The sequence below is a fragment of the Ranitomeya variabilis genome, chromosome 5, assembly GCF_051348905.1.
Source record: "Ranitomeya variabilis isolate aRanVar5 chromosome 5, aRanVar5.hap1, whole genome shotgun sequence".
Classification (NCBI taxonomy): domain Eukaryota; kingdom Metazoa; phylum Chordata; class Amphibia; order Anura; family Dendrobatidae; genus Ranitomeya; species Ranitomeya variabilis.
The window spans coordinates 200,303,252-200,591,609 of NC_135236.1; positions in this window are offsets into that span (position 1 = coordinate 200,303,252).

Below are 288,358 nucleotides of genomic sequence, written 5' to 3' on the forward strand. Positions count from 1 at the left end.
GCTAGCCAGAAAATAATGTGTGCAAGCTTTCAGAGCACAGTGGCTCCTTCTTCAGGCCAGATTACAAATAGATTAATAAGAAAAAAGCTCAACATTTAAGGAATACTACAGTGGGACATTTGTTCAGGGGGTGGTAGGTGTGATGCCTCATAAAGATAAGCCAAGGAAATCAAATTAGTCATTTTTTTACAAATGGAAAGGCAGTGGGAATTATGTTTTTAGTTATCTGGAGTCTGTCTGGTGGAGATGTGAATTGTATCCATGTAGTGAGTCATAAATCCAGGTATTAAATTGAGTCCTAGTGTCAAAGAATTGAACATCTTCATTAGTTTTAATTCCCAAATTTTTCTTTCTCTGTCATCCTTTAGTATTAAGACTTTTAAATCTGTCATACTGTGTCCAGGTCCAGAGAAATGTTTATAAAATTTTGAATGCGTTGTTGGATGGTCTATTTCTATACCTGTAAGTGGGACTGAAAAAAGTACCTGAATTTATCGACTAAGATATGTCCAAATATGTTTGCACATATAGTGTATATAGGTAAAAATCCTAAAGAAAATATCCTAGAAAAGCAATAATTGACATATTATGGCACATGGACATCAAGCCAAGGGGTTACCTCCTTGTAGGTGCAGCAATCTTTCTAGATGACCCTACAGTTGGCAGGGCAAATTTGTGGCCAGTCATGGCTTATCATTAGAGATTAACAAATTGTTCAGAAGGCGTTTGCCAATTTTAAACTCAGCACAAATTTAGCACATTTGGATTCATATTTGGGCACCTTAGCATTTTTGCTAAAAATAGGCAAAATTTGGCCAAAGATTGTTACATGATCACTTTTCCACTAATGCTTTTATTAAGACTTTGGCTAGGACGGTGGTGCTATATGATGAACGGGGGGAAGATGTGTTTGATGAGGTAAGGAGGCGGGGAGAGGTTAGAGGAATGGTGGACAGTTTTTATTTTCTTAACTTTATGTGTGGAGATTCAGGCAGCCAATCAGGGTACAGAAACCATTAACAATGTCCAGACACAAGGGCTTTTGTCATTGGCTGTCAAAGTCACATATCCCTCTCCATATAAAGAGTGGACATGTTGTTTTGGCACCATTTTGTCAGAGTAACAGTGCAGAGAGTTCCCTCCTGCTGCTGCAACTGGATTGTCAGGTACATAGGTAGGCGGTTGATTGTCAGTTAGCTAGTTCTGATAGATCGGATCCTGTGTGACTGTGAAATTGACCTTCCAGCAGATCAATTATTTCACTAATTGTGTGGTCCGGAGACACCAGGGCACATTTCAGCATATATCTCTTTTGTGCTGCTAATATTGTGATTGCACCAAGAATCCACATTTAAGAATCTAATTTGTTTGTTCTAATACTGTGTTCCAGAAAGCAGGGTACATTTCAGTAGCTAATAATTTTGTGCTGATAATTTTACTCCATCCAGGAGTCCACATTTGAGAATATAAATTGTTTGTTTTATTAGCATGCTCCAGAAAGCATTCAACATTTCTGCAGAAAAATATTGTGGGCTGGTAATATTTTGGGCTAGACATCAGGGGGTCTCGACATGCAACATGGTGCCCTCCATTGATTCCAGCCAATTTTGCATTCAAAAAGTCAAACAGTGCTCCCGTCCTTCTGGGCCCTGCCATGCACACAAACAGTAGCTTTCCCCTACATATGAGGTATTGCCGTGCTGAGGAGAAATCCCACAACAAATTTTGTGGTCAATTTTCTCCTGATACCTGTGTGGAAATAAAAAAGTTTGGGTCCAAAGTAAATTTTTGTGAAAAAAGTAAAATGTTCATTTTTTCCTTCCACATTCCAAAAACTCCTGTGAAGCACTTGAAGGGTTAACTTTGAGGGGTGCAGTTTTTAGAATGATGTCATTTTTATGTATTTTCTACCATACAGGCCCCTCAAAGTCACTTCAAAAGTGATGTGGTCCCTTAAAAAAATTGTTTTCTAAATTTTGTTGGAAAAATTGGAAATCACTGGCCAACTTTTAACCCTTATAACATCCTAGCAAAAAAAATATACATGTTTTCCAAAATTGTTCTGATGTAAAGTAGACATGTGGGAAATGTTAGTTATTAACTATTTTGTGTGACACGACTCTCTGATTTAAGGGCACAAAAATTAAAAGTTTGAAAATTGCCAAATTTTTAAAATGTTTGCCAAATTTTCATTTTTTTCATAAATAAATGTAAGTCATATCAAAGAAATTCTACCACTCGCATGAAGTACAATATGTCACAAAAAAACATTCTGAGAATCAGTGGGATCCGTTAAAGTGTTCCAGAGTTATAACCTCATAAATTGACAGTGGTCAGAATTATAAAAATTGGCTTGGTCATATTGGCTCTGTCACTGAGGGGGTAAAAATTCCAGGAGTAAAACATGTATTTTTGTCATATCTACATTTCTAACTTTTAAAAAAGTAATAAAAATCAAAAAGAACAAAAAAGCAATAGGGCAAAAATCTACACTAATATGGACAAGAGAACAATTTAAAAAAAAAGAGCTGCAGTTCTGTGAAGGAAGATAAATGTGAAGTGAAATGTATTTTTGAGATAAGCAATACAACAAGATGTCACAATATATTTGTCTAAAACAATAGCAATCAAACCACTTTTCAGCTTCAAGGTCTCTTTTTGTTGGAGATATTTTGCTTGTAAACTTTCTTCAGTTTGTTCCCTGAAGTCATGAAATTCAGCATAGATTCATATATGAATGAGATGGTGACGGAAGGGCAGATCGCACAGAGAGCTCATTCTCTCTAGGATTAGGTTTAATTGGGAGCCAAGCATCGGAAAGGATTTTTGCTTTGGGACAATGGTAGATTAGTACTGCAGTGTCCTCCAGGGCCTGTTAGCCAACCTCTCAGAAATGCTAGTGGGTTGTATGGGGATACAATCGTTGAGCTTAGATCAGCTGTACTTAGGGAATGTGCCTGGAGAGTAGCTGGCGGCTGTGTGCCAGCTGGGCAGAGAACCAAACCTGATGATCCCAGCAGCCTTCACGGATCAAGCTATGTAACCATGTAACCTGTTTCCGTGCAGCGAGGCATTTATCAATTGGCTCCTTTGTTTCTGCAATGCAAAAAAATACTTTTGAGGTGAAAATATCCTGAGAAACTGAGCAGTAAAAAAAAATAATACCTTTAATTTCTAAATAAATATAAAATCATAGGAAATGTTAATGCAGGTAAGACCAGTGTTAAATATATGTCTGTATTAAGTGAATTGTAAAGGCTACAATGCTTTTTCTCAGGAGACTGATGTGATTAAAGATACATTAGGACCAAATGGGGATTAATTTTTCTTCCACTTTCCACTTCTCACCCACCACATATCAGCTGATGTGTTTCTTATACTGTACTTTATGATACAATGACACTTTACTCCAAATATTAATTGGAACCATGTATACAAGATATATTTCTTACATAAAATTCAAACTTATAGACTGTACAACCCTAAATGCTCCCATACATCCATACACATTGGACTAAAATAGTCGAACCTGTTAGTATTGGTGGGACTGGCTAAAAGTCTAATGTGTATAGGGGCCTTTATAATAATGTAAGTGAAGGCAAAGATACGGAACATTTGATTTTCAATGGCTGATCCTTTTATTATTGGGGAGATGAGCCTCTGCCAGAGAAATCTGGTAGTAGCTGTCTCAAAGAGAACGCTAGAATCCTTGGTTGAGCTGAGTATTTCTGTGTATGGAGAAGTCAGGGAAAGCAGATGTTGGCCCCACAATCGTTTGGCTTGCAACTGTTTAATATGTATGGAGATGGGGCTTAACGCCTTCTTAAAGCTAAATTCCTTAGGCAGGATTTATTTATAATAATCTTTAAATGAGAAAAAGATTCTGAACTTCAGTATATGACTTTGCTGAAGTAATGTCACATGTCACCATGAGATCCTTGTTCCAGCGTTTCATCTGCTGTTTGTAGTTTCAATAAAATCAGAATTATAAAGGGAGATTATGCCATGTAGTCCTAATGCTTTGTGCTTTCTGTCAATGTACAGTATAAACAGAAAGCTGCCAATCAGTGCTGTGAGAAAGGTTATATAGAGCTCAGCATTAGAGAACTGCTATATGTGCAGAAGAGAAAACCGTGATTTTACCAAAACTCTATATTATGTTGTTCTCAGGCTATGTGACAAAAGCTAGAGATAGCTACTCTTTCACACTATGTACAATATATTTTCGCTAGGCCGAGACTTCTGTCAGTAATTATATCCGGCGCTTCTCTATGCATTCTGCATTGTAAGGTCACAGCGATGTTGAGATGTCATGACTCATGACGTGCGCAGTGACCTTACAACTTGCACCAGAGGACTGGACTTCTTAGCATGAATATATAGCACACAACAGCAGTAAAAACATGCACTGAAGACCATGTGGGGTTGAAAGATTAGTGGAGGTGGCTGGAGTAGTGAGGTTTTTTTAACTTTTTGCATTCCCTCTAAAATTCAACAAAATAATGTCTGCCTGGCCACCATTTTGCGAAATTTGCACAGATCAAAGCACAAAAAGAAAAACACTTTCTGGAGAATACTGATTTTGTAGAATTCAAGTAGAATCAAATTCCACTCAAATAAATGCTCCCAACTCTAATTACAACTTTATCAGAAGAATTTAATTTGACTATTCCTATCAGGAGTACAGCTATCACCTTTACTGTAGCCATAAGGTAATGTTTATCGACAGAGCACTACAAAAGGTTGCACGACCAAAGACCTGTAATAGTGTCTCATTGACCGCTTCCATCGAATAGTTTTTGAAGTCTGGGGCATGGACAAAGAAGCTGTAGGACTGCATATTGTTTTTGCAATATGTTTAAAGTGGCTTTTCTTTGGGCATTGGCCAGGACTACCCGCAGTTTCCTATGTGCATTAATGAGCTTTGGGTGCCTATGATAATGTCATGGTCCACTAGTTGTCATTCCTTGGTTAACTTTTCGTAATTACTAACTCCTGCGTATCAGAAATCTGCTATTTTGAAGATGCTTTATCCCAGTTGTCCAATTTTGCTCCTTGTCAAAGTCGTGTATTTTTCTTATTTACAACACAGGAAGCATTTTGCATGGCCTCCACAAAAACTGAATGTTCACTTGCTGCTTCATGTATTCCACCCACTCCTATCCAGGGACGGACTGGGCATTTGAAAACCCTCAGGCCCATGCAGGCTCTGTCTCCTTCCCCAGATTGGGGTCTACATTTTCTTATACAATGAATAACATGTAATAATAATAATAATAATAATAATAATATTGCAATATAATATAGTAATATTGCAACGTAGACAACTAACACCAGCTTAAACAGTAGTGATAATTAGAGATGAGCTAACCTCTTAAGGTTCGGTTCAGCTATGTTTGCTGAACTTCCCGATGTTTACCAAATAGTTCACCGAACATAACCAAACACCATTAAATTCAATGAAAATCAAAACCAAACACATAGAAAACACCTTCAGGGGACCCAAAAGCTGCCAAAAAAGCTCAAATTAGGGGCAGACACCAGTGGCATCAATTGACCAATCAATTGTGCTATAAATAAGTGACAAAGAAAAAAATTACATATGTTTCCTTGTATATTTGATAACCAGCAAGACAAAACTAACAGCTACAGGTTGCAACCCTCAGCTGTCAAGTTTAACAAGGCTGATTATCAAAAATAGAGGGGTCCCCATGCCATTTTTTAAAAAATTATTTAAATAAACAATTTAAAAAAAAAGACGGCGTGGGGTCCCCCTAATTTTTGACCAGCCAAGCTAAAGCTGACAGCTGGGGACTGGTATTCTCAGGCTGATAAGGGGCCATGGATATTATAAAAAGATCAGGGTTGTCTGCACACTATAGAAAAATTGGTGCTTTTAGAGGAAAACCAAAGTCAATATAATAGAACAACCACAAAGGGCATTCTGTGTCTTTTAGACTACCAACATCTCAATTCCATCGTGTATCCCGTATTGTACCTAATGATGAGAAAAGAAAAGCCCGACAACAGGAAATGTCAGATAGGTTTCTACAATGGGGATATCCCACAGCGACACTTTAAAGGGCGATTACTAATGCCGGTAATAGAAGGACTAGCACTAGAAGACACAGAATGCCCTTTGTCAGTACATATCACCCATATTTACAAATGATCAAAAGTTGTGTTTTGCGCCATTGGGACTTACTGGGTAAGGCTTATCCAGACATACCTGGAGTTTAATGACATTCCTATTATGTGCTATAAGAAACCCCCTAACCTTAGAAATCTTTTAGTTAGGGCAGACATTGGGTCAAACAAACCCCAAAGTACACAAAGGACATTTCTGACACAGAAACGGGGCACATTCCCTTGCCTACATTGTTTGCAGTGTTCCAATATTACAAGAGGGGAAACTTTTTCACACCCTAGATCTGGTAAAATATTTAAAGTCGATGGTTTTGTTACATGTGAGTCATCTTGTGTAATATATTTGATCAATTGCCCCTGCGGTTTCGGATATGTTGGGGAAACTACCCAGCATATCCGGGACCGTATATCACAACATAAGTCTACAATCAGGTGTAATAAACTTATGTTACCTATTCCGGCACATTTTGCTGCTGCAGGACATAATGTGTCCCAATTGAAATACCAAATAATAGAAGGGGTAACATTACCCAGGAGGGGTGGAGATAGGATTAAAAGATTAAAATCCAGGGAATCCTATTGGATTTTCACATTGCAAACGCTGGAACCGTGGGGTCTTAACAGGGAGTATGAGATTACCTATTGATTTTACAGTTATATCGGTTAATATGCATGTATTGTATACAAAATAATACAGCTATAATAATCCTTCTCTCTTTACTCTTACAGGTTACATAACGAACCTGGTAATATATCCCATTTTTGAGCTCTATCATCATATTATTCTTTTTCTTTTTCCTTTTCCCTTTTTAGTTTCTGCCATGTGTGTTTCTTTCTATTGCTTTATTTCATTTGCTTTATTTCTCTTTTTATTTGCATTGCATTCTGTAATTAGTATCGCACCTGCTTGGTAATTCCTTCTTTTCCATTCTCTTGGCTTTATTTATTAGTATGGAGGTCAGCAAACTAGCGCATGCGCAGTGCATCCTTCTTTTTGGTTTCCTCTTCATTGTTACTTAGTTCGTCTCTGTAGATACAGCGCATGAGCAACTCTTACCTTCTTTCAGCTCTTTCCGGGATCGCTCGGGCTTCTTACACAAGTGGTTTGCAGAATGTGACATCACCGCTCTATAAAAGGTCCTCCTATATCGACTACACAGCACCTTTCTGGGACTTACTGCATAGAAAGCCATTCACCGTTATAGGTAATTGTAATCTTCATGTTGCACGTTTCTCCATGGCTGTTTTGCGGTTCACTCTGCATTTCTATTTACTTCCTTCTGAGCTCTTTTTATTATACATGGGATATATTTCTTTCTGGTATAGCCTGAGCTAAGTATTTTCATGTGCCATAATAGATATGGCGGACATCAAGTTGTTACAAGGTTATCTGATCTCATATGAGGTGATTATAGATTTCCATATTATGAAATTAATGTTAGTATACGTATTTTTAACCTTTTGGTTTTGGCTATTACCTAATGGAGGCCAATGTTATGTAATAAATAGTCTGATAGGCATATGAATTAATAAGATGCGTTTTTTTCCTTCTTTGTAAGAGGATTCACAAGATATTTCATTTGTATGGTCATGTATTTGCTTTGGTTTTTTGTATATATATATTATATAGCAGCTTATTTATTTTTGATCATCTATGTTTAATGTATTTTCATTATTTCATGTTATATTTTGTTTTTATAGAATGAACCCATGAAAAAGACCTGTTTGTGGTCGAAACGTTGGGGATAAAAAATTCTTCTGTTTCGTTTATTCTTCATGGCTGTGAACTCCCAGAATAAAATTTCATTATAGATTCAAGACTTGGATGTAATTTTTACTTTGAGAGTGCTTGAGGTTGTTCTATTATATGGGCCATGGATATTGTCCCCCCAGACTAAAAAAAGCAGCCTGCAGCCGCCCCAGAAAAGGCTAGACTATTAAATTAGCTAATTCTGGCACTGTCTGGCTCTTACCACTTTCCATGTGGTGGTGGCGTTCATATTTGTGGGGTTGATGTCACCTCTGTATTATCAGGTGACATCAAGCCCAGAGGTTAATAACACTGGTCAACGCAATTTTTCTGGCAAAAGGTTTTGAAACATATTTTAAGTCAATTTTGACGGCTGATTACGAATATGAACTCCGTTTTTGGCTATCACATCAGGATTTCGAGATATTTTCAATTTTTCATGAAAATTCCTCCTGTTTTATGATAAAAACACATGATTTTCGGTACTACATTTTGTATATTTTTAATCAAGGAATGACAAAGATTACAAAGTCTATGTACAGCAAATCAAATATACTTACAGAATTAAACAACAAAATATAAATACACATATATATGGCACACAGATGAATGACAAATGGCAGTTATTTGAACTTTCTTTTGTTGGCTGATCTGTGATGTACAGCTTCTGGGTTGCCTCTCATCAAGCTCCACCAATAGTCAGCCATCATATGTGAGTCCCACAGGCCTTGATACCGTTCTTCCATTGTTTTAATGTGCTGATGAAAACGCTCCCCTTGTTCCTTGCTCACATCCCCAAGGTTCTCTGGAAAAAAGTCCAAATGGCTGTGTGAATAGTGAATCTTGATACTCATTCTACATCCAAGATTTTGCAGACTCATTAGTAGCTCTTCTACAATCTCTTCATAGTTGTCTGCTTTCTTATTCCCTAGAAAATTCTGCACCACATTACAAAATGCATTCCAAGCTCTTTCTTCTGTCTCATTCATTGATGTGATAAAATTTGGGTCTCTCATAAGTGTTCTTATTTGAGGTCCATCAAATATTCCAGCCTTTTTCTTCTCTTCACTAAGACCAGGAAAAGTTGAACATATATAGTTAAAGCATTCTCCACTGTGAATGAGAGCTTTGACGAACTGCTTCATCAATCCAAGCTTTATGTGTAAGGGAGGAAAGACAATGTCCTTCCTATCCACTAGAGGATCATGGATGACATTCTTATCACTAGATGCCAAACTCTGTTGCTGAGGCCATTTCGTTTTCACCCAATGCTCTGCTGTAGCTCTACTGTCCCAGTAGCACAGTAAACAAGGGTGTTATCATAACAAATGGGAATTATGCATGTTCAAAGAAAACAAAGATATTCTCACATTTATTGGGAGACTAAATGAAAACTAAATTTACCTAAGTGAACCGTATAAACCGGCACTTTTCATACACTACTTATATTTATCATGGAATTCATGAAAATGGGCTACATACCAATAGCGCAAAAACGTGATGTGATAGAGAAATTATAAGATCAGATTTGAATTCAGAACCCTCAAATTAGTCTAAAACTGTTCTTAAAGTCTATCCCAGAAATTTTTATTTTTTTTGTAGACCAGTGTAATTGAGAGGCATCTGTATGATGACCCCATTACTAACCCCATAGTGATATTATATTAAAAACACACACATAGAATACAGTCCTTTTTTTCAAATAATGACACAGACTCCTTTATTGACTCTAAATTAAACCATACTCACATTGCCCAGTCCACTGAAACCAATGTCCCCTGCAAATGAATTCTAATAATAAACAACCATATTTATCACCTGTCCGAAGTAAAGAGATAATCCATAATGTCCCACGGTGATACTGATAACTTTGTGAGCAGACACTAATGTGACTGCTCTACTCAGCAGCCAGTGATGCACTGACAGGAGTGTGTAATTACTTCTGCAGTGTGTAACGCTGAGCTGCGGTGATAAAGTTCACCAGAGTTCATCAGTCTCGGTGATCTCACTTATGACACATCTGTTGCATGAGTATTTTCAGCTGATGAGCTCTGGTTAACTTTATCACCGCAGCTCAGTGCTATATACTGCAGAAGTGAATACACATTCCTGTCAGTGTGTAGCCGACTGCTGGGTAATGCAGTCACATCAGCTGATGTGACTGCTCCACAAGTGATCCAAATTGTCGCGAGACAGTGTGTATTAAGGCAGATAGGTGAGGGATATGGTGGTTTATTGTTTTTTTCACTTTTCCAGGTTATATTAGCATCAGGTAACAGGTGTTAAGATTAGTATATGATTTTTTTTATTTTTTATTTTTTACAGAAGAAAAAGGCTTCAGGGATTAGGTGTGAGGTGAGTATGTACTGTGTTTTTTATCTTTATTTCAATATTTACTTCTCTATTTTAATTTTTTTTCTTTTACTTACAGCTAGTGTTGAGCATTCCGATACCGCAAGTATTGGGTATCGGCCGATACTTGCGGGTATCGGAATTCCGATACCGAGATCCGATACTTTTGTGGTATCGGGTATCGGTATCGAAACAACATTAATGTGTAAAATAAAGAATTAAAATAAAAAATATTGCTATACTCACCTCTCCGACGCAGCCTGGACCTCACCGAGGGAACCGGCAGCGTTCTTTGCTTAAAATGCGCGCGTTTACTTCCTTCCGTGACGTCACGGCTTCTGATTGGTCGTGTGCCTCCCATGTGGCCGCGACGCGACCAATCACAGCAAGCCGTGACGTAATTTTCAGGTCCTCAATGCCTAATTCTAGGCATTGATGATTTTAAAATTACGTTCCGGCTTGTGATTGGTCGCATCGCGGTCACATGGGCGACGCGACCAATCACAAGCCGTGACGTCACGGGAGGCAGGAAACGCGCGCATTTTAAAAATACGTCATGGCTTGCGATTGGTTGCGTGCCGCCCATGTGACCGCGACGCGACCAATCACAGCAAGCCGTGACTTAATTTCAGGTCCTGAATGCCTAATTCTGCATTCAGGACCTGAAAATTACGTCACGGCTTGCTGTGATTGGTCGCGTCGCGGTCACATGGGCGGCACGCAACCAATCACAAGCCGTGACGTAATTTTAAAATGCGCGCGTTTCCTGCCTCCCGTGACGTCACGGCTTGTGATTGGTCGCGTCGCCCATGTGACCGCGACGCGACCAATCACAAGCCGGAACGTAATTTTAAAATCATCAATGCCTAGAATTAGGCATTGAGGACCTGAAAATTACGTCACGGCTTGCTGTGATTGGTCGCGTCGCGGCCACATGGGCGGCACGCGACCAATCAGAAGCCGTGACGTCACGGAAGGAAGTAAACGCGCGCATTTTAAGCAAAGAACGCTGCTGGTTCCCTCGGTGAGGTCCAGACTGCGTCGGAGAGGTGAGTATAGCAATATTTTTTATTTTAATTCTTTATTTTACACATTGATATGGATCCCAGGGCCTGAAGGAGAGTTTCCTCTTCTTCAGACCCTGGGAACCATCAGGGATACCGTCCGATACTTGAGTCACATTGACTTGTATTGGTATCGGGTATCGGTATCGGATTAGATCCGATACTTTGCCGGTATCGGCCGATACTTTCCGATACCGATACTTTCAAGTATCGGACGGTATCGCTCAACACTACTTACAGCACATCAGCCACTGCCTGCTCCTGATGTTATCAGCAACAGCAGGCATAGGATGATAGGAGTAGTAGTCTCACGTCAGCTGACACCTGTGACCTGTGGTAAGCTTTCCAATCCCAGTCAAAGCTGCAGGGACCTTACAGCACACTGACCGGTGGTAATGTTATAAGCCGCAGCTGAATTTTGCTGATTTTGAGGAAAATGCTCAGGAATCCAAGCACAAATTTGAATACGCAACATTCCTTCTGAAATTAAGATTGGTGAACATTTTCCAAATAAGTTCGATCATCTCTAGTTATAATACCGTCATATTGATTACCAACCCCTTTCCAACATCGGGCTTAATAGTAAGCCGATGTTGGACACCTTCACTTTGATGTGGGCTCTGGCGCTGATCCCACATCTTTATGGCACATCAGCTTTTTTGAGCAGCTGACATGTGCTTCCACCAGTGGCTATTAACTAGTTAAATGTCGCTGTCAAACTATCAGTAGCATTTAAAACGTGATTCTGACAACCACCCCGGAAAACCCACCCATCAGCACCCGTGTCACATGAATGCGGGTCGCAGATGGGTTGGCATGACAACCAGAGGTGTCCAGCAGACCTCTATGGCTTTCACTGCTGGATTATTAACATAGTAACATAGCTAGCAAGGCTGAAAAAAGATATCAGTCCATCCATTTCAGCCTATATTACGTCAAAATAAATCCCCAGATCTACGTCCTTCTAAAAAACCTAATAACTGAAAGGTACAATATTTTTAGGCTCCAGGAAGACATCCAGGCCTCTCTTGAACCCCTCGACTGAGTTTGCCATCACCACCTCCTCAGGCAAGGAATTCCAGATTCTCACTGCCCTAACAATAAAGACTCCTATTCTATGTTGGTGAAAAACTTATCTCCTCCAGACGCAGAGAATGCCCCCTTGTGACCATCACCTTCCTTGGTAGAAACAGATCCTCGGAGAGATATTTGTATTATCCCCTTATATGCTTATGCATGGTTATTGGATCGCTCCTCAGTGATCTTTTTTCTAGACTAAATAATCCTAATTTTGCTAATCTCTCTGGGTATTGTAGTTCCCCATCCCTTTTATTAATTTTGTTGCCCTCCTTTGTACTTGCTCTAGTTCCATTATATCCTTCCTAACACCTGGTGCCCAAAACTGGACACAGTACTCCATGTGCGGTCTAACCAGAGATTTGTACAGATGCCGTATAATGATCTCATCATGTGTATCCAGACTTTTTTTAATGCACCCCATGATCCTGTTTGCCTTGGCAGCTACTGCCTGGCTCTGGTTGCTACAAGTAAGTTTATCATTAACTAGGATCCCCAAGTCCTTCTCCCTGTCAGATTTACCCAGTGGTTTCCAGTTCAGTGTGTAATGGTGATATTGATTCCTTCTTCTCATGTGTATAACCTTACATTTATCATTGTTAAACCACATCTGTCACCTTTTGGCCCAAGTTTCCAATTTATCCAGATCTATCTGTAGCACAATACCATCTTCTCTTATACTGACTGCTTTACATCGTTTTGTATCATCTGCAAATATAAATGTTTTCTGTGCGAATCTTCTACCAGATTGTTAATAAATATGTTGAAGAGAACAGGTCCCAACATCGAACCCTGAAGTACCCCACTGGTCACAGCAACTTAGTAAGAGAATATACCATTTATAAGAACCCTCTGCTTTCTATCACTAAGTCAGTTACTTACCCATTTACACACATTTTCACCCAGACCCAGCATTCTCATTTTGTGTACCAACCTCTTGTGTGGCACGGTATCAAACGCTTTGCAAAAATCAAGATATACCACGTCCAATGATTCACCTTGGTCCAGTCTATTGCTTACCTCTGATTAGATTGGTTTGACAGGAGCGATTCCTCATAAACCCATGCTGATATGGAGTTAAACAATTCTTCTCATTGAGATAATCCATAACAACATCCCTCAGAAACCCTTCAAATATTTTACCAACAATAAAGGTTAGACTTACTGGCTTATAATTTCCAGGTTCACTTTTAGAGCCCTTTTTGAATATTGGTACCATATTTGCTATGCACCAGTCCTGTGGAACAGACCCCGTCGCTATAGAGTCCCTAAATATAAGAAATAATGGTTTGTCTATTACATTACTTAGTTCTCTTAGTACTCATGGGTGTATGTCATCCGGACACGGAGATGTATCTATTTTAATCTTATTTGGCCGGTTTTACACCTCTTCTTGGGTTAGCTTAATATAAGGTTTTCTTTGTCTCTCAGCATTTCACCTAGCATTTAATTTTCCACCGTGAATACCATGGATAAGAAGGTGTTTAATATATTAGCTTTTTCCTAGTCATCGACCACCATTCTTTCCTCACAATTTTTTAAGGGGTCACACTTTCACTTATGATTATTTTACTATTGATATAGTTGAAGAACAGTTTGGGATTAGTTTAACTCTCCTTAGCAATGTGCTTCTCTGTTTCCTTTTTGACAGCTTTAATTAGTTTTTTATATAAAGTATTTTTTTCCCTATAGTTTTTGTAGAGCTTCAGCGGTGCCATCCTGCTTTAGTAGCTTAAATGCTTTCTTTTTACTGTTAATTGCCCCTCTTACTTCTTTGTTTAGCCATATTGAGTTTTTTCTATTTCTTGTCCTTTTATTCCCACAAGGTATAAACCGCTTACAGTGCCTATTTAGGATGTTCTTAAACATTTCCCATTTACTATCTGTATTCTTATTTCTGAGGACATTGTCCCAGTCAATCAGATTAATAGCATCACTAAGCTGATCAAACTTTGCCTTCCTAAAGTATAGACTTTTTGTGATTCCCTGACAAGTCCCCCTAGCGAAAGCCAAGTGAAACTGTACAATACTGTGGTCGCTATTTCGCTATGCCCGACGACCTGCAGGTCTATTACAACCACTGGCAAAAATTATGGAATCACCGGCCTTAGAGGATGTTCATTCAGTTGTTTAATTTTGTAGAAAAAAAGCAGATCACAGACATGGCACAAAACTAAAGTCATTTCAAAAGGCAACTTTCTTGCTTTAAGAAACACTATAAGAAATCAAGAACAAAAAATGTGGTAGTCAGTAATGGTTACTTTTTTTAACCAAGCATAGGGAAAAAGTTATGGAGTCACTGAATTCTGAGGAAAAAAATATGGAATCATGAAAACAAGCAAACAAAAAAACACTCCAAAACATCACTAGTATTTTGTTGCACCTCTGGCTTTTATAACAGCTTGCAGTCTCTGAGGCATGGACTTAATGAGTGTCAAACAGTACTCTTCATCCATCTGGCTCCAACTTTCTCTGATTGCTGTTGCCAGATCAGCTTTGCAGGTTGGAGCCTTGTCATGGACCATTTTCTTCAACTTCCACCAAAAATTTTCAATTGGATTGAGATCCGGACTATTTGCAGGCCATGGCATTGGCCTTATGTGTCTTTTTTTCAAGGAATGTTTTCACAGCTTTTGCTCTATTGCAGGATGCATTATCATCTTGAAAAATGATTTCATCATCCTCAAACATCCTTTCAATTGATGGGATAAGAAAAGTGTCCAAAATGTCAACATAAACTTGTGCATTTATTGAAGATGTAATGACAGTCATCTCCCCAGTGCCTTTACCTGACATGCAGCCCCATATCATCAATGACTGTGGAAATTTGCATGTTCTCTTCAGGCAGTCATCTTTATAAATCTCATTGGAACAGCAACAAACAAAAGTTCCAGCATCATCACCTTGCTCAATGCAGATTCGCGCTTCATCACTGAATATGACTTTCATCCAGTCATCCACAGTCCAAGATTGCTTTTCCTTAGTCCATTGTAACCTTGTTTTTTTTCTGTTTAGGTGTTAATGATGGCTTTCATTTAGCTTTTCTGTATGTAAATCCCATTTCCTTTAGGTGGTTTCTTACAGTTCGGTTACAGACATTGACTCCAGTTTCCACCCATTCGTTCCTCATTTGTTATGTTGTGCATTTCCTGTTTTGGAGACATATTGCTTTATGTTTTTGGTCTTGACGTCTTCCAGTATGTTTGCAATTATTATTTAACAAAGTTTGGAATTTTTTTTCACCACTTAGATAAAAAAGAACCTATACATGTTTGTAGTCTATGAACTATGAATAATGACCTGGAGAATCATAATGACAGGTCAGTTTTAGCATTTAGTAAACATAGTAAAAAAAAGCAAAACAAAAAACAAGTGTGGGTTTGCACTTTTTTTGCAATTTCACTGCATTTTTTTTCCCTGTTTTCTAGTACACAATAGATTAAAACCAATGGCTTCATTCGAAATTACAACTCGTATGGCTATTTTGACCAAAAAATAAAAAAGTTATGGCTCTGGGAATAAGGGGAGCAAAAAATGAAAACGCAAATACAAAAATACCTCCAGTCATGAAGGGGTTAAAAAAACACTGCCATCTGTATTTTTTTAGTTAAATGTGTGTATATGTGCATATAATGTAGTGTGAGTATATGAATATACTCACCTACTGCTGCTCTCTCTGCTATCCAGTGCCGCTCTCAGTAGTGTCACTGTATGATGGATGCACATAACCAGAGTCGTATCTAGGTTTTCCAGCACCTGGGACAAAAATTCAGTTTGTTGTCCCCTCCTGTACGCAGCTTTAGCAGTTTGAGCGGTAGTCATGTGACTGCTCATATGTGATTTGAACACTTAGGCCGGGGTCAGACTTGCGCATGCAATGCGAGTTTCTCGCATCAGTACCCGGCACTGCCGCCGACACATGGGACCGGAGTGTGCGGCTGCATGTATTTCTATTCAGCTGAAGGCTCCGGTCCGAACCACCAGCGGCAGTGCTGGGTATTGATGCGAGAGACTTGTGCGAGTTTCTCGCATTGAACACGCAAGTGTGATCCCGGCCTTACAGACACATGCGGACAAGCTGCTCTTCCTAATTCTCTCAATGTTCGGTGAAATACTACAGTCTCTGCTTTATTGAGAAGCAGGAAGAGAAGCTAGTTGTCACATGACAGTATTGTTTTGCTCACACAACCATATAATTCCGACGAGTGTTATTTGATCAAAAAGGGATTGCAATCGGATTAATGTTATTGCATGAGGCAATGTAGATCTGCGTTTTTTTTCTCAGCTATATTCAGCTTGAGGAAAAAATTACAGCATGCTGCAAATTAATTGGGAATCAGATGGGTGCAAGAAAAAAATCGAATGCCATATGGACCATCAGAGGGAACCCAATTTTTGCTGACAGTGCCCATTTTATAATATAGGAAATAATAAATGCTCCTGTGAAAGATTAATAGCTGATAAGTAAAAAAATGGATTGCACATGGATGACAAGTGAGAAACAATCGCCCCACTCAGCAATTTGCTGTAAAAAATAAATGCAAAAGTTTTATTAGCAATACAAAAAAGTTATTCCATACCTACGGAGCAGAGGAGCACATGCCCAACTTCTGTTGCATTCAAAATGTATGGTACTGATGAAAATAGCCACAAACAGTGCTCGGCTTTCTGTGACAGTCTTATAGACAATCAGTGTAGCGGAGGCGGAGTGTGTGCACCTTCTGCTCCAGTCAAGATGAGGTTGCAGAGCATCAATCTTGGGAACACTGGGGATCTCAGCAGTTGGACAATCTGAGATCATAATGTTATCCCATATCCTGTCTTTTTCTTTTTTGGGGGGAGGGGTGGTAGGGAGATAGAAGAGTTTGAGGGGTAAAGAAGGGGGTGAGATAACCCTTTAATGCATTTATTGTGAGTTTATTAAAAAAAAATGGTCCTGCAAGAATGTAGTCTTATGTAGGGAGTGAAGATCACATGTCACAGATTTTCCTCCTTCTCCTGCAGTCAGACTGCTCCCCACTGCCCCACGGGATCAAGAGAACTAGGTCACTCTGGACAGATTAGTAATTTCATGTAAACAATAAATATATTTGCCTTTATATAATGCACCAGAATTGTAATACTACACACACGTTAATCATATTGCCTAAACACGTCAATCCCCCAGGACTATTACCACAGCAGTCAGTGACCACTAATACACTGCACATGATGCACACATATGCCTCTAAAATAGAACACACTTCACATTACAGTGCTATATTAACCTACAGTACCTTCTTTTCCAAAACTGTTGTCCTTGGCAACTACCAGACTTCCTTCCTTCACTAAGCGGTGGGGTCCCTGTGAAGCCACGCCCCTTTGCAGCAAGCCTCACCTATCACATGATCTTCCTTACATCCTCTGTGCTTTATCTGACCCCTGTGCACCTGACAGCAATGCAGCCATCAGGTCCTTGTAGCCGCCATTCTAAAGAAAGTAAGCCGACACTGATTGGCCGAGCATCAGCCAATCAGAGCTAGGCTGCATTCTCACACACAGGCAGGGCAGTGAGCGCTCCTGCTCGGCGGTGCAGAAGTGATAGCTGTGCACTTATCGGCTGACAGATCATCATTGCACAGGGCAGTAATGTGGAGCTTCTCTTTGCTGACTCCCCCGGTGAAGGAGCTGCACAGATTAGTCAGAAGGGGGGAGCACGTACTTATACTTATACAGTGTAGGCACTACACTGAGAGGGGACTGGCCCTAAGGTGCTGAGGATGATACCGCACATTCTCTATGGACAAGCTAAGTAGTCCCACATGTTGTATCTGTGTACTCCTGATGAACCTCATTAATAGAGGGGAAACGCGTCGAGTTATGGTGGACATACTTTTGGAGTCAGTACTGACAGACTCCTAAGAAAAATTGTGGCTTTGTTGAAACTGTTATTGCTATTGGATCTTGTATAGTGATCAAGTATCTGGGCTTTGTTGAATCAGTTATTGGTATTGGATCTTCTATAGTGATCAATAGTGTTGAGCATTCCGATACTGCAAGTATCGGGTATCGGCCGATACTTGCTGTATCGGAATTTCCGATACCGAGATCCGATACTTTTGTGGTATCGGGTATCGGGTATCGCAACAACATTAATGTAATAATGTGTAAAAAAGAGAATTAAAATAAAAAATATCGCTATACTCACCTGTCCGACGCAGCCGGGACCTCAGCGAGGGAACCGGCAGCGTTGTTTGTTTAAATTTCGCGCTTTTACTTGGTTACGTGAAGTCCCGGCTTGTGATTGGTCAGGGCGGCCATGTTGCCGGGACGCGGACCAATCACAGCAAGCCGTGACGAAATTACGTCACGGCTTGCTGTGATTGGTTAATGGCGGCCATGTTGCCGGGACGCGGACCAATCACAAGCCGTGACGTCACGGGAGGCTGGACATGCGCGTATTTTGAAAAGCGCGCGTGTCCAGCCTCCAGTGACGTCCCGGCAACATGGCCGCCATTAACCAATCACAAGCCGGGACGTCACGGGAGGCTGGACATGCGCGTATTTTGAAAAGCGCGCGTGTCCAGCCTCCAGTGACGTCCCGGCAACATGGCCGCCATTAACCAATCACAAGCCGGGACGTCACGGGAGGCTGGACATGCGCGTATTTTGAAAAGCGCGCGTGTCCAGCCTCCAGTGACGTCATGGCTTGTGATTGGTTAATGGCGGCCATGTTGCCGGGACGCGGACCAATCACAGCAAGCCGTGACGTAATTTCGTCACGGCTTGCTGTGATTGGTCCGCGTCCCGGCAACATGGCGCAGTGACCAATCATAAGCCGGGACGTCACTGGAGGCTGGACACGCGCGCTTTTCAAAATACGCGCATGTCCAGCCTCCCGTGACGTCACGGCTTGTGATTGGTTAATGGCGGCCATGTTGCCGGGACTCGGACCAATCACAGCAAGCCGTGACGTAATTTCGTCACGGCTTGCTGTGATTGGTCCGCGTCCCGGCAACATGGCCGCCCTGACCAATCACAAGCCGGGACCTCACGTAACCAAGTAAAAGCGCGAATTTTAAACAAACAACGCTGCCGGTTCCCTCGCTGAGGTCCCGGCTGCGTCGGACAGGTGAGTATAGCGATATTTTTTATTTTAATTCTTTCTTTTACACATTAATATGGTTCCCAGGGCCTGAAGGAGAGTTTCCTCTCCTTCAGACCCTGGGAACCATCAGGAATACCGTCCGATACCTGAGTCCCATTGACTTGTATTGGTATCGGGTATCGGTATCGGATTGGATCCGATACTTTGCCGGTATCGGCCGATACTTTCCGATACCGATACTTTCAAGTATCGGACGGTATCGCTCAACACTAGTGATCAACTATCTGCCTTATTATATCTAATTGCATGAGTGTACACTTGGGAGACCCATCCAATAGCATATTTGGAAAACTCCGGTAGTATTATAATTATCGTCGTTCATTGAAACACTGAAGCACTTTACATTGAATGAAGAGCAGTAGAGATGGTTGTAAAGTTTATGTGGACTTTTGAGATTTGTGATATTTTTTGTACCTGCTACTGGTATGGGACATGGGCATAATAATTGTGTATCTGTTGTACTGTATTGAATAGAAGAGACATTTACTGTGGGGGTGTGACGTGTGAGTGTACACTTGATAGATCCATCTAACTGGCTCTTTGAGGCCCGGTAGTGGTATAACATTGATGCACTTTGAAGCACTAAAGCACCTTACATTGAGAGGAGTCCTCACATCCATTAGAGTAGGGACTCTGTGGGACAGCCAACGAGGAGCGGGGGCGCCATTGACGTAAAACAATAGGGTGCCAACCTCCGCTGTTAGGTAGGATCTTAATAGTGACAGTTCATCATTAGTCCCAAACCAGAGAAGATTGTACCTTTCATGCTATATACTTTGTATGCTTGGTATTGTTTTTTTCTACCCCACCCTATAGGGTCATCTAGGGATAGAAGGGACAGACGACGGTGAGCGGGGCACCACTTGCGTAGGTATAGGGTGCCAACCTCCGCTGGTAGGTAGGGTGCATGGAATATAGTGCAGTATAGGACCAGGCACTACCTTTGCCTTTCCTGTAGTATGTGTTTTTTATGGTGATGGTTTTGTATAAAGCACTGGTTAAGAGATATATTTTAGGTATTATTTAATAAAAGAGATATTTTTAATGGTTATTTGTTCATTAAGGGCCCATTCTGCACACAAGCACACAAGATACACTCCAGGCCCTTTCTTGTCAGTAAGAGTAACTGTGTGGCCTACTCCTAATTCATTCATATCCTTACAGGAATATATTCACTACCCCCTAGACTATTTTTTGCTATTATTTTTTCATTAGCAAAAAATGTTCCCTCCTCTGAATACAAGTGCATTGTACAGCAGGTAACTCACTTCTCGAATATCCTTCACAAATGCAGTTCTGCCCAAAGCCGTAACTCCACAGTGCACAAATAATCTGCTTAATGGGAAAATGATGAATGTACAAAAAACGGCCAACTCTACAGAAGGAAAAGAAAACGTAAAACATTTAATTTGCTAAAAGATCTCTCAAGCTGCCCATTAAAAAAGTATCAGTACTCACAAAATAATGCATGGAGTAGGCCATAATTAAAAAGTGTGATTTCGAAGCCTTGCTTATTTTGCGATTTTGCTCAGAATATCAGTCCCACTCCCTAGAGTACATTCTGTTAGTGTTACATGAAAGCTTTATACAAATTTGTTCATCCACATCCAAGCCGACATGCCTTGAAAAGACAGGTGTGAATGCACATATTATCAATGAGAGCAAATATCACGCTTGATCGGATTACTCTGTTAATTTCAAAGCCAATGCCCTCCTTACAGTTCTTACACCTGAATGCACACTGAAATTATCAGCACTTACCCCAGCCTTAGTCATACTTTTTTTTTGTAGCAAAAAGGTAAACTAATCTTCCAGGTGCCGCAGCTATCTCCCATCAGTTCTTTTTTTTTCATATCCAATGAATAAGAAGTCAAATGTGATACATGACCCGCAGACTAAGCCAGTCCGTAGATGTATCTTACTTAACGTCTCTCAGATCCCAGTCATCCATTATGATGATAAACAATGCCCAATAAACATGATTAGGGAATAAAGAAGCCATTAAAAGCGAATAGATTAATATAAACACTTAAATTATAATTTCTCAAAAATGACTTTAAAGACTTTATTTTAATACAATATGAGATCCCACTGGTAAGTGCTGACAAAAAATATATAGCACATGCAGCCCTAATTATCCGCTACAGTTAATGTGCTTTACAAAGCTCATAGATGAATAGATTAGAGGCAAAGAACAGTTCAAGAATAGAAAGAATGTGAAATGAGGCGGGAACGGCAGCCATTGTATTTGCAAGAAAAAGTATTAATAGTATACTATCCAAGCTGAAGGTAAAATCAAAGAACTCATTTCAAAGGTATTCCAGCATCTCCAACAGAGAACGGATTAAAGAAGTAGTTAACATCTGTGAGGTGGCTTCTTTGTGTGTTAAAAAAAAGTACACCTGTGGAACTTTCTAATTCCAGAGATTAGCGCCATTAAAAATAAAATCCCCTTGTGTCTGTTGACAGAAGTTTAAGGAACTTGGAAGCAGAAAAAGTATCAGTTGTCAAAAAGGCATTTATGAGCAAAATGAACAAGGGGACAGATCAAAAGTGACAGAAAGGCTCAGATCCATTTTATCAAAGCGGCAGCCTAATATCCTCTCAAACAGTCTGATGGAATGCCAACTTTCTGTCTTACAAAAAAATGTTCCAATAATGGACCATTTTTGCATGAAATGGTTTACGGCATTTTTTTTTCTTTACTTTTATTTACAATGTTGCTAATTATAAATTGTCTGCCCCAATACCAGCATGGAAATAATATATAACAGACAAGTGTTTTTTTTAAATCATACCTCAGACAATTGCCCCCCCAAAAAATCCTCAAACCACCCATCTAAAAATTGAATTTATTCAATGTAATTAAATATTATTAGATAAGAAAAAAAAACATCAGCGAGTGATATAAAATCCATTAGTGAAACATCATTCACCTTTTCAATCTCCTGTCAATACAGAACCTGTCATCCTTTGGTTTTTGTCCTCGACATCTGAGTGATCCTGTGCCATACCACTAACATCATGGCTTAGCACTGACTAGCAGGGGCTGTCTGGCACTTTTCAGCCTGGGGGGCAATCACAAGGCAGTGGCCCTTCAGTTGCGGTGGCCCTCCCTTTCCTTGCTTACCTCTGGCCATTGCATTAAAGCAGCAGACATAACAGGCTTTAAAAACATGCTGGTACAGAGATATGGGAACAGAACTAAGCTTGCTGCATAGATATGGGAGCAGAACCGAGCTTACTATAGAGATATGGGAGCAGAACCGAGCTTACAACAGAGATATGGGAGCAGAACTGAGCTTACTACAGAGGTATGGGAGCAGAACCGAGCTTACTACAGAGATATGGGAGCAGAGCCAAGCTTACTACAGAGATATGGGAGCAGAACCGAGCTTACTACAGAGATATGGGAGCAAAACCGAGCTTACTATAGAGACATGGGAGCAGAACCGAGCTTACTACAGAGATAAGGGAGCAGAACCGAGCTTACTACATAGATAAAGGAGCAGAACAGAGCTTACTCCAGAGATATAGGAGCAGAACAGAGCATACTGCAGAGATATGGGAGCAGAAGGGAGCTTACTACAGACATATGGGAGCAGAACGGAGCTTACTACAGAGCAGTGGCGTAACTACTAAAGTTATGGGCCCCGCTGCGAACTTTCAAATGGGGTCCCCCATGCCAAAATATATAGATGAATTAGAAATGGCGACACACGCAAATGTCATCTGCATTAGCAATACATGCACCATTACATAATTAGTTGTAGGCTGGGTTCACAAGAGTGAAGTTTACTTTCTGTATACACACCACAACCTCCAGCCTCGTGGAGGGTATCCCTCCTGTAAACCCAGCCTGACGGGGACAACCCCTTATAAATGGAAGTGTGCTCCTCTAAACCATGCAATCACTGCCAATCCTCCAACCATAAGTGGTGAATTTCCAGAGCTGGGAAATGGGAGCTCAATATTAGAACATGTCAACTTGGGTTCCTGTCCCGCCTCAAGGAAGTATGGCAGACAGGTGTGATAAGACTACTAGAAAAACTACTGCCACACACGGCAGTACATACTGGCAGAAGTGTGAGGGCATTAGTGCCTGTGTATAGACATTAGTGCCTCTTAGCTTCTGGCAATGTTTTACCTCAGCTCACATTTGGTCCATACCATTGTAAAACAGGTAGACACATTTACCCACTGACCCTACTATTCATAAGGAACTGCTGTCTACCCCTTAGTTGCCCACTGTATATAGTCAGGGTGGGAATGTGGGCTACAGAACAACACAGGGCGATGACACTGCTACTTGAACCCTTCAGCTGCCCTACAATGTGCAGGGAGTAAAACCAGTACAAAGTATGGCAGCCTCCCTGCAGGGCCGTACTGGGACAAAAAAGGAGCAATGCCACACAAACCCCACTATAACACTCCCCCCACACCCGAACAGTGGATTTTCCTATACTGTGTTGTGCCCTTCAACGCTCCTCTTAAAGGCGTTATTTGAAGAGCTATGTGTGAATGCCGTTGCAGTGCGCACAATTGATCGCTTCTTTAGAGCGCCGGTTCTCGAGATCATGGGGGTCCCAGCGGTCGGACCCCAGCAACTACAAAGTTCTAGGGAAAGGGGATTACTTAGTATAATACATTTAAATGTGTTTTCCAATATATATATATATATATATATATATATATATATATATATATATATATATATATATATATATATATATATATATATATATATATATATATATATATATACACAGTGCCTACAAGTAGTATTCAACCCCCTGCAGATTTAGCAGGTTTACACATTTGGAATTAACTTGGCATTGTGACATTTGGACTGTAGATCATCCTGGTAGTGTGAAATGCACTGCAGCAAAAAAGAATGTTATTTCTTTGTTTATTTTTTTTTTTAATTGTGAAAAGTCTTTTCAGAGGGTCATTTATTATTCAACCCCTCAACCCACCAGAATTCTGTTTGGTTCCCCTAAAGTATTAAGAAGTAGTTCAGGCACAAAGAACAATGAGCTTCACATGTTTGGATTAATTATCTCTTTTTCCAGCCTTTTCTGACTATTTAAGACCCTCCCCAAACTTGTGAACAGCACTCAAACATGGTCAACATGGGAAAGACAAAGGAGCATTCCAAGGCCATCAGAGACAAGATCGTGGAGGGTCACAAGGCTGGCAAGGGGTACAAAACCCTTTCCAAGGAGTTGGGCCTACCTGTCTCCACTGTTGGGAGCATCATCCGGAAGTGGAAGGCTTATGGAACTACTGTTAGCCTTCCACGGCCTGGACAGCCTTTGAAAGTTTACTCCCGTGCCGAGGCCAGGCTTGTCCGAAGAGTCAAGGCTAACCCAAGGACAACAAGGAAGGAGCTCCGGGAAGATCTCATGGCAGTGGGGACATTGGTTTCAGTCAATACCATAAGTAACGTACTCCACCGCAATGGTCTCCGTTCCAGACGAGCCCGTAAGGTACCTTTACTTTCAAAGCGTCATGTCAAGGCTCGTCTACAGTTTGCTCATGATCACTTGGAGGACTCTGAGACTGACTGGTTCAAGGTTCTCTGGTCTGATGAGACCAAGATCGAGATGTTTGGTGCCAACCACACACGTGACGTTTGGAGACTGGATGGCACTGCATACGACCCCAAGAATACCATCCCTACAGTCAAGCATGGTGGTGGCAGCATCATGCTGTGGGGCTGTTTCTCAGCCAAGGGGCCTGGCCATCTGGTCCGCATCCATGGGAAGATGGATAGCACGGCCTACCTGGAGATTTTGGCCAAGAACCACCGCTCCTCCATCAGGGATCTTAAGATGGGTCATCATTTCATCTTCCAACAAGACAACGACCCAAAGCACACAGCCAAGAAAACCAAGGCCTGGTTCAAGAGGCAAAAAATCAAGGTGTTGCAGTGGCCTAGTCAGTCTCCTGACCTTAACACAATTGAAAACTTGTGGAAGGAGCTCAAGATTAAAGTCCACATGAGACACCCAAAGAACCTAGATAACTTGGAGAAGATCTGCATGGAGGAGTGGGCCAAGATAACTCCAGAGACCTGTGCCGGCCTGATCAGGTCTTATAAAAGACGATTATTAGCTGTAATTGCAAACAAAGGTTATTCCACAAAATATTAAACCTAGGGGTTGAATATTAATTGACCCACACTTTTATGTTTAAAATTTATAAAAATTTAACTGAGCAACAAAACTTTTTGGTTTGTAAGATTTATGCATCTGTTAATAAATCCTGCTCTTGTTTGAAGTTTGAAGGCTCTAACTTATTTCCATCTTATTAAACCTGCTAAATCTGCAGGGGGTTGAATACTACTTGTAGGCACTGTATGTATATATATATATATATATATATATATATATATATATATATATATATATATATATATATATATATATATATATATATATATATTTTATTTTCCCATAGTATTCCTGAAAATAATAAACCAATATTAACCCTCCCAAAGACCAATGTCGCCTATCCGAGAACAGGACAGGAGGAGTCGTACTGTGCAGTGTATATATACAGGACAGGAGGAGTGGTACTGTGCAGTGTATATATACAGGTCAGGAGAAATGGTACTGTGCAGTGTATATATACAGGACAGGAGAAATGGTACTGTGCAGTGTATATATACAGGACAGGAGGAATGGTGCTGTGCAGTGTATATATACAGGACAGGAGGAGTGGTGCTGTGCAGTGTATACATACAGGACAGGAGGAGTGGTGCTGTGCAGTGTATATATACATGACAGGCAGGAGGAGTGGTGCGGTGCAGTGTGTATATATACAGGACAGGAGGAGTGGTACTGTGCAGTGTATATATACAGGACAGGAGGAGTGGTACTGTGCAGTGTATATATACAGGACAGGAGAAGTGGTACTGTGCAGTGTATATATACAGGACAGGAGGAGTGGTACTGTGCAGTGTGTATATATACAGGACAGGAGGAGTGGTACTGTGCAGTGTATATATACAGGACAGGAGGAGTGGTACTGTGCAGTGTATATATACAGGACAGGAGAAGTGGTACTGTGCAGTGTATATATACAGGACAGGAGGAGTGGTACTGTGCAGTGTATATACAGGACAGGAGGAATGGTGCTGTGCAGTGTATATATACAGGAGGAGTGGTACTGTGCAGTGTATATATACAGGACAGGAAGAGCGGTACTGTGGAGTGTATATATACAGGACAGGAGGAGTGATACTGTGCAGTGTATATATATACAGGACAGGAGAAGTGGTACTGTGCAGTGTATATATACAGGACAGGAGGAGTGATACTGTGCAGTGTATATATAAAGGACAGGAGGAGCGGTACTGTGCAGTGTGTATATAAAGGACAGGAGGAGTGGTACTGTGCAGTGTATATATACAGGACAGGAGGAGTGATACTGTGCAGTGTATATATATACACAGGGCAGGAGGAGTGGTACTGTGCAGTTTATATATACAGGACAGGAGGAGTGGCACTGTGCAGTGTATGTATACAGGACAGGAGGAGTGGTACTGTGCAGTGTATATATATACAGGACAGGAGGAGTGGTACTGTGCAGTGTATGTGTACAGGACAGGAGGAGTGGTACTGTGCAGTGTAAATACACAGATACTTAGATTTACACCACGCAGGCAATATATATATATATATCATAACTGAGCAGCACCAAATATTTTAGGGCTTGCCTACTACTAGGACAACCCCTAAATGTTCGGCCCCGATAAATTAATAAAGCCTATACTCACCTCCTGTGCCAGCGCCGTTCCCACAGTGGCTGTGATGTGTTATGACACGTGATGCCCGGAACCAATCAGTGCTGGTGTCACTGTCTCAATCTTCGGACAAACTGAACATGAGGAGGACGTCCGGGATCAAGCAGCTCATCCTGCACTTCCTCTTCATGTTCAGTTTGTCTGAAGACAGAGACAGTGACACCAGCACTGATTGTTTCCGGGCATCACGTGTCATAACACATCACAGCCACTGTGGGAACGGCGTTGGCACGGCAGGTGAGTATAGGTTTTATTAATTTATTGGGGCCGAACATCTAGTTTAAGACGAGGTTGTCCTAGTGGGAGACAAGCCATATTCTCGGAGTCCACCGCATACACACAGGGAACCGTGGAATTACCGGGGCTCTGGCCTGTCGCAAAATAGCAGCGCAGGACACCCACACAGCACTGCTGGGCACCGGAGACACCCGCAGCACCGGCCAGCAACCGCCAGGCACCCAGAGATACCCGGCAGCAGCACCGGACATGCACCAGCACAAGACCCCCGCACCATCACGCCGCACATCAGAGCCCCCCTCATCCTGGCCTGCAGCATCACCCCACTCCTGCCTCCTCCAGCAACGACCCTGAGACCCCCCTTCACTGCACCCACTACTCCCGGTAAGCAATAAGACGCATGGATTATAAGAAGCACCACCATTTTATTAAAAAATATTTTTGTCTTATTTTTCTCCTCACAATTTGGGGTGCGTCTTATAATCCCTAAAATACGTGTGTGTGTGTGTGTGTGTGTGTGTGTGTGTGTGTGTGTGTGTGTGTGTGTGTGTGTGTGTGTGTGTGTGTGTGTGTGTGTGTGTGTGTGTGTATGTATATATATATTAACAACCACAGGTGGATAAACCACACTACAACCGAGTATAATCCTCAATATAATGATTTTTATTAAAGAACAATTTAAAATAGACATAAAGTACACATAAAATGAGAAGAACTGGATACCAATGAACAGGACACAACGAGAGATCGGCAAATGAAGCATATAGCAGCAGAGTAGAAATTCAATGCCCAATAAGGTGCTAGCAATAATATGAACACGCAGCAATGTCAAATATCAAAGTGTGAAAACTACAGCGATCACAACATCCAAAAAAATGTCTGGTGTCAAAGACATCCAAATGGTATTTAGTATGTGCAATGGCTAAGCTTAACACAAGGATCGACATGCTGCTGTGTAGTAAATAGGGCAACCCATGTATGCAGCTCAATACTATTAACCCACATTAAAACAAGTGTATAATGAGGAAAAGCAAAAAAACAGGTGAAAGCCCAAGATATAAATATGAAAATAAAGCTGAAAAGGGCATGATATACTCACTAAATATAATGAAAGCAGAGTGCCGATACCACGTTGGCAGGGCGGCGGCAGGGACCAACGTGGTATCGGCACTCTGCTTTCATTATATTTAGTGAGTATATCATGCCCTTTTCAGCTTTATTTTCATATTTATATCTTGGGCTTTCACCAGTTTTTTGGCTTTTCCTCATTATACACTTGTTTTAATGTGGGTTAATAGTATTGAGCTGCATACATGGGTTGCCCTATTTACTACACAGCAGCATGTCGATCCTTGTGTTAAGCTTAGCCATTGCACATACTAAATACCATTTGGATGTCTTTGACACCAGACATTTTTTTGGATGTTGTGATCGCTGTAGTTTTCACACTTTGATATTTGACATTGCTGCGTGTTCATATTATTGCTAGCACCTTATTGGGCATTGAATTTCTACTCTGCTGCTATATGCTTCATTTGCCGATCTCTCGTTGTGTCCTGTTCATTGGTATCCAGTTCTTCTAATTTTATGTGTACTTTATGTCTATTTTAAATTGTTCTTTAATAAAAATCATTATATTGAGGATTATACTCGGTTGTAGTGTGGTTTATCCACCTTTGGTTGTTAATATTCCTAGAGTTTTGTGTCCTTCTACACGTTTCTGGGCATTTGTTTGTTTTTGATGTATATATATATATATATATATATATATATATATATATATATATATATATACACACACACACACACACACACACACACATACATATATATACATATATATTGTAGGGATTGGCTCCGGTGAGCAATGGTAGGGCCGCAATAATGAGGCAACACACGGGCTTCCAGTCCAAACTTCAGTGGTTTATTGTCACTTTAAACAGTCCATGACAGAAAGTAAGAGAAAAAAACAAACATACTCCAGCTTGGAGAACCACTGGTCTCAGACTCACCCTTACACGGGACGGGCTTAACTAAGCGGCTGCAAAGTCAGCGGCTTCCACCAGGTGCCATTCCCAGGGTTGCTAACAGTCATATCACGAACCTTTGTGACATGTGTGGGAGAGAAAAACAGTTCAGGCTCCTTCCAGCCTAATTTCATCCCCAGAATAACATGTGCCAAACAAAAGAGACTCCATTACATAGTCTATAGCCACACCCACAGGTGAGGTACCCATCACATGGGCTGATCACATGATCGTGACATCACTGCAGGTCCTCAACCTTAGGAAAATAACAGGCCAAAACTTATCCTGCTGGGAGAAATATATCTTCCATCCAGCACTACACCTTTTACTGCACCACATACCTCCCCCCTTTGGGGGTGGACACATGACATACAGTGAACTCTGGACAGGGCATCTGCATTCCCCTGTAGTCTGCCTGCCCGATGTTCTACTGAAAATTTAAAATTTTGCAGGGACAGAAACCATCTGGTGACTTGTGCATTTCTCTCCTTAGCTTGACTCATCCATGTAAGAGGGGAATGATCTGTCACCAAGCGAAATTTTCTCCCCAGCAAATAATAGCGAAGAGACTCAAGTGCCCACTTAATGGCCAGGCACTCTCTCTCCACAATACTGTACCTGCTTTCGGCTGGGGTAAGCTTCCGGCTCAGAAAACTAACGGGATGCTCTTCTCCGTTAATTTCTTGAGACAACACAGCACCAAGACCTACCTCAGAGGCATCGGTTTGCACGATGAACTCTCTTTTGAAATCAGGTGTAATCAGAACAGGTGTACCACACAGTACTGATTTTAACTTTACAAAGGCCTCTTCTAACTGATCATTCCATTGGACCATCACAGACTTCCTCCCTTTCAAGCAGTCTGTTAAAGGTGCAGAGTGCGGACAACGTTGCAAAGTAGGGAACAAACCGCCTGTAATATCCCACTAAGCCTAAAAAGGCTTTTACCTGTTTTGTTGCGAAGGGACGGGGCCAGTTCTGTATTGCCTCCACTTTGTTTATTTGAGGCTTAAGGACCCCTCTCCCAATGACATAACCCAAGTACCGAGCTTCCTCCAACCCTATGGAACACTTCTTGGGATTGGCTGTTAGCCCTGCTTGTCGGAGTGAATCAATCACTGCCTGTACCTTGGGTAAGTGACTTTCCCAGTCTGCACTGTACACAACAATATCATCCAGATAGGCTGAGGCATAACGGTGATGGGGCGGAGGACAATATCCATTAACCGTTGAAACGTCGCCGGCGCACCATGCAAACCAAAAGGTAACACCTTATACTGAAACAGCCCTTCGGGCGTTACAAAGGCCATTTTTTCCTTAGCTGCCTTTGTTAGGGGCACCTGCCAATACCATTTTGTAAGGTCAAGGGTTGTAAAATACCATGCCTGCCCAAACCGTTCTATCAATTCATCCACCCGGGGCATGGGGTAAGCATCACATTTTGAAACTTCATTAAGTTTTCTGAAGTCATTACAGAATCTTAGGGTCCCATCAGGCTTAGGTATTAGGACTATTGGACTGGCCCAGTCACTTTGCGACTCTTCTATGACCCCTAATTGTAACATATTTTCCACCTCCCGGAATATGGCTTGTCGCCGAGCCTCAGGCACCCGATATGGCTTTAATCGGACTTTGGCCTGTGGCTCCGTAACAATGTCATGTTGGATTATGGAGGTACGTCCAGGCAGTTCAGAAAAGACGTCCGTATTTCGGCTAACAAACTCCCGGACCTCCTGAACCTGTTTAGGAGACAACGTATCTGGTATTTTGACTGCAGACCAGGCTTCTTCTGACTCACTCAGAGGTAACGGAGCCTTCTCTACAGAAAATGCAGGCAGCGGACTATCCCCCCCAAGGTGGTCTCTGTCTTTCCACAATTTAAGCAAATTAACATGATAAACCTGCTCTGGCTTCCTACGGCCAGGTTGGTGTACCTTATAGTCTACCGGTCCCACCTTCTCCATAATCTCATAGGGCCCCTGCCACCTTGCTAGAAATTTGCTATCCACTGTGGGCACAAGTACCAACACGCGGTCCCCAGGACTAAAGGTTCTTACCCGAGCCTCCCGGTTATAGACCCGACTCTGAGACTGTTGGGCTGCTTCCATATGTTCCCGTTCCAATGGTAGGACTGTCTCCATCCTTTCCTGCATTTTTGCAACATGCTCTATTACACTCTTGTGGGGGGTTGGTTGGTTCTCCCAAGCCTCCTTGGCTATATCAAGTAAGCCCCGGGGATGTCGGCCATACAATAATTCAAAGGGCGAGAACCCTGTAGATGCCTGTGGCACCTCCCGTACTGCAAACAACAAATATGGGAGTAAAAGATCCCAATCCTTCCCATCTTAAGAAACGTTTTTTTTATAGCATGCTCTTTAGCGTTTTGTTGAATCTTTCAACCAGCCCATCTGTTTGGGGGTGATAAACTGAGGTGCGCAACTGTTTGACATTTAACAAGCGGCAGAGCTCTTTCATTATTTTTGACATAAAGGGAGTTCCTTGGTCTGTTAAAATCTCTTGCGGAATCCCCACCCTAGAAAACATTCCCATGAGTTCTTTTGCTATGAGCTTAGCTGACGTGTGGCGCAGCGGAACAGCCTCAGGATATTGGATGGCATAATCTAGTACTACTAGGATGTGTTTGTGCCCCCTTGCTGATTTATTGACAGGACCGACCAGATCCATTGCCACTCTTTCGAAAGGCACCTCTATAATAGGTAAAGGCACTAAAGGACTCCGAAAGTGTGGCTGGGGACTGGTTACCTGGCACACAGGACAGGAATTACAATACCGTTTAACTTCTTCATGGACCCCCAGCCAGTAAAACCGCTGCAAAATTCGGTCTAGGGTTTTCTTTTGGCCCAAATGCCCCCCGAGTACATGCGCATGCGCTAGGTCCATTACCAGCCTACGATAGGCCTGAGGTACCAATAACTGTTCTACCATTTCCCCACGTACTTTCTCAACTCGATACAACAGGTCTCAGTTTAGTTCAAAGCGTGGCAATTCGGTGGCTGCCCCAGGTTGTTGGGGTTCCCCGTTAATAAACAGTACATTTTCCCTGGCCCGAGTCAAAGTAGGGTCTCGGAGTTGCGCTGTACCAAAATTATCGCTTGATACATTTAAGTCTACCAATTCAGGTCCTGGCGGCAAGTCTTCCACAACCCCGGCCAACACTTCTATGGGAGAATTTTCCCCCTCCTCCACCGAAGGGGAGGTCACCCCTACCGCCAACTTTTCTTCCTCTGGGCTACCAGGTTCATGCCCCACTTCTGGAGAATGTAGCCTGGTTGTCACCGGTGTTGGCAGTTGTCCACTGGGTGAGAAAACTGTGGGCCAAAGTACAAAAAACAAAGTAAAATCTCTTCCAAGTATCAATTCATAATGTAAACTAACCACAACCCCCACCTCGTGGTACCGCCTCCCCGCTGGCATGTTTATCACCATTAGTGCGGTAGGATAGTCTTTTAAGTCCCCATGTATACACAACACCCCAATTTTCCAACCAGTGTACTCGCTGGACTGAACCAGACTGGCTCATACTAGGGTCACAAGACTCCCTGAGTCCAGCAGGGCCACGGCTGGGGTACCCTCCACATCCACCTTACACAAATGTCCCATATTGGATCCCTCCTGGATATCCGTAGCGCAAATCAGTTCGGCATAATGGGATTGGCGATACCCAAAGTTTGTCTCCATGGGCTCAGTCAGGTGGGGGCATTCAGCTCTCATATGGCCAGGCTCCTGGCACCGCCAGCAGACTATGGGGCCTCTTTCTCCTCCAGATAAGTCTTGAGTGGCCTTCCTGGGCTCTGCTTGCCGAGCTAGGGGTGGAGATTTAGGGAACCTTCCGGACACCTTCCGGGGAGTCCCTCCCTGGAGCTCTTTGGTGGCCCCATATCGCTGTATCAGATTCATCATCTGGAGCGCATTAGTAGGGGACGCCTGCCCGACCCATGATTGGAGGGAGCGGGGCAAACCCCTCCAAAATTTATCAGTCACTATGCGGTCCAGTATGGCCACGGGAGACAGAACCTCAGGCTGCAACCATTTCTGAAATAAGTGCAACAGGTCATAATATTGGGAGCGAGCTGGCTTGGAGGGGTTAAACTCCCACTGATGCACCCGCTGGGCCCGGACCAACACATTTACCCTAAGACGTGCCAGTATCTCACCCTTGACGACTGTGTAGTCCTCCCTCTGCTCAGGGGATAGATCTTGATAGGCCTTCAAAGGTCCTGGAGCCAGAAATGGAGCAATGACTTCTGCCCACTGGTCCCGGGGTAGTCTCTCCCACTCAGCTACTCCCTCAAACATCTCCAAATACGTCTCGACGTCATCAGATTTCTCTATTTTGGGGATCGCTGTACGAAAAGCTTTCCGGACATCATGGATTCCCCGTGAAGTTCCTCTTGTCTGCGACGCCGTGATATGCTGAATCAACAGCTGGTTGGTTTCCTGCTGCTGCTGTGTAGCCTGCTGCTGTTGTCGCATAGTGTCCACAAGCACTTTTATTGTGGCCTCCATTTCTGCAGAGTTCCCCGACTGGGTCTGCGCCACTCCTTTCACCCAGGACATAAGCTGGAGTAAAAATAAGCAAAAATAGCCTGGCCTCACTGCGTATGCCCGCATTCGAACACCAACTGTAGGGATTGGCTCAGGTGAGCAATGGTAGGGCCGCAGTAATGAGGCAACACACAGGCTTCCAGTCCAAACTTCAGTGGTTTATTGTCACTTTAAACAGTCCATGACAGAAAGTAAGAGAAAAAACCAAACATACTCTGGCTTGGAGAACCACTGGTCTCAGACTCACCCTTACACGGGACGGGCTTAACTAAGCGGCTGCCAAGTCAGCGGCTTCCGCCAGGTGCCATTCCCAGGGTTGCTAACAGTCATATCACGAACCTTTGTGACATGTGTGGGAGAGAAAAACAGTTCAGGCTCCTTCCAGCCTAGTTCCATCCCCAGAATAACATGTGCCAAACAAAAGAGACTCCATTACATAGTCTATAGCCACACCCACAGGTGAGGTACCCATCACATGGGCTGATCACATGATCGTGACATCACTGCAGGTCCTCAACCTTAGGAAAATAACAGGCCAAAACTTATCCTGCTGGGAGAAATATATCTTCCGTCTGGCACTACACCTTTTACTGCACCACAATATATATATATATACACACACACACATACATACATACATAGACACACATACATACATGCACACACACATACATAGACACACACACACATATATATATATATATATACACACATACATAGACACACATACATACATGCACGCACACACACACATACATAGACACACACACATATATATATATATATATATATATACATACATATATACACACATACATACATGCACGCGCGCACACTCACACACATACATAGACACACACACACTCACTCACACATACATTATATAGGTGAAACCACTGTGTGTAATATACTGCGACCGCTATGTATAGCCCATATAGGTCTGGCGCTGTGTGTGTCCAAATGTGTGTGTGTAATATATATACACACGCACATAAACACTGTGGCTGACCTATATGGGCTATACACAGCGGTCGCAGTATATTACACACAGTGGTATCACCTATATAATGTACGTACCGCAGTTTCACCTATATAATGTATATAGACTGCTGTACATACATTATATAGGTGATACTGCTACTGCAGTATATAATCACAGTATCACTTATATATTGTATATACAACAGTCAATATACATTAGACAGGTCAAACTGCAAATGCTGCATATACTTAAAAAAGTTTTCATCTTGGTTCTCACCTGAGATAGGTAAGGATGAGGAGGGTCCACTGTCCAGCCAGCATCGGAGGTGCTGAGGACGTGGAGCGGATGCCGGCCGGGGATTGGTGAGGAGAGCGCTGTTCTCTGCTGCTGGTTCTGGCCAGGGTGAGACACAGTGAGGCTCAGGTATCTCTGCGTGCGGTGGCGACCTTTTCAAACTTCTGCACAGGCCCTGGTGCGTGCGCTCTCCTGTTTGCCTTCACTGACAAAGGCTGCAGCCGTGTACGCAAGCACGAACGAGGGCCGTGCTCATGTGGGCCGCCACGGCCTTGGTCAGCGCGTTCACCAAGAGAGCACGCACCAGGGCCTGCGCAGAGGATTTAGAGGGCTGGCGGCCCATTTTGTAGCTCAGCGTGCTTAGGGGCCCCTTAGCATTCCGGGCCCCGCTGCAACCTCTGTAGTTACGCCCCTGATAGTGGTATACTATAGGCACAGATATACAATGTTATATACACTGGATGGATCAATCCTGCACCTGGCCCTGGACATACATGCACTGTATATATACAGGGCCATGTATATAGCATGCGATGTCCAGTCACCAGGTTCAGGCTTGATCACTCCAGTGCTAGATTCTGTAGACAGTCTCTATATTGATGTATTAAAACATTTTCTTTTGTTAAGAAGTTAGAGGAGTTTGCAAATGCTGCTCCAAGAGTTGTAAATGCTGCTCCAAAGCTGGCCAGATGAACAGATCTGACCAGCTTGCGTCCCAATGGGAGCCTCAGGGAGTCAGAGAGTGCATAGTTCGGGCCGGCAGTTTAAGCATTCTGCAAGTCCAAAATGTTAAGTGTACCGCTACCTAAGTAAGCAGACAGCTGTAAGGTAGAACAGCTGCGTGCTCCTGTAGATGAAAGATGAGACAATCACTTTAAACCTCTTCCGAAATCTGTGTTAATCTATATATATATATATATATATATATATATATATATATATATATATATATATATATATATATACACAGTGGGGCAAAAAAGTATTTAGTCAATCAGCAATAGTGCAAGTTCCACCACTTAAAAAGATGAGAGGCGTCTGTAATTTACATCATAGGTAGACCTCAACTATGGGAGACAAACTGAGAAAAAAAATTCCAGAAAATCACATTGTCTGTTTTTTTATCATTTTATTTGCATATTATGGTGGAAAATAAGTATTTGGTCAGAAACAAAATTTCATCTCAATACTTTGTAATACATCCTTTGTTGGCAATGACAGAGGTCAAACGTTTTCTGTAAGTCTTCACAAGGTTGCCACACACTGTTGTTGGTATGTTGGCCCATTCCTCCATGCAGATCTCCTCTAGAGCAGTGATGTTTTTGGCTTTTCGCTTGGCAACACGGACTTTCAACTCCCTCCAAAGGTTTTCTATAGGGTTGAGATCTGGAGACTGGCTAGGCCACTCCAGGACCTTGAAATGCTTCTTACGAAGCCACTCCTTCGTTGCCCTGGCGGTGTGCTTTGGATCATTGTCATGTTGAAAGACCCAGCCACGTTTCATCTTCAATGCCCTTGCTGATGGAAGGAGGTTTGCACTCAAAATCTCACGATACATGGCCCCATTCATTCTTTCATGTACCCGGATCAGTCGTCCTGGCCCCTTTGCAGAGAAACAGCCCCAAAGCATGATGTTTCCACCACCATGCTTTACAGTAGGTATGGTGTTTGATGGATGCAACTCAGTATTCTTTTTCCTCCAAACACGACAAGTTGTGTTTCTACCAAACAGTTCCAGTTTGGTTTCATCAGACCATAGGACATTCTCCCAAAACTCCTCTGGATCATCCAAATGCTCTCTAGCAAACTTCAGACGGGCCTGGACATGTACTGGCTTAAGCAGTGGGACACGTCTGGCACTGCAGGATCTGAGTCCATGGTGGCGTAGTGTGTTACTTATGGTAGGCCTTGTTACATTGGTCCCAGCTCTCTGCAGTTCATTCACTAGGTCCCCCCGCGTGGTTCTGGGATTTTTTCTCACCGTTCTTTTGATCATTCTGACCCCACGGGGTGGGATTTTGCGTGGAGCCCCAGATCGAGGGAGATTATCAGTGGTCTTGAATGTCTTCCATTTTCTAATTATTGCTCCCACTGTTGATTTCTTCACTCCAAGCTGGTTGGCTATTGCAGATTCAGTCTTACCAGCCTGGTGCAGGGCTACAATTTTGTTTCTGGTGTCCTTTGACAGCTCTTTGGTCTTCACCATAGTGGAGTTTGGAGTCAGACTGTTTGAGGGTGTGCACAGGTGTCTTTTTATACTGATTACAAGTTTAAACAGGTGCCATTACTACAGGTAATGAGTGGAGGAAAGAGGAGACTCTTAAAGAAGAAGTTACAGGTCTGTGAGAGCCAGAAATCTTGATTGTTTGTTTCTGACCAAATACTTATTTTCCACCATAATATGCAAATAAAATGATAAAAAAACAGACAATGTGATTTTCTGGAATTTTTTTTCTCAGTTTGTCTCCCATAGTTGAGGTCTACCTATGATGTAAATTACAGACGCCTCTCATCTTTTTAAGTGGTGGAACTTGCACTATTGCTGACTGACTAAATACTTTTTTGCCCCACTGTATATATACTAGATTGTGGCCCGATTCTAACGCATTGGGTATTCTAGAATATGCATGTCCCCGTAGTATATGGACAATGATGATTCCAGAATTTGCGGCAGACTGTGCCCGTCGCTGATTGGTCAAGGCAACCTTTATGAGATCATCGTCGCCATGGCAACCATTATGACATCTACGTCGATACTGTGCCCGTCGCTGATTGGTCGAGGCGAATTCGCGGCAGACTGTGCCCGTCGCTGATTGGTCGGCGCAACCTTTATGACATCATCATCGCCATGCTGTGCCCATCGCTGATTGGTCGAGGCCTGGTGGCCTCGACCAATCAGAGACGCGGGATTTCCCGGACAGACAGACAGACAGACAGACAGAAAAACCCTTAGACAATTATATATATAGATATACTGCTCAAAAAAATAAAGGGAAAACTTAAGCAACACAACATAATTCCAAGTCAATCACACTTCTATGAGATCAACCTTTCCAGTTATGAAGCAACACCAATTGTGAATCAATTTATCCTGCTGTTGGGCAAATGAAACAGACAACAGGTAAAATGATAGGCAATTAGCAAGACAATCCATATAAAGGAGTGGTTCTGCTGGGGATGTCCACAGACCATTTCTCTGTTCTCATCCTTTTTAGCTGTTGTTTTGGCCACTTTTGCATTTTGTCATTGCTCTTGCCCCTAGAGGTGCTGTACAGTAGTATGAGGTGGTTTCTACAACCCACAGGTAGTGCAGCTCATCCAGTATGGCATATCAATGCGAGCTGTGTCAAAAGGGGAAGCTGTGTCTGTGAGCACAATGTCCAGAGCATGAAGCAGATACCAGGATACTGTCTAGTATACCAGGAGATGTGGAGGGGGTCGTAGAAGGGCAAAAACCCAGCAGCAGTACCACTACCATCTCCTTTGTGCAAGGAAGAAGAGGTGGAGCAGTGCCAGAGCCCTGCAAAAGGACCTCCAGCAGACCTGTCATGTCGGACGCTGTTCAGACCAGGTTGTTCGACAGACAGCGGTAATTCTGCTTTTGACCACTATTTGCTCATTGGCGTCCGCTAGGTTTTGTCCAGCTGTTCCAGGGTTAATTTACCTGATCCTCGGATTGGAAGCTGGGCCATGCCCATGGCCTTTAAATAGTTCTCCGGATCATTGGGCATCGCCGATTATAGCTTCTGTCTTGCGTTGTTATCTCAGTCAGGAGTGGAGAGCTGGTTGTTGGAGAATCGTTGCTGGTGGTGTATTTTCCTTTGTCTTATTTACTCCTTCCTATATTTGTGTTTATTTTGCCCTGCACATTTATAGTGTATTCCTGAGTGACTGCGGTGTGGTGTATATTTTCCTTTATCCTTGTCTGTGCTAACTGTGGGTATTGGTGTATTACAGTCACTGGGTGGAGGGCGAAGGTTTTCAGCTTAGGGTTGTAACAGGAGGCAGGGTGAGGTTCGAGGCCTGGACATGCACACCATCAGTGTAAACTTCATGTAGAGGGTCAGTCAGCATTTCCCTAGTCTGCGGGAAATTGCAGGGGCCCGGGTTATTAGCTCTCACCCACCTAGTCTCCCCGTGACATTATAATCGGCCCAACAAAAAAAAAAAAAAAGGGGGGTTCTTTTTTTTTTGTGTTTTGTCATGGATCCCATGACTTCCATAACCCGCCAGTTGGAGGCGCTGTCCCTACAGATCACGGAGTTGAGGGGGGCAGTACAGCAACAGTGACTAGCAGTATCTAATGTGCAAGCTAGAGCGACAGAAAGAGTTGCTGAGCCTAAATTTCCTTTGCCTGAAAAATTTGCTGGGGAACGCAGTAAATTTGTTTCTTTTCATGAAGCTTGCAAACTATATTTCCGCATGCGCCCGATCTCCTCGGGTAATGAGGCTCAGCGTGTGGGCCTGGTGTTGTCATTGTTAAGCGGGGATCCCGAAGCATGGGCGTTTTCTTTGCCATCTGATTCTGCTGCATTTGACTCTGTGGAGAGTTTTCTTTCATCTCTTGGGAAAATCTATGATGAGCCTGACAGAATGGCTCTGGCAGAATCTAAGATACGCTCCATTCGCCAGGGGGAGCGAGTAGCAGAGGATTACTGTTCTGAATTCCTCCACTGGGCAATCAATACCCAATGGAATGATCCAGCATTGCGGAGTCAGTTTATTCATGGGGTTTCTGGAAGGGTTAAAAAAGCCCTTCTGATGTACGAGACTCCTGCTTCTCTAGATTCCACTATGAGTCTGGTTGTCCGCATTGATCGCCGTCTGCATCAGGGGGAGCATGAGACACCGCCTGTGGGTGAAGGTTTAGGTTCACGTGAGGTTGCTGCAGGTGAGCCCACGGAGCCTATGCAAATCACAGGGGTGTCACATGTAAAGCATCGAGCCCCAGAGATCAGGAAGCGGGGAGCCTGTTTTTACTGTGGTAAAATTGGTCATTTAATTAACATCTGTCCTCTGCTGTCTAAGAAAAACACAACGGCGGAAAACTTCTAAGCTCAGATGGTATGTAGGAGACCAATCTGAGCTTATGTATATCCTCCATGGTGGTTTCTCAATGCATGCTCCCTGCTAAGGTTTTTATCGCTGGCAGTGAGCTGCCAATTACTGTTTTTGTGGATAGTGGTTCAGCCACAAATCTCATTGATGAGGAGTTTTGCCCGCACAGCAGGTTTTAGGATTGAAAAACTGTCTCATCCTATCCGTGTGGTCACCATCAATGCTGCTCCTCTCTCTCAGGGGGAGATTACTGAATTTGTGGCTGAGGTGAAACTCCACATTGGGGTTCTACATTCTGAGCGGGTTACATGTAAGGTGCTCAGGAATCTTCCTGCTCAGGTGGTTTTGGGTTTTCCTTGGTTGTCCATGCACAACCCGGTAATTGACTAGAAAACTCAGGACATAATTCAGTGGAGCGAGTTCTGCCAGGAAAATTTGCCTGGCTACATGTGTGGCTGCGGTGACTTCAAGCGTTCCGGAGTCACTTCTGGATTTTGTGGATGTGTTCTCTGAAAAGGGTTGCTCAGTGTTGCCGCCACATCGTCCCTATGACTGTTCTATCAGGTTTAAACCAGGGGTCAAGTTGCCTAAAGCAAGGATGTTTAACATCTCTGGTCCGGAGAGACAAGCGTTAAAAGATTATATTGCTGAAAGCTTGAGCAAAGGGCACATCAGGCCGTCATCCTCACCGGTGTCAGCAGGGTTCTTCTTCGTGAAGAAGAAAGATGGCAGATTACGCCCATGTTTGGATTTCAGGGAGTTGAACCAGATTACGGTTCGTGATCCATACCCGATGCCACTGATACCAGATTTGTTCAACCAGGTGGCGGGTGCTAAGTGGTTTACCAAGCTTGACCTCAGGGGGGTGTACAACCTCATAAGAGTCCGTCAAGGTGATGAGTGGAAGACGGCTTTTAATACCCCTGAGGGTCATTTTGAAAATTTGGTGATGCCTTTTGGGTTGACTAACGCACCTGCAGTGTTCCAACATTTCATCAATGATGTGTTCTCGCATGTTTTGGGGAAATTCGTTATCGTGTACCTAGATGACATCCTCATATATTCTTGCGACCGTGATGCTCATTTAGATCATGTCAGGCAGGTGTTACAGCTTCTCAGAGAGAATAAGCTGTATGCTAAACTTGAGAAATGTGTATTTTCTGTTCAAGAGTTGCCTTTCTTGGGTTATATTGTGTCTGCTTCTGGTTTTAAAATGGACGCCGCTAAGGTGCAAGCGGTGCTGCATTGGGAACGTCCTGATAACCTGAAAGCACTTCAGCGGTTCCTTGGGTTTTCTAACTGCTATAGGAAATTTATCAAGGATTTTTCCATCATTGCTAAACCGCTAACTGACATGACTAAAAAGGGTACCAATTTCTCCGTTTGGCCTGAAGCTGCTGTGCGCGCATTTAAATTTCTTAAGAACAGTTTTGTTTCAGCCCCCATTCTTGTGCAGCCAGACGTATCAAAACCCTTTGTTGTGGAAGTCGATGCGTCTGAGGTTGGTGTGGGGGCGGTACTATCTCAAGGCTCATCTTTGGGTGGTTTGCGTCCGTGCGCCTATTTCTCCAAGAAACTGTCGTCCGCCGAACGTAACTACGATATCGGCAACAGGGAGTTGATGGCAATCAAGTTGGCCTTTGAGGAATGGCGACACTTCTTGGAGGGGTCGGTACATCAGGTTACTGTTATTACCGATCATAAGAATCTGCTGTATTTGGAGTCAGCCAAGCATCTGTGCCCCAGGCAGGCTCGCTGGGCATTGTTTTTCACGCGGTTCAATTTTGTTGTCACTTACAGACCGGGGTCTAAAAACACTAAGGCGGATCCTCCTCGGGAGGATCCAGTACCCATCCTCCAAAAGGGTGTTGTGGTTTCGGCTCTCACTACCGAGGTTGAGGCTGAGATTGCCGAGGCTCAGGAGGAGGTACCATCTGAGCTTCCCATCAACAAATCTTTTGTACCGCTTCATCTCCGCCTAAAGGTTTTGGTGGAGCATCATGATGCTGTTCAGGCTGGCCACCCAGGGGTTAGAGGTACCTTGGAGTTGGTGTCACGTCGGTTTTGGTGGCCCAAGATCTGACAAGATGTGGTCTCATACGAGTCAGCTTGTACCACGTGCGCTAGGTCTAAGACGCCCCGCTCTCGTCCTGTTGGCACACTACTTCCTCTTGAAGTACCTAGTAAGCCATGGATGGAAATCTCCATGGATTTCATCACTGATTTGCCCTCATCAGCTGGGAACACGGTCATCTTGGTGATTGTTGATCGGTTTTCTAAAATGTCGCACTTTGTGTCTTTGCCTTCGTTGCCTAACGCTAAGACTCTGGCTCAGGTATTTGTGCAGGAGGTGTTCAGACTTCATGGGGTTCCATCTGACATCGTGTCTGATAGGGGGTCTCAGTTTGTGGCAAAATTTTGGAGAGCATTTTGCTCACAGCTGGGGATCAAGTTGTCTCATTCTTCGGCGTTCCATCCTCAGTCAAATGGTCAGACTGAGCGTATGAACCAAAATTTGGAACAGTACTTACGCTGCTTTGTCTCTGATAACCAGGAGGAGTGGTCTACCTTTCTTCCTTTGGCTGAGTTTGCCATCAATAATCACCGCCAGGAGTCATCTGGGGAGTCTCCGTTTTTTGTGTTTATGGGCTACATCCTCAGTTTTGTACCTTGAGTCAGAGGGGCTCTTCTGGCGTTCCGGAGGAGGATCAGTTAGGAGCACAATTATCATCAGTCTGCAGGAGAGTAAAACAGCGCCTGTTGAGTGTGGGTGCTAGGTACAAATGTGTGGCTGACAGTAGGCGTGTGCCAGGTCCGGACCTGAGTGTGGATGACTGGGTGTGGTTATCCACAAAAAACATAAGACTCAAAATACCATCCCTTAAATTGGGTCCACGGTTTATTGGTCCATTTAGGGTCACCGCCGTCATTAACCCAGTAGCATACCGATTGGAGCTCCCTACAGTGTATAAGATACACAACGTGTTCCACAGGTCTCTTCTAAAGAAGGTGGTGGGTTCTGTGGACATGGCGCCTATGCCACCTCCAGTCTTGGTGGATGGTAATTTGGAGTTTGAAGTCTCCAAGGTGGTTGACTGTCGTGTAGTGCGTCGTACTTTACAGTACTTGGTACACTGGCATGGTTATGGGCCTGAGGAGAGGTCCTGGGTACCAGCCTCGGATATTCATGCGGATTGGCTGGTCAGGTTTTTTCATCGTCGCCATCCAGACAAGCCAGGTCCTATAAGCCGTGAAGGCCCTGGGGTCCCTCGTAGAAGGCAGGGTACTGTCATGTCAGACGCTGTTCAGACCAGGTCGTTCGACAGACAGCGGTAATTCCGCTTTTGACCACTATTTGCTCATTGGCGTTGGCTAGGTTTTGTCTAGCTGTTCCAGGGTTAATTTACCTGATCCTCGGATTGGAAGCTGGGCCATGCCCATGGCCTTTAAATAGTTCTCCGGATCATTGGGCGTTGCCGATTATAGCTTCTGTCTTGCGTTGTTATCTCGGTCTGGAGTGGAGAGCTGGTTGTTGGAGAATCGTTGCTGGTGGTGTATTTTCCTTTGTCTTATTTACTCCTTCCTATATTTGTGTTTATTTTGCCCTGCACATTTATAGTGTATTCCTGAGTGACTGAGGCGTGGTGTATATTTTCCTTTATCCTTGTCTGTGCTAACTGTGGGTATTGGTGTATTACATTCACTGGGTGGAGGGCGGAGGTTTTCAGCTTAGGGTTGTAACAGGAGGCAGGGTGAGGTTCGAGGCCTGGACATGCACACCATCAGTGTAAACTTCAGGTAGAGGGTCAGTCAGCATTTCCCTAGTCTGAGGGAAATTGCAGGGGCCTGGGTTATTAGCTCTCACCCACCTAGTCTCCCCGTGACAAGACCACTAACATCTGCGTGTCTGCTCAAACTGTCAGAAACAGACTGCATGAGGGCAGCATGAGAGCCTGACATCCACAAGTGGGTGTTGTGCTTACAGCCCAACACCATGCAGGGCAATTGGCATTTGCCAGTGAACACCAAGATTGGAAGATTCAAAATTGATGCCCTGTGCTCTTCACAGATGAATGCAGGTGCACACTGAGCACATGTGACAGAGTCTGAAGATGCTGTAGAGAATGTTCTGCTGCCTGCAACTTCTTCCAGCATGACCGGTTTGGCAGTGAGTCAGTAATGGTGTGAGGAGGCATTTCTTTGGAGGCCGCACACTCTGTTTGAAAGCCAGAGGTACTCTGATTGCTGTTAGGTACTGGGATGAGATCCTCAAACCCATTGTGAGACCATATGCAGGTACAGTGAGCCCTGGGTTCTTTCTGATGAATGACAATGTGAGGCCTCATGTGACTGAAGTGTGTCAGCAGTTCCTGCATGGTGAAGGCATTGAAGCTATCGACTGACCTGTCCATTCCTCAGACCTGAATCCAATTGAGCACATTTGGGACAACCTGTCTCATTCCATTCACCAATACCACATTGCACCACAGACTGTCCAGGAGTTGACTGCTGCTTTAACCCCTTTCCGACATCGGGCGTAATAGTATGCCAATGTTGGACACTCTCGCTTTGATGTGGGCTCTGGTGCTAAGCAAACATCTTTTCCGGCACATGTCAGCTGTTTTGAACAGCTGACATGTGCCTCTAACAGCAGCGGGTGGAATCGCTTAACCCGTTAAATGGCGCTGTCTAACTCTGACAGCAGCATTTAACACGTGCTTCTGGCAAGCATGTCACATGACCGTGGGTCGCTGTTGGGTTGGCATGACAACCAGAGGTCTCCAGATGTTATCTATGGTTGTCACTGCTGGATTGCTATGAGCATCGCCCGGTGGTTGGAGGTCATAGCAAGTCAGCAATTTTGCTACATACAGGCAATCTGATCATCACCTGTATGTAGCAGAGACAATAGTGATTTGGGAGCTTCAAGTCTCCCATGGAGACTATAGTAGCATGCCAAAAGTAAAAAAAAATATTTTTAAAAATATTAAAAAAATATAAAAGTTCAAGTCAATCCCCTTTTGCCCCATTAAAAATAAAACAATAAAAAAATCAAACACACACATATTTGGCATCGCCACGTTCAGAATCGACCAATCTATTAATCTAAAAAAATAACTCAATTGCTAAACGGCGTAACAAGAAAAAAAAAAATCAAGTGCCAGAATTATGTTTCATTGGTAGCAGCAATATTGCATTAAAATAAAAAAATCGTATCTGCACCAAAATTGTATATTTTAAAATGTCAGCTCAGGATGCAAAAAATAAGCCTTCACCCAACCCAAGATCACGAAAAAAGTAGACGTTACAGATCTCGGAAAATGGTGCCATTTTTTTTTTTAACAAACTTTGGAATTTTTTTCACCACTTAGATAAAAAAGAACCTAGACATTTTTGGTATCTATGAACTCGTAATGACCTGGAGAACCATATTGGCAGGCCAGTTTTAGAAAAAAATCAATACAGAAAACAATTGTGGAACAGCACTTTATGTTAAAACTAATGGTGTTGTTCAAAAGTACAACTTGTCCCGCAAAAAACAAGCCCCCAAATGGCCATTTTGACCAAAAAATAAAAAAAGTTATGGCTCTGGGAAGAAGGGGAGCAAAAAGTGAAAATGCAAAACCAAAAATACCTCTGGTCTTTAAGGGGTTAATCCAGATCTTGGAGGAGATCCCTCAGGAGAATATCCACTGCCTGATCAGGACCATGCCCAGGTATTATAGGGAAGTCATACAAGCACGTGTAGGCCACACATACTACTCAGCATTAGTGATGAGCGTGTGTAGTCATAGCTCGGGTTTTCCCAAGCATGCTGGGGTGATCTCCGAATATTTGTAACTGCTCGGAGATTTAGTTTTTGTTGATGCAGCTGCATGATTTATGGCTGCTAGCCAGCCTGAGTACATGTGGGGGTTGCCTGATTGCTAGGGAATCCCCACATGTATTCAAGCTGTCTATCAGCTGTAAATCATTCAGCTGAGGCACCGAAAACTAAATCTCCAAGCAGTTACAAATACCCAGAGACCTCCCGAGCGTGGTCGGGAAAACCCAAGCAACGAGTTTACTCGCTCATCACTACTCAGCATAATTTCTTTGTCTTGAGGCAATCCCACTGAAGTTGGATCAGCCTGTAATTTGATTTTTTCACTTTGATTTTGAGTATCCATCCAAATCCAAACCTTAGTTGGATATTAATTTTGATTTACATTGATCATTTTTATGTTTTATTGTTCTCAACGCATTCCAGCATGTAACAAATAAAGATTTGCAACGGTAATGTTCAATTCAGTGATACCTAGGATGCGGTATTTATATGTATGCTTTATTTTTTTGGAGCAGTGTATATATGGTTGGGCATGCTTAGAAAAGAGAGGATAGAGCAAGGAAAGAAAGCAGTTGTGTATCGTTAATACTTCTGTGGCTTACAATTTGTTAAAAACTAGATCGAGGCCTGATGCTATCACATCAGGATTGCGGTAATGTCACAATGGGGGCACTCATGCGGCACTGTTGTTGCCTAATGGCATCCTGTGATAATCTAATGACTTTTGCATCAGAGGACTCATGTGTTATGATCCCAATGGCAAGGATCTCAGAGATTACAGCAAAAGTCTGCAAACATAAATACCAGCTCATAGGGACGTGGTAACTAGGCTGACCATATACCTGATCCTAGCACAAACACTAACAGTAGCCGGGGAACGTGCCTACATTGATCCTAGACGTCTCGCGCCAGCCGGAGAACTAACTAACCCTATCAGGGAAAATAAGACCTCTCTTGCCTCCAGAGAAAAGACCCCAAAGTAATACAAGCCCCCAACAAATAATAACGGTGAGGTAAGAAGAAAAGACAAACGTAAGAATGAACTAGATTTTAGCAAAGAGAGGCCCACTGACTAATAGCAGAAAATAGTAAGAAGACTTATATGGTCAGCAAAAAAACCCTGCAAAATATCCACGCTGAATATCCAAGAACCCCCAAACCGACTAACAGTGAGGGGGGAAGAATATCAGCCCCCTAGAGCTTCCAGCAATATCAGGAATCACATTTTGTACAAGCTGGACAAAAATATGAACAAAGTACAATAACAAAAAATAAGGAAGCAGGACTTAGCTTATCTTGCAAAGAACCAGGACCTGAAGACAGGAGCAAACAGAAATGAACTGATTACAAGGATGCCAGGCACTGGACTGAGAATCCAGGAAGTCTAAATAGCAACACCCCAGGCCTAACAAAGCAGGTGAGCACCAACCTGGTAAAAGACAATCCAAGTGCCAAATCACTAGTGACCACAAGAGGGAGCCAAGAAGTATAGTTCACAACAGTACCCCCCCTTTAAGGAGGGGTCACCGAACCCTCACCAAGACCACCAGGGCGACCAGGATGAGCAGCGTGGAAGGCACGAACCAAATCGGCCGCATGAACATCAGAGGAATTATCCTCCTGACCATAGCCCTTCCATTTGACCAAATACTGAAGCCTCCGTCTAGAGAGACGAGAATCCAAGATCTTCTCTACCACGTACTCTAACTCGCCCTCAACCAACACCGGAGCAGGAGGCTCAACAGCAGGAACCACAGGCACAACGTACAGCCGCAACAAAGACCTATGGAACATATTGTGAATGGCAAACGACACCGGAAGATCCAAACGAAAAGAAACCGGGTTAAGAACTTCCAAAATTTTATAAGGACCAATAAAGCGAGGCTTAAACTTAGGAGAGGAAACCTTCAGAGGGACATACCGAGAAGACAACCAAACCAAATCCCCAACACGAAGTCGGGGGCCCACACCGCGGCGGCGGTTGGCAAAACGCTGAGCCTTCTCCTGTGACAACTTCAAGTTGTCCACCACATGATTCCAAATCCGCTGCAACCTATCCACCACGGAATCCACCCCAGGACAGTCAGAAGACTCAACATGACCCGAGGAGAAACGAGGATGAAAACCAGAGTTGCAGAAGAATGGCGAAACCAAAGTAGCGGAACTAGCCTGATTATTAAGGGCAAACTCCGCCAATGGCAAGAAGGTCACCCAATCATCCTGGTCCGCAGAAACAAAACATCTCAAATAAGCCTCCAGTGTCTGATTAGTTCGCTCCGTTTGACCATTAGTCTGAGGATGGAAGGCAGATGAAAACGACAAATCAATGCCCATTTTAGCACAAAAAGATCGCCAGAATCTGGACACAAACTGGGATCCTCTGTCGGACACGATATTCTCCGGAATGCCGTGTAAACGAACCACATTCTGAAAAAACAAAGGAACCAGATCAGAAGAGGAAGGCAACTTAGGCAAGGGTACCAAATGGACCATCTTGGAAAAACGATCACACACCACCCAGATGACAGACATTCCTTGAGACACCGGAAGATCAGAAATGAAATCCATGGAAATGTGTGTCCAAGGCCTCTTCGGGATGGGCAAGGGCAGAAGCAACCCGCTAGCACGAGAAGAACAAGGCTTAGCCCGAGCACAAGTCCCACAGGACTGCACAAATGACCGCACATCCCGTGACAAGGAAGGCCACCAAAAGGACCTAGCCACCAAATCTCGGGTACCAAAAATTCCCGGATGCCCTGCCAACACCGAGGAATGAACCTCGGAAATTACTCTGCTGGTCCATTTATCAGGAACAAACAGTCTTTCGGGTGGACAAGAGTCAGGTCTACCAGCCTGAAATCTCTGCAACACACGTCGCAAATCAGGAGATATGGCCGACACGATTACTCCCTCTTTAAGAATACCAGCTGGCTCCGAGACTCCAGGAGAGTCAGGCACAAAGCTCCTAGAAAGAGCATCAGCCTTAACATTCTTCGAACCAGGCAAGTACGAGACCACAAAGTCAAAACGAGAGAAAAACAATGACCAACGAGCCTGTCTAGGATTCAGGCGCTTAGCAGACTCGAGATACATCAGATTTTTGTGATCAGTCAAGACCACCACACGATGCTTAGCACCCTCGAGCCAAAGACGCCACTCCTCAAATGCCCACTTCATGGCCAACAACTCCCGATTACCAACATCATAGTTCCGCTCAGCAGGCAAAAACTTCCTAGAGAAAAAGGCACATGGTCTCATCACAGAGCAACCAGAGCCTCTCTGTGACAAAACAGCCCCAGCACCGATCTCAGAAGCATCCACTTCAACCTGAAAGGGAAGTGAGACATCAGGCTGGCACAAAACAGGCGCCGAAGTAAACCGGCGCTTAAGCTCCTGGAAGGCCTCCACGGCTGCAGGGGCCCAATTAGCCACATCAGAACCTTTCTTGGTCATATCCGTCAAAGGTTTAACAACGCTAGAAAAATTAGCGATAAAGCGACGGTAGAAATTAGCAAACCCCAAGAACTTCTTAAGACTCTTAACAGACGTGGGCTGAGTCCAATCATGAATAGCTCGGACCTTGACTGGGTCCATCTCCACAGCAGAAGGGGAGAAAATAAAACCCAAAAAGGAAACCTTCTGCACTCCAAAGAGACACTTTGAGCCCTTCACAAACAAAGCATTATCACGCAAAACCTGAAACACCATCCTGACCTGCTTTACATGAGAATCCCAATCATCCGAAAAAACCAGAATATCATCCAGATAAACAATCATAAATTTATCCAGATACTTCCGGACGATATCATGCATAAAGGACTGAAACACTGAAGGAGCATTAGAGAGCCCAAAGGGCATCACCAAGTATTCAAAATGACCTTCGGGCATATTGAATGCAGTTTTCCATTCATCTCCCTGCCTAATGCGCACAAGGTTGTACGCACCACGAAGATCTATCTTGGTGAACCACTTGGCACCCTTAATCCGAGCAAACAAGTCTGACAATAGTGGCAAAGGATACTGAAACTTAACAGTGATTTTATTCAGAAGCTGATAGTCTATACAAGGTCTCAAAGACCTGTCCTTCTTGGCCACAAAAAAGAATCCCGCACCAAGAAGGGAAGAGGATGGACGAATATGCCCCTTCTCCAAAGACTCCTTGACATAAGAACGCATCGCGGCATGCTCGGGTACAGACAAATTAAATAATCGTCCCTTAGGAAATTTACTGCCAGGAATCAAATCTATAGCGCAGTCACAGTCCCTATGAGGAGGAAGATCACTGGACCTGGACTCACTGAATACATCCTGATAGTCACCCAAATACTCAGGAACCTCTGAAGGAGTAGAAGTAGCAATAGACACCGGCGGAGAATCGCAATGAATTCCCTGACAACCCCAACTCGACACAGACATAGCCTTCCAATCCAAAACAGGATTATGGGTCTGTAACCATGGCAGACCCAACACGACCAAATCATTCATTTTATGCAGAACAAGAAAACGAATCACCTCCCGATGTTCAGGAGTCATGCACATGGTCACTTGTGTCCAAAACTGCGGTTTATTTTCCGCCAGTGGCGTAGCATCAATTCCTCTGAGAGGAATAGGAATTTTTAAAGGCTCCAGGACAAAACCGCAGCGCTTGGCAAACGACAAGTCCATAAGACTCAGGGCAGCACCTGAATCCACAAACGCCATAACAGGGTAGGAAGACAATGAACAAATTAAAGTCACAGACAAAATAAATTTAGGCTGCAAATTACCAATGGAGACAGGACTGACAACCTTGGTTAGGCGTTTAGAGCATGCTGATATAACATGTGTAGAATCACCACAGTAAAAACACAGCCCATTCTGTCGTCTATGATTTTGTCGTTCGGTTCTAGTCAGGATTCTATCACATTGCATTGCTGGATCGGGGTTTCTATCACATTGCATTGAAACAAGTGTCTGTTCAGACAACACCGCCAGAGGATTAGCGGATTTGCGCTCCCGCAAACGCCGATCAATCTGAATAGCCAGCGCCATAGAATCATTCAGACTTGTAGGAATTGTGAAACCCACCATCACATTCTTAATGGCTTCAGAAAGGCCATTTCTGAAATTTGCGGCCAGAGCACATTCATTCCATTGAGTAAGCATGGACCATTTCCGAAATTTTTGGCAATACACTTCGGCTTCATCCTGGCCCTGAGAGATAGCCAGTAGAGCTTTTTCTGCCTGAATTTCAAAATTAGGCTCCTCATAAAGCAATCCGAGCGCCAGAAAAAACGCATCAATATCCGCCAATGCCGGATCTCCTGGCGCTAACGAGAAAGCCCAATCATGAGGGTCGCCACGCAAAAAGGAGATAACAATTTTAACTTGCTGAGCTGAATCTCCAGACGAACGAGGTTTCAAAGATAGAAACAATTTACAATTATTCCTAAAATTCCTAAATTTAAATCGATCTCCAGAGAACAGCTCAGGAATAGGTATCTTAGGCTCAGACATAGGACTGCTAACAACAAAATCCTGAATGCTCTGCACTCGTGCAGCAAGCTGATCCACACTAGTAATCAAGGTCTGAACATTCATGTCTGCAGCAAAGCTTACAGCCACTCTGAGAAAAAGGGGAAGGAAGAAAGAGGAGAAAAAACAAACAAACTCAGAACTCCTTTTCTTTTAATCCCACTTCTGCAATGCATTAACTATTCATGGCCTGGCATACTGTTATGATCCCAATGGCAAGGATCTCAGAGATTAAAGCAAAAGTCTGCAAACATAAATACCAGCTCATAGGGACGTGGTAACTAGGCTGACCATATACCTGATCCTAGCACAAACACTAACAGTAGCCGGGGAACGTGCCTACGTTGATCCTAGACGTCTCGCGCCAGCCGGAGAACTAACTAACCCTATCAGGGAAAATAAGACCTCTCTTGCCTCCAGAGAAAAGACCCCAAAGTAATACAAGCCCCCAACAAATAATAACGGTGAGGTAAGAAGAAAAGACAAACGTAAGAATGAACTAGATTTTAGCAAAGAGAGGCCCACTGACTAATAGCAGAAAATAGTAAGAAGACTTATATGGTCAGCAAAAAACCCTGCAAAATATCCACGCTGAATATCCAAGAACCCCCAAACCGACTAACGGTGAGGGGGGAAGAATATCAGCCCCCTAGAGCTTCCAGCAATATCAGGAATCACATTTTGTACAAGCTGGACAAAAATATGAACAAAGTACAATAACAAAAAATAAGGAAGCAGGACTTAGCTTATCTTGCAGAGAACCAGGACCTGAAGACAGGAGCAAATAGAAATGAACTGATTACAAGGATGCCAGGCACTGGACTGAGAATCCAGGAAGTCTAAATAGCAACACCCCAGGCCTAACGAAGCAGGTGAGCACCAACCTGGTAAAAGACAATCCAAGTGCCAAATCACTAGTGACCACAAGAGGGAGCCAAGAAGTATAGTTCACAACACTCATGTGCTTGACGCCTACGCTTATATGCATTGTTTTTGTCCCAGCAATGCTGTTGCTCTTCAAGGGTCTCATTTGCCCTTTGTTGTCTTCGACGTTGTGCCTTTGCTGCTTTCCTTTCATTGTCATTGGCGTACTTTTTAGGAGGAGCCATGTTGGCATTGATATTTGCTTTTTAAAGGGGTTTTCCCCCGAGCAAAAGTTCATTTTTAAAATTGCCTGTGTCTGACAGTGTACCGAGCATACCACAGCTCCTGGGTAGGGGAGGAAGCAAAAGACAATACTGACATTACAGCAGGAGATTGCAGAGGATACATTTTGTGAGGTTAAATATTTTTTAAAACCAGTCAGTGAAATATTTACCTCAAAAAATTAATCCACTGTGATCCCCTGCTGTAATGTCAGTATTGTCTTTTGCTTCCTCCCCTGCCCAGGAGATGTGGTATGCTCCGTACACGGTCAGACACAGTCAATTTTTAAAATGAACTTTCGTTCGTGGGAAAACCCCTTTAAAAAGCAAATATCAATGCCAACATGGCTCCTCCTAAAAAGTACGCCAATAACAAAACTGTGCATGCACTCCTCCTCTACAAAGATGGTGGCATTCAGTGAATCATTTGGTTGATCACGATGGCAGAGTGTTCGCAACAGTGTTCGGCTGCTGGTACCATGCAAGAGGCTGTTTGAGTGTGTGAGTGTGTGAGTGTGTGAGTGTGTGAGAGTGTGAGAGTGTGTGTGTGTGTGAGTGTATGTGTGGCATAGAGAGTGTATGTGAGTGTGTGTGTGTGTGTGAGTGTGTGTGTGTGGTGCATACGGCGTATAGAGAGTGTTTGTGTGTGTGTGAGGGTGAGTGTTTTAAAACCAGTCAGTGAAATATTTTATCTCACAAAATGAATCCACTGTGATCCCCTGCTATAATGTCAGTATTGTCTTTTGCTTCATCCCCTGCCCAGGAGATGTGGTATGCTTCGTACATGGTCAAACACAGTCAATTTTTAAAATGAACTTTCGTTCATGGGAAAACCCCTTTTATGTGACTGGCTTCCTCTGCCTGTTGACACATCGCTCATCTGCCGCTGGGATCAGCCAAATGACTCACTGCACCTGCACGTACTTCGTGCAGGTGCAGTAAATCAGACCGCCACCATCTTTGTGCAGACAGATAGCGGCAATCACATGAAAACTGTTCATGCACTCCTCTTGTACAAAGATGGCGGCAGTCAGTGAATCATTCGGCTGATCCCGGGGGCGGCATGTTCACGACGGTGTTCCGCTGGTGGTACCGCGCAAGAGGCTGTGTGAGAGTGTGTGAGTGTGTGAATGTGAGAGTGTGAGAGTGTGTGAGAGAGTGAGAGTGTTTGAGAGTGTGTTAGTCTGTGTGTATGGTGTATAAAGTGTGTGTGTGTGTGTGTGTGTGTGTGTGTGGTGCGATGGTGTTCTGCTGGTGGTACCGCGCAATAGGTTGGTTACAGCAGCAGTTTCTTTATTGAGACTCCCATCACTTGGGTGTCCCAATATGGTGGTTGGTAAACTTCTTCCACTTGGAATTCTGGGATACTGTGACATCTGGACAGAACAGGAAATGAAAACATTAGAAGGCAATTATATAAATAGATTCAGTATGTATTATATATTATTAGACATTTGAACTTACTGGTTAATTATTAGAAAAGAATACACACATTTAGAGGTAATTTTTTTCCCTCAAATACATTTTTTGGGCTAAAAAAATAAATAACATTTTTTAAAAAATCACTGTCACAAAAGAGTTTCTTTACATATTTTGGACTGTCTAGCTTTTACAGCCAGTATTTTGCATAGTATATAGCAAACTGAAGAATAACACAAGCTTGTTCTGATGTCTGGGTCTTAAAGGGAATCTGTTACCACATTTTTCGGATATAAGCTGTGGCCACCGCCATTAGGGGCTTATCTACAGCATTCTGTAATGCTGTAAATAAGCCCCCGATGTAGCCTGAAAGAAAAGAAAAACAAGCTAGATTATACTCACCCAGGGGTGGTCTGGTGCGGTCCGGGTTCGATTGGCGTCACAGGTCTGGGTCCAGCGACTCTCATCTTCATGCAATGACGTTCTCCTCCTTTCTTCTGTTGCGGCTCCTGCGTAGGCGTAATTCTTTGCCCTGTTGAGGGTAGAGCAAAGTACTGCAGTGCGCAGGTGCAGAGAAAGGTCAGAGACGCCCAGCGCCTGCGTATTTCAGTACTTCACGCTGCCCTCAACAGGGCAAATCAATACGCCTGCACACGAGCCGCAACAGAAGCAAGGAGGATGATGACATCATATGTAGATGGGAGGCACCGGACCGGACCAGCAATGCCCATCGGACCCACGACACCCCATCAGACCGTCCCTGGGTGAGTATAATCTAACTTGTTTTTCTGGTTACATCGGGGGCATTACAGAATGCTGTAGATAAGCCCCTAATTGTGGTGGTCGCAGCTTATATGCAAAAAGTTAGGTAACAGATTCCCTTTAAGCTCTTCTCTTTTTTCAACTGAAAGATCTTCTAAGCTGATGTACAACCAGTAGAAAGTTAAACTTTCATGTGATAGAAGATAATTTATGAGAATTAAGATAACACCCAGACACTGCTGTGAGAATGAGCTCCTTGTCAGGTTTGACTGCTAACTAAGGATGAACGAATATACTCAAGTGGAACTGAATTCTAAATGAATTTTCCAAAAATCTGCATTTGTCAAAATTCATGTCAAATCTTGTTGTGCCTTTAGTCAAAGCTTAGCCTTACCTGCAACTTGCACCATCCATACATGTTGCAGTCTTCCTCAACAAGCTGTAATGTATCTGAAATAAATATGTCCCTGCTCGGTCTGTCACTAGACGCTAGACTGATGAAAGCAATTCTATTTTTTACAGGCGCTGAAGACAAATGAAGAAACAGACATTTGTCGCATTGTCACTTTCTTACAATGTTGAACAGATGGATCAATGAGTTTTGATTGCTGTGGTAACAAATGATTGAGGGTATTTTTTCGCCTGGGGGCCGAACAGCCGAGAAGACCTTATGGAATACTGTATGCCTTTCATCCATCATATTATAACTATTTTCTGATTCAGCAATTCTTTATACAATCTCTGTGTTTCAGGCCATGCATTGAAAAATAACACGCCGCTTTAAAAAAGCCTCTAAAATACTGCAATAAATATTCATTTTATCCATTCTTGGTGCTTGCATTAAAACACTTTACCTGATGAGGCAGAATATTGTGAAGGTTTATCAATTTGAAACATACAACAGGGTACATACAAAAGGTGACATAAATACATTAAAAATTCTATGTCATTTTTGCAAATAGTTTGTAAGAAATGCAACTGTTTGACCCTTTATGGACATAGACAAATTTTGTTTTTGCACTTTCATGTTTACTTCCCCTTGTTCCAAGAGCCACAATTTTTTCATTTCTTCATAAACATAGAGATTTGCAAACGTATTTTTTGCAGGGTAACTTGTAACTTCGAATGACACCATTCATTCAATTATAATTTACTGAAAAACAGGAAACAATTCTGCCATTGTTTTTGAAGATTTTTTTTTATGCTGTTCATTGAGATGTAAAAATGACAAAATAGAGGACAACATTCTGCCATTGTTTTCAGGATTTACATTTATGGTGTTAATTCAATGGTAAAAATGGCAATATAATTCTTCAGGTCAGATTATGGGAAAACCAACCTTGATATTTTAGCCAATTAATAATTCAGTACCTTGTAAAAAAAATGTGATAGTGCCACCATTTTCTGAAACCAGTTATTTTTTACCTTTCCATTCATGGAGCTATGTGGCAGCTTGATTTTTACATGTTGAGTTGATATTTTTATTGATACTATTTTAGGGTACATATGACAATTTGATCACTTTTCATTGTGTATTTTTAGAGAAGGGTGGAGACTAAAAAATGTTAATTTTTACATTTTGATTTATTTTCTTTTCATTGTTAACATGGTTTGAATAATTTTATATATCAGAATTGCTTTGACAGGATGATAGCAAATATGAAATAGATTTTTTATTTTTGAATGTGAAGTGGTGATTGCTTTCAAGTGTCGTATATTTTTGTTTTTTTATATTTTAAAACCTTTTCTATGTTTGTTTATTAGCTTTTTTGGATTTGACTCTGATATTGCATATAATATACACTGCAATACTATAGTATTGTAGTATGTAGTGAAATTGTGGTTCTCTTACCCAACAATAGCAGCCACTGCCACGGGGACCTTCAGCCGGCACCATGGCAACCCCCCTGAGTCCTCATGATCACATCACAATTTAAATGCTGCTGTCAGTGTTTTACAGCAAAATTTAAATGGTTAACAGCAGCAAAAAGAGCTTATTCCAGGTGCTGCTGTTATAGGCAGATGTTGACTATTTGACACAGCTGTATGAAGCAGGCTCAGCTTCTGATCTTTCTCCAGAACACCCCTGTGAAGTTCTTTAAATGTTTAATATGATTTCACAGGAATACCTTTTTACACTGTACAGATTTGCACATTTTGAAAGCAATAAACTCACCAATAAATGCCCTCCCTAAGTCTAGCACTGCCTCTCTGCCGCTGCTCTGGTCTTTTGGCAGCAGTAGTTTATGACTATGGAGCTCAGCGGTAATATCTGTAAAAAGGCAATATTATCAATATGACATTACCTATAACTATCGGTCTGAAAATTGCAGCAGAACACCATGCAGTAATAAAGGCAGTCTCTTAATCTGAAGTATTATTCGTTTCTGGTCATTATTCACAGATGGAAGCAAACCTGCGGGTTCTAATGGTCTTTCCCCAGGGTGTCAGCACATCTTCATCTCAGCTGAACTATATACTGCCTCTCTATAGCAGCCTTAGTCTAGGCTCTGACTTGAGCAGTACTTTATTATCTGGAGAAAGCATGAGGAAGAAGGTAAGTGTTAATCGCGCTGGTGAAACACAGCAATGGATGCAGTAGAGAAAGGATTGTAGATAGCACACAATCCAGGTAAAATTTTGCAACAGTTTATTTAGTCCAAAAAAAGAAGAAGAAAAAAACATAAAACAACCTGATGCGTTTCTGGTGCAGTGTGCACCCTTATCCTGTGACTAAGAGTTCACACTGCATCAGAAACGCGTCAGGCTTTTTTTTCTTCTTTTTTTATGGACTAAATAAACTTTTATGAAATTTTAACTGGATGGTGTGTGGAGCGCCCACTGGAACAGTGGGGTACTCGGTACCAGGCCGGTTCTGTTCTTAAAGGGGTGGTCACAATGGCAGTGACCCGGTCCATGGCCCTGGGCATCCAATAAAAGGGGGATTAATAGAAATGGGAAATAAAGTCTATTTTAGTAGTGTTCGTGACGCCACCTATGGTATTCTGCCAGGGATGGCTGATGCTGCTTAAAGGGGTCCTTTGGGGATAATGGTATTGCAGCAGAGGAGGAATAGTTCCCCACAGGTAGAACTCGGTCCCCAGGGCTCCCGGTGTAGTTGGTAAGGATGAGAGATGGTGAGGTGCAGGAAAGAACTAGAGGACACAAGGTTGCAGTCTCTTTACCTTTGACTGGTAGTATGCAGGCACATTCCAGGATACTGGCAACAGGTAATGGTGAGGTCCAGCCAGCCTGGAAGCTATTCAGAATCTCCCTAGCCAGGTGAGGTTAGAAGCCTTCCTTACTGCGCTGTGTTTTAAGTTCCTTGCTGTCTGAGACTTCACACAAGGTCCTCTCTTTTTCTCTGTCCCTTTTAGGTGGACACTACCTGAACTGTAGGCAAGTCGAGCTGTTTTACAGGTGTCCCTTCTCGTGGTGATTCCGGGCTCTAATCTGCTGTGGTGCCTGCGGGTGTAATGGTGGCCAGGAGACTTGGAATCTCCTGCTCGCCGGTTTCTGTTGTGGAGCATACAGTTCCCCACAACCTTGGAATTCTGGCCTCCGGTTTCTGCGCTGATTCTGGAGTGAGCCTACTTTCAGCTCCACTCCCAGTATATTTCCTCTCCTTTGCCTCTACTCCCCTCACAGTCTCCTACAGATTGATCTATCAGGAGCTGCAGAGCCATGTGTCTGCTCAGCTCCAGCTCTATTCTTGACTGACTCGCTAACTCCTCTTCCAGCCAGAATATATAGGGAAGCCACCCACAAACTTGATGAGAGCTCCCCCTTCTGGCCTGGAGTCAGAACAATGTTGTATGTACATGTTACCTGTTAAAGGGATCACTGTCACTTCCAGGCATGGCATCATCCTCTTCGTGAGGAAGGCAGTACCACTGTAACAACCGGCTTTTTGGGGTTTTACATGTGCTATCTATAATCCTTTCTCTACTACTTTATTATCCCTCTCTCTCCACAATATGCAGTTTCTCTTGCATTGTCCATTATTCAGACAATCCTTGTAGCATTATCCAACTCTAGGCCTCGCTACTTTTGTGCTAATAAACATCTAAACTGCAATCCTTATATATCAGCCATAAAGTATGAAAATAAATATATCAACAAAAGAGCATTACATATAGGCCAAGTAAAACTTAACAACTTTAATTAAGCAGACATCTGAAAAACCAAGAGATACATAAATCCAAAAAGAGAAACACCACAGATGAGCCAAATGGTGGGTATGCCTGGACATAAACATATAAATCTTAGTCAAATACCCTGTACATACGGTAGTTTAAATAGCAGCTCTATAAAGAATCATGTATATATTCATATACATGCATGCACAAATATATCTACTGGTACATACATCAAACTAAATTTGCTCTCTATATTCCCATAGAAACAGCGAGATCTTCTACCTTTCCATGTGATTTGCATCACTCATCACCAGGGTTGCCAACTCGACTTATATTCTCTGGATAGCTCATGAAAAATTCACAAACACATAATATTTTTTACAGACACATTGAAAAACTATAATAAATTATTATGATAGCAAGTGATAAATGTTTACAGCTGATAAATCTGATATGAAGACCTCAGCTGATTTCATTGTAAACTGTAAAATGATGATACAGTCAACGTTTCTTTATCCTCAAAAAGTCACAGACGCCTAAATTATTTTTACGAAGAGGGAAAAAAATGTGCCCTATTTTTATGGACTGTGCAGTAATTTTTGGACGATTGGCAACCTTGCTATTCACCCATGATTTGGCAACCAGTATGAGTGGCAGCACATAACACCGGACAGCCATAAAATAAAAAAAGATACATTTTATTTTCATGGCCTAATAAAATGAGAGGAGAAAAACAATAAAAAAATGTAAAAAAACAGAACAACCAAGAAACTTATAATACCTTAATCTCAGCTGACTTTAGCACTTTCACATAATACGATGTGTATTTATGCCATAAGTCCTGTCCCAGACTTTGATGTGGGCTCCAGCACTGAGCCCTCATCTTTCTCAGCACATGACAGCCGATTTAATCAGCTGTCATGTGCCTTTAACAGCCATGGTGGATTGGAACTCCAATCCATGCTCTTCAATCTCTGACAGGCGGGATTTAAAACGTGCCAGCAGGAAACAAGTTACAAATCCCACCTATCAGCACCCCTATCATGTGATCAGGAGAGCACTGATAGGTTGTCATTATGAATCTTCTGTGAACGCCGGCTCGTAGCTGGTGTTCGTTGGAGATTGTGATTTTTGCTATACATACAGTTAGGTCCATATATATTTGGACAGAGACAACATTTTTCTAATTTTGGTTATAGACATTACCACAATTAATTTTAACCCCTTTACGACATGCCCCGTACTAGTACGGCGCATGTCGTGTCTCCCCCTTTGATGTGGGCTCCAGTGCTGAGCCCACATCAAAGTCGAGTCATGTCAGCTGTTATGTACAGCTGACATTTGCGCGCAATAGCGGCAGGTGGAATTGCGATCCAACCGCCGCTATTAACCTGTTAAATACCACTGTCAAACGCTGACAGCGGCATTTAACCGGTCTGGGCTGTAGGAAAATAGAGGGTGTTTTAGATATAAAGAGGGTGGATTTAAAGAATAAGGGTCTGCAGGCGCCTATATAGTTACCGGTAAATGGGTGAGTCCAGGAGCGCTATGTCCGTCTCATTGGTGATGCAGTGTGGAGTGGGGACGCTGTCGGTGTTTTTTTTAAACCTAGTGGCGTCTGATGTCATTTCCGAGGATGCGCAGTGCAGCACTGGATCCCCGTGGATAAGAGTAAGGGCTGACAGGCAGGAGTGCGGCCGCCATCCTATTGCGTCTGCCCGTCTGGGAGAGGGAACTATGCGCATGCGCAGTGTGTTCATGAAGGATTTACCAGGTTTCTATGTGTAAGCCGGTTCTAGCCAAAATAAGAAGCAGCACAATGGCTAACTGACGTAGCCAAGGACTAGTTAAAGCTAAGGAGAACGGAGAAGAGACACAAGGGATCCCAGATATAGTAGGGCTAACGAAGTGGGCTATAGATTAATTATATGATGGGCATCCCAGTAAGGATTGAATGGGAGATTAGCTGCAGAATGAAAATAAAATTAAAAATAATAAAGACCAAAATACAAAATAAAAATAAATATAAATAAAGATAAAAATAAAAATGTGAAGAAAATGAAAAAAATGAAAAATGAAAAAATACAAAAATAAAAAATAAATAAATAAAAATTACATAAATAGACAAATACGTAAAATGAAGGGTAAAGGAAAATGAAAAAAAAATGAAAAAAATGAAAAATGTGAAAAAAATGAAAAAAATGAGAAAAATGAGAAAGAAATGAAAATAAAAAATAAATAATAAAAATAAGTACAAATAATAATGAGAAAAAAAAAATAATAATAATTAGCGATAACAATGCTGGAAACCAATGATATTGGATTGTTAGCAGAGATGTTAAACTTGGAAGTAAACCCAGGATGCTGAAATAAAGTAAACGTAAAAATAAAAATAAAAAGTAAAAAATAAAAAATGAAAATAAAAGACAAAATAATAAATAAAAATTGAATAACTATTGGAAAAAAATGGATAAATATTGAAAAAAAGGAAAATAAAGACAAAAATTGGAAAATAAATGAAAAAGGAAAAAAAGGGAAAAGAAAAAAGGAAAACAAAACCAAAACCCCAAAAAATAAAAAACTTAAAAAATACTAGATAATTGTAGGGACTTACCCTGGAAGTGCAGTAGTAATAAGAAAGAGTGCAACCGTCCAACTCCTATAGGTATATATCATGAAGTCTAGGTCGAAGCGGAGGGGGAAGGAAAGGGAAGGAAAGAAACAAAGTTAGTTGTGGCATCATGGGCATAGGAACCTGCAAACGATGAAACATGTAAGGCCTGACACCATAAATGATTAGCCAAACGAAAAGTCAAGTTCCCTGTTGAGACCCTTAGGTGATAGGGTCTGCAGCATATAGATCCAGTAGGCTTCCCTCTCTCTCAGATGTTTTACATGATCACCTCCTCGTCTCGGTTTCTCTACTTTCTCAATCACATGGAACCATAGTTGTGATACTGAATGGTTAGCCGTAGTGAAATGATAGGGGAGTGGGAGCCAGGTTTTCTTCAGCCTAATGGTGGATTTATGGCTCAAAATCCTGTCCCTAATGTGTTGTGTAGTCTCACCAATGTACACTAGGCCACAAGGGCATTTGATTAGATAAACTACAAAATTGGTTTCACACGTGTAAAAGCCCTTAATTCCAAATCTCTGGATGGACTCGTTCCATCTATAGACATGTTTAAGTCTGTAATCCTCCAAGTCTCTGTGGAATTTACTTCTCTTTGTCTCCTGTAGAGATTTCCGATTCTCTTCTATAATCTTGTCGGTCTTTGTTTTCAGGTTCTGCCAATCGGTGGCGGAGATGGTTGAGCTCAGTTGTTCCTCGATGGACTAGACCCTTGCCTCGGATTCAAGAATTGCCGTGTGTAGGGTCTCGATTGTTAGAAAGATTAGATCCAGTGAACACTTATTTAGGATTTGCTGGTATTTCTCGCAGTAATCGGGTCTATCCGCAAATAGTGTAGGGCGGAGGTTGCACCGTAGGCCTCTTGGGATACAGCTCAGCTTAAAATATTCTGCCAAAGTGATGGAGTGAAGATCATAGAACATCAATCTCCGGTGTTCTTTCTCATAGTCTCTGCTTCTGATTTCCTGTGTTGGCGTATGAAGAAAATCACTTGATTTCGTAATTTTTGACAAAATATTTGAAGACATGACCATATGTATAACGCACCCCTTTGCTTCATGAAGGAGGTAGGTGGTATATGAGAAAGACAGGGTAACCCCCTTAATATACGCCCAAAAAAGAAAGAGTCCCATTCATACATACCCACCACCCCATTATGCCCATGGTCTATGGAGTGATCAATAAACACTGGCCCATCCTGTCCGAGGCCTACCCGCAGATAATCCCCTTCCAATCCCCCACACTGATGTGCAAACGCAGACCTAGGAATGTAAGGGACTACCTGGTTAGGGCCGACGTTGGCAGCTTTACCAAACAACCTAGACAGCAGTTTCTGAGTTCACAAAGAACAGGTACTTCCCCTGATTGGGGTGTGCTTGTTGTTCCAACATAATCAAGTCTAGCGACATTATACATCTACACACGGGCAGGAGATTTGGAATTAAGGGCTTTTACACGTGTGAAACCAATTTTGTAGTTTATCTAATCAAATGCCCTTGTGGCCTAGTGTACATTGGTGAGACTACACAACACACGCCCACCTCTAGGTTGTTGTGGTGGGCGTCCCATAAATCAAAATAACATGGGAATTGCTGTTATGTATATATAGATATGCTACTTTTTATCTTTATGCGGATTCGTCTTTCGTCTTCATGGTTCACCTGCTTCTCCTCGTGCTTTAAGAAATGTATTTTCAGGGACACGTTGTATAGTCCCTTTTATGTACTGTTAGATTGTATATTAGGTTGTATATAATTGTATATATGTGATATTTTATTGGTAGAGGGTTTTTGTATTGGTACATGTCATGTCGTTGCTTCCACTTATGTGTATTTATGTACAGTATGCTTTAGCATATATTGATATTATTTATTTATCTTTTCAGAGAGGTTTTGACAAAGACCAGCCTTGGTCGAAACGTTAACCTAAAAACTTACTGTCCGTCAAATCCCTCATATGCTATTGAACACTTGGTGATGACTGTATGCACAAATAAAAGAATGTTTTTTGCATAGACCTTCAAGTTTTATGTGTGCAGCTGTTTTTCCATTAACATTGTGACTGTTAGTTCAGCCTGCACCTTTCGCTCCAAGTATACAGTGTGCATCACATTTTTTCAGTCCACTCACAGTAGTGGCAACAAAAGTCCCTATGACAGGTATAATGATAGCCAAAGCTTTTCCACACAAGTCACCCTAAAGCATTATACCAAGATCCAAGGGTTCCCACCAAATCCCCATTCAGCATTCTTCCATCACGCACTCCCAACACATACATCTTCAAACACCTCCTCTGCCCGATAGTGTCATCCTGTCTCCAGCGTACCATACTTAAATTATCTCTAAACCTATATGACCAGTAGTTGTGTACCTAAATCTGCTCTTCTGTGCAGGGCTACTCACAAAGTTCACCATTTTGAGATGTGCTCTTCATACCTGTTTACTAAATCTGGAGCTAATGCACCAAGCTGGTAGACAGCCGCAAGCCACAATTCATGGGACCGTGAGCCACATGTGGCTCCCGAGCTACATGTTGGTATAGTGCATTCATTAACAAAATGTTAATAAGAGAAATAGATTTTTTTTAAGTCTTAGATAACGCAAGAAAAATATTTAGAATTGAGAGTCCTCAGTGGTTGAAACCTTTTAATGGCTAACTGAAAAGATGGTAACAAATTTCAAGCTTTCGAGACTACTCAGGTCCCTTTATCAGGCATAGACTTATAGAAATTCTGAAGAATCACATATCTATGCAAAGCACAGCACAGAAATAATGCCATAGATAAGACAGGTGACGTGAAGCAGAACTACCATTATGTGAGTGGTAAACAGTTATGTCCATAAATATTGGAACAGTTCATAGATAAAGAGTGTGAATGTTTTGATTGGGGTCTGGTTCTGTTATGATGCCCCCACATGGTATGAAGAGCAAATTCCTTAATTGATGTAAAAACACATAAATCCATGTGACACATTCATTCCTGCACTGAGTGTGTCAAAGGTCATCATCAGCTTATATTCCCAGACTCTTCTGTCTCTCTGAGATTTGAAGTTATCTTTTAATACAAGTAATTTAATGTCCATAATGCTGTGATTAGTTAGACAAAAATGTATTGCCACAGGTAGATCCATTATTTTTTCTGTTATTGTGTGGCGATGAGAGTTCATCCTTGGTCTCAGTTTTTGCCCTGTCTCCCTTACATACAGACCCCCAGTTGGACATTTAGTACAAATAATTAGGTACACCACATTAGATGTGATGCAGCTGAAAGTACCTGGGATCTTGTAGTCTTGATGTGAATTGGGTGTCTTTATCTTGTCTGTGGTCATTATAAATGGACAGGTTTTACATTTTTTCTGGTTGCAAGGAAGGGTTCCTGCAGCTGTCAGTTAGCCATTTAAAGCTATCAACCACTGAGGACTCTCAATTCTAAATATTTTTCTATCCACTGGCTAACACGGTACCAAGTTAGATAACGCAAGACATTTTATCACTAGTGTTGAGCATTCCGATACCGCAAGTATCGGGTATCGGTACCGAGTTCCGATATTTTTGCGATATCGGGAATCGGGATCGGAATGCATATTCATGTGTAAAATGAAGAATAAAAATAAAAAATAGGGATATACTCACCCTCTGACGCGCCCTGGTAGAAACCGCTGCAACCGGCAGCCTCCGTTCCTAAGAATGAGCGAGTGAAGGACCTGCGATGACGTCGCGGTCTTGTGATTGGTCGCGTGAGGCTGCCGGTTGCAGCGGTTACTACCAGGGCGCGTCAGAGGGTGAGTATATTCCTATTTTTTATTTTTACTCTTTATTTTACACATGAATATGGATCCCAGGGCCTGAAGGAGAGTTTCCTCTCCTTCAGACCCTGGGAACCATCCAGGATCACTTCCGATATTTGTGTCCCATTGACTTGTATTGCTATCGGGTATCGGTATCGGCGATATCCAATATTTTTCGGATATCGGCCGATACAATCTGATACCGATACTTTCAAATATCGGAAGGTGTCGCTCAACACTAGTTATCACAGACTTTTATGGTGCTGTAACTGCACAAAACTTCAAAATCAGTGCTATGCTTTCTTCCTTCTACAGTATAATAAGGTGCTCTGAATATGAACACCTTTTATATGGAAAGCATGAAAGCCGTACTTTGATACAATAATGAATTGGCCCATTGTTGTTTAGCATGGAAAGTGCATTTACACTCGCAACATACTTTCCTTCTTTTATGACAGCCCAGAAAATAATTTTCAGATGAATTGGTCACCATCCAACTCATTTTGAATTAATGTGGCAGTCATTACACTGTTGACCAGTAGGATTAGGTCCGGTTGGCAGGTAGCCATTACCTTTTCTTTTACCATTCAGCACAGAATTTTAAATACACTAGACTTGACATCTTATAGAAAAGAAAATTTGACGGGACAACAGAAATGAAACTGTTGATGTATGATATTAAAAATAGGAATAGTGTTAAAGATACCTAAATGATATTAGATTAGATCAGTAGTTCATTAGCAAAATCAATATTGTTTCATAATAAATAGATTGTCCAGTAGGAAGAAAACATCTTTTCATATGTTTCAAATATCAAAATTCACAACTTACTAATATACTCGAGAGTCTACCACCCTTATCTCGCCTTTTTCGCAGATATTTATTCTACTTTTCTGTTGCAGCATCCAGAGACTGTAACATTTATTTTTTTCATTGATCTCTATAAAGGCTTGTTTTTTGTGGCATGAGTCATATTTTTAAAATGGAACGCATTTTGAAAAAAAAAACAATAAAAACAGCAATGGCGCCCTTTTTTTGCTTGTCAAACTTACACCATTCACCAAATAGAATAAAAAGCAGGCTCCTTTTATTTTATGGGTCGATAAGATTATGGCTGCACCAACTAAGTCTATATTTTCTATATGTTTCCTACTTTTGCAAAATGAAAACACATTTTGTCGAAATAATATTTTTGACTTTTTAAAAAATTAAACCAATTTACTTATTTTTTTAGACTCACTAAGTGACTTTGCAAAGTGATAATTTTCTAGTTTCTACAGTATAATACTTTGGTATGCTTAGGATACCAAATCATTTAGGCTAAGTTCATACTTGTGTGTGGCTGGTCTGCGGATGGCTGCATATGTCCTCCCTTAAGCTCCACCTACTTCCTCATATGTCCTGTGTCGCCCTGCGTCATCCTGCGTACCTATCTTTAACATTGAGTAGCAGGGATATGCGTTGTATGTGGATGTGCTTGGATGCAGTGTTTTGACGTAAATGCCATTCACATAGGAACACTACTTTTTGCGTTCCCGTGCGGTCGGCGGGCACGTCAAAACACTGCATCTGCATACAACGCGTGTGCCTGCGTACCCAATGTTAAAGATAGGTATGCAGGAAGAAGCAGGACGCATGCGGAAGTAGGCGGAGCATAGGTGGAGCTTAAAGGAAGGACGTACGCAGCCATCCACAGACCAGCCACATGCAAGTGTGAACTTAGCCATAGTCTGCCTATCAGAAATCTAGGAAGTCTTTTAGCCTAATAGGTATGTAGCCATGGCAGCCTTGTTGTCTTTGTTAGACCCCAGGATGTCATGACAAGCCACTGACATAATGCAATCACATCCTAGCACCGATTAGTGAAATAGTCAGACCCTTTCTCCAACACCCTAGCTTCAATGGCCACTATTGAACGTGGCATTAAAGGGCTTATGAAATACCGTAGAACTGCCTTAACAGCACCAGAGGCACTTCCTATCGACCACTGATGTGTATAGGGCCTTCTTAGATGCTTGACTTAAGAATACCAGTGGACAATCAATAGTTGTAATGAGAATTTTGGCCCATTAAGGGGTCGTCAATGCTTAGGGCGTAAGTCTGCAGGCACTCTATATGACAAACTGCTGAATCATTTCAGCATGCATTGTGCACTTTGTCATGCTTCTCCAAAATTGCTATTGCGACTGGACATACAGGTGACTGTATGGATGCAATTTGCATACTTGCATTCATGTGCCAACTTGTAATTCTCAGATTTTCTCAATAGAATAGAATTATAACATTCCACTAAGGAGCCATACAGCACATGGCGAGATGGATGAGAAGGGAAGCACTGAAACTAGGGAAAGATCGGAGGGATACCCCTGAATCTTGTCCTGTGCAACCCTGAGCTACCTGACGTTTCCAGTCTTGCCCTAAGCATGGCCCTGGCTAGTGCATGGGGCAGCGGGATGGCTAGTTCTACTCTATAATACAGACACAAAAGGAAACAGACAAAGGTAAAAAAGAACAGCAATCACTCTCAGCACACCCAGAATAAGAAATGGTATATAAGAGGAGAGGGACGGTGAGGCAAACAAAAAAGGGAGAAAAGAAGACTGAAGACACCAGACAAACTTCCAAACAGCAACCTCCGGGGATGACTCTGATCAGGGTCACCTTGTATAATGCACCCCCATAGCAGTATAGTGCACCCCATTAGCAGTATAATGCACCACCATAGAAGTATAATGCACCGACATAGTAATATAATGGAGCCCCATAGCAGTATAATGCAGCCCCATTATAGTATAATGCAGCTGCATAGTAGTATAATCCAGCCCCATAGCAGTATAGTGCAAACCATTAGCAGTATAATGCACCCCCATAGAAGTATAATGCAGCCCAATAGTAGTATAATGCACCCCATGGCAATATAATGCAGCCCCATTATAGTATAATGCAGCCACATAGTAGTATAATGCAGCCCCATAGTAATGTAATGCACCCCCATAGCAGTATAATGCCCCCATTGTTAGGGCTAGCGGAACACAACAAATAATAAAGAGGTAGATATGAGGTGCGATCGCAGCCCGGGGTCCACCGTGCAGAGATGGTACCTGCTGCTGAGTAATGGCGGATGGACGCTTACTCACATGTGGGTTTAGACCTCACCCAGTGTGAAAAGGAGTGATCTCTGTTGCTCCACAGAGTCACCTAAATAAATGTTGCGCCCTGTTAACAGTCACAGGGTGCAGCTGAAGACGCTAGTGGGATCCCTGAGATTCACCCCCACTAAGCTGGTGCCTGATCTCACTCTGACCCTCGGTGGCTTTTGAGCCCACGCCTGAGGATGCCACGAGTCAGCAGCTGAGACCAAGTAGGAGTTCCCACCCTACACTGACCGATTGTCAGGATAAAGGATTACTGCACAGATCGTGCTCTGGTGTGAGATAACAGGCGATAGGTAGCTCCCCCATTCGCGAGCAGTCAACAACTCTAGGAAGGGGAATAATTCAGAGCTTTCATCCATCAACAGGCTTACATCCACACACACGTGAAAATAGGTTTACACTAGCGCATGGCTGAGCGGCCATGCAAACCTTTAATAGTAGTAGCGCTCCGGGACCTTCCTGATGGTCCAACAAGAGTCGCAACAGGATCTGAGCATGTGACCCTGAGGATGCACGATCAGTTACTGAAGCAGCTGAGACCCGCTGAGCAGAGGAGAGGGGCCCCCTCTGCTCATCAGGCCCCATACGGCAGTAAGGGCAGTAATGCCCTGATGGTGGCCCTGATAGTAGACAACATAGGAACTTCTGCACAAGATGTGATCATTTATTTTATATTGACGATTCCCAGAGGAAGACATGAATATAGTGCTGCAAGAGACATTGGTGCAAGCCAGACAAAAGCCGCACGGAAAACACCCATTGGTAGGTCCTCGTGACCCTAAAGGGTTTGATTTGAATGCAATTTAATGACACTTAAAGGGGTTCACCACTATTAGGACAACCCTTTCTTAAACTAAATGCTTGGCTATGATAAAATAAATAAACCTATACTCTCCTCCCATGCCGACTCCGTTCCAGCGGTGTCAGCACTTGGGGTCCCATGTCTGTGATGTGGTGAAATGACATGTGATGCACTGTGCCTAATCAGTGCTGTAGTCACTGTTCCCACCTTCAGACAAACTGAACATTAAGAAGAAGCCCTGGCTTCAGCTGATCTTCAGCTGGCTTCATCTTCATGTTCATTTTGAAAGGAGGCAGAGACAGTGACGCCAGCGCTGATTGGGCACCAGGCATCACGTGTCATTCCACTGCATCCCAACCCCGGGACCGCGAGTGCATACACCATGAGAATGAAGCTGGTCTGTTTTATTTATTTTATTGGGGCTGAACATTTAGTTCAAGAAGGGGTTGTACTAGAAGTGGACAATACTTTTAACTAAGATATATCTAAGAGTCTTACTGCGTTTTTGCATCATTAAAGGAGATGCCGACAGGTGTAGACTTAGGGAACAATCAGTATGTAACATGGACCAATGTTTTCCCAAAATCGATCTCATAGTACCCCGATCTTGGTTGTATATGGAGATGGACCTTAATTGTCCATGTCCAACATACCTTTTAAATTTTGAATTTAGCAATTAGCTATGAGGGGTCAGCTTTTCTCTTTCATATGCATCTTTTACTGTAACCTCTCTCAACAAATATATCAGATAGATCCTTATCAGTGTTCTCAAATATTTCATCAGATGATTGAAGGTCAATTTGATGTTAAATTTAATCTGATTAAGTTGGTCCATAAATTGCTCCAGCTCAGTCACTGTACCCTGCTATGTAATCAATAAATCATCAATATATTTCATCCACCACTACCTGTGGTCATCGGCTTGTGCCCCTGCACCACCAAGCAAACCACGCTCCCAATATACCATGAGCAAGTTTGCGTATAGCAGTGCTGCATTTCTTTAAATAGAAATTATTTTGCACTGCTATGTGTAGCACAAGCGATCAGAAGATCACAGCTGCAAGTCTCCTAAGGAGACTATTGAAGCATGTAAAATGTAAGAAAAAGAAAAGTATTAAAAAAGATACAAGATCAAATAACCCCCCTTTGCACCATTCAAAATAAAACATGAAAAAATAATAAATATATTTGGTATCACCGCATTCCCAAAGAATGGCGCCATTTTTGTTTTTGACAAATTTTAAATCTTTTTTACCACTTAAATAAAAAGTAACCTATATATGTTTGGTATCTACGAACTCGTAATAATTATCTGGACAATAATAATGGCAGGTCAGTTTTAGCATTTAGTAAACATGGTAAAAAAAAATTAAAAACATTGTTGCATTTTTTTGCAATTTCACCGCACTTGGAATTATTTTTGCTGTTTTCCAGCAAATTATAAGGCTAAAATCAATGGGGTCACTCAAAAGTACAACTCATCTCACAAAAAACAAGCCCTCACATGGCTATATTTACATAAAAATAAAAGTTATGGCTCTGGGGAGAAGGGGAGCAAAAGCAAAAATCCATGTTGGTAAAGGGGCTTAACTCAACCCTCTTTCTGAGTCCACTAAAATCTGCCTTTCTTAAGTCCAACCTTAAAGTCTGAGTCATCGCTGGTTTACCTCCTCTTGAAATCCAAAATTCGAGGACAGCATGATCGCTGCCTTCTATATTCACAGCCACCTTTACTTCCTCAACCATTTCTTCCCTGTTGGTAAGAATTAGGTTCAAGATTGCAGATCCTCTTGTTTTCTCTTCTATCTTTTGAAAGATAAAATTGTCAGCAAGAGAAGATAAAAATTTTCTGGACCCAGTACTTTTGTCTGAGAGAGATTTACAACAAATATCTCGATAGTAAAAATCTCCCATGATCACTATGTCATACATTTTTTGAGCACAGAGACATCTGATGTAAACACCTACAATAATGTCCTTTCTGTTATTCTCTCCTTGAATAGTTTCTACAGAGCTACCAGTCTCTGAAACTTGGATCTCTGTGGAGATATATGTCTTCCCAACATACAATGCAACACCTCCACCCTTCTTTTTAATCCTGTTTCTAATAAATAAGTTGTAGCCTTCAAAATTTGTATTCCAAGCATGTGTATCATCCCACCCAGCTTCAATGATGCCTATGTGTCACGGGGGTACTGGGTAGACTACAGCTGATTACCTGGGCCCCTGCAATATCCCTCAAACTAGGGAAACCCTGTCTGTCCCTCTCCCAGAGTTTACACTGAAGGTGTGCATGTCTGGGCCGCCAGGCCTGACCCTGAGTCCTGTTTCAGTACTAAGCTGAAACCTCCACCCACCACCCAGTGATAAGACCTCTCACCAACCCCTACAGAAAGCACAGACAGGGAAAACTAAAAAACGCACCACGCTGCAGACACACAGGAAAACACTATAATGTGCACAGGGCAAAACAATACAAATATAGGAAGGAGAAATATAACGAAGGATAATACACCACCAGATACAATATTTCCTCTCCTAGACCACCACTACAGACCGAGATCACCAGGCACAAGACACAAGCTATACTCGGCGACGCCCAAAGCCCAGCAAAACTATTTAAAGGCAATGGGCGTGACTAAGCCTCCAACCCGAATACCAGCCAGATTAACCCCAGACAATCTGGATCAATCTAGCCGGCGCCACTGAGCATATAGTGGATGAATGAGAAATTACCGCTGTCTGTGGGATGCCCTAGTGTGAACAGCGTCTGACATGACAGTACCCCGCCTTCTACGAGGGACCCCAGGGCCCTCACGACTTATAGGACCCGGCTTGTCCGGATGGCGGCGGTGAAACATACTGACCAGCCAGTCCACATGTATATCCGAGGCTGGTACCCAAGACCTCTCCTCCGGCCCATAAAAATGCCAGTGTACCAGGTACTGTAACGTGCAGCGCACCACTCGAGAGTCAACCACCTTGGAGACTTCAAACTCTAAACTGCCATCCACCAAGACTGGAGGTGGCATCGGCGCCGCGTCCACAGAACCCACCACCTTTTTTAATAACGATCTGTGGAACACTGTTGTGAATTAGACTTTTTGGCTCCCTCTTGTGGTCACTAGTGATATGACTCTGGGATTGTCTTTCTTCACTTTGGCACTCACCTGGGCCGTTAGTCCAGGGGTGTTGCTATATTAACTTCCTGGATCCTTAGTCCAGTGCCTGGCATCGTTGTAATCAGATCCTTCTATTTGCTCCTGTCCGCTGGTCCTGGTTTTTGCAAAATTAAGCTAAGTTTTGCTTTTTGGTTATTTGGGTTATTTGCTTTGCTTCTATTTTTGTCCAGCTTGTACTAAATGTGATTTCTGACCTCGCTGGAAGCTCTAGGGGTGCTGGTGTTCTTCCCCCGGCCGTTAGACGGTTCGGGGGTTCTTGAATATCCAGCGTGGATATTATAGGGTTTTTGCTGACCATATAAGTCATCTTGCTATATTCTGCTATTAGCTAGTGGGCCTCTCTTTGCTAAATACCTAGTTCATTCTTATGTTTGTCTTTTCCTCTTACCTCACCGTTATTATTTGTTGGGGGCTTGTATCCAACTTTTTGGGGTCTTATCTCTGGAGGCAAGAAAGGTCTTTCTTTTCCCTTCTAGGGTTAGATAGTTCTCCGGCTGGCGCGAGACGTCTAGAACCAACGTAGTCACGTTCCCCGGCTACTTCTATTTGTGGTGCTAGGATTAGATATATGGTCAGCCCAGTTACCACTGCCCTATGAGCTGGTTTTTTGTGCTTGCAGACTTGGTTATTATTTCTGAGACCCTCTGCCATTGGGGTCATAACAGTATGCCAGGCCAACATTGAATGTTTAATGCATTGCAGAAGTGGGATTATAAGAAAGGAAATTCTGAGTTTTTTTTTTTTTTTCCTCTCTTCCTCCCCTTTACCTCTGAGTGGCTTGTGCTTGCTGCAGACATGAATGTCCAGACCTTGATTACAAGTGTAGACCAGCTTGCTGCTCGTGTGCTAGGCATACAAGATTTTGTTACCAGGAGTCCTTTGTCTGAACCTAAAATACCTATTCCTGAACTGTTTTCTGGAGATCGATTTAAGTTTAGGAATTTCAGGAATAATTGTAAATTGTTTCTATCTCTGAGACCCCGTTCATCTGGAGACTCAGCTCAACAAGTTAAAATTGTTATCTCTTTTTTACGGGGCGACCTTCAGGATTGGGCCTTCTCGCTAGCGCCAGGAGATCCGGCATTGGCAAATATTGATGCGTTTTTTCTGGCGCTTGGATTGCTTTACGAGGAACCCAATCTTGAGGTTCAGGCAGAAAAAGCCTTGCTGACTATTTCTCAGGGCCAGGATGAAGCTGAAGTGTATTGCCAAAAATTACGGAAATGGTCCGTGCTTACTCAGTGGAATGAGTGCGCTCTGGCCGCAAATTTCAGAAATGGCCTTTCTGAAGCCATTAAGAATGTGATGGTGGGTTTCCCCATTCCTACAAGTCTGAATGATTCCATGGCGCTTGCTATTCAAATTGACCGGCGTTTGCGGGAGCGCAAAACTGCTAATCCTCTGGTGGTGTTGTCTGAACAAGCACCTGATTTGATGCAATGTGATAGAATTCAGACCAGAAATGAGCGGAAAAATCATAGACGTCAGAATGGGTTGTGTTTTTACTGTGGTGATTCTACACATGTTATATCAGCATGCTCTAAACGCCTAACAAGGGTTGTTAGTCCTGTCGCCATTGGTAATTTGCAACCTAAATTTATTTTGTCTGTAACTTTAATTTGCTCATTGTCCTCTTACCTTGTTATGGCGTTTGTGGATTCAGGTGCTGCCCTGAGTCTTATGGATCTGTCATTCGCCAAGCGCTGTGGTTTTGTTCTTGAGCCGTTGGTAAATCCTATCCCTCTTAGAGGTATTGATGCTACGCCATTGGCGGAAAATAAACCGCAGTTTTGGACACAGGTAACCATGTGCATGACTCCTGAACATCGGGAGGTGATTCGTTTTCTTGTTCTGCATAAAATGCATGATTTGGTCGTTTTGGGTTTGCCATGGTTACAGACTCATAATCCAGTCTTGGATTGGAAGGCAATGTCTGTGTCAAGTTGGGGCTGTCAGGGTATTCATGGTGATTCCCCGCCGGTGTCTATTGCTTCCTCTACTCCTTCGGAAGTTGCTGAGTATTTGTCTGATTATCAGGATGTGTTCAGCGAGTCCAGGTCCAGTGCTCTGCCCCCTCATAGGGACTGTGACTGTGCCATAGATTTGATTCCAGGTAGCAAATTTCCTAAGGGTAGACTATTTAATCTGTCTGTACCTGAGCATACCGCAATGCGTTCGTATATCAAGGAATCTCTGGAGAAGGGGCATATCCGTCCATCCTCTTCCCCTCTTGGTGCGGGATTCCTTTTTGTGGCCAAGAAGGACGGATCTTTGAGACCTTGTATTGACTATCGGCTTTTGAATAAAATCACTGTTAAATTTCAGTATCCTTTGCCTCTGTTGTCAAACTTGTTTGCCCGAATTAAAGGTGCCAAGTGGTTCACCAAGATATATCTTCGTGGTGCGTACAACCTTGTGCGCATTAAGCGAGGAGATGAATGGAAAACCGCGTTTAATACGCCAGAAGGTCATTTTGAGTACTTGGTGATGCCTTTTGGGCTCTCTAATGCTCCTTCAGTGTTTCAGTCCTTTATGCATGATATTTTCCGGAAGTATCTGGATAAATTTATGATCGTTTATCTGGATGATATTCTGTTTTTTTCCGATGACTGGGACTCGCATGTGGAGCAGGTCAGGATGGTGTTTCAGGTTTTGCGCGAGAATGCGTTGTTTGTCAAGGGCTCAAAGTGTCTCTTTGGAGTACAGAAGGTTCCCTTTTTGGGGTTTATTTTTTCCCCTTCTGCGGTGGAGATGGACCCAGTCAAGGTTCGAGCTATTCATGATTGGACTCAGCCCACGTCAGTTAAGAGTCTTCAGAAGTTCTTGGGTTTTGCTGACTTCTACCGTCGTTTTATTGCTAATTTTTCTAGCATTGTTAAACCTTTGACGGATATGACCAAGAAAGGTTCTGATGTTGCTAACTGGGCTCCTGCAGCCGTGGAGGCTTTCCAGGAGTTGAAGCGCCGGTTTACTTCGGCGCCTGTTTTGTGCCAGCCTGATGTCTCACTTCCCTTTCAGGTTGAAGTGGATGCTTCTGAGATTGGGGCAGGGGCCGTTTTGTCGCAGAGAGGCCCTGGTTGCTCTGTGATGAGACCTTGTGCCTTTTTCTCTAGGAAGTTTTCGCCTGCTGAGCGGAATTATGATGTTGGCAATCAGGAGTTGTTGGCCATGAAGTGGGCATTTGAGGAGTGGCATCATTGGCTCGAGGGTGCTAAGCATCGTGTGGTGGTCTTGACTGATCACAAAAATCTGATGTATCTCGAGTCTGCTAAACGCCTGAATCCTAGACAGGCCCGCTGGTCATTGTTTTTCTCCCGTTTTGACTTTGTGGTCTCGTATTTACCAGGTTCAAAGAATGTGAAGGCTGATGCTCTTTCAAGGAGCTTTGTGCCTGACTCTCCGGGAGTCGCAGAACCAGTTGGTATTCTTAAAGAGGGAGTTATCTTGTCAGCCATTTCTCCGGATTTGCGACGTGTGTTGCAGAGATTTCAGGCTGGGAGACCTGATTCTTGTCCACCTGACAGACTGTTTGTTCCTGATAAGTGGACCAGCAGAGTCATTTCCGAGGTTCATTCCTCGGTGTTGGCAGGGCATCCGGGAATTTTTGGCACCAGAGATCTGGTGGCTAGGTCCTTTTGGTGGCCTTCCTTGTCTCGGGATGTGCGGTCGTTTGTGCAGTCCTGTGGGACTTGTGCTCGGGCTAAACCTTGCTGTTCTCGTGCCAGCGGGTTGCTCTTGCCCTTGCCTGTCCCAAAGAGGCCTTGGACACACATTTCCATGGATTTCATTTCAGATCTTCCGGTTTCTCAGGGCATGTCTGTCATCTGGGTGGTATGTGATCGCTTTTCTAAGATGGTCCATTTGGTACCTTTGCCTAAGCTGCCTTCCTCTTCCGATCTGGTTCCTGTGTTCTTTCAGAATGTGGTTCGTTTACACGGCATTCCTGAGAATATTGTGTCTGACAGAGGATCCCAGTTTGTTTCCAGGTTCTGGCGATCCTTTTGTGCTAGGATGGGCATTGATTTGTCATTTTCGTCTGCCTTTCATCCTCAGACTAATGGACAAACGGAGCGAACTAATCAGACTCTGGAGGCTTATTTGAGGTGTTTTGTTTCTGCGGATCAGGATGATTGGGTGACCTTCTTGCCGTTGGCTGAGTTTGCCCTTAATAATCGGGCTAGTTCCGCTACATTGGTTTCGCCTTTTTTCTGCAACTCTGGTTTCCATCCTCGTTTTTCCTCGGGACATGTGGAGCCTTCTGACTGTCCTGGGGTAGATTCTGTGGTGGATAGGTTGCAGCAGATCTGGAATCTTGTGGTGGACAACTTAAAGTTGTCACAGGAGAAGGCTCAGCGTTTTGCCAACCGCCGCCGCGGTGTGGGTCCCCGACTTCGTGTTGGGGATTTGGTATGGCTGTCTTCTCGATTTGTTCCTATGAAGGTCTCCTCTCCTAAATTTAAGCCTCACTTCATCGGTCCTTACAAGATATTGGAAATCCTTAATCCGGTGTCCTTTCGCTTGGATCTTCCGGTGTCGTTTGCCATTCACAACGTGTTCCATAGGTCTTTGTTGCGGCGGTACGTTGTGCCTGTGGTTCCTTCTGTTGAGCCTCCTGCTCCGGTGTTGGTTGAGGGCGAGTTGGAGTACGTGGTGGAGAAGATCTTGGATTCTCGTCTCTCCAGGCGGAGGCTTCAGTATCTGGTCAAGTGGAAGGGCTATGGTCAGGAGGATAATTCCTGGGTGGTTGCCTCTGATGTGCATGCGGCCGATTTAGTTCGTGCCTTTCACGCTGCTCATTCTGATCGCCCTGGTGGTCTTGGTGAGGGTTCGGTGACCCCTCCTTAAGGGGGGGTACTGTTGTGAATTAGACTTTTTGGCTCCCTCTTGTGGTCACTAGTGATATGACTCTGGGATTGTCTTTCTTCACTTTGGCACTCACCTGGGCCGTTAGTCCAGGGGTGTTGCTATATTAACTTCCTGGATCCTTAGTCCAGTGCCTGGCATCGTTGTAATCAGATCCTTCTGTTTGCTCCTGTCCGCTGGTCCTGGTTTTTGCAAAATTAAGCTAAGTCTTGCTTTTTGGTTATTTGGGTTATTTGCTTTGCTTCTATTTTTGTCCAGCTTGTACTAAATGTGATTTCTGACCTCGCTGGAAGCTCTAGGGGTGCTGGTGTTCTTCCCCCGGCCGTTAGATGGTTCGGGGGTTCTTGAATATCCAGCGTGGATATTATAGGGTTTTTGCTGACCATATAAGTCATCTTGCTATATTCTGCTATTAGCTACTGGGCCTCTCTTTGCTAAATACCTAGTTCATTCTTATGTTTGTCTTTTCCTCTTACCTCACCGTTATTATTTGTTGGGGGCTTGTATCCAACTTTTTGGGGTCTTATCTCTGGAGGCAAGAAAGGTCTTTCTTTTCCCTTCTAGGGTTAGTTAGTTCTCCGGCTGGCGCAAGACGTCTAGAACCAACGTAGTCACGTTCCCCGGCTACTTCTATTTGTGGTGCTAGGATTAGATATATGGTCAGCCCAGTTACCACTGCCCTATGAGCTGGACTTTTTGTGTTTGCAGACTTGGTTATTATTTCTGAGACCCTCTGCCATTGGGGTCATAACAGAACACGTTGTGAATCTTATATACCGTAGGGAGCTCCAATCGGTAGGCAACCGGGTTAATGATGGCGGCGACCCTAAACGGACCAACGGAAAACACCTGGACAAAGCATCCACCTTAGTGTTCTTAGACCCAGGTCGGTAAGTAACAACAAAGTTGAACCGCGTGAAAAACAATGCCCAGCGAGCCTGCATGGGGGACAGACGCTTGGCTGACTCCAAATAAAGCAAATTCTTATGGTCGGTAATAACAGTAACCTGGTGAACCAACCCCTCCGAAAAGTGTCGCCATTCCTCAAAAGCCAACTTGATAGCCAACAACTCCCTGTTGTCGATATCGTAGTTACGTTCGGCAGGCGACAGTTTCTTGGAGAAATAGGCGCATGGACGCAACTCGCTCAAGGATGAGCCTTGAGACAGCACCGCCCCCACTCCAACTTCAGACGCATAGACTTCCACGGTAAATGGTTTCGATACATCCGGTTGCACCAGAATGGGAGCTGAAGCAAAACTGTTCTTCAGAAACTCGAATGCGCGCACAGCAGGCTCAGACCAGGCGGAGAAAATGGTACCTTTTTTTGTCATGTCAGTGAGCGGTTTAGCAATGGTAGAAAAGTTTTTGATAAACTTTCTATAATAGTTAGAAAACCCAAGGAACCGCTGGAGCGCTTTTAGGTTATCAGGCTGTTCCCAAAGCAGCACCGCTTGCACCTTAGCGGCGTCCATTTTAAACCCAGAAGCGGACACAATATAACCCAAGAAAGGCAACTCCTGAACCGAAAATACACACTTCTCCAATTTAGCATAGAGCTTATTCTCTCTGAGTAGCTGTAACACCTGCCTAACATGCTCTAAATGAGTATCACGGTCGCATGAATAGATGAGAATATCATCAAGGTACACAATAACGAATTTTCCCAGGACATGAGAGAACACATCGTTTATGAAATGTTGAAATACAGCAGGCGCGTTTGTCAAACCAAATGGCATCACCAGATTTTCAAAATGACCCTCAGGAGTATTAAAAGCCATTTTCAACTCATCCCCTTGACGGTCTCTTATGAGGTTCTACGCCCCCCTGAGGTCAAGCTTAGAGAACCACCTAGCACCAGCCACCTGATTGAACAGATCGGGTATCAGCGGCATAGGGTAAGGGTCACGAACCGTAATCTGGTTTAACTCCCTGAAATCCAGACATGGGCGTAAACCGCCATCTCTATTCTTAATGAAGAAGAACCCTGCTGCCACAGGCGAGGACGAAGGCCTGATGTGCCCTTTGCTCAGACTCTCGGCGATGTAGTCTTTTAAGGCTTGCCTCTCAGGACCAGAGATGTTAAACATCCTAGCTTTCGGCAATTTGGCCCCTGGTTTTGACCTAATAGTGCAGTCATAGGGATGATGTGGTGGCAATTCTGAACAACCCTTCTCAGAAAACACATCTGCGAAATCCAGCAGAGACTCAGGAATACTAGGAGTCACAGCGGACACACACATGGCCAGGCAATTCTCCTGGCAGAATCCGCTCCACTGGATGATGTCCTGGGTTTTCCAGTCAATCACCGGGTTGTGCATAGCCAACCATGGAAAACCCAGAACCATTTGTGCAGGCAGATTACTGAGCACCCTACATGTAACTTGCTCCAAATGTAGGACCCCAATGTGGAGTTTAACCTCAGCCACAAACTCAGTAATCTCCCCCTGTGGGAGAGGAGCGGCATTGATGGTGACCACCCGGATAGGATGAGGCAGTTTTTCGATCCTGAAACCGGCTGTGCTCGCAAACTCCTCATCAATAAGATTTGTGGCAGAACCACTATCCACAAACACAGTGATTGGCAGCTCTCTGCCAGCGGCCATAACTTTGGCAGGGAGCATGCATTGAGAAACCACAACGGAGGATATGCATAAGTTCAGATTGGCCTCCTCCACACCCTCTGAGCTTAGTAGTTTTTCCGCCGTTGCGCTTTTCTTAGATAGCAGAGGACAAGTATTAACATAATGACCAGTTTTACCACAGCAAAACCAGGCTCTCTGCTTCCTGAGCAAAGGGGTACGATGCTTCACATGTGACACCCCTGCGATTTGCATAGGCTCCGTGGGCTCACCTGCAGCAACCTCATGTGTACCTACGCTCTCTCCCATAGGAGGCGTCTCTTGCACCACCTGACGCAGACGGCGATCAATGCAGATAACAAGACTCATAGCGGATTCTAGAGAAGCAGGAGTCTCATACATCAGAAGGGCTTTTTTAACCCTTCCTGAAACCCCATGAACAAACTGACTCCGCAGCGCGGGATCATTCCACTGTCTATCCACCACCCAGCGGCGAAATTCAGAACAGTAATCCTCCGCCATACGCTCCCCCTGGCGGATAGCATGAATTTTAGATTCTGCTAGACCCATTCTGTCAGGATCCTCATAAATGAGTCCAGGAGCAGAAAAAAAACTCTCCACTGAGTTATATGCAGCAGAATCAGATGGTAAAGAAAACACCCATGCTTGAGGATCCCCGTTCAGTAATGACAACACCAGGCCCACACGCTGAGCCTCATTACCTGAGGAGATCGGGCACATACGAAAATATAGTTTACAAGATTCACGAAAAGTAACAAATTTACTGCGTTCCCCAGCAAACCTTTCAGGTAAAGGAAACTTTGGCTCAGCAACTCTTCCTGCAGATTCAGCTTGCACATTAGATACTACTAGACCCTGTTGCTGAACTGTCCCCTTCAGCTCAGTGACCTGCAGGGACAGCGCCTCCAACTGGCGGGTTATGGAAGTCATGGGATCCATGGAATACAAAAAATAAGGCCGATTATAATGTCACGGGGGTACTGGGTAGACTATAGCTGATTACCCGGGCCCCTGCAATATCCCTCAAACTAGGGAAACCCTGTCTGTCCCTCTCCCAGAGTTTACACTGAAGGTGTGCATGTCTGGGCCGCCAGGCCTGACCCTGAGTCCTGTTTCAGTACTAAGCTGAAACCTCCACTCGCCACCCAGTGATAAGTCCTCTCACCAACCCCTACAGAAAGCACAGACAGGGAAAACTAAAAAACGCACCACGCCGCAGACACACAGGAAAACACTATAATGTGCACAGGGCAAAACAATACAAATATAGGAAGGAGAAATATAATGAAGGATAATACACCACCAGATACGATATTTCCTCTCCTAGACCACCACTACAGACCGAGATCGTCAGGCACAAGGCACAAGCTATAATCGGCGACGCCCAAAGCCCAGCAAAACTATTTAAAGGCAATGGGCGTGACTAAGCCTCCAACCCGAGTACCAGCCAGATTAACCCCGGACAATCTGGATCAATCTAGCCGGCGCCACTGAGCATATAGTGGACAAATGAGGAATTACCGCTGTCTGTCGGACGCCCTAGTGTGAACAGCGTCTGACATGACACTCTGACATCATATCTCTCTTCCTGTGTTAGCAGCTCCAGTTCTCCTTGTTTGTTTACCATGCTCTGTGCATTTGTATGGACACGTTTTCGCTTGTAGTCGACTTCTCTCGCTCCTCTATTTTCATTTTCCTCTGCTCAACTCCTCTACTTTCCCACAGTCAGTTGGATGGTTGGAGAGTTGTGACGCAGGGGAAAAAAAGTGGTCTGTTCATTCCTTAGTTAAGAATCTTTAAAATCCCTAGCCTATGCACTCATGATCTCCCGCCTAGGCTACTGCAATCTCCTGCTTTGTGCCCTCCCTTCTAACAGTCTCACACCCCTCCAATCTATCCTAAACTCTTCTGCCCGACTAATCCACCTATCCCCCGCTGTTTCCTAGCCTTTTCTCTCTGTCAATTCCTTCACTGCCTCCCCATTACCCACAGACTCCCGTTCAAAACCCTAACCAGGGCATACAAAGCTGTTGTGGATTCTGTTTGTGGGCTCCCTCTGGTGGTTACTGCTGGTACTGGGTGACTTTGGTGGGTTGCGGCCTTTGGTTTCCACCTGTCCATCAGAGGCTGGGTGTTTCCTATTTTACCTGGCCTTTCTGTCATTCCCTTGCCGGCTATCAATGTATTCAGATGTGCTCTGTTTGGTTCCTGCCTACCTGCTCCCAGATCTTTCAGGATAAGCTAAGTGCTGATTTTCAGTTGTTTGGTTTTTTGTCCAGCTTGCTTATTATGTCTCTATGCTAGCTGGTAGCTCTAGTGGACTGAGGTTCTCCCCATGTGCCATGAGTTGGCACATGGGTTCTTGTAATCTCAGGATGGTTTTTTGATTAGGGTTTTTTGCTGACCGCTCAGTCCCCTTTTGTATCGTTCTGCTTTCTAGTTTACAGCGGGCCTCAATTTGCTAAATCTATATATATAATCTCTATGTGTGTGCCTTCCTCTCATTTCACCGTCAATACATGTGAGGGGGCAACTATATCTTTTGGGGTTCATTCCTCTGGAGGCAAGTGAGGTCTTTATTTTCTCTGCAGTACTAGTTAGCTCTTAGGCTGGTGTGTGGCGTCTAGAACCAACGTAGGCACGCTCCCTGGCTATCTCTAGTTGCGTTTGTCAGGCGTAGGGCAGCGGTCAGCCCAGGTTCCATCACCCTAGAGCTCGTCCGTTATTTATTTGTACTTTGCTTGTCCTGTGCTATCCCTAGCCATTGGGGATTCATGACAGTATAGCCGGCCACAAAGTGTTAATTGTTTGGGCTGAAGCAGGAGAAAAAGAAGTGTTTAAGGGAAATTTTTTTTTTTTCCCTTCAGAGTTTTGCTGCCTAGCCCTTAATTGCTGTCTAGCTGCTTCTTACCTCCTCTTAACCCTTGAATAGCTCTGATCTTAGCTGTTTAACATGGATGTCCAGAGTTTGGCTTCCAGCCTGAGTAATCTCGCGGCAAAAGTTCAAAACATACAGGATTTTGTTGTTCACACTCCCATGTCTGAACCTAGAATTCCTATTCCGGAGTTCTTCTCTGGAGATAGATCTACCTTCCTGAATTTCAGGAACAATTGTAAATTGTTTCTTTCTTTAAAATCTCGCTCCTCTGGAGACCCTGCTCAACAGGTCAGGAGTGTAATATCTTTCCTGCGGGGCGACCCTCAGAATTGGGCATTTGCATTGGCACCAGGGGATCCTGCATTGCTCAGTGTGGATGCGTTTTTTCTGGCATTGGGATTGCTCTATGAGGAACCCAACCTGGAGATTCAGGCTGAAAAGGCTTTATTAGCCCTCTCTCAGGGGCATGATGAAGCGGAAATATATTGTCAAAAATTTCAGAAATGGTCGGTGCTTACTCAGTGGAATGAGTGCGCCCTGGCTGCAAACTTCAGAAATGGTCTTTCTGAGGCCATTAAGGATATTATGGTGGGGTTCCCTACGCCTACAGGTCTGAATGAGTCTATGGCTATGGCCATTCAGATTGATCGGCGTTTGCGGGAGCGCAAACCCGTGCACCAGTTGGCGGTGTCTTCTGAACAGGCACCTGAGACTATGCAATGTGATAGAATTCAGTCCAGAAGTGAACGGCAAAATTATAGGCGGAAAAATGGATTGTGTTTTTATTGTGGTGATTCAGCTCATGTTATATCAGCATGCTCTAAATGCACAAAAAAGCTTGATAAATCTTTTGCCATTGGTACTCTGCAGCCTAAGTTCATTTTGTCTGTGACTCTGATTTTTTCACTGTCTTCCATTTCCGTTGATGCCTATGTGGATTCGGGCGCTGCCCTGAGTCTTATGGATTGGTCATTTGCTAAACGCTGCAGTTTTAGTCTGGAGCCTCTGGAAGTCCCTATTCCTCTGAAGGGAATTGACTCTACACCATTGGCTATGAATAAACCGCAGTATTGGACACAAGTGACCATGCGCATGACTCCCGTTCATCAGGAGGTGATTCGCTTCCTTGTACTGTATAATTTACATGATGTACTAGTGCTGGGTCTGCCATGGTTACAAACTCATAATCCTGTCCTGGACTGGAAAACAATGTCTGTGTTAAGCTGGGGATGTCAGGGGGTTCATGATGATGCACCTCCGATTTCTATCGCTTCATCTACTCCTTCTGAGATCCCTGAGTTTTTGTCTGACTATAGGGATGTTTTTGAGGAGCCTAAGCTCAATTCGCTCCCTCCTCATAGAGATTGTGACTGTGCTATAGAATTGATTCCTGGCAGTAAGTTCCCTAAGGGTCGTTTATTTAATCTGTCACTGCCAGAGCATACTGCTATGCGGAATTATATTAAGGAGTCCTTGAAAAAGGGACATATTCGTCCATCTTCGTCCCCTCTGGGAGCAGGTTTTTTTTTCGTGGCAAAAAAAGATGGTTCCCTGAGGCCTTGTATAGATTATCGCCTTCTGAATAAGATTACAGTCAAATATCAGTATCCATTGCCATTATTGACTGACTTGTTTGCTCGCATTAAGGGGGCTAGGTGGTTCACTAAGATAGATCTTCGCGGTGCGTATAATCTGGTGCGGATAAAACAAGGTGATGAGTGGAAAACCGCATTTAATACGCCTGAGGGCCATTTTGAATATTTGGTAATGCCTTTTGGACTCTCCAATGCTCCGTCAGTCTTTCAGTCCTTTATGCACAATATTTTCCGTGAATATCTGGATAAGTTTATGATTGTGTATTTGGATGATATTTTGGTTTTTTCTGATGACTGGGAGTCTCATGTTCTACAGGTCAGGAAGGTGTTTCAGGTTCTGCGGGCCAATTCTCTGTTTGTGAAGGGCTCAAAGTGTCTCTTCGGAGTCCAGAAGATTTCTTTTTTGGGGTACATTTTTTCTCCTTCTACTATTGAGATGGATCCCGTTAAGGTTCAGGCAATTTGTGACTGGACACAACCTACATCTGTTAAGAGCCTACAGAAGTTCTTGGGGTTTGCTAATTTTTATCGTCGGTTCATTGCAAATTTTTCCAGTATTGTTAAACCTTTGACTGATTTAACTAAAAAGGGTGCTGATGTTGCTAATTGGTCTCCTGCGGCTGTGGGGGCCTTTCAGGAACTTAAGCGCCGGTTTTCTTCTGCTCCTGTGTTGTGTCAACCAGATGTTTCACTTCCTTTTCAGGTTGAGGTTGATGCTTCCGAGATTGGAGCGGGGGCGGTTTTGTCACAGAGAAGTTCTGATGGCTCGGTGATGAAGCCATGTGCATTCTTCTCTAGAAAATTCTCGCCCGCCGAGCGCAATTATGATGTGGGTAATCGGGAGCTTTTGGCCATGAAGTGGGCATTTGAGGAGTGGCGTCATTGGCTTGAGGGTGCTAAACATCGTGTGGTGGTCTTGACTGATCACAAGAATCTCATTTACCTTGAGTCTGCCAGGCGTTTGAATCCTAGCCAGGCTCGTTGGTCGTTGTTTTTTTCTCGTTTCAATTTCGTGGTTTCATACCTGCCAGGTTCAAAGAATGTGAAGGCAGATGCTCTTTCCAGGAGTTTTGTGCCTGACTCTCCTGGAGACTCTGGGCCTGCTGGTGTCCTTAGGGATGGGGTAATATTGTCCGCCGTATCCCCAGACTTGCGACGTGCATTGCAGGAGTTTCAGGTGGATAAACCGGATCGTTGTCCACCAGAAAGACTGTTTGTTCCGGATGATTGGACCAGTAGAGTCATCTCCGAGGTCCATTCTTCTGTGTTGGCTGGTCATCCTGGAATATTTGGTACTAGAGACTTGGTGGCCAGGTCTTTTTGGTGGCCTTCCTTGTCTAGGGATGTGCGTACCTTTGTGCAGTCTTGTGAAGTGTGTGCTCGAGCTAAGCCTTGCTGTTCTCGGGCCAGTGGGTTGTTGTTATCCTTGCCCATCCCGAAGAGGCCTTGGACGCACATTTCCATGGATTTTATTTCTGATCTCCCGGTTTCACAGAAAATGTCCGTTATCTGGGTTGTGTGTGACCGCTTTTCTAAGATGGTTCATTTGGTGCCCTTGCCTATGTTGCCTTCCTCCTCTGAGTTGGTCCCTTTATTTTTTCAGAACGTGGTTCGTTTGCATGGGATTCCGGAGAATATCGTTTCTGACAGGGGATCCCAGTTTGTGTCTAGATTTTAGCGGACGTTTTGTGCCAAGATGGGCATTGATTTGTCTTTCTCATCTGCATTCCATCCTCAGACGAATGGCCAGACGGAGCGAACTAATCAGACCTTGGAAACTTATTTGAGGTGTTTTGTTTCTGCTGACCAAGATGACTGGGTTGCTTTTTTGCCACTGGCCGAATTTGCTCTTAATAATCGGGCTAGTTCTGCCACGTTGGTCTCTCCTTTTTTTTGTAATTCGGGGTTTCATCCTCGTTTTTCCTCTGGTCAGGTGGAGTCTTCGGATTGTCCTGGAGTGGACATGGTGGTGGACAGGCTACATCAGATTTGGAATCAGGTGGTGGACAATTTGAAGTTATCTCAGGAGAAGACTCAGCAGTTTGCTAATCGCCGTCGCCGCGTGGGTCCCCGGCTTCTTGTTGGGGATTTGGTGTGGTTGTCTTCTCGTTTTGTCCCTATGAAGGTCTCTTCTCCTAAGTTCAAGCCTCGGTTCATCGGTCCTTATAGGATCTCGGAGATTCTTAACCCTGTATCTTTTCGTTTGGATCTCCCAGCATCGTTTGCTATTCATAATGTGTTCCATCGGTCGTTGTTGCGGAGGTATGAGGTGCCCGTTGTTCCTTCGGTTGAGCCTCCTGCTCTGGTGCTGGTGGAGGGAGAATTGGAGTATGTTGTTGAGAAGATCTTGGATTCTCGTGTTTCCAGGCGCAAACTCCAGTATTTGGTTAAGTGGAAGGGTTATGGTCAGGAGGATAATTCCTGGGTGGTCGCCTCCGATGTTCATGCGACTGATTTGGTCCGCGCCTTCCATAGAGCTCACCCTGATCGCCCTGGGGGTTCTCGTGAGGGTTCGGTGACCCCTCCTCAAGGGGGGGGGTACTGTTGTGGATTCTGTTTGTGGGCTCCCTCTGGTGGTTACTGCTGGTACTGGGTGACTTTGGTGGGTTGCGGCCTTTGGTTTCCACCTGTCCATCAGAGGCTAGGTGTTTCCTATTTTACCTGGCCTTTCTGTCATTCCCTTGCCGGCTATCAATGTATTCAGATGTGCTCTGTTTGGTTCCTGCCTACCTGCTCCCAGATCTTTCAGGATAAGCTAAGTGCTGATTTTCAGTTGTTTGGTTTTTTGTCCAGCTTGCTTATTATGTCTCTATGCTAGCTGGTAGCTCTAGTGGACTGAGGTTCTCCCCATGTGCCATGAGTTGGCACATGGGTTCTTGTAATCTCAGGATGGTTTTTTGATTAGGGTTTTTTGCTGACCGCTCAGTCCCCTTTTGTATCGTTCTGCTTTCTAGTTTACAGCGGGCCTCAATTTGCTAAATCTATATATATCATCTCTATGTGTGTGCCTTCCTCTCATTTCACCGTCAATACATGTGAGGGGGCAACTATATCTTTTGGGGTTCATTCCTCTGGAGGCAAGTGAGGTCTTTATTTTCTCTGCAGTACTAGTTAGCTCTTAGGCTGGTGCGTGGCGTCTTGAACCAACGTAGGCACGCTCCCTGGCTATCTCTAGTTGCGTTTGTCAGGCGTAGGGCAGCGGTCAGCCCAGGTTCCATCACCCTAGAGCTCGTCCGTTATTTATTTGTACTTTGCTTGTCCTGTGCTATCCCTAGCCATTGGGGATTCATGACACAAAGCCATCCATAACCTGTCTCCTTCATACATCTGTGACCTAGTCTCCTGGTACAAGCCTGCATGCAACCTCTGATCCACACAAGTTCTCCTTCTTTACTTCCCTCTTATTTCCTCTTCCCACAATTTTATGTTAGATTTTTCTCGGGCATCCTCTCTACTCTGGAACTCTCTACCCCAACATATCATACTCTCACCTATCATGAGAACCTTCAAAAGGAACATGAAGAAACACCTCTTCCGACAAGCCTGCAACCTACATTAACCATCATTTTACCATACCGTTGCACAAGAAGCTTTACCCTCACCTATTGTATCCTTACCCATCCCTTGCAGACTGAGCCCTCACAGGCAGGGTCCTCTCTCTTCCAGTACCAGTCAGTGAGTTGCGTTGCTTAAGATTATTGTATTTGTTTTTATTATATATATCCCTTTTCACATGTAACCCGCCATGGAATAAATGGCACTATAACAAATAATAATAATACCAGTGTGCGGCTGCCAAAGAAAGGGAGTCAAATAGCCCATACAGTAACAGAAGTTGTCAAAATGCTGGCCAATTATACTATTTCAACTTGAAATTGATGCCACTTTAGTGGTGTGTGGTAGTGATGAGCGAACATTCTCTCCACTACTCGTTACTCGCCCGAGTATCACTGTACTCGGTGAGCACCGAGCATTTCCGGGATTACACAGTGAGAACTCGGGTCTCCACCCTGCATTTTTGGTGGTCTTTAGAGACCCAATCAACATGCAGGGATTGTCCTACAGGCACTGTAACGCTGCAGCCATCTTTGTTGAGGTTTTGCAGTGATTGGCTGTCCGCACAGCATCACCACCAGAGACCGGATGCCGCCTTGCTCGGTGCATTCAGCTCTGGAATCAGACAGTGTAGGGAGAGCTGCTGCTGAGATAGGGTCAGATTTGGGGATTTCTTAGTCAGTGTGGGGACTACCATCCTAAACTACTGAAATCCAGCTAAACCAACAGTCCTTCTAAGGACTAATTCCGGAGTATATAGGTTGCAGTGTTAGGTGGGCAGGGAGTGTACGTCGCTCTATACATATCAGTGCAAGGCCTGCACGCACTGTATGTGTGTATACGGATATCATTGCATACATCAAGAGAGTCCAATCTATTACTGTCTGCTGCTGCTACCTATAGCATACTGTATATTGACCGTACATACCTAGCCCCAGGTATAATTGAGTAGGAAAAAATTTTTTTGCCGGGTTAATAGAGATTATTTTATTGCAAAGCAATCTAGAGCCCTTTTTTTTCTCCATTTGCTTTTGGCGCTGCACAATACAGCCAGACCTTTTTCCTAGCACAGCGTGAAAATCCAGAAATTTTAAAGGGGGCACAAAAATCACGAGTGCGCATAAAAATCTTTCATTTTTTGTGGCACAGTAGAGTCGAATTTTTTTGAGTGTCTTACACAATTTATTGACACCATTTTGCTGAACCCCCAAAAAGTACATACAGGCCACATATTTTACATTATAGTATATCTGTGACACGCCTCATACATCCGTGTGCTACAAATTTGGTAATTTTAGGCCTAAATTCCATTGTTTTGCTGTCTGTTACCCTAGTTATATACAGCACTATTTTGAAGAAATCCCCCAAAAATACAGGCACATATTTGGCAGTGTGGTATCTCCGTGACAGGCCTCATATATCTGTGTGCTCAAAGATTTTAGGCCAGTATTCCAGTGTTTTTCCTGGCTGTTACTCTAGTTATATACAGCACTATTTAGCTGACCCCCCCAAAAAAATACAGGCCACATATTTGGCAGTGTGGTATCTCTGTGACAGGCCTCATACATCTGTGTGCTCCAAGTTTGGGCATTTTAGGCCGGTATTCCAGTCTTTTTCCTGTCTGTTACTCTATCTATATACAGCACTATTTTGCATTAAAAAAATAAAAAATTCAGGCCACCTATTTGGCAGTGTGGTATCTTCGTGACAGGCCTCAAATATCTGTGTGTTCCAAGTTTGGGCATTTTAGGCTGGTATTCCAGTATTTTTCCTGTCTGCTACTCTAGTTCTATACAGCACTATTTAGCAGACGCCCCCCACAAAATACAGGTCACATATTTGGCAGTGTGGTATCTCTGTGACAGGCCTCATATATCTGCATGCTCCAAGTTTGGTCATTTAAGGCCAGCATTCCAGTCTTTTTCCTGTCTGTTACTTTAGTTATATACAGCACTATTTAGCATACTTAAAAAAAATACAGGCCACATATTTGGCAGTGTGGTATTTTCGTGACAGGCCTCATATATCTGCATGCTCCACATTTGGGCATCTTAGGCTGGTATTCCAGTGTTTTTCCTGTATGTTACTCTAGTTCTAAACAGCACTATTTAGCAGACTCTCCTAAAAATACAGGCCACATGTTTGATAGTGTGGTATCTCTGTGACAGGCCTCATAAATCTGTGGGCTCCAAGTTTGGGCATTTTGGGCTGGCATTCCAGTGTTTTTTCTGTCTGTTACTTTAGTTATATACAGCACTATTTAGCAGACCTCCAAAAAAATACAGGCCACATATTTGGCAGTGTGGTATCTCCGTGACAGGCCTCATATATCTGTGTGCTCCAAGTTTGGGCATTTTAGGCTCGTATTCCAGTGTTTTTCATGTCTGTTACTCTAGTTATATACAGCACTATTTTGAATTAAAAAAATAAAAAATACAGGCCACATATTTGGCAGTGTGGTATCTCTGCGACAGGCCTCATATATCTGTGTGCTCCAAGTTTGGGTATTGTAGGCCAGTATTCCAGTCTTTTTCATGTCTGTTACTCTAGTTACTGTATATACAGCACTATTTTAAATTAAAAAAATAAAAAATACAGGCCACATATTTGTTAGTGTGGTATCTCCGTGACAGGCCTCATATATCTGTGTGCTCAAAGTTTGGGCATTTTAGGCTGGTATTCCAGTCTTTTTCCTGTCTGTTACTCTAGTTATATACAACATTATTTTGCATTGAAAAATAAAAAATTTAGGCCACATATTTGGCACTGTGGTATGTCCGTGACAGGCCTCAAATATCTGTGTGCTCCAAGCTTGGGTATTTTAGGCTGGTCTTCCAGTGTTTTTCCTTTCTGTTACTCTAGTTCTATACAGCACTATTTAGCAGACCCCCCCAAAAAGTACAGGCCACATATTTGGCAGTGTGGTATCTCCGTGACAGGCCTCGTATATCAGTCTGCTCCAAGTTTGGGCATTTTAGATTGGTATTCCAGTCTTTTTCCTGTCTGTTACTCCATTTTTTATACAACACTATTTTGTTTTTGTAAAAAACAAAATACAGGCCACATATTTGGCAGTGTGATATCTCCGTGACAGGCCACATATATCTGTGTACTCCAAGTTTGGGCATTTTAGGATGGTATTCCAGTGTTTTTCCTGACTGTTACTTTAGTTATATTCAGCACTTTTTGCATAAAAAAAAAAAATACAGGCCACATATTTGGCAGTGTGGTATCTCTGTGACAGGCCTTATATCTGTGTGCTCCAAGTTTGGGCATTTTAGGCTGGTATTCCAGCCTTTTTTTTTGTCACTTTGGTTATATGCAGCACTATTTAGCAAACCTCAAAAAAAATACAGGCCACATATTTGTTAGTGGAGTATCTCCGTGACCAGCCTCATATATCTGTGTGCTCCAAGTTTGGGCATTTTAAGCTGGTATTCCAGTGTTTTACCTGTCTGTTACTCTAATTTTATACAGCAGTATTCAGCACACCCCCAAAAAAATACAGATTACATATTTGGCAGTGTGGTATCTCTGTGACAGTCCTCATATATCTGTGTGCTCCAAGTTTGGGCATGTTCGGCTGGTATTCCAGCCTTTTTCCTTTCTGTTACTTAAGTTATATACAGCACTATTTAGCAAACCTAAAAAAAATACAGGCCACATATTTAGCAGTGTGTTATCTCTGTGATAGGCCTCATATACTGTATCTGTGTGCTCCAAGTTTGGGCATTTTAGGCTCGTATTCCAGTGTTTTTCCTGTCTGTTACTTTAGTTATATACAGCACTATTTAGCATTTAAAAAAATTAAAGATACAGGTCACATATTTGGCAGTGTGGTATCTCCGTGACAGGCCTCATACATCTGTGTTCCAAGTTTGGAAATTGTAGGCTGGTATGCCAGTGTTTTTCCTGTCTGTTACTTTAGTTATATACCGCACTATTTTGTATAAAAAAAAAAAAAATTAGGCCACATGTTTGGCAGTGTGGCATCTCCATGACAGGCCTCATATATTTGCGTGCTCCAAGTTTGGACATTTTAGGCTGGTATTCCAGTTTTTTTCCTGTCTGCTATTCTAGTTATATACAGCACTATTTTGCATTAAAAAAATAAAAAATTTAAGCCACATGTTTGGCAGTGTGGTATCTCTGTGACAGGCATCATCTATCTGTGCTAAAAATTTGGCCATTTTAGGCCTACATATTCTAGTGTTTTTGCTGTCTGTTACTCATTGACACCAATTTGATAACCAAAAAAACATTTTTAACTACTGTCCAGTTAGTTGAAAGTGTGGTTTTCCCACACACGTATCACATACAAGTTTGCTCCCAATTCAGCCATTTGTAATGAACGTGTAAAATATTCTAGACCATTTACAATGGGCAAGGCGCGTTCCTCTGTGCCGTTTAATCCAAGCTGGACACGTGGTATGAACTGTCTCTCTACGCATTGGAGATTCTGGCCTGCCCTGCTGCTAGCATTTTGTCAGAGCGTATTTTTAGTGCCGATGGTGGAATTCACAGGTAAGCGCATTCGCCTGTCAGCGGAAAATGCAGACACGCTGTCTCTTATAAAAATGAACAAGGGCTGGATTGGGCCAGACTTCTCTACACCACCAAATGACAGCGAAACAACCTCCAATACAGTGTCTTTTTGGGAGGTGTATTCCCATGCATCTCTTCACATCCACACATGGGTATACACTTCCTGATTTTGGCTATTTGGTGTACTCCTCCTCCTTGTCCTCATCCTCATCATCCACCACCACTACAACACCAGGGTGAACATGTTCTATGCTGCTACAGCATTTCACTTTTTTGGCAAGGGTGTCTATGATCACCATAACATTTTTTTTAAAAAGTACTCACCATGAGGAAATGTTTGTCAGCCCATGCACTTAGTGTATGGGCATTACAAGTATAAGAGACCCGCTCCTTTAAACTGGGAAGACCTTTTTCACAGGCCAAACTCCACATCTCTTCCTTCACCACTTCTAGATCACCAGGGTGACCGTGTTCCATGATGAAACAGCCACTCCATTGTTTTGCAAGAGTGTTTAGGATGTCCGTAACAACAATTATTTACACAGTAGGTTGATGTGTCCCCCCAAGGGGAAAATGTTTTTTAGCCTATGAACTTAGTGTATGGGCATTCCAAGTATAGGAGACCTGCTCCTTTAAATTGGGCCTATTTTTTAATGAGGCTTTCCTCCACATCTCATCATCCACTGCCACTAGATCACCAGGGTTAATGTGTTCCGTGCTGCTACAGCCACAATAGTTTTTTGCAAGGGTGTTTCTGATGCCCGTAAAAAAATTTATACACAGTATGTTGATGTGTACCCCCCAGGAGAAAATGTTTGTCAGCCCATACACTTAGTGTATGTGTGGAACCCCAGGGTCCTGGCTGTCACAGTAATGTCGCTTTCCTCACGGGGAGAGTGATGCTACGTTTGGAGGCAAGAAAGGATAACTGTAACCAGGTACCACAAACATTCAACACATTCACACTTCAGGCCATCAGGGGGAGCTTTTGATCCTAATTACTAGGTGACTCCCCATATATATATATATAACTGGTAGTCTGTAGGGATAGTTAGTCAGTTCCAGACATCAGTCTGAGGAGGACAGAGGGTTTAAAGAGCTGTGCATGCCACAGAGCTTCAGCTCCCGGAAAGAAACATTTAGAAAGCAGAATTGATTGCAGTGAGCATGCAGGAGAGGAAGCACAGGAGAGGATATCAGAAGGGGACCAGCCTCGAGCAGGCAGCCTCCTTCTGAGGCGCAGAGAACCGGTAGCCAGAACACTGAGGTTGTAAGGACCTCCATGCCTTACATCAGAGACTGGCAGGACAGCTAATTGCACGTTACCTGTTATGACCTAGTGGCTAAGAGGCCACACCGATATGACCTGGTAGCTAAAACGCAACATGGGACGAGCTCTGGGGAGGTGGTATCTCTACTGACCGCAATCCCTAATCCTAACAACAACACTAGTAATAGCCGTGGGATGTTCCTGACTCTCCCTAGACACCTCTTCACAGCCTATGAATTAACTACCCCTAAAGAAGGAAATAGAAAGCTATCTTGCCTCAGAGAAAACCCCAAAAGGAAAGATAGCCCCCCACGAATATTGACTGTTAGTGGAGAGGGAAATGACATACACAGAAATGAAATCAGTTTTCAGCAAAGGAGGCCAATACTAAACTTGATAGACAAAGAGAAAAGGATACTGTGCGGTCAGTATTAAAAACTACAAAAATCCACACAGAGTTTACAAAAATGAACTCCACACCGACTCACGGTGTGGAGGGGCAAATCTGCTTCCCAGAGCTTCCAGCTAGCCTGAATATGACATAGTGACAAGCTGGACAAAAGAAGACATATTTACAAGCAATAATGTCCAAAGCAAATGGACAAACAAGAACTAGCAGAACTTATCTTTTGCTGACAAGGACAGGCCAAATGAGAAATCCAAGGAGAGAACCAATTCCAACCTAAGACATTGACAGCTGGCATGAACTAAAGCCCAGAGCAGGTTTAAATAACAAACCCAGGCAAGGCGATCAGTGATGGCAGCTGCTACAGCTACCTAACGGAGCAGCAGTTCCACTCGAAACCACCAGAGGGAGCCCAAGGGCAGAACTCACAAAAACACCATTAGCAACCACAGGAGGGAGCTCCAGAACGGAATTCACAACAGTACCCCCCCCTTGAGGAGGGGTCACCGAACCCTCACCAGAGCTCCCAGGCCGATCAGGGCGAGCCAAATGGAAAGCACGAACCAAATCGGCAGCATGAACATCGGAGGCAACAATCCTCCTGGCCATAAACCTTCCACTTGACCAGATACTGAAGCTTCCGCCTCGAAAAACGAGAATCCAAAATCTTCTCCACCACATATTCCAATTCCTCCTCAACCAACACCGGAGCAGGAGGATCAACGGAGGGAACCATAGGTACCACATATCTCCACAACAAGGATCTATGGAACACATTATGAATGGAAAAAGAAGCTGGAAGGGCCAAACGAAAAGACACCAGATTGATAATTTCAGAAATCTTATAAGGCCCAATAAAGCGAGGCTTGAACTTAGGGGAAGATACCTTCATATGAACATGACGAGAAGACAACCAGACCAAATCCCCCACACGAAGCCGGGGACCAACACACCGACGACGGTTAGCAAAACGTTGAGCCTTTTCCTGAGACAACGTCAAATTGTCCACCACATGAGTCCAAATTTGCTGCAACCTGTCCACCACAGAATCCACACCAGGACAGTCAGAAGGCTCAAGCTGCCCTGAAGAAAAACGAGGATGAAAACCAAAGTTACAAAACAAAGGCGAAACCAAGGTAGCAGAACTAGCCCGATTAATTATTAAGGGCAAACTCGGCCAATGGCAAATAGGTCACCCAATCATCCTGATCAGCAGACACGAAGCATCTCAAATAGGTTTCCAAGGTCTGATTGGTTCGCTCCGTTTGGCCATTTGTCTGAGGATGGAATGCTGAAGAAAAAGATAAATCAATGCCCATTCTAGTACAAAAGGACCGCCAAAACCTAGAAACGAACTGGGAACCTCTATCAGACACAATATTCTCCGGAATACCATGCAAACGGACCACATGCTGAAAAAATAATGGAACCAAATCAGAGGAGGAAGGCAGCTTAGGCAACGGTACCAAATGGATCATCTTAGAAAACCGGTCACAAACCACCCAGATGACAGACATCTTCTGAGAAACAGGAAGATCAGAAATCCATGGAAATATGCGTCCAGGGCCTCTCATGAATAGGCAAAGGCAAAAGAAACCTACTGGCACGGGAACAGCAAGGCTTAGCCCGAGCACAGGTCCCACAGAACTGCACAAACGAATGCACATCCCGTGACAAGGAAGGCCACCAAAAGGACCTAGCCACCAAATCTCTGGTACCGAAAATCCCAGGGTGACCAGCCAACACTGAACAATGAACCTCAGAAATTACCCTGCTAGTCCATCTATCAGGAACAAACAGTTTCCCCACTGGACAGCGGTCAGGTTTATCAGCCTGAAACTCCTGAAGTACCCGCCGCAAATCAGGGGAGATGGCAGAAAGAATCACCCCCTCCTTGAGAATCCCAGCCAGCTCAAGAACTCCCAGAGAATCAGGCAAAAAACTCCTAGAAAGGGCATCAGCCTTCACAGTCTTAGATCCCGGAATATACGAGACCACAAAATCAAAACGGGAGAAAAACAAAGACCACCGAGCCTGTCTAGGATTCAACCGCTTAGCAGACTCGAGGTAAATCAAATTTTTATGATCAGTCAAGACCACCACACGATGCTTGGCTCCCTCAAGCCAATGTCGCCACTCCTCAAATGCCCACTTCATAGCCAACAACTCCCGATTGCCGACATCATAATTACGCTCAGCAGGTGAAAACTTTCTGGAGAAGAAAGCACATGGTTTCATCAAAGAGCCATCAGAATTTCTCTGAGACAAAACAGCCCCTGCCCCAATCTCAGAAGCATCAACCTCAACCTGAAAAGGGAGAGAAACATCTGGCTGACGCAACACAGGGGCAGAAGTAAAACGACGTTTAAGCTCCTGAAAGGCCTCAACAGCCGCAGAGGACCAATTCATCACATCAGCGCCTTTCTTCGTCAAATCGGTCAGAGGCTTCACCACACTAGAAAAATTAGCAATAAAGCGGCGATAAAAATTAGCAATGCCCAAAAATTTTTGAAGGCTCTTTAAAGATGTGGGTTGAGTCCAATCATGAATGGCCTGGACTTTAACAGGGTGCATTTCAATAGCCGAGGGAGAAAAAATGAAGCCCAAAAAAGAAACTTTCTGAACTCCAAAGAGGCACTTAGACCCTTTCACAAACAACGCATTAGCACGAAGGACCTGAAATACCATCCTAACCTGCTTCACACGAGACTCCCAATCATCGGAAAAAACCAAAATATCATCCAAATACACAATCATGAATTTATCCAGATAATTCCGGAAGATATCATGCATAAAGGACTGAAATACCGATGGAGCATTAGAGAGCCCGAATGGCATCACAAGATATTCAAAATGGCCTTCGGGCATATTAAATGCTGTTTTCCATCCATCACCTTGTTTAATACACACGAGATTATACGCCCCTCGAAGGTCGATTTTAGTAAACCAACTGGCACCCTTAATCCGAGCAAACAAATCAGAAAGCAAAGGTAAAGGGTACTGGAATTTGACCGTGATCTTATTGAGAAGGCGATAATCTATACAGGGTCTCAAGGAACCATCCTTCTTGGCAACAAAAAAAAATCCCGCTCCCAATGGTGACGAAGACGGGCGAATATGCCCCATCTCCAAGGACTCCTTTACATAACTCCGCATAGCAGCATGCTCTGGCACAGACAGATTGAAAAGTCGGCCCTTAGGGAATTTACAGCCAGGAATCAAATTAATGGCACAATCGCAGTCCCTATGAGGAGGCAGGGAACTGGACTTGGGCTCATCAAATATATCCTGGAAATCCGACAAAAACTCAGGAACATCAGAAGAAGGGGACGAGGAAATGGACATCAAAGGAATATCACTATGTATCCCCTGACAACCCCAACCCGTTACAGACATAGATCTCCAATCCAGCACTGGATTATGTACCTGTAACCATGGAAAACCCAGCACAACAACATCATGCAAATTATGCAACACCAAAAAGCGAATATTTTCTTGATGTGCTGGAGCCATGTACATGGTCAACTGTGTCCAGTACTGGGGTTTATTCTTGGCCAATGGCATAGCATCAATCCCCCTTAAGGGAAAAGGACTCCGCAAAGGCTCCAAGGAAAAACCACAGCGCTTGGCAATTTCTAAGTCCATTAAGTTCAGGGCAGTGCCAGAATCCACAAATGCCATAACAGAAAAGGACGACAATGAGCAAATCAGGGTAACAGACAAAAGAAATTTAGGCTGTACAGTACTAATGGTAACAGACCTAGGGACCCTCTTAGTACGCTTAGGGCAATCAGAAATAGCATGAGCCGAATCACCACAGTAAAAACACAGGCCATTCTGACGTCTGAATTTCTGCCTTTCTGCTCTAGTCAAAATCCTATCACATTGCATAGGCTCAGGACTCTGCTCAGAGGACACTGCCATATGGTGCACAACCTTGCGCTCGCGCAGGCGCCGATCAATCTGAATGGCCAAAGACATTGACTCATTCAGACCAGCAGGCGTGGGAAACCCCACCATAACATCTTTAAGGGCTTCAGAAAGACCCTTTCTGAAAATCGCTGCCAGGGCATACTCATTCCATTTTGTGAGCACAGACCACTTTCTAAATTTCTGGCAGTATACTTCTGCCGCTTCCTGGCCCTGACACAGAGCCAGCAAAGTTTTTTCTGCCTGATCTACAGAATTAGGCTCGTCATACAGCAATCCGAGCGCTTGAAAAAATGCGTCAATATTGAGCAATGCAGGATTTTCTGGCTCAAGGGAGAATGCCCAGTCCTGCGGGTCACCACGCAGCAAAGAAATAACAATCTTCACCTGCTGAATGGGGTCACCAGAGGAACGGGGTCTCAGAGCAAAAAACAGTCTGCAATTATTTTTAAAGTTCAAAAATTTCGATCTATCCCCAGAAAATAAATCAGGAATAGGAATTCTAGGCTCTAATACCGGAGTCTGGACAACATAATCTTGGATACTCTGTACCCTTGCAGCGAGTTGATCCACGCGCAAGGACAGACCCTGAACCTCCATATCAGCACCAAAATCCTGAACCACTCAGAGATTAAGGGGAAAAAAAAGACAAAACAAGCTACAAAGGAAAAAAAATGACTCAGAACTTTCTTTTCCCTCTTTTGAGAAGCATTTAACACATTTCTGGCCAGCTGTACTGTTATGACCTGGTGGTTAAGAGGCCACACCGATATGACCTGGTGGCTAAAACGCAACATGGGACGAGCTCTGAGGAGGTGGTATCTCTACTGACCGCAATCTCTAATCCTCACAACAACACTAGTAATAGCAGTGGGATGTTCCTGACTCTCCCTAGACACCTCTTCACAGCCTAAGAATTAAATACCCCTAAAGAAGGAAATAGAAAGCTATCTTGCCTCAGAGAAAACCCCAAAAGGAAAGATAGCCCCCACGAATATTGACTGTGAGTGGAGAGGGAAATGACATACACAGAAATGAAATCAGTTTTCAGCAAAGGAGGCCAATACTAAACTTGATAGACAGAGAGAAAAGGATACTGTGCGGTCAGTATTAAAAACTACAAAAATCCACGCAGAGTTTACAAAAATGAACTCCACACCGACTCACGGTGTGGAGGGGCAAATCTGCTTCCCAGAGCTTCCAGCTAGCCTGAATATGACATAGTGACAAGCTGGACAAAAGGAGACATATTTACAAGCAATAATGTCCAAAGCAAATGGACAAACAAGAACTAGCAGAACTTATCTTTTGCTGACAAGGACAGGCCAAATGAGAAATCCAAGGAGAGAACCAAATCCAACCTAAGACATTGACAGCTGGCATGAACTAAAGCCCAGAGCAGGTTTAAATAACAAACCCAGGCAAGGCGATCAGTGATGGCAGCTGCTACAGCTACCTAACGGAGCAGCAGTTCCACTCGAAACCACCAGAGGGAGCCAAAGGGCAGAACTCACAAAAATACCATTAGCAACCACAGGAGGGAGCTCCAGAACGGAATTCACAACAGTTACCTGTCCGACCCAACACCCAGGAGGCACAGTGACACCCCACAGAGCCGGGTTATCTAAGAGACCCTATAAACAGGCTCAACTCACCAGTCATACGGGTTTTATCCTATCCTAACCGGGGGACAGAGAGAAAGAGATAACATCTGTGAGGACCTTATGTGAAGCTTTGAGCAGTAAGGGACTACACCACTACAGCGCAAATGAAGACTTCCATTTTCCACCTGGATAAGAGGACTCTGGACTTGCCTCCAAACTGGCCAGACTCTACCTGCCCTGTAATCCAGTGCCCTGGACTGTGGCTGCTGAAGTCTTCAGTAAATGAGGTAAAGAGACTGCAAACCTGTGTCCTCGTTCCTTACTGCACCCCTCACCATTCTACCATCTATACACTGGGATGCCCTGGGGATATACTTCACCTGTGGGAAGTTACACCATATAGCTGCCATAACATCACCCCAGAGGACCCCTTAAAGCAGCGTCGGTCACCCTGACCGAATACCACAAGTGACGTCACGAACAGAAACTTTATTCCCTTTAAAGACCTTTCACTTTTACATGGGCGCCCAGGGCTACAGACCGGGTTGCAGCCACCGTGACATCCCACTGTGAACACAGGACCCGGTACCGAGTACCCCACAGCCATGGCAGGCGACTCATATGGGCATTTAAAGTCTAGGAGACCCACTCCTTTGTAATGGGGCAGATTTTTTAATGAGGCCCTCCTCCATGTTTCTTCCAAGGGGGATTGATGTGCATTCAAATTTGGGTCAAGTCAGCCCTTGCATTCAATGTATAAGGAAACAGTATGGCAGGACTAACTGAAGAATGTGAAGTGTGTTTTGCTGTGGCCATCCAGTATGTGGTTTCAAAGGCTTATTGGGGTGCATATGACTTGGTAGCAGAGCAGGCCTTGCAGTCAATGTATAAGAAAACAGTATGGGAGTACAAAATGAATAATGTGAAGTGGATTTTACTGTGGCCATCCAGTACCTGAGTTCAAAGGCTTATTGTGGTGCATATGACTTGGTAGCAGGGCAGGCCTTGCAGTCAATGCATAAGAAAACAGTATGGGAGTACAAAATTAATAATGTGATGTGTAATATTATTTGACCCCTTTAACTTAATACTTTGTTGCGCCACCTTTTGCTGCGATTACAGCTGCAAGTCGCTTGGGGTATGTCTCTATCAGTTTTGTACATCAAGAGACTGAAATTCTTGCCCATTCTTCCTTGGCAAACAGCTCAAGATCAGTGAGGTTTGATGGAGATCGTTTGTAAACAGCAGTTTTTAGCTCTTTCCACAGATTCTCTATTGGGTTAAAGTCTGGACTTTGACTTGGCCATTCTAACACCTGCATAAGTTTATTTGTGAACCATTACATTGTAGATTTTGCTTTATGTTTGGGATCATTGTTTTGTTGGAAGACAAATCTCCGTCCCAGTCTCAGGTCTTTTGCAGTCTCCAACAGGTTTTCTTGAAGAATGGTCCTGTATTTGGCTCCATCCATCTTCCCATCAATTTTAACCATCTTCCCTGTTCCTGCTGAAGAAAATCAGGCCCAAACCATGATGTTGCCACCACCATGTTTGACAGTGGGGATAGTGTGCTCAGGCTGATGAGCTGTGTTGCCTTTATGCCAAACATATTGTTTGGCATTGTTGCCCAAAAGTTCGATTTTGGTTTCATCTGAGCAGAGCACCTTCTTCCACATGTTTGGTGTGTCTCCCAGGTGACTTGCTGCAAACTTTAAACAACACGCTTTATGGATATCTTTGAGAAATGGCTTTCTTCTTGCCACCCTTCCATAAAGGCCAGAATTGTTTTCAGTGTACGACTGATTGTTGTCCTATGGACATACTGTCCCACCTCAGCTGTAGATCTCTGTAGTACATCCAGAGTGATCATGGGCCTCTTGTCTGCATCTCTAATCAATCTCCTCCTTGTTTGAGATGAAAGTTTAGAGGGACGGCCGGGTCTTGGTAGATTTGCAGTGGTATGATACTCCTTCCATTTCAATATGATTGCTTGCACAGTGCTCCTTGGGATGTTTAATGTTTTGTAAATCATTTTGTATCCAAATCTGGCTTTAATCTTCTCCACAACAGTATCACGGACCTGCTTGTTGTTTTCCTTGGTCTTCATGATGCTCTCTGTGCTTCAAACAGAACCCTGAGACTATCACAGAGCTGGTGCATTTATACAGAGACTTGATTACACACAGGTGGATTATATTTATCATCATTGGGCATTTGGATCATTCAGAGATCCACAATGAACGAACTTCTGGAGTGAGTTTGCTTCACTGAAAGTAAAGGGGCCGAATAATATTGCGTGCCCCACTTTTCCGTTTTTGAATTTCAACAAAAATTTAAAATAACCAATAAATTTCATTCAACTTCAAAATTATGTTCCACTTGTTGTTGATTCTTCACCAAAAATTTACATTTGGTATCTTGTATGTTTGAAGCATGATATGTGGGAAAAAGTTGAAAAATTCCAGGGAGCCAAATACTTTCGCAAGGCACTGTACTTTCAGTCAGCAACCTGTCTTACTTTCCTGAAATGTTTTTAACAATAGTAGTTAACAAAGTGGTTATTTGTGCCACCTGAATGCGGCTGAGCAGAAAAGCAGTTTGAGCTGTTGCATGAAGGTATCAGGGATCTCAGCAAATCAAGCTTACACTGGTCCCTAACTCACCTCGTCATAATTTAAACTTAAATAAAAAACGATAAATCCTGACCAGACTCTGACACCTCATGCATGGCCCATGGGTCAATTAATATCACTTTTACTGGTGTCTGCCCCTAATTTTTGGAAATGTTTGGACTCCAAGTTGGGTCTCCTTCATGTGTGTTGCCTGAATTTGGTAGGCCTCTCAGAGCACCAGGCCTACACCAGTCACTTATAAACCTGTTAATGATTAATGTTTAAGCTAGAAATGCTGGTCCAAGCCCTGTCCCAAGCCCAGTCCCATGCATCCATGCTGCACAATTATACTATTTGTCCTCAGGGTCAATAAATGACATATTTTCTGGTGTCTGCTCCTAAGTTGAGCTGTTTGGGCAACCTTAAGGTGTTGTCTCTGCATTTTGTTTAGCCTCCCTTTGAATTAAATGGAATTGGGGTATGTTTGACAAACATGTTCGACGAACATCGGAAAATTCGCCGAACCGAACCTTGAAAGGTTTGCTGATGTCTGATCAACATAAGCCCCCAGCCGTCAGCTTTCCCTCAGCTGGTTATACAAAAAGGGGGATCCCACTTATTTTTACCATGTATTTATTTATATTAGTAAGAAATAGATGAATAAAACTTTGTGGGTTCACCCATATTTTTAATAACCTTCTAAGGGAAAGCAGACAGCTCTGGGCTGCAGCCCCCAGCTGTGTGGTTTCCCTTGGATGGTTATGAAAAATGGATCCATTCATCCATCAATCCATCCATCCCTCAATCCCTCCTTCCCTTATCCATCCAAAGTGGTGGAGGATGGCGTTGTGATATACGTGGAAAAAGAGGAGAGGGTGAAAAAATTATTTTAATTTAAATTTTTGTTTAAACAAATAACTTAAAAATAAATAAATATTTTACCAAAAATAAAACATATTGAACCATGATGCAAAGGTCCATGTGGAGGAGGGGGTGGAAGTGGACGTCGTGGTGTGCGTGGACGAAGAGGAGGGGCCAATATATATATAAAAAAAAATTACTTAAAATAACAGAGAAATAATACGCCAATAATTAACAACACTGGAGGAGGATGTCGTGGTGTACAGTTAGGTCCATATATATTTGGACAGAGACAGCATTTTTCTAATTTTGGTTATAGACATTACCACAATGAATTTTAAACAAAATAATTCAGATGCAATTGAAGTTCAGACTTTCAGCTTTCATTTCAGGGTATCCACATTAAAATTGGATGAAGGGTTTAGGAGTTTCAGCTCCTTAACATGTGCCACCCTGTTTTTAAAGGGACCAACAGTAATTGGATATTTGACTCCAAGGCTATTTCATAGACAGGTGTGGGCAATCCCTTCGTTATGTCATTCTCAATTAAGCAGATAAAAGGCCTGGAGTTGATTTGAGGTGTGGTGCTTGCATTTGGAAAGTTTTGCTGTGAAGTAAACATGCGGTCAATGGAGCTCTCCATGCAGGTGAAACAAGCCATCCTTAAGTTGCGAAAACGAAAAAAAAACATCAGAGAAATTGCTACAATATTAGGAGTGGCAAAATCTACAGTTTGGTACATCCTGAGAAAGAAAGAAAGAAAGCACTGGTGAACTCATCAATGCAAAAAGATCTGGGCGCCCACAGAGGACAACAGTGGTGGATGATCGCAGAATAATCTCCATGGTGAATAGAAAACCCTTCACAACAGCCAACCAAGTGAACATCACTCTCCAGGAGGTAGGCGTATCAATATTCAAATCTACCATAAAGAGAAGACTGCATGAAAGTAAATACAGAGGGTTCACTGCATGGTGCAAGCCACTCATAAGCATCAAGAATAAAAAGGCTAGACTGGACTTTGCTAAATAACATCTAAAAAAGCCAGCACAGTTCTGGAAGAACATTCTTTGGACAGACGAAACCAAGATCAACCTCTACCAGAATGATGGAAAGAGAAAAGTATGGCTCAGGCGTGGTACAGCTCATGATCCAAAGCATACATCATCTGTAAAACACGGCGGAGGCAGTGTGATGGCTTGGGCATGCATGGCTGCAAGTGGCACTGGGTCACTAGTGTTTATTGATGATGTGACACAGGACAGAAGCAGCCGACTGAATTCTGAGGTATTCAGAGACATACTGTGTGCTCAGATACAGCCAAATGCAGCCAAACTGATTCATCGTCGTTTCATACTACAGATGGACAATGACCCAAAACATAAAGCCAAAGCAACCCAGGAGTTAATTAAAGCAAAGAAGTGGAATATTCTTGAATGGACAAGTCAGTCACCTGATCTCAACCCAATTGAGCATGGATTTTACTTGTTAAAGGCTAAACTTCACACAGAAAGGCCCACAATAAACAGCAACTGAAAACCACCTCAGTGAATGCCTGGCAGAGCATCAAAAAGGAGGAATCACAGTGTCTGGTGATGTCCATGAGTTCAAGGCTTCAGGCAGTCATTGCCAACAAAGGGTTTTCAACCAAGTACTAAAAATGAACATTTTATTTAAAATTATTTAATCTGTCCAATTACTTTTGGTCCCTTTAAAAACAGGCTGGCACATGTTAAGGAGCTGAAACTCCTAAACCCTTCATCCGATTTTAATGTGGATACCCTCAAATGAAAGCTGAAAGTCTGAACTTCAACTGCATCTGAATTGTTTTGTTTAAAATTCATTGTGGTAATGTCTATAACGAAAATTAGAAAAATGTTGGTTCTGTCCAACTATATATGGACCTTACTGTATGTGGAATAGGGGGAGGGGGCTTACACTGTTTAAAATTTGGGGGGGACTTGTTTAAATTTTGGCATGCAACAAAATGAAACAAATGCAAAATACAGTGTATCCATGGCTGGGTGCAGCTGGCATAATTGCCTAGTCAGCCAAAGATATGGTCATGTCCTTTGTGATCTATGATTTGTTCATTTTTAGGAATGCTATCTTCCCCACTTTGTCTGTAGACATGCGAGTGTGCCTGTCTGCGATGACACTATCTGCAGTGATAAAGACATGCTCAGACATCACACTTGCTGAAGGGCAGGCCAGCACCTCCAAGGCTTTTAAAACAATCTCTGACCATGTGACTAATTTTAACACCCAAAAGTTAAATGGGGAAGACCCATCAGGTTGTACATGGATATGTATGGACACGTACTATTCCACAATGTTCTGGAAATGTTGCATACTGCTTATACGGGCTGTATCATTTGGTGGTGCTATATGTTGTGGCGTGCTCATTAAATTTTGCTACATCATGGCTGTGGTGAACCTGCCTTTCGAGGTGGTGGCGGTGCCTCCTCCGCCCCTCTGCCTTGTTGTTCCACTGAGCTGCAGATATCAGGTGGGAAAGCCATTAGTAGTTTCTGCTTATTTTTCTGCATTTTTAGATCCTGCTCAACTGACAGAAGCAATAATTGGACATTGTCCTTGTACCGGGGATCCAGTAGGGTGGTCAACCAGTAATCTGCACTGGTGAAAATATGGGCAATTCGGCTGTCATTATGCAGGCACTGCAGCATGTATTGCCTCATGTGAGCCAGGCTGCCCAGAGGCAATGACAGGCTGTCCTCAGTGGGAGGTGTATAGTCTGTGTCTTCAGTTTCCCTCCATCCATGCTCCAGGGATGCCCATGAGCTGCTCTGAGAGCCAACCTGCTGTGAAATGGCTATTGCTCACCCTCATCCTCCTCATTCTAAAATACTGTCCCCTGGTTGTACACTTGTGTTGATGACAGGCCTGATAACGTTGCAAATGTTCCCTGTTCCTTCTACTCCTTTTCCTGCTCTCCCATTTCCTCATGCATCACTCTCTGTGGTGTTTTTTTCCAGCAGACAAGCATTTGGTATCACTGGTCATTTTGCTGGAATATTCAAAGCAGTGCGACATGGCACTCACATCCTGCATGGCTGCCCAGTCACTGGTGGTGATTGAAGTTTGGTGTTTGGTTGTTCTGCAGAGTGACTCACCTGTGAGTGCTACAGCTGAAAGTCTACAATTGCCTGAGGCTGCTCACAAAGCCATTCCAGCATATGCTAGGTGGAGTTACACCTTGTTAGTAAATCATATATGAGGAAAGCAGCAGGGTGAAAATGACAGAAGCATGCACTTTCACCAGTAGATTGGACATATTTGGCTAATTTTTGAAGAAACTCTGCATGAAATTGTGAACATGTGCTACAGAAGTCATGAGCGTTAACACGGCTAGGCCAAGAGCTGCTGCCAGATTTTGCCTGCTATCACACACTACCAGGCCGGGCTTGAGGTGCAGTGGCACCAACCACTCATCTGCCTGCTCTTTGATCCCAGGCCACAATCCGAGTGCAGTGTGGGGGTCTGTCCCTCAAACAGATCAGTTTCTGAACCGCATGTGTTTTGTTAGGTATTTAAGTAGGGGCTTGCCGTGCTTATCTTCCAGCCTCAACTTTTGGACAAGTCTCCACTGCCATGTTTGTATGAATCTCTCCTAATGAACCCGTGTGTATGGGGGAAATGCGTCGAGAGTCTTATTCATTTGAGGAGTCATAGGATCATGATTAGTGTTGAGCATTCCGATACCGCAAGTATCGGGTATCGGCCGATACTTGTGGTATCGGAATTCCGATACCGACATCCGATACTTTTGTGGTATCGGGAATCGGAATCGGAAGTTTCCAGTGTATGGTTCCCAGGATCTGAAGGAGAGGAAACTCTCCTTCAGGCCCTGGGATCCATATGAATGTGTAAAATAAAGAATTAAAATAAAAAATATTGATATACTCACCTGTCCGGAGGCCCCTGGACATCACCGCTGGTAACCGGCAGCCTTCTTTGTTTAAAATGAGCGCGTTCAGCACCTTCCATGACGTCACGGCTTCTGATTGGTTGCGTGCCGCTCATGTGACCGCCACGCGACCAATCACAAGCTGCGACGTCATCCCTCAGGTCCTAAATTCCCTTCTAGGTCGCGTGGCGGTCACATGAGCGGCACGTGACCAATCAGAAGCCGTGACGTCATGGAAGGTGCTGAACGCGCTCATTTTAAGCAAAGAAGGCTGCCGGTTCACAGCGGTAAGGTCCAGGCTGCGTCGGAGAGGTGAGTATATCAATATTTTTTATTTTAATTCTTTATTTTACACATTAATATGGATCCCAGGGCCTGAAGGAGAGTTTCCTCTCCTTCAGACCCTGGGAACCATCAGGGATACCTTCCGATACTTGAGTCCCATTGACTTGTATTGGTATCGGGTATCGGTATCGGATCAGATCCGATACTTTGCCGGTATCGGCCAATACTTTCCGATACCGATACTTTCAAGTATCGGACGGTATCGCTCAACACTAATCATGATCCTTGGCCACCCATATGTAGCACCACATTCCAGCAGATAAGTATATATGTATTACTGGGGCCTTGTGTCCTTATAGGATATCTGATAATATCCAGGAATGTTCTTTACGTAGTGCTCTTGGTGTGCATTTATATCTATGGTAGTTTATTATGAATTATCGCATGAGTTTGTCATTGTATATTAGCACCGTGTAATCCCTGTATTAATCCAATGGTCAGGGGGTGTCGATATGGTGAAAAATATAATGCTGCTATAGTACCTAGATACCAAGAAACTTCTTTTTGTGACTGCATCTGGCCTTCTGGCCTTCTGTTTCTGACTGTATTCTTATAGGGTGCAAATAGGAGACAAGGGACAGCCATCGCACGAGCAGGGGTGCCATTCTCGATTGTCTTAGGCTGCAGTATTTGGTCAGTATTTTACATCAGTATTTGTAAGCCAAAACCAGGAGTGGGTGATAAATACAGAAGTGGTGCATATGTTTCTATTATACTTTTCCTCTAATTGTTCCACTCCTGGTTTTGGCTTACAAATACTAATGTAAAATACTGACCAAATACTGCTAGTGTGACGGCAGTCTTAGGGTGCCAACCTCCGCATCTAGGCAGGCATCCAGACAGATTGGTATCTAGGGTTAGATCACTCATATCTACACATCTGCGGAGTGAGAGTGTTACTACATGTCAGCACAACTACACTCACCGGCCACTTTATTAGGTACACCATGCTAGTAACGGGTTGGACCCCCTTTTGCCTTCAGAACTGCCTCAATTCTTCGTGGCATAGATTCAACAAGGTGCTGGAAGCATTCCTCAGAGATTTTGGTCCATATTGACATGATGGCATCACACAGTTGCCGCAGATTTGTCGGCTGCACATCCCAAAGATGCTCCATACAAGGCAGGATGGATCCATGCTTTCATGTTGTTTACGCCAAATTCTGACCCTACCATCCGAATGTCGCAGCAGAAATCGAGACTCATCAGACCAAGCAACGTTTTTCCAACTTTCTACTGTCCAATTTCGATGAGCTTGTACAAATTGTAGCCTCAGTTTCCTGTTCTTAGCTGAAAGGAGTGGTACCCGGTGTGGTCTTCTGCTGCTGTAGCCCATCTGCCTCAAAGTTCGACGCACTGTGCGTTCAGAGATGCTCTTAGGCCTACCTTGGTTGTAACGGGTGGCGATTTGAGTCACTGTTGCCTTTCTATCAGCTCGAACCAGTCTGCCCATTCTCCTCTGACCTCTGGCATCAACAAGGCATTTCCGCCCACAGAACTGCCGCTCACTGGATTTTTTTTCTTTTTCGGACCATTCTCTGTAAACCCTAGAGATGGTTGTGCGTGAAAATCCCAGTAGATCAGCAGTTTCTGAAATACTCAGACCAGCCCTTCTGGCACCAACAACCATGCCACGTTCAAAGGCACTCAAATCACCTTTCTTCCCCATACTGATGCTCGGTTTGAACTGCAGGAGATTGTCTTGACCATGTCTACATGCCTAAATGCACTGAGTTGCCGCCATGTGATTGGCTGATTAGAAATTAAGTGTTAACAAGAAGTTGGACAGGTGTACCTAATAAAGTGGCCGGTGAGTGTATATGTCACCTTTATATTAAGTAATTTATTGTGGATGTTATTGGTTTTCTATATGAGGTATTAGAATGGGCTTACCTCTGCATTTACCTTTGTAAGCAAAGGTGGGTATTTATCAGGTAGATATCACATTAGCTATATTGAGAGACTAGAGGAGGTGAATGGTTGTTTCCCTCTAGTATCTCATAGCCCAGACTATTGAGGCATTTATATTGAGGGGGGATCTAGATTGTGTATTTCTATTTTTATTACATGGAATAAAGGTTATATTTTAATAGGGTTTTTTCTAGTTAGCTGTAGTTAGTGAGATGCAACGTCCCTGGCCATGCTAACTGGTCCACAGATCAGTCATTATGCAGACCTTGCCCCTGATGGCGTTGCGCAGTGCACAACTGATTTTCTCCACCACATGTTTGTGCAGAGCATGGTTGGCCTGCCTGGAGAAGTAGTGGCAGCTGAGAACAATGTATTTTGGGACAGCCATTGCCATCAGATATTTTAAACTGTCCATCTCTACAAGCAGGAATGGAAGCATTTTGAAGGAGAGCAATTTTGAAATCCTGTAATTGAGGAGCATGGTTTGTGAGTGGTTAAGTGCAAATTCATTCTTCTCTCCAGAGTTTGGCAGTTGGAAAACTGAACAGTTTCATGGGATGGTGTGGAGATGGTTGGTGACAGTGAGGATGATGGTAGCGTCACATCCTCTCTTTGCAGGGAGGCAGATGGCCCCGTTGATCGTGAGAGGGGTGGGGGAGAGGTTGAGACTGCAGCTCATGCTTAGATTTCAGATACCTAATCATGCTGGTGGTGCTCAGGTTCAGCAGATTCAGACTCTGATGGCACAGCATGCAAACCACCCATGCCTTGTCGTCTGGACATTGTCTGAAGAAATACCATTCTAGGGAGCTCTTTCAAGCTAGCTTAGGTGTGCTCATTTCCTTGCCATAGTGATTACTAGCAGTCAACGTACTGGCTACAAGCTGACAGCTGTGCTTTTCCTCTCTACTCACTTTTTGTCTGTGATGCTGGAGCAGCAAGATGACCTCCTCTTCCTCCGAACTAAGCACGTCACTATGATGGCCTTCACTCCATGTGGTGTGTAGGACCTTATCATCCCCTGCTTCATCTTCAAACCACTCCTCATCCCTGCCTTTCTTGCCAGTTGGCACACTGCAAAAATACTCACCAGTTGTTACCTGTGTTTCCTAGTTCTTTGAGATGTCCTGCAGTGGTCCACTCTCTGACATAACAAGTTCTTAGGAATCAGTGCACTCAGTGTCTTCACTTGTGGGGCGAGGCCAGATGAATGGACCACTGAACCACAGAAGAGGACTCCTCAAACAGCAGAAGATACTGTTGTGCGACTTGTGGCTCACACAGCTTGGCTGTTTTGCAAGGGGGTTTGGTGTAAGAATGTTCATGGTCTTCAGGTGCCAAATCTGTGCTTTTTGTAGGAGAATTTGTGGTTTACAATGCCAAGGAAGTAGAGTAACATTTAACCATCCAATCTACCACCTTTTCAGTATATTGTGGCCTCACCATTCTGCCAGCATTACGCGGGTCTCCGAAAAGATGCTGAATATTGCTGCCTGCATGTATCAGAGAAAGCTGTTGTACTTTGGGACATAGTAGGTATGGAACTTCCAGCTACTCTCCCAGCAGCAGCCCCAACATTATGACTAGAAGCACTATGACCATGTTGCTTGTTTGATACTCTCATATTTACTGCCACGATACATGACACGAAGTCAAATGTGCACTAGGCTGGATGGGCACAATACACGAGGCTGGATCTTCACTGTGTACTAGGCTGTACCAGCAATATCATTCACTGCAAATGGAGCGCCCCCATGGGGCCGTGGGGAACTCGGTACCAGGTCCTTAGGTTCACAGGGGGATGTTATGGTGGCTGACAAGGTCCTTGGCCCTAGGACATCAGTGTAAAAAGGAAAGGTCTTTAAAGGGATAAAGTTTATGTTCATGACGCCACTTGTGGTATTCAGTCAGGGTGACCGATGCTGCTTTAAGTGGTCCGCTGGGGTGCTGTTATGGCAGCTAGATGGTATACCTTTCCACAGGTGAAGTATGTCCCCAGGGCTTCCCGGTGTGTAGATGGTGGATGGTGAGAGGCGCAGAGAAGAACGAGGACACAAGGTTAATGTCTCTTTACCTTTACTGAAGACTTCAACATCCACAGTCCAGAGCACCAGACTACAGGGCAGGCAGAGTCCGGCCGGTTTCGAGGAAGTTCAGAGTCCCCTTGTCCAGGTGGAAATCAGTAGCCTTCCCTTGTGCTGCAGTGTTGTAGTTCCTTACTGCCTAAGGCTTCACATAAGGTCCTCACAGATGTAATGTCTTTCTCTCTGTCCCCCATATAGGGTAAGACAAACCAGTATGACTGGTGGATTGAAGCAGTTTATAGGGACTCTATCATGCCCCAGCCTCTAAGGGATGCCACCGTGCCTCCTCGGTGTAGGCCGGACAGGTAACATGAAATTAGCTATCCTTCCGGTCTCTGGAGCAAAGCATAAAGGTCGTTACTCCCTCGGTGTTCTGGCTACTGGGATTCTGCACATCAGAAGGAGGCAGCCTGTGTAGGGCTGGTCCCCTTCTGGTATCCTCTCCTTTGCTACGACTTCCTTCACGCTCGCTGCAATACAGTTCTGCCTTCTATTGCCTATTTCTGGGAGCTGCAGCTCTGAGGGCATGCACAGCTCCATGTCCTTCTCCTTCATTCTCTGACAGGATCCCACCCCTGCCAGGGACCAACTAACTGAGCGGAGCTCAGCCAGCAACTAACTCACGTTCCCTACAGGTGACCAGTTTTAGCTATGTGGGGAGTGACCTAATAAATAGGAGCAGAAGCTCCCCCTGGTGGCCTGGAGTGTGAAATGTGTTGCATGTTTGTGATACCTGGATGCAGTTTTCCTTCTTTGCCTCCAAACGTAGCATCACTCTCCCCGAGAGGAAAGAAATACCACTGCGACGACCAGGACCCTGGGGCGCTGCATAAAAGTAGATAAGGACTGTATACACTAGGCTGTACTGCACTCTTTTCTCCTGTCTGACAGTGCTGAAAATGGCACTGCAACACATGATCCTGCGCCTATACAGGCTGTCTAATGTGCTGCGCCAATCAATCACAGCCATGCCAATACTTACCACGGCTGTGATTGCGCAGGTAGTGCTTTATTAGGCACAGTTGTTGTGGAGCGCCCCCAGACGCAGGGCCGCGGGGTACTCGGCACCGGGCCTCTCTGTCTCAGTTCTGGGGTTGTCACGGTGGCTAGACCCGGTCCGTGACCCTGCTAAGGGGCGTCCAATGAAAGGTGTGATGGTAGTGCGTGGTGTGAGGCACGATGAATAACGAGGACACAGGGTTGCAGTCTCTTTACCTCTTTATTGAAGGCTTCAGGATCCTCAATCCAGAGTACTGTTAACAGGGCTGGCTGAGACCGGCCGGTCCGAAGGCACCTCCAGAGTTCCCTTAGCAGGTGGAAATCTGTGCCTACCTTTTAGCGCCTGTGTGTTGTAGTCCTTCCCTGCTGAGCACCACGGGATAGTCCTCACAACTGTTGTGTCTGTTTCTGATGTCCTTTCTCACAACTTATATCTGTTCTGATGTTCTTCTCGTCTCCAAGATGATATGGCTAGGACGCACCCGTATGACGGGTAGGCCTGGAGTTCTTCCGGGACCCTAGTGACGCCCCTCTCACAGTTGCCCCCTATGTCTGCTTAGGTGATTTAGGTGAGACAGCCAACCTATAATTAACTGTCCTGCCGTTGGTTTGAAGTAATGCTTGGAGCCCAATACTTCCTCGGCGTTCCGGCCACCGGCTACGCGCCTCAGTAGGATGTTGCCTCGATCTTACGGCACGACTCCTACTGGTGTTATCTCCTTTTTGCTGTGATCTCGTTTCTCACTCTCTACAATAAACCTCGCTTCTTGTCCTTTCTTGAGATACCGCCGCAATGTCATGCAGGCGCGGTTCCTTAATGCTCTGTCTTGTTCGCTAGGCCTCTGTCAGGATCCCGCCCCTGACAGGGACGCCCCTGAATCTTTCCCCTGCAACACCCCCTGCCACAGGATGTTACCTGGTTCCAACCCAGTCAGCTTCTAACTAACTTCCTATCCAACCCCCAGTTTTACCAGATTGTGAGGAGTGGCCTAATACATAGTACCCTTTGCTCCCCCTGGAGGCCAGACTGTGAAGTGTATTGGTGTCTGTGATACCTGGTCAGGTGAACTCCTTAAGTGCCATCAGACGTACCATCGCTCCCCTTAGCGGCGGAGCGTCAGTACTGCAACGACCAGGACTCTGGGGCGCTGCACTTGCACTTCCAGTTTAACCCCTTCCCGACATAAGCCATATCTATACTGCTCTGCGGGAGCTGTGTTCCTGCAAAGAGAAGTATATGTACAGAGCCGCAATTGAGGGGGCTCATGCTGAGTGCCACCACGATGCGGGTGTCAGCTTTATGTTAGAGCTGATACCCTGCAGCAATGCCCACGATCGGGCATTTAACCCCTCTGATACCGCTGTCAATAGTGACAGCAACATTGAGAAGCATCGCACAGGGAGTAGTGCAGAATCATTGCAGAGTATCAGATCAGCGATCTGTTACTATACAGTGAGGTTCCATCCTGGGACAATGAAAAATAGTAAAAAAAAAAAAGTGTAAAAAAAATTTTTTAAAATCACCAAAAAGAAAAAAAAAATATTAATCCAATAAATACATTTCTTTATGTAGAAAAAAATAAACAAAAAACGTACATGTATTTGGTATTGACGCATCCGGAATGACCCGCTCTATAATACTGTCCCACTAGTTAACTCCTTCAGTGAGCACCGTAAAAAAATAATAACAAAAAGCGGGGCAAAAAACAATGTTTTATCATCATACTGTTGAACAAAAAGTGCAATAAAATGCAATAAAAAAGATGAATGTAATTGAAAATGGTGCCTCTGAAAACATCGTCTTGTCCAGCAAAGCATAAGCTGCCATACAGCTCCATCAGCAGAAAAAATAAAAAAGTTGTGACTCTCAGAATAAAGTGATGCAAAAATAATTTTTATATAAATGGGTTATCGCTGTATTCATACTGACCCAAAGAATAAAGCTGCTGCATCAATTTTACCACACATGGAACGGTGTAAAAAAAAAAAACATGAAAAACAATTCCTGAATTGCTGGCTTTTGTTCATTCTACTTCTCAAAAATCGGAATAGAAAGTGATCAAAAATTGTCATGTGCCCGAAAATGGTACCAATAAAAACATCAACTCATCCCGCAAAAAACAAGCCAACTCATGACTCTGTTGACCGAAATATGGAAAAATTATAGCTCTGAAATCATGGGGATGCAAAAACTATTTTTTGCAAAAAAAAGGATCTTTTAGTTTCTAACTGCAGCCAAACATAAAAACCTAATATAAATCTGGTATCGCTGTAGTCGCACAAACCTGAAGAATAAAGTCGCCTCCAGTGTGTTTACACCACATAAAGCGCCCACATGATTGGCATTTCTGTGGTGATGAGAGCCTGCCTAATTTTTAGGTGCATGTCTCCAGAAGTATGAGCTGGGCAGAATGTACTGGTCAAAATAACGTACTGCTCTTTTCAACTTACTGGTCCCTACAATGGCAGTTTGCAATTTTCGCTCACCAACATCCACCACTGCTTGTTTCTAGAAAACACTCATGGAGTCAAAATTGTCACTACACCATAGGTAAAATCACAAGGGGGTATAATTTCCAAAATGGGGGTCACTTGAGGGGGGATTCTGATTTTCTAGCACTTAGGGGCTCTGCATATGGAGTCCCCAAACTATTCTAGGAAAATCTGCGCTCCAGGAGGCAAATAGCGCTCCCTCCCTCCCGAGTCTCTCTGTATGGCTAAGCAGTACTGGACAGCCACATATTGGATATCTCTACATGCAGCAGAAATTGTGGGACATATTTTGGTGCCATTTTACCCATTTCACAGTATGAAAATGTAAAATTTGGGCTAACACACAATTTTGATGGTAAAAAATGTAAATTATTTTTTCTTCACTGCCCATTGGTATAAAATTCTCTGACACACTTGTGGTGTCAATATGATCACTACACCTGTAGATTAGATTCATTTATTCAGAGCTTTAGTTTGTAAAATGGGTTCACTTGTGGGGGGTTCTGCTGTTCTAGCATCTCTGTGGCTTTGCCAATGTGAGATGGCACCTTCAAACAAGTGTAGTAAAAGCTGCACTGTGATATGGCGCTTCTTCCTTTCTGAACTTTGCACTGTGCCTCAAAATTAGTTTTCGAAATATATCAGTCAACATAGCACAAGAAGTTTTGGGGTCCATTTTCTCCTGTTACCCTTCTGAAAATGTAAAATGTAGGGCTTAAAAACATTTTTGTGGAAAAAATGTGTTTTTTTTTTTTTTCACGGCTGAACGATATAAATTTCTGTGAAGCACCTTGGGTTTTAACATCCTCACCACACATCTAGATAAGTTCCCTGAGGGGTCCAGTTTCCAAAATGTGTCTTTTATGGGGGATTTCACTGTTTAGGCACATCAGGGCTCTCAAAATGCAACATGGCTTCCACTAGTTATGCAGCAAATTTTACATTCAAAAAGTCAAATGACGCTCCTTCCCTTTCAAGCCCTGCCGTGCGTCCAAACAGTGTTTTTCCTCCACATATAGGGTATCGGAATACTCAGGAGAAATAGCACAAGAAATGGTCCATTTTCTCCTGTTATCCTTGTAAAATTGGGTCTTAACCCCTTTCTACCAGCTGACGGAATAGTACATCAGCTGGCAGTATCCCCCGCTTTGAGGTGGGCTTTGGCGGTGAGCCCACCTCAAAGCCGCGACATGTCAGCTGTTTTCAACAGCTGACATGTGTGCAATGGGCACGAGTGGAATCGCGATCCGCCTGCATCCATTAACTAGTTAAATGCCGCTGTCAAACTCTGACAGCGATATTTAACAAGCGCTCCCGGCCTAGCGGCCGGAAGTACTCGCACCGCTGACCCCCGTCACGTGATTGGGGGTCATCGGTGCATTGCCATCACAACCAGAGATCTCCTTGAGGAGAGTGATGTGCTGCTACGCCAGATGACCTGGCATCCACTGTCACCAGACCTGAACCCAATCGAGATGGTTTGAGGTGAGCTGGACCGCAGAGTAAAGACAAAAGGACCAACAAGTGCTAAGCATCTTTGGGAACTACTTCAAGATTGTTGGAAGACCATTTCTGGTGACTACCTCTTGAAGCTCATCAAGAGAATGCCAAGAGTGTGCAAAGGAGTCATCAAAGCAAAAGGTGGCTACTTTGAAGAACCTAGAATATAAGACATATTTTCAGTTGTTTCACACTTTTTTGTTAAGTATATAATTCCACATGTGTTAATTGATAGTTTTGATGCCTTCAGTGTGAATTTACAATTTTCATAGTCATGAAAATACAGAAAAATCTTTAAATGAGAAGGTGTGTCCAAACTTTTGGTCTGTACTGTATATATAAAAGTTCAAATCACGCCCTTTTCGCACCAATCAAAATAAAACAATAAAAAAATCAAAACTACACATATTTGGTATTGCCGAATTCAGAATCACCCGATCTATCAATAAAAAAAAGGATTAACCTGATCACTAAACGGCGTAGCGAGAAAAAAATCAAAACCCCAATATTACGTATTTTTGGTCGCCACGACATTGCATTAAAATGCAATAATGGACGATCCGCACCAAAATTGTATCATTAAAAATGTCAGCACGGCACACAAAAAATAAGCCCTCACCAGACCCAAGACCCCAGATCACAAAAAATGGAGACGCTACCGTTATCAGAAAATTGTGCAATTTATTTATTTTTTTTAACAAACTTTGGAATTGTTTTTTGCCACTTATATAAAAGAGAAACTAGACATGTTTGGTGTCTATGAACTCACAATGACCTGGAGAATCATAATGGCAGGTCAGTTTTAGCATTTAGTGAACCTAGCAAAAAAAGCCAAAGAAAAAACAAGTGTGGGATTGCACTTTTTTTGCAATTTCATTGCTCTTGGAATTTTTTTCCCATTTTCTGTTGCACAATTTGGTAAAACCAATGATATCGTTCAAAAGTACAACTCATCCCGCAAAAAATAAGCCCCCAAATGGCCATATTGATGGAAAAATAAAAAAGTTATGGCTCTGGGAAGAAGGGGAGTGAAAAACAAAAAAACAAAAAAGCTCCGGGGGTGAAGGGGTTAAGGAACATTATTGTGAAAAAAGTTAAATGTTTATTTTTTTCCTTCCACATTCCATTAATTCATATGAAGCACCTGAAGGATTAATAAACTTCTTGAACGTGATCTTGAGCACTTTGAGGGGTGCAGTTTTTAAAATGTCACTTTTGGGCATTTTCTGTCACATGGGACGTGGTGGTTAAAAAAAACAAAACAGATTTTGTAAATTTTTTTGCAAAAATGAAAAATCGCTGGTCAACTTTTAACCCTTATAACTTCCTAACAAAGAAAAGTTATGTTTCAAAAGCTGTTCAGATGTAAAGCAGGCATGTGAGAAATTTTGTTTATCAACTATTTTGTGTAATATGACTCAAAGGGCATAAAAATGAAATTTTGAAAAATGCAAAATTTTTGTGAAATTTCAGATTTTTTCACTAATAAACATCATATCAAAGAAATTTTATCATTGTCATGAAGTACAATATGTCACGAAAAAACAGTCTCAGAATCAGTAGGATACATTGAAGCGTTCCAGAATTATGAGCTTATAAAGTGACAGTGGTCTGAATTGAAAAAAATGGCCTGGTCAGGAAGGTGTTAAAGTCCATATTCAGGGTTCTGTACCACACACAGCACATGGAATCTGGTACGGACCCCAAATATTGATGTTCGGGTGCACCAATCTGTGTATTTATTGAATGAATAAAAAAAATGAAAACATTTGCATGCGGCCCCCCATAATTTTCAGAAATAGCAGAGGGAAAGCCGATGGCTAGGGTCTGTTGTTAATATTTTGGAAATGGGCTAATAGCCAAAGAGGTTCACAGGCTATTAATATCATCTAACAGCTGTTTGCTTAGTCTTTACTGGTTAATATAGTGGAGTCCCTTCCCCAAAAAAATGACTTGGGATCCCCCTATTTTCAATAACTAGCAAAGGCTAAACTGACAGCTGTTGGCTGATATTAATAGCCTAGGAGGAGCCATGGATATTGTCCCCCCCAAACTACAAACATTAGATCTCAGGCACCCCAGAAATGATGCATCCATTATATGCACCAAATCTGGCACTTAACCTTGCTTTTCCCACTTGCCCTGGTATGGTAGAAATTGGGGTAATAGTTGTAGGGTTGATGTTAGGTTTGTAATGTCAGCTAACATCAAGACCATGGATTAGTAATGGAGAAGCTTCTATAAGATTCCCCAATTAAAAACTCCATAGTCATATTGTAATAAAGACACAACCAGAATAAAGTCCTTTTTTTTAAATAAACACACACTCCTTTATTTGAAATAAAAACTCCTCAAGGTATTTTAAGCATTTATTACTGTAAAATAAAAAATTATAAAACACCATATTCCTCACCTGTCTGATGATAATCCATTAAAAGATCTTAGATCAGTTGAGAAGAGGATAGCACAGGTAGGGTGACAGGCAAAGATGAGCGAGGATATATAGGGTGGTGCAGAATTGTTGAGAGCTTTATGGGTGAGAGAGATATACGTTTGTATTGTAATCTGTAGTGAATGGGCAACCAGTGTAATGACTGGCCCAAGGTGGAGGCATTGGTGAAGTGGCTGGGCAGAAATAGGACCCTGGCTGTTGCATTCGGGATGGATTGGAGAGGAGAAAGTTTTGTTAGAGACTAGTGTTGAGCGATACCGTCCAATACTTGAAAGTATCGGTATCGGAAAGTATCGGCCGATACCGGCAAAGTATCGGATCTAATCCGATACCGATACCCGATACCAATACAAGTCAATGGGACTCATGTATCCGACGGTATTCCTGATGGTTCCCAGGGTCTGAAGGAGAGGAAACTCTCCTTCAGGCCCTGGGAACCATATTAATGTGTAAAATAAAGAATTAAAATAAAAAATATTGCTATACTCACCTCTCCGACGCAGCCTGTACCTCCGCGAGGGAACCGGCAGCGCTGTTTGCTTAAAATTCGCGCGTTTACTTCCTTACTTGAAGTCCCGGCTTGTGATTGGTCGCGTGCCGCCCATGTGGCCGCGACGCGACCAATCACAGCAAGCCGTGACGTAATTTTAGGTCCTTCAGGATTTTAAAATTACGTTCTGGCTTGTGATTGGTCGCGTCGCGGCCACATGGGCGACGCGACCAATCATAAGCCGGGACGTCACGGGAGGCAGGACAAGCGCGCATTTTAAAATCCTGAAGGACCTAAAATTACGTCACGGCTTGCTGTGATTGGTCGCGTCGCGGCCACATGGGCGGCACGCGACCAATCACAAGCCGGGACTTCAAGTAAGGAAGTAAACGCGCGAATTTTAAGCAAACAACGCTGCCGGTTCCCTCGCGGAGGTCCAGGCTGCGTCGGAGAGGTGAGTATAGCAATATTTTTTATTTTAATTCTTAATTTTACACATTAATGTTGTTTCGATACCGATACCCGATACCACAAAAGTATCGGATCTCGGTATCGGAATTCCGATACCCGCAAGTATCGGCCGATACCCGATACTTGCGGTATCGGAATGCTCAACACTATTAGAGACTGATCAGTAGAGAGTTGAAGTAGCCCAGATGAAAATGAAAAAGAGCAGCAGAGCTTTTGCCGTTTTCAAATGTGAGAAAAGGTTGGATTCTGGAGATGTTTTAAAGACGCAGGTAACATGAGCAAGTGAGTGATTGGACATAGGGAATAAAGGAAAATTCTGTGTCAAATACATCTCCAAAGATAGCGTGTGTGCTGCTTCGGAGTTATGGTTGAACCACCCAAGGTAATTGCAATATCGGGTACAAGTTGAATAAGGGCATGATGTTAGAGACAGCAGACAGACAATCCCTGAAATGTTGTATTAAGGTAGGGATATTGTCAGGAGAGGAGGTGAATAATTGCGTGTCATCAGCATATACTGTAGATGATACTGGAAACTAAAACTTCTTATGGTTTCTCCAATAGTGGCAGTGTATAGAGAGAAGAGAAGCGAGCCTAGGACTAAGCTTTGAGGAGCCCAAATAGTAAGGTGAAGATTAAAGGAGCATGGGATGGCAAAAGATGCAGTGATGCAGTGGTCAGATAGGTAGGAGGAGAACCAAGAGAGAACAACATCCTTGAAGCTGATAGAATGAAGCATGATGAGGAGGAGCTGGTGATCCATAGTGTAAAATACTGCAGAGAGATCCAAGGGTATCGGCCGATATTCGCTGTATCGGAATTCCGATACCTAGTTCCAATATTTTTGCGTTATCGGAAATCGGAATCGGGATCCATATTCATGTAAAAAATAAAGAATAAAAATAAAAAATATGGATATACTCACCCACCGACGGCCCCTGGCTCTCTGCGGTGCAACCTCCGTTCCTAAGAATGCAGTGAGTGTAGGACCTGCAATGATGTTGCGGTCTTGTGATTGGTCGCGTGACTGCTCATGTGACCGCTCACGTGACCGTGACGTCATCGAAGGTCCTTCACTCTGCATTCTTAGGAACGGAGGCAGACGCTGGCAGCGGTGACAGCCAGGGGCCGTACGAGGGTGAGTATATCCATATTTTTTATTTTTATTCTTTATTTTTTACATGAATATGGATCCCAGGGCCTGAAGGAGAGTTTCCCCCCTATTACGTTCCGATAATTGTGTCCCATTGACTTGTATTGGTATCGGGTATCGGTATCGGCGATTTTTTGGATATCGGACGATCCAATCCGATACCGATACTTTCAAATATTGGACGGTATCGCTCAACACTAGTAGTGACCATTTGATTTTTCTGTTTGCAGATCATTAGAAACTTTAGTGAGATCAGTTTCAGTAGAGTGTAAGGGTACCGTCACAGAGTGAAATTTTCATCGCTACGACGGCATGATTCGTGACGTTCTAGCGATATCGTTACGATATCGCTGTGTCTGACACGCTACTGCGATCAGACATCACACTGAGAATCGTACGTCGTAGCAGATCGTTTGGAACTTTCTTTCGTCGCTTGATCACCCGCTGACATCGCTGGATCGTTGTGTGTGACACCGATCCAGCGATGTGTTCGCTTGTAACCAGGGTAAACATCGGGTAACTAAGCGCAGGGCTGCGCTTAGTAACCCGATGTTTACCCTGGTTACCAGCGTAAACGTAAAAAAAACAAACAGTACATACTTACATTCCGGTGTCTGTCCCCGACGTCTCAGCTTCTCTGCACTGTGAGCGCCTGCCAGCCGGAAAGCGAGCACAGCGGTGACGTCACCGCTCTGCTTTCCGGCTATGGTGCTTACACAGTGCAGAGAAGCAGAACGCCGGGGGACAGACACCGGAATGTAAGTATGTACTGTTTGTTTTTTTTACGTTTACGCTGGTAACCAGGGTAAACATCGGGTTACTAAGCGCGGCCCTGCACTTAGTAACCCGATGTTTACCCTGGTTACCCGGGGACTTCGGCATCGCTCCAGCGCCGTGATTGCAAAGTGTGACCGCAGTCTACGACGCTGGAGCGATAATCATACGACGCTGCGACGTCACGGATCGTGCCGTCATAGCGATGAAAATGGCACTTTGTGACGGTACCCTAAAAAGCAGGAACCAGATTGTTAATGGTCAAGAAGAGAATAATCTGAGAGATAAGGGATTAGCTGAGGGTAAACCAATCATTCCAGGAGTTTAGAAAAGAAGGTAAGATTAGAGATAGATCTGTAGTTAGCAGTGCAGTTCTGGTCAAGCAATGTTTTATATATATACAGTATATGTATATATATATATATATATATAGTGCCTAAAAGTAGTATTCAACCCCCTGCAGATTTAGCAGGTTTAATAAGATGCAAATAAGTTAGAGCCTTCAAACTTCAAACAAGAGCAGGATTTATTAACAGATGCATAAATCTTATAAACCAAAAAGTTTTGTTGCTCAGTTAAATTTTTATAAATTTTAAACATAAAAGTGTGGGTCAATTATTATTCAACCCCTAGGTTTAATATTTTGTGGAATAACCTTTGTTTGCAATTACAGCTAATAATTGTCTTTTATAAGACCTGATCAGGCCGGCACAGGTCTCTGGAGTTATCTTGGCCCACTCCTCCATGCAGATCTTCTCCAAGTTATCTAGGTTCTTTGGGTGTCTCATGTGGACTTTAATCTTGAGCTCCTTCCACAAGTTTTCAATTGGGTTAAGGTCAGGAGACTTACTAGGCCACTGCAACACCTTGATTTTTTGCCTCTTGAACCAGGCCTTGGTTTTCTTGGCTGTGTGCTTTGGGTCGTTGTCTTGTTGGAAGATGAAATGACGACCCATCTTAAGATCCTTGATGGAGGAGTGGAGGTTCTTGGCCAAAATCTCCAGGTAGGCCGTGCTATCCATCTTCCCATGGATGCGGACCAGATGGCCAGGCCCCTTGGCTGAGAAACAGCCCCACAGCATGATGCTGCCACCACCATGCTTGACTGTAGGGATGGTATTCTTGGGGTTGTATGCAGTGACATCCAGTCTCCAAACGTCACGTGTGTGGTTGGCACCAAAGATCTCGATCTTGGTCTCATCAGACCAGAGAACCTTGAACCAGTCAGTCTCAGTGTCCTCCAAGTGATCATGAGCAAACTGTAGACAAGCCTTGACATGACGCTTTGAAAGTAAAGGTACCTTACGGGCTCGTCTGGAACGGAGACCATTGCGGCGGAGTACGTTACTTATGGTATTGACTGAAACCAATGTCCCCACTGCCATGAGATCTTCCTGGAGCTCCTTCCTTGTTGTCCTTGGGTTAGACTTGACTCTTCGGACAAGCCTGGCCTTGGCACGGGAGGAAACTTTCAAAGGCTGTCCAGGCAGTGGAAGGCTTACAGTAGTTCCATAAGCCTTCCACTTCCGGATGATGCTCCCAACAGTGGAGACAGGTATGCCCAACTCCTTGGAAAGGGTTTTGTACCCCTTGCCAGCCTTGTGACCCTCCACGACCTTGTCTCTGATGGCCTTGGAATGCTCCTTTGTCTTTCCCATGTTGACCATGTTTGAGTGCTGTTCACAAGTTTGGGGAGGGTCTTAAATAGTCAGAAAAGGCTGGAAAAAGACATAATTAATCCAAGCATGTGAAGCTCATTGTTCTTTGTGCCTGAACTACTTCTTAATACTTTAGGGGAACCAAACAGAATTCTGGTGGGTTGAGGGGTTGAATAATAAATGACCCTCTGAAAAAACTTTTCACAATTAAAAAAAAAAAAATAAACAAAGAAATAACATTCTTTTTTGCTGCAGTGCATTTCACACTTCCAGGCTGATCTACAGTCCAAATGTCACAATGCCAAGTTAATTCCAAATGTGTAAACCTGCTAAATCTGCAGGGGGCTGAATACTACTTGTAGGCACTGTATATATGTATATATATATATATATATATATATATATATATATACATATATATATATATATATATATATATATATATATCAGGGTCGGCTCCAGGTTTTTGAGGGCCCCAGGCGAAAGAGTCTCAGTGCCCCCCCCCCCCTTAAGACATACCACGATTCATGATGCCCAGATACAGCAGAGAAATATAGTTATAGTGCAATGCCAGATTTCACTTCTTACATGAATAATAGCTATTGAAAATTCTGCAGTATATATATACAGGACACAAGGAGTGGTACTGTGTAGTGTATATATACAGGAGGAGTGGTACTGTGCAGTGTATATATACAGAGGAGTGGTACTGTGCAGTGTATATATACAGGGGAGTGGTACTGTGCAGTGTATATATAAAGGGGGAGTGGTACTGTGCAGTGTATATATAGAGAGGAGTGGTACTGTGCAGTGTATATATACAGGGGAGTGGTACTGTGCAATGTATATATAAAGGGGGAGTGGTACTGTGCAGTGTATACCTGTATATACAGGAGGAGTGGTACTGAGCAGTGTATATACACAGGGGGAGTGTGTTATGACCCCAATGGCAGAGGGTCTCAGAAATAAATACCAAGTCTGCAAACACAAAAAACCAGCTCATAGGGCAGTGGTAACTGGGCTGACCATATATCTAATCCTAGCACCACAAATAGCAGTAGCCGGGGAACGTGCCTACGTTGGTTCTAGACGCCTCGCGCCAGCCGGAGAACTAACTAACCCTAGCAGGGAAAAGAAAGACCTTTCTTGCCTCCAGAGAAAAGACCCCAAAAGTTGGATACAAGCCACCAACAAATAATAACGGTGAGGTAAGAGGAAAAGACAAACGTAAGAATGAGCTAGGTATTTAGCAAAGAGAGGCCCACTAGCTAATAGCAGAATATAGTAAGATGACTTATATGGTCAGCAAAAACCCTATTAAAATATCCATGCTGAATATTCAAGAACCCCCGAACCGTCTAACGGCCGGGGGGAGAACACCAGCCCCCTAGAGCTTCCAGCAAGGTCAGAAATCACATTTAGTACAAGCTGGACAAAAATAAGAGCAAAGCAAATAACCAAAAAACAAAGAAGCAGGACTTAGCTTAATTTTGCAAGAACCAGGACCAGCAGACAGGAGCAAACAGAAAGGATCTGATTACAACGATGCCAGGCACTGGACTAAGATTCCAGGAAGTTAATATAGCAACACCCCTGGACTAACGACCCAGGTGAGTGTCAAACTGAAGAAAGACAATCCCAGAGTCATATCACTAGTGACCACAAGAGGGAGCCAAAAAGTCTAATTCACAACAGGAGTGGTAATGTGCAGTGTATATAGACAGGACAGGAGGAGTGGTACTGTGCAGTGTATATATACAGAGGAGTGGTACTGTGCAGTGTATATATACAGGGGAGTAGTACTGTGCAGTGTATATATACAGGAGGAGTGGTACTGTGCAGTGTATATAGACAGGACAGGAGGAGTGGTACTGTGCAGTGTATATATACAGGAGGAGTGGTACTGTGCAGTGTATATATACAGGAGAAGTGGTACTGTGCAGTGTATATAGACAGGACAGGAGGAGTGGTACTGTGCAGTGTATATATACAGGAGAAGTGGTACTGTGCAGTGTATATAGACAGAACAGGAGGAGTGCTACTGTGCAGTGTATATATACAGGAGGAGTGGTACTGTGCAGTGTATATATACAGGAGAAGTGGTACTGTGCAGTGTATATAGACAGGACAGGAGGAGTGGTACTGTGCAGTGTATATATACAGGAGGAGTGGTACTGTGCAGTGTATATATACAGGTGGCGTTGTACTGTGCAGTGTATATATACAGGGGAGTGGTACTGTGCAGTGTATATATACAGGGGAGTGGTCCTGTGCAGTGTCTATATACAGGACAGGAGGAGTGGTACTGTGCAGTATACATATACAGGAAAGGAGGAGTGCTACTGTGCAGTGTATATATACAGGACAGGAGAAGTGGTACAGTGCCAGTGCAGTGTATATATACAGGACAGGAGGAGTGGTACTGTGCAGTGTATATATACAGAGGGAGTGGTACTGTGCAGTGTATATACACAGGGGGAGTGGTACTGTGCAGTGTATATATACAGGGGGAGTGGTACTGTGCAGTGAATATATACGGGGGAGTGGTACTGTGCAGTGTATATATACAGGGGGAGTGGTACTGTGCAGTGTATATACACAGGGGAGTGGTACTGTGCAGTGTATATACACAGGGGGAGTGGTACTGTGCAGTGTATATATACAGGACAGGAGGAGTGGTACTGTGCAGCGTATATATACAGGACAGGAGAAGTGGTACTGTGCAATGTATATATACAGGACAGGAGAAGTGGTACTGTGCAGTGTATATATACAGGACAGGAGAAGTGGTACTGTGCAGTGTATATACAGGACAGGAGGAGTGGTACCGTGCAGTGTATATATACAGAGGAGTGGTACTGTGCAGTGTATATATGCAGGGGGAGTGGTACTGTGCAGTGTATATATACAGGGGGGAGTGGTACTGTGCAGTGTATGTATACAGGGGAGTGGTACTGTGCAGTGTATATATACAGGGGGAGTGGTACTGTGCAGTGTATATACTTCAGCAGCCGCCCAGCTCAGGCCCCAAGCACCTGTCCTGTATATATATACAAGATAGAATTCCCATTTCCATCTATAGGGGTATTTAGTCCTCCGGCTGTGTCGAGGTGTCTAGGACGTGTTAGGTACATCCCACGGCTACTTCTAGTTGCGGTGTTAGTTTAGGGTTTGCGGTCAGTACAGGTTCCACCTACTCCTGAGAAAGTCTCATGCGGCTCCAAGGTCACCGGATCATAACAGTACAACTGCCCAACAATGAGTTAAATGCATCTCAGAAGAAGGGAAGAAAGAGCCATTTTTTTTCTGTAGCCTGCTTTGTCTTTTCTTCCCTCTTTTCCTCTGGGTGACTGAGGAGTCTTGTGCTAGCATGGATGTTCAGGAATTAGTTTCTCGTGTAGACCAGCTTGCTGCTAGGGTACAGGGTATTTCTGATTATATTGTTCAGACTGCTTTTAGAGCCTAGGATTCCTACTCCTGATTTGTTTTTTGGGGACAGGTCCAAATTTTTGAGTTTTAAAAACAACTGTAAACTGTTTTTTGCTCTGAAGCCTCGTTCCTCTGGTGATTCCATTCAGCAGGTTAAAATTGTCATCTCCCTGCTGCGTGGCGACCCTCAGGATTGGGCATTTTCCCTGGAATCTGGGAATCCGGCCTTGCTTAATGTAGATGCCTTTTTTCAGGCTCTAGGATTATTATATGATGAACCAAATTCTGTGGATCAAGCAGAGAAGACCTTGTTGGCCCTGTCTTAGGGTCAAGAAGCGGCAGAATTGTATTGTCAGAAATTTAGAAAATGGTCTGTGCTGACTAAATGGAATGAGGATGCTTTGGCGGCAATTTTCAGAAAGGGTCTTTCTGAATCTGTTAAAGATGTTATGGTGGGGTTTCCCACGCCTGTTGGTCTGAGTGATTCTATGTCTCTGGCCATTCAGATTGATCGGCGCTTGTGGGAGCGCAGAACTGTGCGCGCTGTGGTGTTGTCCTCAGAGCAGATGCCTGAGCCTATGCAGTGTGATAGGATCCTGTCTAGAACGGAACAACAAGGATTCAGACGTCAGAATAGGTTGTGTTTTTATGGTGGCGATGCTTCTCATGTCATTTCAGTCTGCCCAAGGCGTACAAAGAGAATCGCTAGTTCAGTTACCATCGGAACTGTACAACCTAAATTTCTGTTATCTGTGACCTTGATCTGCTCATTGTCGTCATTTTCTGTCATGGCGTTTGTGGATTCAGGCGCCGCTTTGAACTTAATGGACTTTGAATTTGACAGGCGTTGTGGTTTCCCCTTGCAGTCTTTGCAGAACCCTATTCCTTTAAGGGGCATTGATGCTACACCTTTGGCTAAAAATAAACCCCAGTTTTGGACACAGGTGACCATGTGCATGGCGCCAGCCCATCAGGAATATTGTCGTTTTCTGGTGTTGCATAATTTGCATGATGCTATTGTGCTGGGTTTTCCATGGTTGCAGATACATAATCCTGTGTTGGATTGGAAGTCTATGTCTGTGACTAGTTGGGGTTGTCAGGGGGTTCATAATGACGTTCCTGTGATGTCAATCTCCTCTTCCTCCTCTTCTGAAGTTCCAGAGTTTTTGTCTGATTTTCAGGATGTATTCGATGAGCCCAAGTCCAGTTCCCTTCCACCGCATAGGGACTGTGATTGTGCTATTGACTTGATTCCAGGCTCTAAGTTTCCTAAGGGCCGACTTTTCAACCTGTCTGTGCCTGAACATACCGCCATGTGAAGTTATGTTAAGGAGTCTTTGGAGAAAGGGCATATTCGGCCATCTTCTTCACCGTTGGGAGCGGGATTTTTTTTTGTTGCTAAGGATGGCTCCTTGAGACCCTGTATTGATTATCGCCTCTTGAATAAGATCACGGTCAAGTTTCAATACCCTTTACCTTTGCTTTCCGATTTGTTTGCCAGGATTAAGGGGGCTAGTTGGTTTACTAAAATTGACCTTCGGGGGGCATATAATCTTGTTCGTATTAAGCAGGGTGACGAATGGAAAACTGCGTTTAATACGCCCAAAGGCCATTTTGAATACCTTGTGATGCCATTCGGGCTCTCTAATGCTCCATCTGTTTTTCAGTCCTTCATGCATGATATCTTCCGGAATTATCTTGATAAATTCATGATTGTATATTTGGATGACATCTTAATTTTTTCCGATGATTGGGAGTCTCATGTGAAACAGGTCAGGATGGTATTTCAGATCCTTTGTGATAATGCTTTGTTTGTGAAGGGGTCTAAGTGTCTCTTTGGAGTGCAGAAGGTTTCTTCCCCTAAGTTTAAGCCTCGGTTTATTGGTCCTTATAGGATTTCTGAGATTATCAATCCGGTGTCTTTCCGTTTGGCCCTTCCGGCCTCTTTTGCCATCCATAATGCTTTCCATAGATCTTTATTGCGGAAATATGTGGTGCCCGTTGTTCCCTCTGTTGATCCTCCTGCTCCTGTGTTGGTTGATGGGGAGTTGGAGTATGTGGTTGAGAAGATTTTGGATTCTCGCTTTTCGAGGCGGAGGACTCAGTACCTTGTCAAATGGAAGGGTTATGGCCAGGATGATAATTCTTGGGTGTTTGCCACTGATGTCCATGTTGCTGATTTGGTCTGTGCCTTTCATCTGGCTCGTCCTGATCGGCCTGGGGGCTCTAGTGAGGGTTCGGTGACCCCTCTTCAAGGGGGGGGGTACTGTTGTGAATTCTGCTCTTGGGCTCCCTCCGGTGGTTGTTGGTGGTAGTGCAGTTGTCTTGGGGTTGTAATCCAGGGCAGGTGTTTCTGCTGATTGCAGCTCTACTAGGTATTTAGGTGTGCAGGATCCATGAGTCCTTGCCAGTTGTCCATTGTTCTTGGAGGGATTGCATCTCTCTCTGGCTCCTCATGCCCTGCTGCCAATTCAGCTAAGATAAGTGTCTGGTTTTTTGTCTCTGTGCACACATGCAGTGTGCTTTGCAATTCAGTGCAATTCATTGTGTTTTTGTCCAGCTTAGACTTTGTTTGGATTTTTCAGTCATGCTGGATTCTCAGGAGATGCAGATATACTTTCTATGTCTTTAGTTAGAAGTAGAATATTTGTATTATCTGCTGTGGATATTCTTAGAATTTTAATACTGACCGCTTAGAATTCTGTCATATCCTTTTCTATTTAGCAAGAAGTGCCTCTTTTCCTAAATCCTGTTTTTTCTGCCTGTGTGTGTCTTTCCTCTTATACTCACAGTCAATATTTGTGGGGGGCTGCCTATCCTTTGGGGTTCTGCTATGAGGCAAGATAGAATTCCCATTTCCATCTATAGGGGTATTTAGTCCTCCGGCTGTGTCGAGGTGTCTTGGACGTGTTAGATACATCCCATGGCTACTTCTAGTTGCGGTGTTAGTTTAGGGTTTGCGGTCAGTACAGGTTCCACCTACTCCTGAGAAAGTCTCATGCGGCTCCAAGGTCACCGCATCATAACAGAGCCCTCCAAAGAAATGCCACCCCACACCATTACTGACCCACTGCCAAGCCCACTGTCATGACTGACCCACTGTCATGCTGAAGGATGTTGCAGGCAGCAGATCGCTCTCCATGGTATCTCCAGACTCTGTCATGTCTGTCACATGTGCTCAGTGTGAACCTGCTTTCATCTGTGAAGAGCACAGGGTGCCAGTGGCAAATTTTCCAATCCTGGTGTTCTATGGCAAATGTCAAGCATCCTGCACGGTGTTGGGCTGTGAGCACAACCCCCATCTCTAGACATCAGGCACTCAGACCATCCTCATGGAGTCGGTTTCTAACCATTTGTGCAGACACATGCACATTTGTGGCCTGCTGGAAGTCATTTTGCAGGGCTCTGGCAGTGCTCCTCATGTTTCTCCTTGCACAAAGGCTAAGGTAGCGGTCCTGCTGCTGGGTTCTTGCCCTCCTACAGGCCTCTCCACGTCTCCTGGTGTACTGGCCTGTCTCCTGGTAGCGCCTCCAGCCTCTGGACACTACGCTGACAGACACAGCAAACCTTCTTGCCACAGCTCGCATTCATGTGCCATCCTGGATGAGCTGCACTACCTGAGCCACTTGTGTGGGTTGTAGAGTCCGTCTCATGCTACCACGAGAGTGAAAGCTCAACCAACATTCAAAAGTGACCAAAACATCAGCCAGAAAGCATTGGTACTGAGATGTGGTCTGTGGTCCCCACCTGCAGAACCACTCCTTTATTGAGTGTGTCTTGATTATTGCCAATAATTTCCATCTGTTGTCTATTCCTTTTGCACAACATCATGTGAAATTGATATTCAAACAGTGTTGCTTCCTAAGTGGACAGTTTGATTTCACAGAAGTTTGATTCACTTGGATTTATATTCTGTTGCTTAAGTGTTTTCTTTATTTTTTTGAGCAATGTATAAATACCGGAAGAATGAGAGAGGTCACATATTTTAGTTAGGTAGGTAGGGACAATTATTGAATAGGGTCACTGTTGCAAGTTGTAGCGCATAAAAAAGCAAGAAGCCTGGTAACTTCTTTTTCTGTGATGGGTTCAAAGGTGGAAAGTGAGTTTTAGGTGACAAAGGGAAGGGGATCTAGGCTCTGAGTGGAATATGCAAAAATATCCTGACACATATGGTTGATTTTGTCTAGGTAAGTGGCTAGATTATCACTGGTGAGGTTGGTGATGGGGCCTTGTATTTTAGGGCTACGGAGGGAGTGTAAAGTTTTGAAGAGTAATTTTGCATTGTCAGCTAGTGATGTGATGAGGATGGTGAGGTAGACTTGTTGGGCGAGATGGACAGGAGAGTTCTAAGTTTTATGTATGAGCTAATTTTGGATGAATTCTTCTGCTGAAAGATATTTTCTCCACTGACGCTAGGGGCACCTTGAGCAACACTGGAGAGAAACTGATTACAGTATGTGCCAGGGGTGTCATTGTCTGTATGGTGTCTTTCTGCGTGTTGCAGGTGCTGATTCATCCAGGATATTCTGCATTGTATTATTATAGTATGACAAGAGTCTGGACTGGAGAGGGAGGAGATTGGGGCTAAAAATGACTGTAGATTGTTCATAAGCTGCTGCCTATTGATGGCACATAGATTTCTGTATGTGTGGTAAGTTGGGGGTGTAGGGTCCTGTGCGGGTTTACAGTTACTGACAGAGAAGGAAAGAAGGTTGTATTCACAAAGTGGGAGAGGGGAGTTAGTAAAGTCATACACAGAGCAGAGCTGGGAGAAGACCAGGTCTAGAGTATTCCCTGTTGTGAATTTGGATTCTGGGCTCCCCCGGTGGCTACTGGTGGAATTGAACTGGTGTCTTCATCTTCTCTGTTCACCTGTTCCCATCAAGATGTGGGAGTCGCTATATAACCTTGCTGCTCTGTTAGTTGCTTGCCGGTCAACAATGTTATCAGAAGCCTCTCTGTGCTTGTTCCTGCTCCTAGACAACTACTAGATAAGTTGGACTCTTGTCCATGTTTGTTTTTGCATTTTTGTTCCAGTTCACAGCTGTAGTTTCGTTACTGTGTCTGGAAAGCTCTTGTGAACAGGAATTGCCACTCTGGTGTTATGAGTTAATGCCAGAGTTTTAAAGTAATTTCTGGATGGTGTTTTGATAGGGTTTTTAGCTGACCATGAAAGTGTCCTTTCTGTCTTCTGCTATGTAGTAAGTGGACCTCAAATTTGCTAAACCTATTTTCATACTACGTTTGTTATTTCATCTTGATTCACCGCCAATACATGTGGGGGGCCTCTGTCTCCTTTCGGGGTATTTCTCTAGAGGTGAGCTAGGACTAATATTTTCCTCTGCTAGCTTTATTTAGTCCTCCGGCTGGTGCTGGGCATCTAGAATCAACGTAGGCATGCTACCCGGCCACTGCTAGTTGTGCGTTAGGTTTAGTTCATGGTCAGCTCAGTTTCCATCTTCCAAGAGCTAGTTCCTATATATGCTGATGCTATGATCTCTTGCCATTGAGATCATGACAGTTTGACCGGCCCACTAAAGGGTTAAAATCCTTGGCTGAGAAAGGAGAGAAATAAGTAGTCTGCTGAAATTTTTTTTTTTTTTTTTCTCTCCTTTGAATGGCTCTGTGTTCACCTGTTTGCAATGGATCTTCAGAGTGTAACTGCAGGTTTGAATAATCTCGCCACGAAGGTACAAAATTTGCAAGATTTTGTTTGTCATGCACCTGTATCTGAGCCGAGAATTCCTTTGCCGGAATTTTTCTCGGGGAATAGATCTGGGTTTCAGAATTTTCGAAATAATTGCAAATTATTTTTGTCCCTGAAATCTCGCTCTGCCGGAGATCCTGCACAGCAGGTCAGGATTGTGATTTCCTTGCTCCGGGGCGACCCTCAAGACTGGGCTTTTTCATTGACACCAGGGGATCCTGCGTTGCTCAATGTGGATGCGTTTTTTCTGGCCTTGGGGTTGCTTTATGACGAACCTCATTTGGAGCTTCAGGCAGAAAAAACTTTGATGTCCCTATCTCAGGGGCAAGATGAAGCGGAAATTTACTGCCAAAGATTCCGTAAATGGTCTGTGCTTACTCAGTGGAATGAGTGCGCCCTGGCGGCGACTTTCAGAGAGGGTCTCTCTGATGCCATTAAGGATGTTATGGTGGGGTTCCCTGTGCCTGCGGGTCTGAATGAGTCCATGACAATGGCTATTCAGATCGATAGGCGTTTGCGGGAGCGCAAACCAGTGCACCATCTGGCGGTGTCCACTGAGAAATCGCCAGAGAGTATGCAGTGTGATAGAATTCTGTCCCGAAGCGAGCGGCAGAATTTTAGACGGAAAAATGGGTTGTGTTTCTATTGTGGTGATTCTACTCATGTTATATCAGCATGCTCTAAGCGCACTAAAAAGCTTGGTAAATCTGTTTCCATTTGCACCTTACCGTCTAAGTTTATTCTATCTGTGACCCTGATTTGCTCTTTGTCATCTATTACCACGGACGCCTATGTCGACTCTGGCGCCGCTTTGAGTCTTATGGATTGGTCCTTTGCCAAACGCTGTGGGTATGATTTAGAGCCTTTGGAGACTCCTATTCCTCTGAAGGGGATTGACTCCACCCCATTGGCTAATAATAAACCACAATACTGGACACAAGTAACTATGCGTATTAATCCGGATCACCAGGAGATTATTCGCTTTCTGGTGCTGTATAATCTACATGATGATTTGGTGCTAGGATTGCCTTGGCTGCAATCTCACAACCCAGTCCTCGACTGGAAAGCTATGTCTGTGTTGAGCTGGGGATGTAAGGGGGCTCATGGGGATGTACCTGTGGTTTCCATTTCTTCATCTATTCCCTCTGAAATTCCTGAGTTCCTGTCTGACTATCGTGACGTCTTTGAAGAATCCAAGCTTGATTCGTTACCTCCGCACCGAGAGTGCGATTGTGCCATAGATTTAATCCCGGGTAGTAAATACCCAAAGGGTCGTTTATTTAATCTGTCTGTGCCTGAACATGCTGCTATGCGTGAATATATAAAGGAGTCCTTGGAAAAGGGACATATTCGCCCATCGTCATCTCCCTTAGGAGCCGGTTTTTTCTTCGTGTCAAAAAAAGACGGCTCTTTGAGACCATGTATTGATTATCGGCTTTTGAATAAAATCACTGTTAAATATCAATACCCATTGCCGTTGCTGACTGATTTGTTTGCTCGCATAAAGGGAGCCAAGTGGTTCTCTAAGATTGACCTTCGTGGGGCGTATAATTTGGTGCGAATCAGGCAGGGGGATGAGTGGAAAACCGCATTTAATACGCCCGAGGGCCACTTTGAGTATTTAGTGATGCCTTTTGGTCTTTCAAATGCTCCGTCAGTTTTCCAGTCCTTTATGCATGATATTTTTCGCGATTATTTGGATAAATTTATGATTGTGTATCTGGATGATATTCTGATTTTTTCGGATGACTGGGACTCTCATGTCCAGCAAGTCAGGAGGGTTTTTCAGGTTTTGCGGTCTAATTCTTTGTGTGTGAAGGGTTCTAAGTGTGTTTTTGGGGTACAGAGGATTTCCTTTTTGGGATATATTTTTTCCCCCTCTTCCATTGAAATGGATCCTGTCAAGGTTCAAGCTATTTGTGATTGGACGCAGCCCTCTTCTCTTAAGAGTCTTCAGAAATTTTTGGGCTTTGCTAACTTTTATCGTCGATTTATTGCTGGTTTTTCGGATATTGCTAAGCCATTGACCGATTTGACTAAGAAGGGTGCTGATGTTGCTGATTGGTCCCCTGATGCTGTGGAGGCCTTTCGGGAGCTTAAGCGCCGTTTTTCCTCTGCCCCTGTGTTGCGTCAGCCTGATGTTGCTCTACCTTTTCAGGTTGAGGTCGACGCTTCTGAGATCGGAGCTGGGGCAGTGTTGTCGCAGAAAAGTTCTGACTGCTCCGTGATGAGGCCTTGTGCCTTCTTTTCCCGTAAATTTTCGCCCACTGAGCGGAATTATGATGTTGGGAATCGGGAGCTTTTGGCCATGAAGTGGGCTTTTGAGGAGTGGCGCCATTGGCTTGAGGGGGCCAGACATCAGGTGGTGGTATTGACTGACCACAAAAATTTGGTTTATCTTGAGACTGCCAGGCGCCTGAATCCTAGACAGGCGCGCTGGTCATTATTTTTCTCTCGGTTTAATTTTGTGGTGTCATACCTACCGGGTTCTAAGAATGTTAAGGCGGATGCCCTTTCTAGGAGTTTTGAGCCTGACTCGCCTGGTAACTCTGAGCCCACAGGTATCCTTAAGGATGGAGTGGTATTGTCAGCCGTTTCTCCAGACCTGCGGCGGGCCTTGCAGGAGTTTCAGGCGGATAGACCTGATCGTTGCCCACCTGATAAACTGTTTGTTCCTGATGATTGGACCAGTAGAGTCATCTCTGAGGTTCATTCTTCTGCGTTGGCAGGTCATCCTGGCATTTTTGGTACCAGGGATTTGGTGGCAAGGTCCTTCTGGTGGCCTTCCCTGTCACGAGATGTGCGAGGCTTTGTGCAGTCTTGTGACGTTTGTGCTCGGGCCAAGCCTTGTTGTTCTCGGGCTAGTGGATTGTTGTTGCCCTTGCCTATTCCTAAGAGGCCTTGGACGCACATCTCGATGGATTTTATTTCAGATCTGCCTGTTTCTCAGAAGATGTCTGTCATCTGGGTGGTGTGTGACCGTTTCTCTAAGATGGTCCATTTGGTTCCTCTGCCCAAGTTGCCTTCTTCTTCCGAGTTGGTTCCTCTGTTTTTTCAAAATGTTGTTCGTTTGCATGGTATTCCTGAGAATATCGTTTCTGACAGAGGGACCCAATTCGTGTCTAGATTTTGGCGGGCATTCTGTGCTAGGATGGGCATAGATTTATCTTTTTCGTCCGCTTTCCATCCTCAGACGAATGGCCAGACTGAGCGGATTAATCAGACCCTGGAGACATATCTGAGGTGTTTTGTGTCTGCTGACCAGGATGATTGGGTTGCTTTTTTGCCATTGGCGGAGTTCGCTCTCAATAATCGGGCCAGCTCTGCCACTTTGGTGTCCCCGTTTTTCTGTAATTCGGGGTTTCATCCTCGATTTTCCTCTGGTCATGTGGAATCTTCGGATTGTCCTGGAGTGGATGCTGTGGTGGAGAGATTGCATCAGATCTGGGGGCAGGTGGTGGACAATTTGAGGTTGTCCCAGGAGAAGACTCAGCTTTTTGCTAACCGCCGTCGTCGTGTTGGTCCTCGTCTTCATGTTGGGGACTTGGTGTGGTTGTCTTCTCGTTTTGTCCCTATGAGGGTCTCTTCTCCTAAGTTTAAGCCTCGGTTCATCGGCCCGTATAAGATATTGGAGATTCTTAACCCTGTTTCCTTCCGTTTGGACCTCCCTGCATCCTTTTCTATTCATAACGTTTTTCATCGGTCATTATTGCGCAGGTATGAGGTACCGGTTGTGCCTTCCGTTGAGCCTCCTGCTCCGGTGTTGGTTGAGGGTGAGTTGGAGTACGTTGTGGAGAAAATCTTAGACTCTCGTGTTTCCAGACGGAGACTCCAGTATCTGGTCAAGTGGAAGGGATACGGCCAGGAGGATAATTCTTGGGTGAATGCATCTGATGTTCATGCCTCTGATCTGGTTCGTGCCTTTCATAGGGCCCATCCTGATCGCCCTGGTGGTTCGGGTGAGGGTTCGGTGCCCCCTCCTTGAGGGGGGGGGTACTGTTGTGAATTTGGATTCTGGGCTCCCCCGGTGGCTACTGGTGGAATTGAACTGGTGTCTTCATCTTCTCTGTTCACCTGTTCCCATCAAGATGTGGGAGTCGCTATATAACCTTGCTGCTCTGTTAGTTGCTTGCCGGTCAACAATGTTATCAGAAGCCTCTCTGTGCTTGTTCCTGCTCCTAGACAACTACTAGATAAGTTGGACTCTTGTCCATGTTTGTTTTTGCATTTTTGTTCCAGTTCACAGCTGTAGTTTCGTTACTGTGTCTGGAAAGCTCTTGTGAACAGGAATTTCCACTCTGGTGTTATGAGTTAATGCCAGAGTTTTAAAGTAATTTCTGGATGGTGTTTTGATAGGGTTTTTAGCTGACCATGAAAGTGTCCTTTCTGTCTTCTGCTATGTAGTAAGTGGACCTCAAATTTGCTAAACCTATTTTCATACTACGTTTGTTATTTCATCTTGATTCACCGCCAATACATGTGGGGGGCCTCTGTCTCCTTTCGGGGTATTTCTCTAGAGGTGAGCTAGGACTAATATTTTCCTCTGCTAGCTTTATTTAGTCCTCCGGCTGGTGCTGGGCATCTAGAATCAACGTAGGCATGCTACCCAGCCACTGCTAGTTGTGCGTTAGGTTTAGTTCATGGTCAGCTCAGTTTCCATCTTCCAAGAGCTAGTTCCTATATATGCTGATGCTATGATCTCTTGCCATTGAGATCATGACAATTCCCATCCTCATAATTAAGAAAGTTAGTAAGGTGTGCAAGGCTAAAAGAGGAGGTTAGAGAAAGAAGATGAGTGACAATTGTGTATGAAACAATGAAAACTCTGTGGGTTAGTGTCCAAGGAAAAAAAAACGGTCAGCACATGGACATGACTAGTGTTGAGCAATACCTTCCGATATAGGAAAATATCGGTATCGGAAAGTATCGGCCGATACCGTCAAAGTATCGGATCTCGCCGATTCCGATACCCGATCCCAATGCAAGTCAATGGGACGAAAATATCGGAATTAAAATAAACCCTTTCTTTCCTTGTAGGTTCATTCTACATGAAGGAAAACAACTAAGAATAATGTAGGATGTATTGGGGGAGGTGGCGGAGACATTAAAGGCATAGAGGTTTAGCCCAATCAAATAGAATAGCAGGAATTTTAATATTTTTTTAAGACGTTCGGAGTTACAAAGATATTGACTATGTTAAGATTTTTTTTATTTTGTCAGATATTGATGTTTCACTACTTCCACGCCCTTCACCCTCTTTTTTACTTCTCCCACACTTTCTTCTTCATCATCATCAGCATCTTTGACATCAACTTCTTCTTCACCTTATTCATCTTCCTCATCTTCTACCTATAATTTTTTTTTTTTACATTGTTCATATTCTTTTTATTTAACTATTATTCTTCTTCATATTCAACTTCTTCATCATATTGTTATTTGTGACAGGCATTCCCGTAGTTGTTATCTATAAAAGTTTGAAGATTACACCTTCCGTTCTGCCTGTCACAAAAGAGTTACATTTGTCCGCGTTCAGTTTGGCCTGCAGCATCAGGCTTTATCCACGGGCACCACGAGGAGGAATGGACTCACCCCCATACACTGCTTAGTCTTCTTCTGCTTATAATTTAGATAATATCTTTTGCTCTGATATTTTGTGTTTTGCTTAATGTTCCTCTGCTCTTTGTTCTGCAGCCTCTTGTTCTTCTGCTTCTCGGTCTCCCATGTCGTCGTCGTCTCCAGGGTCGTCGTCTCCAGGGTCGTCGTCTCCGGGGTCGTCGTCATCGGGGTGGTCTTCAGGGTCATCGTCTCCAGGGTCGTCGTCATCTCAGTGGTTGTCGTCTCTGGTGTCGTCGTCATCTTAGGGGTGGTCTTCCGGGTCGTCGTCTTTAGGGTCTTGAACTTGGAAATGTAGCAGAAGGTACAAGAAGGCTGAGAAAATGCCGAGAAACAGCTGATGGAACTGGAACTCGGATGGCTACCCGAAGGTCCAAGAGCCAATGGAACTACCGAGGACCAGCTGACGTTACTGGAACCCGGTTACTAAGCAGGAGGTACCCGTGCCTGAAAGCACTACCAAGGACCACCTGACGCTGGTGGAACTCGGATACCCAGAGGGAGGCACCTAAGCCAAAGGCTCTGCCCGGAACCAGCTGACGGTGCTGGAACCAGGATGGGGACCTATTCAAGCTTGTCTTCCTAGAGCCCCAACTAGCGGTGTTGGAGCAAAGGGTCAGCAGGGGGAGCAGAGTGTAGGCCTAAGCCTGCACTGGAGGCATTTGTAGGTCTGTTGTGTCTGCGTGGCTGTTGAAGGACACGATGCCGGCTACACAGCAGGGGAACAGCTGGCGGTGCTGAACCCCACTGACACATTGGCGGGTGTTTTTCTCTGTGCAGCTAGCAGTACCGGGCGCCAACTGGCGGTGTTGTTAGAGCCCAGGGTCAGCAGGAGGAGAAGGAGAAGAGTGTAGGCCGAAGCCTAATTGAACCAATTTTAAAGGTAACCTTTAACCCCCCCTCAGGTGTTACACACTAGAAGAGCCACGCCTTATGCAGTAGTATTGCTGCACAAGTCAAAGGTTGCTCTTTTAATTTTGTTCCTTGCACAAGCTGAATGAAACACGTACAACATTTTGGCCCTTATACAGTCAATCTGTCTTAGAGGCGGGAGTTCCCTTCGTAATGAGACGCAGCACAGCTGGCAAAAATACCACCTTGGTGCTTGGCGCGGCCTCCTGAGCATCGCATTTTGCTGTACAGGAGTCTGCGTTGTTGCGTTATCCCTTGGCCATGCGCTGCCCGTCTTCTGACATCATTTCATGTCGACTGGTGCAGTTCGCGATGCCCATGAATCCCAGCCCAGCAGTGCCTTTACAGTGTTTCACACTGCGGGGCTGGGATTCATGGCCTGGTGCAGTACATATGTTCGCCTCTCACTCGTGTCCTTACACCTGCTACAGACTGTGCGGCGTCAGCTGATCCCTTATCGCATGCCACGGCCATGAAGCCGCACAGTCTGAAGAAGGCGGAAGGAGCTGAGTGACAGCCTGGCAAAGATATGCACTGCTCATGCCCGTCAATCACACCCTCGCAGTCAAAATAAATAAGACACCGAGGGGCGTTGTGTCGGGCAGGGCGGGCGCAGAGGCGCAGCCAGCCAAACAATGATGTCAGAAGAAGGGCTGTGCTACCAAGGGGGTCGTTGCGTGTCATTACAAAGGAAAGTCACACCTCAGGGACGTTTTAATGGTCTCAGGGGACACATTGTAGACGTGTTCCGTTCCACGTGTGCAAGGAGAATAGGTTTATGAGCCACCTTGCACACATGCAGCATTACTGCTGTACAAGGTGGCTGTAAAACACACAAACACCTGGGGGAGGGGGACAGGTTCCCTTCAATTTCAGTTCTTGTGTCTGCGTGGCTTTTGCAGGACACGATGCCGGCTACACAGCAGGGGAACAGCTGGCGGTGCTGAACCCCACTGACACATTGGCTGGTGTTTTTCTCTGTGCAGCTAGCAGTACCGGGCGCCAACTGTCGGTGTTAGAGCCCAGGGTCAGCAGGAGGAGAGGGAGCAGAGTGTAGGCCGAAGCCTGCACTGGCGGCAGCTTTGTGTCTGCGTGGCTGTTGCAGGACACGTTGCCGGCTACACAGCAGGGGAACAGCTGGCGGTGCTGAACCCCACTGACACATTGGCGAGGTGTTTTTCTCTGTGCAGCTAGCAGTACCGGGCGCCAACTGGCGGTGTTAGAGCCCAGGGTCAGCAGGAGGAGAGGGAGCAGAGTGTAGGCCGAAGCCTGCACTGGCTGCAGCTTTGTGTCTGCGTGGCTGTTGCAGGACACGTTGCCGGCTACACAGCAGGGGAACAGATGGCGGTGCTGAACCCCACTGACACATTGGCGAGGTGTTTTTCTCTGTGCAGCCAGCACTTCGGGGCACCAACTGGCATTGTTAGAGCCCAGGCTCTGCAGGGGGAGCAGAGTGTAGGCCGAAGCCTAATTGAACCAATTTTAAAGGTAACCTTTAACCCCCCCTCAGGTGTTACACACTAGAAGATCCACAACTTATGCAGCAGTAGTGCTGCACAAGTCAAAGGTTGCTCTTTTAATTTTGTTCCTTGCACAAGCTGAATGAAACACGTACAACATTTTGGCCCTTATACAGTCAATCTGTCTTGGAGGCGGGAGTTCCCTTCGTAATGAGACGCAGCACAGCTGGCAAAAATACCACCTTGGTGCTTGGCGCGGCCTCCTGAGCATCGCATTTTGCTGTACAGGAGTCTGCGTTGTTGCATTATCCCTTGGCCATGCGCTGCCCGTCTTCTGACATCATTTCATGTCGACTGGTGCGGTTCGCGATGCCCATGAATCCCAGCCCAGCAGTGCCTTTACAGTGTTTCACACTGCGGGGCTGGGATTCATGGCCTGGTGCAGTACATATGTTCGCCTCTCACTCGTGTCCTTACACCTGCTACAGACTGTGCGGCGTCAGCTGATCCCTTATTGCATGCCACGGCCATGAAGCCGCACAGTCTGAAGAAGGCGGAAGGAGCTCAGTGACAGCCTGGCAAAGATATGCACTGCTCATGCCCGTCAATCACACCCTCGCAGTCAAAATAAATAAGACACCGAGGGGCGTTGTGTCGGGCAGGGCGGGCGCAGAGGCGCAGCCAGCCAAACAGTGATGTCAGAAGAAGGGCTGTGCTACCAAGGGGGTCGTTGTGTGTCATTACAAAGGAAAGTCACACCTCAGGGACGTTTTAATGGTCTCAGGGGACACATTGTAGACATGTTCCGTTCCACGTGTGCAAGGAGAATAAGTTTATGAGCCACCTTGCACACATGCAGCATTACTGCTGTACAAGGTGGCTGTAAAACACACAAACACCTGGGGGAGGGGGACAGGTTCCCTTCAATTTCAGTTCTTGTGTCTGCGTGGCTTTTGCAGGACACGATGCCAGCTACACAGCAGGGGAACAGCTGGCGGTGCTGAACCCCACTGACACATTGGCTGGTGTTTTTCTCTGTGCAGCTAGCAGTACCGGGTGCCAACTGGCGGTGTTAGAGCCCAGGGTCAGCAGGAGGAGAGGGAGCAGAGTGTAGGCCGAAGCCTGCACTGGCGGCAGCTTTGTAGCTGCGTGGCTGTTGCAGGACACGTTGCCGGCTACACAGCAGGGGAACAGCTGGCTGTGCTGAACCCCACTGACACATTGGCGAGGTGTTTTTCTCTGTGCAGCTAGCAGTACCGGGCGCCAACTGGCGGTGTTAGAGCCCAGGGTCAGCAGGAAGAGAGGGAGCAGAGTGTAGGCCGAAGCCTGCACTGGCGGCAGCTTTGTGTCTGCGTGGCTGTTGCAGGACACGTTGCCGGCTACACAGCAGGGGAACAGCTGGCTGTGCTGAACCCCACTGACACATTGGCTGGTGTTTTTCTCTGTGCAGCTAGCACTTCTGGGCGCCAACTGGTGGTGTTAGAGCCCAGGCACTGCAGGAGGAGCAGAGTGTAGGCCGAAGCCTGCACTGGAGCAAGTTGAAAGTGAACCTTTAACCCCCCCCCCCATGGCATTTGTAGCTGAAAGAGCCATCTTGTACAGCACTAATGCTGGAAAAGGTAAACTTAGCTCTTTTAATTATGGTCCTTGCAAACGCTGTACTTGACACTTATGAAATGTGTCCCCTCACACCGTTAAACCGTCCGGTAGGTGGAACTTTCCTTCGTAATGTGACGCAGCACAGCCATCATTCTTACCCCCTTGGCGCCGTGCTCCGCCTCCTCAGCATTGTTTGAATCTGTCCCGGAGCCTGCGCTGTTATGTTAGCCCTTGGCCAAGCACACATTTTGCGCTGCCCGTCTTCTGACATCATTTGGTGTCAGGCTGGCTGTGCCTGTACAGCCGCGCTGGCCAAGATCCCGCCTCGCTGTGTCATCTAATGTATTCACTCTGCGGACCTGTGATCCATGGGCATGAGCAGTGCATATCCTCGCCTCTCACTCCCCTCCCTATGGCTTCTTCAGACTGTGCGGCGTCACGGCCGTGGCATGCTATTAGGGATCAGCTGACGTTGCACAGTCTGAAGAAGGCGTAGGGAGATGAGTGAGAGGCGGATGTTAAGATATGCCCTGCGCATGTCCATGGATCACAGGCCCGCAGTGGGATTAAATCAGAAGACACTACGAGGCGGGATCTCGTCCAGCGCGGCCGCACAGGCAAAGCCAGCCTGACACCAAATAATGTCAGAAGACGGGCAGCGCTAAGTGTGCATGTCCAAGGGCTAACATACCAGCGCAGGCTCTGGGACAGATTCAAACAACGCTGAGGAGGCGGCGCACGGTGCCAAGGGGGTAAGAATGACGGCTGTGCTGCATCACATTACGAAGGAAAGTTCCACCTACCAGACGGTTTAACGGTGTGAGGGGACACATTTCATAAGTGTTAGGTTCAGCATGTGCAAGGAGCACGACGAAAAGAGGCACTTTTTCCTTTTGCATCATTACTGCTGCACAAGCTGGCTCTTTCAGTAAGAAACGCCTGGGGTGGGGGACAGGTTCCCTTAAATTTAAGTTGTTGTGCCTGCGTGGCGGTCGCATGACACGTTGCCGTATACACAGCAGGGGAACAGCAGGCATTACTGAACCCCACTAACACATTGGCGAGGTGTTTGGCTCTGTGCGGACAGCACTTCCGGACAACAACTAGCGGTGTTGGAGCCCAGGGACAGCAGGAGGAGGAGGAGGTGGAGGAGAGAGGAGGGATTGCCACACACACAGCTGGGGAACAGCTGACGTTACTGAACCCCAATAGCAGAGGAGCGACTGTTGACTGTGCGGACAGCACTTCCAGACAACAACTAGCGGTGTTGGAGCCCAGGGACAGAAGGAGGAGGAGGAGGTGGAGGAGAGAGGAGGGATTGCCACACACACAGCTGGGGAACAGCTGACGTTACTGAACCCCAAAAACAGAGGAGCGACTGTTAACTTTGCGGACAGCACTTCCAGACAACAACTAGCGGTGTTGGAGCCCAGGGACAGCAGGAGGAGGAGGAGGTGGAGGAGAGAGGAGGGATTGCCACACACACAGCTGGGGAACAGCTGACGTTACTGAACCCCAGTAACAGAGGAGCGACTGCTGACTGTGCGGACAGCACTTCCAAACAACAACTAGCGGTGTTGGAGCCCAGGGACAGCAGGAGGAGGAGGAGGTGGAGGAGAGAGGAGGGATTGCCACAAGCACAGCTGGGGAACAGCTGACGTTACTGAACCCCAATAACAGGGGAGCGACTGTTGACTGTGCGGACAGCACTTCCAGACAACAACTAGCGGTGTTGGAGCCCAGGGACAGCAGGAGGAGGAGGAGGTGGAGGAGGAGGTGGAGGAGAGAGGAGGGATTGCCACACACACAGCTGGGGAACAGCTGACGTTACTGAACCCCAATAACAGAGGAGCGACTGTTGACTGTGCAGACAGCACTTCCAGACAACAACTAGCGGTGTTGGAGCCCAGGGACAGCAGGAGGAGGAGGAGGTGGAGGAGAGAGGAGGGATTGCCACACACACAGCTGGGGAACAGCTGATGTTACTGAACCCCAATAACAGAGGAGCGACTGATGACTGTGCGGACAGCACTACCAGGCAACAACTAGCGGTGTTGGAGCCCAGGGACAGCAGGAGGAGCAGAGAAACACAGTGAAGGCCGAAGCCTGATTGGAGAAAGTCGAAAGGGAACCTTTAACCCCCCCAAGGCGTTTGTAGCTGAAAGAGCCAGCTTGTGCAGCACAAAGGATGCAAAAGGAAAAGGTGGCTCTTTTCATTATGCTCCTTGCAAACACAGAACTAAACACTTATAAAATGTGTCCCCTGATACCGTGAGACCATCCCGGAGGTGGGACTTTCCTTCGTAATATGACGCAGCACAGCCGTCATTCCTACCCCCTTGGCGCCGTGCCCCGGCTCCTCAGCCTTGTTTAATTCCGTCCCGGAGCCTGCGCTGTTATGTTATCCCTTGGCCAGGCACACTTAGCGCTGCCCATCTTCTGACATCATTTGGTGTCAGTGTAGCTGCGCCTGTGCGTCCGCGCTGGCCGAGATCCCGCCTCGCAGTGTCGTCTAATGTAATTCCACCGCGGGCCTGGGATCCGTGGCCATGCGCAGTGCATATCCTCGCCTCTCACTCCTCTCCCTCCGGCTTCTTCAGACTGTGCGGTGTCACGGCCGTGGCATGCTATTAGGGATCTGCTGACGGCGCACAGTCTGAAGAAGGCGAAGGGAGATGAGTGAGAGGCGGAGGGGAAGATATGCACTGCGCATGCCCATGGATCCCAGGCCCGCAGTGTGATTAAATCAGAAGACACTGCGAGGCGGGATCTCGGCCAGCGCGGACGCACAGGCGCAGCCAGCATGACACCAAATGATGTCAGAAGAGGGGCAGCGCTAAGTGTGCCTGGCCAAGGGATAACATAACAGCGCAGGCTTCGAGACAGAATCAAACAATGCTGAGGAGCCGGCGCACGACGCCGGGGGGGTAAGAATGACGGCTGTGCTGCGTCACATTACGAAGGAAAGTCCCACCTCCGGGACGGTTTTACGGTATCAGTGAACACATTTTATAAGTGTTAAGTTCTGCGTGTGCAAGGAGCTAAACAAAAATAGCTACCTTTTCCTTGTGCAGCATTACTGCTGCACAAGGTGGCTCTTTCAGTAACAAACGCCTTGAGGGGGGGACAGGTTCCCTTACATTTCAGTTGTTGTGTCAGCGTGGCGGTCGCAGGACACATTGCCGGCTACACAGCTTGGGATCAGCTGACGTTACTGACACCCAATAACACTGGGTCGTATGTTTTGACTGTGCAGACGGCACTTCTGAGCCTCAACTGGCGGTGCTGGAGCCCAGGAATTAAAGTTCAGGTGGTAGAAAGATGAACACAACTGGAGACCTGGATACTGTAGACAGTCACCTAATTATTTAATCAGGAAGAGGAGTGGCAAATTCTTGCGAGATCCAGGCCTGGTTCATTTTCAGGAAAGTAAGCCGGTCAACATTATCGGAGGATAGTCGCATGCGACGGTCAGTTAGTACACCACCTGCAGCACTAAAGACGCGTTCCGATAGTACATTAGCCGCAGGGCAAGCCAGCACCTCCAATGCATACTGGCTTAGCTCTGGCCATGTATCCAGCTTTGAGACCCAAAACTTGAAAGGGGAAGAGCCGTCTGGGAGTACAGCAAGAGGGCAAGACATGTAGTCTGTCACCATCTGACGGAACCGTTGCCTCCTGCTGACTGGAGCCGTCTGTGATGGTGTAGACTTTTGTGGGGGGCACACAAAACTGTGCCACAGTTGGGCCATACTGGTCTTGCCTTGGGCAGAGGCACTGCTTCTGCTCCCTCTTTGTGCAGAGCCTCCTCCACTGCCTGGACACACTGAGCTGCTTTGTTATGCACTAGCAGCACTTCTCTCAGTTGGAATGGAGAAGATGATGGAATTCATCATTGTCTCTTGGTACTCCCGCATTTTTCGCTCCCGGTTCAAGGTGTGATGAGGCTTTCTACATTGTCCCGGTAGTGAGGATCGAGGAGGGTGAACACCCAATAATCAGACATGCTGAGAATGTGGGCGATGTGGCGGTCGTTTCTCAGGCACTGCAGCATGTAATCCACCATGTGCTGCAGACTGCCAACTGGCCAAGAAACGCTGTCTCCTGCTTGAGGCGTGATCTCTGCCCGCTCGTCATCACCCCACCCTCGCTGTACACACTGACTACTGGACAATTGTGTAACTCCCTCCTCTGGACGGATGTCTTCCTCCTCCATTGACTCCTCCTCATCCTCCTCACAAAGTGTCCCCTGCCTACGCGTTTGTGAGGAACCACGTGGCGCTGACTGTCCAGAAGATGATGGAAATGGTGAATCCTCATCCTCCACCTCTTCCACAACATCATCCCTTAGCGCTTGCAGTGATTTTTCAAGCAGGCAGATAAGGGGGACAGTCATGCTGACTAGTGCATCATCTGCACTCGCCATCCGCGTGGAATAATCAAAGGGACGCAAAACCTGGCAGACGTCCTTCATAGTGGCCCACTCTGTGGTTGTGAAGTCTGAACGGTGCGGAGTGCGACTTCTTTGCGCCTGATGCAGCTGGTACTCCATTACTGCTTGCTGCTGCTCACACAACCGCTCCAACATATGTAACGTGGAATTCCACCTGGTAGGTAGGTCACATATGATGCGATGTTCCGGAAGGCGGAATCGGCGCTGCAGAGCCGCAATGCGCGATTTTGCCGTGCTGGAACGCCGCAAGTGAGCGCACTCTAGGCGGACCTTGTGCAGCAGTGCATCAAGATCCGGATAGTCCCTCAAAAAACTCTGCACGACCAAATTGAGCACATGTGCCAGACTTGGGATTTGAGTGAGGTTGCCGAGGCCCAGAGCTGCCACCAGATTTCGGCCATTATCACACACTACGATGCCTGGCTGGAGATTCGCTGCCACAAACCACACATCGCTCTCCTGCTTGATGGCATTCCAGAGCTCCTGCGCTGTGTGGCTTCGATTCCCCAAAGAAATTAATTTCAGGACGGCCTGTTGACGTTTGGCCACGGCTGTGCTCATGTCGGTCGTAACAGGTAAACGTTCACAGGTCCATGTGGAGGTGGACTGTGACGGCTCCTGCAGCGATGATTCTGAGGAACTGGTGTAAGAGGAGGAGTCAATGCATACAGACTGGATTCCTGCAATCCTTGGAGTGGGCAGGACACGTCCTGCGCCACTCGCATGATCTGTACCTGGCTCAACAACATTAACCCAATGGGCTGTGAGGGAAAGGTATCGCCCCTGTCCATGTTGACTGGTCCACGCATCGGTGGTGAGGTTGACCTTGCTACTGACGGCATTCAATAGCGCGTGTTTTATGTGTCCCTCCACATGCTTGTGCAGGGCAGGGACAGCTTGCCTGCTGAAGTAAAAGCGGCTGGGCACATTGTACTGTGGGACTGCCAATGACATCAAGCTGTCAGTCTCCACCAGCCTGAATGACAGCATTTCCAGTGACAGAAGTTTGGCAATGCCTGCAGTTAGAGCCTGTGCTCGTGGGTGGTTTGACGAGAAAGGCCGCCTTTTCTCCCATGCCTGTACTACCGATGGCTGTAGACTGGGCTGGGAGTGTGAGGATGCCTGGGAACGTGGTGCTGCGGGTGGAATTACAGTGGGTCTCTGGACAACAGGGCCACAGGTTCTTCCACGGCGATCCTGGGAGGAAGCCGAACCAGCTGCGTGTGAGCTGGAGGAAGAAGCAACACGAGCTGAAGAGGTGGTAGCTACCACTGATGGTTGGCCTAGCTCTTCAGTGTGTTTTTCTAACTCCGCCTCGTGCCTGGTCCGCACATGTTTCCACATGTTGGAGGTATTGAGGTTGCTGACATTTCGACCTCTTTTGACTTTGTGATGACACACCTTGCATTTGACATAGCAAATGTCATCTGCAACTGTGTCAAAAAAGGACCAGGCACTGCAAGTCTTGGGAGCACCCTTTTTGGCTTTTGAAAGAGACATGCTCCTAACGGGTGCCAAAGTGGAGGCTGCAGGATCCGCAGTCTTCCCCCTCCCTCTCCCTCTTTGGCCCGTTCGGGGACTCTCTTCCTCAGAGCTGCTCCCACCACCTTCCTGTCCCTCACGCCAAGATGGGTCAAGGACCTCATCATCTACACTACCCTCTGCCACCAACTGCTCCTCCTGGGTAGTCTCAGCAGCAGAGCACGCACCAGAAAGTGGCACCTGAGTGTCATCAGCGGATGCGTCCTGCGATGTGGTGACCGGATGCACTGGCCCACCCACCTCTTCAGACTCAGAGAGAAAAAGCTGTTGGGCATCACTGCACCCTGCCTCTTCTTCCATTTCTCCAATGCTGCTTGGCTGACCCCCTGTTTCCAAGCCAAGAGATTCAGAGAACAGAAGTAGAGACGGCTCCTGTCCTGGGCTCTCTGTCTGCCTGGGCAATTTGGCAGGTGGTGAAGAGACAGATGGGTGCTCTCCAGTGCTCTGTGTCTGAGAGGATGTGGCACTAATTGAAGTCGATGCATTAGCTGCCATCCATCCAACAACGGATTCAATTTGGTCTTCACGCAGCAGCGGTGTACGGCGCTCTCCGACAAAGCTGCGCATGAACGACTGTTCCCTGCTGAAAGTGGGTGCTGATGAGTCACCGGTGCCCGCAGCAGGCACAGAATCCCCACGTCCTCTCCCTGCTCCGCGCCCACGCCCACGTGCCTTACTCCCTGCCTTCTTCATCTTGGTTGACTGATAAAGATAAGCAGAAAAGTACTAACGGCTTTGTGTGCTTATTCCTGAACAGCTCCTAACAGTTATAAGAAACACTAATTTTCTAAAGTGTGGACTAGACTTTAATATGAGCTAATGTGGCCTACACAAATGTAAAGTGGTGTGTTTGGTGAACTTTATTATTTATTTATTTTTTGGGGGCTGAACTGACAACAGGGAGAGCTGCAGTCACACGGAGACCGTGCAGACAGCCGTAAACGGCGCTGCAAGGCCCAAAAACACTCCTCTACGTTGTCCTATGTAGTGTTTTTCCACAAGTTAGCTGGATACGGGTGGAAAGACACTAATAGGAATTTTTTGAAAAAATGTGCAGCAGCCTGCACTACTTAAAACAAAAGGAAAATTGATTTTACGGTATGACGCAGTGAAGAACCCTGAGCTGGATACAACCGGCTATGGCTGCACACAGACTACAGGGCGAGCTGCAGTCACAGGGAGACCGTGCAGACAGCCGTAAACGGCGCTGCAAGGCCCAAAAACACTCCTCTACGTTATCCTATGTAGTGTTTTTCCACAATTTAGCTGGATACGGGTGGAAAGACACTAATAGGAATTTTTTGAAAAAATGTGCAGCAGCCTGGAAAGGAAATTGGATTTCACGGTATGACGCAGTGATTTACCCTGAGCTGGATACAACCGGCTATGGCTGCACACAGACTACAGGGCAAGCTGCAGTCACACGGAGACCGTGCAGACAGCCGTAAACGGCGCTGCAAGGCCCCAAAAACCTCCTCTACGTTATCCTATGTAGTGTTTTTCCACAATTTAGCTGGATATGGGTGGAAGGACACTAATAGGAATTTTTTGAAAAAATGTGCAGCAGCCTGCACTACTTAGAAAAAAAGGAAATTGGATTTCACGGTATGACGCAGTGATTTACCCTGAGCTGGATACAACCGGCTATGGCTGCACACAGACTACAGGGCGAGCTGCTGCACTACTTGAAAAAGAAAAAAAAAATAGAACAGTATGAGGCAGTGAACCACCCACCATGAACTGAATACAACCAGCTATGGCCTATGGCTGCACACAGACTAGAGAGTGGGCTGCACACACACACACACACACACAGAGACCTTGCAGATCGCTGTGAAAACAGCGCTGCAAGGCAAAAGCAAGGTGATTAGTAGGTGAACACAGCGGTTGCTAAATTAGCCTTGGAAAAGAACAATGAAGCAAATCGCTATCTCTAAACTGGCCCTCAGTCAGCAAACAGTGTCCTGTCACTAACTGAATTCACAGCAGAGTGAGCGCAAAATGTCGCCAGCGACTTTTAAACTGCAGCATGACATCATTTCAGCAGCCAATCACAGCCTTGCCAGTAGTTTCATGCCCTCCATGCTGAACAGGATGTGCCCACACTTGGAATCATTCTCATTGGCTGAATTCGTGCAGTTTGAATCTGGGAACTTCCGATTCCGGTATCCGATACGCGGCAAGTATCGGAATCCCGGTATCGGAATTCCGATACCGCAAGTATCGGCCGATACCGCAAAGTATCGGCCGATACCCGATACTTGCGGTATCGGAATGCTCAACACTAGACATGACACAAGGATGTGTGAATGTAGCCAATACTATAAGCGCAGATGATGGATGCAAGATAGTTTACTCAGTCTAGGATGATATCTATCAAATAAGGTATACCTATATCAACAATATATCTCTACTCTAATTCAAGGCTGTCCCAACTACCTATATGCAGCGACTTATGTGCTTGTGGTATTGTGTTGTGTAAATGAACGCAAGCAGAAATATCATCTCTATAGTGAAACTCAATTAAACTGTTTCACCCGTACCACTCCAGGCCACTTTTTGGGGACTATATCATACACACTGACATATTTGACTTTCTCTACTATACATAGAATATTGAAAATGACATGAATCGTACTGTGCTTATAAGATTGTTTTTTATAGCCTAAAGGAAGCATTGTGCTAATGATGAAATATCTTGTGTACTAAGAAGAATAGGAAAGGTTTGTTCTTCCTCCAAGCTATTTAGAATACTTTCTTTGGAATGGCAGATTTACAAGGGTCCTTTGCGTATTTTAAAAGGGAATTTCAAAATGATCTTGCAAGATATATATATATATATATATATATATATATATATATATATATATATATATACACACAGTATATCAGAAAGTGAGTACACCCCTCACATTTTTGTAAATATTTTATTATATATTTTCATGGAATAACACTGAAGAAATGACACCTGTATACAATGTAAAGTAGTCAGTGTGCAGCTTGTGCAGCTGGGTAAATTTGGTGTGACCTCTAATTAAGTCAACACACAGCCATTAGTAAAACAATATTGAAGCAAGCATGTAAAATAATGATTATTAAACTTTCTCACAATGCAGATGTAGAATAACAAACATGCATAACGGACTTGTAAAGAGACCAACTACCAACGATTATGAACACCCAAGAAGAAGAACAAGCAGCCATATAGTCCCATAAAATATAAACTTTATTGAATCACATTAAAACCTATACAGACAGGTGCAAAGGATGCAACAGGGGAATAAATATGTGCTGCAATGGCCCAAGAAAATGGACTAGATCACCCAAAACAACGGAATCCTGCCATGGCAAAGTATTAGGCCACATATGATAGATGTCAATTTCTATACAATAGATATTGGGCAAGTGCCCCAGCCATAATAACAATGGTAATGTCAGCCATCGAGCATTAATGCATACCTAGCGGGCGCAGGATAAATGGGTGACCAGGTTTGACCCCAACACGCATTTCGGAGCACAATGCTCCATCATCTGATGGCTGCTTGTTCTTCTTCTTGGTTGTACACAGCCATTAATGTCTAAACCACTGGCAACAAAGTGAGTGCACCCCTAAGTGAAAATGGCCAAATAATGCAGAAAGTGTCAATATTTTCTGTGGCCACCATTGTTTACAAGCACTGCCTTAACTCTCTTGGGCATGAAGTTCACTATAGCTTCATAGGTGGCCAATGGAATTCTCTTCCACTCCTGCATGATGACATCATGGAGCTGGTGGATGTTAGAGACCTTGTGCTCCCCCACCTATTATTTGAGGAAGCCACAGATGCTAAATAATGTTTAGGTCTGCAGGCTTGCTTGTCCAGTCCAGCACCTTTAACCTCAGTTTCTTTAGCAAGGCAGTGGTCGTCTTGGAAGTGTGTTTGGGGTCATTATAATTTTGGAATACTGCCCTACCGCCAAGTTGTACACTGCTATACAAGCTGTACCCAGACTACTTCACATTGTACCAAAGTGTGATTTCTTCATTGTTGTCCCATGAAATGATACAATAAAATATTTACATAAATGTGAGAGGTTAAAAGCAAGCACACCATTCTTTTTCTTGCAAAATTCTCAATAAATGTGATATGTCACATGACCCTCTTCCCATTGGAAAAAATAAAGTTGGATCCAAAATGGCCTACTTCAAAATGGCCACCACGGTCACCACTCATCATGAAAAGTTTTTCCCCTCCCATATACTAATGTGCCACAAACAGGAAGTTGATATCACCAACCATTCCCATTTCATTTAGGTGTATCCATATAAATGGCCCACCCTGTATATATATATATATATATAGCTCAGGAGGAGCCGAAACGTTGCCCAGGATAAGTGGGGCAGACACTTTTTTTTCCATCTGACACAGTTGGAGTGCTGTCTTTATTTTTTCTTATATATATATATATATATATATATATATATATACAGTGCCATGTGAAAGTATTCGGCCCCCTGGAACTTTTCAACCTTTTCCCACAAATCATGCTTGAAATGTAAAGATACCATATGTAAATTTTTGATGAAGAATCAACAACAAGTGGAACACAATTGTGAAGTTGAACAAAATTTATTGGTTATTTTAAATTTTTGTAGAAATTAAAAAACTGAAAAGTGGGGCGTGCAATATTATTCGGCCCCTTTACTTTCAGTGCAGCAAACTCACTCCAGAAGTTGATTGTGGATCTCTGAATGATCCAATGTGCTCTTAGTTTCAGTTGTGTGTTCGAAACCCGTACAGTTTACACAGGCACTCTCCTTCCGGTATATCCATTTTTTGTATGTCTTATAGCCTATTTCTATTTTAAATGAATACTATTAAAGTTAAGTGATTTTATCTCTTGGAGCTGGATTCCCTTTTTTCCACATGTACACACATACAGTATGCAGACATGCACACACATACAGTACGCAGACATGCACACACATGCAATATGCAGACATGCACACGCATACAATACGCATACATACACACACATACAATATGCAGAGATGCAGACATATACAATACGCAGACGTGCACACACATACAGTACGCAGACATGCACATGCATACAATACGAAGACATGCACCCAAATACATGTGCTCCGGAAAAAAGAGTGTGAGTGAGCCCCTTCTAACACATACCACGATTCATGAAGCACAGATACAGCAGAGAAATGCAGGTATAGCACACAGGGCCCAGCCTTCCCCTCATCCTTTAAATATGCAGACATGCACACTCATACAGTACGCAGACATGCACACACATACAGTATGCAGACATGCACACACATACAGTATGCAAACATGCACACACATACAGTATGCAGACATGCCCACACATGCAGTATGCAGAGATGCAGACACATACAATTCACAGACATGCAAACACATACAGTACGCAGACATGCACACACATACAGTACACTTAGGCCCTTAGGCTATCTTCATACATCTGTTTTTTGTGTTAATATGCAGTCCTTGTGAAAAACCTGCAGACATGAACTCCGGTGACCTCATTGAGATCACCTCTAGCACTGTGAGAAAGTTCTCACAGTGCTTGCGGTGACATCATGAAGGTTACCCCAGTTCATCTGCTGGCTCTCAGTGAACTGAGCATGGGTACAGCTGAGAGTGACCGCTCATCACTGAAGCTGCGCTCTGACGCTAAGGTCAGTGTCTCCTGGATGCCATGGTGAACGTTGCATCATGCCACCATTCATCAAGACATCCAAATAAAGCAGAGATGAATTATGGCATGGCTCAAATATTGATTATTTTCTCGTTGGACAGGTGAGGAAAATGTTTTTTATTATTTTCATTTTTACAGTAATAAATGTAAAAAAGATGGTTGGGGAGTATTTATTTCAAGGAAAGGATTTTGTTCTTGCTGTGTGTTTACTTCAAAACTTACTATGGGGTTAGTAATGGGGTGTCTTACAGACGCCTCTCCATTACTAACCTCACGGCTTAATGTCAGCTGACAATACAAAGCTGATGTCAACCGCAACCCTATTACCCCACATTCCACTGCACCAGGGCAAGTGGGAAGAGAGAGGCTAAGTGCCAGATTTGGCGCATCTGGGTGCACCGTTCCTGGGGCAGCAGAGGGCTGGTGTTGGTAGCCTGGGAGGGAGGGCAATATCCCTGGCCCCTTCCCAGGCTAATAATATTAACTAACAGTTGTCTGTTTAGCCTTTCTTGGTTTGAATTTGTAGGGATACCCTACAACATTTTTTCTCTAGGATCCCCATAAACTAACCAGTAAAGGCTAAGCAATTGGCTGTGAGCTGTTATTAATAGCCTGGGAACATTTTTGTTATTGTCCTTGTAGTGAATGAGTTCTTTAAACCAAGCTCCCAGTGGTGATCGCTTCGGGAACAGCTCTTTTACTTGTATAATCACCTGAATGTACCAGTACATCCTTTTGCAGGAAGAACTTTGAAAATAGTACGTACTGAAAATTGCAGTGTCAGGAAGGGATTAAACTCAACACTGCAGGTCAACTTCTATGCACATTTACATTTTTTATCAGGTCTATTTATGATTTGTAATGAATAGGGTTAAATGCCAAAAAATCTCATCCACTTTGCTGATACGGTAATATGCTAAACATTTTTCATTGATTGAATATCTCCTTAAGAAAAAAGGCATTTCTCTTGCCTAGAACATAGTACAAAACAGAAACTTTAGTTTAGTAGTGGAAATCTATTTGAAAACCTACTTCTTCTATTTCCTCAAGGAAATATTCAAATCTATAAGATACAAAGTTTGCTTTAAGAAAATCTATTGAAGTTAAAAAGGGCATTAATTCCTTACAACAATATTTTATAAGACTCTTAGAAAAATTTCAGGTCTCTATAACTTAAAACTTTCTCCAGTCTCTAATTAGAATCATGTGTTTAAGTTTATTTGTTTTCAATGTAATCCTAGCAAATGTAAGTCTCTGGTTAAGAATACAAAGGAAAGAAGAATAGTATTAGCAAATTTTTCTGCTGCCAACTTTGAAGCTAATGCCTAAAGCAGACCGAAAGAAATTCAGAAATGTTCCTGTAACTCATAAATTTCAAACAGGTACAAAAGTTCTGGCATCAGCATGGGAAAATTTCATTCCACATCTGGTGTAAAACATCTTACGTAGGAAAAATTACAAAATTACATTGGCATTAACTTAATTAAAGATAAAGCAGTTTTCTTGGACATCCATCAATGCAAATAAAAATTCTAATAGAGCAAAAGCAAAGCTTTCAAAAAACCCATAAATCAGATGTGCACAGAGCGACTTAAAACCTGGGTTGTTAAAAAGCTTGATGTAAATAATAATTTAAAGTATAATGTGAAAAACAGTAGACAAATTAGCATACCCATCCGCCTTTAAATGGAAAATAAAAAACACAATTGTTAAAGATATACTGTATTTAATCGCACCCAGAAATGCTGTATATAATCATTATATTTTAAATCTTTGTTTCTTTTCCTTTGCTAATTTCTGATACTGTAGTGCATACTGTATTTTATATCTGAATGCTTGCTTAGAGAGTAATTTCTTTTCTGGTGTGATGTCATAACTGGGGGATGAGTTCTCAGCTAATCAAATCAATAAGACCCCAAAATGATTATGGCCATTGATTGAGTGACCCGGGGTCCACCAAAGCCTGCCATGATGAAAATAGAATCTGATCTACAGGATGAACTCAAGAAGCCACACAAATATTTGGCCACATATTTTAAGTCTGCAGACTACCACGGGAAATCCTAACTAAATTAAATCCCATATTTATATTCATGCTGTTTAGTGATGAGCAAACGTGCTCTCCACTACTCGTTACTCGCCCGAGTATCACTATGCTCGGTATACTCGTCGAGCACAAAGTATTTCTGGTATTATTCGGTGAGAGCTCAGGTCTCCGCCCTGCATTTCTGGCGCTCTTTAGAGCACCAGTGACAGTGCAGGAATTGTCTGCCATGCACTGTAATGCCGCAGCCATCTTTGTTGTGGTATTACAGTGATATGCTGGCCGCACAGTGTCATCAGGTCTATAAGAGACCTACACCGCCCTGCTTGCTGCATTCTGCTCTGGACTTAGCGAGTGTAGGGAGAGCTGCTGAGATAAGGTCAGAATCATGCTTTTTAGGGCTCATGATCACATGCGAAAAACTCGGATGAGTCTCGCAAGTCAATATCCAGCACTGCACCCGACACTCAGCAGCAGAGAGTGTGGCTGCATGTATTGCTAAACGGCCACATGCTCCGATCCGAGTGCCGGGTGCAGTGCCGGGTATTGACGTGCGAGACTCATCCGAGTTTCTCGCATGTGAGAATGAGCCCTAAGAGTTAATGTAGGTCTGCAACTGTTCAGTCCACAACTCCTGAGAAACCAACAGTCCTTTTTAGGGCTAATTCAGAGATCCTGAGATTGCAGCGCTAGGTAGGCAGGGGAGTGCGCATATACACTTCAGTGCAAGGCCTGCAGACACTGCATGTGTGTACACAGCTCTCACTGCATACCTCCATTACTGTCTGCTGCTGTTTATTTAATATATACTGTATCTAGCAGTTGTTTGTGGCTTTTTTTTCTTCACCGATACCTGCTCCTTTTATTCTAAAGCAATCCATAGCTCCCTTATTCTAACATTTATTTGCTTGTTCACGCTGCCTACTGCAGCCAGGTTATTGAAGTCTAAGAACGTGCAAATCTACCTTTTTATTTATCCCAGACACCAAATGTTTGTGCGCCAAAATATCTTTTTTTGTGTGTCATAGCCTGCTTGTTGACACAATTTAGTTGTGCCCCCAAAAAATCAAGGCCACATTTACAACTGTCTGTTATCTGAGGCTGATGGTGGTGAAAAAATTGTAGCTTCAGAGGCATAAGTTTCATAGTTCCGTCTGCTAGCCTTGACACAGTTTTTTTATTTTTTTTTATTTTCCAAAACTCCCCCCAAAATGTATTCAGTCTTTTATGTTAGGCTGAGGCCTGTTGTATCAGTGGTGGAAAAATCGTAGCTTTGCAGGCATAAGTTTCATAGTTCTGTCTGCTAGCGTTGCTGTACTCATTTTTAATTTTTTGCCAAATTTAACATATAACATAAAAACAAATTAGACAGTCTGCTATCTGTGCCTGTGGCCTGGTGTATCGGTGGTGGAAAATTTGTAGCTTCTTAGGCATATGTTTCATAGTTCTGTCTGCTAGCCTTGTTCCCCTTAAAAAAAAAAAAAGAAAATCTCCAAAACCCCCTCAAAAATAAAAAAAAATTATACAGTCTGTGATGTCAGGCTGAGGCCTGGTGTATCGGTGGTGGAAAAATTATAGTCTCACAGGCGTGCGTATCAAAGTTCTGTGTGCTATCATTGGTCTCCTTTTAAAAAAAAATCATCTAAAAAATTTTTTTTCTACAGTCTGTTATGTCAGGCTGAGGCCTGTTCTATCTGTGGTGGAAAAATCCTAGTTTTGAAGGCATAATGATCAGATATAATTTTGCTCCAAATAAATACATTTGTGTTGAGCTTTTGAAATAGTGCAGTAGTTCATTTAAACTTTGCAAGAGACGGGAAAGTGGATGTGATGCTGATGGTGCATGCAGAGGACGAGGCCGTGGCCAAGCTGAAAGTGGGCCACAACAAAGACCCACATCTTCTCATTCGACATTCCTGTCCCAGTTTCTGGGGGATTGCAGAACACCACTATTGAAGCCAGAGCAGTGTGAAACGGTTGTTGGTAGGATAGCGGATAATGCTTCAGGTCACTTAGCCACCACCACCATGTCTTCCACATGGTCAAGTCTGAGTAGCTGTGAGTGTGGACTGGATATTCCTCACCCTGATCCTCCTTCCTCCCACCATGCTGAGTGCCCTGAGACAACTGATCCCACACTTGGACACTACGAAGAGCTGTTCAATTTTCCTTTTCAAGATTCCAGACTCTCGGCTGGTCAACTTGAAGTGGGGCCAGATGAGATTGCATGTAGCGATGTCCAAAGCTTTGAGCAGCCATGGTCACACAAAGGCGATGGTGGGAAAGTGTCACAAGAGGTGGACGATGATGAGACAAATTTGCCAAAAAGTCAGGAGGAGGAGCAGGGTGCAGATGTGGAAGACGAGGTGGTGGATGACATAGTGACTGACCCAACCTGACAGGAGGACATGCAGAGCAAGGACAGCAGCACACATGGGAAAGGAGGCATATCACCCCAACAGGCAGGAAGAAGCAGTGTGGTGGCCACAGACAAAAGGCGTGCATCCGTTACCCGTAACAGCAACATGAGGGAAGTTGACATTCCTACTGTTAGATCTTCCCCAGTCTGGTTATTTTTTTAAAGACTCTGCCGATTACCCCAAACAGGCCATTTGCAGCACCTGCCATGCCCGCATCAGCAGAGGTAGCAAAATTACCAGCCTGACCACCACCAGTATGATCAGGCACATGGCAGCAAAGCACCCGACTTTGGGGGCTGAACCCCAGGCTCCAGGAACACTGTCTGCAGGTGACACCACTGCTTCTTACACTGTTTTGCGTAGAAGCCAATCCCCAGTCCACCATGCATATAAAGATGCCTGTAGCCCTGAACCTGTTGTTGCCCACAGTAAAGCAACACCATCATCAAACCTGTCCATGTCCTTGTCCCAGCATTGCCTTCAGTTGTCTATACTCCAGTCATTGAAACGCAAACAGAAAAACCCAGCCAATGGACCACAGGCCACAGTACTAAATTCTAACATTTCTCTTCTGCTTGCACTCAAAATGTTGCCTTTAGGCTCGCTGAGATGGAAGCTTTCTGCAACCTGATGGTGGTGGCCGTCCCAAGGTACTCGGTCCCCAGTCGCCACTATTTCTCCAGGTGTGCCGTACCGGCATTACACCAGCATGTGTCCCACAACATTACCCGTGCCCTCAACAATGCTGCTACTGGGAAAGTTCACCTAACCATGGACATGTAGACAAGTGCTTGTGGGCAGGGATGGTGCGTCTCACTGACGGCACACTGGGTTAACATAGTGGAAGCCAGGACTCAGTCGGACCTTGGGTTGGAACACATCCTCCCCACACTGAGGATTGCGAGCCCTACATCAATCAGGAATCAGGGTTGCCCCCAAAGTCTACAGCTCCTGCACCTACTCCTCGTCCTCCTCTTCAGCCTCCATCTCTGAAATCAACACATCAGTCAGAAGCTGGAAGCCCTGCAACACTGCCTCAGCCAAGTTGCAACAGGCTGTGCTGAAGCTAATCTGCATAGATGACAAACCGCACAATGCAGAAGAGTTGTGGTCAGCGCTGAAAAAGCAGTCAGATATTTGGATGACCCCATTGAACCTACAGTCAGGCATGGTCATGCGTGACAATGGCCGGAACCTGGTGGTGGCTCTGAGGCAAGGTGAGCTCACACATGTACCTTGCCTGGCCCATGTGCTTAACCTCGTGGTTCAACGTTTTCTGAAAAGCTACCCGAAGCTGCTGGATCTGCTAGTGAAAGTATGCCATCTGTCTGCCCATTTTAGAAAGTCAGCTACAGCTTCAGCTGCCCTTGCTGTGCTTCAGCAGCATTTGCAGCTTCCGGCTCACCGATTGGTGTGTGATGTCTCCTCGCGTTGGAATTCTACACTGCATATGTTAGAAAGGATTTGTAAGCAGAAGAGGGCAGTTGTTGACTACCAACCACAACAAGGCCGTCGATATTTAGTTCAGACTCCACACATAAGACCTCAGGAGTGGACATGGATGTCAGACATATGTACCATCCTACAAAACTTTGAAGACTGCACCAAGATAGTGAGCAGCGATGACGCCATTATTAGAGTCACCATCCCGCTTCTCAGCATTCTGAAAAACTCTCTGGTCACAATTAAAGAGGATGCATTGCAGGCAGAGCATGAAGACATGGACCAAGGAACCATACACGGGGATTACACTCAGCCCAACCTCATGTCTTCCCAATGTGGATTGGTAGGTAATGAGGAGGAGAAGGAGGAGGAGGAAGAACAGGAGCTACATTCATGCGCTATAGACGGTGCTACAAGCACAGCTGTCATACTGTCTTTTCAGCGGGGATGGCCTGAGGACAGGGATGAGGAGGAGGAGGACAGTATGGTCAGTCGTCCTGTTAGTGAGGATACGGAAGTCTTGCCTGTTAGCAGTCTGGCACGCATGGCTGATTTTATGTTGCGCTGCATTTCATTGACCCTCGCATTATAAATATTTTTGGTGACACTCATTACTGGTTGGTGACACTTCTAGACCCACGCTACAAAGATAACTTTCAATCTCTACTGTCAGAGGCAGAGAGGTGTACTAAAATGTTACAGTACCAGAGGGCCCTTGTAGAGGAATTTCTTAGAAAATTGCCATGTGAGAACGCAGGCAGCAGATGTCAGAGTTTGTTGTACAACCAAGGACTCCAAGTGAGAGAGACAGAAGTACAATCCAGCTCAGGAAGGGTGAACGATGGCACAGTTCTGGGACAGTTTTCTCAGACCCTCCAATCGTGCCAGCACAGAGGTAAGGGGTGCTGTTACAAGAAGTCCAATGTTTGGGAAGATGCTGAGGGAGTACCTTGCAGATCGTACAAACGTCCTCCATGATTCCTCTGTGCCTTTTAATTATTGTGTATCTAAGCTGAACACGTCGCATGAACTGGCTCCCTACGCCTTGGAGTTCCTGGCCTACCCTGCTGCTAGTGTTCTGTCAGAGCGGGTTTTTAGTACGGCTGGTGGAATGGTAACAGATAAGCACATCAGCCTGTCAACTGAAAATGCTGACAGGCTGACTCTTATAAAAATGAACAAGGGCTGGATTGGGCAAGTGAAAACAGTGACACATAACCTGTAATACGAAGAAAGAAAATATGCGGCACTCACCCTTCTATTGCTGTGCGTTCGTGTTCTTTATTGGATAAGACTAAAACAGGTTACAAACATCCATGCTTGGACATCAGGTGAACGAGAGGGTGCGGAGATCTGTAATACATTGTCTTTTTTGTGGAGGTGTATTGTCATGCACCTCTCCCCAACCACACATGGCTATCCGCTACCTGATTTTGTCTGTTTGGTCTTATCCTCATCCTCATCATCCACAACCAGTACAACACCAGGGTGAATGTATTCTGTGATGCAAAAGTCACTCAATTTTTGTGCAAGGGTGTTTTTCAGATGTCCGTTACTAATTAGAAACCAAAATAAACTCCCCCAGGTGTTGTGTATCCGCTTTTTGGGCTCCCCTGGTGGTTGCTGGTGGTACTGGTGACTTGTTTGCACTTTGCTGCTTCTGTTCACCTGCTTCCATCAGTGTTTGGGAGTTTCCTATTTAGCCTTGCTCTCCAGTCATTTCCTTGCCGGTCATCATTGTAACCAGAGCCTTCGGTTGCATGTTCCTGCTACTAGTCTGCTGATCAGCTAAGTGGACTTTGTCCTTTTGTTTTGTACCTTTTGTCCAGTTTGCAGTTTTTGTAATTCTCTGTAGCTGGAAGCTCTTGCGGGCTGAAATTGCCACTCCTGTGTCATGAGTTGACACAGGAGTCTTAAAGTAATTTCAGGATGGTTTTTGAAAGGGTTTTCAGTTGACCGTGAAGTCCTCTTTTGTATCCTTCTGCTATCTAGTAAGTGGACCTCTCTTTGCTAAATCTACTTTCATACTGTGTATGTCTTTTCCTCTTAATTCACCGTTATTACATGTGGGGGGCTGCTATCATCTTTTGGGGTATTTCCCTAGAGGTAAGCCAGGTCTGTTTCTTCCTCTACCAGGCGTAGTTAGTCCTCCGGCTGGCGCGTGGCATATAGGAAGCCGTAGGTATGCTCCCTGGCTACTGTTAGTTGTGTGGTAGATTTAGCTCACGGTCAACTCGAGTTTCCATCACCCGAGAGCTCGTTCGTTACTTATATGTTTCTTACGTTCCCTTGCCATTGGGAACCATGACACCCAGGGTTAACTGTCATCAAAATGAGATGTACGTATATTTCTCCCATTTATTCTTATATATTCCTGCTTTAATATCTCTGCACCGTCCTTTTATGACCCAGTGTATACCCCTACAATATGTGCCACTACAGGCAGTCCAATTTTTGGCAAGGGTGTCTATGATGCCCATAGTGTATTTTAAAAAAATGTATCCCCCTTGGTGAACTGTTTGTCAGGCCATGCACTGCGTGTATGGGCATTACAAGTCTAGGAGATACACTCCTTTACATTGGGCCAATTTTTTAATGAGGCCTTCCTCCAGCTCTCATCATTTTCCACCACCAGATCACCAGGGTTCACATGTTTCGTGCTGCTACAGACAGTCAATTTTTTGGCAATGGTGTCTGCGATCCCCATTAAATATTTTTTTTAAATTTACCCCCCATGGGAAAATGTTTGTCAGCCCATGGGCATTACAAGTCTAGCAGACCTGGTCCTTTGTAATGGGACATTTTTTTTATGAGGCCCTCCTCCATGTTTCTTCCAAGGGGGATTGGGGTGCGTGAAAATTTGGGTCAAGGTGGAACTTGCATTCAATATATAAGAAAACAGTATGGCAGGACCGACTGAAGAATGTGAAGTGACTTTTCCTGTGGCCATCCAGTACCAGTGTTTCACAGGCTTATTGGGGTTCATATAACTTGATAGCAGGGCGGGCCTTGCATTCAATGCAACATTTTTTAAGGAAGCCCTCCTGTACCTCTCGTGAAAGGGGTATTGGGATACGCTGTAATTGTTGGCAGCCCTGCCACTCACTTCATAGGCAATAACAGCATAGGAGATCCACTGTTTAATAATGGCCCTTTAAGAATATTAATGCCGCCTTATGCCCCTCTAAAAATAGGCTTTGAGACTTTAAGACTAAGTCCCTCTTTCATATATAAAACAAGATGTCTCCTTATGTGTCACACCACATGGCCAGCTAGGTGTCACGATGTGACTGACCCGGTATGAAACGACCCAACCGTAGGTCTGTCACAAACAGCACAACAAACAAGGGAACACCGGGGGCACAATTACAATGGTGGGCCCTGTCCGTAGGGACTGGGGGATTGTGCACCTCCTGCACTGGCCTGCTGATGTGCCCTGATCTTGCTACCGTCCCTATATGGGTTCTTTCACCCCATCGCCGACAAGGTTACCTAGTCCCTCACTTGCCCTGCACCTATCCCTACGTAGGGAACTGGCTGCACTAATAAAACAAGGGGTAAGGAAAGACAGACAAGGTATAGGGAAAGCAACACTTAGCTTAATGCTGCAAAGCACAGCACAGCGGGAAGAAACACCAGATACACCGGACTCAGCAGTAGAACAACTGTTACCAGCAAGCTCCTTTTCCCAGCAATGTTGCTGCAGAGTGAACTAATACCGACAGTCAGCTGGTGCATCAGGTGACCTCTTAAATGATGGTGGGAGTGGTCACCACCAACATCAGCTGACCCAGCAGCAATGCAATGCAATAACACCAGCGGCCACTGGGGAAGGAAACTGCATTAACCCCCGATGACCAGAAAAGAAACAAGGTCTTAGAATGAGGAAAACCAGAACTGGATCGTGACACTAGGGTTCTTAAATGTTACAATGACATTTCCCAGTGAATGCATTTGTATTGGTTGAAAGCAATGTAAAAATTGAAAAATGCATCAAAAACGCTGCGTGTGAACATAGCCCAAGTGGTGGAGGAACATTTTGGGCAGGGGTTAATTATTTTGCCTTACATACAAGTCATTACCCTGGAAAGGATGTACTTTAACATATTTACCCGCAAAATCCATTTTCGTTTTGTTTTTGTATGTTTTTTGGTGCACCTGTTAAAATGGCAAGAAACTCTGACAACATTGCTTACAGCTATGACCTAGGAGTCAGAAATGCTTCCAGGGGCGATCCCCATTATATTCCTGTGTCATTTGAGCAGTTTTTCCATCATTTTCTCATTTTTTTTAACCTTAAAAGGACCCCTGGGGGGGAACGCGGTAAAAATACTCAGGTTTCCAATAGACTTACATTGGGCTCGTTGCTCGGGTCGAGTACCCGAGTATACCAATTTGCTCGACCAGAGCAACGAGCACCCGAGCATTTTAGTGCTCGCTCATCACCAATGCTGTTCAGTTTATGTACAAAAATAACTCCAACTTTAAAGGTCTAAATTGGTGGACATTGTCAAAACTTGTTTAAGTATGAAAACCTCATGAAGAATTTATTAATTGCATTCCCCGGCTAGTAATGATGTTGCTGGATGATGCATCATGTGTTCATAATGATCTCCGAGCGTGTCAAGATCTATCAGCTATTTAGGCTATTTCCTCATAATGAGTATTTGGTGAATTTTTTATTTTGGCCATGTTCAAACTTTCAGCATTTGATCAATATTTTACATCAGTATTTGTAAACTGAAACCAGGAGTGGGTGAAAAATGCAGAAGTGGTGACGTTTTTCTATTATACTTTTCCTCTGACTGTTCCACGCATGATTTTGGCTCACAAATACTGATATAAAATACCGTATATACTCTAGTATAAGTCAACCCGAGTATAAGCCAAGGCACCTACTTTTGCCACACAAAACTGGGTAAGGTTTGTGACTCGAGTATAAGCCGATTATGTATTGTCCCCCTCATCCCTGTCCTGCTATGTGTGGCTCCCCTGTCCTGGTATGTGGCCCCCCTGTCCTGTCTTGCTATGCGTGGCTCCCCCTGTCCTGTCCTGTCCTGGTATGTGGCTCCCCCCTCTCCTGTCCTGGTATGTGGCTCCCCCTGTCCTATCCTGGTATGTGTGGCTCTCCCTGTTGTATGCATGGCTCCCCCGATCCTGCAATTCTCAGCTCCCCCGGTCCGCATGACTTGGCTCCCCCGTCCCACATGGCTCAGCTCCCCTGTCCCCCATGGTTCGGCTCCCCCCTTCCCCTGGTTGCATGCATGGCTCACATTGCCCCCCTAGCGCCTGCATCGCTGTCTCTGCATCTCTGTTGTCCCGGCTCCTCTCCTCTGCTCAGCGGTCACGTGGTACTGCTTATTAAGGTAATGAATATGCGCTCCACGCCTATGGGAGTGGAGACGCGTCCATATTCATTACCTTAGTGGGCGGCACCATGTGACTGCTGAGCACAGGAGAGGAGAGCCGCCGGTGCCGGGACAACGGGGATGCAGCGATGGAGGGTGAGTATGATGTCTTCTGTTAGCTGGTGGCTGCAGCTGCAGCTGTCACTGTGCCACAGCTGCCGGCTCTTGCCACTGCTACATTGCTCCCCCTCCCCTGTCAGCGTTCTGGACAATTGACTCGTGTATAAGCCGAGGGGGCATTTTCATATACCGTACTTACTAAATACAGAATGTGTGAACGCAGCTTTTGTCAACGTTGAACCTGTGGGAAAAATCAGAGCAAAATAGGGTTTTATCCGATGGATATTTCAAATATATGCTCAGATAATACTAACCTGATACATCTATTAATAGAGTGAAAGTCATTGTGGGGAATGTCAGCTACAGCAGATCCATGGGTCAACAAGTGACCGTGTCAAACTTGAAATGAAAGAAATCTTGCGGATATTACCCACGCTGCTGAAAAAAATTACAATCCAAATGAAATAAGTGAAAGATGGTGGTTTATTCTATGCGTTTCATAGTATTCAATTACTTCTTCATCAGCAAATTAGCACTTGTATAACAAGTTGTAATTTCCTGACGAAGAAGTAATTGAATACTTCGAAACGCGTAGAATAAACCACCATCTTTCCCTTATTTTGTTTGGATTGGAATTTTATTCAGCAGCGTGGGTAATATCCACAAGATTTCTTTCATTTCAAGTTTGACACGGTTTTGTAGCATTTCTGCATCTATTATGTAAATTAGGCTACTTGCATTTTTTCATTGCATTTATTGTACTGTACATACAGTTGAAACTAGAAATTTACATGCACCATAAAAAAAATACACATATGCATGTTTTTCTCAATATCTGACTTGAAATCAGAATAAACCTTTCCTGTTTTCGGTCAATTAGGATTACCATAATTATTAGTATTTGCCAAATGCCAGAATAATGAGAGTGAGAGAGAATGCTTTAAGGTATTTTTATTGCTTACTGGAAAGTCACAGTTCAGTTACAGAGCAAACTCAATGTTTCCTCTCTGTGAAGGAAACAGGGTATAGTATTTAGCATTCTTTGTGCAGTACCTCTCTGTGAAGTAACTGAGCTTGGTACTCAGTGTTCGTTCACACTGTGTGGTGTTAACACAGTGTGTTTAAGATAACGCTTGCTGTTTTGTTCCGTCATTGTCCACACTAGCAGCAGGGTCATTTCTGCACGGTGGATCTGGGCTGCAATTGCACTTTATTTTATATTTTTATTTAGTGCAACCTGCCAACACTAACAGTACGCTAGTGCCAGGGTCTGGCTGGTAAATGGCGACCGAGCAGCGACTCCAGCAGTATATCAAGCAGCTAGAGGGCAGGTTGTCCACTCTTGAGCGGACGACTACAGCTGTGGATCTTACTGCAGTGACAGCACAAGCAGCCAGCAAAGCTGCCACTATGGTTTCTGCTGAGACATCTGTCCCACTGTTTTCTCTTTACGCACTGCCCGATAAGTTCTCGGCGGACAGCAAGGCTTGCAGGGGCTTCGGGAATTAGTGCTCAATTCTGCTGGGGCAAATGACCTCACGATTCCCATCTGAATGGGCCAAGGTGGGATTCGTGGTGTTCCTTGTGACTGACAGGGCGTTCAAATGGGCTATGCCGTTATGGGAGCGCAACGATCAGGTGGTCCAGAGCACCTCTTGTTTTTGGGGTGCTCTGAAGCAGGTCTTTTTGGGACCTCGGATTACTGATGATGGCGCGCTCCTACTCTTGGCGTTAACCCAGAGCTCCTCCATGGTCAGTCAGTTTGCCATCCAGTACCGGATTTTAGCTTCCGAGCTGGAGTGGTCAGATAAGATCCTGATCCCAGTTTTTTGGAGGGGCCTTGCTGATCATGTAAAGGATGTTTTGGACACTAGGGAGATTCCTACTACTCTGGAGGACTTAATTTCTGTGTCCACTGGCATCGATCTTCTACATGCTGAGCGAAGATTAGAGCGAGCCTGCTGTAGATATAGGATTCGTTTAGCCCCAAACTTAGGTAATCCTTTGGTATCTCCGGCTCTGAAGAATGATCCTGCGGACCTCAAAGAAGTTTCTTGGGTGAAATCTAACTCCCATCCCATGCAGCCACATCCGACCTGCTTTGTCTGTAGGAAGGTTGGCCATTACGCCAATAAGTGTCCCAGGCGTCAGGGACGACCGCGTCCAGTGGCTATCGAAGAAGGCTCACTAGACATGGCAGACTTGTCCTCTAAGTTAACCTTTAAGATTTCCCTGTCATATGAGCGACTACCCTCAGTACAGAGGCCTGCATGGATATGGGGCTGAGGAAAATTTTTTGTCTTCCACCTTCACCCAATGGCACACAATTCCCTTAGTGATGCTCCCAAAGCCAGTCACCATCCGGGTGGTTAATGGGTCCATCCTTCCTAATCAAATTACTCATCAAACTATACCTCTTACCCTCATGATGTCTCCAAAGCTTCAGAAGATAATCTCTTTCTTGTAATCTCAGAGGGCATGGATGAGGTACTTCTGGGCATACCTTGGTTGCATCGCCATTCACCCTGTATTGATTGGGCTGCAGGGAGCATACTGGGATGGAGTAGTTCATGTGAGGGACATTGTCTTAGAGCCCAAGTTCTGATTGGGTCATCTGAGGTCACAACTGATCTAACCTCCCAACCTAGGCACTACTAGCAGTATGCAGACATATTCTCCAAAAAGGCCATGGGGACTCTTCCTACTCATCGCCACTACGATTGCTCTATAGACCTCATTCTGGGGGAAGAACCTCCTCGAGGGCATGTCTATACTCGGTCTCTCCCAGAGACTGAAGCTGGGTCTGAATATATCAGGGAGAATTTGGCGAGGGGGTTTATCAGGAAGTCAGTGTCTTCTGCTGGGGCTGATTTCTTCTTTGTCCAAAAGAAGAATGGAGAATTATGTCCTTGCATTGACTATAGGGGTTTGAATGCAATCACTATTAAGAACAAATATCCTCTGCCATTAATCTCCGAGCTCTTCGATAGACTGCGGGATGATAGGATATTTACAAAGCTGTACTTGCGTGGGGCCTATAATCTTATTTGTATGCGTGAAGAGGATGAATGGAAGACCGCCTTTAATACCTGGGACGGTCATTATGATTATTTGGTCATGCCATTCAGTCTCTGAAATGCCCCTGCAGTCTTTCAAGACTTTGAAAATAACATCTTTCAGGTATTGTTATTCACATCTGTGGTAGTATAACTAGATGACATATTCATCTATTCCTCAGATGTTGACAATCACCGTTAAGATGTGTGTAGAGTCTTTGAGCCCTTATGCGCCAATTCTCTTTTTGCTAAACTGGATATGTGCATGTTGAGCTGGAGTCCCTACCATTTCTTGGGCACATTGTTTTGGCTAAGGGTTTAGCTATGGACCCTGCCAAGCTGGAGTCAGTGTTGAACTGGCAGGAGCCTCACTCCCTTAAACTGGTGCAGCGCTCTGTGGGTTTCATCACTTATTACCATCAGTGCATTCCCCACTTCTCCACATTAGCAGTGCCATTGGTAGCATTCAGCAAGAAGGGAGGTAATCCTAGGCAGTGGTCTGAGGAGGTCTCCAAGACCTTTACCTCCCTGAAGTCCCATTTTGGTAGGACCCCAGTTCTGCATCGACCCGTTGTTGATAAGCTTTTCATCTTGGAGGTGGATGCCTCTTCTGTTGGAGCTGGGGAAATCCTGTATCAAAAGGATGCTTAAGGTCAGAGACATCCATGTTTCTTTTTCTCTAAGACCTTTTCACCAGCAGAAAGGAATTATTCCATTGGGGACAGGGAACTGCTCACCATGACATTGACTTTTTCAGAGTGGAGACATCTCCAAGAGGGAGCTCGGCATCCCATTAAGGTCTTTACAGGCCACAAAAATCTGTTATACCTTCAGATTGCTCAAAGGCTGAATTCTCGCCAGGCTAGGTGGTCCCTTTTTCTTCTCCTCAGTCAATTTTCCATCCATTTTTTGTCCGGGGAGAAAATGTAGGTGCCGATCCCTGTCCTGTTCAGTAGTTTCATCCGAAGATGGGGATGAACCACGTCTAATAGTCCTTTTGGAGAGCCTTTGAATGGTGGCACTGGTGTCTCTAGAGCAGGTACCTCCGGGCAAACCTTATGTACCAACTAATCTGCAGCCGGAGGTTCTCTCGTGGGCACACACCTCTAAATTGAGTGGTCATTTTTGCATCAAAAGGAACACAGAACTTCTATTGAGGTCTCATTGGTGGCCTCGGATGGCGTGAGATGTCAGGAATTACATGCAAGCCTGTTACTCATGTGCCAGGAATTGGCCCTCCAGGCAGAGACCCACGGGCTTGATCTATCCCTTGCCTGTGGCAGATAGGCCCTGGGAAATGGTCGGAATTGACTTTATAGTGGACCTGAATAAGTCCCATAATAATAAGGTAATTTGGGTTGTCACCGATCATTTTTCCAAAATAGTAAACCTGGTTCATCTTCTTCGTATACCTTCCGCACGGGCTCTAGCGGTATTTTTTGTCGAGCATGTATTCTGCCTTTATGGAGTGCCTGACAAGATTGTCAGTGACCATGGTCCCCAGTCCGCCTGTCGTTTCTGTAGGGAGCTTTGTCATCTGCTCAGTATATAGCTCAATTTATCTTCTGCGTATCATCCTGAGACAAATGGGTTGGTAGAGAGGAAAAAAAAAATCACTGAAAAGAAGGCAGAGATGCTTACCTGCCCAGGCCTCAAAACAATTGCACTATCAAGGTGCAGCGGACCCAACTAATTAAGGCAGAAATACAGCTGCAATACCAGTGCACAAAAATTCCAATCTGCATATAGCATTATTCACACACAAATGTTGCAGACCAACTGCCTTACAGCCTATTACCAACGCCCATACTTTTAGATCAGGCGAGCTGCCCAGTGCCTCCCAAATGTATCCTGTGTGAACAGAGGCTAAAAATACAGAGCCATATGAGCCCAACTGCACCCTGAAAAATAGATAAAGTGCAAAAAACATATCAAAATATGCAAGGTATTGGTTATATTATGGCCACAATACTTAAGCTGGCAACCCACATCACGGGTCCTTACATTTTGCCAGTCCTAACACTAAAAAACTCACTGACACAAAAAGGACTAAAATCCTCAAAATTTATACAAAAATCACTGAAAAAAAGCCAGAGATGCTTACCTACCCAGGCATCAAAACAAATGCACTATCAAGGTTCAGTGGACCCAACTAATTAAGGCAGAAACACAGGTGCAATACCAGTGCACCAAAACTTCCAATCTGCATATAGCATTATTCACACACAAATGATGCAAATCTGGGCGTTGGTAATAGGCTTTAACCCAGTTGCTCTGCATCATTTGTGTGTGAATAATGCTATATGCAGATTGGAAGTTTTTGTGCACTGGTATTGAACCTGTGTTTCTGCCTTAATTAGTTGGGTCTGCTGCACCTTGATAGTGCTTTTTTTTTAGGCCTGGGCAGGTAAGCGTCTCTGCCTTCTTTTCAGTGATTTTTGTATAAATTTTGAGGATTTTAGTCCTTTTTGTGTCAGTGAGTGGTCTTCTCTACCAACAAAAAAAAAACTCACGGACACAAAAAGGACTAAAATCCTCAAAATTTATACAAAAATCGCTAAAAAGAAGGCATAGATGCTTACCTGCCCAGGTCTAAAAAAAAATGCACTATCAAGGTGCAGCGGACCCAACTAATTAAAGCAGAAACACAGGTGCAATACCAGTGCACAGAAACTTTATATCTGCATATAGCATTATTCACACACAAATGATGCAGAGCAACTGGCTTACAGCCTATTACCATTGCCCAGCTTTGCATCATTTGTGTGTGATTAATGCTATATGCAGATTGGAAGTTTTTGTGCACTGGTATTGCACCTGTGTTTCTGCCTTAATTAGTTGGGTAGAATTATCCATCTATCTATATAATCATCTAAGGGGTACTTCTGTCTGTTTGTCTGTCTGTCTTTCTGTCTTGTCTGTCTGTCTTTCTGTCTGTAACGGAAATCCCGAGTCGCTAATTGGTCGTGGCCGGCAGTCTGGCCGCGAATTGGCCCCTCCCTTCTCCCCATCCTGGACCAACTTTTTTACTATTGATGCTGGCTATGCAGCATCAATAGTAAAAAGATATAATGGTAAAAGTAATTAAAAAAAAAATAATCATGCTATTCTGACCTCCCGTCGCCTCCGCAGCTTTCCCGCTCCTCCCGATGCTCTCGGCAGCTTCTGTTCCCAGAGATGCATTGCGAAATTACACAGATGACTTAGTGGTCTCTGGCAAAGACCGCTAAGTCATCTGGGTAATTTCGCAATGCATCTCTGGGAATGTAAGCTGCCGGCCGCATCGTGAGGAGCGAGACAGCTTTGGTGGATGACAGAAGGTGAGTATATAACTATTTTTTATTTTCATTCTTTTTGTGGGCTGTGTTATTTACTACGTGACTGCTATATACTATGTGGCTGTGCTATCTACTGAGTTGGCTGTGCTATATACTACGTGGCTGAGTTATATACTACGTGGGCTGTGCTATATACTATGTGGCTGTGCTATCTACTGCGTGGGCTGTGCTATATACTACATGGACTGTGTTATATACTACATCGCTGTGCTATATACTAGGTGGCTGTGCTATATACTACGTGGCTGTGCTATATACTACATGGCTGTGCTATATACTACATGGCTGCGCTATCTACTGTGTTGGCTGTGCTATATACTACGTGGCTGTGCTGCTGTCATCTGGTGGTGTTAAGAAAGTCTGGGCTAGTCTAAGCTTTGTTTATTTTTCTCACAGTGCGACAGTCAGCATATTCTGTTGACAGCCAAAAGAGCCTGTCTGTTATGACCCACCCAGAGGATCAAAAAACCTGCTCAGAAAAGAGTCTAGCAGCAGAGCAGAACAACATCCCTAAAGCATAGAGGGTAGTGTGACGGGGTGTACGGCAGAGCAAGAAGGGACAACAGGCCAAGGGATGATTCAACAGATTTATTATCAAGAACGCTGGAACAACACATGCAGGTAGATCTACAGATCCACAATTAGTCCAACGGAACAGATTCGGGGGCACCTCCTGATAATCCTTGTGCCAGCTAACAAAGCAATAGTCCACATGAGTCCAAGGGATCCCAAAACAATCTCACGAACGACGAGATATGTCCTCAGCTCAAGTCTCGCCCCGTTCGCTTCCGCAGTCACAGATGGACGTGGGGTCTTGCCTCAGCTAAGAATCCCCACTCCTTCTCCTTTAAGGATCAACTCACATCTGATCTCAAAAATAAGAATGGATTGTCTGAGCTCCTGGGATCTGCCCATGAAGGGGGTTAGGGGGTCACACCTTCTATTCAATGGTTGGGTCCATCAGAAGATTCTAGACTGGTCGGCTCCGCTTAGTCTATCTAGTATGTACATTTGACTAGCCACCTGCTGTGAGTAAGAATGGCTATTCCTTCACTAGTGATGATGACAAAGCTTAATTACATTATAGCTTAGGGCTGCAAGTATTGGGGGAGTGAGACATATTGTTACAGGTGAACTCCCAGCACAAGAAAATACATAAATTACAGCTAATAGAAACCAGAGAACAGTTACATACATCAAATGGCATATTATTCAAATACAGGACAGGGCAAAAGTACATTTCATGACAATCCCTTCCCCTCCCAATTTGTGTACGTACTAGGGACCTCTACAGGTCACTGGTTAAGTACACACAGGCAGAGCGTAACTTACATGTGGCTTCATGCAGCCACGAATTGGCATCGTAGCTCTCCCACATCATTGCCCAGAAGAACATCTGCAGGCAGACCACCCATCACCCCAACCACACATCGTATGACCCCAAAACCAAAATTCAGATCCACAGTGGCTGTGGGAATAGTCCTCCATTGTCCACCAGGCAGTTCAATGACAATCCCAGGTCCTCTATGGATTGCCTCAGGTTGAACCACTCAGGATCAGCCAGTGTGAGGAAAGCCCCTGAGTCACAAAATCCAATAAGTCTCTGTCCATCCAGCACGACCTCCTGCAAGTGCTTACCTCGATGAGCAGAAGTTGTCATAGCTGCGAGTCGCACACCATATTCTCCTAGTGGTGCAACATGGGTAGGTGAGGCACTAGACCAGTCCTCACGTAGTGGTGACACGTCTTCCTCCATGGCACTTGGCTGTACATAATTAATAATACGACTGGGTACAGGATCAATCCTCATTTGAACAGCTGGGCAGGAGGCTTGCAGATGCCCCGGCTGCCCACATCGATAGCATCTGTGCTGGGTCTCACTCCATCCAAGGTGTCCTCTTGGGTGAGGGGTAAGGGAACCTGGAGGCCGGCTCCCACCTGAAGGTGCTGTAGGGGTTTGAGGATGACTCCTCCATGGGCTGGCTGGGCATGAGGCCTGCAGATGCCCCGGATGCCCAAAACCATAACACCTGCGCTCTGCTACTTCCTCTCCTCGTTGCATTCCAGAAAACGCAGTAGAAGCAACTGGAGGCACATTTACATGGGTATCACCATGAGGTGGTGGCTTAGAGGAACAGGGAACAATGGGGACAGAAGAACTGGGGGCCACCGGTGTTGTGGAGATGGTAGGCCTCTCTCGATCCTCTAACAGAACCCTCCACTGAGGCTTGATGGCGAGAGCCTCATCAGCGAGAGATGCAGCTTCTTTAACTGTCGCCGGTCTCCTCTCACATACCCATTCCCTGATCTCAACGGGGCACTGGGCAAAGAATTGTTCTTTTAGGATAACCTGGAGAAAGGTGTTCCAGGTTAAGGCCTCCTCTGCCTCCAGCCAGCGATGACATATTTGTTTGATTCTATGAGCATATATCTTAAACAACACTTCCCCATCACAGGCTAAAGTACGGAACTGAGAACTGTAAGTGTCTGGCTTCACAGCATAATGTTCTAGAATAGTCTGTTTAATCTCTGCATACTCACGGTTCCCCCGAGGGTCCATAGCTCTATAGGCTTCAGCAGCTCCACCCTCTAAGAGCCCCACAAGATGCCGGACTCGCTCCCTTTCCGGGACTTCCATTAATCGACACTGATGCTCAAAGTCCTGGAAGAAGCCCTCAATGTCGCCTGCAGCCTCATTAAAGGGCTTAAAGTCTTTGCAGGACACTCTGGGGAGTTCTCTCATGGTGGGTGCTGGGGTCACAGACTGTCTGGAGCTTCTAGCTGCTTCCAAAGTGATCTGCCTCTCCAGCAATGCCATCTCCTGAGCTCTGTGAATAGCCTCCCTCTCCCTCTCCTCGGCTCTGTGAATGGCCTCCCTCTCCCTCTCCTCAGCTCTGTGAATGGCCTCACTCTCTTCGGCTCTGTGAATGGCCTCCCTCTCCTGAGCTCTGTGAATGGCCTCCCTCTTATCGTCTATGGTGGCTTCTTCTCCCAGCAATGCCATCTCCTCCTCGTACCACACAGCCCACTGACTTTTTTGGGTATTTACCTCCGGCTGCAGTCTTTCCTCCATTTGCTGTGAGGATCCTTCCTCGGCGTCATCTTGCAGGCAAACTCCTTCCAAAGCCTCAATTAGCTGCTCCTTGGAGAGTCCTTTAAAATGGACTCCTACTTCACGGGCCTTTGATTGTAGGCTCCCCAAAGTCCAGTTCTTGTACTCTGCAGTGCTGGTTCCTGATGTTGGGCCATTGTCCTCCATTCCTTCTGCTCTGATCCCTCTGCTGCCAACCCGTTTGTGATGGGGTGTACGGCAGAGCAAGAAGGGACAACAGGCCAAGGGATGATTCAACAGATTTATTATCAAGAACGCTGGAACAACACATGCAGGTAGATCTACAAAGTCCACAATTAGTCCAACGGAACAGATTCGGGGGCACCTCCCGATAATCCTTGTGCCAGCTAACAAAGCAATAGTCCACATGAGTCCAAGGGATCCCAAAACAATCTCACGAACGACGAGATATGTCCTCAGCTCAAGTCTCGCCCCGTTCGCTTCCGCAGTCACAGATGGACGTGGGGTCTTGCCTCAGCTAAGAAGCCCCACTCCTTCTCCTTTAAGGATCAACTCACATCTGATCTCAAAAATAAGAATGGATTGTCTGAGCTCCTGGGATCTGCCCATGAAGGGGGGGTAGGGGTCACACCTTCTATTCAATGGTTGGGTCCATCAGAAGATTCTAGACTGGTCGGCTCCGCTTAGTCTATCTAGTATGTACATTTGACTAGCCACCTGCTGTGAGGAAGAATGGCTATTCCTTCACTAGTGATGATGACAAAGCTTAATTACATTATAGCTTAGGGGTGCAAGTATTGGGGGAAGGAGACATATTGTTACAGGTGAACTCCCAGCACAAGAAAATACATAAATTACAGCTAATAGAAACCAGAGAACAGTTACATACATCAAATGGCATATTATTCAAATACAGGACAGGGCAAAAGTGCATATCATGACAGGTAGCTCATACCAAGTGTCCAGCTTTGAGACCAATTAATTGAAGGTCGCAGAGGAAATTGGGAGTACACCGGTTTTATTGGCCAGGTATTGTTTGGCCATCTTTAAAAACATTTCTTGTCAAAAATATCTGGTTATCAGGGCTTGGATGATGGGAGGGGGTCATGAATTTGGTCCAGGTTTTTGACAGTGTACCCTTGTCTATGCTGTTCCTGGTATGTGTCCCCCTCACCTTTCCTCCTTGGTTGAGCAAGGAAGCTTGCCCACTGCTGCTAGCATTGTCTCATGGGAATTTTTTCAACATATTTTCCACAATGGCATTCTAGTGTAGCATCATTTTAGTAGACCTCTCTGCCTCAATAAGTAGAAATGCAAGGTACTCCATGTAGTGTGGTTCTATCAGGGTGACTAACCAGTACTCTTTTTTGTACAAGACGAATATAACTTTCTTTTTCATTTCAAGTCCTGGGGTAGGGACAGCTGGACCCTGTATGGAGAAAAGGATTTGGAAGCCCTTGACGATCATGCCACAGAATGTGCAAAGAGAGACAGGGTGAGAGACATCTGCGCCAGTGTCATGGACAGAGAACTGTCAGCACTTTGCACAGGGGAAGAGGCAGTGGTGTCACCCGCTGGCAACAATTGTGGATCCAGACCTTCGTCCCATAGAGTCTCGTGCTTAGAGGACATGTGCCCTTTAACGCTGATGGTGGTTAGGCCTTTAGTGATTAGGCCCCTGCTGATCCTGGCATGGCACAGTTTGCAAATGACAACTTTTTGTCTCAGAACTCTCTTTAAAAAGTTCCAGACTAGGGAATACCTTACTCTTCGATAGAGAAATTCACGAGCGTCAGGGCTCTGTGGAAGAGTTGCCTTCTCTCTCTGCTCACTACACTGCCTATTCCTGTCTTTCTGCACTGTAAATCCCTCCTCAGTGATGCTGGCCTTGCTATGCATGCCAGCTTCCCAGGTTGGGATGGTGACTTTGACATCCACCACCTCGTCTTTTACCACCACACCCTGGTCTTCCTGACTTATCAGTAACTGTTTCTCATCATCATCTACCTCCTTAGACAATATTTGCCATTCCTCACTGTCATATTCTTGTGACTGTAGCTACTCTAAGTTTTGTGCATCATTAAATAAAATGTCCTCCTGTCCCTCTTGGAACATGCAGGGTGAGCGGCCACAATCAAGAAATGATAAGAGTATTAATGATATGATTAGAGTATCCTTGTGTGGGATCACTCGTCTCTTGGGACTCAATATGATGAGGGGAAGGAAGATATGGGTGAAGATTAAGTCATCTGGACTCTGGGGTGATGAGACAGAACCGTGTGGAAGGCTGGGTGGTGCTGCCAAGCATGCTGTAAGCATTTTCTGCTATCCAACCGACCAACTGTTCACACTAGTGTGGCTTTAGAAGTGATGTCCCTGCAAAGTGGGAATGGAAGCTATGTGACATGGATGGGCATGTTGCTTATGCTCCAGCAACAGGCGCTATTGCAACAGCTCTATGTCCTTACCGTCACACGTGCCATCATCATTACTTCCATTTTCAATTCTCTTACTGCCTACTTTACGCATTTTCTAATTGTTAGGTCTCTGGAAACCAAGTTTCCTCAATTAATTAATACTAATTTTTTTAAATAAAAAAATGTGGTCACCTGTAAAAGGCCAAATGGTTTTTAAACATGTTAAACCATGATAATTTCATGCAAAGAATGTTAAACTGTATGGATCACAATACAGTCAATATTTTACCCCCCCCTCCAAAAAAAATTTGGTCATCTGCAGCAGCTATGGACTGCAAAGCCATAAGCCCTGCCTGGAGACTGTATTAACCCACTCATGAAACTGTGCACGCAGGACTGGACAACTACTCTTTCCCTCCAATCACAACTGTTCCTGATTTATGATGTCGGAGGGCTGAGCGTGGCAGCGCCAGTCCTTTTATAACCTTTGATGAGGTAATATGCCCAGCCAATCACAGTAATTAACCCCTTTCTGCCAGCTGACGGAATAGTATGTCAGCTGGCAGATCCCCTTCTTTGAGGTGGGCTCCGGCGGTGAGCCCACCTCAAAGCCGCGACATGTCAGCTGTTTTGTACAGCTGACATGTGCGCGCAATGAACGCGAGCGGAATCACGATCCGCCCGCGCCCATTAACTAGTTAAATGCCGCCTTCAAGCGCTGACAGCGGCATTTAACTAGTGCTCCCCCGGCCGCACGGCCGGAAGTGCTCGCACCGCTGACCCCCATCACATGATCGGGGTCAGCGGTGCATTGCCATAACAACCAGAGGTCTCTTTGAGACCTCTATGGTTGTTGATGGCCGATTGCTTTGAGCACCACCCTGTGGTCGGCGTTCAAAGTACACCTGGATTTCTGCTACATAGAGGTGATCTGTTCTTCACCTCTATGTAGCAGAGCCGATCGGGTTGTGCATGCTTCTAGCCTCCTATGGAGGCTATTGAAGCATGCCAAAATTAAAAAAAAAAGTGTTTAAAAATATAAAAAAAATAAAAAATATATAAAAGTTCAAATCACCCCCCTTTTGCCCCAATCAAAATAAAACAATTAAAAAAAATCAAACACACACATATTTGGTATCGCCGCGTTCAGAATCGCCCGATCTATCAATAAAAACAAAGGATTAACCTGACCGCTAAATGGCGTAGCGAGAAAAAAAATCAAAACACCAAAATTACATTTTTTGGTTGCCGCGACATTGCATTAAAATGCAATAACGGGCGATCAAAAGAACGTATCTCAACAAAATGGTATCATTAAAACCGCCAGCTTGGCATGCAAAAAATAAGCACTCACCTGACCCCAGATAAATTGGAGACGCTACGGGTATCGGAAAATCGCGCAATTTTTTATTAATTTTTTTTAGCAAATATTGGATTTTTTTTTCACCACTTAGATAAAAAGTAACCTAGACATGTTAGGTGTCTATGAACTCGTAATCACCTGGAGAATCATAATGGCAGGTTAGTTTTAGCATTTGGTGAACCTAGCAAAAAAGCCAAACAAAAAACAAGTGTGAGATTGCACTTTTTTTGCAATTTCATCACACTTGGAATTTTTTTCCCGTTTTCTGTTACACGGCATGGTAAAACCAATGATATCGTTCAAAAGTACATCTTGTTTTGCAAAAAATAAGCCCTCACATGGCCATATTGATGGAAAAATAAAAAAGTTATGGCTCTGGGAATGAGGGGAGCGAAAAACGAAAACGAAAAAACGGAAAAAGCTCCGGGGGTGAAGGGGTTAAACTACAAAAATGGCTATGACATTTCAGTGACTGGCAGGCAATCCCCGCATGAATGTTGGCTGTGTAACAAACAGCAAACATGTGGGACAGGGATTCTAGCATTAAATCTGAGCACCAGCCAATGCTTGATGAGTGCCAAGCATAGTCTTTCATGAAACCCGACCCGACCCCTGTGTGGGGTCGGCCATGAGGTTGGCGATCTTCTGAATCTGGTATCGGAATTCCGATACTGAGTTCCGATATGTTTGCGATATCGGGAATCAGTATCGGAATCCATATTTAAGTGTTAAATAAAGAATCAAAATAAAAAATATTGATATACTCACCCTCGGACGCGCCCTGGTACTAACCGGCAGGCTTCCTTCCTAAGAATGAGCGCGTGAATGACCTGCGGTGACGTCGCGGCTTGTGATTGGTCACGAGCGGTCACATGGACAAGCCGCGACGTCATCTAAGGTCCTTCACGTGCTCATTCTTAGGAAGGAAGGCTGCCGGAAAGAAGTAGGGCGCGTCCGAGGGTGAGTATATACCTAATAGGAATATACTCACCCTCGGACGCGCCCTGCTTCTTTCCAGCAGCCTTCCTTCCTAAGAATGAGCGCGTGAAGGACCTTAGATGACGTCGCGGCTTGTCCATGTGACGGCTCGCGACCAATCACAAGCCGCGACGTCACCGCAGGTCATTCACGCGCTCATCCTTAGGAAGGAAGCCTGCCGGTTAGTACCAGGGCGCGTCCGAGGGTGAGTATATCAATATTTTTTATTTTGATTCTTTATTTTACACATTAATATGGATCCCAGGGCCTGAAGGAGAGTTTCCTCTCCTTCAGACCCTGGGAACCATAGTATCCCATTGCACTGCATTGGGTTTCGTGTTTCGGTCGACCCCGACTTTTTTATAGGATCGGCCGATTTCACTCGACCCGACTTTTTTGAGAAAGTCGGGTTTCGTGAAACCCGACCCGATCCTATAAAAATAAAAGTCGCTCAACCCTACTCATCACTAGTCAGCAGTTTTTTGCTATGTAAAGTGAGGATAGCATGATGTAAGGGTTAAAACGAGGAACTCAATGGTGCGTCACATATCCAGCTCTGTGCTGTTGTTTACTTATACTGAAGCTTCAACTTATGATTAACATTGCTGTGACTATCTGGCAATATGCTTTCTAGTCCAACCCAGCCCCCTCCTGTGATAAACTTCTAAAAGATTCATTTTAACAGAGGTGAGCCAATATTTTAAAATTTAAATTCGCCAACTGTGACAAATTTTCTCCAAACATTTGATTTGCAGAGAATACATTTGCGCACATTGAAATGCTAGAACTCTGCTACTCTCTGACTCTATTCCACTGCTGTCCTCCATATCTTCACTCCATGACACAGACTGCCACTAGTTTCTACAATGCCACTCTGACATCAGCCATCAACTTGGTCGCCCCTGTCATGCATAGCAGAGTGCGACGAATCAATAGACAACCTTGGCACAATCACATCACTAAAAAGCTTCGTCAGATATCCAGAATAGCAAATTGGCATTGGAAGAAAATGCATTCGCAAGATGATTTCACTGCACTCAAGCAAGCAACACTTGCATTCAAATCAGCTCTCACCTCTGCTAAACAGGCCTACTTTACATCCCTTGTATCTTCCTTATCCCACAACCCCAAACAGTTGCTCAACAATTTTAACTCCCTCCTCCGCCCACCACTGCCCCCTCCGACTTCCCTAATCTCTTCCAAGGACTTTGCCACATGCTTAAAAAATAAGATAGACCAAACAAGGCAAGTCTTTGTTGTCTGACCACCACAATGCCTTTGTGTGCCAGGCCAGTGCCCTAACCCCATAACTTCCCTCTCCAAAATTAATGAAGGACAGCTTGCTCATCTCTCCAAATCACGCATCACCACTTGTGCACTTGATCCCATCCCATCCCATCCCACCTCCTCCCCAATTTCACCACTACATTTATCCCATCCCTAGCCCATCTCTTCAATCTGTCACTAACTTCTGGTACCTTCCCCTCTGCTTTCAAACATGCCACAAGCACACCTATCCTTAAAAAGCCTTCCCTTTACCCGAGCACTATGTCCAGCTATCGTCCCATATCTTTGCTCCCATGTGCTTCCAAACTTCTTGAACAGCACGTCCACGATGAACTTTCCTCTCATCTTGCATCTAACTCACTCTTCGATAGCCTACAATAACCAACATTCCACTGAGACTGCCCTGACCAAATTAACAAACAACTTATTTACAGCCAAAGCTAACAGACAATTCTCTATACTCCTTCTAGACCTGTCTTCTGCCTTCGACACAGTTGACCACTGCCAGTCACTGCAGATCCTCTCTTCCTTTGGTGTCAAAGACCTTGTCCTATTCTGGATTTCCTCATACCTTACCAACTGCACATTTAGAATTTCCTACTCCCATACTACCTCTTCATCTTGCCCCCTATCTGTTGGTGTCCCACTAGGCTCTGTCCTAGGACCGCTTCTATTCTCAATCTATACCCTTGGCCTGGGACAACTCATAAAGTCCTATGCCTTCCAGTACCTTCTATATGCTGATGACACTCAGATCTACCTCTCTGGCCCAGATGTCACCTCTCTGGTCAACAGAATCCCACAGTGTCTATCAGCCATATCCTCCTTCTTCTTCTCTCCCTTCCTCAAACTCAATGTGGACAATTATGAACTTGTTATCTTTCCTCCATCTTGCACACCTTCCTTATCTGATCTATCACAATAAATGAATTCACACTTTCCCCTATCCCGGTAATCTGCTGCCTCGGAGTAACCCTTAACTCTGCCCTGTCCTTCAAGCGCACATCCAAGCTCTCGCCACCTCCTGTCTCCTTCAGCTCAAAAATATTTCCAGAATCCATCCTTTCCTCAACCCTCACTCTACCAAAATGCTTGTGCATGGCCTAATCATCTCCCGGCTCGAATACTGCAATATCCTCCTTTGTGGCCTACTTTCTAACACACTCGCACACCTCCAGTCTGTCCTTATCGCTGCTGACCAACTAATTAATCTCTCTCCTTGCTACACTCCTGCTTCCCCTCTTTCCAAATCCCTTCAATGGCTTCCAATTTCCCAGCATATCCAGTTTAAACTACTAATACTGACCTACAAAGCCATCCATAACCTTTCTCCTCCGTATATTTCCGAACAAATCTCTCAATATCTTCCCTCACGTAGTCTTCGGTCCTCCCAAGACCTCTTTATCTCCTCCATGCTTATTCGCTCCTGACCCAATCGCCTCCAAGACTTCTCCTGAATATCCCCCATCATCTGGAATTCTGTGCCCCAACACATCCGGTTATCCACCACATTTGGATCCTTCAAACTGAACCTGAAAACCCATCTCTTCAAAAAAGCTTACAACCTGTAATTACCACACTGCCACCTCAACACAATTGGAGCTATTGCAACCCCCAACCTACTGTCTCCTTCCCCATAATCCTGTAGAATGTAATTCCGCAAGGGCAGGATCCTCTTCCCTCTGTACCAGTCTGCCATTGTTAGTTTTGTTTACTGTAAGTGATATTTGTATTTTGATGTAACCCTGTGTACTGTACAGCACCATGGAATTAATGGTGCTATATAAATAAATAATAATAATAATAATAATAATAATAGAAAGCTTTACATTTACAAAGCTGACCATAAGAGATTACACTCTACAGAATAGAGAGACAAAGAGAAAGAGGACCTCATTGACCATGAAAGCTTACATTCTACAGGAGAGAAACCCAGATGAATATAAGAGTTTGCAATCTACAGGTGAGAGAGTAGACTATTCTGAGCATAAGAATTTACGCTTTACAAAAAATTGAAAGGAGCCTGCTGACCATAAAGGCATACACTGTACAGAAGAGAAAGGAATCAGCAGATAATAGGAGCTTACACTAAACAGGAATAAGAGAGGACTCCGATGACCATAATAGCTTACACACTACAGAAGAGAGTATCACGAGTGTGTCACACCAACCTGGGAGATCTAGGGGAAGAAGATGACTGCATTTTGTGAATCGCAGATCTTCCATTTAGCCTGTGTGTTTGGACTCCATATTTGTAAATTCCTTGAATTTGTTTTTCTTTGGTGCTGAAGAAGTTAACAACCTTTTCTATGCTGGTCAGAAACATGCAGTGCCATTTCAGCTACTTCAGATCTGGTTGTTAACTTTTCCTATAAAATTTGGCCAGACCCTCTTTCTCTTGCCAGTGAAAGCTCTGCTTCCTTGCTATGAGGAGATGCTGCGCTAAATAGAAGTCTATTGTTGCTTTTGGAGATTCGACTTCCCGTGTGGTGTGCCTAAGCTAAATGTTTTGGCGATAAGTTATTGTTAGAGGTGTTCGGTTGTACGTGTTTATCTCTTGGTCACTGTTTTCCTTTTAGTTTATTCCTCCTGTCCTTATGTGTGATAGATAGCTCCTATTATCCTTGCTTTGTCTTGTGTGTCCTGTTCAAATTGCATTTCTGTCCCAGGCTCCATGAGATGGGGGAGAGGAGAGAGCAGGGATGAACAGGAGCATAGCAAGGTCGTTGACTAGGACCTCAACCATGAAAAGTACCCCCGGGACAAATATAGTTCCAGGGACAGTTTGAGGCCTCCCCTGCCCTACTTAATACCATCACAGCGTGACAGAGAGAGACTTATCCAGTGACTCATGATATAAAACAACTCTGCTGTACAAACTATGCCCCAATGGGGACCCAGTGATGACCCAGATACTGACCACCACTGTTCAAAGTATAATCATATATAAGATGTAATTCCTGCAGGGAATTATGGAGAAGCCCGCTGTGCAATGCAAAATGATGAAAGCCTCATCTCTGATGCTTCAGCAGCGCCAGCAGTTTGGGAAACCGTGCAGGGCAAATTTATTTTTATAAGGCACATATCACAATGTTCCAACCTTGTGAAACTGAATTTCAGAGAATTCAAGTAGAACTGAAGTCACCATGAATCGATTCACTCATCTCTAGTAGTGATTGGCGAATGTGCTCAGATAGGGTCTTACCCGAGCACTCTCAGGTGTTATCTGTGCATCTGGGAGTGCTCCTACAGTGTGGAAAAAAGTATTCAGTCAGCGACCAATTGTGAAAGTTCTCCCACTTAAAAAGATGAGAGAGGCCTGTAATTTACATCATAGGTAGAGACTTGAACATAATAAATGAGCACTTCAAGATGCTCGGATAACACCCGAGCAAGCTCGGATAAGACCTTATCCAAGCACGTTCATTCATCACTAATCTCTAGTATTTGATATACTTTATACTAGATTGACAGCAGGAGCCCCATTGCAACTTTCAGATTTAGGGTGCAGTCAGACATCCATATAATATGGACGACGATCACATCGCAGTGCAAGGACTGACTGGTAGCTCTTCTGACCCATCATGACATCCTGTATTTCTATACAGCTGTCATGCTTGGGTCAGGAAGCCACTGACCAGTCTGTGCCTGTGCACTGCAATGCAATAGTTGTTCACGTCATACGGCCGTCTGTCTGCCCCCTTAGAATGAGAGCTTCCTGAATGGGCTCTGTTTGACTCTGTTCACTAACTAAGCAAGTCCTTATCTGACTCTGCCTCAGCTGCAACAGAAGGGGTCCAGATTAGCTTATGAACTGAGCCAGGCAGAAAGCTGGCTTTATCATCTCACTGACAAAACACAGTTAGGCCATGTGCACGCGTTCAGTATTTTTCACATTTTTTTCGTGTTTTTTCGCTATAAAAACGTGATAAAAATGCGAAAAAAACGCTTACATATGCCTCCTATTATTTACAGTGTATTCCGCATTTCTTGTGCAAATGTTGCATTCTTTTCCGCGAAAAAAATCGCATCACGGAAAAAAAAGCAACATGTTCATTAAATTTGCGGAATTGCGGGGATTCCGCACACCTAGGAATGCATTGATCTGCTTACTTCCCGCACGGGGCTATGCCCACCATGCGGGAAGTAAGCATATTATGTGCGGTTGGTACCCAGGGTGGAGGAGAGGAGACTCTCCTCCACGGACTGGGCACCATATAATTGGTAAAAAAAAAAGAATTAAAATAAAAAATAGTGATATACTCACCTTCGATGGCCCCGGAGTCTTCCCGCCTCTCAGCGGTGCATGCTGCCGCTTCCATTCCTATAGATGGTGTGTGTGAAGGATCTGCGATGACGTCGCGGTCTTGTTATTGGTCGCGTGACCGCTCATGTGACCGCTCACGTGACCGCGACGTCATCGAAGGTCTTCACACACACCATCTATAGGAACGGACGCCGCTGAGGAGATTGGCTGTCTGCAGGTGAGTATGACCATTTTTTTTATTTTTTTAAATATTTTTAAACATTCTATCTTTTACTATTGATGCTGCATAGGCAGCATCTATAGTAAAAAGTTGGTCACACTTGTCAAACACTATGTTTGACAAGTGTGACCAACCTGTCAGTCAGTTCTCCAAGCGATGCTACAGATCGCTTGGAAAACTTTAGCATTCTGCAAGCTAATTTCGCTTGCAAAATGCTAAAAAAAAACGCAAAAAAAACAGGAAAAAAACGCAAAAAAAACCTGTGGATTTCTTGCAGAAAATTTCCGGTTTTCTTCAGGAAATTTCTGCAAGAAATCCTGACGTGTGCACATACCCTCAGGGGAAGTTGCAGATGCACATGTTTGGAACCTCAAGAGAGGTGCTGATTTGGAACCATTGATGCAGTTTTTAGAATGAAAATGTATTTTTTTTAAAAAAAATCAGCAAAACATATACTTTAGTGTTATATAAAGTTTTAAAATAAAGGTGAGCATAGTAATTCTGCCTAATGGTACAATATTTCCAATCTGCTTAAAGAAAGCTTTTCTCCTGTCAACTGAACTTGGTGTAAGTTCCACAAGAAAAGCAAAATGTTCTGTGTGTTAGATAAATGTAGCTCCATCTCTATGAGCCAACTTGTACGCTCAGCTTCTTTAATAACCATAACGATTCTATTGCATTTGCTAAAAAGTTCCAGATATGTACTCATACCAGGCAATATAACTCCATACTATTTTATTATGAACTCCTGCAAAAATTAGTTATGACATCCACATACTGTAACACTGGATCTGTAACCATGACCATATATTTTATTTATTTCTAATATGACAGTCAAATCCATTTAATTTACCAGCAGAACTTTAGCTCTTTCTGACCTTTGGTCTTTGTGTTTTATTCACTTATTTAATATCATACATTGCATTATTCATTTGGGTATGTTGAAGACTATAAAAACACTTCCTTTGTTCATGCATATTATAACTTTTCCCTTACTTAATAAAAAAATAACATCAAAGACAATAGAGGTCATAAGCAATAACAGCAAATTATTTAATTTTCCCATGCAGTTGCATTTCCAATATTCCAAAGTCCGCTAGTTGAAATTATTGTGTTTTTTGTCTAATTGCTTGATTGGTCTCGATAAGAAAATGTTTTTATTACACTATGTGGTTACAGATTTACATTGATTGTAAAAAAAATGTATCAACCAATTTCAACAATTAGCTGTAGAAAAAGATAAAATGTAAAAAATTTTCCCAACCCACACAAGTTACTATAAATGTTGATACCTTAAATTCAAGCCACATACTATTCAGGCAAACAGAAATTAGTTGCTCAACATATTTTTTATTATATACATCAGTGAGGTACATAACTAAGATATCATTCTTAATATTCTTAAAAAAAAATAATGGTCTTGCCAATATGATGTTTTTCTTATCAAGAGAGAATACCAAAAAGCTTGACAGGCACATTCCCAAGATACTGTTAAAATAAAAATAAAAAAAGATGATAAGAAATCACAAAGTAGCATTGGAAACACAAAATGAAAACTTTTCACAAAAAATAAAAAAAATGGTAATTAATCATATTACCACAGGCCACCACCCAGCTTGGCTAACACTAGGAAGAACAGTGCTGATCATGAAGGATCCTCACAAAGGAACAGTTCCATCCAACTACCGCCCAATAACCTGCCTTACAACAACATGGAAACTCCTGTCAGGCATCATAGCCACCAAGCTACAGAACCAGTACATGAATCCAGCTTAGAAAGTCATTGGGACAACATCAGAGGCTCTAAGCACCAGCTCCTAGTAGAAAGAGCAGTTGATCAAGACTCAAGATCCAGACAGACCAATCTCAGCACAGCCATTGACTACAGGAAAGCCTATGACTCAATGCCATACACATGGATCTGTGAATGCTTGGCTCTCTACAATGTCAAAAAGAAAATTAAGAACCTTCCTCAGAAATTGAATAGTGTTATGGAGAACAACATTGGAATTCAACTCAAGACAACTAGTACAAGTAACCATCAAATGCGGCATATACCAAGGTGATGCACTGTCTCCATTGCTGTTCTGCATAGGCTTGAAAACCCTCAGTCAGATAATTATAGAGCCTGGCTATGGATGCAAGTTCAAGAGCGGAAGCAACATCTGCCAACTCCTCTACATGGATGACATCTAGCTGTAAGCGAAAAATGAACGGGACATCAATTCACTGATCCACCTGACAGCGACAACGTCTGGATGTCCTTTGGACTGGGGAAGTGCAGCCGGTAATAAAGAGAAACAAGGTAGTCAAGACTGATGGAGAGGAATTACCAACAGGACACATAGCAGACATGCTACAAGTACCTTGGCATCCCACATGGATACGGTAACCATGATGAGGAAGCCAGGAAAGATGCAACATCCAAATACAATCAAAGGGTAAGACAGGTCCTGAGAGCCAGCTCAATGGAAAGAATAAAATCCTCACCATCAATACATATACCCTGCCAGTTATCAGATACCCTGCTGGCATAGTGTGCTGGCCAAATGAAGAGATGGAAGCTGCAGAAGTGAAGATACAAAAACTCCTCACAATGCGTAGAGGTCTCTACCTAAGTCTAACACACAAAGATTGTATACCAACAGAAAGGAGAGTGGTCGAGGCTTGATTAGCATCCAAGCCACCATCATGGATGAAACAAGTAGTATCCAGGAATACATCAGAAAAATGACACCAAAAGATGAGATGCTGAGAGAAAGCCTAAGGCAGCAACAACAACAGATCTGGAAGGAAGAACAGAAACATGAAGTGCCATGGCAAGACAAGCCACTGCATGGGATGTACCATCGACAGATAATGGAGGTGGCTGACATCAAGAAATACTACCAATGGCTGGAGAAAGCTGGACTCAGAGACAGCACAGAGGCCTTAATCCTAGTGACACAAGAGCAGCCTCTAAGTACCAGATCCATAGAAGCAGGAATCTACCACACAAGACATGACCCAAGGTGCAAAGAAATCTCAGAAACAATCCAACACATAGTGGCAGGATGCAAAATGCAAGCAGGAACAGCATATACCGAACACCACAACCAAGTAGTGGGAATTTTACACAGGAACATCTGCACAGAATATGGGCTAAGTCCCCCTAAGTCCAAGTGGGAGACCCCAGAAAAAGTGATGGAGAATGAAAGGACAAAAATTCTGTGGGACTTCAAGATCCAGATGGATAAGCAGGTGTTGGCTTATCAACCAGAAATTGTGATAGTAGACAAGGATCAGAAGACAGCAATGATAATATATGTGGCAGTGCCAAGTGACAGCAACATCAGAAAGAAGGAATATGAGAAGCTGGAGAAATACCAGAACCTCAAAGGAGAACTAGAGAAGATGTGGAAGGTGAAGGCAATAGTGATTTCAATGGTGATAGGAGCACTTGGAACAGTGACCCCCTAAATTTGGGAAAATGGCTACAACAGATCCCAGGAGCAACATTTGAACTCTCTGTCCAGAAAAGCGCAATGCTGGGAACAACTAAGATCCTGCATAGAACCCTCAAACTCCCAGGCCTCTGGTAGAGGACCAGAGAATGAGAAAGGACAAAAAAAAGAGACCACCCCCTTTGGAGGGGTGAGAAGGAAGTTTTTTATATATCTACTAGCTGTACTACCCGGCTTCGCCCGGGTTGATAACTGCTGTTAGAAAAATAGAATGTGTTAAGAAAAATTTATACTGCACAAAAAAACAGAAAACAAATAGAGCAAAATGTAATTATTAAAAGGCAAAAACTAAGCTAATAGAAGCATTTCACAACATATATTTCAACACCAGAGATATTCCACACAGTTTTAACTAAATTGGCCAAGTAATGTGAAGTAATCTTCTCCTATTTATTCGAGAGCCTTTTGATAAACGACATTCTTAGTTTTTCCTTCAGGTGCAAAGATAAACAGATTTTTGGCTGTTCCAACTTTGAACATGCCACATAAAGTTAACCATGAGAAAAGCATGGAGATGTTTCTCGGTCTTCTCATTTTTCACTGGCCCGTAATGCAGCTTTTCTTTTCGCATCAGCTGACATTCGTGCCATGGAATTCCTTTTCTTATGAGGCATTATTGTGGTAAAAATAGTCTGTAACTGGCAGTTTCTATATCCTCTCACATAGAGGTAATGTGACTGACATCAGCCTTTCCACCAACACACCCTAACTGACATGCTATTACCTCACACAAGTTTTGTAATACTGAGAATGTCCTTTGTTGCCTATATTAACCAATCAGAGCTCAAATTAATTAACTGTAGCAAAATAAAAGCTGAGCTGTGATTGGTTGCTATTGGCAGCCTGATAAATCCCAAGCCAACAGGAAGCCCTCCCCCCTGGCAGTATATATTAGCTCACACATACACATAATAGACAGGTCATGTGACTGACAGCTGCCATATTTCATATATGGTCCATTTGTTGCTCTTGCAGTTTGTCTGCTTGTTAATCAGATTTTTATTTTTGAAGGATAATACCAGACTTGTATGTGTTTTAGGGCGAGTTTCATGTGTCAAGTTGTGTGTGTGTTGATTTTTGTGTGGCGACATGCGTGTAGCAACTTTTTCTGTGTCGAGTTGCATGTGACAGGTTAGTGTAGCAAGTTATGTGCAGCAAGTTTTGCGCATGGCGAGTTTTGCACGTGGCGAGTTTTATGCATGGTGCGTTTTATGTGTGTGCAAGTTTTGTATAGAAGGCAACTTTTGCATGTGTTGCAACTTTTGTGCATGTGGCAATTTTTCCACGTGTGCAAGTTTTGCGTGTGGCGAGTTTTCCATGAGGTGAGTTTTGCACATGTGGCGAGTTTTGCGTGAGCCTAGTTTTGCATGTGGCGAGTTTTGCATGTGGCAAATTTTGCGCGTGGTGTGTTTTGAGTGGCGACTTTTGTGTTTCAACTTTTATGTGGCGAGGTTGGTGTATGTGTGGTGAAATGTGTGCTGAGGGTGGTATATGTGTTCAAGCATGTGGTAGTGTGTGGCGCATTTTGTGTGTGTGTTCATATCCCCATGTGTGGTGAGTATCCCATGTCAGGGCCCCACCTTTGCCACTGTATGGTATATACTCTTATGCGCCATCACTCTCATTCTTTAAGTCCCCCTTGTTTGCATCTGGCAGCTGTCAATTTGCCTCCAACACTTTTCCTTTCACTTTTTCCCCATTATTTTTGGAAGTGCATTGAACAGCAGGGTGGATTGCTGCTGAGGGGAAAGAGAAAAAAAAAATTATTTAAATCTTCAGCTTAGCGAGTGTGAACGAGCTGAGTGTGACCTGAGCGTAAGTGTGAACGGCGGTAAGTGTGTGACTTGTGATTTAGTGAAGAGGTATTTGGAAAACCTTTAACAAATACCTGTGTGAATTGGTGTGAGTTGCTGAATTGGGAGTAGCTATATTCACAAGGGGCTAATTTAGGGTGGGGGCTCATAATCACGGGTATATAAGGGGCAGCTGGTTGGGGCTCAAGTCCTTTTTGGAAGTGCATTGAACAGCAGGGTGGATTGCTGCTGAGGGGAAAGAGGAAAAAAAATATTCTTTAAATCTTCATCTTACCGAGTGTGAACGAGCTGTGTGTGACCTGAGCGTAAGTGTAAATGGCGGTAAGTGTGTGACTTGTGATTCAGTGACTTTGAATTCAGGGAGTTTCCAAGGGAAGAATTACTGAATTGCTGTTGGTGTTTTATTGATACTTTGCATTTATTTTTTATTTAATGTTTCTGTCTTTTGCAATCCCCATTAGGAAATGTGCTCCACTATTGATAATGCCATCCAGTGCACATCTTGCCACATGTATGCAATCCTTGATCAGCCGGTCGAGGGTGCATACTGCTGTACGAGATGTGAGTACGTTGTGCATTTGGAAACCCAGATTCTGAATCTAAATGTGCAGCTGGCAACACTGAGATCCATTGACAATATATAAAGGAGTCTTCTGCTCACTGAGCAGATGCTCAATGGGATAGATGGGGGGATGGTAGGATGGAGCTGCACGACAGTGAAGCAGCAAGCTGGGTGACAGTTAGAAAGCCTGGTAGAGGGAAGAGTGCCTGGGAGGCTTGGAACACCCCAATAAGTTTGCTAAGTTGGCAGATGAGGGGGGTGCCAGTACAGGGGTAGCACTGCTGCAGCCAGGCATGTCCTCTGAAAGCCGGAAGCGTGACTGCTCCAGTAAGGAGGGAAATAGGAGAGCAGGGCAGGCCAGACAGGTGCTGGTAGTGGGGGACTCAATTATTAGGGGAACAGATAGGGCAATCTGTCACAAAGACAGGGATCGTCGAACGGTGTGCTGCCTTCCTGGTGCTTGAGTCTGACACATCGCTGATCAGGTGGACAGATTACTGGGAGGGACTGGTGAGGACCCAATGGTCATGGTGCACATTGGCACAAATGACAAAGTTAAAGGTAGGTGGAAGGTCCATAAAAACGATTTCAGGGAATTAGGCTGCTAGCTAAAAGCAAGGACCTCCAACGTGGCATTCTCTGAAATACTGCCTGTACCACGTGCCACGCCAGAGAGGCAACGGGAGATTAGGGAGGTTAAAAAGTGGCTCAAGAATTGGTGTAGGAAGGAGGGGTTTGGGTTCCTGCAGAACTGGACCGACTTCTCAGTTGGCTACAGGTTCTACGCTAGGGACAGGCTGCACCTCAATGGGGAAGGTGCAGCTGTGCTGGGGGAGAAAATGGCTAGAATGTTGGAGGAGTGTTTAAACTAGGGAATGGGGGGAGGGTATTAATTTTATAGGAGGGGAAGATAGTGCAGATAGAGACCTGGGCACAAATACGGAAGTTGGGGGTGGCGGTGGCATGGGGGGTGGGGTTAGATCAATTAATAATTTAAGAAAGAGGTGCAGAGAGATACATAAAATGTATGTATACTAATGCCAGAAGCCTTGCCAACAAAATGGACAAATTAGAATTAATGGTGTTGAAGCATAATTATGACATGGTGGGGATATCCGAAATGTGGCTGGATGAGAGCCATGACTGTTATGATCCCAGTGGTAGAGGATCTCTGATATTCCGGCAAGATAGCAAAAACATAAAAACTGCTCTAGGGAGGTGGAAACTGGGCTAACCGCATACCTGATCCTAACACAAACAACTAGAAGCAGCCGGTGAACGTGCCTACGTTGGTTCTAGACGTCTCGAGCCAGCCGGAGAACTGACTACCCCTAGAGGGAAAATAAGACCTCACTTGCCTCCAGAGAAATTGAACCCCAAAGATAAAGAAAGCCCCCAACAAATAATAACGGTGAGGCAAGAGGAAAACACAAACGTAGAGATGAACTAGATTCAGCAAAGTGAGGCCCACTAGTCTAGATAGGCAGAAAATAGATAGTGGACTATGTGGTCAGCAGAAAACCCTACAAAAACATCCACGCTGAACATTCAAGAACCCCCACACCGACTGACGGTGCGGAGGGAGAATATCAGCCCCCTAGAGCTTCCAGCGAGCCAGAAAATCCAATATTAAGCAAGCTGGACAAAAACACAGAAAAATGCAAACGATCCAAATTATTCAAAATGGACTTAGCTTTTCTTGCATGAGACAGACTGAAAGGAATCTGGAGGAGACCATATAGGTCTGGATACAACGATGCCAGGCAAGAGACTGAGTCCAGAGGAGACTTAAATAGGGAACACCCGCTGCTTAACGACACAGCTGGAGCTCAGGCCTGCAACAGACATGCCTAACACAATACCATTAGTGACCACCAGAGGGAGCCCAGAAACACAGTTCACAACACATGACTGGGCTGCTAACTTGCAGGGTTATAGTCTGCTCAGAAACGACCATACAGATAAGCGAGGGGGAGGGGTGTGTCTGTATGTAAAATCATCCTTAAAACCCATCCTGCGTGATAATATAGGTGAATCTAATGAAAATGTAGAGTCCCTGTGGGTGGAGATAAGGGGAGGGGGAAAAATAATAAATTACTTATAGGGGTTTGTTATAAGTCTCCAAAAATAATGGAAGCAACGGAGAATATCCTCATAAAGCAAATAGATGAAGCTGCGACTCAAGGAGAAGTCATTATTATGGGGGACTTCAACTACCCTGAAATAGATTGGGGAACAGAAACCTGCAGTTCCAGCAAAGGTAATCGTTTTTTTTGACAACTATGAGAGACAATTACATTTAACAATTGGTTCAGGATGCAACAAGAAGGGGGGCACTGCTAGACCTAATATTAACCAACAGGCCAGACCGCATATCAAATATAAGGGTTGGGAGTCACTTGGGGAATAGTGATTACAAAATAATTAGTTTTTATGTATCCTTTAATAAGATGGGTAGTAGAGGGGTGACAAGGACACTAAACTTCAGGAGGGCAAATTTCCAACGGATGAGAGATGATCTTGGTGCAATTAACTGGGACGATATCCTGAGACATAAAAATACACAAAGAAAATGGGAGACGTTTATTAGCATCCTGGATAGGACCTGTGCACAGCATATACCGTATGGGAATAAACATACTAGAAATAGGAGGAAACCAATATGGCTAAATAGAGCTGTAAGGGGTGCAATAAGTGACAAAAAGAAAGCATTTAGAGAATTAAAGGAAGTAGGTAGTGATGAGGCATTAAATAAATACAGAAAATTAAATAAATTCTGTAAAAAGCAAATCAAGGCAGCTAAGATTGAGACAGAGAGACTCATTGCCAGAGAGAGTAAAAATAATCCCAAAATATTCTTTAACTACGTAAATAGTAAGAAACTAAAAAATGATAGTGTTGGCCCCCTTAAAAATAGTCTGGGTGAAATGGTGGATGAGGATGAGGAAAAAAAAAATATGCTAAATGACTTTTTTCACCAATATTTACACAAGAAAATTCCATGGCAGACAATATGATCAGTGATAACAAAAATTTCCCATTAAGTGTCACCTGCTTAACCCAGCAGGAAGTACGGCGGCGTCTAAAAATCACTAAAATTGACAAATCTCCAGGCCCGGATGGGATACACCCCCGAGTACTGCAGGAATTAAGTACAGTCATTGATAGACCATTGTTTTTAATTTTTAAAGAGTCAATAATAACAGGGTCTGTACCACAGGACTGGCGTGTAGCAAATGTGGTGCCAATATTCAAAAAGGGGACAAAAACTCAACTCGGAAATTATAGGCCAGTAAGCTTAACCTCTACTGTGGGTAAAATCCTGAGGGCATTCTAAGGGATGCTGTGCTGGAGTATCTGAAGAGGAATAACCTCATGAGTAGTGTTGAGCATTCCGATACCGTAAGTATCGGGTATCGGCCGAGTTTCGATATTTACCGCATATCGGATACCGGAATCGGAAGTTCCCAGAATTCAAACTGCACGAATTCAGCCAATGAGGAATGATTACAAGTGTGGGCACATCCTGTTCAGCATGGTGGGCATGTAACTACTGGCAAGGCTGTGATTGGCTGCTGAAATGATGTCATGATGCACTATAAAAAACGCTGCCGCCATTTCGGGCTCACTCTGCTGTGAATTCAGTTAGGCATAGGACGCTGTGTTCTGACTGAGGGCCAGTTGAGATAGCGATTTGCTTCATTGTGCTTTCCCCAGGCTAATTTAGCAACCACTGTGTGTTCACCTTGCTTTTGCCTTGCAGCGCTGTTTTCACAGCTGTCTGCAAGGTCTCTGTGTGTGTGTGTGTGAGTGCAGCTCACTCTGTAGTCTGTGTGCAGCCACAGCCGGTTGTATTCAGCTCAGAGTGCTTCACTGCCTCATACTGTTCTATCCATTGTCCTTTTTTGCTATTAGTGCAGCCTGCTGCACATTTTTTTCAAATATTTCCTATTAGTGGCTTTCCACCCATATCCAGCTAAATTGTGGAAAAACACTACATAGGATAACCCAGAGGAGGTTTTTTGGGCCTTGCAGCGCCGTTTACGGCTGTCTGCACAGTCTCCGTGTGAGTGCACCTCGCCCTGTAGTTAGTTCTGCCAAAAAATAAATAAATAAATAATAAAGTTCACCAAACACACCACTTTACAGTTGTGTAGGCCACATTAGCTCATATTAAAGTCTAGTCCACACTTTAGAAAATTAGTGTTTCTTATACCTCTTAGGAGCTGTTCAGGAATAAGCACACAAAGCCCTTAGTACTTTTCTGATTATCTTTATCAGTCAACCAAGATGAAGAGGGCAGGGAGTAAGGCACGTGAGTGTGGGCGCGGAGCAGGGAGAGGACGTGTGGATTCTGTGCCTGCTGCGGGCACCGATGACTCATCATCACCCAGTTTCAGCAGGGAACAGTCCTTCATGTGCAGCTTTGTAGAAGAGCGCCGTACACCGCTGCTGCGTGAAGACCAAATTGAAGCCGTTGTCGGATGGATGGCAGCTAACGCATTGACTTCAATTAGTGCCACATCCTCTCAGGCACAGAGCACTGGAGAGCACCCATCTGTCTCTTCACCACCTGCCAAATTGCCCAGGCAGTCAGAGAGCCCAGGACAGGAGCCGTCTGACTCTCTACTTCTGTTCTCTAAATCTCTTGGCTTGGAAACAGGGGGCAAGCCAAGCAGCATTGGAGAAATCGAAGAAGAGGTAGTGTGCAGTGATGCGCAACAGCTTTGTCTCTCTGACTCTGAAGAGGCGGGTGGGCCAGTGCCTCCGGTCACCACACCACAATACGCATCTGATGATTACACTCAGGTGCCACTCTCTGGTGCGTGCTGTGCTGCTGAGACTACCCAGGAGGAGCAGTTTGTGGCAGAGGGTAGTGTAGATGATGAGGTCCTTGACCCATCATGGCGTGAGGTACAGGAAGGTGGTGGGAGCAGCTGTGAGGAAGAGATTCCCCGAACGGGCCAAAGAGGGAGAGGGAGGGGGAAGACTGCGGAGCCTGTAGCCTCCACTTCGGCACCCGTTAGGAGCATGCCTCTTCCAAAAGCCAAAAAGGGCGCTCCCAAGACTTGCAGTGCCTGGTCCTTTTTTGACACAGTTGCAGATGACATTTGCTTTGTCAAATGCAAGGTGTGTCATCTGTTATGGTTTCCAATGGCAAGGAAACATCAGAAGCATAGAATAAACGGACAAGCTCTCGGGTGATGGAAACTAGAGCTGACCGCGATGCTAAACCTACACACCACACTAGAAGTAGCCAGGGGGCATTCCTGCGTTGTCTCTAGATGCCGCGCGCCAGCCGGAGAACTAACTACCCCTGGTAGAAGAAAACACAGTCCTGGCTTGCCTCCAGAGAATGTCCCCACAGGAGATAGCAGCCCCCCACATATAATAACGGTGAGAGCAGATGAAAAGACACACGTAGTATGAAAGCAGATTTAGCACAGAGAGGCCCGCTAACTAAATAGCAGAAAGATACAACAGAGGACTTCGCGGTCAGCTGCAAAACCCTTCAAAACACCATCCTGAAATTACCTTAACTCATGTGACAACTCATGCCACTGGAGTGGTAATTTCAGCCCAACAAGAGCTTCCAGCTGCAGAGATTCACATAAGTGCAAACTGGACAAAACACACAAAAATAGACTTAAGGACTAAAGTGTCCAACTTAGCTGAGCAGAAAACTGGGAGCAGGAACATGCAACAGAATCACTCTGGATACATTGATGGCCAGCATTAGAATGACTGAGGAGCAAGGTTAAATAGGATACTCCCACATCCTGATAGGAACAGGTGAACTGAGAAGGCAAAGCTTACAGGACACCAGTACCACAAGAGACCACCGGGGGAGCCCACGAACCGAATCACAACAGTACCCCCCCCTTAAGGAGGGGACACCGAACCCTCACAAGAACCACCAGGGCGATCTGGATGAGCCCTATGAAAGGCACGGACCAAATCAGAAGCATGAACATCAGAAGCTGTAACCCAAGAATTATCCTCTTGACCGTAGCCCTTCCATTTCACCAGATATTGAAGTCTCCGTCTGGAAACACGGGAGTCCAAGATTTTCTCCACCATGTACTCCAATTCACCCTCAACCAGCACAGGAGCAGGAGGCTCAACAGAAGGCACAAGTGGTACCTCATACCTCCGCAATAATGACCGATGGAAGACATTATGGATAGCAAAGGATGCTGGGAGGTCCAAACGAAAAGACACAGGGTTAAGAATTTCCAAAATCTTATAAGGACCGATGAACCGAGGCTTAAACTTAGGAGAAGAGACCCTCATAGGGACAAAACGGGAGGACAACCACACCAAGTCCCCAACACGAAGACGAGGACCAACACGACGATGGCGATTAGCAAAACGTTGAGTCCTCTCCTGGGACAACTCCAAATTGTCCACCACCTGCCCCCAAATACGATGCAACCTATCCACCATGGTATCCACTCCAGGACAATCCGAAGACTCCACCTGACCAGATGAAAAACGAGGATGGAACCCTGAATTGCAAAAGAAAGGGGAGACCAAAGTGGCAGAACTGGCCCGATTATTAAGGGCAAACTCAGCCAACGGCAAAAAGGAGACCCAGTCATCCTGATCAGCAGACACGAAACACCTCAAATAAGTCTCCAAGGTCTGATTAGTACGTTCCGTCTGGCCATTTGTCTGGGGATGAAATGCAGACGAAAAAGACAAATCAATGCCCATCCTGGCACAAAACGCCCGCCAAAATCTGGACACAAACTGGGATCCCCTGTCGGAAACGATATTCTCCGGAATACCATGCAGCCGAACCACATTCTGAAAAAACAGGGGCACCAACTCAGATGAGGAAGGCAGCTTGGGCAAGGGCACCAAATGAACCATCTTAGAAAAGCGGTCACACACCACCCAAATGACGGACATCTTCTGAGAAACAGGGAGATCAGAAATAAAATCCATAGAGATGTGTGTCCAAGGCCTCTTAGGAACAGGCAAGGGCAACAACTACCCACTAGCCCGAGAACAACAAGGCTTGGCCCGAGCACAAACATCGCAAGACTGCACAAAAGTACGCACGTCCCGAGACAGGGAAGGCCACTAGAAGGACCTAGCCACCAAATCTCTGGTACCAAAAATTCCCGGATGACCTGCCAACGCAGAAGAATGAACCTCCGAGATGACTCTATTGGTCCACTCATCCGGCACAAACAATCTACCAGGCGGACAACGATCAGGCCGATCCGCCTGAAACTCTTGTAAAGCACGTCGCAGGTCTGGGAAGACAGCAGACAATATCACCCCATCCTTAAGTATACCCGTAGGTTTAGAATCACCAGGGGAATCAGGTTCAAAACTCCTAGAAAGGGCATCCGCCTTCACATTCTTAGTACCTGGCAGATACGAAACCACAAAATTAAACCGGGAGAAAAACAACGACCAGCGCGCCTGTCTAGGATTCAGATGTCTGGCCGACTCAAGATAAATCAAATTTTTGTGATCAGTCAAGACCACCACCTGATGTTTAGCACCCTCAAGCCAATGACGCCACTCCTCGAATGCCCACTTCATCGCCAAAAGCTCCCGATTACCGACATCATAATTTCGCTCGGCGGGCGAAAATTTTCGAGAAAAGAACGCACAAGGTCTCATCACTGAACCATCTGAACTTTTCTGCGACAAAACCGCCCCCGCTCCGATCTCGGAAGCATCAACTTCCACCTGAAAAGGAAGAGAAACATCAGGCTGGCACAACACCGGAGCAGAAGAAAAACGGCGCTTAAGCTCCCGAAAGGCCTCCACAGCAGCAGGAGACCAATCTGCAACATCAGCACCCTTTTTAGTCAAATCAGTCAAAGGCCTGACAACGCTAGAAAAACCAGTTATGAATCGACGATAAAAGTTAGCAAAGCCCAAAAATTTCTGAAGGCCCTTAAGAGAAGTCGGTTGCGTCCAGTCACAAATAGCCCGAACCTTCACAGGATCCATCTCAATAGAAGAGGGGGAAAAAATGTACCCCAAAAAAGAAATCTTCTGAACCCCAAAAACACACTTTGAACCTTTAACAAACAGAGAATTGGTCCGCAAAACCTGAAAAACCCTCCTAACTTGTTGAACATGAGATTCCCAGTCATCCGAAAAAATCAAGATATCGTCCAAATACACAATCATAAATTTATCCAGATATTCACGGAAAATATTGTGCATAAAAGACTGAAAGACCGAAGGGGCATTTGACAGACCAAAAGGCATCACCAAATACTCAAAATGGCCCTCGGGCGTATTAAATGCGGTTTTCCACTCATCCCCCTGCTTAATTCGCACCAAATTATACGCACCGCGAAGATCAATCTTAGAGAACCACTTCGCCCCCTCAATGCGAGCAAATAAATCTGTCAGCAATGGCAAAGGATACTGATACTTGACTGTGATCTTATTCAAGAGTCTATAATCAATACAAGGTCTCAAAGAACCATCGCTTTTAGCTACGAAAAAGAACCCCGCTCCAAGAGGAGACGAAGAAGGACGAATATGTCCCTTTTCCAAGGACTCCCTAATATACTTTCGCATGGCAGCATGTTCAGGTACAGACAGATTGAATAGACGACCCTTAGGAAATTTACTGCCAGGGATCAAATCTATGGCGCAATCGCAATCTCTGTGAGGAGGAAGAGAATTAAGAGTAGATTCCTCAAAAACCTCACGATAATCAGACAAAAACTCAGGAATTTCAGAGGGAATAGATGAAGCAATGGAGACAAAAGATGTGTCCCCATGATTTCCCTGACATCCCCAGCTTAGTACAGACATTGTTTATCAGTCAAGGACTGGGTTATGAGTTTGCAACCATGGCAATCCCAGCACCAACACATCATGTAGATTATACAGTACAAGGAAGCGAATCACCTCTTGATGGTCTGGAGTCATACGCATAGTCACTTGTGTCCAGTATTGTGGTTTATTACTAGCCAATGGTGTAGAATCAATACCCTTTAAAGGTATAGGAACTTCCAGAGGCTCTAGATCAAACCCACAGCGCCTGGCAAAGGACCAATCCATAAGACTCAAAGCGGCGCCAGAATCCACATACGCATCCGCAACAATAGAAGATAACGAACAAATTAGAGTCACAGACAAAATAAACTTGGACTGCAAAGTGCCAATAGCAGAGGATTTATCAACTTTCTTTGTTCGTTTAGAGCATGCTGATATAACATGAGTAGAATTTCCACAATAGAAGCACAAATGATTTTTGCGCCTATAAATCTGTCGTTCGCTTCTGGACAGAAAGCTATCACATTGCATACTCTGTGGTGCCTCTTCAGAAGACACCGCCAACTGGTGCACAGGTTTGCGTTCCCGTAAACGCCGATCAATCTGAATTGCCATTGTCATGGACTCATTCAGACCAGTAGGCGCAGGAAACCCCACCATGACGTCTTTTACAGCATCAGAGAGACCTTCTCTGAAAATTGCCGCCAGAGCGCACTCATTCCACTGAGTAAGCACAGACCATTTTCGAAATTTTTGGCAATATATTTCGGCTTCATCTTGCCCCTGAGAGAGGGCTATTAGGGCTTTCTCAGCCTAAATCTCCAAATTTGGTTCCTCATAAAGCAACCCCAAAGCCAGAAAAAACGCATCCACATTGAGCAACGCAGGATCCCCTGGTGCCAATGAAAATGCCCAATTTTGGGGGTCACCCCGCAGTAAAGAAATAACAATTTTTACTTGCTGGGCAGGATCTCCAGCAGAATGAGATCTCAGCGCAAGAAACAATTTACAATTGTATTTAAAATTTAGAAAACAAGATCGATCTCCAGAAAAAAACTCCGGTATAGGAATTTTAGGTTCAGACCGAGGAGCATGTAACAAAAAATCTTGTATATTCTGAACTTTAGAGGCAAGATTATTCAAATTGGTAGCCAGACTCTGGGGATCCATATTTTAACAGATAAAGTCTGAGCCATTCAGGGGTTAAGAGGAGAGGAAAACAGGAGACTGCAATTAGAGCTGGAGTGCAACTTCAGAGGAAGGAAAAAAAAAAAAAGGTTTCACACAGTTCCTTTTCTCTCCTGCTTCAGCCTATAGATTAAACATTTGGGCTGGCCATACTGTTATGGTTTCCAATGGCAAGGAAACATCAGAAGCATAGAATAAACGGACAAGCTCTCGGGTGATGGAAACTAGAGCTGACCGCGATGCTAAACCTACACACCACACTAGAAGTAGCCAGGGGGCATTCCTGCATTGTCTCTAGATGCCTCGCGCCAGCCGGAGAACTAACTACCCCTGGTAGAAGAAAACACAGTCCTGGCTTGCCTCCAGAGAATGTCCCCACAGGAGATAGCAGCCCCCCACATATAATAACGGTGAGAGCAGATGAAAAGACACACGTAGTATGAAAGCAGATTTAGCACAGAGAGGCCCGCTAACTAAATAGCAGAAAGATACAACAGAGGACTTCGCGGTCAGCTGCAAAACCCTTCAAAACACCATCCTGAAATTACCTTAACTCATGTGACAACTCATGCCACTGGAGTGGTAATTTCAGCCCAACAAGAGCTTCCAGCTGCAGAGATTCACATAAGTGCAAACTGGACAAAACACACAAAAATAGACTTAAGGACTAAAGTGTCCAACTTAGCTGAGCAGAAAACTGGGAGCAGGAACATGCAACAGAATCACTCTGGATACATTGATGGCCAGCATTAGAATGACTGAGGAGCAAGGTTAAATAGGATACTCCCACATCCTGATAGGAACAGGTGAACTGAGAAGGCAAGGCTTACAGGACACCAGTACCACAAGAGACCACCGGGGGAGCCCACGAACCGAATCACAACAGTCATCATAAAATCAAAAGAGGGAGAAATGTCAGCAACCTCAATACCTCAAATATATGGAAACATGTGCGGACCAGGCACGCGGTGGAGTTACAGAAACACACTGAAGACCTAGGCCAACCAACAGCGGCAGCTACCACCTCTTCAGCTCGTGTTGCCTCTTCCTCCAGCTCACACACAGCTGGTTCGGCTTCCTCCCAGGATCGCCATGGAAGAACCTGTGGCACTGTTGTCCAGAGACCCACTGTAATTCCACCCACAGCACCACGTTCCCAGTCATCCTCACACTCCCAGCCCAGTCTACAGCCATCGGTAGTACAGGCATGGGAGAAAAGGCGGCCATTCTCGGCAAACCACCCCCGAGCACAGGCTCTGAATGCTGGCATTGCAAAACTACTGTCCCTTGAAATGCTCTCATTCAGGCTGGTGGAGACTGACAGCTTCCGTTACTTGATGGCATTGGCAGTCCCACAGTACAATGTGCCCAGCCACTTTTTTTTCAGCAGCCAAGCCGTCCCTGCCCTGCACAAGCATGTGGAGGGACACATAAAACAGGCGCTACTGAACGCCATCAGTAGCAAGGTCCACCTCACCACTGATGCGTGGACCAGTCACCATGGACAGGGGCGATACCTTTCCCTCACTGCCCATTGGGTTAATCTTGTTGAGCCGGGTACAGATGGTGCGAGTGGTGCAGGACGTGTCCTGCCCACTCCAAGGATTGCAGGAATCCAGTCTGTACGCATTGACTCCTCATACACAAGTTCCTCAGAATCATCGCTGCAGGAGCCGTCACAGTCCACCTCCACATGGACCCGTGAACGTTTACCTGTTATGACCGACATGAGCACAGCCGTGGCCAAATGTCAACAGGCTGTCTTGAAATTAATTTCTTTGGGGAATCGAAGCCACACAGCGCAGGAGCTCTGGAATGCCATCAAGCAGGAGAGCGATGTGTGGTTTGTGCCAGCGAATCTCCAGCCAGGCATGGTAGTGTGTGACAATGGCCGAAATCTGGTGGCAGCTCTGGGCCTCGGCAACCTCACTTACATCCCATGTCTGGCACATGTGCTCAACTTGGTCGTGCAGAGTTTTTTGAGGGACTATCCGGATCTTGATGCACTGCTGCACAAGGTCTGCCTAGAGTGTGCTCACTTGCGGCGTTCCAGCACGGCAAGATCGCGCATTGCAGCTCTGCAGGGCCGATTCCGCCTTCCAGAACATTGCATCATATGTGACCTACCTACCAGGTGGAATTCCACGTTACATATGTTGGAGCGGTTGTGTGAGCAGCAGCAAGCAGTAATGGAGTACCAGCTGCATCAGGCGTAAAGAAGTCGCACTCCACTCCGCGCCGTTCAGACCTCACAACCACAGAGTGGGCGACTATGAATGACGTCTGCCAGGTTTTGCATCCCTTCGATTATTCCACGCGGATGGCGAGTGCAGATGATGCACTAGTCAGCATGACTGTCCCCCTTATCTGCCTGCTTCAACAAACACTGCAAGCGCTAAGGGATGATGTTGTGGAAGAGGTGGAGGATGAGGAGTCACCATTTTCATCAACTTCTGGACAGTCAGCGCCACGTGGTTCCTCACAAAGGCGTAGGCAGGGGACACTTTGTGAGGAGGATGAGGAGGAGTCAATGGAGGAGGAAGACATCCATCTAGAGGAGGGAGTTACACAATTGTCCAGTAGTCAGTGTGTACACCGAGGGTGGGGTGATGAAGAGCGGGCAGAGATCACGCCTCAAGCAGGGGACAGCGTTTCTTGGCCAGTTGGCAGTCTGCAGCACATGGTTGATTACATACTGCAGTGCCTGAGAAACGACTGCAGCATCGCCCACATTCTCAACATGGCTGATTATTGGGTGTACACCCTCCTCGATCCTCGCTACCGGGACAACGTACAAAGCCTCATCACACCATTGAACCGGGAGCGTAAAATGCGGGAGTATCAAGACACACTGGTGAATTCCAACATCTTCTCCAGTCCAACTGAGAGCAGTGCTGCTAGTGCTTTACAAAGCAGCTCAGTGCGTCGAGGCAGTGGAGTAGGCTCTGCACAAAGAGGGAGCAGAAGCAGTGCCTCTGCCCAAGGCAAGACCAGTATGGCCCAACTGTGGCACAGTTTTGTGTGCCCGCCAAAAATGTCTACACCATCACAGGCGGCTCCAGTCAGCAGGAGGCAACGGTTCCGTCAGATGGTGACAGACTTCATGTCTTGCCCTCTTACTGTACTCCCAGACGGCTCTGCCCCTTTCAAGTTTTGGGTCTCTAAGCTGGATACATGGCAAGAGCTAAGCCAGTATGCATTGGAGGTTCTGGCTTGCCCTGCGGCTAGTGTATTATCAGAACGCATCTTTAGTGCTGCAGGTGGTGTACTAACAGACGGTCGCATGCGACTGTCCTCCGATAACATTGACCGGCTTACTTTTCAGAAAATGAACCAGGCCTGGATCTCGCAGGAATTTGCCACTCCTCTTCCTGATTAAATAATTGGGTGACTGTCTACAGTATCCAGGTCTCCTGTTGTGTTCATCTTTCTACCACCTGAACTGTAATTCCTGGGCTCCAACACTGCCAGTTGATGCTCAGAAGTGCCGTCTGCACAGTCAAAACATACGACCCAGTGTTATTGGGTTTCAGTAACGTCAGCTGATCCCCAGCTGTGTAGCCGGCAATGTGTCCTGCAACCGCCACGCTGACACAACTGAAATTTAAGGGAACCTGTCCCCCCCCAGGCGTTTGTTACTGAAAGAGCCACCTTGTGCAGCAGTAATGCTGCACAAGGAAAAGGTAGCTATTTTAGTTTAGCTCCTTGCACACGCAGAACTTAACACTTATAAAATGTGTCCACTGATACCGTAAAACCGTCCTGGAGGTGGGACTTTCCTTCGTAATGTGACGCAGCACAGCCATCATTCCTACCCCTTGGTGCCGTGTGCCGCCTCCTCAGCATTGTTTGATTCTGTCCCGGAGCCTGCACTGTTATGTTATCCCTTGGCCAGGCACACTTAGCGCTGCCCGTCTTCTGACATCATTTGGTGTCAGGCTGGCTGCGCCTGTGCGGCCGCGCTGTCCGAGATCCCGCCTCGCAGTGTCTTCTGATTTAATCACACTGTGGGCCTGGGATCCATGGGCATGCGCAGTGCATATCTTCACCTCAGGATCTCACTCATCTCCCTCCGTCTTCTTCAGATGTCAGCTGATCCCTAAAAGCATGCCACGGCTGTGACGCCGCACAGTCTGAAGAAGCCGGAGGGAGGGGAGTGAGAGGCGAGGATATGCACTGCGCATGCCCATGGATCCCAGGCCCGCAGTGGGATTACATTAGACGACACTGTGAGGCAGGATATCGGGCAGCGCGGCCGCACAGGCGCAGCCAGCCTGACACCAAATGATGTCAGAAGATGGGCAGCGCTAAGTGCGCCTGGCCAAGGGAAAACATAACAGCGCAGGCTCCGGGACAGAATCAAATAATGCTGAGGAGGCGGCGCATGGCACCAAGGGGGTAGGAATGACGGCTGCGCTGCGTCCCATTACGAAGGAAAGTCCCACCTCCGGCACGGTCTCACGGTATCAGGGGACACATTTTATAAGTGTTTAGTTCCGTGTTTGCAAGGAGCATAATTAAAAGAGCCACCTTTTCCTTTTGCATCCTTAGTGCTGCTAAAGATGGCTCTTTTAGCTACAAACACCTTGGGGGGTAAAGGTTCCCTTTTGACTTGCTCCAATCAGGCTTCGTTCCTCTGCTCCTCCTGCTGTCCCTGGGCTCCAACACCACCAGTTGGTGCCTGGAAGTGCTGTCCGCACAGTCAACAGTCGCTCCTCTATTATTGGGGTTCAGTAACGTCAGCTGTTCCCCAGCTGTGTGTGCAGCAATACCTCCAATCTGCTCCTCCTGCTGTCCCTGGGCTCTAACACCACCAGTTGGTGCCTGGAAGTGCTGTCCGCACAGTCAACAGTCGCTCCTCTGTTATTGGGGTTCAGTAACGTCAGCTGTTCCCCAGCTGTGTGTGTGGCAATACCTCCAATTTGCTCCTCCTGCTGTCCCTGGGCTCCAACACCACCAGTTGGTGCCTGGAAGTGCTGCCCGCACAGTCAACAGTCGCTCCTGTTGTGAATCTGCTTTTGGGCTCCTTCTGGTGGTGGCTAGTGGTACTGGTGACTCGGGTGTGTTTTCTTTCTCAGTTCACCTGTTTTCATCAGTAGTGGGGAGTTCCTATTTATTCCTGCTCTTCAATCATTGCCTTGCCGGCCATCAATGTAACCAGAGCCTTTCTGTTGCATGTTCCTGCTCCTAGACTACTGATCAGCTAAGTTGGACTCTTAGTCCTAAGTTTGTTTGCATTTTTGTTCCAGTTTACAGTTAAGTCTTTCTCTGTAGCTGGAAGCTCTTGTGGGCTGAAATTACCACTCCGGTGTCATGAGTTGACACATGAGTTTTAAAGTAATTTCAGGATGGTATTTTAAAAGGGTTTTCAGCTGACCATGCAGTTCCCTTTTGTATCTTTCTACTATCTATTAAGCGGACCTCGCTTTGCTGAACCTACCTTCATACTGCGTATGTCTTTTCCTCTGAATTCACCGTCAATATATGTGGGGGGCTTCTGTCTCCTTTTTGGGGGAATTTCCCTAGAGGTAAGCCAGGTCTGTTTTTTCCTCTACTAGGGTAAGTTAGTTCTCCGGCTGGCGAGAGACGTCTAGGGATAAAACGTAGGCACGCCCCCCGGCCACTATTAGTTGTGTGGTAGGTTTAGCTCACGGTCAGCTCGAGATTCCATCACCCAAGAGCTCATTCGTTATTTATGTGTCCTGACGTTCCCCTGTCATTGGGAACCATGACAGTATGGCCGGCCACGTGTTAAAACTGTTGGCAGAAGAAAGGAGAGAAAAAGAAGTCTGCAATTTTTTTTTTTTTTCCTCTGTGTTTGCTCTATAGTTGAATCAGTTGCATTTCAGCTCTAATTGCAGTCTTTGTCTCCCTCTCCTTCTAACCCTTGAATGGCTCTGATCTCACCTGCTTAAAATGGATCCTCAGAGTTTGGCTACAGGTTTGAATAATCTTGCCACAAAAGTTCAAAATTTACAGGATTTTGTTATACATGCTCCTATATCTGAACCTAGAATTCCTATACCAGAGTTTTTCTCCGGAGATAGATCTCGTTTTCTGAATTTCAAATATAATTGTAAATTATTTCTTTCTCTGAGACCTCGCTCCGCTGGAGATCCCGCACAGCAGGTTAAGATTGTAATTTCCTTGCTGCGAGGTGACCCTCAAAATTGGGCATTTGCATTGGCACCAGGGGATCCTGCGTTGCTCAATGTGGATGCGTTTTTTCTGGCTTTGGGGTTGCTTTATGAGGAACCTAATTTAGAGATTCAGGCTGAAAAAGCCTTGATGGCCCTGTCTCAAGGGCAAGATGAAGCTGAAATATACTGCCAAAAATTTCGTAAATGGTCTGTGCTTACTCAGTGGAATGAGTGCGCTTTGGCGGCGAATTTCAGAGAGGGTCTCTCTGATGCCATTAAGGATGTTATGGTGGGGTTCCCTGCGCCTACAGGTCTGAATGAGTCCATGACAATGGCTATTCAGATTGATCGGCGTTTGCGGGAGCGTAAACCTGTGCACCATTTGGCGGTGTCTTCTGAGAAGGCTCCAGAGAATATGCAATGTGATAGAATTCTGTCCAGAAGCGAACGGCAGAATTTTAGGCGAAAAAATGGGTTGTGCTTCTATTGTGGTGATTCAACTCATGTTATATCAGTATGCTCTAGACGCACAAAGAAGGTTGATAAGTCTGTTTCAATTGGCACTTTACAGTCTAAGTTTATTCTATCTGTGACCTTGATTTGTTCATTATCGTCAATTACCGCGGACGCCTATGTCGACTCTGGCGCCGCTTTGAGTCTTATGGATTGGTCCTTTGCCAGGCGCTGTGGGTTTAATCTAGAGCCTCTGGAAGTCCCTATACCTCTGAAGGGTATTGATTCTACGACATTGGCTAGTAATAAACCACAATACTGGACACAAGTGACTATGCGTATGACTCCAGACCATCAGGAGGTGATTCGCTTCCTTGTGTTGTACAATCTACATGATGTTTTGGTGCTCGGATTGCCATGGTTACAATCTCATAATCCAGTCCTTGACTGGAAAGCAATGTCTGTGTTAAGCTGGGGATGTCAGGGGGCTCATGGGGACATACCTTTGGTTTCCATTTCGTCATCTATTCCCTCTGAGATTCCGGAATTTTTATCTGATTATCGTGATGTTTTTGAGGAGCCTAAGCTTGGTTCACTACCTCCTCACAGAGATTGCGATTGTACCATAGATCTGATTCCGGGCAGTAAATTTCCAAAGGGTCGTTTATTTAATCTATCTGTACCTGAACATGCTGCTATGCGAGAATATATTAAGGAGTCCCTGGAAAAGGGACATATTCGTCCTTCTTCATCTCCCTTAGGAGCCGTTTTTTTCTTTGTGTCTAAAAAAGATGGCTCTTTGAGGCCGTGTATTGATTATCGACTCTTGAATAAAATTACAGTCAAATATCAGTATCCTTTGCCACTGCTGACTGATTTGTTTGCTCGAATAAAGGGGGCTAAGTGGTTCTCTAAGATTGATCTTCGTGGGGCGTATAATTTGGTGCGAATTAAGCAGGGGGATGAGTGGAAAACCGCATTTAATACGCCCGAGGGCCATTTTGAGTATTTAGTAATGCCTTTTGGTCTTTCAAATGCCCCTTCAGTCTTTCAGTTCATTATGCATAACATTTTCCGTGAATATTTGGATAAATTTATGATTGTGTATCTGGATGATATTTTGATTTTTTCGGATGACTGGGACTCTCATGTCCAACAAGTCAGGAGAGTTTTTCAGGTTTTGCGGGCTAATTCCTTGTGTGTGAAGGGTTCTAAGTGTATTTTTGGGGTTCAAAAGATTTCTTTTTTGGGGTACATTTTTTCCCCTTCTTCCATTGAGATGGATCCTGTCAAGGTTCGGGCTATTTGTGATTGGACGCAACCTACTTCTCTTAAGAGCCTTCAGAAATTCTTGGGCTTTGCTAATTTTTATCGTCGATTTATAACTGGTTTTTCGGATGTTGCTAAACCTTTGACTGATTTGACTAAAAAGGGTGCTGATGTTGCTGATTGGTCCCCTGCTGCTTTGGAGGCCTCTCGGGAGCTTAAGCGTCGCTTTTCTTCTGCCCCTGTGTTGCGTCATCCTGATGTTGCTCTTCCTTTTCAGGTTGAGGTTGACGCTTCCGAGATCGGAGCTGGAGCGGTTTTGTCGCAGAAAAGTTCTGACTGCTCCGTGATGAGACCTTGTGCGTTCTTTTCTCGAAAATTTTCACCCGCCGAGCGAAACTATGATATTGGTAATCGGGAGCTTTTGGCTATGAAGTGGGCTTTTGAGGAGTGGCGTCATTGGCTTGAGGGGGCTAGACATCAGGTGGTGGTATTGACCGATCACAAGAATCTGATTTATCTCGAGTCTGCCAAGCGCCTGAATCCTAGACAGGCACGCTGGTCGTTGTTTTTCTCTCGGTTTAATTTTGTGGTCTCATACCTACCAGGTTCTAAGAATGTGAAGGCAGATGCCCTTTCTAGGAGTTTTGAGCCTGATTCCCCTGGTGATTCTGAACCTACAGGTATCCTTAAGGATGGGGTGATATTATCTGCTGTTTCCCCAGACCTGCGACGGGCTTTGCAGGAGTTTCAGGCGGATAGACCTGATCGTTGCCCGCCTGGTAGACTGTTTGTTCCTGATGATTGGACCAGTAGAGTCATCTCGGAGGTTCATTCTTCTGTGTTGGCAGGTCATCCTGGAATCTTTGGTACTAGGGATTTGGTGGCTAGGTCCTTCTGGTGGCCTTCCCTGTCTCGAGACGTACGAGTTTTTGTGCAGTCTTGTGATGTTTGTGCTCGGACCAAGCCTTGTTGTTCTTGGGCTAGCGGATTGTTGTTATCTTTGCCTATTCCGAAGAGGCCTTGGACTCACATCTCTATGGATTTTATTTCTGATCTCCCTGCTTCTCAGAAAATGTCTGTCATCTGGGTGGTGTGTGACCGTTTTTCAAAGATGGTTCATTTGGTACCTTTGCCTAAGTTGCCTTCCTCATCCGAATTGGTTCCTCTGTTTTTTCAAAATGTGGTTCGCTTGCATGGTATTCCGGAAAATATCGTTTCTGACAGGGGGACCCAGTTCGTGTCTAGATTTTGGCGGGCATTCTGTGCTAGGATGGGCATTGATTTGTCTTTTTCGTCTGCGTTCCATCCTCAGACTAATGGCCAGACAGAGCGAACTAATCAGACCATGGAGACTTATTTGAGGTGTTTTGTGTCTGCGGATCAGGATGACTGGGTTGCCTTTTTGCCGTTGGCAGAGTTTGCCTTCAATAATCGGGCTAGTTCTGCCACTTTGGTTTCTCCTTTCTTTTGCAATTCAGGGTTTCACCCTAGTTTTTCTTCCGGTCAGGTGGAGTCTTCGGATTGTCCTGGAGTGGATACTATGGTGGATAGGTTGCATCGGATTTGGGGACAGGTGGTGGACAATTTGAAGTTGTCCCAGGAGAAGACTCAGCATTTTGCCAACCGCCGTCGTCGTGTTGGTCCTCGTCTTCGTGTTGGGGACTTGGTGTGGATGTCTTCCCGTTTTGTCCCTATGAGGGTTTCTTCTCCTAAGTTTAAGCCTTGGTTCATCGGTCCTTATAGGATTTTGGAGATTCTTAACCCTGTATCCTTTCGTTTAGACCTTCCGGCATCTTTCGCTATTCATAATGTCTTCCATCCGTCGTTGTTGCGGAGGTATGAGGTGCCGGTTGTTCCTTCTACCGAGCCTCCTGCTCCTGTGCTGGTTGAGGGTGAATTGGAGTATGTTGTGGAGAAAATCTTGGACTCTCGTATTTCCAGACGGAGACTACAATATCTGGTTAAGTGGAAGGGTTATGGTCAGGAAGATAATTCTTGGGTAACTGCTTCTGATGTTCACGCCTCTGATTTGGTTCGTGCCTTTCATAGGGCTCATCCGGATCGCCCTGGTGGTTCTTGTGAGGGTTCGGTGCCCCCTCCTTGAGGGGGGGGTACTGTTGTGAATCTGCTTTTGGGCTCCTTCTGGTGGTGGCTAGTGGTACTGGTGACTCGGGTGTGTTTTCTTTCTCAGTTCACCTGTTTTCATCAGTAGTGGGGAGTTCCTATTTATTCCTACTCTTCAGTCATTGCCTTGCCGGCCATCAATGTAACCAGAGCCTTTCTGTTGCATGTTCCTGCTCCTAGACTACTGATCAGCTAAGTTGGACTCTTAGTCCTAAGTTTGTTTGCATTTTTGTTCCAGTTTACAGTTAAGTCTTTCTCTGTAGCTAGAAGCTCTTGGGGGCTGAAATTACCACTCCGGTGTCATGAGTTGACACATGAGTTTTAAAGTAATTTCAGGATGGTATTTTAAAAGGGTTTTCAGCTGACCGTGCAGTTCCCTTTTGTATCTTTCTACTATCTAGTAAGCGGACCTCGCTTTGCTGAACCTACCTTCATACTGCGTATGTCTTTTCCTCTGAATTCACCGTCAATATATGTGGGGGGCTTCTGTCTCCTTTTTGGGGGAATTTCCCTAGAGGTAAGCCAGGTCTGTTTTTTCCTCTACTAGGGTAAGTTAGTTCTCCGGCTGGCGAGAGACGTCTAGGGATAAAACGTAGGCACGCCCCCTGGCCACTATTAGTTGTGTGGTAGGTTTAGCTCACGGTCAGCTCGAGATTCCATCACCCAAGAGCTCGTTCGTTATTTATGTGTCCTGACGTTCCCCTGCCATTGGGAACCATGACACGCTCCTCTGTTATTGGGGTTCAGTAACGTCAGCTGTTCCCCAGCTGTGTGTGCGGCAATACCTCCAATTTGCTCCTCCTGCTGTCCCTGGGCTCCAACACCGCCAGTTGGTGCCTGGAAGTGCTGCCCGCACAGTCAACAGTCGCTCCTCTGTTATTGGGGTTCAGTACCGTCAGCTGTTCCCCAGCTGTGTGTGCGGCAATACCTCCAATCTGCTCCTCCTGCTGTCCCTGGGCTCTAACACCGCCAGTTGGTGCCTGGAAGTGCTGTCCGCACAGTCAACAGTCGCTCCTCTGTTAATGGGGTTCAGTAACGTCAGCTGTTCCCCAGCTGTGTGTGCGGCAATACCTCCAATCTGCTCCTCCTGCTGTCCCTGGGCTCCAACACCGCCAGTTGGTGCCTGGAAGTGCTGGCTGCACAGTTAACACTTGCTGCCGTGTTATTGGGGTTCAGTAACATCAGCTGATTCTTAGCTGTGTATCTGGCAAAACAAATCTGCTCCTCCTGCTGTCCCTGGGCTCTAACACCGCCAGTTGGTGCCTGGAAGTGCTGTCCGCACAGTCAACAGTCACTCCTCTGTTATTGGGGTTCAGTAACGTCAGCTGTTCCCCAGCTGTGTGTGCGGCAATACCTCCAATCTGCTCCTCCTGCTGTCCCTGGGCTCTAACACCACCAGTTGGTGCCTGGAAGTGCTGGATGCACAGTTAACACTTGCTGCCATGTTATTGGGGTTCAGTAACGTCAGCTGCTCCCCTGCTGTGTATCCGGCAACATGTCATGCGACCGCCACGCTGGCACACTAACAGACATTTACATGCCTCCAGTGCAGGCTTCGGCCTACACTCTGCTCCTCCTGCTGTCCCTGGGCTCCAACACTGCTGGTTGCTGCAAGGAAGTGCTGTTTGCAAAGAGTCAAACACCTCACTAATGTGTTAGTGGGGTTCAGTAACGCCTGCTGCTCCCCTGCTGTGTATCTGGCAACGTGTCATGCGACTGCCACGCTGGCACTACTACTTAAATTTAAAGGAACCTGTCCCCCCCAGGCGTTTGTTACTGAAAGAGCCACCTTGTGCAGCAGTAATGCTGCACAAGGAAAAGGTGCCTCTTTTCGTTGTGCTCCTTGCACACGCTGAACCTAACACTTATGAAATGTGTCTCCTCACACCGTTAAACCATCCCAGAGGTGGGACTTTCCTTTGCAATGTGACGCAGCACAGCCGTCATTCCTACCCCCTTGGCGCCATGCGCCGCCTCCTCAGCGTTGTTTGATTCTGTCCTGGAGCCTGCGCTGTTATATTATCCCTTGGCTATGCACACTTAGCGCTGCTCGTCTTCTGACATCATTTGGTGTCAGGCTGGCTGCGCCTGTGCGGCCGCGCTGCCCGAGATCCCGCCTCGCAGTGTCTTCTGATTTAATCACACTGTGGGCCTGGGATCCATGGGCATGCGCAGTGCATATCTTCACCTCAGGCTCTCACTCATCTCCCTCCGCCTTCTTCAGACTGCACCGTCAGCTGATCCCTAATAGCATGCCACGACCGTGACGGCGCACAGTCTGAAGAAGCCGGAGGGAGGGGAGTGAGAGGCGAGGATATGCACTGCGCATGCCCATGGATCCCAGGCCCGCAGTGGGATTACATTAGACGACACTGGGAGGCAGGATCTCAGGCAGCGCGGCTGCACAGGCGCAGCCAGCCTGACACCAAATGATGTCAGAAGACGGGCAGCGCTAAGTGCGCCTGGCCAAGGGATAACATAACAGCGCAGGCTCTGGGACAGAATCAAACAACGCTGAGGAGGGGGCGCACGGCGCCAAGGGGGTAGGAATGACGGCTGTGCTGCGTCACATTACAAAGGAAAGTCCCACCTCCGGGACGGTTTTAGGGTGTGAGGGGACACATTTCATAAGTGTCTAGTTCAGCGTTTGCAAGGAGCATAATTAAAAGAGCCAACTTTTCCTTTTGCATCATTTGTGCTGTACAAGATGGCTCTTTCAGCAACAAATGCCTGGGGGGTTAAAGGTTCCCTTTCAACTTGCTCCAGTGCAGGCTTCGGCCTACACTCTGCTCCTCCTGCTGTCCCTGGGCTCTAACACCGCCAGTTGGTGCCCGGAAGTGCTGGCTGCACAGAGAAAACACTCGCCACTGTGTCAGTGGGGTTCAGCAATGCCAGCTGTTCCCCTGCTGTGTAGCCAGCAACGTGTCCTGCAAACGCCACGCAGACACAAAGCTGCCGCCAGTGCAGGCTTCAGCCTACACTCTGCTCCCTCTCCTCCTCCTGCTGTCCCTGGGCTCTAACACCGCCAGTTGGTGCCCGGAAGTGCTGGCTGCACAGAGAAAAACACCTGCCAATGTGTCAGTGGGGTTCAGTAACGCCAGCTGTTCCCCTGCTGTGTAGCCGGGATCGTGTCCTGCAAATGCCACGCAGACACAACAACTGAAATTGAAGGGAACCTGTCCCCCCCCAGGCATTTGTATGTATAACAGTCACCTTGTACAGCAGTAATGCTGAATTTGTACAAGGTGGCTCATTAAGTTATTCTCCCTGCACACGTCGAACTCAACACGTATAAAATGTGTCCCCTGATACCATTAAACCATCCCTGAGGTGTGAATTTCCTTTGTAATGACACGCAGCAACCCCCTTGGTAGCGCTGCCTGTTGTGAATTTGGTTTTTGGGCTCCCCCGGTGGTCGCTGGTGGTACTGGACTTGTGTGCTTCACTTTCTCTGTTCACCTGTTTCCATCAGGATGTGGGAGTATCCTATTTAGCCTTGCTGCTCAGTTATTCTAGTGCCGGCCATCAATGTAACCAGAGCCTTTCTGTTGCATGTTCCTGCTTCTAGACTACTATCAGCTAAGTTGGACTCTTAGTCCTAAGTTTGTTTGCATTTTTGTTCCAGTTCACAGTTATGTTATGTTTCTGTAGCTAGAAGCTCTTGTGGGCCGAAATTACCACTCCGGTGTCATGAGTTGACACATGAGTCTTAAAGTAATTTCTGGATGGTATTTTAATAGGGTTTTCAGCTGACCGTGAAGTTTCCTATTGTATCTTCTTACTATCTAGTAAGCGGACCTCGCTTTGTTGAACCTACCTTCATACTGCGTATGTCTTTTCCTCTGAACTCACCGTCAATATATGTGGGGGGCTTCTGTCTCCTTTTTGGGGGAATTTCCCTAGAGGTAAGCCAGGTCTGTTTTTTCCTCTATTAGGGTTAGTTAGTTCTCCGGCTGGCGCTGGGCGTCTAGGGATAAAACGTAGGTACGTCACCCGGCCACTGTTAGTTGGGTGGTAGGTTTAGCTCACGGTCAGCTCGAGATTCCATCACCCAAGAGCTAGTCTGTTATTTAAGTTCTCTGACATTCCCTTGCCATTGGGAACCATGACAGTATGGCCGGCCAAGGGTTAAAACCGTTGGCAGAAGGAAGGAGAGAAAAAGAAGTCTGCAGGTTTTTTGTTTTTTTTTTTTCTTCTGAGCTTGCTCTATAGTTGACAGTTGCATTTCTGCTCTAATTGCAGCCTTTGCCTCTCTCTCTCCTTCTAATCCTTGAATGGCTCTGATCTCACCTGATTAAAATGGATCCTCAGAGTTTGGCTACAGGTTTGAATAATCTTGCTACGAAGGTTCAAAATTTACAGGATTTTGTTATTCATGCTCCTATATCTGAACCTAGAATTCCTATACCAGAATTTTTCTCCGGGGATAGATCTCGTTTCCTGAATTTCAAATATAATTGTAAATTATTTCTTTCCCTGAGATCTCGCTCCGCTGGAGATCCCGCACAGCAGGTTAGGATAGAAATTTCCTTGCTGCGGGGTGACCCTCAAGACTGGGCATTTGCATTGGCACCCGGGGATCCTGCGTTGCTCAATGTGGATGCGTTTTTTCTGGCTTTGGGGTTGCTTTATGAGGAACCTAATTTAGAGATTCAGGCTGAAAAAACCTTGATGGCCCTATCTCAAGGGCAAGATGAAGCTGAAATATACTGCCAAAAATTTCGTAAATGGTCTGTGCTTACTCAGTGGAATGAGTGCGCCCTGGCGGCGAATTTCAGAGAGGGTCTCTCTGATGCCATTAAAGATGTTATGGTGGGGTTCCCTGCACCTACAGGTCTGAATGAGTCCATGACAATGGCTATTCAGATTGATCGGCGTTTGCGGGAGCGCAAACCTGTGCACCATTTGGCGGTGTCTTCTGAGAAGGCTCCAGAAAATATGCAATGTGATAGAATTCTGTCCAGAAGCGAACGGCAGAATTTTAGGCGAAAAAATGGGTTGTGCTTCTATTGTGGTGATTCAACTCATGTTATATCAGCATGCTCTAAACGTACAAAAAAGGTTGATAAGTCTATTTCAATTGGCACTTTACAGTCTAAGTTTATTTTGTCTGTGACCTTGATTTGTTCATTATCGTCAATTACCGCGGATGCCTATGTCGACTCTGGCGCCGCTTTGAGTCTCATGGATTGGTCCTTTGCCAGGCGCTGTGGGTTTGATCTAGAGCCTCTGGAAGTTCCTATACCTCTGAAGGGTATTGACTCTACACCATTGGCTAGTAATAAACCACAATACTGGACACAAGTGACTATGCGTATGAATCCAGACCATCAGGAGACGATTCACTTCCTTGTGTTGTACAATCTACATGATGTTTTGGTGCTCGGATTGCCATGGTTACAATCTCATAACCCAGTTCTTGACTGGAAAGCAATGTCTGTGTTACGCTGGGGATGTCAGGGGGCTCATGGGGACATACCTTTGGTTTCCATTTCGTCATCTATTCCCTCTGAGATTCCGGAATTTTTATCTGATTATCGTGATGTTTTTGAGGAGCCTAAGCTTGGTTCACTACCTCCTCACAGAGATTGCGATTGTACCATAGATCTGATTCCGGGCAGTAAATTTCCAAAGGGTCGTTTATTTAATCTATCTGTACCTGAACATGCTGCTATGCGAGAATATATTAAGGAGTCCCTGGAAAAGGGACATATTCGTCCTTCTTCATCTCCCTTAGGAGCCGGTTTTTTCTTTGTATCTAAAAAAGATGGCTCTTTGAGGCCGTGTATTGATTATCGACTCTTGAATAAAATTACAGTCAGATATCAGTATCCTCTGCCACTGCTGACTGATTTGTTTGGTCGAATAAAAGGGGCTAAGTGGTTCTCTAAGATTGATCTCCGTGGGGCGTATAATTTGGTGCGAATTAAGCAGGGGGATGAGTGGAAAACCGCATTTAATACGCCCGAGGGCCATTTTGAGTATTTAGTAATGCCTTTTGGTCTTTCAAATGCCCCTTCAGTCTTTCAGTCCTTTATGCATGACATTTTCCGGGAATATTTGGATAAATTCATGATCGTGTATCTGGATGATATTTTGATTTTTTCGGATGACTGGGATTCTCATGTCCAACAGGTCAGGAGGGTTTTTCAGGTTTTGCGGGCTAATTCCTTGTGTGTGAAGGGTTCTAAGTGTATTTTTGGGGTTCAAAAGATTTCTTTTTTGGGGTAAATTTTTTCCCCCTCTTCCATTGAGATGGATCCTGTCAAGGTTCGGGCTATTTGTGATTGGACGCAACCTTCTTCGCTTAAGAGCCTTCAGAAATTTTTGGGCTTTGCTAATTTTTATCGTCGATTTATAACTGGTTTTTCTGATGTTGCTAAACCTTTGACTGATTTGACCAAAAAGGGTGCTGATGTTGCTGATTGGTCCCCTGCTGCTGTGGAGGCCTTTCGGGAGCTTAAGCGCCGCTTTTCTTCCGCCCCTGTGTTGCGTCAGCCTGATGTTACTCTTCCTTTTCAGGTTGAGGTCGATGCTTCCGAGATCGGAGCTGGGGCGGTCTTGTCGCAGAAAAGTTCCGATTGCTCCGTGATGAGACCTTGTGCGTTCTTTTCTCGAAAATTTTCGCCCGCCGAGTGAAATTATGATATTGGTAATCGGGAGCTTTTGGCTATGAAGTGGGCTTTTGAGGAGTGGCGTCATTGGCTTGAGGGGGCTAGACATCAGGTGGTGGTATTGACCGATCACAAGAATTTGATTTATCTTGCGTCTGCCAGGTGCCTGAATCCTAGACAGGCGCGCTGGTCGTTGTTTTTCTCTCGGTTTAATTTTGTGGTCTCATACTTACCAGGTTCTAAAAATGTGAAGGCGGATGCCCTTTCTAGGAGTTTTGAGCCTGATTTCCCTGGTGATTCTGAACCTACAGGTATCCTTAAGGATGGGGTGATATTATCTGCTGTTTCCCCAGACCTGCGACGGGCTTTGCAGGAGTTTCAGGCGGATAGACCTGATCGTTGCCCGCCTGGTAGACTGTTTGTTCCTGATGATTGGACCAGTAGAGTCATCTCGGAGGTTCATTCTTCTGCGTTGGCAGGTCATCCCGGGATCTTTGGTACCAGGGATTTGGTGGCTAGGTCCTTCTGGTGGCCTTCTCTGTCTCGAGATGTACGAGTTTTTGTGCAGTCTTGTGATGTTTGTGCTCGGGCCAAACCTTGTTGTTCTCGGGCTAGCGGATTGTTGTTATCTTTGCCTATTCCAAAGAGGCCTTGGACTCACATCTCTATGGATTTTATTTCTGATCTCCCTGTTTCTCAGAAAATGTCTGTCATCTGGGTGGTGTGTGACCGTTTTTCAAAGATGGTTCATTTGGTGCCCTTGCCTAAGTTGCCGTCCTCTTCCGAGTTGGTTCCTCTGTTTTTTCAAAATGTGGTTCGCTTGCATGGTATTCCGGAGAATATCGTTTCTGACAGGGGGACCCAGTTCGTGTCTAGATTTTGGCGGGCGTTCTGTGCTAGGATGGGCATTGATTTGTCTTTTTCGTCTGCGTTCCATCCTCAGACTAATGGCCAGACTGAGCGAACCAATCAGACCTTGGAGACTTATTTGAGGTGTTTTGTGTCTGCGGATCAGGATGACTGGGTTGCCTTTTTGCCGTTGGCGGAGTTTGCCCTCAATAATCGGGCTAGTTCTGCCACTTTGGTTTCTCCTTTCTTTTGCAATTTGGGGTTTCATCCTCGCTTTTCTTCTGGTCAGGTGGAGTCTTCGGATTGTCCTGGAGTGGATACTGTGGTGGATAGGTTGCATCGGATTTGGGGACAGGTGGTGGACAATTTGGAGTTGTCCCAGGAGAAGACTCGGCATTTTGCTAACCGCCGTCGTCGTGTTGGTCCTCGTCTTCGTGTTGGGGACTTGGTGTGGTTGTCTTCTCGTTTTGTCCCTATGAGGGTTTCTTCTCCTAAGTTTAAGCCTCGGTTCATCGGCCCGTATAAGATTTTGGAGATTCTTAACCCTGTGTCCTTTCGATTGGACCTCCCGGCATCTTTTTCTATCCATAACGTCTTCCATCGGTCATTATTGCGCAGGTATGAGGTACCGGTTGTGCCTTCCGTTGAGCCTCCCGCTCCGGTGTTGGTTGAGGGTGAATTGGAGTACGTTGTGGAGAAGTTCTTGGACTCCCGTGTTTACAGACGGAAACTTCAGTATCTGGTCAAGTGGAAGGGCTACGGTCAGGAGGATAATTCTTGGGTGACAGCCTCTGATGTTCATGCCTCTGATTTGGTCCGTGCCTTTCATAGGGCTCATCCTGATCGCCCTGGTGGTTCTTGTGAGGGTTCGGTGCCCCCTCCTTGAGGGGGGGGGTACTCTTGTGAATTTGGTTTTTGGGCTCCCCCGGTGGTCGCTGGTGGTACTGGACTTGTGTGCTTCACTTTCTCTGTTCACCTGTTTCCATCAGGATGTGGGAGTATCCTATTTAGCCTTGCTGCTCAGTTATTCTAGTGCCGGCCATCAATGTAACCAGAGCCTTTCTGTTGCATGTTCCTGCTTCTAGACTACTATCAGCTAAGTTGGACTCTTAGTCCTAAGTTTGTTTGCATTTTTGTTCCAGTTCACAGTTATGTTATGTTTCTGTAGCTGGAAGCTCTTGTGGGCCGAAATTACCACTCCGGTGTCATGAGTTGACACATGAGTCTTAAAGTAATTTCTGGATGGTATTTTAATAGGGTTTTCAGCTGACCATGAAGTTTCCTATTGTATCTTCTTACTATCTAGTAAGCGGACCTCGCTTTGCTGAACCTACCTTCATACTGCGTATGTCTTTTCCTCTGAACTCACCGTCAATATATGTGGGGGGCTTCTGTCTCCTTTTTGGGGGAATTTCCCTAGAGGTAAGACAGGTCTGTTTTTTCCTCTATTAGGGTTAGTTAGTTCTCCGGCTGGCGCTGGGCGTCTAGGGATAAAACGTAGGTACGTCACCCGGCCACTGTTAGTTGGGTGGTAGGTTTAGCTCACGGTCAGCTCGAGATTCCATCACCCAAGAGCTAGTCTGTTATTTAAGTTCTCTGACGTTCCCTTGCCATTGGGAACCATGACAGCTGCCCATCTTCTGACATCATTGGTTGGCAGGCTGGCTGCGCCTCTGCGGCCGCCCTGCCCGACACAACGCCCCTCGGTGTCTTATTTATTTTGACTGCGAGGGTGTGATTGATGGGCATGAGCAGTGCATATCTTCGCCTGTCACTCATTTCCTTCCGCCTTCTTCAGACTGTGCGGCTTCATGGCCGTGGCATGCGATAAGGGATCAGCTGACGCCGCACAGTCTGAAGCAGGTGTAAGGACATGAGTGAGAGGTCGAACATATTTACTGCGCAAGGCCATGAATCCCAGCCCCGCAGTGTGAATAAAGGAAAAGATACTGCAGGGCTGGGATTCATGGGCATCATGAACCGCACCGGCCGACATCAAATGATGTCAGAGGACGGGCAGCGCTAACAGCGCATGGCCAAGGGATAACACAACAGCGCAGACTCCTGTACAGCAAAAAACGACGCTCAGGAGGCTGCGCCCAGCACCAAGGTGGTATTTTTGACAGCTGTGCTGCGTCTCATTAAGAAGGAAAGTCCCGCCTCCAAGACAGTTTGACTGTATAAGGGGCTAAATTTGATACGTGTTTCATTCAGCGTGTGCAAGGAGCAAAATTAAAAGAGCAACCTTTTACTTGTGCAGCATTACTGCTGCACAAGGTGGCTCTTCTAGTTTGTAACACCTGAGGGGGGTTTAAAGGTTACCTTTAAAACTGGTTCAGTTAGGCTTCTGCCTACACTAGGCTCCTCCTGCTGTCCCTGGGCTCTAACACCGCCAGTTGGTGCCCGGAAGTGCTGGCTGCACAGAGAAAGCACTCGCCACTGTGTCAGTGGGGTTCAGCAACGCCAGCTGTTCCCCTGCTGTGTAGCCAGCAACGTGTCCTGCAAACGCCACGCAGATACAACAGACCTCCAAATGCCTCCAGTGCAGGCTTCGGCCTACATTATGCTCCCCCTGCTGACCCTTTGCTCCAACACCGCTAGTTGGGGCTCTAGGAAGACAAGCTTGAATAGGTCCCCATCCTGGTTCCAGTACCATCAGCAGGTTCCGGGTAGAGCCTTTGGCTTAGGTGCCTCCTTCTGGGTATCCGAGTTCCACCAACATCAGGTGGTCCTTGGTAGTGTTTTCAGGCACAGGTACCTCCTGCTTTGTAACCAGGTTCCAGTAACGTCAGCTGGTCCTCGGTAGTTCCATTGGCTCTTGGACCATCGGCTACCCATCCGGGTTCCAGTACTGTCAGCTGGTTCTCGGCAGTGTCTTTTGCTCTTGTACCTTCTGCTCCCCATCCTGGTTCCAGTACCATCAGCTGGTTCCGGGCAGAGCCTTTGGCTTAGGTGCCTTCCGAGTTCCACCAACGTCAGGTGGTCCTTGGTAGTGCTTTCTGGCACGGGTACCTCCTGCTTAGTAACCGGGTTCCAGTAACGTCAGCTGGTCCTCGGTAGTTCTATTGGCTCTTGGACCTTCGGGTAGCCATCCGAGTTCCAGTTCCATCAGCTGGTTCTCAGCATTTTCTCAACCTTCTTGTACCTTCTGCTACATTTCCAAGTTCAAGACCCTAAAGACGACGACCCGGAAGACCACCCCTAAGATGACGACGACACCAGAGACGACAACCACTGAGGTGACGACGACCCTGGAGACGATGACCCTGAAGACCACCCCGATGACGACGACGACGACGACCCCGGAGACGACGACCTTGGAGACGATGACACGGAAGACCGAGAAGCAGAAGAACAAGAGTCTGCAGAACAAAGAGCAGAAGAACATTAAGCATAACACTAAACACCAGAGCAAAAGATATTATCTAAATTATAAGCAGAAGAAGACTAAGCAGTGTATGGGGGTGAGTCCGTTCCTCCTCGTGGTGCCCCTGGATAAAGCCTGCTGCTGCAGGCCAAACTGAACGCGGACAAATCCTGTTGTAACTCTTTTGTGACAGGCAGAACGGAAGGTGTAATCTTCAAACTTTCATAAATAACAACTACAGGAATGCCTGTCACAAATAAAAATATGATGAAGAAGTAGAATATGAAGAAGAATAATAGTTGAAAAAAAAGAATATGAAGAATGTAACAAAAAAAAATAGGTAGAAGAAGATGAATAAGGTGAAGAAGAAGTTGATGTAAAAGATGCTGCTGCTGAGGATGATGAAGAAAGTGTGGGAGAAGTAAAAAAAAGGAGAAGGGCGTGGAAGTAGTGAAACATCAATATCTGACAAAATAAAAAAAATCTTAACATAGTCAATATCTTGGTAAATCCGAACGTCTTAAAAAAATTAAATAAAATTCCTGCTATTCTATTTGATTGGGCTAAACCTCTATGCCTTTAATGTCTCCGCCACCTCCCCCAATACATCCTACATTATTCTTAGTTGTTTTCCTTCATGTAGAATGAACCTACAAGGAAAGAAAGGGTTTATTTTAATTCCGATATTTTCGTCCCATTGACTTGCATTGGTATCGGGTATCGGTATCGGCGAGATCCGATATTTTGCCGATATCGGCCGATCCAATCCGATACCGATACTTTCCGATATCGGAAGGTATCGCTCAACACTACTCATGAGCCAATACCAACATGGGTTTACTAGGGACCATTCCTGTCAGACTAATCTGATCAATTTCTATGAAGAGGTAAGTTCCGGACTGGACCAGGGGAACCCAGTGAACTTTTTATGGACTTTTCAAAAGCTTTTGATACGGTTCCACACAAAAGGTTGATAGTGATACATAAAATGAGAATAATGGGGATAGGGGAAAATATGTGTAAGTGGGTTAAGAGCTGGCTCAGGGATAGGAAACAAAGGGTAGTTATTAATGGTGCACATTCGGACTGGGTCGCGGTTAGCAGTGGGGTACCACAGGGGTCAATATTGAGCCCTCTTCTTTTTAACATATTTATTAATGACCTTGTAGGGGGCATACAGAGTGGAATTTCAATATTTGCAGATGGCACTAAACTCTGCAGGGTAATCAATACAGAGGAGGACAATTTTATATTACAGGATGATTTATGTAAACTAGAAGCTTGGGCTGATAAATGGCAAATGAGCTTTAATGGGGATAAATGTAAGGTCATGCACTTGGGTAGAACTAATAAGATGTATAAATATGTGCTTAATACTAAAACTCTGGGCAAAACCGTCAATGAAAAAGACCTGCGTGTATGGGTGGATGACAAACTCACATTTAGTGGCCAGTGTCAGGCAGCGGCTACAAAGGCAAATAAAATATTTGTTTGCTACCTTTTACAAATGCTATATCCATTATCTTGTGGACTAATCTCTGATAGACCCTATTTGATTCTTAGGTCACTTGGACCACTTAAAGAGGTTTCTCTACCCTTTTTTGAACAGAAAGTTCTTCTGATTGATAATCTTTAAGCCAACAATGCACATTTGTATGTCTTTTATATTACCCTTGGCACTTTTCTATACTGGCCAGACCGACTTTATTTTGCACAACGTGTCTTCACAGTTTTAACTTGTATGGTTGTTGTTTGTAAATTTTACATTTTAAAATTAATTATAATAAAGTGTTGAAATTTTTAAGGTGATAGATTTTTTCTTCTCTTTGATGCAATTGATCTTTGAAAGCTGCCTAGCCTAGGCATGTTACAATTTTGAAGGAAATAAAATAATGGGATACATTAAAAGAGGCATGGATGCTCATGAGGAGAACATAATTTTACCTCTATACAAGTCACTAGTTCAACCACACTTAGAATACTGTGTACAGTTCTGGTCTCCGGTGTATAAGAAAGATATAGCTGAACTAGAGCGGGTGCAGAGAAGAGCGACCAAGGTTATTAGAGGACTTGGGGGTCTGCAATACCAAGATAGGTTATTACACTTGGGGCTGTTTAGTTTGGAAAAACAAAGGCTAAGGGGTTATCTTATGTTAATGTATAAATATATGGGGGTGTTATGACCTGGTGGTTAGGAGCACCCGAAGTGACCTGATGGTTAAAATAGAAAACCTGGGACAAGCTCTGAGGAAGTGGTAACTCTACTGAACGCAATCCCTAATCCTATCACACACACTAGAAATAGCCGTGGAGCGTACCTAACTCTCCCTAGACGCCTCTTCACAGCCTAAGAGCTAACTACCCCTAAAGATAGAAATAGTAGCCTACCTTGCCTCAGAGAAATTCCCCAAAGTAAAGGTAGCCCCCCACAAATATTGACTGTGAGTTAAGAGGGAAGTGACAAACACAGGAATGAAACAGATTTTAGCAAAGGAGGCCGAATCTTCTCTAGAAAGACAGAGGATAGGAAAGGGAACTATGCGGTCAGTATAAAAAATGACAAAAACCACGCAGAGTGTGCAAAAAGACCTCCACACCGACTCATGGTGTGGAGGTGCAGCTCTGCACCCCCAGAGCTTCCAGCTAGCAAGGAAATATCATAATAGCAGGCTGGACTGAAACATAGCATATACTGAAAAATATATTCAAAAACCAATGAACAGCAAATGACTAGCAAGGACTTAGCTTCTGCTGGAGTAGTCAGGTCATCTGAGAATTCCAAGAGAGATCTGAACCAGTACTGAGACATTGACAGCTGGCATGAACTAACGACCTGGGCAGAGTTAAATAGGGAAGCGAGCAGAAGCAATAAACGAGGGCAGCTGAGAAAGCCAACCTCAAAGATCAGCAGTTCCACTCAAAGCCACCAGAGGGTGTCCAAGGACAGAACTCACCAAAGTACCATTCACGACCACAGGAGGGAGCCCGAGAACGGAATTCACAACAGGGGGGACAGTACAAAGACCTTTCTGATGATCTTTTTAATCATAGACCTGAGACAGGGACAAGGGGGCATCCTCTACGTCTGGAGGAAAGAAGGTTTAAGCATAATAACAGACACTGATTCTTTACTGTAAGAGCAGTGAGACTATGGAACTCTCTGCCGTATGATGTTGTAATGAGTGATTCATTACTTAAATTTAAGAGGGGACTGGATGCCTTTCTTGAAAAGTATAATGTTACAGGTTATATATTAGATTTGTTGATAGGGCGCTGATCCAGGGAACTAGTCTGATTGCCATAGTCTGATTGCCATATGTGGAGTCGGGAAGGAATTTTTTTCCCCAGTGTGGAGCTTACTCTTTGCCACATAGGGTTTTTTTGCCTTCCTCTGGATCAACATGTTAGGGCATAATAGGTTAGGCTATGGGTTGAACTAGATGGACTTAAAGTCTTCCTTCAACCTTAGTAACTATGTTACTATGTTACTATTATATAGATAGGCGCAAAATTATTTGGTGAACTGGAAAGCGCTGGGTTAAAATTTTGCCTCACAACATAGCCTATGACGCTCTCGGGGTCCAGACGTGTGACTGTGCAAAATTTTGTGGCTGTAGCTGCGACGGTGCAGGTGCCAACCCCACCATAACATCCTTAAGGGCTTCAGAAAGACCCTTTCTGAAAATTGCTGCCAGGGCACACTCATTCCATTGAGTAAGCACAGACCACTTTCTAAACTTCTGGCAATATACTTCTGCCTCATCCTGACCCTGACATAGAGTCAGCAAGATTTTTTCTGCCTGATCCACAGAATTAGGTTCGTCATAAAGCAATCCAAGCGCTAGAAAAAATGCATCCACATTAAGCAATGCAGGATTTCCTGGCTCAAGGGAGAATGCCCAGTCTTCCGGGTCACCACGCAACAAAGAAATAATAATCTTTACTTGCTGAATGGGATCACCAGAGGAATGGGGTTTCGGAGCAAGAAACAGTCTGCAATTATTTTTGAAATTCAAAAACTTAGATCTATCCCCAGAAAACAAATCAGGAATTGGAATTCTAGGCTCTAACATCAGATTCTGAACTACATAATCTTGAATACTCTGTACCCTAGCAGTGAGTTGATCCACACAAGAGGACAAACCTTGAATATCCATATCTACACCTGAGTCCTGAACCACCCAGAGGTTAAGGGGAAAAGAAAGACAAAACAAGCTGCAAAGAAAAAAAAATTGACTCAGAACTTCTCTTATCCCTCTTTTGAGATGCATCAACACTTTGTTGGCCAGCTGTACTGTTATGACCTGGTGGTTAGGAGCACCCGATGTGACCTGATGGTTAAAATAGAAAACCTGGGACAAGCTCTGAGGAAGTGGTAACTCTACTGACCGCAATCCCTAAACCTATCACACACACTAGAAACAGCCGTGGAGCGTACCTAATTCTCCCTAGACGCCTCTTCACAGCCTAAGAGCTAACTACCCCTAAAGATAGAAATAGTAGCCTACCTTGCCTCAGATAAATTCCCCAAAGTAAAGGTAGCCCCCCACAAATATTGACTGTGAGTTAAGAGGGAAGTGACAAACACAGGAATGAAACAGATTTTAGCAAAGGAGGCCAAATCTTCTCTAGAAAGACAGAGGATAGGAAAGGGAACTATGCGGTCAGTATAAAAAACTACAAAAACCACGCAGAGTGTGCAAAAAGACCTCCACACCGACTCACGGTGTGGAGGTGCAGCTCTGCACCCCCAGAGCTTCCAGCTAGCAAGGAAATATCATAATAGCAGGCTGGACTGAAACATAGCATATACTGAAAAATATATTCAAAAACCAATGAACAGCAAATGACTAGCAAGGACTTAGCTTCTGCTGGAGTAGTCAGGTCATCTGAGAATTCCAAGAGAGATCTGAACCAGTACTGAGACATTGACAGCTGGCATGAACTAACAACCTGGGCAGAGTTAAATAGGGAAGTGAGCAGAAGCAATAAACGAGGGCAGCTGAGAAAGCCAACCTCAAAGATCAGCAGTTAAACTCAAAGCCACCAGAGGGTGTCCAAGGACAGAACTCACCAAAGTACCATTCACGACCACAGGAGGGAGCCCGAGAACGGAATTCACAACAGGGGGGACAGTACAAAGACCTTTCTGATGATCTTTTTAATCATAGACCTGAGACAGGGACAAGGGGGCATCCTCTACGTCTGGAGGAAAGAAGGTTTTATCATAATAACAGACGCTGATTCTTTACTGTAAGAGCAGTGAGACTATGGAACTCTCTGCCGTATGATGTTGTAATGAGTGATTCATTACTTAAATTTAAGAGGGGACTGGATGCCTTTCTTGAAAAGTATGATGTTACAGGTTATATATTAGATTTGTTGATAGGGCGCTGATCCAGGGAACTAGTCTGATTGCCATATGTGGAGTCGGGAAGGAATTTTTTTCCCCAGTGTGGAGCTTACTCTTTGCCACATAGGGTTTTTTTGCCTTCCTCTGGATCAACATGTTAGGGCATAATAGGTTAGGCTATGGGTTGAACTAGATGGACTTAAAGTCTTCCTTCAACCTTAGTAACTATGTTACTATGTTACTATTATATAGATAGGCGCAAAATTATTTGGTGAACTGGAAAGCGCTGGGTTAAGATTTTGCCTCACAACATAGCCTATGATGCTCTTGGGGTCCAGACGTGTGACTGTGCAACATTTTGTGGCTGTAGCTGCGACGGTGCAGGTGCCAATCCCGGACATACACACATACATACATACATACATACATACACACACACACACATTCAGTTTTATGTATTAGCCATATTGTGAGGGGTTGGCATGCTTAGTTGCTTTCTCAGGTAGACACAGGAACACTTTGGTGGTAAAACACCTGCTGGTTTATTAAAGTCCGCATAGACCAAGGTAGGCTTCAGAAAACAAAAACAGAGTCTTCCTGGCTTAATGGAAAAGCAAAACAAAGTTCAACAAATTCCTTTCTCTGCAGGGTTCAACCTGCAGACACCACACACTGTCCTCAGCTCCTCCTTGGAACTACATGGGAGTACCTCCTCTCCCAAGACAGAACCATATACAGATTCTCATGGCCAGGTATTTAACACCCATGTGATGGTCACATGACTATGACATCACAGAGGTCCTGTCAGGACTCTGCATGTGGAGATATGGTGGACCTCCACCCACCTGCTCTATGAAGATCCAATAAAACCAGCCCAGGGTTCCTATTAACCCTCTCAGCACTTAGCATGCTGGAGGGTGCAGTGGCGGGTATTGACGTGCGAGACTCAGCCGAGTTTCTTGCATGTGAGTATGAGCCCTAACAGCGAGAGCAGGATGCTGATGGGAGTATTCATTATCCATCTCCTGTGCTGGAAATAATAGAAAATCCGGCTTGGGTTTCCCTGTATTTTTGATAACCAGACAGGCACAACTCACAGCTGAGGGCTACCACCCTCAAATGTAAGCTTCAGCATGGCTGGTTATCAAGAATAGAGGGGTCCCAAAGGCCGTATGTTTTAATTATTTAAATAAATAATAAAAAAAAATGACATGGGGTCCCCCCATTTTTGATGGCCAGCCTTGCTAAAGCATACAGCTGGGGGCTGTTATTCTCAGGCTGGTAAGGGGCTATGGATAGTGGCCCTCCCAGCCTAAAAATAGCAGCCTGCAGCTGCCCAGAAAAGGCACATCTATTAGATATGCCAATTCTGGCACTTTGCCCGGGTCTTCCCACTTGCCCTGTAGCTGTGGCAAGTGGGATTCTTATCTGTGGTATTGATGTCAACTTTGTATTGTCAGATGACATCAAACCCACAGCTTAGTAATGGAGAGGCGTGTATAAGACACCTATCCATTACTAATCCTATAGTTATATATATAAGACACAGCCAGAATAAAGTCTTTTATTAGAAATAAATCAAAATACAGTTTTCCATTTTTATTTAAAATTAACAAAAACAGTTATACTCACTTAATGCCTAATTCCACTGAATCCATCGTCTCCTGTAGGAAAACAAACAAAAAAAAAACAATATCCCTCACCTATCTGTCATTGTGTCCAACGCCATAGTCCATGTCTGGGTGATAAACAGTTTTCAACCTGGACAGTGCTAAGATGTGACGGTCCAGGCTGAGAACCACTGGTGACTGAACTGCTGCGAGCGCAGCGTCAGTGACAAGCGGTGACATCATCTAGGGTACCTCCGGTTACTGAAACTGCATTCCCAGCAGGGCTGAACTGCTGTGATCTCAGCACCGTGGGAAAAAAATCAATGATGAGGTCACCGCAGTTCAAGCTCTGTGACTTCACCGCAGATCACTGGTATCCATGTGCAGTGTTGGTGTGCTGTCCACTTTAACAGATGCATTGAGCATGTCCTATTCTAATCCTCAAAATTGGATAAGAACAGAACATTCTCTGATCCACACAGATCTCATTCTCAAATCCGTGATTTTCATGTATGTGTGAATGGACCTACAAAGTTCTATAAGACAAAAAAAATCTGGAAGCACAGACATTTCACACAAATGTGAGGATGTAGAATGAGGGATTTTACCGATAACATTATCACTCCAAATCAAACAGTGCAGATACAGAATAATATTACATCCAGGCACTTACCGCTGATGTCTTGCCTGATTAGAGCCACTTTCTCCTGTTATTTCTCTATCTGGTCAGACCTTCATGTCGACATCTCCCAGCCATGACTCATTTTGTCATGATTAGGGTTGAGCGACTTTCATTTTTTTAAGATCGAGTAGGGTTTTGGGAAACCCGATTTTGTCCAGAGTCGAGTCGAGTGCAGTCGGCCGATTATCGCTAAAAGTCGGGGATCGACCGAAACACGAAACCCAATGCAAGTCAATGGGGAAGCATAGTCGGCAGTGAGTGGAGGCCAGGAAAACACCTACAGTGCCCATTTTAATGCCAAAAACATCCATTCTTGTTTCTGAAGCTTGCCAATCTTAATTAACTGTATAATAATAGTTGGGCATAGGGAATTGGGGGAAAGTTGTGGGGGGAGTAGGGCTGGCTCAAGTTTTTCGTGGGCCCAGGAAATGCGGACTACGTCACGGCGGTGTTGCAGGGAAAGGTAAGTATTTAAAAGTTGCAAGTGCTGTGATCCTGAGCAAGCAGGGGGGGCCCACTCGTTCGCATTGCCACTGGCACAGGGCCCCTCAAAGTACGGCGGTGTGTTTGCATGGCGGGGGCGCCTCCCACCAGCAGCGACACTTTTGCGTACTCTGAGGGGCCCTGTGCCAGTGACGTCGCCAACGAGTATGCCCCCCCACCTGATGAAGGAACCTGCACTTTCATCTGCACCTTCCTCTTTGTCCCTGTGTAAGGTGGTATAACATGCGGGAAGGGGAACCTTACTTTCAGCAGGGACAGATTCTGGCTGTGTAGAGTACAAGGGGAATGTAGTGGTCTAGGTCAATGTACCAGCAGACTCATTTAGCAGTGGCTGGGCAATGGGCAGGATGAGGAGGAAACAGATATAGGGCCAAAGAATAAAGTAGGCTACATGCAGTTCAAAATTGGTAACAGGACTAAACAGGCGGCATTGCTTTGTTCAGTGGAGTAGCAAACCCAAGAGCAGCAGACACTGTTTCAAGGGCCTAACCACACTAGTAGGCCAAATGCAGTTTAATATCTGATAGTATAGGGCGAAAGCCAGAATGTGGAAGCTCAGCTTTGTTCAGTTGAGGACAACACCAGGGAGGGGCAGACACCTTTAGTAGGCCGGAAAAGCCTATTGCATTTTTTAAAATGGTAATTTGGAGCAGAAGGTTGAAGCTCAGCTTTATTTAGTTGAGGGCAACACCAGGGAGGGGCAGAAGCCGTTAGTAGGCCCTAACCACCATTTTTTTTTTTTTTAAAACCACTTAATGAGAGCCGGAAGGTTGAAGCTCAGCTTTATTTAGTTGAGGACAACACCAGGGAGGGGCAGAAGCCGTTAGTAGGCCCTAACCACCATTTTTTTTTTAAAACCACATAATGAGAGCCGGAAGGTTGAAGCTCAGCTTTATTTAGTTGAGGACAACACCAGGGAGGGGCAGAAGCCGTTAGTAGGCCCTAACCACCATTTTTTTTTTAAAACCACTTAATGAGAGCCGGAAGGTTGAAGCTCAGCTTTATTTAGTTGAGGACAACACCAGGGAGGGGCAGAAGCCGTTAGTAGGCCCTAACCACCATTTTTTTTTTTTTTAAAACCACATAATGAGAGCCGGAAGGTTGAAGCTCAGCTTTATTTAGTTGAGGACAACACCAGGGAGGGGCAGAAGCCGTTAGTAGGCCCTAACCACCATTTTTTTTTTAAAACCACTTAATGAGAGCCGGAAGGTTGAAGCTCAGCTTTATTTAGTTGAGGACAACACCAGGGAGGGGCAGAAGCCGTTAGTAGGCCCTAACCACCATTTTTTTTTTAAAACCACTTAATGAGAGCCGGAAGGTTGAAGCTCAGCTTTATTTAGTTGAGGACAACACCAGGGAGGGGCAGAAGCCGTTAGTAGGCCCTAACCACCATTTTTTTTTTTTAAACCACATAATGAGAGCCGGAAGGTTGAAGCTCAGCTTTATTTAGTTGAGGACAACACCAGGGAGGGGCAGAAGCCGTTAGTAGGCCCTAACCACCAATTTTTTTTTTTTTAAAACCACTTAATGAGAGCCGGAAGGTTGAAGCTCAGCTTTATTTAGTTGAGGACAACACCAGGGAGGGGCAGAAGCCGTTAGTAGGCCCTAACCACCATTTTTTTTTTTTTTAAAACCACATAATGAGAGCCGGAAGGTTGAAGCTCAGCTTTATTTAGTTGAGGACAACACCAGGGAGGGGCAGAAGCCGTTAGTAGGCCCTAACCACCATTTTTTTTTTAAAACCACTTAATGAGAGCCGGAAGGTTGAAGCTCAGCTTTATTTAGTTGAGGACAACACCAGGGAGGGGCAGAAGCCGTTAGTAGGCCCTAACCACCATTTTTTTTTTAAAACCACTTAATGAGAGCCGGAAGGTTGAAGCTCAGCTTTATTTAGTTGAGGACAACACCAGGGAGGGGCAGAAGCCGTTAGTAGGCCCTAACCACCATTTTTTTTTTTTAAACCACATAATGAGAGCCGGAAGGTTGAAGCTCAGCTTTATTTAGTTGAGGACAACACCAGGGAGGGGCAGAAGCCGTTAGTAGGCCCTAACCACCAATTTTTTTTTTTTTAAAACCACTTAATGAGAGCCGGAAGGTTGAAGCTCAGCTTTATTTAGTTGAGGACAACACCAGGGAGGGGCAGAAGCCGTTAGTAGGCCCTAACCACCATTTTTTTTTAAAAACCACTTAATGAGAGCCGGAAGGTTGAAGCTCAGCTTTATTTAGTTGAGGACAACACCAGGGAGGGGCAGAAGCCGTTAGTAGGCCCTAACCACCATTTTTTTTTTTAAAACCACATAATGAGAGCCGGAAGGTTGAAGCTCAGCTTTATTTAGTTGAGGACAACACCAGGGAGGGGCAGAAGCCGTTAGTAGGCCCTAACCACCATTTTTTTTTTTTTTAAAACCACTTAATGAGAGCCGGAAGGTTGAAGCTCAGCTTTATTTAGTTGAGGACAACACCAGGGAGGGGCAGAAGCCGTTAGTAGGCCCTAACCACCATTTTTTTTTTAAAACCACTTAATGAGAGCCGGAAGGTTGAAGCTCAGCTTTATTTAGTTGAGGACAACACCAGGGAGGGGCAGAAGCCGTTAGTAGGCCCTAACCACCATTTTTTTTTTTTAAACCACATAATGAGAGCCGGAAGGTTGAAGCTCAGCTTTATTTAGTTGAGGACAACACCAGGGAGGGGCAGAAGCCGTTAGTAGGCCCTAACCACCATTTTTTTTTTTAAAACCACATAATGAGAGCCGGAAGGTTGAAGCTCAGCTTTATTTAGTTGAGGGCAACACCAGGGAGGGGCAGAAGCCGTTAGTAGGCCCTAACCAAAGTTGAAGGCCAAATGCAGTTTAATTTCTGATACTATAGGCCGAAAGCCAGAAGGTGGAAGTTCCGATTTAGACAGTGGAGGACAATTTGAATTAGGGACTGCAGACAGACTTAGTAGGCTGTCCCCTGTGGACCATGCATCCACCACATTAACCCATTGCGCCGTAATGGACACGTAATCTTCCGTGGCCATGCCTACAGGTCCATGCGTCTGTTGTCAGGTGCACCTTTGTACTCACAGATTGCCAGAGTGCATGGACAATGCGGTCTTCTACATGCTGGTGGAGGGTTGGGATGGCTTTTCTCGCAAAAGAAGTGTCGACTGGTTAGCTTGTAGCGTGGTACAGCGTAGTCCATCATGGCCTTATTAATAGTAAATAAAATATATAACTAGGCTCTATGAACTTTTAAATAGGTTCCAGGGGTACACGGGCAGCATTGGTGTGGTCAGTGGAGGAGTATTGCAAGTAGGGGCTGCAGACAGGCTATCAAAGGCCTAAAATAACAAACAGTAGGCAGTCATGGCAGTTTTACATCGGTTACATGGATACACAGGCAGGCACTCCAGGCAGCATTGTGCTCAGTGGAGGAGTATTGCAAGTAGGGGCCGCAGACAGGCTATCAAAGGCCTAAAATAACAAACAGTAGGCAGTCATGGCAGTTTTACATCGGTTACATGGATACACAGGCAGGCACTCCAGGCAGCATTGTGGTCAGTGGAGGAGTATTGCAAGTAGGGGCCGCAGACAGGCTATCAAAGGCCTAAAATAACAAACAGTAGGCAGTCATGGCAGTTTTACATCGGTTACATGGATACACAGGCAGCTAGGTGGTGAGTGGAGGAGTATTTAAAGTAAGGACCGCAGACAGGCTATCAAAGGCCTAACATAACAAACAATAGGCTCATGGCAGTTTTACAGCGGTTACATGGATACACGGGCAGGCAGCTTGGTGGTGAGTGGAGGAGTATTTAAAGTATGGACCGCAGACAGGCTTCGAAGGCCTAACACAATAAAATGGGCTGGCTGTAGGCACTTTAAAATTGGTTCCAGGGGTACACGGGCAGCAGTGGTCTGGTCAGTGGAGGCCTAGTGGAAGTATGGACCGCAGACAGGCTTCGAAGGCCTAACACAATAAAATGGGCTGGCTGTAGGCACTTTAAAATTGGTTCCAGGGGTACACGGGCAGCAGTGGTCTGGTCAGTGGAGGCCTAGTGGAAGTATGGACCGCAGACAGGCTTCGAAGGCCTAACACAATAAAATGGGCTGGCTGTAGGCACTTTAAAATTGGTTCCAGGGGTACACGGGCAGCAGTGGTCTGGTCAGTGGAGGCCTAGTGGAAGGAGGGACCGCAGACAGGCTTCGAAGGCCTAACACAATAAAATGGGCTGGCTGTAGGCACTTTAAAATTGGTTCCAGGGGTACACGGGCAGCAGTGGTCTGGTCAGTGGAGGACTAGTGGAAGTATGGACCGCAGACAGGCTTCGAAGGCCTAACACAATAAAATGGGCTGGCTGTAGGCACTTTAAAATTGGTTCCAGGGGTACACGGGCAGCAGTGGTCTGGTCAGTGGAGGCCTAGTGGAAGGAGGGACCGCAGACAGGCTTCGAAGGCCTAACACAATAAAATGGGCTGGCTGTAGGCACTTTAAAATTGGTTCCAGGGGTACACGGGCAGCAGTGGTCTGGTCAGTGGAGGACTAGTGGAAGGAGGGAGCGCAGAAAGGCTTCAAAGGCCTAAAATAACAAACAATAGGCTCATGGCAGTTTTACAGCGGTTACATGGATACACGGGCAGGCAGCTTGGTGGTCAGTGGAGGAGTAGGGACCGCAGACAGGCTATCAAAGGCCTAAAATAACAAACAATAGGCTCATGGCAGTTTTACAGCGGTTACATGGATACACGGGCAGGCAGCTTGGTGCTGAGTGGAGGAGTAGTGCAAGGAGTGTCTGTCCCAGTACTCCCAAAATATAAATAGATGTTAATGTCTCGCAAAACAACCAAAACAAAAAAAAAGATGGCATACTTAGGTACAGGGGTGGGCTCATCTGCTGTGTTTCTGACATAGTAATTTGGCAGTAACTATTTAATGGTGCCAATATAGGACACAGACACAGACTACTTTAAGTTGCATCATAGATGTCTACAAATTTGTATTGTCAGTGCCAGACATTGAATGATGTCAGCGAATAGACTAAAGATTGGTGGAGCTGTGCGACATAATTTTGCACGTAGTAGAGCCCAGTTTGAGCTGGGGTAGGGGGGAACTCTCTTGAGGCCGGCGGGACCGCCCCAGGGCCACTCATGTTACAACGGTGTGTCTGACGTTGGGTGCGCACCACCACCGCCAGAGACACTACATTGTACTATGAGGGACCCAGTAGCAATGCCGTCAACCAAAAGCGAGCACACCCACCTCTTCAGACAAACAGCAGTCTCACGGGTGCTTGCGCCAAGTCGCGATACCACGGCCCCGTGTGGGGAGTTTGGCCATTTAGGGAGGTGTAAACATGTCGTATGCTGTACAATCTGCAGCAGCAAATTAGACATTAGAAAAGTAATTCACAGGCAAGAGCTTTTCATAGGAAAGCTAGGTGTCGGCCGGGCAAGGTGGGGCAAAAGATTTTGAAATCCAGTTGTGGTTCATTTTAATGAATGTTAGATCGTCAACATTTTGGGTAGCCAGACGAGTCCTTTTTTCGGTTAATATTGACCCTGCAGCACTGAATACTCTTTCTGATAGGACACTTGCTGCCGGGCAAGCAAGCTCCTGCAATGCATATTCTGCCAATTCTGGCCAGGTGTCTAATTTGGAGGCCCAGTAATCAAATGGGAATGACGGTTGAGGGAGAACATCGATAAGGGATGAAAAATAGTTAGTAACCATACTGGACAAATGTTGTCTCCTGTCACTTTCAATTGATGCAGCAGTACCTGTCCTGTCTGCGGTCATAGCAAAATCACTCCACAACCTGGTCAGAAAACCCCTCTGTCCAACGCCACTTCTGATGTGTGCACCCCTAACACTCCTAGTCTGCTGCCCCCTGGAGCTCGTGTGAGAACGATCACGTGCGCTGTGTGCTGGGAATGCCTGAAGCAAACGGTCAACAAGAGTTGATTGTTTGGTTGCTAATATTAGTTCCAAGTTCTCATGTGGCATAATATTTTGCAATTTGCCTTTATAGCGTGGATCAAGGAGGCAGGCCAACCAGTAATCGTCATCGTTCATCATTTTCGTAATGCGTGTGTCCCTTTGTAGGATACGTAAGGCATAATCCGCCATGTGGGCCAAAGTTCCACTTGTCAAATCTCCGGTTGTGATTGGTTGAGGGGCAGTTGCAGGCAAATCTACGTCACTTGTGTCCCTCAAAAAACCAGAACCCGGCCGTGACACGCAACCAATTTCCTGTGCCCCCGTGAAAGTTTCCGCATTAAAAATATACTCATCCCCATCATCCTCCTCGTCCTCCACCTCCTCTTCGCCCGCTACCTCGTCCTGTACACTGCCCTGACCAGACAATGGCTGACTGTCATCAAGGCTTCCCTCTTCCTCTGGTGCAGACGCCTGCTCCTTTATGTGCGTCAAACTTTGCATCAGCAGACGCATTAGGGGGATGCTCATGCTTATTACGGCGTTGTCTGCACTAACCAGCCGTGTGCATTCCTCAAAACACTGAAGGACTTGACACATGTCTTGTATCTTCGACCACTGCACACCTGACAACTCCATGTCTGCCATCCTACTGCCTGCCCGTGTATCCTCCCACAAATAAATAACAGCACGCCTCTGTTCGCACAGTCTCTGAAGCATGTGCAGTGTTGAGTTCCACCTTGTTGCAACGTCTATGATTAGGCGATGCTGGGGAAGGTTCAAAGACCGCTGATAGGTCTGCATACGGCTGGCGTGTACAGGCGAACGTCGGATATGTGAGCAAAGTGCACGCACTTTGAGGAGCAGGTCGGAGAACCCAGGATAAGTTTTCAATAAGCACTGCACCACCAGGTTTAAGGTGTGAGCCAGGCAAGGAATGTGTTTCAGTTGGGAAAGGGAGATGGCAGCCATGAAATTCCTTCCGTTATCACTCACTACCTTGCCTGCCTCAAGATCTACTGTGCCCAGCCACGACTGCGTTTCTTGTTGCAAGAACTCGGACAGAACTTCCGCGGTGTGTCTGTTGTCGCCCAAACACTTCATAGCCAATACAGCCTGCTGACGCTTGGCAGTAGCTGGCCCATAATGGGACAACTGGTGTGCAACAGTGTCATCTGCCGATGGAGTGGTTGGCCGACTGCGTTCTGTGGAAGAGCTGTAGCTTCTGCAGGAGGACGAGGAGGAGGAGGAGGGGGTGCGAACGCCTACAGCCAACTGTTTCCTAGACCGTGGGCTAGGCACAACTGTCCCTAAATTGATGTCGCCTGTGGACCCTGCATCCACCACATTCACCCAGTGTGCCGTGATGGACACATAACGTCCCTGGCCATGCCTACTGGTCCATGCATCTGTAGTCAGGTGCACCTTTGTACTCACAGATTGCCTGAGTGCATGGACGATGCGCTGTTTAACATGCTGGTGCAGGGCTGGGATGGCTTTTCTGGAAAAAAAGTGTCGACTGGGTAGCTCGTATCGTGGTTCAGCGTACTCCATCAGGGCTTTGAAAGCTTCGCTTTCAACTAACCGGTAGGGCATCATCTCTAACGAGATTAGTCTAGCTATGTGGGCGTTAAAACCCTGTGTACGCGGATGCGAGGATAAGTACTTCCTTTTTCTAACCAGAGTCTCATGTAGGGTGAGCTGGACTGGAGAGCTGTAGATCGTGGAACTTTCGGGTGTGCCGGTGGACATGGCAGACTGAGAGACGGTTGGAGACGGTATTGTTTCCGCCGGTGCCCTACATGCAATATTTCCTCCTACAAAACTGGTGATTCCCTGACCCTGACTGCTTTTGGCTGGCAAAGAAACCTGCACAGATACTGCCGGTGGTGCGGAAAATGGTGGCCTTACAGTGACGGAAGGGATGTTGCGTTGCTGACTAGCTTCATTGGCCGAGGGTGCTACAACCTTGAGGGACGTTTGGTAGTTAGTCCAGGCTTGAGAATGCATGGTGGTTAAGTGTCTATGCATGCAACTAGTATTTAGACTTTTCAGATTCTGACCTCTGCTTAAGCTAGTTGAACATTTTTGACAGATGACTTTGCGCTGATCAGTTGGATGTTGTTTAAAAAAATGCCAGACTGCACTCTTCCTAGACTCTGATCCCTTTTCAGGGATTGCAGACTGAGCTTTAACCGGATGGCAACGCTGTGCTCCAACAGGTTTTGGCTTTGACACGCGTTTTGGTCCAGATACGGGCCCGGCAGATGGAACCTGTTGCGATGTTGATGCCTGCTGCGGCCCCTCCTCCACCTCCGCTTCTGAACTACTGCCGCCTGCACCCTGTTCCCCCAATGGCTGCCAATCGGGGTCAATAACTGGGTCATCTATTACCTCCTCTTCGAGCTCGTGTGCAACTTCGTCTGTGTCACTGTGTCGGTCGGTGGTATAGCGTTCGTGGCGGGGCAACATAGTCTCATCAGGGTCTGATTGTGGATCTGTACCCTGAGAGGGCAATGTGGTGGTCTGAGTCAAAGGAGCAGCATAGTACTCTGGCTGTGGCTGTGCATCAGTGCACTCCATGTCAGAATATACTTGTAATGGGCATGGCCTGTTAAATGTTTCACTTTCTAAGCCAGGGACGGTATGTGTAAAGAGCTCCATGGAGTGACCCGTTGTGTCGCCTGCTGCATCCTTCTCTCTTGTTGTAGTTTTTGCTGAGGAGGACAAGGAAGCGACTTGTCCCTGACCGTGAACATCCACAAGCGACGCGCTGCTTTTACATTTACCAGTTTCGGAAGAGGAGGCAAAAGAGCTAGAGGCTGAGTCTGCAATGTAAGCCAAAACTTGCTGTTGCTGCTCCGCCTTTAAAAGCGGTTTTCCTACTCCCAGAAAAGAGAGCGTTCGAGGCCTTGTGTAGCCTGACGACGAAACTGGCTCCACAGCTCCAGACTTAGGTGGAATATTTTTATCCCCACGACCACCTGATGCTCCACTACCACTACCATCATTACCAGCTGACAATGAACGCCCACGACGACCTCTTGCACCAGACTTCCTCATTGTTTTAAAATCTTAACCAAAGTAACTTTATTTGTTGCTGTCAAACAACTTACACGGTGAGCTATAACTTCAGTATGATTTCAATATCCCTTAACAGGTTGGTGAGACCACAAGGAAAATCAGGCACAATGTTACACACTCTGTTTTCTGTGGCACAAAATCACAGAGATGACACACACGCAGGACTGTCACTCAAGCACTAATGTCAATATTAATCTCCCACCTAATTTATTTATTTTTTTTTCTCAGGGAGACTTTAGAAACCAAATAATATTAAAAAAAAAAAAAAAAAAGGCTTTCTATGGCCCACAATTAGAGAGAGAGAGGTGGCACAACCAGGAGTCAAGACTGGCGCACAAGCTGAAAGGGCAATATTACTCTCCCACTGTTTTTTATGTTTTTTTTGTTTTTTTCAGGGAGACTTTAGAAACCAAATAATATTAAAAAAACCAAAAAAAAAAAAGGCTTTCTATGGCCCACTGAATGAGAGGGAGAGAGGTGGCACACCCAGGAGTCAAGACTGGCACACAAGCTGAAAGGGCAATATTACTCTCCCACTGTTTTTTTATGTATTTTTTGTTTTTTCAGGGAGACTTTAGAAACCCAATAATATTTAAAAAAAAAAATAAATAGGCTTTCTATGGCCCACTGAATGAGAGGGAGAGAGGTGGCACACCCAGGAGTCAAGACTGGCACACAAGCTGAAAGGGCAATATTACTCTCCCACTGTTTTTTTAGGTTTTTTTTTTTTTTCAGGGAGACTTTAGAAACCAAATAATATTAAAAAAAAAAAAAAAAAAAAAAAAAATAGGCTTGCTATAGCCCACTGAATGAGAGATAGCACACACAGCAGTGGCACACAAGCCCTGACTGAGGCCAATATTTTTCTCCCACTGATTGATGTAGTGTTTTTGTGTTGAGGTAGAATTTAGAACACAAATCACGGAAAAAATAAATAGGCTTTCTATGGCCCACTGAATGAAAGGGAGAGAGGTGGCACACCCAGGAGTCAAGACTGGCACACAAGCTGAAAGGGCAATATTACTCTCCCACTGTTTTTTTATGTATTTTTTGTTTTTTCAGGGAGACTTTAGAAACCCAATAATATTTAAAAAAAAAAAAAAGGCTTTCTATGGCCCACAATTAGAGAGAGAGAGGTGGCACAACCAGGAGTCAAGACTGGCGCACAAGCTGAAAGGGCAATATTACTCTCCCACTGTTTTTTATGTTTTTTTTTGTTTTTTTCAGGGAGACTTTAGAAACCAAATAATATTAAAAAAACCAAAAAAAAAAAAGGCTTTCTATGGCCCACTGAATGAGAGGGAGAGAGGTGGCACACCCAGGAGTCAAGACTGGCACACAAGCTGAAAGGGCAATATTACTCTCCCACTGTTTTTTTATGTATTTTTTGTTTTTTTCAGGGAGACTTTAGAAACCCAATAATATTTAAAAAAAAAAATAAATAGGCTTTCTATGGCCCACTGAATGAGAGGGAGAGAGGTGGCACACCCAGGAGTCAAGACTGGCACACAAGCTGAAAGGGCAATATTACTCTCCCACTGTTTTTTTAGGTTTTTTTTGTTTTTTCAGGGAGACTTTAGAAACCCAATAATATTTAAAAAAAAAAATAAATAGGCTTTCTATGGCCCACTGAATGAAAGGGAGAGAGGTGGCACACCCAGGAGTCAAGACTGGCACACAAGCTGAAAGGGCAATATTACTCTCCCACTGTTTTTTTATGTATTTTTTGTTTTTTTCAGGGAGACTTTAGAAACCCAATAATATTTAAAAAAAAAAATAAATAGGCTTTCTATGGCCCACTGAATGAGAGGGAGAGAGGTGGCACACCCAGGAGTCAAGACTGGCACACAAGCTGAAAGGGCAATATTACTCTCCCACTGTTTTTTTAGGTTTTTTTTTTTTTTCAGGGAGACTTTTGAAACCAAATAATATTAAAAAAAAAAAAAAAAAAAAAATATAGGCTTGCTATAGCCCACTGAATGAGAGATAGCGCACACACAGCAGTGGCACACAAGCCCTGACTGAGGCCAATATTTTTCTCCCACTGATTGATGTAGTGTTTCTGTGTTGAGGTAGATTTTAGAACACAAATCACGGAAAAAATAAATAGGCTTTCTATGGCCCACTCAGTGAGAGATGGCACACACAGGGATGGCACTGTAGCAGAAATGCCAATCTTAATCTCCCCCAAAAAAAAATCAAAAAAAAAAAAAAAACTGTCCTACAATTACTATCTCCCTGCAGTAATGTAAGCCAGGTATGGCAGGCAGCAATAGGAGTGGACTGATGCACAAATTAAATAAAAAGTGTGGACAAACAAAAAAGATAGCTGTGCAGAAAGGAAGGAACAAGAGGATATGTGCTTTGAAAAAAGCAGTTGGTTTCCACAGTGGCGTACACACAGCAATACAGCTATCACGGAGCCTTCTAGGGCAGCCCAATGAGCTACAGCGCTGAGGGGAAAAAAAAAAAAAAATAGCTTCCACTGTTCCTGCACACCGAAGGTGGTGTTGGACAGTGGAAATCGCTGCAGCACAAGCGGTTTGGTGGTTAGTGGACCCTGCCTAACGCTCTCCCTGCTTCTGATGAAGCGGCAGCAACCTGTCCCTAAGCTCAGATCAGCAGCAGTAAGATGGCGGTCGGCGGGAACGCCCCTTTATAGCCCCTGTGACGCCGCAGACAGCAAGCCAATCACTGCAATGCCCTTCTCTAAGATGGTGGGGACCAGGATCTATGTCATCACGCTGCCCACACTCTGCGTTCACCTTCATTGGCTGAGAAATGGCGCTTTTCGCGTCATTGAAACGCGACTTTGGCGCGAAAGTCGCGTACCGCATGGCCGACAAGCACAGGGGTCGGATCGGGTTTCATGAGACGCCGACTTAGCCAAAAGTCGGCGACTTTTGAAAATGATCGACCCGTTTCGCTCAACCCTAGTCATGATGATCTTCGCAGCCCTGAAAATAACAAGGTCACATACATTGTATACATACAGTGTGAAAATTGTGCAAGTTCTCCGACTTAAAAAGGTGAGAGAGGCCTGTAATTGACATTACATGTAGACCACAAATATGAGAGTCAAAATGAGAAAAGAAATCCAGAAAATCATCTTGTCTGGTTTGGCAAGATTTATTTTGCAAATTATGGTGGAAAATAAGTATTAACAAAAGTTAATCTTGATATTTTGTTATATATCCCTTGTTGGCAATGACAGAGGTGAAATGTTTTCTGTAAGTCTTCACAAGGTTGGCACACACTGTTGGTGGTATGTTGACCCATTCCTCCATGTAGATCTACTAGAGAGTAGTGATCTTTAGGGCCTGTCACTGGGCAACACAGACTTTTAACTCCCTCCAAAGGTTTTCTATGGGGTTGAGATCTGGAGACTGGCTAGACCACTCCAGGACCTTCATATGCTTCGTACGAAGCCACTCCTTCATTGCCCTGGTGATGTGCTTGGGATCATTATCATGCTGAAAGACCCATCCACGTTTCATCATCAATGCCCTTACTGATAGAAAGAGGTTTGCACTCAAAAACTCACAATACATGGCCCCATTCATTCTTTCATGTACATGGATCAGTCATCCTGGTCCCTTTGTGGAAAAACAGCCCCAAAGCATGATGTTGCCACCCCCGTGATTCACAGTAGGTATGGTGTTCTTTGGATGCAACTCAATATTCTGTCTCCTTCAAACACGATGAGTTTTGTTTCTACCAAACAGTTCTACTTTGGTTTCATCAGACCATATGACATTCTCCCAATACTTTTCTGGATAATCCAAATGCTCTCTAGCGAACATCAGATGTGCCCAGCAATGTACTGGCAGATGGTAGACTTTGTTACAGTGATCTCAGCTCTATGTAGGTCATTCACTAGGTGCTGCCATGTGGTTCTGGGATTTTTGCTCACCATTCTTGTGATCATTTTGACCCCACGGGGTGAGATCTTCAGGGGAGCCCCAGATCGAGGGAGATTATCAATGGTCTTCCTTCTTTTTTATTATTGCTCCCACAGTTGATTTCATCACACCAAGCTGCTTGCCTATTGCAGATTTAGTCTTCCCAGCCTGGTGCAGGGCTACAATTTTTTTTCTGCTGTTCTTCGACAGCTCTTAGGTCTTCACTATACTGGAGTTTGGAGAGTGGCTGTTTAAGGTTTTGGACAGGTGTCTTTTATACTGATAAGTTCAAACAGGTTCCATTAATACAGTTAATATGTAGAGGACAGAGGAGCCTCTTAAATAAGAAGTTACAGGTCTGTGAGAGCCAGAAATCTTGCATGTTTTTAGGTGACCAAATACTTATTTTCCACCATAATTTGGAAAATTAATCTTGCCAAATCAGATAAGGTGATTTTCTGGATTTGTTCTCTCATTTTGACTCTCATAGTTGTAGTCTACCTATGATGTCAATTACAGACCTCTCTCATCTTTTTAAGTGGCAGAACTTGAACAATTGGTGGCTGACTAAATCCTTTTTTCCCCACTGTACATGTGTCTCCTGAATACAGACATGTACCCCACCATTAAAATACTACTAGCCATGCACCATTAAAAATATAAAGTGATAAGCAGCACTGTGTCCCCCATTAAATATAATCTCTGACTCCCAATAATATAAATTGTTCAGTCTGTAACTCTCTCCAATTAACTGTAAGGCTCTGTGCACACGGAAAATATGTGACTTTTTTCCAGTACAGGAAAAGTGAATGAGATACCTGACGTCTCATGCACACGTTGCTTATTTTTTCCTTGCAGATTTGCAGCTGATTAAAATCTGCATAATGTTATTTCTTGCAGCATATTTAACCCGTTCTATTGGGGAAAAAATACATAACAAAAGCATAGAAAAAATGTGGAAAAAAAATAAACGCATTTTACACAACTTTCTTCCTGCCAACACATTAGGACATGCAGCAGAATTTTCTCCTGCAAATCCTGAACATGTGAACCTAGCCTTAGTCCCTGTCCTGTGTTCACATCACTAATTATAAGTACTTGATAGCATCATAATGATTTTGGGGCGGGAGAAAGCGCTATGAGGTAATAAGCATCCTCCGCCACCTCCCAATTCATTGCAAGTCCCTGACAACGTCATCTCCCTTCTTTCAGTTCATTATATAGATCCTCCTTCCCCTGTTTGTAAGTTCATTATAAGTCCCCATTACTCTCATCCCAATCCGCCACATCCCTCATTGTGCTCCCCATGCCATCATTGTCCTCTCCCTCACCTCCATCATTACCCTCACCACCCCCATCATTTTCTTCTCCCCCACCTCCATCATTGCACTCTCAACCACCCCATCATTGCTCTTTCCACCACCTCCAGCATTACCATCTCCACCACCTCCATCATTGTTCTCTCCCTCCAACATCATTGCCCTCTCCACCACTTCTATAATTACTCTCTCCACCACCTCCATCATTACCCTCTCCACCACCTCCATCATTGTTCTCCTCCACCACCTCCATCATTGTTCTCCCCACAACCTCCATCATTGTTCTCAACCAACAGATACATAATTATTCTCTCCCATCACCTCATTGTCCTCTCCCCCACCTCCATCATTGTTCTCCACCACAACCTCCATCATTGTTCTCCCCCACCACCTCCATTATTGTTCTGCCCCACCATTTCATCATTGCCCTCTCCTCCACCTCCATCATTGTTCTCCCCACCTCCAGTGTGGTGATCTATGTCATTCATGAGGTTTCTCAGCTTATCAGTAGTCTTGGGCATGTATTATAACCCGACTATTCAGTGGCACAAAGAGCATATAAGTGTCAAGACAAGTGTATGTTTTTATCTGTAAAATTGTAAAAAACCTTACACAATAAAATGCCTAAGCATATAACCCAAGCCCATTCTCCTATACTGGGAGTGAGCAACACTTTACTACATATTTAAATATACTGACTAGATAGTTATTAAACTATACTAAATCAAGAAGTAAAAAATATATATAATATATGAAATATATAAAATATATAGCCCGAGGCGCTGCACTTAATCTCGGATCTTTGCTGCAAATAAAGAGACAATACCGTCCCTTTTTTGTCCAGTTTTAAATGAATATATATCTATATATATAATTGTCTAAGGGTTTTTCCATCTGTCTGTCTGTCTGTCTGTCTGTCTGTCTGTCTGTCTTTCTGTCTGTCTTTCTGTCTGTCTGTCTGTCTGTCCTGGAAATCCCGCATCTCTGATTGGTCGAGGCCGCCAGCATCACTGCAGCAACCGGTCACCTGGGGTGCTGCACATATACAGCAGTATAAGTCAAAATAACTGGTAGCTGTGTCAAGTGAGAAATGCTCACAGCATGTTGTTCGGTTGCATGGAGTGCCTGTGAATTAGACCCAGAGTCTAATGGACAGACTGAAAGCACGAACCAATCCTTGGAGCAAATTTTGAGATGCCTGGCCTCTTCCAGACAGGAGCACTGGTGTGAGGTATTGCCCGTGGCAGAATTTGCATTCCATGGTCATGTAAGTCAGTCTACCTGGAAGTCTCCCTTTCAGGTCAACTATGGGTTTGACCCAAATTTTGGGGAATTTTCCCTTATGGCTTCGGGTTGTTCTGGAGCCGAATGCATGGTACAGCATTTGAGAACTCTTTGGAAGGAGGTTCATATGAACATCTCTAAAGCCCAGAAAAGGTACAAATGATTTGCAGACAGAAGGAGGGGGTCAGGTCCGGCATTTGCAGTAGGGGAGAAGGTGCGGTTATCCACCCATAATATCAAGCTCAAGATACCCTCTATGAAGCTGGGCCCCAAGTTGATTGGTCCAAATACAATTGTAACATAGTAACATAGTAACATAGTTAGTAAGGCCGAAAAAAGACATTTGTCCATCCAGTTCAGCCTATATTCCTATATTCCATCATAATAAATCCCCAGATCTACATCCTTCTACAGAACCTAATAATTGTATGATACAATATTGTTCTGCTCCAGGAAGACATCCAGGCTTCTCTTGAACCCCTCGACTGAGTTCGCCATCACCACCTCCTCAGGCAAGCAATTCCAGATTCTCACTGCCCTAACAGTAAAGAATCCTCTTCTATGTTGGTGGAAAAACCTTCTCTCCTCCAGACGCAAAGAATGCCCCCTTGTGCCCGTCACCTTCCTTGGTATAAACAGATCCTCAGCGAGATATTTGTATTGTCCCCTTATATACTTATACATGGTTATTAGATCGCCCCTCAGTCGTCTTTTTTCTAGACTAAATAATCCTAATTTCGCTAATCTATCTGGGTATTGTAGTTCTCCCATCCCCTTTATTAACTTTGTTGCCCTCCTTTGTACTCTCTCTAGTTCCATTATATCCTTCCTGAGCACCGGTGCCCAAAACTGGACACAGTACTCCATGTGCGGTCTAACTAGGGATTTGTACAGAGGCAGTATAATGCTCTCATCATGTGTATCCAGACCTCTTTTAATGCACCCCATGATCCTGTTTGCCTTGGCAGCTGCTGCCTGGCACTGGCTGCTCCAGGTAAGTTTATCATTAACTAGGATCCCCAAGTCCTTCTCCCTGTCAGATTTACCCAGTGGTTTCCCGTTCAGTGTGTAATGGTGATATTGATTCCTTCTTCCCATGTGTATAACCTTACATTTATCATTGTTAAACCTCATCTGCCACCTTTCAGCCCAAGTTTCCAACTTATCCAGATCCATCTGTAGCAGAATACTATCTTCTCTTGTATTAACTGCTTTACATAGTTTTGTATCATCTGCAAATATCAATATTTTACTGTGTAAACCTTCTACCAGATCATTAATGAATATGTTGAAGAGAACAGGTCCCAATACCGACCCCTGCGGTACCCCACTGGTCACAGTGACCCAGTTAGAGACTATACCATTTATAACCACCCTCTGCTTTCTATCACTAAGCCAGTTACTAACCCATTTACACACATTTTCCCCCAATTGTGGAGGCAGTCAATCCGGTGGCCTACAGACTACAGCTGTCCACCTCCTTCAAAATTTCTGATGTCTTCCACAGGTCCCTGTTAAAGCCAGTGGGGATGGTTAGGGAAGATTCCTCATCCGATACTCTGCCAGTATTGGTAGAGGGACAGCTGGAGTGTGAGGTAGGGAGCATCATTGACTATCGGTGGGTGCGCCGAAAGCTCCAGTATCTAATATATTGGAAAGGGTATTCTCTTGAGGATCGGTCATGCGTCCTGGCCAGTTTTGTGCACGCCGATCGTCTGGTGCGGGCATTACATTCCAGATATCCAGAGAAGCCTGGGGGTCCAGTGGCCCCCCGTTAAAAGGGGGGTACTGTGATGGCTTGGACAGGGTTAATGCTCTGCCCTCTCAGGGTTAATTGTTGTGGCCTCCTTTTCGATCTGGGAGGGATATTTATACCCACAATGGACTAGGTGTGCGTGTGCATACTGTGTTGTTTGTTTACTCTCTGTGCTTCATCTGATCTGTTTGATCCTCCCACCTTCCCTGCTTTGTGTTTCTATTCATGTGCTTACTCAACTTTCTGACCTCCGACTTCCACCTGACTATCCTTCTGTCTCACCCTCCAGTCCCTCACTTGTCCCCTAGTTATTGACCTTGGCACGTTTGACTACTCACCTCCTTTGCACCCCGGCTCCTGGCTCTGCAACTGGCCACTCCCCCTCTGTCACATGGTTCAGGTCCTGCTTGCTACCCGGTGCGTTCTCCGCCATTTGGCTCTGGGCTCCTTTACTGCGGCGAGTAGCCTCCTGGCAGGAGTTACACCCGGGAGCTTTGACAATGCAAGATCCTACTCTATGGCCTCCCCTCTAGGACTCTAGCACCACTCCAATCCATCCTACACTCTGCTGCCCGATTAATGCATCTGTCTCCCCATTATTCCCCAGCCTCTCCTCTCTGCCAAGCCCTTCACTTGCTTCCTATTTTCCAGAGGCTCCAGTTCAAAACCCTAACTATGACATATAAAGCCATCCAAAAACTGTCTCCTACATACATCTATTACATGGTCTCCCGGTATTTACCCACACGCAACCTTCGATCCTCTCAAGATCTCTTTCTCTACTCCCCTCTTTTATCTTCTTCCCACAACTGCATAATACAAGACTTCTCCCTGCCTCCCCAATGCTCTGGAGCTCTCTACCCCAACACATGAGATTCTCACCCACCACAGAAACCTTCAAAAAGAACCTGAAGACCCACCTCTTCTGACAAGCCTACAGCCTGAAGTGATCCTTAGTCTGCTGAACCACCACATAACCAGCTCTAGCCTCTCCTAGTGTATCTTCACCGATCCCCTGTATACTGTGAGCCCTCGTGGGCAGGGTCTTCTGTCCTTCTGTACTTGAGTGTGCCTTGTTTTGCCCATGCTTATTGTGCTTGTCTATATCTGCCCATTTCACATGTAAAGCGCCATGCTATAAAAATATTTTATAATAATAATGTTGGTGCTGGCACCAGGCCCTCTCGACTTACAGACCCCATAGCAGCCATATAGTCTGATGATATTAGTCGTACAGAACTGTCCACAGCAAATTTTCATTTTTACACTTTTTTTTTTTGCTCTACTTCTTCCAAGAAAGAAAACATTTTTACTTTTCTGTCGACATAATTTTATGAGGGTTTGATTTTTGAGGGGTGAGTTGTAGATGAGAATGATAGATATATACTATTATCTATATAATAGACTGAAAAATCGGAAAGAGATTGATAGCAGATCAGTAGGAGAATTAAAAACCCTTTATGGGATAAATTTTGCTGATTCAGAAATAGAAAAAAACATTTGAAACATTTTCAAATACTTCAAGCAATTTATTGAGTAAGGTTTTTTTTTTTTTTACAAATTTACAGATAAAAACAGACACTTGTCTTGGCACTTATATGCCTTTTGTGCCAGTCAATAATTGGGTTATAATTAGTGTTGAGCGATACTTTCCGATATCGGAAAGTATCGGTATCGGAAAGTATCGGCCGATACCGTCAAAATATCGGATCTAATCCGATACCGATACCCGATCCCAATGCAAGTCAATGGGACGAAAATATCGGAATTAAAATAAACCCTTTATAAACTTGTAGGTTCATTCTACATGAAGGAAAACAACTAAGAATAATGTAGGATGTATTGGGGGACGTGGCGGAGACATTAAAGGCACAGAGGTTTAGCCCAATGTAATAGAATAGCAGGTTTGTTTTTTTTTTATGACGTTCGGCGGTAGAAAGATTTTGACTATGTTAATTTTTTTTTATTTTGTCAGATATTGATGTTTCACTACTTCCACGCCCTTCACCTTCTTTTTTACTTCTCCCACACTTTCTTCTTCATTATCCTCATCATCAGCTTCTTTGACATCAACTTCTTCACCTTATTCATCTTCTTCTTCATCTTCTACCTATTATTTTTTTTCTTACATTGTTCATATTCTTTTTATTTTACTATTATCTTCATCATATTCTACTTCTTCATCATATTCTTATTTGTGACAGGCATTCCCGTAGTTGTTATCTATAAAAGTTTGAAGATTACACCTTCCGTTCTGCCTGTCACAAAAGAGTTACATTTGTCCGCGTTCAGTTTGGCCTGCAGCATCAGGCTTTATCCAGGGGCACCACGAGGAGGAACGGACTCACCCCCATACACTGCTTAGTCTTCTTCTGCTTATAATTTAGATAATATTTTTTGCTCTGATATTTAGTGTTATGCTTAATGTTCTTCTGCTCTTTGTTCTGCAGCCTCTTGTTCTTCTGCTTCTCGGTCTTCCAGGTCGTCGTCGTCTCCAGGGTCGTCGTCTCCGGGGTCGTCGTCATCGGGGTGGTCTTCAGGGTCGTCGTCTCCGGGGTCGTCGTCATCGGGGTGGTCTTCGGGGTCATCGTCTCCAGGGTCGTCGTCATCACGGTGGTTGTCGTCTCTGGTGTCGTCGTCATCTTAGGGGTGGTCTTCCGGGTCATCGTGTTTAGTCTCTTGAACTTGGAAATGTAGCAGAAGGTACAAGAAGGCTGAGAAAATGCCGAGAACCAGCTGATGGAACTGGAACTCGGATGGCTACCCGAAGGTCCAAGAGCCAATGGAACTACCGAGGACCAGCTGACGTTACTGGAACCCGGTTACTAAGCAGGAGGTACCCGTGCCTGAAAGCACTACCAAGGACCACCTGACGTTGGTGGAACTCGGATACCCAGAGGGAGGCACCTAAGCCAAAGGCTCTGCCCGGAACCAGCTGACGGTACTGGAACCAGGATGGGGAGCAGAAGGTACAAGAGCAAAAGACACTGCCGAGAACCAGCTGACGGTGCTGGAACCCGGATGGGTAGCCGAAGGTCCAAGAGCCAATGGAACTACCGAAGACCAGCTGACGTTACTGGAACCCGGTTACTAAGCAGGAGGTACCCGTGCCTGAAAGCACTACCAAGGACCACCTGATGTTGGTGGAACTCGGATACCCAGAGGGAGGCACCTAAGCCAAAGGCTCTGCCCGGAACCAGCTGACGGTACTGGAACCAGGATGGGGAGCAGAAGGTACAAGAGCAAGTGTCTGCGTGGCTTTTGCAGGACACGATGCCGGCTGCACAGCAGGGGAACAGCTGGCGGTGCTGAACCCCACTGACACATTGGCTGGTGTTTTTCTCTGTGCAGCTAGCAGTACCGGGCCCCAACTGGCGGTGTTAGAGCCCGGGGTCAGCAGGAGGAGGAGATGGAGCAGAGTGTAGGCCGAAGCCTGCACTGGCGGCAGCTTTGGGTCTGTTGTGCCTGCGTGGCTGTTGCAGGACACGTTGCCGGCTGCACAGCAGGGGAACAGCTGGCGGTGCTGAACCCCACTGACACATTGGCTGGTGTTTGGCTCTGTGCAGCTAGCAGTACCGGGCCCCAACTGGCGGTGTTGGAGCCCGGGCTCTGCAGGGGGAGCAGAGTGTAGGCCGAAGCCTACTTGAACCAATTTCAAAGGTAACCTTTAACCCCCCCTCAGGGGTTACAAAGTAGAAGAGCCACAGCTTATGCAGCAGTAGTGCTGCACAAGTCAAAGGTTGCTCTTTTAATTTTGCTCCTTGCACACGCTGAATGAAACACGTATAACATTTAGCCCTTTATACAGTCAAACTGTGTTGGAGGCACGAGTTCCCTTTGTAATGAGACGCAGCACAGATGTCAAGAATCCCACCTTGGTGCTGGGTGCAGCCTCCTGAGCGTTGTTATTTGCTGTACAGGAGTCTGCGCTGTCGTGTTATCCCCTGGCCTAGCGCTGTTAGCGCTGCCCATCTTCTGACCTCATTTAATGTCGGCCGCTGCGGTTCGCGATGACCATGAATCCCAGCCCCGCGGTGTCTTAACATTGTTAAAACACTGCGGGGCTGTGATTCATGGCCTGGCGCAGCACATATGTTCGCCTCTCGCACTCGGGTCCTTACACCCGCTGCAGACTGTGCGGCGTCAGCTGATCCCTTATCGCATGCCACGGCCATGAAGCCGCACAGTCTGAAGAAGGCGGAAGGAGATGAGTGACAGGCGAACTGATGCACTGCTCATGCCCATCAATCACACCCTCGCAGTCCCAAGAAATAAGACACCGAGGGGCGTTGTGTGGGTCAGGGCGGCCGCAGAGGCGCAGGCAGCCAAACAATGATGCCAGAAGACGGGCAGCGCTACCAAGGGGGTTGCAGCGTGTCATTACAAAGGAAAGTCACACCCCCGGGATGGTTAAATGGTCACACAGAGGACACATTTCAGACGTGTTTTCAGTTCCACATGTGCGAGGAGAATACGTTTATGAGCCACCTTGCACACATGCAGCATTACCGCTGTACAAGGTGGCCTTAAAAACGTACAAACGCCTGGGGGAGGGGGGACAGGTTCCCTTCAATTTCAGTTCTTGTGTCTGCGTGGCTTTTGCAGGACACGATGCCGGCTGCACAGCAGGGGAACAGCTGGCGGTGCTGAACCCCACTGACACATTGGCTGGTGTTTTTCTCTGTGCAGCTAGCAGTACCGGGCCCCAACTGGCGGTGTTAGAGCCCGGGGTCAGCAGGAGGAGGAGATGGAGCAGAGTGTAGGCCGAAGCCTGCACTGGCGGCAGCTTTGGGTCTGTTGTGCCTGCGTGGCTGTTGCAGGACACGTTGCCGGCTGCACAGCAGGGGAACAGCTGGCGGTGCTGAACCCCACTGACACATTGGCTGGTGTTTGGCTCTGTGCAGCTAGCAGTACCGGGCCCCAACTGGCGGTGTTGGAGCCCGGGCTCTGCAGGGGGAGCAGAGTGTAGGCCGAAGCCAACTTGAACCAATTTCAAAGGTAACCTTTAACCCCCTCTCAGGGGTTACAAAGTAGAAGAGCCACAGCTTATGCAGCAGTAGTGCTGCACAAGTCAAAGGTTGCTCTTTTAATTTTGCTCCTTGCACACGCTGAATGAAACACGTATAACATTTAGCCCTTTATACAGTCAAACTGTGTTGGAGGCGCGAGTTCCCTTTGTAATGAGACGCAGCACAGATGTCAAGAATCCCACCTTGGTGCTGGGTGCAGCCTCCTGAGCGTTGTTATTTGCTGTACAGGAGTCTGCGCTGTCGTGTTATCCCCTGGCCTAGCGCTGTTAGTGCTGCCCATCTTCTGACCTCATTTAATGTCGGCCGCTGCGGTTCGCGATGACCATGAATCCCAGCCCCGCGGTGTCTTAACATTGTTAAAACACTGCGGGGCTGTGATTCATGGCCTGGCGCAGCACATATGTTCGCCTCTCGCACTCGGGTCCTTACACCCGCTGCAGACTGTGCGGCGTCAGCTGATCCCTTATCGCATGCCACGGCCATGAAGCCGCACAGTCTGAAGAAGGCGGAAGGAGATGAGGGACAGGCGAACTGATGCACTGCTCATGCCCATCAATCACACCCTCGCAGTCCCAAGAAATAAGACACCGATGGGCGTTGTGTGGGTCAGGGCGGCCGCAGAGGCGCAGGCAGCCAAACAATGATGCCAGAAGATGGGCAGCGCTACCAAGGGGGTTGCAGCGTGTCATTACAAAGGAAAGTCACACCCCCGGGACGGTTAAATGGTCACACAGAGGACACATTTCAGACGTGTTTTCAGTTCCACATGTGCGAGAATACGTTTATGAGCCACCTTGCACACATGCAGCATTACCGCTGTACAAGGTGGCCTTAAAAACGTACAAACGCCTGGGGGAGGGGGGACAGGTTCCCTTCAATTTCAGTTCTTGTGTCTGCGTGGCTTTTGCAGGACACGATGCCGGCTGCACAGCAGGGGAACAGCTGGCGGTGCTGAACCCCACTGACACATTGGCTGGTGTTTTTCTCTGTGCAGCTAGCAGTACCGGGCCCCAACTGGCGGTGTTAGAGCCCGGGGTCAGCAGGAGGAGGAGATGGAGCAGAGTGTAGGCCGAAGCCTGCACTGGCGGCAGCTTTGGGTCTGTTGTGCCTGCGTGGCTGTTGCAGGACACGTTGCCGGCTGCACAGCAGGGGAACAGCTGGCGGTGCTGAACCCCACTGACACATTGGCTGGTGTTTGGCTCTGTGCAGCTAGCAGTATCTGGCCCCAACTGGCGGTGTTGGAGCCCGGGCTCTGCAGGGGGAGCAGAGTGTAGGCTGAAGCCTACTTGAACCAATTTCAAAGGTAACCTTTAACTCCCCCTCAGGGGTTACAAAGTAGAAGAGCCACAGCTTATGCAGCAGTAGTGCTGCACAAGTCAAAGGTTGCTCTTTTAATTTTGCTCCTTGCACACGCTGAATGAAACACGTATAACATTTAGCCCTTTATACAGTCAAACTGTGTTGGAGGCGCGAGTTCCCTTTGTAATGAGACGCAGCACAGATGTCAAGAATCCCACCTTGGTGCTGGGTGCAGCCTCCTGAGCGTTGTTATTTGCTGTACAGGAGTCTGCGCTGTCGTGTTATCCCCTGGCCTAGCGCTGTTAGCGCTGCCCATCTTCTGACCTCATTTAATGTCGGCCGCTGCGGTTCGCGATGACCATGAATCCCAGCCCCGCGGTGTCTTAACATTGTTAAAACACTGCGGGGCTGTGATTCATGGCCTGGCGCAGCACATATGTTCGCCTCTCGCACTCGGGTCCTTACACCCGCTGCAGACTGTGCGGCGTCAGCTGATCCCTTATCGCATGCCACGGCCATGAAGCCGCACAGTTTGAAGAAGGCGGAAGGAGATGAGGGACAGGCGAACTGATGCACTGCTCATGCCCATCAATCACACCCTCGCAGTCCCAAGAAATAAGACACCGAGGGGCGTTGTGTGGGTCAGGGCGGCCGCAGAGGCGCAGGCAGCCAAACAATGATGCCAGAAGACGGGCAGCGCTACCAAGGGGGTTGCAGCGTGTCATTACAAAGGAAAGTCACACCCCCGGGACGGTTAAATGGTCACACAGAGGACACATTTCAGACGTGTTTTCAGTTCCACATGTGCGAGGAGAATACGTTTATGAGCCACCTTGCACACATGCAGCATTACCGCTGTACAAGGTGGCCTTAAAAACGTACAAACGCCTGGGGGAGGGGGGACAGGTTCCCTTCAATTTCAGTTCTTGTGTCTGCATGGCTTTTGCAGGACACGTTGCCGGCTACACAGCAGGGGAAAAGCTGGCGGTGCTGAACCCCACTGACACATTGGCTGGTGTTTTTCTCTGTGCAGCTGGCAGTACCGGGCCCCAACTGGCGGTGTTAGAGCCCAGGGTCAGCAGGAGGAGGAGATGGAGCAGAGTGTAGGCCGAAGCCTGCACTGGCGGCAGCTTTGGGTCTGTTGTGCCTGCGTGGCTGTTGCAGGACACGTTGCCGGCTGCACAGCAGGGGAACAGCTGGCGGTGCTGAACCCCACTGACACATTGGCTGGTGTTTGGCTCTGTGCAGCTAGCACATCTGGGCCCCAACTGGCGGTGTTAGAGCCCAGGGTCAGCAGGAGGAGGAGAGGGAGCAGAGTGTAGGCCGAAGCCTGCACTGGAGCAAGTTGAAAGGGAAACTTTAACCCCCCCCCAGGCGTTTGTAGCTGAAAGAGCCATCGTGTACAGCACTAATGCTGGAAAAGGTAAACTTAGCTCTTTTAATTATGGTCCTTGCACATGCTGAACCTAACACTTATAAAAAGTGTCCCCTCCTACCGTGATACCGTCCGGTAGGTGTAACTTTCCTTTGTGATGTGACGCAGCATAGCCGTCATTCTTACCCCCTTGGCGCCGTGCGCCGCCTCCTCAGCGTTGTTTGAATCAGTCCCGGAGCCTGCGCTGTTAGGTTAGCCCTTGGCCATGCACACATTTTGCGCTGCCCGTCTTCTGACATCATTTGGTGTAAGGCTGGCTGCGCCTGTGCGGCCGCGCTGGCAGAGAGCCCGCCTCGTACTGTCTTCTGATTAAATCCCACTGGGGGCCTGAGATCCATGGACATGCGCAGTGCATATCTGAACCTCCACCTCTCACTCATCTCCCTACGGCTTCTTCTGACTGTGCGGTGTCACGGCCGTGGCATGCTATTAGGGACCAGCTGACACCACACAGTTTGAATAAGTCGTAGGGAGATGAGTGAGAGGTGGAGGTTCAGATATGCACTGCGCATGTCCATGGATCTCTGGCCCCCAGTGGGATTAAATCAGAAGACAGTACGAGGCGGGCTCTCGGCCAGCGCGGCCGCACAGGCGCAGCCAGCCTGACACCAAATGATGTCAGAAGACGGGCAGCGCAAAATGTGTGCATGGCCAAGGGCTAACCTAACAGCGCAGGCTCCGGGACTGATTCAAACAACGATGAGGAGGCGGCGCACGGCGCCAAGGGGGTAAGAATGACGGCTGTGCTGCGTCACATCACAAAGGAAAGTTCCACCAACCGGACGGTATCACGGTAGGAGGGGACACTTTTCATAAGTGTTAGGATCAGCATGTGCAAGGAGCACCACGAAAAGAGGCACTTTTTCCCTTTGCATCATTACTGCTGCACAAGGTGGCTCCTTCAGTAACAAACGCCTGGGGGGGGGGGACAGGTTCCCTTAAATTTAACTTGTTGTGCCTGCGTGGCGGAACAGCTGGCGGTGCTGAACCCCACTAACACATTGGCGAGGTGTTTTGCTCTGTGCGGACAGCACTTCTGGACGGCAACTAGCGTTGTTGGAGCCCAGGGACAGGAGGGGGAGGTGGAGGAGGTAGGAGGGATTGCCACACACACAGCTGGGGAACAGCTGATGTTACTGAACCCCGATAACAGAGGAGGGACTGTTGACTGTGCGTACAGCACTTCTGGACGGCAACTGGCGGTGTTGGAGCCCAGGGACAGGTGGAGGAGGAGGAGGTAGGAGGAGGTAGGAGGGATTGCCACACACACAGCTGGGGAACAGCTGACATTACTGAACCCCAATAACAGAGGAGGGACTGTTGACTGTGCGTACAGCACTTCTGGACAGCAACTGGCGGTGTTGGAGCCCAGGGACAGGTGGAGGAGGAGGAGGTAGGAGGAGGTAGGAGGGATTGCCACACACACAGCAGGGGAACAGCTGACGTTACTGAACCCCAATAACAGAGGAGGGACTGTTGACTGTGCGTACAGCACTTCTGGATGGCAACTGGCGGTGTTGGAGCCCAGGGACAGGTGGAGGAGGAGGAGGTAGGAGGAGGTAGGAGGGATTGCCACACACACAGCAGGGGAACAGCTGACGTTACTGAACCCCAATAACAGAGGAGGGACTGTTGACTGTGCGTACAGCACTTCTGGACGGCAACTGGCGGTGTTGGAGCCCAGGGACAGGTGGAGGAGGAGGAGGTAGGAGGAGGTAGGAGGGATTGCCACACACACAGCAGGGGAACAGCTGACGTTAGTGAACCCCAATAACAGAGGAGGGACTGTTGATTGTGCGTACAGCACTTCTGGACGGCAACTGGCGGTGTTGGAGCCCAGGGACAGGTGGAGGAGGAGGAGGTAGGAGGAGGTAGGAGGGATTGCCACACACACAGCAGGGGAACAGCTGACGTTACTGAACCCCAATAACAGAGGAGGGACTGTTGACTGTGCGTACAGCACTACTGGACGGCAACTAGCGGTGTTGGAGCCCAGGGACAGGAGGGGGAGGTGGAGGAGGTAGGAGGGATTGCCACACACACAGCTGGGGAACAGCTGATGTTACTGAACCCCAATAACAGAGGAGCGACTGTTGGGACTGTGCGGACAGCACTTCTGGACGGCAACTGGCGGTGTTGGAGCCCAGGGACAGGTGGAAAAGCAGAGGAACACAATGTAGGCCGAAGCCTGAGAAAGTCGAAAGGGAACCTTTAACCCCCCCCAAGGCGTTTGTAGCTGAAAGAGCCAGCTTGTGCAGCACAAAAGATGCAAAAGGAAAAGGTGGCTCTTTTCATCACGCTCCTTGCAAACACAGAACTAAACACTTATAAAATGTGTCCCCTGAAACCGTGAAACCGTCCCGGAGGTGGGACTTTCCTTCGTAATATGACGCAGCACAGCCGTCATTCCTACCCCCCCGGCGCCGCGCCCCGGCTCCTCAGCGTTGTTTGATTCCGTCCCGGAGCCTGCGCTGTTAAGTTATCCCTTGGCCAGGCACACTTAGCGCTGCCCATCTTCTGACATCATTTGGTGTCAGGCTGGCTGCGCCTGTGCGGCCGCGCTGGACGAGAGCCCGCCTCGCAGTGTCTTCTGATTTTATCCCACTGGGGGCCTGGGATCCATGGCCATGCGCAGTGCATATCCTCGCCTCTCACTCCCCTCCCTACGGCTTCTTAAGACTGTGCGGTGTCACGACCGTGGCATGCTATTAGGGACCAGCTGACACCGAACAGTCTGAAGAAGCCATAGGGAGATGAGTGAGAGGTGGAGGTTCAGATATGCAATGCGCATGTCCATGGATCCCAGGCCCCCAGTGGGATTAAATCAGAAGACACTGCGAGGCGGGCTCTCGGCCAGCACGGCCGCACAGGCGCAGCCATCCTGACACCAAATGATGCCAGAAGACGGGCAGCGCTAAGTGTGCCTGGCCACGGGATAACATAACAGTGCAGGCTCCGGGACGGAATCAACCAACGCTGAGGAGCCGGGGCGCAGCGCCGGGGGGGGGGTAGGAATGACGGCTGTGCTGCATCATATTACGAAGGAAAGTCCCACCTCCGGGACGGTTTTACGGTATCAGTGGACACATTTTATAAGTGTTAAGTTCTGCGTGTGCAAGGAGCTAAACCAAAATAGCTACCTTTTCCTTGTGCTGCATTACTGCTGCACAAGGTGGCTCTTTCAGTAACAAACGCCTTGGGGGGGGGACAGATTCCCTTACATTTCAGTTGTTGTGTCAGCGTGGCGGTCGCATGACACATTGCCGGCTACACAGCTGGGGATCAGCTGACGTTACTGAAACCCAATAACACTGGGTCGTATGTTTTGACTGTGCAGACGGCACTTCTGAGCCTCAACTGGCGGTGTTGGAGCCCAGGAATTTAAGTTCAGGTGGTAGAAAGATGAACACAACAGGAGACCTGGATAACGTATACAGTGACCTAATTATTTAATCAGGAGGAGGAGTGGCAAATTCCTGCGAGATCCAGGCCTTGTTCATTTTCAGGAAAGTAAGCCGGTCAACGTTATCGGAGGATAGTCGCATGCGACGGTCAGTTAGTACACCACCTGCAGCACTAAAGACACGTTCCGATAATACACTGGCTGCAGGGCAAGACAGCACCTCCAATGCATACTGGCTTAGCTCTGGCCATGTATCCAGCTTTGAGACCCAAAACTTGAAAGGGGAAGAGCCGTCTGGGAGTACAGCAAGAGGGCAAGACATGTAGTCTGTCACCATCTGACGGAACCGTTGCCTCCTGCTGACTGGAGCCTTCTGTGATGGTGTAGACTTTTGTGGGGGGCACAGAAAACTGTGCCACAGTTGGGCCATACTGGTCTTGCCTTGGGCAGAGGCACTGCTTCTGCTCCCTCTTTGTGCAGAGCCTCCACCACTGCCTGGACGCACTGAGCTGCTTTGGAATGCACTAGCAGCACTTCTCTCAGTTGGAATGGAGAAGATGATGGAATTGACCAGTGTGTCTTGGTACTCCCGCATTTTTCGCTCCCGGTTCAACGGTGTGATGAGGCTTTCTACGTTGTCCCGGTAGCGAGGATCGAGGAGGGTGAACACCCAATAATCAGACATGTTGAGAATGTGGGCGATGCGGCGGTCGTTTCTCAGGCACTGCAGCATGTAATCCACCATGTGCTGCAGACTGCCAACTGCCCAAGAAACGCTGTCCCCTGCTGGAGGCGTGGTCTCTGCCCGCTCGTCATCACCCCACCCTCGCTGTACACACTGAGTACTGGACAATTCGGTAACTCCCTCCTCTGGACGGATGTCTTCCTCCTCCATTGACTCCTCCTCATCCTCCTCACAAACTGTCCCCTGCCTACGCGTTTGTGAGGAACCACGTGGCGCTGACTGTCCAGAAGATGATGGAAATGGTGAATCCTCATCCTCCACCTCTTCCACAACATCATCCCTTAGCGCTTGCAGTGATTTTTCAAGCAGGCAGATAAGGGGGACAGTCATGCTGACTAGTGCATCATCTGCACTCGCCATCCGCGTGGAATAATCAAAGGGACGCAAAACCTGGCAGACGTCATTCATAGTGGCCCACTCTGTGGTTGTGAAGTCTGTACGGCGCTGACTGCGACTTCTTTGCGCCTGAAGCAGCTGGTACTCCATTACAGCTTGCTGCTGCTCACACAACCGCTCCAACATATGTAACGTGGAATTCCACCTGGTAGGTAGGTCACATATGATGCGATGTTCCGGCAGGCGGTGTCGGCGCTGCAGAGCCGCAATGCGCGCTTTTGCCGTGCTGGAACGCCGCAAGTGAGCACACTCTAGGTGGACCTTGTGCAGCAGTGCATCAAGATCCGGATAGTCCCTCAAAAAGCTCTGCACGACCAAATTGAGCACATGTGCCAGACATGGGATGTGAGTGAGGTTGCCGAGGCCCAGAGCTGCCACCAGATTTCGGCCATTATCACACACTACCATGCCTGGCTGGAGATTCGCTGGCACAAACCACACATCGCTCTCCTGCTTGATGGCATTCCAGAGCTCCTGCGCTGTGTGGCTACGATTCCCCAAAAAAATTAATTTCAAGACGGCCTGTTGACGTTTGGCCACGGCTGTGCTCATGTCGGTCGTAACAGGTACACGTTCATCACGGGTCCATGTGGAGGTGGACTGTGACGGCTCCTGCAGCGATGATTCTGAGGAACTGGTGTAAGAGGAGGAGTCAATGCGTACAGAATGGATTCCTGCAATCCTTGGAGTGGGCAGGACACGTCCTGCGCCACTCGCACGGTCTGTACCCGGCTCAACGACATTAACCCAATGGGCAGTGAGGGAAAGGTATCGCCCCTGTCCATGTTGACTGGTCCACGCATCGGTGGTGAGGTGGACCTTGCTACTGACGGCGTTCAGTAGCGCGTGTTTTATGTGTCCCTCCACATGCTTGTGCAGGGCAGGGACGGCTTGCCTGCTGAAGTAAAAGCGGCTGGGCACATTGTACTGTGGGACTGCCAATGACATCAAGTCACGGAAGCTGTCAGTCTCCACCAGCCTGAATGACAGCATTTCCAGTGAAAGAAGTTTGGCAATGCCTGCAGTCAGAGCCTGTGCTCGTGGGTGGTTTGACGAGAAAGGCCGCCTTTTCTCCCATGCCTGTACTACCGATGGCTGTAGACTGGGCTGGGAGTGTGTGGATGACTGGGAAAGTGGTGCTGCGGGTGGAATTACAGCGGGTCTCTGGACAACAGGGCCAGAGGTTCTTCCACGGCGATCCTGGGAGGAAGCCGAACCAGCTGCGTGTGAGCTAGAGGAGGAGGCAACATGAGCTGAAGAGGTGGTAGCTGCCGCTGTTGGTTGGCCTAGCTCTTCAGTGTGTTTTTCTAACTCCGCCGGGTGCCTGTTGCGCACATGTTTCCACATGTTGGAGGTATTGAGGTTGCTGACATTTCGACCTCTTTTGACTTTTTGATGACACACCTTGCATCTGACATAGCAAATGTCATCTGCAACTGTGTCAAAAAAGGACCAGGCACTGCAAGTCTTGGGAGCGCCCTTTTTGGCTTTTGGAAGAGACATGCTCCTAACGGGTGCCAAAGCGGAGGCTGCAGGATCCGCAGTCTTCCCCCTCCCTCTCCCTCTTTGGACCGTACGGGTAATCTCTTCCTCAGAGCTGCTCCCACCACCTTCCTGTCCCTCACGCCAAGATGGGTCAAGGACCTCATCATCTACACTACCCTCTGCCCCCAACTGCTCCTCCTGGGTAGTCTCAGCAGCAGAGCACGCACCAGTAAGTGGCACCTGAGTGTCATCATCAGCTGATGCGGCCTGCGATGTGGTGACCGGAGCCACTGGCCCACCCGCCTCTTCAGAGGAAGAGAGAAAAAGCTGTTGGGCATCACTGCACCCTGCCTCTTCTTCCATTTCTCCAATGCTGCTTGGCTGGCCCCCTGTTTCCAAGCCAAGAGATTCAGAGAACAGAAGTAGAGACGGCTCCTGTCCTGGGCTCTCTGTCTGCCTGGGCAATTTGGCAGGTGGTGAAGAGACAGATGGCTGCTCTCCAGTGCTCTGTGTCTGAGAGGATGTGGCACTAATTGAAGTTGATGCATTAGCTGCCATCCATCCGACAACGGCTTCAATTTGTTCTTCACGCAGCAGCGGTGTACGGCGCTCTGACACAAAGCTGCGCATGAACGACTGTTGCCTGGTGAATGTGGGTGCTGATGAGTCACCGGTGCCCGCAGCAGGCACAGAATCCCCACGTCCCCTCCCTGCTCCGCGCCCACGCCCACGTGCCTTACTCACTGCCTTCTTCATCTTGGTTGACTGATAAAGATAAGCAGAAAAGTACTAACAGCTTTGTGTGCTTATTCCTGAACAACTCCTCCTAACAGGTATAAGAAACACTAATTTTCTAAAGTGTGGACTAGACTTTAATATGAGCTAATGTGGCCTACACAAATGTAAAGTGGTGTAACTGGTGTGTTTGGTGAACTTTATTATTTATTTATTTTTGGGGGGCTGAACTGACAACGGATAGAGCTGCAGTCACACGGAGACCGTGCAGACAGACGTAAACGGCGCTGCAAGGCCCAAAAACCCTCCTCTACGTTATCCTATGTAGTGTTTTTCCACAAGTTAGCTGGAGACGGGTGGAAAGACACTAATAGGAATTTTTTGAAAAAATGTGCAGCAGCCTGCACTACTTAAAACAAAATGAAAATTGATTTGGCGGTATGACGCAGTGAACAACCCTGAGCTGGAGACAACCAGGCTACGGCTGCTCACAGACTACAGGGCGAGCTGCAGTCACACGGAGACCGTGCAGACAGACGTAAACGGCGCTGCAAGGCCCAAAAACCCTCCTCTACGTTATCCTATGTAGTGTTTTTCCACAAGTTAGCTGGAGACGGGTGGAAAGACACTAATAGGAATTTTTTGAAAAAATGTGCAGCAGCCTGCACTACTTAAAACAAAATGAAAATTGATTTGGCGGTATGACGCAGTGAACAACCCTGAGCTGGAGACAACCAGGCTACGGCTGCTCACAGACTACAGGGCGAGCTGCAGTCACACGGAGACCGTGCAGACAGCCGTAAACGGCGCTGCAAGGCCCAAAAACCCTCCTCTACGTTATCCTATGTAGTGTTTTTCCACAAATTAGCTGGAGACGGGTGGAAAGACACTAATAGGATTTTTTTGAATAAATTAGCAGCAGACTACACTACTTGAAAAAAAAAAAAAAAAAGAACAGTATGAGGCAATGAACCACCCTCCCTGAACTGAATACAACCAGCTATGGATGGCCTATGTGGCTGCACTCAGACTAGAGAGTGGGCTGCACTCACACACACACACACACAGACCTTGCAGATCGCTGTGAAAACAGCGCTACAAGGCAAAAGCAAGGTGAATAGTAGGTGAACACAGCGGTTGCTAAATTAGCCTTTGGAAAGCACAAAGAAGCAAATCGCTATCTCTAAACTGTCCCTCAGTCAGCAAACAGCGTCCTGTCACTAACTGAATTCACAGCAGAGTGATCGCAAAATGGCGCCAGCGACTTTTAAACTGCATCATGACATCATTTCAGCAGCCAATGACAGCCTTGCCAGTAGTTTCATGCCCTCCATGCTAAACAGGATGTGCCCACACTTGGAATCATTCTCATTGGCTGAATTTCTGCATTTTGAATCTTGGAACTTCCGATTCCGGTATCCGATACGCGGCAAATATCGGAATCCCGGTATCGGAATTCCGATACCGCAAGTATCGGCCGATACCCGATACTTGCGGTATCGGAATGCAAAACACTAGTTATAATACACGCCCCCAGGAAGAAGCAATCTCGAAATGCGCATTGGGGATTTCGGAGGTACAGCGTGCCATGTGGTATCACATTTTTGGAAGCGATATATAGAGCCAGGTAATATGTGTTCATTAGGGATTGCAACTCTTGATTATTGCTAACTAGGGTTGAGCGAAACGGATCGTTCATTTTCATAAGTCGCCGACTTTTGGCAAAGTCGGCGTCTCATGAAACCGGACCCGATCCCTGTGTGGGGTCGGCCATGCGGTACGCGACTTTCGCGCCAAAGTCGCGTTTCAATGACACTAAAAGTGCCATTTCTCAGCCAATGAAGGTGGACGCAGAGTGTGGGCAGCGTGATGACATAGATCTCAGTCCTCACCATCTTAGAAAATGGCATTGCAGTGATTGGCTTGCTTTCTGCGGCATCACAGGGGCTATAAAGGGGCGTTCCCGCCGACCGCCATCTTACTGCTGCTGATCTGAGCGTAGGGAGAGGTTGCTGCCACTTCATCAGAAGCAGGGAGAGCATTAGGCAGGGTACATTCACCCCCAAACCGCTTGTGCTGTAGCGATTTCCACTGTCCAACACCACCTTTTGTTTGCAGGGACAGTGGAGGCTAGATTTTTTTTTTCCTCAGCGCTGTAGCTCATTGGGCTGCCCTAGAAGGCTCCCTGATAGCTGCGTTGCTGTGTGTGTGTACGCCGCTGTGCAAACCAACTGCTTTTTTCAAAGCACAAATCCTGTTGTTCCTTCCTTTCTGCACAGCTATCATGTTTGTTTGTCCACACTTTTGTGTGCAGCAGTCCTTTTTATAGCTGCCTGCCATACTTTTCTGAGATTACTGCAGGGAGATAAAGATTGGCAAGTCTGCCTCTGTGCCATTGCTGTGTGTGGCATATGTCTCTCATAGTGTGCCACAGAAAACCAGTGTGTAATACTGGGCCATTTTTTTTTGTGTGTAAATACTCCCTGAATAAAAATAAATAAATAGTGGGAGATAAAGATTGGCAAGTCTGCCTCTGTGCCATTGCTGTGTGTGGCATCTGTCTCTCATAGTGTGTCACAGAAAACCAGTGTGTAATACTGGGCCATTTTTTTTTTTTTTGTAAATTCTCCCTGAATAAAAATAAATAAATAGCAGGAGATAAAGATTGGCAAGTCTGCCTCTGTGCCATTGCTTTGTGTGGCATCTGTCTCTCATAGTGTGCCACAGAAAACCAGTGTGTAATACTGGGCCATTTTTTTTTTTTTAAATTCTCCCTGAATAAAAAAATATAAATAGTGGGAGATAAAGATTGGCAAGTCTGCCTCTGTGCCATTGCTGTGTGTGGCATCTGTCTCTCATAGTGTGCCACAGAAAACCAGTGTGTAATACTGGGCCATTTTTTTTTTTTTGTAAATTCTCCCTGAAAAAAAATATAAATAGTGGGAGATAAAGATTGGCAAGTCTGCCTCTGTGCCATTGCTGTGTGTGGCATCTGTCTCTCATTGTGTGCCACAGAAAACCAGTGTGTAATACTGGGCCATTTTTTTTTTTTTGTAAATTCTCCCTGAAAAAAATAAATAAATAGTGGGAGATAAAGATTGGCAAGTCTGCCTCTGTGCCATTGCTGTGTGTGGCATCTGTCTCTCATAGTGTGCCACAGAAAACCAGTGTGTAATACTGGGCCATTTTTTTTTTTTTTTTGTAAATTCTCCCTGAAAAAAAATATAAATAGTGGGAGATAAAGATTGGCAAGTCTGCCTCTGTGCCATTGCTGTGTGTGGCATCTGTCTCTCATTGTGTGCCACAGAAAACCAGTGTGTAATACTGGGCCATTTTTTTTTTTTTGTAAATTCTCCCTGAAAAAAAATAAATAAATAGTGGGAGATAAAGATTGGTAAGTCTGCCTCTGTGCCATTGCTGTGTGTGGCATCTGCCTCTCATTGTGTGCCACAGAAAACCAGTGTGTAATACTGGGCCATTTTTTTTTTGTAAATTCTCCCTGAATAAAAATAAATAAATAGTGGTAGATAAAGATTGGCAAGTCTGCCTCTGTGCCATTGCTGTGTGTGGCATCTGTCTCTCATATTGTGCCACAGAAAACCAGTGTGTAATACTGGGCCATTTTTTTTTTGTAAATTATCCCTGAAAAAAAATAAATAAATAGTGGGAGATAAAGATTGGCAAGTCTGCCTCTGTGCCATTGCTGTGTGTGGCATCTGTCTCTCATTGTGTGCCACAGAAAACCAGTGTGTAATACTGGGCCATTTTTTTTTTTTTTTTATTCTCCCTGAAAAAAAAAAATAGTGGGAGATTAAGATTGGCATTTCTGCTTGAGTGCCGGTCGTGTGTGTGCCATCTGTCTCAAATTATTGGGGCACAGAAAACCTAGTGTGTAACATTGGGCCTGGTTTTCCTTTCAGTGTCAGCCACCTATAAAGGTGTATATAAATCCTACAGAAGTTAGAGTTCACCTTATAAGTTGTTTTACAGTAACAAATACCGTTACTTTGGTTACGTTTTGCAAACAATGAGGAAGTCAGGTGGAAGAGGTCGTGGCCGTGGGCGGTCATTGTCAGCTGGTAATGATGGTAGTGGTAATGGAGCATCAGGTGGTCATGATAAAAGCAGTACAGCACCTAAGTCTTGAGTTGTTGAGCCAGGTTCGTCGTCTGGCTACACAAGGCCTCGAACGCTCCCTTTTCTGGGAGTAGGAAAACCGCTTTTAAAGCCGGAGCAGCAAGAACAATTTTTGGCTTTCCTTGCTGACTCAGCCTCTAGCTCTTTTGCCTCCTCTTCTGAAGGTGCAAAATGTAAAAGCAGCGCGTCGTTAGTGAATGTTCACGGTCAGGGACAAGTCGCTTCCTTGTCTTCTTCACCCAGAACAAAAGAGAAGGATGCGTCAGGAGACACAACGGGTTACTCCATGGAGCTCTTTACACATCCCGTTCCTGGGTTAGACAGTGAAACAGTTAACAGGCCATGCCCATTAGAAGTGGAATCGGACATGGAGTGCACTGATGCACAGCCACAGCCAGATTACTATGCTGTTCCTTTGACTCAGACCAGAACATTGCCCTCGCAGTGTACTGAGCCAGAATCAAACCCAGCTGAGACTATGGTGCCCCGTCACGAACGCTATACCACCGGCTTACACGGTGACACAGACGTCAAGTTGCACACGACGAGTGTGCACTCGTGTCAAGTTGCACACGAGATAGAAGAGGAGGTCATAGATGACCCAGTTGTTGACCCCGATTGGCAGCCATTGGGGGAACAGGGTGCAGGCGGCAGTAGTTCTGAAGTGGAGGAGGAGGAGGAGCCACAGCAGGCATCAACATCACAACAGGTTCCATCTGCCGGGCCCGTATCTGGCCAAAAACGCGTGGCAAAACCAAAACCAGTTGGAGGACAGCGTGGCCATCCGGTTAAAGAAGCTAAGTCTGCAATGCCTGAAAAGGTATCCGATAGTAGAAAGAGTGCAGTCTGGCATTTTTTTAAACAACATCCAAATGATCAGCACAAAGTCATCTGTCAAAAATGTTCAACTACCTTAAGCAGAGGTCAGAATCTTAAAAGTCTAAATACAAGTTGCATGCATAGAAATTTATCCACCATGCATTTGCAAGCCTGGACTAACTACCAAACGTGCCTAAAGGTTGCAGCACCCTCGGCCAATGAAGCTAGTCAGCAACGCTACATCACTTCCCTCACTGTAAGCCCATCATTTCCCGCAACACCTGCAGTATCTGTGCAGCTTTTGTCTCCAGGCCAAAGCAGTCAGGGAATCACCAGGTTCGTAGTAGGAAACACTGCATGTAGGGCACCGGCAAGAATACCATCTCCAACCCTCTCTCAGTCTGCCATGTCCATCGGCACCACCGCTGTTATGACCCCAATGGCGAGGGTCTCAGAGATATCAGCAAGTCTGCGAAGTACAAAAATCCAGCTCATAGGGCAGTGGTAACTGGGTTGACCATATATCTACTCCTAACGCCAACACTAGAAGTAGCCGGGGAACATGCCTACGTTGGTCGCTAGATGTCTCGCGCCAGCCGGAGGACTAACTACCCCTAGAAGAGGAAAACAAAGACCTCTCTTGCCTCCAGAGAATAGACCCCAAAAGTAGGATACAAGCCCCCCACAAATAATAACGGTGAGGTAAGGGAAATGACAAACACAGAGATGAACTAGGTTTAGCAAAGAGAGGCTCGCTTACTAATAGCAGAATGTAGTAAGATAACTTATATGGTCAACAAAAACCCTAACAAAATTCCACACTGGAGATTCAAGAACCCCCGAACCGTCTAACGGCCGGGGGGAGAACTCCAGCCTCCCTAGAGCTTCCAGCAAGGAAAGGATACAGATAATGAACAAGCTGGACAAAAATGCAAACAAAAACAAATAGCAAAAAGCAAGAAAGCGGACTTAGCTTAATCACGCAGGAACCAGGATCAGTAGACAAGAGCACTACAGATTAGCTCTGATATCAACGTTGCCAGGCATTGAACTGAAGGTCCAGGGAGCTTATATAGCAACACCCCTGACCTAACGACCCAGGTGAGCATACAAGGGATGATAGACATACCCAGAGTAAAATCACTAGTAGCCACTAGAGGGAGCCAAAAGGTAAATTCACAACAGTACCCCCCCCTTAGTGAGGGGTCACCGAACCCTCACCAAGACCACCAGGGCGATCAGGATGAGCGGCGTGAAAGGCACGAACTAAATCGGCCGCATGCACATCAGAGGCGACCACCCAGGAATTATCCTCCTGACCATAGCCCTTCCACTTGACCAGGTACTGAAGCCTCCGCCTGGAGAGACGAGAATCTAAGATCTTCTCCACCACGTACTCCAACTCGCCCTCAACCAACACCGGAGCAGGAGGCTCAGCAGAAGGAACCACAGGCACAACGTACCGCCGCAACAAGGACCTATGAAATACGTTGTGAATGGCAAACGACACCGGAAGATCCAGGCGAAAGGACACAGGATTAAGGATCTCCAATATCCTGTAAGGACCAATGAATCGAGGCTTAAATTTGGGAGAGGAGACCTTCATAGGAACAAATCGAGAAGACAGCCATACCAAATCCCCAACACGAAGTCGGGGACCCACACCGCGGCGGCGGTTGGCAAAACGCTGAGCCTTCTCCTGTGACAACTTCAAGTTGTCCACCACATGATTCCAGATCCGCTGCAACCTATCCACCACAGAATCCACTCCAGGACAGTCAGAAGGCTCCACATGTCCCGAGGAAAAACGAGGATGGAAACCGGAGTTGCAGAAAAATGGCGAAACCAAGGTGGCAGAACTAGCCCGATTATTAAGGGCAAATTCAGCCAACAGCAAGAAGGTCACCCAATCATCCTGATCAGAAGAGACAAAACACCTCAAATACGCCTCCAGAGTCTGATTAGTTCGTTCCGTTTGTCCGTTAGTCTGTGGATGAAAAGCGGAGGAAAACGACAAATCAATGCCCATCCTACCACAAAAGGATCGCCAGAACCTGGAAACAAACTGGGATCCTCTGTCCGACACAATATTCTCAGGAATGCCGTGCAAACGAACCACGTTCTGGAAGAACACAGGAACCAGATCAGAAGAGGAAGGCAGCTTAGGCAAAGGAACCAGATGGACCATCTTGGAGAAACGATCACATATCACCCAGATGACAGACATGCCCTTAGACACCGGAAGATCCGAAATGAAATCCATAGAGATGTGTGTCCAAGGTCTCTTCGGGACAGGCAAGGGCAAGAGCAACCCGCTGGCACGAGAACAGCAAGGCTTAGCTCGAGCACAAGTACCACAGGACTGAACAAATGACCGCACATCCCTTGACAAGGAAGGCCACCAAAAGGACCTGGCCACCAGATCTCTGGTGCCAAAAATTCCCGGGTGCCCTGCCAACACTGAGGAATGAACCTCGGAAATGACTCTGCTGGTCCATTTAGCAGGCACAAACAATCTGTCAGGTGGACAAGAGTCAGGCCTACCAGCCTGAAATCTCTGCAACACACGTCGCAGATCTGGAGAAATAGCTGACAAGATAACTCCTTCCTTAAGAATACCCTCAGGTTCAGCGACTCCAGGAGCATCAGGCACAAAGCTCCTAGACAGAGCATCGGCCTTCACATTCTTTGAACCTGGTAAATACGAGACCACAAAGTCAAAACGGGAGAAAAACAATGACCAGCGGGCCTGTCTAGGATTCAGGCGTTTAGCAGACTCGAGATACATCAAATTTTTGTGATCAGTCAAGACCACCACACGATGCTTAGCACCCTCGAGCCAATGACGCCACTCCTCAAATGCCCACTTCATGGCCAACAACTCCCGATTGCCCACATCATAATTTCGCTCTGCCGGCGAAAACTTCCTAGAGAAAAAGGCACAAGGTCTCATAGTAGAGCAACCAGGGCCTCTCTGCGACAAAACGGCCCCTGCCCCAATCTCCGAAGCATCCACCTCAACCTGAAAGGGAATTGAGACGTCAGGCTGGCACAAAACAGGCGCCGAAGTAAACCGGCGTTTCAACTCCTGGAAAGCCTCCACGGCAGCAGGAGCCCAGTTAGCTACATCAGAGCCTTTCTTGGTCATATCCGTCAGCGGTTTAACAACGCTAGAGAAATTTGCGATAAAACGACGGTAGAAGTTAGCAAAACCCAAGAACTTCTGAAGACTCTTAACTGACGAGGGTTGAGTCCAATCATGAATAGCTCGGACCTTGACTGGATCCATCTCCACAGCAGAAGGGGAAAAAATGAACCCCAAAAAGGGAACCTTCTGTACACCAAAGAGACACTTTGAGCCTTTTACAAACAATGAATTTTCACGCAGAATCTCAAAAACCATCCTGACCTGCTCCACATGTGAGTCCCAATCATCAGAAAAAACCAGAATATCATCCAGATAAACAATCAAAAATTTATCCAGATACTTCCGGAAAATGTCATGCATGAAGGACTGAAAAACTGAAGGTGCATTAGAGAGCCCAAATGGCATCACCAAGTACTCAAAATGACCTTCGGGCGTATTGAATGCGGTTTTCCATTCATCGCCCTGCCTAATGCGCACAAGGTTGTACGCACCACGAAGGTCTATCTTGGTGAACCACTTGGCACCTTTAATCCGGGCAAACAAATCTGACAACAGCGGCAAAGGATACTGAAATTTGACAGTGATCTTATTTAAAAGCCGATAGTCAATACAAGGCCTCAAAGATCCGTCCTTTTTGGCCACAAAAAAGAATCCCGCACCAAGAGGGGAAGAAGAAGGACGGATATGCCCCTTCTCAAGAGACTCCTTGATATATGAACGCATAGCGGTATGTTCAGGTACCGACAGATTAAACAGTCTCCCCTTAGGAAACTTACTGCCAGGAATCAAATCTATTGCACAGTCACATTCCCTATGAGGAGGCAGTGCACTGGACTTAGACTCGCTGAAGACATCCTGATAATCAGACAAATACGCCGGAACTTCCGAAGGCGTAGAAGATGCAATAGACAAGGGCAGGGAATCTCCGTGAATTCCATGGCAGCCCCAGCTTGACACTGACATAGCCTTCCAGTCCAAGACTGGATTATGGGTCTGTAACCATGGCAAACCCAAAACAACCAAATCATGCATTTTATGTAGAACAAGAAAACGTATTACCTCCCGATGTTCGGGAGTCATGCACATGGTAACCTGTGTCCAAAACTGCGGTTTATTTTTTGCCAATGGCGTAGAGTCAATACCCCTAAGAGGGATAGGATTTTCCAATGGCTCAAGCACAAATCCGCAGCGCTTGGCAAATGACAGATCCATAAGGCTCAGGGCAGCACCTGAGTCCACAAACGCCATGACAGGATACAATGACAGTGAGCAAATCAAAGTTACAGATAGAATAAATTTAGGTTGCAAATTACCAATGGCGACCGGACTAACAACCTTAGTAAGACGTTTAGAGCATGCTGAGATAACATGTGTAGAATCACCACAGTAGTAACACAAGCCATTCTGGCGTCTATGAATTTTCCGCTCACTTCTAGTCAGGATTCTATCACATTGCATTAAATCAGGTGCCTGTTCAGACAACACCATGAGAGGATTTGCGGTTTTGCGCTCCCGCAACCGCCGGTCGATTTGAATAGCCAGGGCCATAGAATCATTCAGACCTGTGGGAATGGGAAAACCCACCATCACATTCTTAATGGCTTCAGAAAGGCCATTTCTAAAATTTGCAGCCAATGCACACTCGTTCCACTGGGTCAGCACGGACCATTTCCGAAATTTTTGGCAATACACTTCGGCCTCGTCCTGGCCCTGAGACATCACCAGCAAGGCTTTTTCTGCCTGAATCTCAAGATTGGGTTCCTCATAAAGCAAACCGAGCGCCAGAAAAAACGCATCAATGTCAGCCAATGCCGGATCTCCTGGCGCCAGCGAGAAGGCCCAATCCTGAGGGTCGCCCCGTAAAAAAGAAATAACAATTTTAACTTGCTGAGCGGAGTCTCCAGATGAACAGGGTCTCAGGGACAAAAACAATTTACAATTATTCCTGAAATTTCTAAATTTAAATCGGTCTCCGGAAAATGGTTCAGGAATCGGTATCTTAGGTTCTGACATAGGATTTCTGATAACATAATCTTGTATGCCCTGCACACGAGCAGCAAGCTGGTCCACACTTGTAATCAAGGTCTGGACATTCATGTCTGCAGCAAACACAAGCCACTCAGAGTTAAAGGGGAAAAGAAAAAAAAAAATGAGAGAGAGAAAAAAAAAACTCAGAACTTTCTTTCTTATAATCCCGCTTCTGCAATGCATTTAACATTTAATACGGGCCTGGCAAACTGTTATGACCCCAATGGCGAGGGTCTCAGAGATATCAGCAAGTCTGCGAAGTACAAAAATCCAGCTCATAGGGCAGTGGTAACTGGGTTGACCATATATCTACTCCTAACGCCAACACTAGAAGTAGCCGGGGAACATGCCTACGTTGGTCGCTAGATGTCTCGCGCCAGCCGGAGGACTAACTACCCCTAGAAGAGGAAAACAAAGACCTCTCTTGCCTCCAGAGAATAGACCCCAAAAGTAGGATACAAGCCTCCCACAAATAATAACGGTGAGGTAAGGGAAATGACAAACACAGAGATGAACTAGGTTTAGCAAAGAGAGGCCCGCTTACTAATAGCAGAATGTAGTAAGATAACTTATATGGTCAACAAAAACCCTAACAAAATTCCACACTGGAGATTCAAGAACCCCCGAACCGTCTAACGGCCGGGGGGAGAACTCCAGCCTCCCTAGAGCTTCCAGCAAGGAAAGGATACAGATAATGAACAAGCTGGACAAAAATGCAAACAAAAACAAATAGCAAAAAGCAAGAAAGCGGACTTAGCTTAATCACGCAGGAACCAGGATCAGTAGACAAGAGCACTACAGATTAGCTCTGATATCAACGTTGCCAGGCATTGAACTGAAGGTCCAGGGAGCTTATATAGCAACACCCCTGACCTAACGACCCAGGTGAGCATACAAGGGATGATAGACATACCCAGAGTAAAATCACTAGTAGGCACTAGAGGGAGCCAAAAGGTAAATTCACAACACACCGCTAGTTCCACGATCTCCAGCTCTCCAGTCCAGCTCACCCTACATGAGACTCTTGTTAGGAAAAGGAAGTACTCATCCTCGCATCCGCGTACACAGGGTTTGAACGCCCACATTGCTAGACTAATCTCATTAGAGATGATGCCCTACCGGTTAGTTGAAAGCGAAGCTTTCAAAGCGCTGATGGACTACGCTGTACCACGCTACGAGCTACCCAGTCGACACTTCTTTTCTAGAAAAGCCATCTCAGCCCTCCAACAGCATGTTAAAGACCGCATCGTCCATGCACTCAGGCAGTCTGTGACTACAAAGGTGCACCTGACAACAGATGCATGGACCACTAGGCATGGCCAGGGACGTTACATGTCCATCACGGCACACTGGGTGAATGTGGTGGATGCAGGGTCCACAGGGGCCAGAGTTGGCTGTAGGCGTTCGCCCCCCCTCCTCCTCTTCCTCGTCCTCCTGCAGAAGCGAGAGCTCGTCCACAGACCGCAGTCGCACATCCACTCCATCCGCAGCTGCCACTGTTGCACACCATGTGTGCCATTATGGGACAGCTAGTGGCAAGCGTCAGCAGGCTGTATTGGCAATGAAGTGTTTGGGCGACAACAGACACACCACGGAAGTTCTGTCCGAGTTCTTGCAGAAAGAAACTCAGTCATGGCTGGGCACTGTACATCTTGAGGCAGGCAAGGTAGTGAGTGATAACGGAAGGAATTTCATGGCTGCCATAGCCCTTTCCCAAATGAAACACATTCCTTGCCTGGCTCACACCTTAAACCTGGTGGTGCAGTGCTTCCTAAAAAGTTATCCGGGGTTACCCGACCTGCTCCTCAAAGTGCGCAGACTTTGCTCGCATATCCGCCGTTCGCCCGTACACTCCAGCCGTATGCAGAACTATCAGCGGTCTTTGAACCTTCCCCAGCATCGCCTAATCATCGACGTTGCAACAAGGTGGAACTCCACACTGCACATGCTTCAGAGACTGTGCGAACAGAGGTGTGCTGTTATGTATTTGTGGGAGGATACACGGGCAGGCAGTTGGATGGCAGACATGGAATCGTCAGGTGTGCAGTGGTCGAAGCTACAAGACCTGTGTCAAGTCCTTCCGTGTTTTGAGGAATGCACATGGCTGGTTAGTGCAGACAATGCCATAATAAGCATGAGCATCCCCCTAATGCGTCTGTTGATGCAAAGTTTGACGCACATAAAGGAGCAGAAGTCTGCAGCCGAGGAAGAGGAAAGCCTTGATGACAGTCAGCCATTGTCTGGTCAGGGCCGTGTAGAGGACGCGGTAGCGGGCGAAGAGGATAAGGAGGATGAGGAGGATGATGGGGATGAGTACTTTTTTAATGAGGAAGCTTCTCCTGGGCCAACAGAAATTAGTGGCGTTGCAAGGCCGGGTTCTGGTTTTTTAAGGGAGACAAGTGACGTAGATTTGCCTGTAACTGCCCCTCAAACCAGCACAACCGCAGATTTGACAACTGGAACTTTGGCCCACATGGCGGATTATGCCTTGCGTATCCTCAAAAGGGACCCACGCATTATTAAAATGATGAGCGATGACGATTACTGGTTGGCCTGCATCCTTGACCCTCGCTATAAAGGCAAATTGCAAAATATTATGCCACATGAGAACCTCGAACAAATATTAGCAACCAAACAAGCAACTCTTGTAGACCGTTTGATTCAGGCATTCCCAGCACACAGCGCCGATGATGGTTCTCACACGAGCTGCAGGGGGCTACAGGGCAGAGGTGTTAGAGGTGCACAAATCAGAAGTGGCGTTGGACAGAGGGGTATTCTGACCAGGTTGTGGAGTGATTTCGCAATGACCGCAGACAGGACAGGTACTGCAGCATCTATTCAAAGTGACAGGAGACAACATTTGTCCAGTATGGTTACTAACTATTTTTATCCCTTATCGATGTTCTCCCTCAACCGTCATTCCCATTTGATTACTGGGCATCCAAATTAGACACCTGGCCTGAATTGGCAGAATATGCATTGCAGGAGCTTGCTTGCCCAGCAGCTAGTGTGCTATCAGAAAGAGTATTCAGTGCTGCTGGTTCAATATTAACCGAAAAAAGGACTCGTCTGGCTACCCAAAATGTGGATGATCTAACCTTCATTAAAATGAACCACTCCTGGATTTCAAATTACTTTGCCCCACCTTTCCCGGCTGACACCTAGCTTTCCTATAAAAAGGTCTTGCTTGTGGACTGGTCTTACTGAGTGTTCCAATCTCTTAATTAGCAGCAGCTGTTTGTCCAGCATATGACATGTTTACACCTCCGTCAATGGGAAAACTCCCCCCACGGGGCCGTGGTCTCGCCACTTGGCGCAAGCACCCGTTAGAGTGCCATTTGTCTGAAGAGGTGGGTGTGCCCGCTTTTGGTCGACGGCACTGCCACTGGGTCCCTCATAGTACAATAAAGTGTCTCTGGCGGTGGTGGCGTGCACCCAACGTCAGACACACCGTTGTAACATGAGGGGCCCTGGGACGGTACCGCCGGCCACAAGAGAGTTCACCCACCCCAGCTCAAACTGTGCTCTACCATGTGCAAAATTATCTCTCACAGCTCCACCAATGTTTAGTCTATGCGCTGACATCATTCAATGCCTGGCACTGACAATACCAATTTGTTGACATCTATGATGCTAGTTAAAGTAGTCTGGGTCAGTGTCCTATATTGACACCAGTAAATACTTACTGCCAAATTACTATGTCAGAAACTCAGCAGATGAGCCCTCCCCTGTACCTAAGTATGCCACACTTCTTTTTTGTTGTTGTTGTTTTGCAAGACATTAACATCTATTTATTTTTTGTGAGTACTAACTGTGTCAGACACTCCTTGCAATCGTCCTCCGCTGACCACACCAATGCTGCCTGTGTACCCCTGCGAGATAACTCTAAGTGCCTTGAGCCTATTTTTAGTTATTTTAGGCCTAGTAAGCCTGTCTGCGGTCCGTCCTTGCAATCATCCTCCACTGACCACACCAATGCTGCCCGTGTACCCCTGGAACCTATTTAAAACTGCATAGAGCCTATTTTTAGTTATTTTAGGCCTAGTAAGCCTGTCTGCGGTCCCTCCTTGCAATCCTCCTCCACTGACCACACCAATGCTGCCCGTGTACCTCTGGAACCTATTTAAAACTGCCTTGAGCCTATTTTTAGTTATTTTAGGCCTAGTAAGCCTGTCTGCGGTCCCTCCTTGCAATCCTCCTCCACTGACCACAACAATGCTGCCCGTGTACCCCTGGAACCTATTTAAAACTGCATAGAGCCTATTTTTAGTTATTTTAGGCCTAGTAAGCCTGTCTGCGGTACCTCCTTGCAATCCTCCTCCACTGACCACAACAATGCTGCCTGTGTACCCCTGCGAGATAACTCTAAGTGCCTTGAGCCTATTTTTAGTTATTTTAGGCCTAGTAAGCCTGTCTGCGGTCCCTCCTTGCAATCCTCCTCCACTGACCACACCAATGCTGCCCGTGTACCCCTGGAACCTATTTAAAACTGCCTTGAGCCTATTTTTAGTTATTTTAGGCCTAGTAAGCCTGTCTGCGGTCCCTCCTTGCAATCCTCCTCCACTGACCACAACAATGCTGCCCGTGTACCCCTGGAACCTATTTAAAACTGCATAAAGCCTATTTTTAGTTATTTTAGGCCTAGTAAGCCTGTCTGCGGTACCTCCTTGCAATCCTCCTCCACTGACCACAACAATGCTGCCTGTGTACCCCTGCGAGATAACTCTAAGTGCCTTGAGCCTATTTTTAGTTATTTTAGGCCTAGTAAGCCTGTCTGCGGTCCCTCCTTGCAATCCTCCTCCACTGACCACAACAATACTGCCTGTGTACCCCTGCGAGATAACTCTAAGTGCCTTGAGCCTATTTTTAGTTATTTTAGGCCTAGTAAGCCTGTCTGCGGTCCCTCCTTGCAATCCTCCTCCACTGACCACACCAATGCTGCCCGTGTACCCCTTGAACCTATTTAAAACTGCATAGAGCCTATTTTTAGTTATTTTAGGCCTAGTAAGCCTGTCTGCGGTCCCTCCTTGCAATCCTCCTCCACTGACCACAACAATGCTGCCTATGTCCCCCTGCGAGATAACTCTAAGTGCCTTGAGCTTATTTTTAGTTATTTTAGGTCTAGTAAGCCTGTCTGCGGTCCCTCCTTGCAATCCTCCTCCACTGACCACACCAATGCTGCCCATGTTCCCCTGGAACCTATTTAAAACTGCATAGAGCTTATTTTTAGTTATTTTAGGCCTAGTAAGCCTGTCTGCGGTCCCTCCTTGCAATCCTCCTCCACTGACCACAACAATGCTGCCTGTGTACCCCTGCGAGATAACTCTTAGTGCCTTGAGCCTATTTTTAGTTATTTTAGGCCTAGTAAGCCTATCTGCGGTCCCTCCTTGCAATCCTCCTCCACTGACCACACCAATGCTGCCCGTGTACCCCTGAAACCTATTTAAAACTGCATAGAGCCTATTTTTAGTTATTTCAGGTCTAGTAAGCCTGTCTGCGGTCCCTCCTTGCAATCCTCCTCCACTGACCACAACAATGCTGCCTGTGTACCCCTGTGAGATAACTCTAAGTGCCTTGAGCCTATTTTTAGTTATTTTAGGCCTAGTAAGCCTGTCTGCGGTCCCTCCTTGCAATCCTCCTCCACTGACCACACCAATGCTGCCCGTGTACCCCTGGAACCTATTTAAAACTGCATAGAGCCTATTTTTAGTTATTTTAGGCCTAGTAAGCCTCTCTGCGGTCCCTCCTTGCAATCCTCCTCCACTGACCACACCAATGCTGCGCGTGTACCCCTGGAACCTATTTAAAAGTTCATAGAGCCTATTTATATATTTTATTTAATATTAATAAAGCCATGATGGACTACGCTGTACCACGCTACAAGCTAACCAGTCGACACTTCTTTTGCGAGAAAAGCCATCCCAACCCTCCCCCAGCATGTAAAAGACCGCATTGTCCATGCACTATGGCAATCTGTGAGTACAAAGGTGCACCTGACAACAGACGCATGGACCTGTAGGCATGGCCACGGAAGGTTATGTGTCCATTACGGCGCAATGGGTTAATGTGGTGGATGCATGGTCCACAGGGGACAGCCCACTAAGTCTGTCTGCAGTCCCTAATTCAAAATGTCCTCCACTGTATAAATCTGAGCTTCAACCTTCTGGCTCTCATTAAGTGCTTTTTAACAAAAAGTTTGGTGGTTGGGGCCTACTAACGGTGTCTGCCGCTTCCTGGTGTTGTCCTCCACTTTATAAATCTGAGCTTCAACCTTCTGGCTCTCATTAAGTGCTGTTTTTTAAAAAGTTTGGTGGTTGGAGCCTACTAACGGTGTCTGCCGCTCCCTGGTGTTGTCCTCCACTGTATAAATCTGAGCTTCAACCTTCTGGCTCTCATTAAGTGCTTTTTAAAAAAAAAAAGTTTGGTGGTTGGGGCCTACTAACGGTGTCTGCCGCTCCCTGGTGTTGTCCTCCACTGTATAAATCTGAGCTTCAACCTTCTGGCTCTCATTATGTGCTGTTTTTTAAAAAGTTTGGTGGTTGCGGCCTACTAACGGTGTCTGCCGCTCCCTGGTGTTGTCCTCCACTGTATAAATCTGAGCTTCAACCTTCTGGCTCTCATTAAGTGCTTTTTAACAAAAATTTGGTGGTTGGGGCCTACTAACGGTGTCTGCCGCTCCCTGGTGTTGTCCTCCACTGTATAAATCTGAGCTTCAACCTTCTGGCTCTCATTAAGTGCTGTTTTTTAAAAAGTTTGGTGGTTGGGGCCTACTAACGGTGTCTGCCGCTCCCTGGTGTTGTCCTCCACTGTATAAATCTGAGCTTCAACCTTCTGGCTCTCATTAAGTGCTGTTTTTTTAATAAATTTGGTGGTTGGGGCCTAGTAACGGTGTCTGCCACTCCCTGGTGTTGTCCTCCACTGTATAAATCTGAGCTTCAACCGTCTGGCTCTCATTAAGTGCTGTTTTTTAAAAAGTTTGGTGGTTGGGGCCTACTAACGGTGTCTGCCGCTCCCTTGTGTTGTCCTCCACTGTATAAATCTGAGCTTCAACCTTCTGGCTCTCATTAAGTGCTTTTTAAAAAAAAAAGTTTGGTGGTTGGGGCCTACTAACGGTGTCTGCCGCTCCCTGGTGTTGTCCTCCACTGTATAAATCTGAGCTTCAACCTTCTGGCTCTCATTAAGTGCTTTTTAAAAAAAAATTGGTGGTTGGGGCCTACTAATGGTGTCTGCCGCTCCCTGGTGTTGTCCTCCACTGTATAAATCTGAGCTTCAAACTTCTGGCTCTCATTAAGTGCTGTTTTTTAATAAATTTGGTGGTTGGGGCCTACTAACGGTGTCTGCCGCTCCCTGGTGTTGTCCTCCACTGTATAAATCTGAGCTTCAACCTTCTGGCTCTCATTAAGTGCTTTTTAAAAAATAAAAAGTTTGGTGGTTGGGGCCTACTAACGGTGTCTGCCGCTCCCTGGTGTTGTCCTCCACTGTATAAATCTGAGCTTCAACCTTCTGGCTCTCATTAAGTGCTGTTTTTTTAAAAATTTGGTGGTTGGGGCCTACTAACGGTATGTGCCGCACCTTGGTGTTGTCCTGTGTTATTTTCCTGACCTTTAATCTTCAGGCTTTCGGCCTTCATTTGTAATATTAAACTGCATAGGGCCTACTAGTTAGGTTGGGCCTACTAACGGTGTCTGCCGCTCAAAGGTGTTCTCCTCCACTGAACAAAGCAGTGCCGCCTGTTTACTCCTGTTACCAATTTTGAACTTTATTTTGCCCACTTTATTATTTGGGCCTACTAACTGTGTCTGCCTCTCATTACAGTTGTCCTCCACTGAACTAAGCAATGCTGCCTGGTTAGTCCTGTTACCAATTTTAAATTGCATTTAGCCCACTTTATTATTTGGCCCTATATCACTGTTTCCTCCTCATCCTGCCCATTGCCCAGCCGGTGCTACATGAGTCTTGTGGTACTTTGACCCAGACCACTACATTCCCCTTGCACGCTACACAACCACAATCTGACCCTGCTGAAAGTCAGGTTCCCCTTCCCGCATACTAAACCACCTTACACAGGGACAAAGAGGAAGGTGCAGATGAAAGTGAGGTTTCTTTAACAGGTAGGGGGCATGCTCGTTGGCGACGTCACAGGCACAGGGCCCCTCAGTACGAAAAAGTGTCGCTGCCGGTGGGAGGCGCCCCCGCCGTGCAAACACACCGCTGTACTTTGAGGGGCCCTGTGCCAGTGCCAATGCGAACGAGTGGGCCCCCCCTGCTTGCTCAGGATCACAGCACTTGCAACGTTGAAATACTTACCTCTCCCTGCTCCACCGCCGTGACGTAGTCCACGTTTCCTGGGCCCACTAAAACCTTGAACCAGCCCTACCCCCCACAACTTTTGCCAAATGACCCCCAATTTCCAATGCCCAACTATTATTATAAAGTTAATTAAGATTGACAAGCTTCAGAAACAAGAATGGATGTCTTTGGCATTAAAATGGGCACTGTAGGTGTTTTCCTGGCCTCCACTCACTGCCGACTATGCTGTCCCATTGACTTGCATTGGGTTTCGTGTTTTGGTCGATCCCCGACTTTTCACGATAATCGGCCGACTGCACTCGACTCGACTTTGGACAAAGTCGGGTTTCGCAAAACCCGACTCGATCTTAAAAAAATGAAAGTCTCTCAACCCTATTGCTAACCCTATGATGCAAATATTGTGGATAATGGTGCTGCGACTTGGGATGTTGTGAGCATTTCTCACTTGACACAGCTACCAGTTATTTTGACTTATACTGCTGTATATGTGCAGCACCCCAGGTGAACGGTTGCTGCAGTGATGTTGTTTTTCCTTCGGGGAAGTGATGAGCAAGTCTGCTTGTTACTCTGGTTTCTCTGAGCATGCTCGGTTGTTCTCTGAGTATTTCGGTGTCCTCGGAGATTTAGTATGTGTCGACCCAGCTGCATGATTTGCGGCTGCTAGACAGCTTGAATACATGTGGGGATTCCCTAACAAACAGGCAATCCCTGCATGTGCTCAAGTTGTCTAGCAGCCGCAAATCATGCAGCTGCGTTGACATAAACTAAATCTCCGAGCACGACAAAATACTTGGAGACTACCCGAAGATGCTCAGAGAAACTCGAGTAACGAGCATACTCGCTCATCACTAGTCTTGACGGATCGGGTTGTACCAACACAGAAGCTGAAATAAAACTTTTTTTAGTGTCATTAAAGAATTTTTTGCAGCCATGGACCAATTTTTCACATCAGTCCCTTTGAGGGTGAGGTCTGTCAAAGGCTTTACCACCTGTGAAAAACTCTTAATGAACTTCCTATAGAAGTTTGCAAAGCCCAAAAATCGCTGAACTCCTTCAATTCATGAGGCTGCACCCAATCCGTAACTTTTTAGGATCCATGCAGAATCCCTCTCCTGACAAAATTAAACCCAGAAAAGACAGTTCTTGCCCAAAAAATGAACATTTTTCCATTTTAGCATATAACTGATTCTCCCTGAGTCTCCTAAGAACCACACGCAGATGGTGCAAGTGGGTTTGACTGTCCACTGAGTACACTAAAATGTCATCCAGGTAGATGACCACATAACACCCAATTAGGTCAGAAAAAATAACATTAATGAAATTTTGAAAAACGGCAGGAGCATTAGTGAGACCAAAGGGCATAACTAAGTTTTCAAATAGCCTCTAAGTTGTCAGGAATGCTGTTTTCCATTAATCCCCTTCCCGGACCCTTATAAGATAATACTAAAAAGCCCCTTGTAAATCGAGCTTAGAGGACCATTTGGTATGTGTTTTTTACTGTAATCTTGTTCAGTTCCTGAAAGTCGAGGCACTGCCGCAAACCACCATCTTTTATTTTTTACGAAAAAGAACCCCGCTGCCACGGGTGAAGCAGAAGACCGAATATGCCCTTGCGGACACTCTCTGCTATGTACTCCTTCATGGCTTGATGCTCAGGCCCGGACAAATTAAACAGGCGAGCCTTTGGTGACTTGGCTCCCGGGACAAAATCAATGGCACAATCGAAAGGTCTATGTGGTGGAACAGCCTCAGCCTCGCTTTCGGAAAACACGTCTTCAAAGTCCTTCAGGTATTCCGGAATACCCTCCAGACTGACAGATGAAACTGATACAGATTCTACAGGGGTGACAAGAGGTACCAGAATACAAATACAACATATACCGTCATCCTTACATCCCCACTGAGTGATCTCCCCCATCACCCAATCAATGAAAGGATTCTGGCGTCATCCTAGTACCAGTCCAGCAGGCACATTATCTAGAACAAAACAACTTAATTTTTCCACATGAGAAGAACCCACTTTCAGAGAAAAACTTCAGACATGAAACAAATTCTGTCCTGGGTGAGAGGAGACGAGTCAATAGCCACAATTTTAACAGGATCCTTAAGCCTGACTGTCCCTATCTTATTACGAGTCACCACCCGTGCATCGATCAGGTTAATGGTAGAACCGCAGTCAACAAAGGCGGTGGTCATGACAGGACCACCAGCAAGTTTCAATTCCACTTGAAGCAAAATTTTAGCAAGTGAGGAAAAATGTACCTTGTAGTCTTGGTAATCTCCTCGATCATTACACAGACATAGTGTCAGGACTCTGAACATTTTGTTTACCTTTTGTGCATTACTGCCCTTTTCCAAGATGGCGTCTTTGGTCTCATGTGCACTGTGTCTTCCTGCTATAAAACTCCACCCCAGCCTTCAGTCTGTGCTAGAGTATTCTGCCTTGCATCCAGCTCCTGATGACTCCCTGGCTTTGCACCTGCACCTGCTCCTGCTCCTGTGAACCTGCGTGGAGATCCTGCTACTCTGCTCTGAGTTCCTGCTGCATACATCGGTTTCCAGTAATCCTCCATCTGGCTGCTTGTGTTAGTTTCCATCTGCATTTGCTGGACATGTAAGCTGTTGCTGCTCTGCTTAAACCTGAGACTTTTACCCAGGCCTCCCTGGTTGTGCTAAAATATTATTTCAACTGCCTTATAAGCATATCTATCTGTGTTTGGACTACCATGGACTTATTTGTGTCAAGTATCCTCAAGAACAATTGTGCTTCATAGACTTTCTGCATGATTGCATTTTCCTCTGAAGTTTCCTATAAACTGCTAAGCTGCGTTTAATATTTACACCAAGTGTTGTGGACTTGAGTTTCTCTCTGCACCTGTTTGAATCACCGTGTAATAATATAGACTTTACCACTTATGAAACTGTGTCCTGTAGTTGTCTTGTTCCATGCAAAGAGCCTCCTGAGTTATCCCCTATAATTATTACACATAGGCATTTCCCAACAGCTTAGCATAAGAAGGACAAGAGGGACAGTCCCTTTTCAAATGCCCAGAGGCTCCACAGTATAAGAATAGTTGGTTGTCTCTGTGGTGTCTTCTCTCTCTTTCCATCATCGAAAAAGAATAACCTCCATGGGCTCAGGGACAGGCGCAGTGTCACACAGGTTGGAGTATAATGAAGTCTCCTGCTGCATCACTCCTCTAGCACAAAGCCTCCAGTCCATATGGACTGCCTGCATCATGGCGTCCTCCAGGGTATCAGGGGAGAATGTAATGCCAGAGCATCTTGTAAATGGTCAGACGGGCCCCTGCTGAACAACCCCCTCAGGGCAGCTTCATTCTAAGTTACTTCAGAGGCCCAGCATCTAAACTCTGAGCAGAACCGTTTGGCTGAGTGCCTCCCCTGTGTCACACTCATCACCTTATCCTCTGCCAGACGCACTCTATCAGGCTCATCATAAATGTGTCCCAAAGCCTTAAATAACATGTTCACTGACATACGTTCAGGAGCAGAGGGAGAGAGAGAAAGTCCACGCCTGTGGAGCCCCACTTAATAAGAACATAATGATCTCCATCCTCTGCCTATCATTACCAGAAGCTTGGGGACTTAACTCAAAAAACAACTTGCATCCCTCTTTAAAAACCCAAAGCAATTTTTTAGCCCCAGAAAAATTGTCAGGTAAGTTTACCGGTGGTTCGGCAGTCTACTAGGGATACGGTAGTGGGGTCCCCATCCCGAGTCTCCAAGAGAAGAGGACCCTATAGAGTGACCGCCACATTTTTCTGTTTTTCTGCACCTGCTGGTGTGAGTGAACCAGGGCTTGCTGCTCCATGGACAGCTTCTGCATAAGTTGGGAGAGCTCATTAACCTCCTCCGTGAGAACCCATACCGGATCCATAATAAACTGTGTGATCAGTTATAATGTCAAGGCTCCCGAGTGTAACTACTGCTGGGAGGCTACTTGCTGCAGTAAGGGAGCCCAGATCAAAACAGCATAGAACTCAGTGGGTAGCAAGCAGGACCTGAACCATGTAACAGAGGGTGAGTGGCCAGGGGCAGAACCAGGCGCCGGGGTGGAAAGGATGTGAACGGCACCGGAGAATAGTCAAATGTGCTGAGGTCAATAACTATGGGACAAGCAAGGTACTGGAGGGTGAGACAGAAGGATAGTCAGGTGGAAGCTGGAAGTCAGAAAGTCAAGTAAGCGAATGAATAGAAACACAAAGCAGGGAAGCCGAGACGATCAAACAGACCAGATAAAGCATGGAGAGTAAACAAAAAACACATTATGCACACACACACAAGGGGGTCAGGCACACAGACAAAACGAAGGTATGACTGACAGAGAATCCTAGTCTAGCATGGGTATAAATATTCCTCCCAGATCCAAAATGAGGCCACAACAATTAACTCTGAGAGGGCAGAGCATTAACCCTGTCCAAACCATGACATGCAGTAATCGAGGTGGGAGATAAGGGCGTGCACTAGCATTTTTGTGGTTTCATGGTCAAGCAATGCATGGATCTGGGAAATATTTTTGAGTTTGAGTTGGCAGGAGGAGGCAAGGGCTTGGATATGAGGCTTGAAAGATATTGGGCCTTCCCTCCCACCTGGCATCAAACTTTATGTAGATACACTTGAAAACAATGATGGAAAAGAGAGCCATCAGCTCCCTATTACATCATGTTCCTTGTGTGTCAGCACAGTGGATACCATGAGATCACTACATCATGTCTGCTTTGCAGAGCTTCAGATAACATGCTGCAGATAACAGAGCAATGGGAGAATGGAGAAAGGTGAGGGTTTTTTTTTAAATCAATAAGTACATTGTTGGAGCCATTATACTGTTCAGAGTTTTATATGGGGGCCATTTTACTATTTGGAGGGCTATGAGGGGGCGAATATACTATTTGGAGGGCTATGTGGGGGCCATTATAATAACTGGAGATCTATATGGGGGCTATTATACTGTTTCGAAGGCTATATGTGGCCATTAAACTGCTTTAAGGGCTGTATAGAGGGCACTAAAGAGTGTGGAGGACTGTGTGAAGGCCAATCTATTGTATGGAGGGCGTTGGTGAGAGCCTAATTAGGACATTGGCTATGGGGCACCTTGATTTTTAAGTTCTCCCCTGGCCATGGAGGAAGAGTTTGAAATAAAAAAATCAAACCATCTTAATGTGTATGCACTAGTGTTGAGCATTCCGATACCGCAAGTATCGGGTATCGGCCGATACTTGCGGTATCGGAATTCCGATACCGAGATCCGATACTTTTGTGGTATCGGGAATCGGTATCGGATCCATATTACTGTGTAAAATAAAGAATTAAAATAAAAAATATTGATATACTCACCTCTCCGGAGGCCCCTGGACATCACCGCTGGTAACCGGCAGCCTTCTTTGCTTAAAATGAGCGCGTTTAGGGCCTTCCATGACGTCATGGCTTCTGATTGGTCGCGTGCCGCTCATGTGACCGCCACGCGACCACAAGCCGTGACGTCATTCTCAGGCCCTAAACTCCTCATTCTAGGAATTTAGGACCTGAGAATGATGTCACGGTTTGGGATTGGTCGCGTGGCGGTCACATGAGCGGCACGCGACCAATCAGAAGCCGTGACGTCATGGAAGGCCCTAAATGCGCTCATTTTAAGCAAAGAAGGCTTCCGGTTACCAGCGGTGATGTCCAGGGGCCTCCGGAGAGGTGAGTATATCAATATTTTTTATTTTAATTCTTTATTTTACACAGTAATATGGATCCCAGGGCCTGAAGGAGAGTTTCCTCTCCTTCAGACCCTGGGAACCATCAGGATACCTTCCGATACTTGGTGTCCCATTGACTTGTATTGGTATCGGGTATCGGTATCGGCGATATCCGATACTTTCAAGTATCGGACGGTATCGCTCAACACTAGTATGCACACACATGCTTGCTGAAATGATATTTTTTTGACTATGCAGTTCAACTATAACTTTTAAAGGGAATCATAGAGTCCCATGATAACTACTGCTAGGGCTAGTAGTGAGCAACTTTTAATATAAACTAATTCAGTATGAATTAAAAATGATTGGGCTTCACATTATTTTTTCAAAAACATGCTTGCCTATAAAGTCTTCCAGGACTGATGGGCTTCTTATTAAACAGAGCATACTGGAAAAGAGTAAAAAAATATAACCCAAATGCAAATATTTCAGGGCCAACCATATCCCTGTTCTCAGCATGTTTTTCTCACACTTCTTTTGTCCTTGTTAAGAATCACTAAATCCTCACACAAGCCTATTGTGAGAGAAGAGGAAGCCAAGTGAGTCATGATTTAGCTAAGAGGTTACCAAATCCGAGACTAAAAGCCAGAAGACCACACTTGATGCCCTTATATAAAATACAGCTACAAACATTTAATTTGAATAGTAGTGGAAATGAAAAAAAGCCATAATCCAAAAATGTATTAGGCTAAAATGAAAGAAGAAACTGAAAAGGCTTAAAATGAATCTTGGATTTAACTCCTTAGTGACAGGGCCACATTTTTTGAATCTGACCAGCGTCACTTTATGTGGTGATAACTCTGGAATTCTTCAACAAATCCCAGTGGCACATTATAATTTATGATAATGGTAAATTTCAGTCGATATGTTTTGTGTTTATTTATAAAAAATATCAAGAATTTGACAAAAATGTAAAAAAATAGCAATTTTCAAACAATGAATGATTACTCCTTTAATCCAGATAGTCATACCACAGAAAACATTAATAAATAACATTTCCCTTATGTCTGCTTTACATCAGCACCATTTGTAAAATGCTATTTAATTCTGTTTGCATTTTAGGAGTTTTAACCCCTTTCTGCCATTGGACGTACTATTCCGTACATGTGGGGTGGGCCCTACTTCCCAAGAACGGAATAGTACATCCAGAGCGATCAGCCGCTCTCACAGCTGACTATCACAGCTGACATCCGGCACTATGTGCCAGGAGCGGTCATGGACCGCCACCGGCACATTAACCCTCGGCACACTGCGATCAAACATGATCGCAGTGTTCCCGCGGTATAGGGAAGCATCGCGCAGGGAGGGGGCTCCCTGCGTGCTTCCCTGAGACCCTCGGAGCAACGCGATGTGATCGCGTTGCTCTGAGGGTCTCTTACCTCCTACCTACAGGCCCAGATCCAAAATGGCCACGGTGCTGCATCCGGGTCCTACAGGGAGGTGGCTTACCAGCACCTGCTCAGAGCAAGCGCCGGGAAGCCTCCAGGAGTGCACGTCAGATCGCTGATCTGACACAGTGCACAGCAAAGTGTCAGATCAGCAATCTTACACTATAACATGATGGGGTATCAGCGTACTCAGGACACATTGTTCAACAACTTTTGGGGTCCAATTTCTCCTGTTACCCTTGGGAAAATACAAAACTGGGGGCTAAAAAATAATTTTTGTGTAAAAAAATATGTTTTATTTTCACGTCTCTGCATTATAAACTGTAGTGAAGCACTTGGGGGTTCAAAGTTCTCACAACACATCTAGATAAGTTCCTTGGGGGGTCTATTTTTCAATATGGGGTCACTTGTGGGGGGTTTCTACTGTTTAGGTACATCAGGGGCTCTGCAAATGCAACGTGACGCCTGCAGACCAATCCATCTAAGTCTGCATTCCAAATGGCGCTCCTTCCCTTCCGAGC